This window comes from Phascolarctos cinereus, unplaced genomic scaffold (assembly GCF_003287225.1).
Source record: "Phascolarctos cinereus isolate Bilbo 61053 unplaced genomic scaffold, phaCin_HiC Scaffold_4;HRSCAF=312, whole genome shotgun sequence".
NCBI lineage: Eukaryota > Metazoa > Chordata > Mammalia > Diprotodontia > Phascolarctidae > Phascolarctos > Phascolarctos cinereus.
The window spans coordinates 238960771-239249128 of record NW_027555847.1 but is presented as its reverse complement, the minus strand read 5'-3'; the positions used below and the strand labels follow the sequence as shown (position 1 = coordinate 239249128).

General features: G+C 36.6%; 2 protein-coding genes across 2 annotated transcripts; both read left to right on the top strand.

Annotated features, from left to right (window-relative positions):
- The first annotated feature begins 60881 nt into the window (after positions 1-60881).
- SNCAIP (synuclein alpha interacting protein) lies at positions 60882-283126 on the top strand. The gene is given in 14 exon segments (XM_078152968.1): positions 60882-61376; positions 85180-85266; positions 166497-166603; positions 198396-198467; positions 232155-232595; positions 232598-233019; positions 235566-235745; positions 245279-245392; positions 259967-260092; positions 262664-262833; positions 269752-269844; positions 271114-272173; positions 274140-274213; positions 282511-283126. Coding segments are annotated over 12 exon segments (2898 nt in total). The 5' UTR covers positions 60882-61376; positions 85180-85266; positions 166497-166542; the 3' UTR covers positions 282596-283126.
- On the top strand, positions 146619-147813 carry LOC144456660 (uncharacterized). Its single transcript, XM_078151927.1, has one exon. The coding sequence runs from the start codon at positions 146619-146621 to the stop codon at positions 147591-147593; it is 975 nt and encodes a 324-aa protein (XP_078008053.1). The 3' UTR covers positions 147594-147813.
- Positions 283127-288358: the final 5232 nt, after the last annotated feature.

The window sequence follows — 288358 nt, the reverse complement described above, 5'->3', positions numbered from 1 at the left end:
TATTACTGAAGACTTGTGCATCTTATGATGTTCTCATCACTAACAGTGTCTTCCATTTACCTAAATGCAATAAAACTTTGTGGATGTACCCTCACAGCAAACATTGGCATTTAATAGACTGTGATGTGATATGTGATTGTAAGGAGAAGAGATAGACAGGATGTGAGAGTAATGAAGGCAATGTGGGGCACAGAGTGCTGGACTTATCATAGACTTATCCTCTCCAAGCTAAATATTCACATTCAACAAAAATGGCAGCCCCAAGGCAAAATGACTACGAGAAGAATTAATGTCAACAGACTAGAGCACTTCTCTAAGTGGGAAAAGTTTGTTGCTAACTTGGAGAGAAAGTTGAACCAATACACAGTTGGCAAGAGTGGAGAAGAAAAGGAGTAGGCAGTTTTTAGAGATTTGGTGTACAGCACTGCATTTGCTCATCTGGATCAGAGCACTCACAAAACTCAAGACTGATTTGACAAAAATGATGGGGAAATTCAGAAGCCGCTAAATGAAAAATGAGAACTCCACAGGGTTTACAAGCAGGATAGTTCATCCATCTCCAAGAAAGCAGCATTTGATTCCACCAAAAGTAAAATACAAGTGAAGCTTAGAGAGATGCAAGATTCTTGGCTCAGTAAGATGGCAGATGAAATGCACCTTTATGCAGATAGTAACAATCCAAAGCACTTTTATGATGCCCTAAATGCTATTTATGGGCCGAAGACCTATGGTATATCTGAACTGCTCCATGCTGATAGAGCCACATTGATTAGTGATAAGGACATGATCTTAGAAAGACAGGCTGAACAGACTTTCATCAATCAATGCAGAAGCCTTTGACTGTTTACCTCAGTTTGAAGTCAATCCCTCCCTAGCTGAAGTTCCAACTGAAGAAGAACTTTTGAATGTCATTAGACTCCTTTTGTGTGGAAAAACATCTTGTGCTGATTCTATTACAGCTGAGATTTATAAGGTGTGTGTTGTGTTATGGGGGGTGGGGAGGAGGATCCATTACTAATACAAAAGTTGACTGAAATTTCCCAGGTTTTATAGCAAGGGGAGGTTATCCCCCAGGAGTTCAAGGATGCCTCCATTGTTCCCTCTATAAAAGTAAAGGAAATAGATTATCCTGTGAAATCTTGGCTAGGGGGAGGGAGGGGATGGGAAGTCTTCCCTCTTAGTCCTTGCTGGCAAGATTCTTGCCAGACTCCTCCTTAATAGGCTGATCCTTCACCTGGAAGATGGTCATCTCCCCAAGAGACAGTGTGGCTTCAGAAAGGGCTGAGGAGTGATCGATATGGTGTTTGCTGCCCAACAACTCCAAGAAAAATACCCAGAGTAAAACAGAGGTCTGTACAGAGCATTTGTAGATCTGACCAAGGCCTTTGATACAGTCAGTCATGAGGGCTTATGGAAAATTATGTCAAAATTTGTTCACCAGTATTGTATGTTGATTTCCCAATGGCATGCTTGCCTGGGTATCCATTCTGGATAATGGACAATGCTCTCGTGCTTTCCCATTCACCAATGGAGTGAAACAAAGGTATGTGCTTGCTCCCATGCCTTTTAGCATGATATTTTAAGCCACATTGTCAAGCATCTTCAATGAGGACAAATACGGCATCAAAGTCAACTACCACACTGATGGTAAATTCTTCAAATTGAAAAAGCTACAAGCCAAGGCCAAAGTGGGGGGGAGCGTTGCTGCATGATTTTTTGTTCACAGATGATTAGGAACTCAATGCAGCCTCTGAAGCTGAGATTCAACAAAGTATGGATCATTTCTCTGCTGCTTGTACTAATTTTGGCCTAACAATTAACACCAAGAAAACATAGGTATTCCATCAGCCAGCATCACAATACACATATGTAGAGCCATTAGTTATAGCAAATGGAGAACTTTTGAATGCTGTGGATAAGTTTACTTACCTTGGCAGTATACTTTCTTTTAAAAAAAATATTTATTTATTTTTAGTTTTCAACATTTACTTCCACAAGATTTTGAGTTCCAAATTTTCTCCCCATCTCTCCCCTCACCCACCCCAAAATATTGTGCATTCTGATTACCCCTTCCCGTAATCTGCCCTCCCTTCTATCACCACCCCCTTCTCTTATCTCCTTCCCCTTCTATTTTCCTGTAAGGTAAGATAGATTTCTATACCCCATTGCCTGTGTATCTTATTTCCCAGTTGCATGTAAAAATTTTTTTAACATTCATTTCCAAATTCTCTCCCTTCCTTTCTCCCCATCCACCCTCATTGAGAAGGCAAGCAATTCAACATAGCTTATACACATGTAGTCATGCAAAATACTTCCATAATAGTCATGTTGTGAGAGACTAGCTATTTCCTTTCAGCCTATCCTGCCTTCCCTTTATTCTATTCTCTTCTTTGACCCTGTCCCTCCTCAAAAGTGTTTTATTCTGATTACCCTCTTCCCCAATCTGCCCTCCTCTCTATCACCCCCCTCTCTTATTCCCTTCCCACCCACTTTCCTGTAGATTAAGATAGATTTCCATACACAATTGACTATGTAGGTTATTCCCTCCTTAAGCTAAATCCAATGAGAATAAGATTCACTCATTACCTCTTACCTCCTCTTTCTTCTCCTCCACTGTAAAAAACTTTTTCTTGCCACTTTTGTGTGAGATAATTTACCCTATTCTAGCTCTCCCTTTCTCCTTCTCCCAGTACATTCCTCTCTCAACCCTTAATTTTCTTTTTTAGATATCATCCCTTCATATTCAACTCACCCTGCGCCCTCTATCTATATATATTCTCTCCAACTACCCTAGCAATGAGAAAGGTCTCATGAGTTACAAATATCATCTTTCCATGTAGGAGTGTAAACAGTTCAACTTTAATAAGTCGCTTATGTTTCTCTTTCCTATTTACCTTTCCATGTTTCTCTTGAGTCTCGTATTTGAAAGTCAGCTTTTCTATTTAGCTCTGGCTTCTCAAGAATGCATTAAATTCCTCTATGTCATCGAATATCAATTTTTTCCCCCTCGTTGATTACACTCATTCACAGAGTCAAGTTATTGCTGGGTAGGTGCTTGTTGGTTTTAATCATAGCTCCTTTGACCTCTGGACCATCATATCCCAAGCCCTCTAATCCCTTAATGTAGAAGCTGCTAAATCTTGTGTTATCTTGATTGTGTTTCCACAACTTGAATTGTTTCTTTCTGGATGCTTGCAATATTTTCTCCTTGACCTGGGAACTCTGGAATTTGGCTATAATATTCCTGGAAGCTTTCCTTTTGGGATCTCTTTCAGGAGGTGATTGGTGGATTCTTTCAATTTCTATTTTAACCTCTGATTCTAGAATATCAGGGCAGTTTTCCTTGATAATTTCTTGACAGATGATGTCTAGACTCTTTTTTTGATCATGGCTTTCACATAGTCCAATAATTTTTAAATTCTCTCTCCTAAATCTATTTCCAGGTCAGTTGTTTTTCCAATGAGATATTTCATGGCAGTATACTTTCTAGGGATGTACACATTGATAATGAGGTTGATGCATGCATTGCATGTTTGGGAAGCTCCAAAGGAAAGTGTGGGAGAGAAGAGGTATTAAAATGATTAGCAAACTGAAGAGCCATTGTACTGTCCTTTTTGTTGTATTTCTGTGAAACCCAATCAGTTATACCAGCACCATGGCAGGAAACTGAATCACTTCCATTTGAATTGTCTTAGGGAGATTCTGAAGATCACTTGGCAGAATAAGATACCAGACACTGAGGTCCTCTCTTGAACTAAACTGACAAGCATTCAAACTCTGCTGCAGAGAGCATAACTCTGATGCACTGGCCACTTTGTTCAAATGCCAAACTTGCACTTGCCTAAAAGACTTTTTTATGGAGAACTCACAGAGGGTAAGTGCTCACATGGTGGTCATAAGAAATAATAGAAGGACACTCTCAAGGTTTCTTTCAAGAACTGTGGAATTTATTGTGTGACATGGGAAACACTGGCACAGGACCACCCAGCTTGGCATGCCCTCATCAGAGAAGGTGCTATGCCCTATAAGCAAAGCAGAGTTGAAGTAGCTCAAAAGAAATGGGAGATGCACAAATTTAGAGAATCTACCCCAAATGTTCACATGGAGTATTTGTTCCCTACCTGTGGTAAAGCGTTCCAAGCTCATATTGGTCTGATCAGCCACAGTCAAACACATTATAACTTGACTCTAACATAGTGATGTCATTTTGGTCCTCTTTGAGAATGAAAAACGACAACAATAAGAATGTTGTTTCATTGTTGCCATTTTCTTTGATGATACCTATTGTTTTTGATACACTAATTTTTTGAGATTAAATTATTTAATCTCCACTTAAATTTGAATTGCTTCTTTAAATGTCCTTTATTGATTATAATTTTTTATAGTATTGTTATCAGGAAAGAAGGTGCATGCTTCATTCATGATTATCCTTTGCTGCTGCTCATCTCTAGCAAACAAGCCATGCTTAGGATATAAACTAATGGATTGTTGTGAGTCCACACACTTATTTAGCTCCATGTTATGAATTTTACTGTTATAGTCTAATTCAAAGTTAAGAAATCCAGGTTATGTATAGTACAGTGAGCCACACTCTCATTAAATTCTCTGATGGCAAAGTCAATCAGTGTCTGATGGCTGTCACTATTTTGATGTAAGACTCCTTCCAAACTTTCTAAACCAACATTCATATAAGACAAAAAGTTCTTCTGTATCTGTATAGGCCAACATTTGTGTATGTGCTAGACAATTTTACGCATCTTGAATACTTTGTTCATATTTATCTGCTCAACAGTCTTCAAAAAATAACTTCACAATTTTTAGAATATGCCAACCTTTTGGGTTTTTTTTCTTTTTAATCATATATCCAAGAACAAAATCACTCAGTGGCTTATTAATTGAAATATTTTTCCATATAAACTTACGATAATAGTCTCTACATCCTAAAATAAAGTTCTTTTAAAAACTCATTTTTAAAAAAATTTTTACTCTGTCTACATTTCTCCCTGTATTTCTTCCCATCATTCTTTGGAACCATTTCCTAATAACAAATAAATATTTTTAAAGAGGAGGAAGAGAAAAAATTAGCAACATCCATCAACACTTAGAAAAGTTCTTAAATTTTATAGTTTCTTTGAGTGTTGCCATTTAATGAGGGTTTCTATTTTTTTCCAGGTCAATGTGCAGTCCTTGCTGAGATATCATAAGACTCACATACCTAACAGATACTCTACAAAAATTTTCACTTGTTAATTGACAGTTTCAACCAGCCCTCCCCAGTCGAACTAATATTTTCAAAAGTCCCTCTGCATCTTCTTCCACTCCAAACAATAAGTAAATAAATAGATGATAGATGGATAGATAGAGAGATAAATAAGTCAATAAATGAATGAATAAATAAATAAACAAACATACAAATAAATGAAAAGATGAATAAACAAATGAATGAATGAATGAATGAATGAATAAAGCAGTGCAGTCATCTTGGTGCACCAATACTTTATACTCCAATTACTTTCTCCATCAGCTGTTGGAAAATAGGTTACCTCAAAATACTTTTTTTTCTTTTTTTGCTCTTTGGTGGGGCAATTGGAGTTAAGTGACTTGCCCAGGGTCACACAGCTAGTAAGTGTCAAGTGTCTGAGGCCAGATTTGAACTTAGGTCCTCCTGACTCCAAAGCTGGAGCTCTATCCGGTATGCCACCCAGCTGCCCTTAACCTCAAAATACTTTGAGGCATATGCTCAAACTTATAAAATCCAGCTGGACAAATGAAAGCTATCTTTCCCTTGTCTTTCTCTGCCATGGGGATCTGAGAGCAACCACTGGTTGCAGTTGGTGGAGCAGTGGATACAGAACTAGGCCTGGAGTCAGGAAAACCTGAATTCAAATACAGCCTCAGACTCTTAACCTCTGTTTTCTTCAGTTTTCTCAACTGTAAAATTGGGATAATATTTGCAATGCATTTAGCACAGTGCCTGCCACATAGTAGGTGCCATATAAATATTTACTCCCTTCTCTTCCTCTCCTCACCTTCACTGCATAAATCCAACACTAACAGCCACTATCTGGCTAATAGACGATCTAAGGCATTTTGAATTCTTGCATCATATATTGGTCAAATCAAATTCTTTTGTTCAGAGTCCAATAGTATACTCACATTTATGTCTTTCCATTTTTCTTACATGCACAACTGGTGAGAAATTACAGACTGCTAGACTCTATAATGATACCTCTTACTTTAAAGTGATTTCTGCTATTTTCCATCACAGATAAAGAAATCTTTCTGGATCATTCTAAAAATCATTGGGAATCATGAAGATGCATTCTGATTTATTTCTCAGACACATTCCACATCCCACTTATGCAATAGGAAAACACCTGTTAATTCTTTGAGTTTCAATTTTCAATGATTCATCCATTCTCCTGGCATAAGACGGTAAAAAACAACACCATTTACTATGCCCCTACTATGTGACAAACACTGTGCTAAGTGCAGGGTGTAAAAAAAAAAGCAAAAGACAGTTTCTGCCCTCAAAAAGCTTACAATCTAATGAGGGAGACAAGCAAACATGTATGTGTGAACAAACTATATACAAGAGACATAGGAAACAATGAGCAGAAGAAAGCCAGAAAAATTAAGAAGGGTTGGGAAAGGCTTCTCTGTAGAAGATGGAATTTTAGTTTGGACTTGAAGGAATCCAGGGAAGCCAGGAGGTAGAGATGGGGAGGAAGAACATTCCAGGCATGATGAATAGCCAGAGGAAATGCCCAGAGTTGAGAGATGCAGTGTCTTGTTAGCAGAATAACAAAGAGGCCAGTATCACTGAATCAAAGAATACATCATGGAGAGGTGTAAGAAGAATGGAAAAGTAGAAGGGGGCTAAGTTCTAAAGGGCTTTGAATGCCAGAGGATTTTGTGCTTCATTCTAGAAGTGATAGAGAGCCACTGGACTTTATTGAATGGGGGTGGGGTTGACATGTTGGGAAGGGGTGTCATCAGATTTATACACTAGGAAAATCACTAGTGGTTGAATGGAGGATGGATTGGGGTTGGAAGAAACTTGAGGCAGGCAGACCCACCAGTAGGCTATTGCAGCAGTCCAAGAGTGAATAAGGGGGAGCCAAGATGGTGGAGGAAATGCAAGGACTCACCTGAGTTCTCCCCCAAATACATTTTAATAGTGGCTCAAAACAAATTCTAGAGAGGTAGAACCCACAAAAGTACCAAATGAAACAATTTTCCAGCCTAAAGCAACTTAGAAGGTGGGCAGGAAAGGTCTGTTGCATCAGTGTGAGAGTGGAGCACAGTCTAGTGCAGTCCAGCAAACCACTCTGAGAGTGACTGAATCAGTGGTGACATTGGTGGTTTCCAGACTCTCAGTCCATAGATGGTAAGGAGGTCAGACAACTGGTTAGAAGGAGATTACAGGGATCGCTTTGCTGGCAGCAGGGGAAGGACTCTGTTGCCTTGTCCATACTTGGATCTGCGTCACAGTCCTAGGGCAAAGAAGAGTACTAATACAGCTGGCTATGTAGCTGCAAGAGAGTGGGAAACTCCGGTCATAATTTCAGGGCAGAAAAGAATGCTTGTGGTATGAGTCGAATATGATGAGGTGATTATCTAAAAAAATAAATTAAATTAAGCAATGAGAAAGAAGAATGCACTGGGAGAAGGGTAAATGGAGAGTAGAATGGAGTAAATTATTTGACATAAAAGAGACTCATAAAAGATTTCACAGTGGAGGGGAAGATAGGGGAAGGGGGGAGGGGAGCACAGGAACCTTACTCTCATGGGAATTGGCTCAAAGAGGGAATAACACACATGCACACACACACACACACACACACACACACACACACACACACACACTCAGTTGGGTGTAGAAATCTATCTTACCATAAAGGAAAGTAGGAGTCGAAGGAGATAAGGGAAGTGGGGTGGAGCTAATAGAAGTGAGGGCAGATTGGGGTAGGCAAAAATCAGAAGCAAAACACTATTGAGAAGGAACAAGGTGAAAGGAGAGAGAGAATGTAGGATAAAGAGAGGGAAAATAGGATGGAGAGAAATATGTAGTTGGTAATCATTACTGTGAAAAAAATTTTACAGCAAGATTCTTTGATAAAGACTTCATCTCTCAAATACATAGAAAACAGTCAGATTTATAGAATTAAAAGCCATTCCTAAATTGACAAAGGGTCAAAGGATATGAACAGACAGTTTTCAGACAAAGTAATCAGAGACATCTATAGTCACATGAAAAAATGCTCTAAATCACTATTAATTAGAGAAATGCAAACTAAAACAACTCCAAGTTACCACCACACACTTTTCAGATTGGCTAATATGATAGAAAAGGAAAATGATAAATGTTGTAGAGGATGTGGAAAAATTAAAACACTAATGCACTGTTAGTGAAATTGTACACTGATTCAACCATTCTAGAGATCAATTAGGAACTCTGCCCAAAGGGCTATAAAATAATACATACCCTTTGACCAAACACTTTATCCCAAAGAGATTAAAAACAAAAAGAAAAAGGACCTACCTATACAAAAATATTTGTAATAGCCCTTTTAGTGGTGGCAAAGAATTGAAAATTGAGGGGATGTCCATCAATTGGGGAATGGTTGAACAAGTTGTCATATATGATTGTGATAGAATACTATTGTGTGCTGTAAGAAATTATGAGCAGGATGCTCTCAGAAAAACCTAGAAAGACTTAAATGAACTGATGCAAAGTGAAATGAGCTGAATCAGGAGAACACTGTACACAGTAATAGCAATATTGTATGATAATCTACTGTGAATGACTTAGTTATTCTCAGCAATACAATGATCCAAGACAATTCTGAAGGACATATGATGAAAGGTGCCATCCATCTCCAGAGAAGGAACAGGTGGAGCCTGAATGCAGAGAGAAGATACTTTTTCTTTGTTTTCTTTATTTCTTCTTGGGGGTTTTTGTCTATATTTTTTCACAGCATGACTTACATGGAAACGTGTTTTGCAGAACTACACATGTATAACCTATGTCAAATTACTTGTTAATGGGGGGAGAAGAAGAGGAAGCGAGAGAATTTGGAGCTCAAAATTTGAAAAAAGAATGTTAAAATTATTTTTACATGTGATTGGGAAAAGGTAAAATATTAAGTTAAAAAAATAGTCCCCAACTGAGGTGATAAGTGGTGATAATGTGAGAGGAGAAAAGGGGGCTTATTGAAGAGATGTTTCAAAGGTGAAATTGACAGGCCTTGGCAACAGATTGGATGTGGAGGATGAGAGATAGTGAGGAGTTGAGAATGACACTTAGGTTTTGAGCCTGAAGGATTAGGAGTGTGGTATTGCCCTTTACAATAACAGGGAAAATAGAAGGTGGGGAGGGTTTGGGAGAAAGATCATTAGGTTGGTTTTGGACATATTGAATTTAAGATGTCTACTGGATATCCAGTTCAAGAAGTCTGAAAGGCAGTTGGAGATGTGACATAAGAGGTAAAACAGAAAGGTTAGGGCAGGATAGGTAGATTTGAAAATCATTAACATAAAGGTGGTCATCTATGGGAGCTGATGAGATCACCAGATGAAGTAGCATAGAGGGAGAAGAAAAGAGGGTTCAAGTCAAAAACCTTTCAGACAGATACCTATGGTTAGAGGCATGATCTAGAAAACAAAGGAGACTAAGAAGGAGTGGTGACATAGGAGAAATCAGAAGAGTCGCTGAAATCTGACTTATTAATAGCTAATTTTGAGTTTGAAATGTCAATATTTTCATGATGTTGATTGCTACCATGTGTTTCTCTTTCTCTAAGATTCTGCAGGCTATATGGATGGTCAAATTATTCAGATAGAGGGTCTTAGTTTTTTGCTTACAGTATTCTGTCAATACTTAAAAGTAAATTGGAATTAGTAATTGTTAACAACAAATGACTTCTTTTCACCTGTGAAAATAGTTTCACACATCATTTTTACTCAAGACGACAAATAAAATGTCTTTGAAAGAAACTTCCTCATCCTCTTCAAAATGTAAAAAAGGTTACAATAGTTTCATAAATGAAGATTATATCTCTATCTGCTTTGTCTATTCTCTCTGTTTTCCTCTACACACAATAGAAAAATAATGTATTCAGTTTCTTTTTATCTCTTAATAGTTTTGCTCCAGATTCAATCCTCATAAAATTCTCTTGATAAGATTTCTTCTCAAAATAGCAAGTTGACAATTATAGCAAGAATGAAGTTTCTCCTCACCTTCTTTTACTCTGTCTTCACCAAATACTCTTAAAGTTAAGCTCATATACACTCTCACTTACTCCATAGGAAGAAATACTTTTAAGAATGAGTTGTAAATATAAATGTCTGTCTTCTTAGGAGATAGGAAGCTGCTATAGCCTTTAGAAGCACCTAGGTGGTCAGGAAGACATTTTCCTGAGTTCAGATCTGGCCTCAGACACTAGCTGTGTGATCCTGGTCAAGAAACTTAACCCTGTTTGCTTCAGTTTCCTTCTGTGTAAAATGAGCTGGAGAAGGTAATCTCAAAGACTCCACTACTTTTGCCAAGAAAACCCCAAATGGGGTCATGAAAAGTCTGAAGTGACTCAACAAAAACAACAACGTCTTTGTAGGAGATACTTTTGAAAAAAGTGTTCCAATTGAATTCAACTACATTTTTCAAACTGGTTTCTGTGTTTAGACACAAAGAGTCAGCCTCTTCCTCAACCTGGTATTGATATTTTTTTTTTGCAAGAAAACTTCTTCAAACTTACGCTAAGCACAGGATGAGGTCAAAATTCTATTTACAAACCAGGTCCAGCTTTATCGTAAGCAAGGATGTAAAGTTTTAAAATGTTCTTGCTTGTGTGATGAACAGTTAGATCAAGTGCTGCACATATTGTTTTTATTTTCTGAATTTTCAATGCAATCCTGGCTCTCCTCCTGTTCTGATTCAATTTCTTGTTCAGGTATATTTCACTTCATGAATTAAATGTGTTCTTAAAAAGTGGAACATGTGAGTCATGCGTTCAGGATTGGATCACATGCTTGTCATGACCTGAGCATGCCAAGGTTCACCCATTAAAATGGGCACATCTCCTGCTACTTGCTTCCTTGTCTATTATTTATGCATCATCCTTATTCTGGTTTCTTTAAGTAATTATTTAAGTGGTGATACTTTTACAGAGAGGGTGGGAGAGGTCCGGGGTAAGATCCAAGTCTGTTTTGGATCATTCATTTCTTTAGCATCTGGCAAACATACACTTGGAAGTGTGAGGGTAGCCTCCATGTTAGCCTTGGCGCTTCTCCAACAAACAGTAAGGGACCTGTATTTAAAAGGAAAAAAAAGAAAAGAAACCACAAGTCATCTGCTACAGGAATGACTAGAGGAATCATAAAGACTGGTGATAATGAGATGAAGTTTCTTCTTTTAAGCCTCACCAGTGAGATATGATTGAAAGAAATGAGGGTTTAATTATCAAAACAACAATGACTTTCACTGCTCCTTTTAATTTATGTATGAAAAGTAAATGTCTGCAAACAGGAAAGACTCAGATAAAAACATAATAAAGTGATAATTTAAACTGCCTAATTTTTTTTTTCATTCTAGCTTGAAGGAGGGGAAAAGGCCATTTGGCAGGCATAAGATAAATAAAAGCAAGCTTCCAGGGTTTGCCTTTGCCTTAAGTGGTGAAATACAAGATAAAGACAAGACTAAAGAAGTCTGAGTTGATAAATATAGGAGGCAATTATTGTTCTTATTTATTGGGTTCTAAAGCTCATCTCACTTGTCATGAGTTGCTGACATGTAGAAAAACAGAGTGTCAGTTCCAACACTGAAATACAGTAGTATCATGCAAAGAGACTAATTTTTGATTGAACTTAGTAAATGGAGGCATTGCTAGATAGGGCTGTTTGCATAGCAGGCAGTTTTACCAAGTAAGAGGTTAGAAATCTGAAATGAACCCTCTGCTCAAAGTCCCAGTGATAGTAATAATTAGTCACTGAGTGAGTAAAACCTGCAATCTGGAACTTCAAAATGAATTGGGCCATTTCTCACAGAATGACGTGGAGGGGATTGGAGGGGAGGGCAATGGAGGAAGGAGAGAAAAGGAGAAACTTCTCAGAGATAGAAGTGCCAGGATCCTTGAAGTTAAATTGGCTAATTGAGCTGATGAAACCAATCAGATTAACTAGGTGGGAGGTCTAAATTATAGTTTTCTGCATTTCTGAGATAAATCAAATCGTGTGGTTCTTTTTTTCCGTAACTGGCAGCCTTCAGTGGCTCTCAACCATCTGCTCCCAATAGGCACATGGACATTCTAAATACCTTTAAAAATTGTCTCCAGAATAAGTTATTAAACCAGTTTATTGGATTTCATGTCATTACTAAAAAACATCAAAATGGAAGGGACAGACTTCTTTTTTAAATCGTGCTATTTTGAGACTAAAATTAGTAACAAACCTTGGATTTAAGCTAGCCCAAGTTTGGGATGGAATTCTCATAACCTTTCCACCAGTTTCCCCACTCAATTTAATCTGACAGCCCCTAGAAATGAACTCATAAGGCCAAATAAGGTGTTAGAGAGAAGGAAGAATAAAGGGAAAAGGAAACTTTTTTATAATAATCAGAGTTAAGACTGAGCATGTGATTATATGATGTGATTTGAGGCATGCTTGATAAAAGGACATTCCACATTGGGTCACCTGGGACCAGGGAAAAAATATAGATTGAGGGAGTGGGGAAGGGACTTGCCCCAAATCACTTTTTTTGTCCATGATCCACTCAATTTCCCCTGGGAACATTGGAATATAGTTCATGTCTAGGTCACCACAGATGTGAGTTAAGCATGATCAGCTCCCATGCAAGCACAGAAGCCAAAAATATATTTTATATGCAGAATAGCTTTTGTTTCACCCCATAGAAAAGTACAAAAACAGAAAGGTCTCATGGAAATCTCTATACAGCCATGATAACTCTCCTTCTGCTATTTTGTCTTCTCCCCTCTCCTCCAAGGCCCTATATAGTCCACTAGAATTATGAGATTGTGACACCCTCAGAAAGGAATCATACTTGAGAGGTTACTTCCTGATCATCCATTGACCCCTACTCTTTCCTAGGGATTTAGGTAGTAGTCCTCCAGACTTAAAGTTTGACCTTAAAACTTGTGGCTCCCTTAAAAGGGACTCGTGTATTTGAGGTTGCTTGAGAGTCAAACCCTTACCTTCTGGTGAACTCAGTGACTTCTCTAGGGAGTCATTAGTCCTTCAGATTTATAATGTTATTCCTAGGTTTGGAGCCACCCCCTCCAAAAAAGAGAATATTGTTCTTGAGGTTGCTAGAATCAAGCCTTCTTCCCAGCCCACTTCCTGCACAGAATGTAGGAAACTACTATTGCTCATGATAATTATTGGAGGAAAAGGTCCAGGTTTGCTCCTTCACGTCATGGCTCATTCTCTTGCTCTTCCTCCAGATCCAAGACCATAAGTTTGCTCTTTTTGTCTTTAAAAGCCTAGGATGAGAAAATTAAGTAGACTTTTTTTCTCTTTCCTCTAGTAGCCTGGGTCCAGGAACTCGGTGTTGTCTACTACAATCCCTCTTCCTCTCTAAGAGAGAGAGTTATTCAGGAAATCCTGCTTCTTTCTCTAGAATCCTGGCTCTCAGATTTTTAACTGTTCCATCACTACCCCTCTTCTTTCCTTCTTTGATGCCACTTTCAGACCACCTGGTTTCTGTCCGGTTACCATCTCTGATGCAAAACACGTTTCTTGAGGATTCCTGCATGGATAAAGAGAATCTCCTTCCACAGGCTCTGGGGTTCTCTCAGGCCTGACTACTTGCTTAGTTTTCTTCTGAATCTCTGAACTCTGGTAGATTTGTCTGTTCCCTTTTTTAATACAGTCCTAATGAAATAATTCTTGATTCAATCAAACATCTTTGAACTGTCAATGGGCCAGCAAGTCAACAAGGGCAATGGAACTCCCTTCAGGCTATCAAGAAATTGTCAATGTGTTAACAGGGATATCCACACCTTCCAGAAAGATAAGACACTTTTATGTCTTTTCTTACAAAGTCAGAACAAAGGCTTATCCTTTACCCTCATTCAATCAGACCTTATCACTTACATGAAGAAGGGTGTCCTATGGCCAGAGTTTGGAAAGCCTGAGGAAGAGTTAAAAGATGGAGGAATTAACAAAATTTGTTTATTCCACCATTTGGCCTAGAGGCAGCTATTGTTGGCTTCGTCCAATGATAAACAGAGTCAAAAATAGCCAGGGAAAGATATAGAGGGAAAATGATAATCTCTTTTGAAACCAATCACAGCCTCTTTAGGACTAAAGACCAAGGCTGTGTTTACAAGAAAATATCTTGGTAATTCAGTCAATTTGGTGGGGGAAAAAAAGTTGATTTAGTGAAAGAAAAATAGTTAAACCTGTTGCCTGGCATCACGCAAACAAAATAACTGATGGATGGAAATTTTTTTCCATAGAAAATGGCTGGAAAATTGAGAAGAAGGAAGGGAGAAAGAGAAAGAGCTTATGAATTCTAAAGGAAAGTTGCTTAGAAGTTGCTTCAAGAATGTCCTAAAGTGTATGCTTTGAATCAATAGAAATCATATGCATATACTTTGAAAAAATAACAATAAATTCTACATTGCAATGACCTTCAGCAACATGTTAGATGAATCATAAAGGGCCACAGATGTACCCCTCCTTTACAAACAGATTCTGGGTACAAACTGGGTTTTAGTGACTGTGATCTTGGTTGAATTCTCCATAAAGAAAAGGGAGTTTTGCAAACATCAGGTTTTCCAGATTTCCACATTCACATATGCAGCAAATTTCTTTTGGTATTACAGATGTGAAAGACATCATGAGTGACATAGTGGATGGAGAAGCAGCTTTTCAGTTAGGGCAGCCTGGAGTTAAGTCCTGTCTCTGACACATGATCTAAGCAAGTCACTCAGCCTCTCTGTGGGCCTGGCAACTCTCTCAGATTCTAAGTTGTAGGAAGGGGGCTAATTTGTGTTCAGGACAAAAATCTTGAAAGAACAAATAGGAAATTTCAATTTGGATTAGTATGCCAACAATGAGTATAATTCGGTAGTCTGATGGCTGCTTATACAACCTTAGGCTGAGGCTACAAAAGTGGACAAACTTCACCAGTCACTGTCCTTTCCTACCTCTTGCAGTCCTTGCTCAGCAGTTACCTTCAATAGGAGAACAGTGCTTTAATTCCATTTTCTCCTCAGATTACTGTGGAACAATTCTATTTTTTTGGTTCTAGTCTGAAGGGTTCTCCCAAGAAAGGGAGGAAGTAAAAATAGTACCTAGCATATGAGTATAGGTCAAGTACAGACCAGGAAGTTTTAATCCCACACAGAAAGGGAACGCTAAGCAAAATGGAGTCATAGAATGATTACAATCAGATGAGAGTCTAGGACACAAGCCTCACTGGGACGTTTGCAGCATTGCTACTCATTAGCTTTTTTACATATTACCTCCACTGAGTACAGCTTGATGAAGCCAAGCAAGCTCTTTTCTTTCCAGTGGTTTCTTTCTTTGTGGGTGGCCTATGCTCCACCCACTGTTCTAGTGCCCAATAAGAGGGAAGAAGCCAGTTTCCTTCTGAGATCTCACAAGGCCCTGTACTGAAGGAAAGAACATACAAACGGGAGGCTCTCCCACCCCAGATATAGGTTTGCCTAGGACCTTATTTACTCATGACCAGGTTGGTGGAGAAAAAAAGCCACCCCCTACTGACCCTCTGGAGCTCAGAGAACTGTCCACACCCACCCTTGCCAGCAAGAAGGAGAGACCTGTGGAGTGGGGATTATCTCTTTAGTACAGAGGTGGGGAACCTGTGGCCACGAGGCTTTAGTGTATCCACTGAGCTCTAGTTCAGCAGCAATTAAGGGAGAATCTGTGTCTAATCTGAAATGGGGGTGGGGTAAACGTCCCCTCCATCGTGCATCCCCAAAGGGGTGCTATAATAGAATGAAATTTACTTTTCCAAGTGAAATCCAAGATGCCTAAACAGCTAAAGATTCCAGGGTAGTTTTGTTTACTCAAAGTTCTTTCTTTTCAAGATTAGCCTCGATGATAAAACATCAAAGATTTTCACCAACGTTTATGTCATTCCAAATAGCACGTGTAATAACTCGTTTCATGGAAAACCAAACCAACTCTTTTGGGGGTTTGTTAAACTAATATTTTATTAGACAACATTTTTGTCTGTGGCTCTATGAGCACACACTATAAACACTCTGAAGATAATGGTATACAGTCATTTATAAAGATAGATCAGCCAAGTTAATTTATTTAGACTGTTTATAAAGCAGTTGGAACCAAAAAAAAAGCAATAAAAAAGATTCACTATTACTTGTGCTTTTATTTATAGATTATATTTATCATTATTACATGAAAAAACATTCAACTCATGGGAGCAAAAAACTTTATTGAGATAAACAGAAATAACACAAGCTGAACAAAGAAATCTGATATCATCTAACGTGACTCCCACTGTCTTTAGCAATTGTATAGTCCAAGAATGACAAGGAGGTTAATAAAAATAGGATATAAACTTTATGGCTAAATTGTACAGAACTGAATTCAAATATATGATACCATAAGTAAAAGCAAGTGACTGCAATAACTTCCTCCCCTCCCCCAGAGCCCTCCTACTGGGCCAGTGTCCTAAAAAATTACAGTGTACATTAATCACACAATAAATATAAAGGTTGACACATATCTCTATGGTATAGCAGTAACAAATCAGTAAATTATAAGCAGAGACCAAAACAAGTGGAAAACCTTGGTGCATATCAGCATAACCTGGAGTGACCCAAAGTCTATTAATGGAAGAGTTATGAGGGTAAAACATATGAACCCAGACATTTGTGTAGATTAATCCAAAAGGTGACAATGCTGTCGCTGAAACCATAGTCTGACTACTCATTCTAGCTTTCAGTGACCACATCAATCCTAGAGCCACAATGATATTTTTTCTTCCCACTCTAGGTATTTGCTGAAGGTAAAAAGTTTAGGTTCTCAGTTAATTTCACTCAGTGCTAATGAGGCATTTAACAGCTGAACACTCCCTAAAGAGACCTGTCTGGAATTTTTTTGGGGGGTGGGGTAGGGGCCTGGAGGACTATTCTTTTTAGAAGACTTATCACTCTAGACATGAACAAAAAAAAAAAAAGAGAAGAAAAGAAAAGAAAGAACACACTCTTCATTCTTATCCCAAGGGAATCTACATATCCTATTCTTACACTCTGGGGAGCCAGAGTAAATGTGAATTTAAAACCAATAAAAATAATCTTCTGTTGATATTACCATCCACAACACCTTTAAGGCAACACTTCCTAGAGGTCTGTCTCCTTTTCCTTAGGGCTCTGATTTGTTTTGCTTACGTCAGTCGGTCACCTTCCCAAAAGAAAGGCAAGAAGCTAAACAACTCCTAAAAATAGAGGCTGGACCTTTGGAACTTTGGCCAGAAATGCTGGTGAGATTATTGGCCTCATCAAGCTACACATGAGATCTGTAGGAGCTATAAGGATGGTGCTGCTGCTGCTGCTGCTACTATTCTGAGGTGATTTAGGTATAAGATGATGTCAGTGCCTGTATCAGATAATACTGTGTCTGCTTCTAGGACGTTTCATAACCGAAGTGAAAATGTCAAAGAAAATCATGTTTAATGTATATAAAATGCACACACTCTGCTTCACTGCTTTGTTATAAGCAACAACTATCTATACTAGCAACCAAGAACAATAAGTCTCTTCTCTGTTCAGTCCGTGGGGATTCTGCTGTAGGAATGAATGTAAAGTATGTCCCTGAGTGCTTTCAAAACCTTGGAGTATGTTGCCCCCCCCCCAACAATATTAGCAACTGAATGACAATGATAACTCTGTGACTGAGCTCTGGGTTGGGTTGACTTTATTTTTTAATGCTGACAGTTTCATTTATATTCTACAGTCAGTCTTTACAAAGAAAAAAAAACCCAAGGACTTGATTGTACTGTTTTCTACAGGATTACTAACAAAGCTTCGTTCTGTTGCTCTGAGAAGCTTGTTATCTCACTTTTTGGTTTCTCCGATATTATAATAATAGCTAACATTTACATAGCACTTTCTGTATGCCAGGCACTGTGCTAAGTGCTTTGCAAATAATCTCATTTTATCTTCACAACAGCTCTGGGAGGTAGGTGCTATTATTATCCTCATTTTACAGATGAGGAAACAGATGTCAAATGACTCACCCAGTGTTACACACCTAGTAAATATCTGAGGCTAGATTTTAACTCAGCTTTTCATGACTACAGGTCTGTTGGTCTATCCCCTAGGCCACCTAGCTTCCTGCTATACCACCTAGTTGATGAATCCCATCAGCTGTTTAGTGATTCACAAAGGTCCAGAGGTTCTTATACCCGTGAGATGAATGAAAAAAACCAAGAAACAGAGTTTCTGGGTAATTAATAACCAATTTGTTATTTAGGCTAGCCAGCAATCAGTAAATTGATGGCTGGTGGTTTCTCTCAGTAACCAAAAACCCCCAATAGAGACCCTGAAAGCCTTAAATACCTTTCTAAAAGGGAATGCCCCTGACAAGTGAAAATCAACCCTGATCGGTGGACAGTTGATGAAGAAGTGGGCTAGAAGTCTTCAGCTCTTCCTGCTAAGAATGCAGCTTGATCATGAAACTCAGCCTCCTCCAGCTATCTGGATGGGAATTTATCTCCATCCAGACCTTTCTGGCTGGTTTTCTCCTTCATGAGATGGGTCACTCTAAACTCTAATGGAGTAATACAGGAACAGGGTCTCCTTTCCCCAGGGTAATGACTGGCCCACACTGGAAGGTCACCTAGTTGGGTGGGGTCAGGGCCATGATTGGAGAGCATGCTCCTTGAAGGCTAGGAGTAATCTTATCAATCAGTCCTATCATTCAGGGACTGACTTTGTCAAGAACTAGGCCTTATTGAAGAAATATCAGGAGAAAAGCCTGGATCCCAGTTTAATAATTGGTTATTACTATAATAATAATTTCTGTCACATGATTAATCTCAATTCAAGTTCACTATTTGTTTTTAATTCTTTTGTTAGAAGAGAAAAACAGGCATTCAACAGCAATTATGATTTTAAATATTAAACAGATTCTCTGGCATTAAATCTTAAGTTCTGATAAGTGCAAGATACTTAAACGGATCTGTGATTTGATCATGGATCGGATTCATCCCTTCAGAAGTTCTCTGAAGACAACAGCCCACCCATACCTGTCCTTCCTGTGTGACATTGCAGAGCATCCTCCCAGCCTTTCTTGTGAAGAAATCAGTAGCACATTCTGTCTCTCCACCAGTCATTCCTTATTCTTGCTGTATGGCCAGCCTATTTCTTCCTCTTCCATCATATAATTTGTTTTTTTTTCTTTTTCTTTCTTTCTTTCTTTCTTTCTTTCTTTCTTTCTTTCTTTCTTAGGCAATTGGGGTTAAGTGACTTGCCCAGGGTCACACAGCTAGTTAAGTGTCAAGTGTTTGGTCTGAGGTCTGATTTGAACTCAGGTCTTCCTGGCTTCAGGACCAGTGCTCTATCCACTGAGCCACCTAGCTGCCCCCATCATACAATTTCTTGATAAAATCTTTTACTCCTGTTCTTTGGAATTCTTCATTGGTTATATGTTGCAGCCTGTTCATACTAACCATGGACCTTTTCGTTGTCCTCTGTGTGATGCTCATCTTTAGTTCTTTGGAGGCTGCCATAAGGCGACACTGGCAAAACGTTAGTATTGAAAAGATGGGTCTTTGCTTCCATGGGAAACTTGGGATCAGCAAAAAATTTCTTGAAATTTCCTGAGAGCAATTCAATTTGCACTCTTCCTTTCCAAGTCTGAGTCCAGCTCATTATCTGTTTGTACTGTTTGTCTGAGAGATACAAAGTGTTGGACAAGTTCTATACAGTGTTGATCCAAATGCATGCTGAAATTCAAGCAATAGATATCTTTCATCCACTTGGTCTTTCCTATTTGAATGGACAGGCCAGACTCCTTTGACTCATGACAGATTTCTTCCAGGAAGTTTGCAATGTCTTACAGTTTAACGTAATCAACTTGTCATCTGTAAATAGGAGCATCTACAGGGATACTTATACTAAAGCTATGAGGCCATATTAAAATCTCAGGTTTTAAAAGGTTGTCAGTTTAAAGTTTTCATTGTTTGGGGGGTTGGGGTATTTTGAAATCACTTTCTCCCTTAGCGATATGAAGACTGTAGAAATGGTTTTTAAATACTGCTTTTGCCATTTTTTTATAAAAGTTAACTCTAATTTCCTGAGTATAGAAGAAATATTCATTAATTTTTAAAAGGCTTGGCATAGTGGCCAAATGCTGGACTTGGAGTCAGGAAAACCTACATTCAAATCCTGAAACAGACAGCTATTGGCTCTGTGCCTTTTAGCAAATCACTTAAGTTTTCTGAGCCTCAATTTTCTCAGTGAAAAATGGGGATCATTAAAGCCCCTAACTCACAGGGTAGGTTGTTATGAGGATCATATGAAATAACTTATATAAATAAATGATATTCAAATAACATATACAGTATAAATAAATAGCACATGCAAATGTTAGCGATTATAACAAAACTGCATTGGATACTATTTGAAAACTATTAAATGCAAAGCCAAAGTGAAGTTCGTAGACTTCCAGTACCTACCTAGTAACTGTTTGGTAATGTCTTTTACCCTCTCCTCAGATTTAATATTTAATAGCTTTTAAGCATCAGGTGGTGCCACTGTCTAGTTACCTGACCCTGTTCCCTGAGGAGAGCTAAGTACCAGCACCTACCACTCCCTTCCCCCAATTTCAGTGGTTAGACTCTCCACCTAAAGTCTGAATGTGGTACAAAAAAATGCAAAATCTCTATGGTTCTCATAAAGCTCACAAAGTTCTAGCTCCTAGCTAAGTTTCTCTCAGTCTAGGGGTATAACGTTTTCATGTATTTGTCCAATTATACTGTTAGATAGTTTATGTCTACACTCATGAGGATGCTTTCTTCCTTCTCACTGCTAAGTTTCAATGAAATTCAATTTCAAACAAGTATGACATAACAAAGTCAATCATACAACACAAACATGGCTTACATAACAAAGTCAATCATACAACACAAACATGGCTTAATTACATACAATTGTTTGTTCATAACTAAAGAAGGAAGAAAAAATATATACACTTACATATGCACATCTATAACATCATGTATGGGTGTATGCCTTATACATTCATATAATATGTGTATGTATACTGAATATTAGTATATATCTATATATGCAAGTACATGTATGCATTTTTATGTGTGTATCTCTATATAAAATGTATGTGTGTACAAATATACGTATATACATACTTACATATATTTTATACTACTAAAAACCACTAGTGCTTGCACTGTCCTCTTATCTCAAACCCAGATAGCCCCAAACCAGATACAACCAATGTCACATTCAAATCACAGATGTTTTGAGGACCTATAATTGAAATGAAGGTCTTTTAACCAGTCTCTTCAGGGAAGAGCATAATTTCATATTTACTGTTATTTTATCTTTGGCAAAGTAAAAAATATAATTGATCCACATTAAATAGAGGTCAATAGGAAATAGTGAGAAACCTAAACTAATAAACTTATTTTAAAAATGTAGTTCAATTCCTTCTCCATTTATGTTGCTGTTATTCAGCCGTGTCCAACTCTTTGTGACCCTGTGGACAATATCACACCAATACTGTTTTCTTGGCAAAGATATTGGAAAGGTTTGCCTTTACCTTCTCTGGCAGATTAAGGCAAACAGGTTAAATGACTTCCTCAGGACCACACAGCTAATAAGTATCTGAGGCTTGGTTTTCACTCAGGTCTTCCTGACTTTTAGCCCGGTGCTAAGTGGCATTGAGCTACTGAGCTACCTTCAAGTTTATAGAACAACCCAAATTAAGCTAAATATTACTAAAGTTGGTTGAATTAGTTTAAGAATAGAAATGAATTGTTTATAATTAGCATATTAATTTTAATATATATTTCTATAGTACTAGAAAAATTTGTTTTCTTAAGGACTTTAAACATTTATCCTCTGATATTATTTGTATCATTACTTTATTCAGCAGCTCCTGTATATTCTTACTGTGTCCCCACAATATCCCTCTTTTTTCCCCAAGGGTAATAAAAGTCTATGACTATTGGAATAGCTTCTATTGTTGATCAGATGGTTAGGAAGGAGATAAAATAGCACATTTATGGCCAATATTCAATGAAGTCACATCATATATATATTCAACTTAGAGGAATTCAATAACAGAGATATGAGAGACAGAGAGACTGAAGAGGTGAGGAGAGAGAAGGGAGGAAGAGATTACGGAGTGTCAGCCATTTCATCCATGATCCACTGAATGAACATGTGCTCCAGAGTAAAGGTGAGATAAGAGTTCCTCCAGTTGGCTTTGGTTACCCTTTCAGAGTATGAGCATTTTCTAGCACTAAATGTGATTCTGGAAACTTCTCTTTCTTTTACCCACAGTTTATTCTTTCTGCTAAGGCTAGTAGAGTTAATGCAGGGCAGCCTTAGTTGGTCTTTAGAGCACTCTGGCTCAGCTGACTTCCTTGTGTTTTCTTCATGGTGATTTTTTTTAATCCAAGCGTAAAACTTTAATCCCTATTAAATTTCATCTTATTACGTTTAGTCCAATGTTCTATCCTGCCAGAATTCTTTCAAATTCTAACTCTGTCATCTGTCCCACCTTTTTGTCATCTGCAAATTTTATAAGCATACCATCTTATTTTAGCCAAGTCACTAATAAAAGTGATAAGCAGGACAGCTATCCACAAGGTTCATGTATAGTCATTACTTCTGTGACAGCTTAGAACACATTAGGGATTAAATTTCTATTATGTAGGAGGTACCTCCTGAATAATGACACCAGCAGTGGCCCCAGAAATGTGCCCACATGATCCTAAGCTGTTGGACTAGGTCCATTGGTCAAGAAGCATAGATTAGCCTTTGTATTTAAAAAAAAATCCTCACAAATTGGATTAAATAAAATAAGTAGTACATAGCCCTTAACTTTTCATGGTATATTTTAGAGCTATCTCTGTATCATGCACTGTAATGTGTGTTAGATTTGGACATGGGAGACCTGGATTTGAATTCTGTCTCCCCTACTCAATGCCTATGTGACCCTGGACAAGTTTGCCTCATTTTTCTTGGCCTTAGTTACCTAATTTATAAAATTAAGGGATTGGACTAGCTGACCACTTTCAGTACTAAACCTGTGATCCTAAGTCTGTAATTTATATAAATATAATAAGGGAGCATGCTCACAGTTGCCCTTCTTGATTCTGGCTGGATATAGTGCTGGCTCAGCAATTGGACATGTGGGAAATGGACTTCCCTAGCTACTTCTGGCTATATGATTTTTCAGCGCTGAAAAATGTGGGTGCTTTTAAATGATTAAGCAATCCTCTCATTAACTGTTAAATCAAGAAGAGATGACAATTCAGTAGATCTTTAAAAAGAAGAAATAGCTTTTGGCTGTGATTTCTTGTTTTCATTTTCTCACGTAACAAGTGGTATGCTCTCTATCTAAACCTCTATGAGGGAAATGGGTGAGATGGGCTATGTTCTTTCATTTCACCCCACTGACATTCTTATATGGAACATGGACTCAACTGGGTGAGCTTGTGAGTGGAACATTGGCTATCTTTTCCACTTTATGTTTCTTTTCCTGAGAAAAAGATTGACTATTATTCCTTAGGTGGACATGTTGAGGCTTGGAACTCAACCTTATGAGTTCAAGTGTTGGAGAAGTCTTGGGATCAATGAGTGGAGCTGTCAGAGAAGTTTCTGCACTGAAGAGAACCATGAATAAATAGAAAGATCTCGGGCTCCTTGCAAGGCTAGATAGGAAACAGTGCAGAGCTGAGGTGAAATGAAAAAATGCCTAATCAGTAGTGTGGTAAAGGGTTTCATGTTTACATAAGGTTTAAATATTAGCCTCCTAAGAGATTGTAACAGTAGTTAAGGTATGGAATCTTGTTTGAAGTTTTTCTATCAATGCAGGCTATATCTTTTATGTCTATTAGCATTTCTTTTATGTATAAGAAATAAATACCTATTTCATACTTGATTTATATTGTTTATCAAGTACCTTCTTACTCCCTCTTTAGGGAGGCTGGCACAAGAGTTAAAATTTAAACTTTGATTAATTTGGCACCAGAGTATGGGTTTAATGAGCCCTTATACAAGGTTTAAGAATGTGACAAAAGGGAGCCTAGTTCCTTTCCCACTAGAGACTGGGATTCTCTTAGACCTGAACTCAGTAAGGAGCATGTTCTTCATCCCAGAGCAGAGGGGCTCCTTTGAAAGGGGGGAGTGGACACCAGGCCCCAGTGCCTTAAAGCCAATAGCAGCTCGCAGAATTATATTAAAAAATCTTTACTTAAATCCTCCCCAACCATTGCTAACCTTAGCCTGTTCACTCTTAAAACATACATATGACTTAAGAGAAAGGCCATCTTTTCTAAAATGAAGTTAAACTCAATCCAGATTCCACCATTTGCTGTCTTTGGCAGTCTAGATTTACCTCTCCTTTGAGAGTCATTTTTCTCTTGATTTAGACGTGTCTTCTACCCCCAACTCCCCTCAAGTCTTCTGTTTCCTCTATATCTCTCTAGAGTAGCTTGCTCAGATCTTTCTCCAATACTGTTTTTCTACTGGGAAGGACTAAGATTCTTGCTCTTCCTTATCAGAAAAGTAGAGCAAGGGCTCTAACTTCCCATAATTCCAATTCATCTATGTTAGTTTCTTGATTTTGGGATACAGTGACTGTGCTTATTGGTTTACAGAGTCTTCACCATTCCAACTAGCAACTACTCTAAAATACAGAGAAGGAATTTTTGTTGAAGTCACAGGATACCTAAAATCAGAAATTTGAACTGTATTTTATTACAGGTTGGTGAGTTGTTTTTTTCTTTCTTATATAGATATTTAGCTATCTGGCACAGCTAATGCATGCTTAATAATATGATAAACAAAAATTAGAAGCTAGTTAAAAATTTAGTAGCATTAAGCCACAGATAAAAAATGATCAATATACATGCCATTTCAGTTCTCTAATATCATCTACAATTAAAATATAAAAATGGAGAGATTGGTCAAAGTAGAAAGTATTAAAAGATTTGTTGTAAGTCATGAATATAATTAAGTCACGGAAATCAAGCAATAAAATAATTTTATAGCCAACCTAGAGCTAACAATAAAGAAAGACTAACTCAGGGTTGTATTGTGAGTTTCTGTCTAAGGTCTGTATTGTGAAAGGAAGGAATATTACAGGGAAAACAGAATATTGAGTTCAAATACTGTCTCAGTTTCTTCATTAAGCATGATTAACAAAGAGACATTTCTTTCTCAATCTAATTCAAATTAGATCTGGTAATGAGTGTTTTTCCTTATCAGTGAGTACTATGGTAATGGTAATGGCATATTCTTTATCATTAAGGCAGTTTAAAATGTGTTTATTATGCTATTATACAAGATTAAAATCTCATGCCTCTGTCAGGAGAAAATTATTTTTGAAAAGATTAAAAATGCTATCTATAAAACTGAAAGCCAAAACTATAATCATTTTGAATCCTCAGGTATCTTTACCAGGGGTCTGTAACTTTTTTTGCTTCATGGACCTCTGGCAATCTGGTGAAGTTTATGGACCCCCTAGAATAATGTTTTCAGATGCAAAAAATAAGATATACAAGATTCCAAAAGAAACCAATTATATTGAAATACATTTTTTTTAGGCAATTGGGGTTAAGTGACTTGCCCAGGGTCACACAGCTAGTAAGTGTCAAGCGTTTGGTCTGAGGCCAGATTTGAACTCAGGTCCTCCTGACTTCAGGGCCGGTGCTCTATCCACTGCGCCACCTAGCTGCCCCTATTGAAATACAATTATAAAAAAAATTAAGAGCAAGGTTATAGATCCCCTATTAAAACCTTTGATCTAGATTGTTTAAGTATGAATGGATGAATATGTGTCTTTCTTTCCCCTTTCCTTTCCTTTCCTTTCTTTTCCTTTCCTTTCCTTTCCTTTCCTTTCCTTTCCTTTCCTTTCCTTTCCTTTCCTTTCCTTTCCTTTCCTTTCCTTTCCTTTCCTTTCCTTTCCTTTCCTTTCCTTTCCTTTCCTTTCCTTTCCTTTCCTTTCCTTTCCTTTCCTTTCCTTTCCTTTCTTCTCCTTTCATTTCCCTTTCCTTTCTTCTCCTTTCATTTCCCTTTCCTTTCTTCTCCTTTCATTTCCCTTTCTTTTCTTCTCCTTTCCTTTCCTTTCTTCTCTTTTCCTTCCCTCTCCTCTCCTCTTTTGTCTCTTCTCCTCTCCTCTCCTTCCTTCCTTCTTTCCTTCCTTCCTTCCTTCCTTCCTTCCTTCCTTCCTTCCTTCCTTCCTTCCTTCCTTCTTTCCTTCTTCCTTCCTTCTTTCCTTCCTTCCTCTTCCTTCCTTCCTTCCTTCCTTCCTTCCTTCCTTCCTTCCTTCCTTCCTTCTTTCCTTTCTTCCTTCCTTCCTTTCTTCTTTCCTTTCTTCTTTCCCTCTTCCTTTCCCTTACTGAAGGGAACACAATTCTGAACCAGGAGGAATTATTAAACAAGAGAAGTTTGACTTTTCCTGACTGAGAGGTAACAAAACCAAGGCTCTGAGAGGGTCCAAAATTATACACTTCTGTTAATCTTAGACTAAAGATCTCTACCTTTTATGAGAAAACAATAGTACTCTGGGTTAAAAGAGCATTGTGACTCTTTATTTGAAACAGGATAGTAACACTTAGGTAAGTCAAAGGCTGGAGGTTATAGGATGCTATATTTAGAGTTAGATGGGTCCTTGGAGGTCATAGAGTACAATCCTCTAATTTTACAGGTAATGAAACTGAGGCATGGAGTGAGGAAGGAATTTGTCTAAGGCCTCACAGGTAATAAGTGTTTAAGACAAGATTTGATCCCAAGTCTGCTGTTTCTTGGAAGGAAGGCAGCTTCCCATTAAGAGTGAGCCCAAAGAGACAAGAAAATTGAGATGCTTCCAGCAGAAATGCTATGATTTATGAAGAGCAAGCCAAGAAACCAATTGAATTGCTGAGCCCAGCAGTGAATTGACCAGTTCAGTAGAAACCTTATGCCCTTCCATGAGCAGTGGAGCAGCCAGTCCATCTCTGATTCTTTGTCTCTCAATGAACTTTGTGAGGAATCTCCAGAGAAAGAAAAGACATTAAAGCTCTGTATTTGGGACTCAGATAGTTTACCATTGCATCTAGGACTTGAAACCAAGTATTTTGATTTCAAATTAAGGACTCTGCTCACCATGCCACTCTAGCTGCATAACTCAAATAACTAACAGGATAGAATGTCATAAGTACATTTTTAAAAATACTGAATGGTATTGGAAGTTCAGAAGAGGAAGACTTCTAACTGGAACACTTAAGAAAAGTTTCTTGAAGGTAAAATTTAAGGTAAACCTTAGAGATGGGAAAGACTTAAAATCTTGAAATAGTCAGGAAGAACATTCCAGACAGAGGAAACAGTTTGAGCAAAGTCATAGCCCAGTGTTCTGCCCAACTTGGACAGAAAGTTATTCAACATTTTGTAAATACTTCTAATAACAAAAGATTCACTACCTCATGAGGTAATCTGTCTATTACTGAACAACTCTAGATGTTAGGAAAGTACTTTTTATGTTGTGTTTAATTCTACCTTCCTTTGACTTCACCCTCATAATCCTCATTCTGTCTCACAGAATAGCACTTTACCAGTCTCCTCCTTCTTCTAACATGGCATCTTTCTGCATTTGAATATTGATTTCATGTTTTTCCTTAGTCTTCTTTTCTCCAGTCTAAACAAATTCAGTTCTTTCCAATATTCCACTTATAACATTTTAATTCATATCACTAACTCTGGAGTCAGCAAATCTAGATTCCAATCCAGCCTCTGCCACTTATTAACTGTATTACCTTGAGATGTCACTCAACATTATAGGCTTCAGCTTTCTTATCTGTAAAGCGACAAGATTGGCTAAAGATTCTCTGAGGATCACTCCATCTCTAGATCAGTTATGTGATCCCTCACTTGTAAAATGAATATGACTTAGAATTACATGATAAAAGTAACTAAACCATTATACTCTTTGATCCAGTGATCCCACTATTGGACATATTCTCCAAGGAGGTAAAACACACACAAAAAAAACAAGGTTTCATGTACATAAGTTGCTTGTAGTAGCATTTTTTTTCCTCATAGCAAAACACTGGAATCAAAGTAGGTGCTCATTGATTAAGGAAAGGCGGAACAAATTGTTTTATATGAGTATAAGGGGATGCTGCTATGTCACAAAAATTATGAATATAAGGAATTCAGAGAAGCATGAGAAGATGACATGACATGACATTATGAGCTGACAGGGTGAAGCAAATAGAATCACGAAGACAAATATACACGATAACTTAACATAATGTAAATGAAAACACTGAAAGACATCTAAACTCAAAATAATTGAAATGTCCAATCTTGGTCATGAAGAACAGATGATGAGAAACTTTTTTCCTGATTAGAGAAATAAGAGAATAAAATGTTGCATGTGTCACTATTGTTTTTATTAGTCAGGTTTTTAACTTTTTTCTTTTTTTATGAGTCTTAATGGGAAATTATTATGGTATATAAAAGACATTAATCAAACATTTTTAAAACCTCGAAAATAGCATGAAAGCAAATATCACAAAAACACAAGTGGAAAAGTGCTTAAGTACATAAAGATATATCGTTATTTTGCTGCAACACAGAACTAAAAAATGAGAGAAATTTGGTGTAAAGCATAGCAGCACAAGAATTATAAATCATATCATAGTTGAGGAAGATCCTTATGATAGCTGGAGGTTTTTTACTCTTGAAATACAGAAGGGAAGCCTTGGAATTCTTTTCACTAGAGATTCATGAAAACAGGATAAATATCCATTGCCCTGGGACAGCCTTGTCACTTGCTCAAGGTTAGTAGCAATTTATGCCAGATGAGATTGAAGAAATGGGATTTCATTCATTTTATGGATGTGTAGTCCTCTGAGGCAAGCAAGCTGGCAAATAATTTGAATTCATTTATTTGATCTGCAGGGCACTATTCCTCTTTAAAGTGTAACCAAAATTTTCCCCTAAACTTTTTGATTGGTGGCTGATTGGTTGATTGTTGTAACTTATTCATTTGTGTTTGTTGATTATGTTGTTGTTGATGATTACGTGCACTTTACAAATACAGATTCAGAAACTGAGAACTTATAAGTGGAAGACTTGAGGGAATTCTAGTGATGCGTAGGCAGACTGGTATTGAAGTCCAAACAATTGAATCCTGGCTCTAACCTTTAATAGGTGTGTGACACTAGGAAAGTTAGCTTAACCTCTCTGAGCATCTTTCTTTCTGTAAAATGGGTAAAATATTCCTTCTAATAACAATCTCATGTGGTTGTTGTGAAAGGTTTTGGAAACCTTAAAGTGCTATGGAAATATGAGATTTTTTATTATCCATAAACGTATCTGTGATATATATATACACACACATATACATATACATACATGTATGTGTATATACATATATATGATTCTTATATAGTATCTTACAATTTATATAGCTACATATATAGTATATATGCATACACATGTATCTGGTTGCTATGTAAAGTCTCCATTTCTTCCATGCAACATCTCTGTGATGTGGATAATGCAGATCTTGTCGTTGTTGTTGTTTGTCCCTCACTTCTAAGAGGACTGGTGACATCATGGAATGCTGTCTTGACTTGTTCGTGAATTTGGTTTATGTGAGGCAGAGTTGCACAAAGTTGTCAGGCTCACTCTCTCTTCCAGAGTCATACAAGTTCAATGGCAAGACAGAAATCAAAACCCAGTACACATCAGAAAAATGAAGTGCAGAGAAAAGAAATGTTTTGCCGCAGTGCTGTGCCTTAGTAGCTGCTAAGTGGAATAACCAGGACTCAAACCCAAGTCTTTCCACTCTAAGATTAATCCTCTGTCCACTATATGCTTTTTACATGCTCAATGCATTACTATGTACTTAATGCAGCAACTGTGACACCTTACCTCACATCTGTGGACTCTTGTCTTTTCCAATTTTCCTGATCTACTCTAAGCCTCTCATTTTGTTCAAGATTACACTGATTCCTTTTATGTGTAACAGTTAATAACTAAAGCAATGGTTTAGTGAAAAGAACATTGGACCAGGAGTCAGAAGACCTGGGCCTTAGTCCCAACTCTAAGCCTCTTAACCTCAGAGGAAGCTTAATTTTCTAATCTTTCAAATGGAAATAATAAGACATTCTCACTGCATAAGCTTGTTTCTGAAGAAACATACTGAAAAAGAAATTAAAGTAAATACACTAAAAGAAAATCAAACAGTAATTTTAATGATCAGTCTTGGCCCCAGGGAATAGATGATGAATAAACATTTTTGAAAGTAAAAGAAACTACATGACACTACATTTAGTGGCATTTATGGTGATAATTCTCTAGGCTATGGTTAGGAACTGCTTCTGTCCTCTCCTGGCTCCTTATGAACATCAGCACAGCTAGAAGGTAAGAGCTGGGGCCCAGCCTGGTGCATTTTTTTCTCGGTTTTGGGGGGAGGGAGGGGAAAGGGGTTTCAACTGACCCCTTTACCTCCCAAATATGACTGGTGCTAATTGAAATTCCTGTCATTGGATAAAGTCATTAAAGGCCCTCGTTAAAATGTAAACATTTTACCAGAGATGGGGGCAACATTTTAATTGGCCCACAGAAAAAAGTTCAGATTGTAATACATCATAGACAGCACTGCAGGCACCCCTCATATTTCCTAGTCTGAGAGCTCCCTACAATTGAGGAACAAAAACCTCACAAGCACTTTCTGGTCAAATGGAATCCTTATATGCTAATGCTTGGTAGAAAATTGTCCAACTGGGGTACAAGAAGGGCTTCTACTGGGACACTTTTCTGCTTTCCAGGGCCAACATTGGTCATGTTTATAGAACAGTATTCCTCAAATTCCCCTTCTCAGCATCTTGACAAACCCAAATAGCAGGTCTTCAGAGCACTGTCATCCTTCTTTTGCCCTTGTATTTGTACCTCTCCTGTGGCTATTTCTCCACACTCCCTTTCCTTAAGCTCATTTCTCAATATATTCTTAAAGAAGAAGTCTAATCAACTTACTCAAATGAAGGTATTAAACATAATTTGCAGTGTCATTTGTTTGCCACCATAGAAATATAATGCTAAGAATATAGTTAATTTCCACCCAATGATGCTGCTGTATTACCTTTGGTTTTGTTTTAGATTTTAAGAGAAATTTTTGTGAGATAGTAAATGTACTTTCTCTAGATGAGGATATAAGGTCTATAATTCAGAAGGCATTTATGATTAGTTTCATTAAATGCATTTATTGCAATCAAAACAATAATGTAATCACAAACGCATTCAGTATGGATTATGTTGCCATTGGGGATTTTATCATTCAATTAAAATGTTCCTCTTAATGCCTATTTCAAAAGATTTAACAAAAGTAGCTCAGACTGCCATCAAAGTAAGTACTTTGCCTTCACATAAAATTAAAACTAAAACCACTGCTCTGTGAAAACATATGCTATAGTAGATAAAATACAATTTTAAGGTCAAAGATACTTTTAAAAAAATAAAACCATATACTTCTAACAAGAAATAAATCTAATTTATTTGATAGCATATTGAGTGTCTTACAGTTTCTGTCTCTAAAAACATTTTCTATAGAATTTCTAAAAGTACTATTGCAATGTGTCACATTTACAGGGTGAAAGGCTCTATTTCTACATGTCTTGAAAGCAATAAGAATGGCTTCTATAGGTGGACAATGAACCTTATCCTAGGAGAAACTCACTGAATTAAATTTAGTGGTTGTAAAGTGGTTCAGATTGAAGTGTGACTGCTGGTTGGATCTAGAACACAAATGAAGCAGTATTTTGGTGGAAGAAAGATTAAGAAACATTTAAGACTCTAAGCTAGCATATTGTCTCAAACTGATGAATAAAAATACCCTTCCTTTAAGAAAGAGCACAGTATAGTAGATAAAGCACCGACCTCTGAGTCAGTAACATTTGGGTTCAAGTCTCAACTCTGACACATGCTGGCTGTGACCATGAGCAAGTCACTTACATTTGAGTTCCTCAAGTAACCCTCTTTGATTGTAAGCTGAAAAGCAAGCCTCATCTGCATGGCCAGAATTTTCTTACTGGGGAGTTCCTATCCAATAAAATCACAGGTCCAGGGCTAACCATTCCCTGAATCCTACTCCCAAATTTTTACGTTACAAATAGTTGGACTTTGTCAATGTAATTTCAAAGGTGACAGAAAGCAGAAAGTTTCTGTAGGGCAAAGATTGATTCACTTTATTTAGTCTTGGTAATCCTGAGCAGATTCAGTGCTTTGCACAATTTTAGTTTTTTGAAGATTTTTTTGTTCTAGACTTGTGCTTTATTTGTATGGGGAGCACCCATGTGTAAACTTCCTTCACCTATGCAAATCACTAACATGTCTGAAACTTAGGGTCTTAAAGAATTAGGGGACACTGACAGCTTGAGTAACCTGCCAGCTAGCTAGTGAGTATCAGAAGCAAAACTTGAAAAAGCAATGCAAATAGAGATAGTTTAGGAGGTTTCAGAAACCATTTGTTTATCCATACTTACAAACCAATCAGCTCGATGATCACAAAAGAAACAGCAGTAATCATAAACATCAGGCTAATTGTAGAACTGTACTCCTCCCCCATGATGTGTCATTCAAGAACTTACAGCATTGCATTAAAATCTAATTTACTACATTGCCCCACAGATCTTTCACTCAACATGTCATTCTCATGAGTAAAGCTCTCATTGCTTAGAAAGAACCACTCCCATTCCCCTTCCTCTGCCCCCTTTCCCTCCTTTCTTCCAAACAAAAAGGACCATATACTTTCTCAAGTACTAGGGTACAAATGAAGAAAATAGCCTGCTGGTTATGGCAATAATGTCATATTCCATGCAGGCCACAAATAACACAGTCAAATACAGTTTTCAGCTACATTGTGGGGATTGTTTTTGCCCGCATTAGTAAATTGGCTACTGGTATGTTTAATTTCATACAAGGGTGTCAGAGTTTTCTTCCTTGAATAATACTTCACATTAAACATTTCAACCCAGAGTTACTTTGCCAGTGAAATGCATGATATGTGCTATGATTCATATTCTTATTTCAAGAAAATGTAACCTCGTTTTGACTGCTAACCGATGAAAAGCTATAAAGCACTGGTTATAAATTGTTAGTTATTCCCAATGTTTGGTTTTTTTTTTTTTTTACAAATTACCTTGCACTGTGATTATATGGCATCTACTTATTTGGAGTATATTTAAACTGGGCTATTTATTTAATTAGCTCAATCATTAATTATCTCTTTTTTTACACTGTTTAAATCTACCTTTAAAAGCTATGATGAGAAGGCAAAGCCAAGATTGTGAGGTAGAAGCAACAACTCCTCTAAGCTCTGCCAACACCCTTCTCCAAATGACTTTAAAATATTGTGTCAAAATGAATTCTGGATCAGCAGAGCCAAGAAAAAGGTCAGGGTGAAACATTTTTCCAGCCCAAGATAACTTAGGAGATTAGCAGGAGAGGTCAATGACAGCAGAGTGGAGGCTGGCCTGGTGGCTGCTGCAAAACCAACTGTGGGCCTTGGAGGGGTCTTTGACAGCCGCAGCAGCAGCTCTGGGAGCTTTCAGCTCAGACAGAGTAAGGATTTCAGGCAAGTGATCAGAAAAATTACGGGGAACCCTGTGCTAGCACTGGGTGTAGGACCTGTTGCATTGCCCATACACAGTTGTGGGTTACAGTTCCAGGGACATGAAGAGTACTAGTACTTGTGGTCAGAGAAGAGAAGGGGCCCTGATTACAGTTTCAAGGCCAAGAGGAGCACTTGTGGTCACTCACAGTGGAGCAGGGGGTCTGGTCACAGTCCCAGGGCTAAGAAAAGTGCTACCACTTGCAGCTGCAGAGGAGAAGGAGCCCTTCCTAGGTAAAGACCAGGGTACAGGCCTGAAGAGGAGTGACCAGAACTGGAAAACTTACAGACTCCCAGTACTATCTCTGAAAACAGCAGTGCAAAAATCCTGAAGCTTAGAACAGTAACTCCCAAAGCCCCCACTCAAGGAACAGAGCCCAACTTTAACATAAAATTAAAAGTCAAGAAATAGACTGGAAAAAATGAGCAAACAGACAACAGCAATAACAAAAGGACCTGACCATAAAAAGCTACTTTGGTGACAGAGAAGATCAAGACACAAAACCAGAAGAAGACAACAATGTGAAAACAGCTACATGCAAAGACCCAAAGGGGGGAAAAAAATGAAAATTGAACACAAGCCAAGCAAGAATTCCTGGAAGAGGTTTAAAAAAGAGAGATAAGAGAGGCAGAGGGAAAATTGGAAAAAGAAATGGGAGTGAAAATCTTGAAAAGAGAATTAATAGCTTGATAAAAGAGGCACAAAAAACTGCAGAAATTAGCTCTATAAAAAGCAGAGTTTGCCTAATGTTAAAAGACACACAAAAATTCACTGAAGAAAAGAATTCCTTAAAAAGAAAAATTGCTCAAATGGAGAAAAAGAAGTACAAAAACTCATTGAAGAAAATAATTCCTTAAAAATTAGAACTGCACAAGTGGAAGCTAATGATGCCATGAGCCATCAAGAAACAACTAATCAAAATAATGAAGAACACAAGAAAACGTGAACTCTCTCACTGGAAAAACAGCTGGCCTGTAAAATGGAGATAGAAGAGAAAATTTAAGAATTGTTGAACTACCCAAAATCCATGATCAAAAAAAAGAGCCTGGGCATCATATTGCAATAAATTATAAAGGAAAACTGCTCCAATACTTTAGAACCAGAAGGTAAAATAGGAATTGAAAGAATCCAGCCATCATCTCCTGAAAGAGAGCCCAAAATGAAAACTCCCAGGAATACCATAGCCAAATTCTGGAGCACCCGAGTCAAAAAGAAAATATTGCAAGAAGCTCAAAAGAAACCATTCAGATATCATGGATCCAAAGCCAAGCTCACACAAGATTTAGCAGCTTCTACATTAGAGGATGAAAGGGCTTGGAATATGGTATTCTGGAAAGCAAAAAGAGATAGGATTGCAACCAAGAATAACCTACCCATCAAAATGGAGCATAATCCTTCAGGAGGGGAAATAGATATTAATGAAATAAAGGACTTTCAACCATTCCTAATGAAAAGACCACAGCTGAATAGAAAATTTCACTTTTAAACACAAAACATTAGAAGCATAAAGAGATAATCATGAAAGAGAAATCATAAGGACTTAATGAGATTAAACTCTTTACATTTCTGGATAGGAAGAAGATACATGTAACTCCTAAGAACTTTATCATTATTATGGCAGTTAGAGAGAGTCTACATCAGAGGTTCTCAAATATATTTGACCTACCACCCCCTTTTAAAAAAAATATTCAGCACTCCCTGGAAATATTTAACCCTTTAATTTTTTTTTGAAATTTGTGTTATTTCAAAAACATATAAAGTATTTTTAAAGACACATCTTAAATTTAATAATTTATTGTAAATTTAAGAGGTTTTTCCTACATTGAAATTTTGATGACACAATATTGCATCATGTAACCCTATAATATCATATTGTAAACAAGTCATTACATGCACATGTCCCTGCCAATGCATGCTGGACTTCCTCACAATGAGCCACATGCTAGCATGACAACACTTACTTGTTAAGACCTGTCAACAGACTTGAACACATTGCATTTTGTGTGTTTATTTGGAAAATAATGTAATCACTACAATTTTAACTCCTTTACACAACAAATGAAACATGTACAAATGGTTTTTCAAAATTTTCTTCTCTTCTCTTCTTTCTTTATACTTCCACTGCCCCCTTATTTTTATTTAATGTTCACCCGAGGCTATTATTACCCACCTTGATAATTCCAGCACCCCCCAGGAAGAGGTATCACCCACTTTGAGACCCTCTGCTCTACTTAGACAAAGGGCACAGATAAGAGTCAATTATATTGGAATGATCTTAAAAAATGAAAGGATGAGAAAAAGGGATGCACTGTGAGAAGGATGAAGGGGGAGGAAGACTGGGGGAAATTATCTCACATAAAAGAGGCACTAAAAGAAGAGCTTTTATAGTAAAGGGAGAAATATGGAAGGAGAGGGGTGGGTAATGCTTGAACCTCAGTCTCATCAGAATTGGTTCAAAGAGGGAAGAATAGATACACACAATCAATTTGGTATAAAAATCTATCCTACCCAATAGGGTGATAGGAAAGGAGGGGGATAAGACAAAAGGGGGTGATGAAAAAGAGGGTAGATTAAGAGAGGCAGTGCTCATAAGTAAAATCGATTTCTAAAGAGGGATAGAGAAAAAAGAGAGAGAGAAGGATAAACAAAAAAAAACAGAACAGAGGGAAATACATAGTTAATAATCACAATTGTGAATGCGAATGGGATGAACTCACACCTAAAACAGAAGTACAATGCAAAATGGATTAGAATGGAGAATCCTACAATACGTTGTTTAAAAGAAACACTTGAAACAGGAAGACATGCAGAGTTAAAATAAGGGGCTGAAGCAGAATCTATTATGCTTCAGCTGATATAGAAAAAAAAGGCAGGGGTAGCAATCATGATCTCAGACAAAGCAAAAGCAAAAAAAAAATAGAACTAGTTGAAAGAGATAAACAGGGAAACTACAGTTTGCTAAAAGGTACCATACATAGTGAAACAATATCAATGCTAAGCATATATGCACCAAATGGCAGATTATCCAAATTCTTTTAAGAAAAAGTTAAATGAGTTACAGGAGAAAATGGACAGTAAAACTGTACTAATAGGGAACTTTAAATTTCCCCTCTCAGAATTAGATAAATCTAGCCATAAAATACATAAGAAAGAAGTTAAGGACAAAAGACAAAGTTAAAGCTAAAATAGATTTAATTAAAGAGATAAAAAGGGTAACTACATTTTGATAAAATAGACTATGAAGCAATATCAATACTAAACCTATATGTGCCAAATACTATAACATCTAAATTTTTAAAAGAAAAGTTAAATGAATTACAGATGAAAATAGAAAGTAGTACTGTAATAGTGGGTGACGTTAATCTTGACCTTTCGGAACTGTATAAATCTAACCAAAAAATAAATAGGAAGTCAAGGAAGCAAATAGAATTTTGGATAATTTAAATATGGTAGATATCTGGAGAGAACTGAATGGAAGTAGAAAGGAATACACTTTTTTCTCAGTGGTTCATAGTACCTTTATGAAGATTGATCATGTATTAGGGCATAAAAATTTTATATTTAAAAGCAGAAAAATTAAAAGCATCCTTTTCAGATCAAAATCAATAAAAATTATATTTAATAAGGGACCATGGAAATCTATACTAAAAATTAATTGGAGACTAAACAACCTAATCTTAAAGAATGAATAGGTTAAAGAATAAATTAAAGAAACAATTAATTTCATTAAAGAGTAACAATAATGAGGCAACACATCAAAATCTATGGGGTACAACAATTTATAAATAAACAAGAGAGAGAGAGCAGTATGAGGTATAAAATGGATAATTTCAGTTACATTAAATTTAAAAGGGTTTGTACAAATAAAATAAACATAGCCAAAATCAGAAGGAAATTGGGGGGGAGGGGTTCAGAGACAGTTTCTCAGATAATGGCCTCAAATCTCAAATATATAAAGAACTTTGTCAAATCTATCAGAATACGATTCATCCTCCAATTGATAAATGGTCAAAAAATATGAACATGCAGTTTTCCAATGAAGAAATCAAAGTGTTTATAGCATATAAAAATGCTCTAAATCATTATTGATTAGAGGAATGCAAATTAAAGCAACCTTAAGATGTAATTTTACACCCATCAGATTGGCTAAAATGCTTGAAGGGGAAAGCAACAAATGTTAGAAGGGATGTGGAAAAATTGGGATACTAATTCACTGTTTGTGAAACTGTGAACTGATCCAACCATTTTGGAGAACAATCTGAAATTATTAAACTACCTATACCCCTTGACTAGTAATACCACTATGAAATACATTTCCAAAGATGATTAGGGAAAAAGAAAAGGAACTGGTATGTTCTAAAATATTTACAGCAGCTTTCCTCGTGGTGGGCAAAGAACTGGAAATTGTGAGGATGCTTGTCAATTGGGGCATGGCTGAACAAGTTGTTGTATATGATTGTGATGGAATATTACTGTGCTATAAGAAATGGTGAGCTCGATGATCTTAGAAAAACATGGATATACTTGCACAAAATAATGAGGAACAAAATGAGCAGACCAAAAGAACATTAGATAAAGTTTCAAGCAATGTTGTTTCAAGAACAACTTTGAATGACTAAGTCATTTTGACTATTATAAATACTCAAATTAACTGCACAGGACCTATGTAGGAAGATACCATCTATATCCAGAGAAAGAATTGATAAATAGAAGTATGTATAAAATAATTTTACATATGTATGTGTGGGTGTGGGTGTGGGTGTGTATACACACACCCACACCCACACACACACATTTGTATCTAATGGTAGCCATCTCTAGAATGGAGGTGGGGGGAAGGAAGAAAAGAAAGAAATTTACATGATAACTTTAATATATATTTAAAAGGAATAGCAAGTTGTACTTGATAGATTTGCAGTTTCAATGTGTGATCATCTTTTTTCTTTTCTACTATGTTTGCAAATATTTGTTTTATTTCTTAAATTCAGAATAAAAAATAAATTTAATTTTAAAAAGAGAAGTTAAGGAGATGAATAGAATTCTAGCAAAGTTATATACGATACACTTTGGGAGAAAACTGAATGGGAATAGAATATACCTTTTTCTTAGCTCCACATGGTACCTTCACAAAAATTGATCTTGTATTAGGGCATTGAAAACCTCACAAACAAATGCAGAAAAGCAGAAATGTTAAATGTTCCCTTTTCTGATAATACATACATACATTTTGGTAATACAACAAAAATTACATGCAATAAAAGGCCTTGGAGGCATAGATTAAAATTAATTGGAAACAAAATAATCTAATCCACCAAAATAAGTAAAAAGAAAAAAATCATAGAAACAATCATTAATTTCATTAAAAAGGATTACAACAATGAAACAACATTACAAAATTTGTGAAATGTGACCAAAGCAGTACTTAGAGGAAATTTATGTCTGTAAAAGCTTACATCAATATGTGTGTGTGTATATATATAGGTATGTGTGTGTGTGTGTGTATATATATATGTGTGTGTGTGTGTGTATGTGTGTATATACATGTGTGTGTGTATATGTGTGTGTATATATATATATACACACACATATACACACACACACAGAGGGAGGGAGGGAGAGAGAGAGAGAGAGAGGGAGAGAGAGAGAGAGAGAATCATTGAATTAGGCATGCAATTAAAAATAAACTAGAAAAAAAACAAAATAAAAAGCCTAATTAAACAACAAAATGGAAATCCTAAAAGTCAAAAAAGAGATGAATAAAACTGAAGGTTTAAAAAAATCATTGAATTAATGAATTAAACTAAGCTGATTTTATGGGAAAAAAACAAAATAGATAAACTATTGGTTAATTTGATTTTAAAAAAAAAAGAAGAAAGAATAAAACCAAATTGCCAGTGTCAAAAGTGATAAGGGTGATGCATCAGCAGTCAAGATAAAGTTAAAACAATTATTAGGAGATATTTTTCCCAATTACATGCCCATAAACCTTACAATCTAAGTGAAAAGAATGAATATTCACAAAAAATACATGAATTGCCAGATTAACTGAACAGTGAGGAGAATACTTAAAAAATCCTGTCTTTGAAAAAGAAATTAAACAAGGCATAAATGAACTTCCTAAGAAAATCTGCCCAGGACCAGATGGATTCACAAGTGAATTCTAACAAACATTTAAAGAACAATTAATTCCAATCTTGCATATCATATTTCAGAAAATAGGCAAAGAAGGAGTCCTATCAAATTCCTTTTATGACACAAATATGGTACTGACTCCTAAAACAGGAAAAGCAAAAGCAGAGAAAGAACACAATAGTCCAATTTCCCTAACAAATATCAATACAAAATTTTAAATAAAATACTAACAAGGAGATCACAGCAATATGTCACAAATATTGTACACTATGATCAGATGAGTTTTATATCAGGAATGAAGGGCTAGTTCAATATTGGGAAAAAACTATCAGCATAATTCACTGTATCAATAATAAAAGCAAAAATCCTATGATTATATCAATAGATAAAGGAAAAGTTTTTGACAAAATACAACTCTCGTTCCTATGAAAAACACTAGGAAGCACAGGAGGGAGCTGTCCTTAAAATGATAAGTAGTATCTATCTAAAACCATCAGCAAGCATTATCTATAATGGAGATATGCTAGAAGCCTTCCCAATAAGATCAAGGATAAAGCAAGGATGTGAATTATTGCCACTATTATTCAATATTGTACTAGAAATGCTAGCCATAATAATAAGAAAAGAAAAAGAAACTGAAGGAATTAGAACAGGCAATAAGGAAGCAAAACTATCATTTTTGAAGATGAAATTATGGTATATTTAAAGAATCCTAGAGATTAAAAAAAACTAGTTGAAATAATTAACAACCTTAGCAAAGTTGCAGGATATAAAATGAACCCAAATCATCAGCATTGTATATTACTAACAAAGACCAACAGGAAGAGATAGAGAAATTTAATTAAAAATAACTGCAAACAATAGAAAATACTTGGGACTCTACCTGCCAAGACAAACCCAGAGACTATATGAACATAGTTACAAAACACTTTTCACACAAAGACAGATCTAAACATCTGGGGAAATAATAATTGCTCAAGGGTAGGCTGAGACAATGTAATAAAAATGACAATTCTACTTAAATTAATTTACTTATATAGTGCCTTATCAGACAAACTACCAAAGAATTGTTGTATAAAACCAGAAAAAATAATAACAAATTTCATCTGGAAGAACAAAAGGTCAAGTATATGAAGAGAATAGATGAAAAAAATGTGAAGGAAGGTGACCTAGCAGTACCAGATTTCAAACACTATTACAAAGCAATAATCATGAAAACAATCTGGTGCTGGCTAAGAAATAGAGTGGATAGATCAGTGGAATAGATTAGATCCACAATAATCAGTAGTAATTGACCATAGTAATCTAGGGTTTGATAAACCCAAAGATCAAAGCTTTTAGAGCAAGGACTCATTATCTGACAAAAATTCCTGGAAAAACTGGAAGGTGGTTTGGCAGAAACTATATATATACCAACAGCTCACACTGTATACAAAGATGGGGTCAAAATGGGTAATGGGCAGCTAGGTGGGGCAGTGGATTGAGCACCGGCCCTGGATTCAGGAGGACCTGAGTTCAAATCTGGCCTCAGACACTTAATACTTACTAGCTGTGTGACCCTGGGCAAGTCACTTAACCCCATTGCCTAGCCAAAAAGAAAAAAAAAAGGTACATGATTTAGACATAAATGGTGATATCATAATCACATTAATGGAATATGGAAATTTTTACCTCCAGATCTGTGGATAAGCAAAGAGTCTATGATCAAATAAGAGACAGAGAAGATCACAGAAAGTAAAATGAATAATTTTGACTATTTTATATTAAAAAAGTTTTTGCACAAACAAAACCAGCATACCCAAAAGGAGTAAATTTTCTCAGATAAAGGCTTCGTTTCTCAAATATATAAAGAATTGAGTCAAATTTATTATAAATAAGAGTTATTCTCCAACTGATACATGGTCAAAGGATAAAGGCCAAACTAATAGGCAGTTTTCAGAAGAAGAAATCAAAGTTACTTGTAGTCATATGAAAGAATGCTGTAAAGCACTATGGATTAGAGAAATTAAAACAACTCTGAGGTACTACTTTGTAGCTATCAGATTGGTTAACAGGTGAGAAAAGGAAAATTACAAATGCTGGAGGACATGTGGAAAAATAGGCACGTTAATGCACTATTGTTGGAGTTGTGAACTGGTTCAACCATTCTGGAGAACGGTTTGGAACTATATCCAGAGGGCTTACAATTGTCATACCCTTTGACCCAGCAATACTATTGTTCATGTGTATCCCAAACACATCAAGTAATAAGGTAAAGGGCCTATACATACAAAAATATTAACAGCAACTCCTTTTGTGATGGCAAAGAAATGGGAAATTCAGGGAATGCCCATCAATTAGGGAATGACTGAACAAGTTGTAGCATATGATTGTGATGGAATACTATTGTGCTATAAGAAACAATAAGCAGGATGATTTCAGAAAAAATCTCAAAAGATTTATACAGTTGATGCAAAGTAAAGTGAGCAGAACCAGGACAACATTGTACACAGTAACTGAAATATAAGAATTATCAACTGTGAAAGACTTAGATACTGTAATCTAATCAATACAATGATCCAAGACTCTTCTGAAGGACTTATGATGAAAAATGCTATACACCTCCTAAGAGAGAACCAATGAAGTCTGCGCTGAAGTACAGACTAAAGCATATTTTTTCACTTTATTTTTCTTGCTTTTTTTGCAACATGGCTAATATGGAAATGTGTTTTTATATTATTTCACGTGTCTAATTGATATTACATTGCTTTTCTTTTCAGTGGGTGGAGGATGAGTGAGAGGGAGGAAAAGACTTCAGATCTCAAATTTTTTTAATGTTAAAAATAAATGATCTATTAAAAAAACTATGATGAACTTGTTATTTAGGGGGAAGAAGTTGAGGGACGAGACAAAGGCGGTAGGAACAATCCAGTAGATGGGAGCTCTCAAAGCATGAAGAAGATAGCAGAAGTGATTCTACAAGGAGGCAGGGATGTGCTGGAGCCAGCTTTTAAGAGCAGATTGCTAAATACCCAGCGTAAGCATTCACATCTTGGAAATCAGCAAAAGCTAGAAATCAGGACTTGATTTATTGTTTTGTTGATTGTCTAGATTTGTAAGTGATTAAGAAAAAAGTCAATAATGTAAGTTAGATTTAAAACTGTATTGTGGTTACATTTTCTTTTTCATAAAGCTCAATGTTAAACATTTGCCAACACACCTCTGAAAAAGAATCTTCGTTTTTTAGACTGTCTGGCAAACAGTAGCCATGCTATTGCAGATTTTGGCAAACATTTTAAATTTTACGCCAAAGAAATTATTTGGTGAAATGAAACCTTTGGTGGCAAGGCAGAATCAGAGCCTATGATGTATAGAACCATTCCATGCTTGAAACGTTGGTCTTAGAGGATGTCAAAGTATAGTTTAGAAAGGGCCAGCAGAGAAAAAAATCACTGGATTTGGATTCAAGGTATTTTGCTTCAAGTTCTGACTTGTTGGGCAAGTTATTCAATTTCCCTAAGCTTCAGTTTTCTTATCTGTAAAATATAGATAATAATGTTTTCCCTCCCTATCTCCTATGGTTTTGTCAATATCAAGTTGACGTAAAGCATTTTATAAACATTGAAGTGGTATACAATAATGAACTATTTATTATTAAGTCCAATCCAGTAAATCTTTTTTGAGTGCATAGGGCACAAAAAAAGGGAACAGGCTCTGCCTTTAAGGAACATATGTAATACCAGGGGTTAAAAAATAGATACGTATATACAAATATATACACATATATACACAAATATATACAAATATATACACACACAAATATACAACAAATATAAAGAGGAGGAGAACAGGCTCATATAAGAGAGAGTTTCTCAATTGCACTTTGAAAAAAGCTAAGAATTCAATGGGGCAGAAGCAAGAAAGGAAAGAATTCCAGGGAGCAGCCAATGAAAAAAATGTAGAGGATAGAATAATGCATATTAGGAACTGCAAATAGGCCAATTTGATTAGTGCCTAGCACATGTGAGAAAAAGTAATATGCGATTAATTTGCAGAGATGGATTGGATATAGACTGTGAAGGATGTAGAAGTTTATATTTTATCTAGAGGTAATAAAGAGTCACTGACACTTCTTGAGTGGGGGAGTAACATAGTCGGACCTACACTTCAGGTACATCAATTTGGCATCCTTGTGGAGAATGGATTGAAGAAGGGAGAGACTATAATCCAGGAGAAAGGTGATGAAATCCCACACTAGGGGAATGGCCGTGTAAGTGGAAGGGAGGGCAGAGTTGTAAGAAATGTGGAAATAAAGTTGACAGGACTGTAAGGGGCAGCTAGGGGGCACAGTTGGTAGAGTGCCAGGCCTGAAGTCAGAAAGACATCTTCCTGAGTTCAAATCTGGCCTCAGACACTTACTAGCTGTGTGACCCTGGGAAAGTCACTTAATCCTATTTGCCCATTTCCTTATCTGTAAAATAAGCTGGAGAAGGAAATGACAAACCACTTCAGTATCTTTGCCAAGAACACCCCAAATAGGGTCATGAAGAGTCGGACATGACTGGACAATATAAATGCAAACTATTTTTATTATTATCATAGAAGAAGTTAAACCTAAAGGGAGAGATTTACCTCAGCTCGGACTGAGATAGGGGATGAACTGATAAAATATGCAGTGTTTATAATTTCTGATTGATACATATGTGCTAGGTAGAACAGGAAGGAAAATAATAAGGAAATGAATCAGTACTAATAAGAGATATAAATTAGTGTATTTATTCAGATAACCAATTGGTACATTGTACATTGCACATAATCAATGCCCCACTTGGGGCATGACTTTATCACAAGGTCAAAAAAAAAAGATGGTATTTGAACTTTCTCCCTGTTGTTGTAGTAATAGGTTCCTTAAAACCACCTTACTCTTACTTATTGATTTGTCGATGGAATTATTTACAGTGGTGGCGAAGTAAGCAAAAAAAAAAGCTATATATCCAATAGCTAAAATAAAGGTGAAAGAAAAACAAAAAATAAAACTTAATGTTGGACAATTATGGCCAAGCTTGGTTCTAGAGAAGACCTCCAGAAGAACTGAAGAAAGTGTACATCACTCTCCCTCTTTTCTGGGAGAGAATAGGAGGAAGTCCTAAGCACATAATGTTGCATGTTCTGTCAAATATAGTTGATGCATATAGTGCTGGTTGGTTTTCCTAAGCTGCTTTATTTTTTTCTTTCTTTTTTGTCTTTGTTACAAGGGATAACTAATTGAAGAAGTTAGGAAAAGGGATATATTTGAAAATGAAGATGATATAAAAGTGAAATATTAATAAAGTATGACTAAAAAATATTGAGTACCCATAGTAGATACACAATTTTAAAAATCCATACTTTTTAAAAATTATTGTGAACTGCATGTTTGCAGGTAGATTTGGTGTCAGATAATGATTTCCTAGATTTTCTAACTGGTAGCTATAGTTCAAAGGAGTGGACTGCCTTCCAAATTATAGCCATTCACTTCATGTAATGAGAGTCTTTGCTATGAGGATTACATAGATATATTCAGAACACAATTGGCTCTTCTTTTAGGTGAATGGAGTATAGGGGTGGAAGAGAGAGAAATAAGCCTTTTCCATTTGTATAATGCCACCACTGCATCTAAGAATAGTAAGAGGTAACATTTATATACTTACTATGTGATAAGCACTATGGTAACGTATTTTACAATTATTATCTCCTTTGATTCTTACAATAACCCTGAGAGGTGCTATTATCATTGCCATTTTACAAATAAGGAAACTGAAGCAAATGGAGGTTTAAGTGACTTACTCAGGGTCACTACTTGCTAGTTAGTATCTGAGGCCCCACTTGAACTTGGTTCTTCCTGACTTCAGGTCTAGCACTTTATCTACTACATGACCTAGCTGTGTTAGAAAACATAGAAAGATCTGGATTTAGATTCTGGCTTCAACATACACTAGCTACATGACTATAGGCAAGCGATTGATCCAGAGACCAAGTATTTTAAGTTGATCCAAGGAGCCAGCTATTTTAAGATAAAAAGTGGTAGACCAGTTGCAGAGTCACATTGGTGGGAGAAGATTCCACACCAAGAGACCTCTACACCAATGAAATGTACAGGGTCTTCCCATCTCCTGCTCCAATTCACCTGAAACCCCCCCCAAAAAAAAAACTGTTCAGGGCACTGCACTAGACATTGGAAATACAAAGGCAAGAGCAAACAACTCAAGCCCTCAAGGAGTTACTGGGGAAACCCAACACAACCACATATGAGTATATTATAGGTTTGAAATGTTCAGATAAGTACTTCAAATATCTGTTTTACTTTACACTAATGGCCACAAGTTCTGTGTTTATCAGAATGACAAAGCATAGCATTTAGGCAAAGGAATGGCCTTTTGGAGACTATAACAGAAAGTTCAATATAAGAAGGTCACTCTTATCTAACCAATGACATGTCAAGCCATTGTTTACTGCATTGATTTCAAAATCTTATTGCTGCCCTAGGTCTTTTTCATATTGCCACTTAGCTTGTTCCTAATGCCCTTCCATGGATATTAAGATCCTCTGATTAGGGATTTACAACTAATCTCATTTTTATTACATTTCTTCAGCCTTAGAGTTTTTTCCTGCTGTGTATATAACATATCTATAACTCTCCTCTCTCAAATATGTTTACCAATTACATGTTTAATCAATCCACTAAGAAGTAAATAAACCTTCCTTGTAAAACTGCTTTACCAGAATTTAATTCAGACTAACTAAAAGACCTTTTGTTCTTTCACCCTTGTAATCACATTTCAGCATACTTTCACTATATGCAACACTGTACATATAATGTTCTTTTATGTCTCTTTTTAGTCATTAAAAAATCATAGCAAAATTTTTAGATAAAGAAAACATAGAAATCTGGGTATTTAGAACCAAATCCAGGTTTTAAATAGCCAGGAAAATCTATTCTTGGTAATAGGATATAAGGCTGACATCCTAGATTGCTTTGTGAGAGGATTTAGAATGAACTTTAGTCTGATAACTGGGCATTAGTTTGAGGGAAAATCTAGTGGTAGGTTTGTACTCTGTGAAACCATTTTTTTAACTAAATAACTGTGTTTGAGAAGAATTATTAAAAGAATAAATAGCTTTCTTCATCAGAACTCTCACTGATTAAATTTCCTAGGTTGAAGAAAATTTGCTCTGCATTGCAGTTTCAGGAGTGGGTCAAGTATTTGGTTGCAATATCATGTAGATTAAATATAGTTGAAGGTAAAAATTGGTCATAGTACACAGTAGGAAATTTAAGTGTATTAAAAAGTTTGGGATAGGATGGGTAGAGACAACTCTGATAATAATTGGGAAATGTGGGTTTTTCCACCAAATAGAGAAATGATGAGACAGTATGGTATAGTACACAGAAAGCTGACCTCAGTCAAAAAAACCTGAATTGAAGTACCACCTCTGACACATACTGGCTGGTCACAAAACTCTGCAAGTCATTTAACTTCTTCCTCACATTACCAGCAACTGTCTGAGACTATAAATTCCAGAGCCTATAACAATCTACACTGGTAGAGGAAGTTGTCACATTGGGTGTTCCCTCTACCAATGAAATCATAGGTTTGGGGTATGTATGTTGTGGGTTTGCGTGTGTGTGTGTGTGTGTGTGTGTGTGTGTGTGTGAGAGAGAGAGAGAGAGACAGACACAGACAGACAGACAGACAGACAGAGACAGAGACAGAGAGAGAGAGAAACAGAGATAGAGACCAACAGACAGAGACAGAGAGAGACAGAGAGAAACAGAGACAGAGCGATAGAAACAGAGAGAGACCAACAGACAAAGACAGAAAGACAGAGACAGATAGAAACTGAGAAAGAGAGATAGAAAGAGAGATAGAGACCAACAGACAGAAAGACAGAGACAGAGAGAGACAAAGAAAAACAGAGATAGAGAGATAGAAACAGAAATAGAGACCAACAGACAGAGACAGAGAGAGATTCTATTGGCCTTTGTGCTTTGTGACTTGAACATTGTGAGAAGTAGACATGTAAGTCATAGGTTCTGTGTAAAACCCTAGGTAAGTACATAAGTACAGTCAAATACTATAGAAAATGCATGCCCATTTGATGTAAAAACCTTAAAAAGGTAATACATTTTAATTGTGACAAAGAGAAATGTAGTTGTAGAAATGACAATTGCATGATTGGTTTCTAGACTTTGATCATACAAATAACAAATGGTTGCTTGTCCCTGGGGAAAGTATCACTACAGCTGGCCCATATTAGAGAATTCTCTACTGGACTTTTCTTTTCCTGTTCTGAATAGACCATTCCAAGAGTCCAGAGTTAACTGTTATGTAACATATATTATGCTCTGTTAAGTTATCAGATACAATTTCTTGTTGAAATCAAAATGTTAAACCTTCAAAACATTGAACCTTCATGGGGATGAAATAGCTTATAGTCTGATTGGTAGTGTCCCAGAAAGCCTCAGTGTATCATGAATAACTCTATTGTTTAGCTACCTGAAAATTTTACTACTAGCTTTAGTTACCTTTGGGGCAAAGGAATTATCTAAAATTTACCTATTTTATCTAAGAGCTATGTAATGGTGTCTCTTCCCACCTTGGAGCACACTTAGATATTTTTCTTGTTGACTACATGGAAGCTCTATGGAGCTGGTTTTCAGCCACTAAGAACTCATCACTGAGAGTCCCCTAACTGACAGCTAAACTTGAAGAACTGATGATTCAAGAGACCTGTGGAAAGAAGAGAGAGCTTCCAGCTGGGACTACTGCTGTCAAGATGTGACTCTAGTGAAGGGTGACAAAGTATAAGGTCCTTTTTCTATCCTCAGTGTCATGACAATCTCACTCAAATGGCAGCTGGTGTTAGGGACCACAACTAGACGAGGTCATGCCTGGGTCTCTGAAAGCCCCTACCTTGTTTAAATTTTCCTTCTTTGAGCACGCAATTTTGTAAGTTTGGAAAGTTCCAGAAGTCTGTGGCTGTAATGGTAGTGTCATCTTCTGGCATAAGAGGGTCAACAGTATATCCACATGAGCAGCATTGGCTGATGGCAGGGGAAGTGTCTTCAGTTATATCAAAAAAAGGCCTTTTACTTTCTTTTAAGACATAATTTTTATAGTAATTCACATTATCTCAAGATCTCCACAAGTGGAAAAATAAAAAAAGAGACCCAATGTACAAAATGAAATGTCTGTGAGACAGGTTATTTATTCCTACAAAATGCTAGAAAACACTGCCACACTAGAAACCTTCACGATGTGTCTTAATAGAGAGATTGTCAGGAATCAAGAAACAAAACAGTATGAAAGGCTGCTGATTAGCAGGCTTGCTTGACATTATCTGATCACCTTTTGATACCAGCCTGCCAGCAATACAGTCAGGTTGGCTAGTCCTCTTTCCAGTAGCCTCTGTGAAATACTGATGTTGCCCCTGCTGTCAGTCACTGCAGCTGCCATGCCAGTGAATGTTTTCATCTCACATGCTATATACAATGAAAAGATTTTTTTAAGGTTGAGCAGAATTCTCTCAATGCAGAGCTAAGTGGTACAATGGTTAAAGCTCTTGACTTGAAATCAGGAAGACCTAAGTTCAAATCTAATCTCAGAAAATTACTAGCTGTGTGATCTCAGGCAAGTTACTTAACCTTTATCTGCCACAGTTTCTTCATCTGTAAAAGGGTTGTTGTGAGAATAAAGAATATATTATTTGGAAAGGACCTAGCAATATCTGGCACATAGGAGGCACTTAACAAATGTTTGTTTTTGTTTTTTTAAAGGTGATGATTTTATTCTTATAAAATTTAACAAAGGTAAACTGAAGCACATTTTCTCTGAGCAAGATAATAGTTTATTAGCAGGGGTGCTACCTGTTAATAAAGCAGGTCAATGGATGCCTCAGTTTAGGCCTCAAACCCCTAGATCAAGATGCAGCTCCTTTTTATAAGCTTAGAACAATGAACTGAACGGGGAAGTGCAGAAGTAATACAATTGGTTACAGGGTTGATAATGTTGTGCAGTTGAGGAAAACTTGATTGGTTATGTAACTGAGGCCTGGGTGACAATGGGATTGGCTGGAAGTTCAGATTCAATAAAGGGCTATCAACAATCCCCTCCTTCCCTCCTGTGACTAAGAAAAGTTAATTGTTTGAGTCACCTGCAAGGTTAAAGATAGTGTGCCAGACTTCCTTGGATGACAAACCAGACATCCTTGAAGGAGATCTTGGTGGTCTAAAGATACTAGACTGATGGTGTCCACCCACACCCCCAAGGATAACAGAGTTTCTGAGGCAAGAATAGAATAACGATTAGAAGAACTGGATTTCTAAACTTAACTCATTATAGGCCAGCCAAATTTCTGAACTAAGTTCAGAGACAAAGAACCATGACTTAGGCAGTTATAGGACAAAATAAATTAAAGTGAAATCAAATACAAAATCAACGTTTGTTTTATCTATGGGAAAAGTTTAGAATAGGGAGAAATAGATGAGAATTCATAGTTCAGGAAGACATAATGAGAGAAGCCAAAGATTACTTAGATTACTTTATTAAACATAGATTACACAGAAATTTCATATCTCTATAACCTGGACCATTTATTCAAGGAAATGTTTAGTAGACACTGGATAATGCAAGCACCAAATAACACCATAAAAGGGAAATAGATTACATTTTAACAGACAGGAAAAGACTTGTTATTGGTGGAGAAATTATAACTGAGTAAGCAGTCTGTGAACATGCAGAACATTCAAGTTCATCAGAGCTAGATTAGAATTATTTTAATATTGCATACAATTGAAACAACAACACTGAACAGTTTAAACAAGTAACTGAAAAATAAAAAAGGGAAACAGATAACAGAATTGAAATAAACACTTGAGTATAATAATTTTATCCAAATGTTTAATCAGCATAACCTATTTGCCACAAAAACGAGACCAAAAGAGACCAAAAAGTTACAACAAACATCTGACTTATTTGCAGAATATAAGCTCATATTGTAAAATCTTACAAAGAAGGATGACAATTACAAATAATAGTACTTCATAAATCATAGAGAAGTAGTGGAGAGTAAAACCATTTTAAAGAAAGCTTGGCAAAATATTCGAGTAAGTAAAGTCATCCCTAGAATATTCAAGGATGAAAATGGAGGGAAGACTACAAAGAGAAGAAAAGTGAATGAGACCAACAAAAATCATTTTTACAAGCTATTTTCTCCATTAAAGTCAATGGAACCACCATACTTGAATTCTAATATCACAGTTCTTAATGTGCTGATGGATAAGCTAGAAATTATACTAAAGAGAGCAAAGATAGAAAAAGTAGTCTGATTGAGCCAAATGTAAAAAAGAGGTGGTCAATATGAAGAGGATAAAAAAAAGAAAGTAAAGATACCAAAAGCATGAAAAAATCTTGGAGTTAATTAATGCCAAAAAATAATGACCAAGAGAACATTAGTAACTACTGACTTACATGTCTAGTCTTCCACCTATGCAGCCTCTTTATGGTAATCTATGCACAAATCAAGAACATCCTTGATGAACGTATTCCAAGAAAACAATCAGACTTTTACAATCAATATGCAACATTGGACTACATGTTTAACATTTCACAAGTAACTGAAAGATGTGGAAAATATCATCGTGCTTATTGTTCATTGATTATAAAAAGAAATTGATTCACTATAATGAAATAGTGCCTTAAGCTTCTCTTACAAAAAATATGATGTGTCCCATGCATACATAAAAATTAAAATTTTATGTAAAATGTAATTGTAGAAACAACACCATTCAATGAGCTTTGAAGCATATAATAAAATATAGAAATTCATGGTCCCTTATACTTGCCACTGTGATTGAGTTGATCCCACATACAGTCCCAGTCAAATAGAGATTCCCTGTGGATTGTGAGATACTCCAGATGTCCCTCTTCATAGATAGCATTGATGCCAATTGTATCAAGCCCTAAAATACTTCAGAGCTGTAGGAGATCTATAGGAGATCTATAGGAGATCTATAATCACTCAGAAGTTTGACCTGAGTATTCATACAAGAAAGAACAAATAGATGAATAATTCCTATTGCCCAGATTTCAACATGTATTTGGATAGACAACCTATATGTATATCTGCAATAAACAGTGCAAATGGATGATGGGTTGGGCCCAAAGTTGAACAAGAGATGGAAAGAAAGCCAGGCTGTCTTTGGGAAATTGCAAAACCATTTAACTGCTCCCAAACTTCCCTTGAAAGCAATGCCAATGTTGTACCAAATGTTGTTCTATGTTAATGAGACATGCCATATAACTTTTTGAAGAATATAAAAAAAAGTCTCAGAGAGCAAAGAAGAGGCACGTGGAGGGTAGGAGAACTGTACAACACAACCATGAGGAACTCTGAAAAATGACAGGAATTAGGCTGATCACATAGCAAGAAGAACGAATGACAGGCATGCTCCACTGGTACCCTCATGATATCAGGAGAAAGTGGGGAAGACTTCCAACATATAGAGTGGGTCCCCTTGCTGCAAACTTATGGGAGGAAATGGAATTTCCTGTGACTTCTAAGGATTACATAACGTGGGCAAACATAGGTGGGCTTTGATTCATATAACTGGGCAGAACTTCTAAATCAATGTATTCAGTGTCACTCAACCACAGACCATAAAAATAAAGTTGATGTTTTCCCTCTTCCTTCTCCTCTTTATCCTTCTCCTCCTCTTCCTTTTCTCTTCTTTCTTGTCTTCCTTCCTTCTTTTTCTTCTCCTATTGGTAATTTCTTATAGATATGCATTGATGAATTTTCCATCAAACTTCAATACTTCTAATACTGGGTAATTGTGATTGATATCTGCCTTCCATTTTAACCTGCAGAGAGTTTACCATTAATTCTTTTTTTTTTCTTGGACAGTGTTGCCATCCATCTCTATGGGAAGATTTTGAATGGACAATAGGGAATGGGAATGATAAGGGTGATTTTTTACATTCTTTAGAATGATTTGGTGGACAGCATTTAAAACACATTCAGCAGACTTGCTAGTACATTTACATCATTCTGTAGAGTATAGTACTGATAGGACCTTGCTGTTGGGGTTCCTTTCTGTAAGCCAGCTTTGTTCCTTTTTCTAAAAATCATTTCCATGATTATGACACATCTCGTGGAAGTGATTAGAAATATTCTTTCCCTTCCTTTGATTTCATGCACCACTTCACACTCTCTCATGTTATTTTTATATTTTATATTGCACATTTATAGTTCTTTTATTCTAATAATTTCTATTAATGTTTTATGCTGTACATTTATACACACACACATATGATCAGGTTAATGATCTTATGAGAAATGCAGAGATTGGATATTGGGTTCAATATTAATCTGGACACGGGAGCTGTGATGCTATGTTGTGATGGGCATGGGGCCATATGAACCTTTTATATAAAGAGGATGCAGGTGCTTCTGTTCAGCTTGTTCATCAGAACCATTTTTGAAGGACCAGTATGGCATCATCCCACATGGCTCTCAATGTGCCTCTGACTGGTGAATTAATTACATTGTCCTCTTCTTCTATGGCAGGGCAAGAAGTTTGTCCTTGTTGCAGTTAATGTATACTTAGTATATGAGAATGCAGTGCCATTTAAGTCTACTAACATGGCAGCCACTATTAAGGTCCCTATAGAACATCTCCTTCTTTCTTATGAATTACCTTGTAGCTTGGTTCAAATACTTATTTTACTTTGAGGAAGATCTGCTATTGAACTCATCACCTTCACATTCACTAGCTTTTCCATCTTCTATCCATATCATCACTAGATGGCTGGCATCGTGCAATGCTAGAATAGACTTTAAAACAAAAGCTCATTGTCATAACAGTGTTGGGTGTTCTGCCTTCCAGAAGCTATGCCTGATAATCTAGTACTATCCCAAGAAAGAGGCAGGATCTCTACTCTATGGCTTTCTTGGGTCAAGGCTTCAGGAAGACTAGCCTAAGCAGGATGGACTATTTTTGGACATAGTTCCAGTCAACCCTTTCTAGTCCTTCTTTATTCCATCCTGTCTATGAGGTCGTCCAGATCTCAATATTTCTGACCCCTTCACAAGGCTCTGAGAAACCTGGGGAAACAATTCAGATCTCTTTCCTTATGTTTGGACAGCTCCTTCCTAGAAAGGGTTTGATGGATCTGCTTTATAATGATATGGGAGTGGGGTGTGGAATGTTATTTTTACAGTCATAGTGAATAGGAGTTGACTTGGAGGACTTGGCCAAATAGGAAATAATTTTCCCTGGATGAGACTGAAGGGGAGTTTTTATCCAGCCCCCTAGAAAGGTATAGAAGAGCCCTCAGTGGAGCCCTCTAAAAGAGACAATATTTCGTGGGTGATTTGAGAGAGGCAAAGCCTAGAATTTCCGATCTTAGTTCTCTTTCACAGTCTCTCAGACCTTAAAAGGGTCATTACATTGTGCATTGCATTTGTTTGCTGCTGTGTGTTTGAGGTTTTTCTTTTTCCTTTGGTGCTATCTGTTATAGGTCTCTCTTCTCCTCCAGAGTAGGGTTGACCAGTAGCAGGTCTAAAGACATTTAACTGGTAGAAGGTCCTCTACAGGGTCTTTAGGTCCTCACCCCCAAGATGTGGGGTGTTATAAGAGCATTATTTCCTAGACTCCTGCTATGTGATCTGGGCTAAATTTTCTTAGAGCCTATCCCATGTAAATTAGACTGATTTTTCCTTAAAGGTATTAAAATCATCCTTGAGACTTAATTGACTCAGATATTAAGGCTTGAGTTCTTGAGTTGGTTTCCTGGTCAACTGATGACATAAAAGAGGCCAACTCATTATGTGTTAGTGCCCCTCAGACTTGGGGGACATATAGCCTCCAAATGAGTCAACACACTCTCTGGCCAAGGGTAGTCACTTACTGAATGTGTTCTCCCTGCTGTAGCTAGATTCCTCCCTTAACTGCCAGATGATGTATGCATATCTCATTTCATTCCAGTTTTGAACCTCAACTACCAGACTTGACTAAGTCAAACTGGTCCTGCAACAGGGCATAAAACAGAGCAGCATATGTTCACCAGAGGTGTTCCTCACTGTCATTGAGGAGAAGAGAGCCAAGCCCAAGTCAAAATCAGATTCTCTGCAGATGGTGAGGTCCTCCAGATGTTCCTATTTGCAGATGACAGTGTGCTGATTTCACAGACTACTAAATAAGATTCATAATCAAAATGGCTATAGAATGTTCTATATCATGGGGAAGCTTCTATTCCCATACTTTAAAATGCAAACTATAATTGTGTAATTCTTTGGTTAAATCACTTACGAACATATGAATGATCTAGAAACCTAGGTGATGTGGAAATTCCCAATGCAGATCACAACATTCTACACTTTCTTATCCTGCAGTTATATTTACTATATCATTTTGCATGTTCACTATAGATGATCCACTCATGTGACATTTTTAAATACTGCGTTAACAACAATAAATTACTGAAGAATACAGGATCTGAGCACTTACCCCTCTTCCTTCTCCACTATGGAGTCCCTCTGCTATGAACCCAAGTAAATTATCCTGATGGGGTTCAGAAATGCGGATACCTGGCCTCTAATAAAAGGAAGGAAAGATTCCCTTTTCATATTCATTAGGTTGTTAAGTCCTCTGCCCTAGGACCTTGGGGGAAGATTTAAAGTTTAGGCTTCACTCATGTTAATATCTCTCCAAAGTGAGGGGTAAAAAGGGATTTAATGTATAGTATAACTCAGATGTGATACAGGTGTACAAACAAAAGAAATGCTAAACATAAAAAGACAGTATGCACTGACAGAAAACTTAAAACAGGACTCATTAACTTAACTTATAATTACTATAACAACCTGATGGGAGGCTATCATCAGAACATAAAGTAGTTTGCAGATTGCTGATCAGGTATTTTATATTTCCTCTTCACTGTCTCTATCAGAGTCCATGCCTTCTGACAAGCCAGGCCAGAAACTCAGGCTCCTTCTCTTATTGCTCATCTTCTCTGAAGAAGAAATTCTCTTTTATTGCTAATCAGTTTCACTCAGAGGACCTAGGACCTCTGGACTTCTTAGACTCAATTTCTCTTCTGAGCCTTGGTACTTCCACCTCAAATGGAAGGTAACTGATGCTCAGTTAACAAGCCCAGGAAAGAAAGCACAAAGTAGAAAAAGCAGCTACAAGCTTACCCACTCTAGGCCCTCTTCACCACCTGAGACTGTTTCATTCACCATTTGTCACTGTATGTCTCAAAGTTACGTGGCGCTACCTGGAGCACTTAAATAAGAGAGAGAGCCAGGTAGTTGGCACAGTCGATAAAGTGCCAGGCCTGAAGTTAGGAAGACTCATCTTCCTGAGTTCAAATCTGATTCAGACACTTACCAGCTGTGTTACCCTGGGCAAGTCACTTCACCCTGTTTGCCTAGTTCCTTCTCTGTAAAATGAGCTAGAGAATGCAACAGAAAACCACTCTAGCGTCTTTGTGAAGAAAACCCCAAATGGGGTCACGAAGAGTCTGACATGACTGAACAACAAAGCTAGATACTAGCTCTCATTTTAAGTGAAATGGTATCTTATCCCCCTATCATTGTCATGGGATGAGGAGAAGACCAAGCAGCCAATCAGAATTTTCTACACCATACCAAAGCAATGAGTACTTTCAATACTGGCCTACTGTGTGGCCAGAAGCAACCAGAAAGTTTGACATCCCCAAAGGATCCAAGCATTGAATCATGACATTGCTGGAGTCCTTGGAAGGTTCCAAAGGTGCTCCAGGCATATGATCCCTAGCATAGTCCCTACAATGTGTTCAATTCAGCATCTGTCACACTACTACAACATATATTCACATTTACTTGAAGGGAATTCACATCAGAAGAGTGGAACCATTAGCAGCCGAGGCTTAACTGAAAACCTACCATGCAGACACATAGAACTCACTTCCACAGCATAGACCTATCCAGGAAGATTATCCAACTTGTGATTATTTTTGCTCATGCTTCCCTTATTCTGTGCCCATCATGGAGGTTTGAATATAATAGATTTTATTAAGCCAGTACAAGCCCAGTTCCTTCTACCCCCTTTTTTTTAAGGCAGTGATTTATTTTGTGCTACTGCCATTTTTTTCATTGCAGCAAATTTACCCATTTCTGACACAATAAAGATCTGTTCTGGAAACTGAATAGAAGGAACAGGACAGACATATATTTTAAAAATAAGAAGTAATCCATTTTTAAAAATTACCTGGAGAGTGTCTGGAAATTGACAGAAAATGAGATTTATTCTTATATTAGTCACCATTATCAAAAAACCCCTAGTTTGGAAAGATTGTACTCTTTGGAACATGGCTACTTGTGGTAGTTGAGGAATGGGGCAGAAGAAAATGAATGGTTTGGTATAATATTAATATCCTTCTAAGAAAGCTTATTATTGTTATTCAGTTGACCCAACTATTTATTCATTGCGGGAGAATGTGAATTTTACTCCGTGTCTTTGGGATTTGGCAATGTTTTTAGAAGAAACCTTTAAAATTATGCAATCACACTGATGGTATATATGGAAAAGTGTATACCAGAAAAAATGTAAATAACAGTATAAACACAACCATGTGGATACAATGGTGAAAATATAATGAAAACCATGTTAGCACCAGAACATAACAAGAGACAATAAAAAGGAACTATAAAAAGACAGAGAAAAAAAATCTGAAAGTACATCTCCAACATGGTTGTTTTTCACTATTGCATGTTACTTATTAGGGACCCTTCTTACATAGAGCACTTTGCTTCATTCCTCAGTTCTTGCTCATGCAAATCCCCAGTTTTAGAAAAGCAGCAATTTTTTTCCATGCATGAACAAAAGCATGAGGTTCTTAAAGGAACTCAGTGAGCATCTGACCCATTCTTAGATGTTTTGGATATTCAAAGTAGTTGAAAGGAGAGCTAAGTTTGTAATTTCACCCCAAAAAAGTGTTTCTCTAGTAGAAAGTGCTAAATTTAGTTTTATGCAATATAAATAGAATTGTGTTCAATAAAGAATATGCCTAAGGTACCACCAAGTCCATCTATATCTACTGGATGGAAGCAAGATGGTCACTTTAGCATTACTTTACATATTTTATACTGTTCTAGCAACTGGAACCATTGCTGTATCCAAGGGGCTAGAGATCTTTGCTGATCCCCTCTCCCCTTACGAGCCTATCTGCTCTAGACCCATCAATATATGTGGTCTGGACTAGGTTCAGCCCTTGTGAACCTGACCATCTATAAGAGAGGTCAGACTCCATTTCTCTTTCTGACTCATTATTCTTCCCCATTCTATTATTTGGGCAATGATTTACTTTAAAAGTAAGTTTTATTCCTATCTAGGTACTAATAGATATGAAATATTAATTAGGTATGGGATAGCTATTTATTTTGCACACACAAAATAAATACATAATGCACAAAACCCACAAGTGTGAACTAACTGAAAACTTAATAAGCATAACAATAAAATAACAGCTGTAATACTTTTCCAGAAGTTTGCTACTTACAATATCTAGGCATAATGTAATTTTGGGGACTGCTGAATAGGCATTTAAAAATTTCACCCTGGCTCTGCATTTTCCAAATAATTCCCCTAGGTCGTTTGGCAAACAAGGGTCAAGGGATTGAATTCCTCCCTTTGCTAGTATCCTCTCTAGAGATGGGGGAACTCCCCCCTGCCACCAGTCAATTCTAACCAAGAGATCTAGGTTCTACAGCTATCAAACTCACAAGTTTGCCTCTAAAAGTCCAATGGGGGATTGTTCTTGGTCATCTATACTCAGAGAAGAAGATACAATATGGAAAATGCAGTCAGGTTACCTGGCCAGACTCAGCTCACCTAGCAAGGCATCTGTTCTAGCAGCCTATATGGCGGTGTCATCATGTTTCTGGGATGGGAGTAAAGGCAGCCCTTTCCCCCATCCTTCATAGGAAAGGTTCTAATAGTTATGGCATGGTCTGTAGCCAGGAGGGAAAGAGGAAAATGAGGGCAAGTCATTCCCTTTTAAAGATCCACTGAGTCAGCCACTCTCCTTGCTTAGTGTCCAATACAGAGATTGCTTCATCATCCTCCAAAGAGCCAAGTGGTGCAGCAAGCACATGTGGTTGGCCAGGAGCAGGCAGGGAACTGTGTATTGCCTCTTACACAGTCAAAAAGAAAGTTTTATTTTAAACAGATGTGAGTGAATTAAACCCAATATTTTCAAGTATTTTAGTGCCATGTGATGTCATCTGACAGTATTTTATATGATGGATAATGTGTATTTTCCAAATAGTAAAGCCATCTTTATGTATATACTTACATTTTTGTACATGACAAATAAAAAAAAAAGACAATAAATTGTTGGACTGTTTAATGAAAAGCAAAGAGCCAGAAATTTCCAGTAGCAAATGGAATTATCCTAGTGTCAAATGCCTTCTCTGATTAAGAAACTCTGTATGTGAACTATGCTTTTTCAAATAGGTCTGGGGACCCCCCCAAAAAAAAGCAAAAACAAACCAAATAGGTTTGGGGAGCTGGCATTTCCTCTCTAATTTTCATTCAAGGGATGGTTACCTCCTTTATTTAACACTCAGTGTTTGGTAGTACATTTAATGATTAATCTGGTGAACTTCGCTTTTCAAACCTTATTAGTATTTCATTTCTGGAAAGAATGATACAATTATCACTAACTCTCCATTATTAAGTTATCCAGGAAAGTGCTTTGTTTCTACTTTTGTCTTTAGGGGACAATAAAAGGATAATGTCCTTGGTGCTAAGAAAGAGTGGTTTCCTCACATATGTCTCTGGTGATTAGCTTCAGCCAAACAATCAAGGAGCAGCGAACAGCATGGTCTTTAGTATAAGATGATACATCTAAGTTACGTGAACTTCCTTATACTGTCTTGGCTAGAAAGTCTACTGAGAAGAGAATTTCTCAAAAACCATTTAAAGCTTTCCAACAAGCAAAAATGAGATGTTTGTGAGCCAATATTAGTATAAATGTTTTCACTCTCAACTTTAAAAAATAAAGGAGGAAGGATAGTCATTAGTCTTTCTATTAACCCTCCCCATCCCCCTTTTGAAAACAACAACAACAACAACAACAGTATGCTGGAGTTTATTATTATGGTAGATTTTTGGATTGCAGTTTGAGTATATTAAAAAGAGTCTCTAACCAAAAGTCGACCTTCTAACCTCCTTCCCTCTTTTCCACCCTTCAGCATGTGAGTGCAGGTTGCTCCTTCACCGTAGAAAGAGGTATGGTTAAGCAGTGAAGCTTTCTGTTTGTGAAGCCCCTGGGGATGTTTGAGTGCCATGCCAATGATAATTATTATCCTAAGGTACTTTTCAAGCAATATGCTACTACAGGAATTATGCCTTCTCCATATTTCCTCTTTTTCCTTCCCACATTCTATGTGCTTGGCATCACTGATGCCCTGAAACCCTTCAACAGAATTAAGAAAAGAAATTCCTAATACAAAAGATTAATTTAATTAGGAAAGTAGAAAAGTAGTAAAAAAAAAAAGGCAAGGAGAAAGAGGAGAAAGAAGAAACAAGGAAAAGGGAGAAAAATGGAAGAGCCAAAAAAGGGGCCGGACAAGAGAGGGGAAGAAAAAGGGAAAACGATTAAAAGAAGAGGAAAAAAGCAAATGTATGGGTAGAGAAAGGCCTGGGGGTGGCAGGGGGGAAGGTGAAAGCTCAAAAAGAGAGAAGGCAGGTTACAGAAAAAGAGCTTAAAGAATCAAGGGAACAAGAGGAGCAGGAGAGGAAGAAAGAGAGGGGTGTGTTTGTGCTTGTCGGGAGGTGGAGTGGTACCGGGGCTCTTTCAGCACCATGGGGGAGGGTCGCTGTCAGTCAGAATGGAAATACAGCGCTAGCAGATCGGCTGAGGAGGAGGAGACGGAGGAGGCAAGAGCAACAGCGGCTAATGCAGCAGCAGCAGCAGCAGCAGCAGCAAGTCCCTCCAGCTGCGTCCCCGCCCCTGCTCCCCTGTTCTTCCCGGCGCCTGGAGGTGGCTTGTGGCTGTGGCCGTCACGTGGCGGTCCCCCTTCTCTTTCGCCGTTGTCTTACTCCCACCTCGCTTTCCCGATTCTCTCCAGCCCCCTCCTAAACTCAGGGCTTGGGAAAAGAGAACGGCGCCCCAGCCGCATTGTGACGTAGGGAGGGAGCCAGCAGCAGCAGCTGCTGCTGCTGCTGCTGCTGCTGCTGCTGCTGCGGTGGCGGTGTCTCGCCTGCCGGTAAGGGCCCTTTGCACGGGAGCCTGAACGAGTGCAGCTGGAGCAGCCAGCAACCGTCTTCAGCATCATCGTTCCCACTCAGGAGCAGAGTTCTAGGGCACCTCGGGTGAGTTCAAGTTCCTCTGAACCCAGGTCCCAAAGCGGGAGGCAAAGGCCTTTGCTACAGGCTCCTACAAGTTTGCATGTGTGCGACCCCCACCATACCAACCACTTCTCTCTCTGTCTCTCTATGTTTCCCTTTTGTACCTCGCATCCTTTGCTTGCAAGGGAAGAAAAAGGTAGTTTGGGGCAGTAGAACCAGTGCCAGAGTGGCTAGCAGCAGCTCTCTCTTGAAAGGGTTTAGAAGATGTATCTATAGTAACAGTGGCCGCTGCCAAAGGGGCTGTTTTAACCATGGAGGGAAAATTGCACCAGCACAGGAATTTCAATCTCTGCCCGCGGATTTCAATTGATTGTTCTCTTTTTATTACCTTATTTTGTATTTACCAGTACTAACACTATCAGTACTACTACTGGCGATGATGTTGGTTGGGACGATTAAGGTATCCAATTAAGAGGTCTAACAAAACTAGGGGGGAGGGAGGGGGAAAGGAGAGAGAGAGAGAGAGAGAGAGAGAGAGAGAGAGAGAGAGAGAGAGAGAGAGAGAGAGAGAGAGAGAGAGAGAGAGAGAGAGAGAGAGAGAGAGAGAGAGAGAATCTGAGAATCTTTTTACTCCTGAAACAGCCTGGGTACCACACTATATGCTCTTTCTACCCCAATCCAGGCGAACTTTGACATCTTCATAACTCATTCTTCTGGGGGCTTGTTTGTGTTAGCTTGCTGAAATGTTTTGTGCTTTGCTTACTGTCCTGGTGAATTTCATGTGCAGGTGTTAAGTGGAGTAAAATGGTAGTTTGGCTATTGTCAAATGCCAGGTTTCGTTTGCTTAATTTTTTTTTAAGAAAAGAAAAAAGGGGGGAAATACTGAGACATTACTGGCAGCCATACAGTTTCCACAGGAAATACTAGCATTCTTTGCTGAACTCACTTGCAAGGAAGAAAGCCTGTAGGAAAAGAGCAACAACATTGTGACTACTTTTCAGGGGATGATTAGTGAGCATATAACTCACTTATATATATCCCTCCCCCCTCCTTCCACCACACACACACACACACACACACACACACACACACACACACACACACAATGTTGTTTGCCTTGAGAAAGTTGACTAAGGAAGGAAGCATTATTGTAAGAGTAATTTTCCTCCTACTTGAAGTAAAGCCCTGAACTTCTCTCCCAGCTTATGACTGACAGGTAATTCTAAAGAAGGGAAAAATTTTAACAGGACTGTTTTGTCACACTCTATATGAAGTGGAGCCCAGTCCAGAGTGCTGTTTTCTAAATGAACTTGGGACAGTATCAGGGAGTTTTATTAGGATTACATATGTGCAAATTATATCAATTCTCCAAGTGTCACTTTAAATGCACAAGAATTTTCTCTGTTGAATCAGCAACCAGGTAAAAATTATTTTTCTTATTATGAAGTACACATCTCTGTTGGGACTAAGTAGAAATCTGTATTTCATTTATGTACTGAATTTCAAAAGGCATAAAAAGCTAAGAAAGCTGCCTCTGTGTGTGTATTTTGGTGAATATATAGTCTGCTCCATCTTTGATTAATTGCAAATGAAATTCAACATTATTTTAGTTCTACCAAGTCCCTGCACAGTGTCCTTAAAGCTTGCTGGAAAACAGTTTTATGTAACATTGTAATAACAATTACAGCATTCCCTAACAAGACTTATATTGATTGAGAATTTACACATACAAGAAAGTATGCATCATGTCCTGGAAAGAAAAAGACTGATTGTCCTTAAGTTGTTAGGGATGTAAAGCATGTAGAAGAAAAACATTTATTCCTTGCAATTTTTTTAAAGGAGGGAAAAGGAATCTAAACATGAACTTTAAATGACTTAATGTCATAGTGTTGAAAGGGATAAATAACAGCATAATAGTTTGGAATTGAAGTTGTTTTGTTACTTTGATGTTCATCCTTTAAAAATGTGCATGGGGAAGTGGAGCAAACAAATTTCTTTTACTATGTAGCAGCCTTGCTAATTTCAGGCAGTGATTCAAATGTAATTATACACTGACAAAACACAAAGTATATGGCAAGAAACTTTTTACTCACTGTTATTTTGAAAGGAGTTGTAGCATGTTTTACTGATGTTTAAAGGGAAGTAACTCACACAAACATCTAATATAAACAAATGAACTGTGATATTATCAGAAAGAGCCTGAAGTAGTTTGGCTTGCCAGATTTAAGACATTTCTTTGTCAGGGGAGTCAGGGGAGGAAATCTCACATAGAGCAGGTGCATCATTATAAGAAACACAAGGGAATTTGTCTTTTAAATGCAAAATCTTATTGAACATCGACAAGACAATAAATGACACTAGTAAAATAGAGAGTCTGTGTGTTTGGCAGTCTGTCAATCTGTAGTTGTAAAAAAACCATTTATTAGAAAAATGCATCCTAGGATAAAAATAGGTAGAAATTCAGACAGACACTTGCTTAGAACCTTTGTAAAATGTATGCTTGCTGCTTCTTTATAGCGTCTGGCTGATTTGCAATTAATAGGAAGTAGCTTACAGTGAATAAATAAATTGATAACCAAGATAATACACATATTACCTGGTTGACAATTAAATTTTATTTTCCTTAGTTCATGTTTTTATTTATTTGACATCAATTTGCTTTCAGCTTTTAGAAGCAATTATTGAAAAAAATTATTGAAATATTGGGAGAAACTCAATATTGTGTTGGCCTTTTCTCATATTCCTAAAACACATTTATTTCAACATCTATTTATTGAACTTCTTTATCCTAGGTGGGTGAGGTATACAAAGGAATATAATAAGCAGTCCCTGGTCTCAAGGGATTTATAATCTAGTGGAAGAAAGAATACATGCATGTGTATAATATTTTTTTAAATGCAGACAAAAAGTGCTAAAGGCACTCAAAGGAAGAACAGATTGACCATTATAAACTGGAGAGATTAGGAAGAATTTTATAGTTTGGGTGGAGCTTCAGTTGAGCCTTGATAAAACTCTCTTCTTTGGAAGGAGAAAAGTTTTCCAAGGGAGAACAGTAGCATTACTCCAAAATAGAATACAAATAAATGCACACAAAAATACATACACATGCATAAACACATATGTATGTATCTACATGTCTGCCTATATATCTGTCTCTATATTTGATTCCCCTCCCACTCTTCATGATAATTTTTTTCCCACTTGAGAAAATTGATTAAAGGACCATTGCTTTTGATTTCATTTTCCTGTCTGAAACAAATGTTCATGAGAGCCTCATGCCACGTACAGATGATATGCATGCCATACTATGTCTTGATTCAGGTCCTCTGATTTCAAATCTAGCGCTCTTCCCACTGCTAGATGACTCTTCCTACTCATTAGAATTCATAATTTCTATATCTAAGCTAAAGGAAAAGTTTTGAGAGTCAAATTCCATTCTCTGACACCATCTTCTTAGTGACCTGTAACTTTCTGTGTCATCCTTTCTCTTCCAAGGTCTCCACCTTCAGTTACTAGTAATGTATCCTCAAGTTCTTCATTTTTTGCCTAGGACTTCATAATTCCTAGGAATTTCTTCTAGGTTTTTTTTTCTGGTGATATTATTCATTCCTACAGAAATCATAAACAATAGATGTTGGACATTAGATTTGACAGCTTTGAAAAAGCTTTGTATCATATCTGGAAATATACCTATAGAAAACAGTACATATACAGTCACTTCAATGTCTTGCTACCTTTACATCCCTCATTCAGGGAGTCACTGACCACCAGGATACACTTTCCTGCCCCTACTTCCCCTGTAACCCGTAACTGATATCTTTACTACTGGATATTATGTGTTGATCCCTTCTTCTTCTTCTTCTTCTTCTTCTTCTTCTTCTTCTTCTTCTTCTTCTTCTTCTTCTTCTGCTTCTTCTTCTTCTTCTTCTTCTTCTTCTGCTTCTGCTTCTGCTTCTGCTTCTGCTTCTTCTGCTTCTTCTTCTGCTTCTTCTTCTTCTTCTTCTTCTTCTTCTTCTTCTTCTTCTTCTTCTTCTTCTTCCTCTTCAGGTAACTCCTAGGTTTTCCCTTTTTCTTGAGAATACACATACACACACACACACACACACACACACACACACACACACCACACACATGCACACACATACCTATCATCTCTCTCTCTCTCTCCCTTTACCAACCTATCTTCACTGGTTCAGGGGAACTTCTTTCCCTGTGTCAAATTCTTCCACTCTCTTAGACTTTAGACTAGGAATTCTTAATCTTTTTGTGTATGAGATGGTTCCCTTTGACAATCTGATGAAGCCTATGGACCCCTTCTCAAAATAGTGTTTTAAATAAAATGCATAATATTACAAGGGAAACCAACTCTATTGAAATAAAGTGCAATTTTTTCCACAGTCACATTCATGAATGGTTCATAAACCCATACTCTGGACTATGACTTGGATTGCCTTCTGCTTGCTCATAGTTATTTTCTTCTTTGATTTCCATTTGGAACATTTCTTCTGTCATCTCAATATATTTAATGTTAATTGTATCTAATTTGCTGATTTAAATAATGAAGGGAGGACCCCCTATGAAAGAGATTGTTCAAAAGCCTGATGACTTGAACTACCTATGAAGTTTTAGGATGTTGGAAATAGAATTCAAAGAGCCACAAAACAAAGATTTTCATGTTCAGCAGTTATAAGAAGCAGAGGAGCTAGAATTGTGTTATATTTGTCTTCCTTCTTGGGGCAATTAACAATGATGTGTGTGATAAACGTAAAAATAAACACTAGGTTTTTAAAGTGGTACTCCTTTTAGGTTTTTTCCCCTATTCTCAGATTTCTGTTATGGAAAGCTAAAATGTTAGGCCAATAGACTCTGAGGCAAAACTGAGGCATTTTTTTGAACATTTTTGAGCTGATACTAAGTATATATATTTTAAATCTCTGCTACTACAACCACCTGGAAAAAGAAGGTGAAAAGTATCACTGACACCAAGTTATGTCTATAGACCAATATCTTTGTTATAGAGGCCAGACAAGGAATGGCCTTTCCTTAAACCAAAAAATAGGTAAGGTTTTTGGGAAGGAAAGGTACATAGGAAGAGTTCAAGGTAAATTGGGGCCATCTCTGGAAGAGGTTAGGTCTGAATTACATAGGCAGTTGGCATACTGGGTGGAATAGAAATGGAAAGTTATGAATAAGACTGCTCTTTCTGGCTTTTTTCTTTGGTTTACAGACTTAACTCCTACTTGGAAAAAGCAATTTTGACTTTGTCAGTGGCAAAGGTTTGGGGACGGAGAGCACTTGCTCATCATTTTTGTAAGGAGGTCTGGCAAAGGGAAAGAAACTTCTCTGATCCAACCAAAAGACAAAATTATCTAACTTCATGAATTGACCTGAGTTGTCTTAAAATTCATATTCATTATAAAATTCATGCTCATTACTTCTTTTCCACTGATTCCAAATAACGGGATTTCTCTCTGTGTCTCTGAGATTTTTACTACTTTTCACTTTCTACAGGCTTCCTAAAGACAGAATAATCCAACATGGAAAAACTAGCAATCAGCTATTTGGATTCCCTGTGTATAACATGGGGATGAGTTACATTCTTTGAATGTTAAGTGATAGCCTATTGGGTGGGCTGAATGAGTTTATACAATTTCCCCAACAGGAATAACAAGACCATTGCCAATGAAGCTGTACCAGGCAGAGTGAACTTGAAGCCAACTTTCCATACTCACAGGGTCCATATTTTCAGGCCCATACTTCCCACTCACTGTCCTGAAAGCCAGGCTACCAGATAGTGCTTATATATGGTCACTCTAGCACTACACTTGCCAGAGCCCAGAGGGGCTTATTTCCTCTCACGTCATCCCACATTCCTTGGCTATCTAGGGTGTATACAACAGACAACCATCACTGGGATTCTGGGATGCAAGTGTGTACCTCATTCCTGAGGGTAGCTTAGACACTTTGGAGACATTGACTCAGCTAGTATTCAGCAACAAAGATGACCACAGTTTGGTGAAGGGCTTATTCTACTCGAGTTCTCTGGCTTTTTTGCAGCTTCTTAACTTTCTGAATTTAAATAAAGACAGGAAAACAAAACAAAAACTCTTTATGCTTTTCTAGTAGTCATCTTCTTCCCAGGATGTTCTGAGGGCTTCAAAGGTTATGAGAGTGAATTAATCTATTCAGAAGTAAGGTAGAAGGGAAAAGGATTAGCATTATTTCTCCCACTTTGCAAAGGGAGAAGCTGAGTTATGGTCAGAGCGGACACAGATAGCAACTGGGTCTTTTACATTCCCAGAATTTGCTTTTTGCTCTAGACCATAAATGTTCATATTGTGAGCTGTGTTGGAATCTTTAGGATGTAGATTGACTCTGCCATGATTGAGGCAGTATGGTACAATGGAAAGAATACTGGATTTGGAACCTGAGGAACCAGGGTTTGAATCCTGGCCTTCCCTGGACAATTTATTTAACTTCTATGGTCCTCAGTTTCTCTAAATGTGACATCAAGGGGTTGGACTAGTTAACCTCTATAGTCCCTTCCAGCTCTGAAACCATGATCCTTATGAATCTCTAAGGTATATATTGATTAATGTTAGAAATATCATAGCTTCTCTACCTCCCTCTGATATTCCATGAACCATTATCTGCCTCATATCATTCCTTACCAATACTCTGTTCTGTATACACTATTTCTTCAATGCTTTCTTTCTCTTGTGGCCTTATGCACTGGAGAGGTGGTTTATTACCTTTTGGTGAATTGGTGGTCTGTCTCCTGTAAGTGCCATTCTTCAGTCTCCATTTCACCGTTTCTATTTCAGAAATAAAAGTAGCACAGCCTTTCTTTACTGGCCAAACAAGTGGTCCAAGTTCCTTATAGCTATAGGGTTCTGGGTTCCTAGCTTCTAAAGTGTAGCAGAACAAACTTGGATGAGACTTGATGGAAAGAACATGAGCGGTACTAACACTTTTCATGTGCTTACTCCATCTCTTGGTACTGAGCATTAAAGTGTAAGGTGAGATTATGGACAGTCAAGCAATAGTGCAGTTGTACTGTAATAGGCTTTATTTAATAAACCATCAAAAATCAGATTTAAACACAAAAAATAAACAAGCCTCCTATTTTAATAATATAAGTAAGTTCAACCAAGATATATGAAATGTTTAAGAAAATAAATAGTATTAGTGGTGAGCTATTAGTTAGAATTATGATGGAATAATTTTCTCCTTGTTTCCAGTGGTTGTAGTCATTAGTAACCTCTATGATAGTTGGTATATAAGTGTGTGTACTTTTGCATATATTGTGTATGTATATATACTCTGTGTGTGTGTGTGTGTGTGTGTGTGTGTGTGTGTGTGTGTATAATGGTATTGAATTTTGTGAACTCATAACTACAAAGGATGTTTGGTTGTGTGCTGTACCCCACTTGGTAAATTTGCCAGTGAAAAGATAACCATTTTCACCCAAAATCCTTCAAAAGATTTATACTCTCATGAAACAATAAAATACAATGAAAGTAGGCATCAGTGTTCTAGCTGTAGAGTTGTATAAAAGCAATGCAGCTTCAGAAAACTGTGCTTAATTCAGACCCTTTAAGAGGCAGTTATGATCTACAAAAGAGGATCGTTGTATTGGGTTGTACCAGTTTTACCAGTGGATCATAGTTTACTTTGGACAAATCATTTAAACTCTGCGTGTTTTTTGTCTTTCTGTCTGTATGGGGAAAAGTATTCTTTATTATCAACAGTATTATTATTATTTGAATTAGAGGATCATAAGATTTAAGTCAAAGGAGTCAGAGGATCATAGATTTAGAGAGAGAAGAGATCTTGGAGACCATCTAGTCCAACTGCCTTGTTTTGCAGATGAAGATACTAAAGCAAAAAGAAGTTAAGTGACTTCCCTAAAGATTCACAAGTAGTAGCAACAAAGTCAGGATTTGAATACAAGTCCTCAGTGATTCAAATGCAGTACTCTAGATATCGGTACTCTGTGTACCATTCTTCCAGAATCTAGTTTGATCATTTCATTTTAGAGATGAAGTGATTTGTTCAAAGTCACACAAGCTCCCCTTCTCAGAACTAGATAAATTTAACCTCAAAGTAAACAAGAAAGGAGTTAAGGAGGTGAATAGAATTTTAGAAAAGTTAGGTAAAATTGACCTCTGGAGAAAATTGAATGGGGATAGAAAGGAATATACCTTTTTCTCACCAGTACATGGCACCTACACAAAAATTGGCCATCTATTAGGGCATAAAAACATCGCAATAAAATGCAAAAGGGCAGAAATTAAATTTAAAAGTGTTTACACAAAGGCAATGCCACCAAGATTAGAAGGAAAGCAGAAAGATGGGAAACAATTTTTATGGCAAATAGTTCTGATAAAGGCCTCATTTCTCAAAAATATAGAGAACTGAATCAAATTTGTAAGAATATAAGACATTCCCCAATTGATAAATCGTCAAAGTATATGAATAGGCAGTTTTCAGATGAAGAAATTAAAGCTATCTAGAGTCATATGAAAAAATGCTCTAAATCACTATTGATTAGAGAAATGCAAATTAAAACAACTCTGAGGTATCACCTCACACCTACCAGATTGGCTAATATGACAGAAAGAGAAAATGCTAAATATTGGAGAAGATGTGGGAAAATTGGGACATGAATGCATTGTTGGTGGAATTGTGAACTGATCCAACCATTCTGGAGAACAATTTGGAACTATGCCCGAAGGCCAATCAAACTGTGCATACCTTTTGATCCAGCAATACCACTGCTAGGTCTGTATCCTAAAGAGATCATAAAAAATAGAAAAGGACCCACATGTACAAAAATATTTATAGCAGCTCTTTTTGTGGTGGCAAAGAATTGGAAATTGAAGAATGGTTGAACAAGTTGTGGTACATGAATGTAATGGAATGCTATTGGGCTATAAGAAATGATGCTGAGTGAAGTGAGCAGAACCAGGGAAACACTGTCCAGAGTAACAGCAACATTGTGCAATGACCACCTATGATTGACTTAGACTTCTCAGCAATACAATGTTCCAAGACAATTCCGAAAGACTCATGATAGAAAATGCCATCCACATCCAGAGAAAAAACTATGGAGTCTGAATGCAGATCAAAGCACACTATTTTCACTTTTGTTTTTGTTTTTGTTTTCCCTTTTGTTCTATTTCTTCTTTTACAACATGACTGATATGGAAATATATTTAATGATTGTACGTGCATAACCTGTATCAGATTGCTTGCCATCTTGGGAGGGAAGGAGAGAGAAAAAATGTGAAACTCAAAATCTTATAAAAAATGAATGTTGAAAACTATTTTTACATGTAATTGAAAAAGAATACTATTTACAGAGTGACACAGGAATTAAATGTCAAAGCTGGAAGTTGGACCTAGATATGGATGAAATTTTGGAAGTTCTTTGTGCTCAAAAGAAGCAATTCCTAAAGTCAAAGAATCCTGGATTTGGAAGGGCCATCAGAGGTTATCTAGACGAAGCCCCAGCTCAATTTAAGGGATTCCGTACCATGTTTAATAAGCAGCTAATTAGCTTCCACTTTAGCACTTTATCAAAGCAATTTTTTTGAAGTGAAACATCCCATTTCACTGTTAATAAAATTTTCATGTGAAGAAATAATTGACTTCTGGGTGAAACTGTAAGTTCCCTGAAATAAAATCAGTATAGTCCAACATATAAATCAATGAATTAACGTTCATTGGTGATATAAATATTATTTTAGTTTTTCTATATACTTAGAGCTATACATCAGTCTACACAATAGTAATAATGCCATACTTTTAAATAATGTGTCATAGTTTCAAAAGCCAGTTTACATACAGTTTCACACTTGGTGCACACGACCACCCTTTCAAATAGGTAGGATAGGCATTGTTATCAGAGGGGTTAATGACTTGTCCAAGGTCACATGGGTAGTAAGTGAGAAACCTGAGATGGGTTTTTTGATTCCTGATCCAGATCTCTGTGTAGATTGCCTGACTATATCTATAGCTTGATAACACAAATTATTGAATTTTATAATAAATGATAACTCATGGTAATAGTTTTTTCACAGTGATCTTATGAGATTGGTAGGGTAAATAACATGATCCATATTTAATAGAAGAGGAAACTGAAACCTATATAGTGAAATGATTTGCTCATAATCCCATAGATAGTTATTATCCATATTTTGTCATTATCTTTTCAGTGACTCAGTGCATGACAGGAATCCTTCCAATACTGCAGATCACAACTTCTCTATAGATTCTCATCCTTTGTGATCCTTGTTCACATCCTCCTGTAAATCCTCCAAGAAGGGTCCTCTCAATACGTTAGAAACCTTTGTCTAGATCTTTTGACACTCTGTAGGTTCCAGTGCTTTTGCATTGCCTATCTGTTAAAACTTGCTTTCACTATATGATTAGCCATAATTTTTTTTTTCATTTGAACATTTTCTGGATGAAACGTTTTATGCTGTTCTACCAATCCAATTCATTTCAACCAGGAAAGAAGAGGGGGGACATGGAGGGAGGGATGGGAGAGATGAAAGGAAGGGAAGAAGGAAGGAAGGAAGGAAACATTCATTAATAACGACTATGTTTCAGGTACTGTGCTAAGTGCTTTACAAATATTATTTCATTTGATCCTCACAACCACTCTGGGAGCTAAATGCTATTATCTGCATTTTATACTAGAGGAGATTAGGCAGTTAATTTTTTTGCCTAGGGTTGCCCAGCTAGTTAATGTTTGAGGGCAAATTCAAACTTAAGTATTCCTAACTGTTCAGGCCCAGAATTCTATCCACTGTGCCACCTAGCTATCTCTGTAGTGTATAGATAGCCATCCTTAGTTTTAGGAAGTTTCAAGTCTTGTTTTTGATACTTGTTGTGTGACCCTGGGCAAGTCACTTAACCGCTTGGTGCCCCCAAATAAATCTCAAGGTTGTTGGGGGACAATTAGGTGGCACAGTGTATAAAGTATCTGGCCTGGAATCAGGAAGATCTGAGTTCAAATATGGCCTGGAACACTTACTAGCTATGTGACCCTAGGCAAGTCACTTAATCTTTCCTCATCTGTAAAATGAACTAGAGAAAGAAATGGCAAACCACTCCAGTATCTTTGCCAAGAAAACCCCATGGACAGTATTGGCATGCTGTGGTCCATGGATCACAAAGAGTAGGACATGACTAAACAATCAAATGACTTGGGGGAGCTAGGTGCATCAACATTGGGTAGAGTGCTAAGCCTAGAGTCAGGGAGACCTGAGTTCAAATCCAGCCTCAGCCACTTACTAGCTGTGTGACCTTGGGCAAGTCACTGAACCTTACTTGCCTCCTTTTCCTCATCTGTAAAATGAGCTGGAGAAGGAAATGGCAAACCACTCCAGTATCTTCATCAAGAAAACCCAAATGGGGTCATGAAGAGTCAGACATGACTGAAACAACTGAGTAACAGTAAGTTGCTGGACAGTTTACAAAAATGCATTGGTAGAGGGGTTCCCTCATTTGAAGTTCTCTACATTTAATGAAATCACAGGTTTGGACCCTCATTCCCTCCCCCCAAAAAATATTTACAGCATGGGGACAGAAAGACAAAGTGAAAACCACTTCTTGCCACCCTCCCCTCAAGGAGCTTTTATTCTACATGCATTTTTTTCATGAAAGTTATCCATTTTCTCTATATGACAGAAATAGCCATATATATATAAAACTTAGAGATGGTTTACTCTAGTTTTATAAATAGCTTCTTTATTTGAAGCTAGAAGAAGGAGGAGGAGGAGGAGGAGAACAAGAAGAAAAAAAAAACAACTGTGGCTCTCTAGCTTATCTGCAACTGTAATATTCTTCTTCAAACATTATGGCTTCATTGTGCTGTTACTGCAGTTATAAGTCAGAGTAACAAACCTACATAAAAACTGAAAGCTACTTTTGAATGGTTCAGGATAGCCAGATTGCATTTGCCAGAGTGGTGAAAGGTTTAACAGAATTTCCATAAATGCGGCCCTCAAGCTGTGTTTTTACCATAGGATTCCAGTGAACCTCAAGACCTGGAAACTTAGAACACAAGGCCCCAGTGCAGAAAAGCAATATCAAAATTGAAATAAATGAGTCATTTTAATTTCCTCAGATCTGCAGACACAAGCACACTTAGATGCTGAACATCGTAATTTAACATGGCTGTTGTGCACTAAAAACACAATTTAAAAGTCTAGTGTTTAATTAAGTTGAGTACTCAAAGATTAACATGGTAACAAATCTTGGGTATTGGATACAGTACAGTGTTTGCTCTGGTTGCTAGGAAACAGGCAAGGTCCATTCTCAAGTTACTCATTGACTTGGCCAGAATGTGGATGTGAACTCCCCTCAAGTAACTGACTTGATCATTTCTTTCCTCTGGAGCACATTCCATAATGTATGTAAATACATTTTATAAGCAACAGAATTCCTACCTTTGTGGGCCAATGGGGAGTACAGGTTGCACCTAAGTAAACACAGGCAGAGAATTTTAATGAACCTTTACCTACAAGATCTTGGGATGACATCAGTGTTATGAAGTCAGCATTTGGGTTTTTATTTTAATGTATTTTTCCATGTGATATAATCATCAAGAAAATAGATTTTTCTTTAACATCTAATTATCATAAAGGCAATTGATGGTTTGGCATTCTACCCATTCAAGGGATGCTGTCAAAGTCGTTGGGATGGAAATTCGATTCGCATTGATGGTTTTCCAAAACTACTAAAAGTTCTACTTTTAGAAATCCCACTATGCTTTTCATTCTCTCCCTCCTCCCTTTCTCCCCTTTTGGCAAACTGTGTAGCACGACAAAGTATATAGCAGTCAAAAGAGAAAAAAGAAAAAGAAACTAACTCATGCAAACATGAAAGGGGTAGCTCCAGCTTATTTTCTGTTTGTGTAATTTGAAAACAAAACGAATCCCTGGTATGTTCTATTTCAGGCAGAAACAGGCATGAAAGAACAGGGTGATGAGGTTCAAAAGTAGAACCCAGAAAGAAAAACAGAAGCAGTTTTTCATTTAGTCTCTTTGAAAATCAATCTCCAAATTTTTCTAAACTGAAACTAGTGCCTACTAATTTTGCTTTTATGAAATTTGATGTGTGGAATTTAATAGCATCTTGAAGTGCCAGACAGTCACTTGCACACAGAGGTAGTATTACAAAGCAAACTTAATTTAAAGAAAAATTGCGTATGCTGAAAGATGTTACTTATCTTTAATAAGTAAGTGGAAAATGGAGGAAAAATATTATTCTTAAGTGGTACAATCAGAGATTAGTACAACCTCCTCCTGAGCCTGCAACATAATTATATTCCCATCTTCTTAACCAGAAGAATGTAGTTCTTATTTTGCTAGACTTCTTTTTTGCTAGACTATGGATTTTGTACTACTGGGTTAGGTACAATAGTGCTAATAAATGTTTAACCACTGGCTCAGCAGAAAAAAAAAGTATGCACAATACATTTGAAAGTTTAATCTGCATTATTAACATTTTCTCTAACAATTTCTCAATTCTTAGTCAGAAAAACAAATCAAGCCCCAATTCATAATATTTACCAGTTTCCAAGGCATAAATGCTCATACTGAAAATTTAACAATTAGCTCTTACTGGTAGGTTTGAGCTGAGGGGTAATGTTTTGGCTACTTCCTTGGACCCTCCCCATCCCTTTTCAGTCCATGCTCACTGTAGTACTGAGAGTACTCTGAAAATACTTGGTCCCAGCTGTTAGCAAACAGAATTCAGCCTGATTTATTTTTTAAGAAGTTTCTGAATACTTGTTCTTCTGCAGAGAAGGCAAATTGCATTCTATGATGGTCCCTATCTAAGCTTCTTCAGGTTATAATTGTAAGAAAAACAATCAAAGCAGAAGCAAAAGAAAAAGAAAAAGATCTTGAATTAATTGTCCGAGTATTCAGGATTACTACAGTGTAGTAACTAGAAACACTTCACATATATAACTTATCCTAACAATATATGAAACAGTGGCCAAAATAACATGCCATGAAAGGCTTGAGAAGTTCAAATCCTAGTGCTATAGCCAAAGGGTCTATAAAACACCTGTTTGGTAGCTACTGCTACTAGGATAGAAACATATATGGCAAGAAGGACCATGGGATGTATGGGAAGCTCCCTGATGGCAGGTATTCATAATTCCACATGTCCTTTAGGATACCTAGTGTAGTGCTGGATATACAGCATGAAACAGAGTTTAAAGAAGCTTCAGTGGTCATGCATCCTTTTTAAAGTGTAAAATAAGAACCTCATTCTACCTTGCAAATCATGAATCCCTTCTACTGCGTCTTCTGTGAATCATCATTAAGCCTCTGCTTGAATGCTTGGTATATGAGTGGTCAGTAAAAGTTTGTTGACTGAGAGCTTGTTTGATTTCTAGTGTGCTATTCAATCTGTTTTAATTACCCCACATTTACACATGAGGAAACTGAGGCTCTGAGAGGCTAAATTACTTGCCTTTGACTGCCCAGCTCTTTTAGAGGCAAGATTTGAACTCATTTTCATCTTTCCAAGTCCAGCACTTTTATCTACTATACAACAGTACCTCTAGAAGGTTAAAGATTGTATATCAACTATGTAAGATCAGGTTATTAAAGAAGAAAGAAGTTAAATCCTTAAGATTACATAGTGATAGAGATGCAAGCTGGATTGTGTTTTCTTGACTTCTGTTTTTGTGCTTGGTCCATAAAACTACACTATATGTAATTAGTAGATGTAGAGGTAGAAGACATATCTGGAAGGAAGAGCTACACTTTCAATATCTTCATTAAAATTGAAACACAGCTCACATATTGCTCCCACAATGCAAAGGATTTTATTTTTTGTCCGATTTGTTGCAATTGTGGGCTTTTAACAACTTCAGAAAGGTGTATCATGTGTTCTCTTTGCTAACAGCTGGGAGAAGGATTGTAGGTTGTTTCAGTTCTGTGTAACTATGAGTTCTCATTACAGATGAATTGTAGGTTGTCAGTTGTTTTTAGCTAGAGTTGGTGCTGAGCGGGATGACAATTCTGTAGTGCTTTGGTCGCTGCTGTGCCTTAGTGCACGCTCTTGAACTTCTCATACTTGAGTCACTTAAGAAAATAAGGCTAAGTAGCAGCTCAGTTGGACAAACAGGGTTTTTATTTCCGTAACTCACAGTACACCCATAAAATTTTGAGTATATGTGTCAAAAATAAAAACTAACAAATTAATTAGCTACAGATTAATCATTTGAGAAAGCCTTCACATGACAACGTCTGTTTCTTTGATAGTAAAGTTGTCATGATTGGCTGAATTTTCGTGCTGATTGAATACATCTTGCATTGCCTTAGAAAAACTGTCCAAGGAGATTTTAGAAAATGTAAAAATCTCTCTCTCTCTCTCTCTCTCACACACACACACACACACACACACACACACACACACACACACAAACACACACATTATGGGTCTAAAATTCAAAATGACTAAAGAAATATTAACTCCTCCTCATTGTCAAGCATTTATTAAGCACCTACTATATATAAGGAACTATCCTAAGTGCTGGGGATACAAAGAAAAGCAAAAACATGATCCCTGACTTCAAGCAGCTCATAGTCTAATGGGAGAGACAACATGCAAACAAATATGTATATACAAGAACTGTATTGTGTAAATGGGAGCTAATCTCAAAGAGAAGGAACCAGGAGAGTGGTGAGGGGAAGAGTGAGGAAGGGGACCGGAAAAGGCCTCATACAGAAAGTGGGCTTTGACATGAGTGTTGAAGGAAGCCAGGGAAGCCAGAAAACCAAGATGAGGAAAGAGAGCATTCTAGGCATGGGACATAGCCAGTAAAAAGTCACTGAGTCGGGTGATGGGAGTGTCACGTGGGAGAAATATCAAGAAGGCCAGTGTCAGACACAAAGAGGGCTAAAGGATAAATAAACTGGAAAAGTAGGAAGGACCAGGTTGCAAAGAGCTTAAAAGCCAAACAGGGTGTATTTGATCCTAGAGGCAATAGGAAGCCACTGGAATTGATTTAAAATGGAGGTAACGTAATCAGTGCTTAGCTTTTCAAAGATCACCTCGGCAGTTGAGGAGAGGCTGGAATGGGGACAAATTAGATACAGGGTGACCAAATAGTGGGTGTGAGTATAAGTGTGAGAGGATAAGAGTCTGAATAAGGGTGGTGGCTGTGGGAGAGAATGAGTAGCTGAGGATGATACCGAGATTATGAGCCTGGGTAATTGGGAGGATAGTGGTCCTCGACAGTAATAAGGAAGTTCAGAAGAAGAGAGGATTGTGGGAAAAAGATAAGGAGCTCTGTTTTTGAACATTCTGAGTTTGAGATGTCTCTGTGATATTCAGTTTGAGATGTTCAGTAGACAGTTGGCATAGTTATTTGCATGTTGTCTCCTTCATTAAACTGTCACGCCTTGAGAATAGAGATTGTTTTTTGCTTTTCTTTGTATCTGCAATGCTTGGCAGAGTGTCAGACTGTGTAGGTGCTTAATAAATGCTTATTGACTTGACTTGATTTGAGACTGAAGCTCAAGAGAGAGGTTAGGGCTGGATGTTAGATTTGAGAATCATCTACATAGAGATGATAGTTGAGTATGTGGGAGCTGATGCAATCACCAAATAAGAAGGTATATAGGAAGAAAAGAAGAGGCTTCAGGACAGAGCATTTGAACTAATGCTTAGGTGGTGGCCTTAATCTGGATAAAGACTAGCAAAGGAGACTTGAGAAGTGATCAGACAAGTAAAAGTAGGACCAGTAGAAAGCAGTGTCATGAAAACCTAGAGAACAGAGTACTAAAGACAAGAAAGTAATAGTGTCAAAGGCTGTGTTCAGGTCAAGAATGATGAGAATTGAGAAAAAGCCATCAGATTGGGCAATTAGGTCATTGGTAACTTTAAAGAGAGTAGTTTTAGTTGAGCAATGAGAGCCCAAATGCAAAGAGTATAGCACCACTTATAGATGATTTTTTCAAGTTTAGCCACAAAGAGGAGATATATAGTTATGTAGAGAGCAATAGATAATAGAGGATCAAATTTAGTGAAAGTTTTTTTGAAGATGGGGGAGAAGGTATGGGCATGTTTGTAAGTAGCTAGGAAGGAGACAGCAGAGAGGGAGAGAGTGAAGATTAATGAAAGACTGGGGATGATAGAGGCAATGATCTGCTACATAAGACAGGAGTGAAGTCAATGGAGCACGTAGAGAGATTTGCCTTGGCAAAGAGAAAGTCCACCTCTTCATGTGAGACAGAGAGTAAGGAGTCATGAGGGAAGACATCTGAATGATGTGAGATGAGGAGAGAAGAGTAGGGAACTTTTAGCAAGTGGCCTCAATTTTTCCACTGAAATATGAGATGTCCTCAGCTGAGATGGTGGTGGAAGGAACGGTGCTATGGGAGATTCGAAGAGGGATGACAAAGTATAGAAAAGACTCTGTGGAGAGTGGAATAATGCATTGATTAGGGAGGTGTAGAAAGGATTTCTTTTTCACATTGGAGGCTCATTTGAGATTATGTAACTTAAATTTGTAGTGGACACAGTCAGCAGGTGCATAATTTTCTCTAGCTCTGTTCAGCATCTCAAAAGCAAATATGATAAACTATCAAATAACTATTTCACATAGGGAATTATAACACCAATATAAATATTTATCATCTCTTCAAATATCAAGCATACAAGGAGTATGGAGGCAGTACTAAGGTGCATCTCTTTAGAGTCACTATGGTTTTATTTGGATTCTAGGTCCAAAAACAAGCTTCAATAAGAAGCCTAGAAAAAAAGAAAACTCCATTGAGTCCAGGAGTTTTCATCTCTGAAGTTTGCCTCTGCGAGAAAGGGAAAAGAGAGGAGAATGAGATAAACCTAGAAACATTCAACTTTCAAAAGTCTTATACAAGGGGGGAAAGTTAAAAGAAAAAGACTAGCAACAGAGTCTAAGAAGGCTGTAGTAATCAGCTTTATGTTGGGCCTAGAAGTATTTCTCAGAAAAACTGTCCAAGGCAGAAAAATCTACCAACTCTTGAAGCTGCTACCCCAGAAGAGAAAACACTCCACCACCCTAGATGTGTCTTGGCAAAAGACAAATCTTTCCTGCACTATTTCTCTTCTCACAAGGATGACCCATGCTTGAGTACCAAAAGGTACTCAAAAGGTCATAATCTTTCCATTATCTTGTGATGTCACCACAAGGGGAAAGGCAGATAAGATGGACCTGCCCCTTTTGCTCTTATTTCACCAACTTTATGCCTTGGACTTAAAGAGAGGGACTGGAGCTGCAGTTTCATTAGTATATATCAGTGAGGCAGTCAGATAAGCACTTATTATGTGCCGGCAAAAGACAGTCCCTGCCATCAAGAAACTCACAATGTAATGGAGGAGACGAAAGAAAACAGATATGTACAAACAAGCTATCAAAAATGATTAACAGGATATAGGATAAAAAGGAAATAATTAACAGAGAAGACACTTGAATTAGAAGGGTTGTGAAAGGCCTCTGAAGGAACCCAAGATGTAGATATGAGGGAGAGAGTTCTAGTCATGAGCAGCAGTCAGAAAAAATATCCATAACTGAAAAATGGAGTATTTTGTTTAAGGAACAACCAGGATGCCAGTGTCACTGGATAGAACAATATGTGATAGGGAATAAGGTGTAAGAAGACTGGAAAGGTTGGGAAAATAAGGAGAGATGTTAGGCTATGAAGGGCTTTGAATACCAAACAGAAGATTTTGTATTTGATCCTAGAGGTGATAGGGAGCCACTGGAGTTGGGAGAAGGGGGATTTGACATGGTTGAACTCAATATCTGTCTCCCGAACCTTCCCCTCTTTCTAACTTCTTGTTACTGTCAAGGGTGCCACCATCTTTGAGTCACCTGGGCTCACAACCTCTTTCATCCCTCATGTACAATAAGTTGCTAGGTCTTGTAGATTCTCTACCTTCAAATATCTCTCATCTGACACAACCACCACCCTGGTACAGACCTTCATTGCCATATCCTAGACTATTCCAATGGCTGTCTGTTGGTCTCCCTGTCTCGAGTCTTTCCCCACTCCAGTCTATCCTGCATTTAGCTGTCAAATTGATCATCCTAAAGTTCAGGCCTGACCATATCACACCCAACCTCCCCATTCAATAAACTTCAAGGGCTCCCTGTCACCCTCAGGATCAAAGAGAAAATCTTCTGTATGACTTTTAAAGCCCTTCATAACCTGACACCTTCCTGAATTTACTTAACTGTAATCCAGTGACACTAGCTTCTCTGTTGTTCCTAGTACAAGACACTATATGTCTTGATTCTGTGCATTTTCCCTAGTAATCATCTACATCTGAAATTTTATCATCTCCACCTCCAGGCTACCCTGACTTACTTCATGTCCCTGCTAAAATCCTCATTTCTGCAAGAAGCCTTTCCTCTATTGAGTATTTTTAATTTATTGATCAATAAACTTGTTTGTACAAATGTTTTTCCCATTTAACTGTGAGCTTCTTGAGAGCAGGAACTGGTTCCCCTGCTCCCTTTCTTTGCACCTCTAGTGTTTACCATAGTGCCTGACAAATAGTGGGTGTTTAATAAATGCTTGTTGACTTGACTTGCCAGTTTTTCCCCATCCTATGACTCCTACCAGAGTTGAATGGACTTCTCAGGAGGCAGCCTACTAAGGAGCTGTTATTCAACAAGATTCAATTATCAATAACATAGCTACCTAGCAGGCAGATGATTAACAATACTTATTGTCTTACTTACTGTTATCATTTCATGTGTTTATATTTTAACTATATTGTAAATTTTATAAGTGCAGGAGAAGATTGTCTTATATTTACTTGCAGCTCATGCAGTAATTTTGCACATTTTATATGCCCAATAAATACTAACTACATAACTCACTGGTTGCTTTTCAACTTTAAAAAAATTAAAATGTCATTGATATCTTTCATTTTTATATTGCCTTGATTTTTAAGGATATCAGTCCTCTCTAGTAATACCAGGACAGTGTGTTTGCTACAAAGGAAGGAGAGTTGTAATGATTGCTTATTTGCACATGATTGATGAGCTAGTGCCTTTTTTTCTAGCTCTTGGCACAGGTCTATATATACAACTAGCAGCAGGGAGAAAAAAAATGCCCCAAACTCAGTAAATGGGCCTGGAGCAAATACAACAAGCACATAATTCACTCAAGAGGTTTTGCCGGTGTCATGAACCATGAGAGGTGAAGTCAGGCATATTTCTTACGTGATGTAATAGAGAAAGACAATGTGTCACAGTGGATAGAATGCTAGCTTTGGAGGTAGATAACCTGGATTCAAATTCTTGCTTTTCTGCCTTATCTGTGTGACCTTGGGCAAGGCACTTAAGTTCTCCAGTACTCAGTTTGCTCATTTGTAAAATGAGGGGGTTAGATTAGGCTTCTGACATCTATTCTAATTCTCTTTATGTGATCCTTGATCCTATGATTCCTTGAGAGATATCTTTTATGAGAAAGAACAAAAAAGAAAACCTCTCTTACTGGATAGAGTTGTCCTCAGAACCAGGAAGACCTGAATTCAAGTCCCATCTCTGACAAATATTGACTGTCTCTAAGCAAGTCACTTAATTTCTCATTATTCCAGACAAGTCTCTAAGACTATGTAAATCGCAGAGAAGCTTCTAAATTGGTAGATTTTTCATCTGGGAGTCCTATATATCAATGAAATCAAAGGTCAAATCCTTATCCTTATCTCTATTTTTTTTTCTTTAGGGAATTTGCTGTAGGAATATGCTAGTAGAGAGTTCCCAACTTGTCCAATGACCTCAGTGAGGCCTTCTTAATCTACTAGTTTCAACCCAAGGTGCATTTTTTTTGCCCCTTCTTGTTTTCCATCTGAAGTAAAATGCTGTGCTTTCTTGGGACAGTGGGAGGAAGTACTGTCATATTCTGAATTACTGCGCCTGTTCTCCCTGCTTAAATTTGGATTATGGTAATATAAATGCCAATAACATAAGATTAAAATGAAGTCCTAGTCAATGAAGTTTGAAAGGAACCAAGCCAAATTTGATCTCATATAGTGGAAATATTTATGGCCAGTTTTCCTTTTACCTAGGAGTTGTGGTGTGGCACTAAGCCATGAAGGAGAGGCCTTGTGTGTTTAAAGGGGGAGAAAAATGTAGCAATTGCCTTTTAGGGGCATGGTGAAGAGAAGCACTGATCTGAGAGGTAAAGGGCCTCCTCATCACCAATGGATGGTGCATAGTAAGCCATCCCATATGTGGAGCAGATATAGTATATACCCTGGGCTTCATAGTACAGATCTGTTCCCCAAGAGCAGCCTCCTTTTAACATTTGATTTTCTCCTGTCACTATGGGAGGATGCTTTACTGTTTGTTCTTTAACTGTTCGAATTTTTAAAAGAATTCTCTTATTGACATTTTCACTTTTATATTATAGGCATTTATGGATATATTCCTGCCACTTCCTTGTATTTCTGGATGGAACCTTCTCTTATAGACATGAAATACAGTTAAGCAATAAACAGTAGATACAGTGACAATGTTTTACCACGTCTGCAACTTTCTGCCCTCCAAGTCCCTCTTCCCTTCCCCTTCCCACTTTATTTTATAATTGGTTCCCCAGAACCATTGCTGGTTTTTCAGTTACTTAGAGTTAGGCTTCTTTAGTGATCTCCTTTCAAATCTCATAGTCATTGTATATGTTATTCTTCAGGTTCTGCTTATTTTATTATGTATAAGGTCATATAGATCTTCCCGGTTTTCTCTAAATTTATTGTTAATCAGCCAGCCAGCATTTAATACATCACCCACTCTTCACTAGGCATTGTGTTATGTTCTGCGAATATAGGGCAGAAAGGAGGAAAACAATATGAGTATCAAAGTATAAATAAATTATAAACAAAATAAGTACAATAGAATTTTGGGAAGAAAAATGTTAGAGGCCAGGGAGAGAGGGAAGAAAGGTTAAGGAAGTCTTCTTCTAGAAGGTGGCATTTGAGCCAAACTTTGAAGCAAACTAGGTACTCTTAAGAAGTGGTAGTGAGAAGGGAATGCACTTTAGGCATGGGGGACAGCCAGTAAATGTACTTCAATATTTGTCAGAGATGGGACTTGAATTCAAGTCTTTCTGGTTCTGAAGACAACCCCTTTCAGTAAGAGAGGTTTTCTTTTTCGTTCCTTCTTATAAGATATATCTCTCAAGGGATCATAGGATCAAGGATCACATAAACAGAATTAGAATACACTTCAGAAGCCTAGTCGAATGTACATTGAAGTCTTGTAAGGTGGTACCTGAGCCAAACTTTGAAGCAAACTAGGTACTCTTAAGAAGTGATAGTAAGAAGGAATGCATTTTAGGCATGAGGGACAGCCAGTAAATGTACATGGGTATGAGGTAGAACAACAGCACCGGTTTAGCATGACAACAGAGTTTATGAAGGAGAGTAATGTTTAATAAGGCTGGGAATGTAGGTTGGGTCTATGATGTGAAAAGCTCTATATGCCAAAGAAGATTTTATGTTTGATCCATGAGGTATAGGGAATCTCTGGAATTTATTAAGCAGTGAGGTAACGTGGCTGCTTTATGAATGAGATTGGAATGGGGGAAAGACTTGAACCAGAGGGTTCAATTTTGAGTCTATTGCAACAGTCAGTGTGAGAGGTTATGAGTACCTGAACTAGGATGGTAGTTTTGGGTGGAGAGACAAGGAAAAGATTCAAGATATGTCCTGCAGGCAGAAATAAGATTTGTCAACGTATGGGAAAGGAGATGGTGAGAGTGAGGAATTAGGAATGACTTTGCAGTTACAAACCTGGTGGTGTCCTGAACTGAAATAAGAAAATTTAGAAGACAGTGGGTTTGGGGGAAAAAATACAATAAATTCACTTTTGAATATGTTGAATTTGAGATGTCAATGGAACAAGTAACTCAAAATGTCCAGTAGGCAGTTGGTGATACAAGACTGGATTATCGAACAATAAAATTTCATTACATGTTAATGTTAAAGTTTCTTCAGCCATTCCTCAGTTGGTGGGTACTCACTTGGTTTCTTAACTGTTCAGATTTGTGCAAGGTGATGGTTAGAAGAGTATACTTAGCAAAGATTATTGTCAGGTCCTTCTCTCACTTCCTCCCAGTCTATGAGTTCTTTGTATCAGAAGGATGGGAAAGCAAAGCACTCTAGGCCCTTAATGAGCTAGCACAATGAAATTAGATTAATTCTGACCCCAAAGAGACAGTATTGATTTTTCCCACCAAAAAAAATATCAGACATGATCTAGTCCTTATTGATTGAAACCAGCCCTTGCGTTAAATCCATGCACTAAAACACTTCTTAGACTTTCCATTAGAAGAAGTGGCTCTTAACCTGAAGTCCATGAATTTGTTTTGAAAATATTTTTACATAGGTATTTTAAAATAAATTGAAATTCAATACATTTTATTTTGTGCATTTAAAAACCTTATTCTGAGAAAGGTACATAAGCTTTACCAGATAGTCAAAGGAGTCTATGGCACAAAAAAGGTTAAGCATCACTGATTCTGAGCTTCATTGAACTCTGTTAAACATATAATTACTTCCCTGTTGTGTTAGAGGTGGGGGTGATGGCAGAAGGGGTCTATCCAGACCACAGCTTGCTTCAATTTACCTTGAGGACATAATCCATTTAATTCTTCCACTCGATTCCAGCTAAAAGTTAGTGAGATGGACAGAAATCTTCACGTTCACTCATTTAGTACATACAGATCTTAGAATACTTTAGCAAAATTCAGAGTGAATACCTAGAACTTTAATTAACCACAATAAATATTTCTTATTTTAGGCCAAACTTACTACCTGGCAGCACCATAGTGACTTTTTTAAAAAGACAACTAAGACAGCAAGAGGAGTCCTTGAATTGCTTTTAAAGGTAAAGGTGTTACTACCCTTAAATAGAGTTGACCAATTATCAATAAATGCTTGTGGATTCTAATGACTAATTGACAACAAAGAAGTTCTCACCGATCTTTTTGCCAATAAGGCTGTCCATGGGATTGACTCCTTTAAAGGCCTTCTGAAGCTCCTCTGTAGCTTCTTTGCTGAAGGCGAGGTAAGACATCACATTAGCTCCATGGACACGCACAAATATCTGTGTTAACACTGGAGGGTCTCAATGCAAAATTCACCTGAATTGGAAAATACTAAAGTGAGACTTGATTTGTGGCTTCTTGGGTTTGAGTGCTCTCACCAGATCCAAGTCCACCTGTGATGTTTTAGATGATGTTCATGAGCAAGGGAGAAAAATGTCAGCTGTTGGTCACCATTATGGTGATGATGAGTTTCTTTGAACTGATCTAGGCTGGTCCCTGGCCTTTCCTCAGAGCCTTGCCTTCTTGGTCTTGGATTTACTAGAACCTGGCCGGTTGTAAATTTCTAAACCATTGCAATTCTTCATGGACAGAGCTTATGAGCAAATCTACCAGCGTAGGATTTCAGAACCCGCCATCCCTTTCGTATCCTAGGGAAGCATAAAAGTAGAACTTCTGTATGAATTTTTTCATTCACAGCAACTGGTTAATAGGGATAGGGGCTGGTTCTGGGATCACATTGATATGGGGAACTCCCAAATAAGGAAACACCCCTTACCAGTGAAAGCTGGTTCATTCTCTTTTTTTATTCCTCTACTGGAAGGAATACAATATAGCTTTAAGTGTTCCATAATTCAGACTTTTATCCATCAAATTGTTTTTTCCTCTTTCATTATTCTGATTTTGTGAAATTTTACTGCATAAATGCCTTACTTTATAGAATAATGGATATTACTTTTTCTTAATTTTAGGGTTCATATTTGTGAATTAATAATTATTGGGCAGTCTCAGTGAGGAAACTCCATCTACCAATACATATGTGCAACAGTTCTTCAATTCACAGTCTTAGGGAATGCTTGAGCCACTGGGAGGTTATAGGACTTGCCTAGGACAACACAGCCAGTACATGCCAGAGGTAATACTTGGGCCAAGACTTCCTGGCTCTCTCTCTCTCTCTCTCTCTCTCTCTCTCTCTCTCTCTATTAAGCCAGGCTGCCTCTTTTTATGGAATGCCTTATTTTATGGAATGGAAGCATTCCAGGAAAATTGGCCATTAAGCAGATTTATTTGAAGTAAAACCTATTTTTCCCATTGATTTCCATCTGCCTGAGGAAAAAATAGGCACTTAGGAAGGTAAAATTGATTACTTTAGGCTAAAAAAAACCAAATCCCTTGAAGTCCTTGTTTTGATCCCTTCTTGTGGCTTAGAGGTTACATCAGATTCTGAAGAATTTATCAGGACAGTATAAGTTTTAGTAGGTCTTAACAAGCAGAAAAGGTGCAGTTCCATGGATACGTCTGGCAAATGATTGTATGTCTTAAGGACCACCTAGCCATATTTGGACAGGCTCATAACCAGCTGGAAATAATGAGGTTTGGGGTTTTTTTGTGGGGGGGAGGGAAAGTTTGGTCACAGTAACTTGTTAATTGGGACTGAGCCTGGACCTGTGACTTTATTGATATAGTGAACTTCCAGATAAGGAAACTCCTTCTACCAGTGCTGGACAATATCTTCTTTGCAAGTTAAAGTCACTTAGAATACAGAGAGGTCAAGAAATGTGCCCCACAGACTCACCCAAGCAGTTTGTGTAAGAGGTGGGACTTGAATTGTCTTCCTGTCTTTGAGGCCATTTCTCCATCCACTTCACCAATGGTCTCTCAAAGTGGTATACAATACGAATGGGTAGAGGAACTGTGGTCTTCTTCGGTGGAGGATGAACCCACATGGATGAAATCAGATTCTTGGAATCAATTCAAGTGTGAGAGTACCATGATAAGAGAGCACTGAACAGACTCAAGTTGTCTGAAAGAGTTAATGCTTCCTCCCTAACCTTTTATGAGGAAGTTATTTGGCTAGTGAAGAGAATAGAGTCCCTTAACACTGGAAATAAGAAGAAAATAGCTGAGCTTGTGCAAAGCTTTCCTACTTCCTGGTAATAAGCTCACTAAAAGACAGTGCTCATAAATCAAAGATGCAGTCACATGGCATAACCAGGACTGCATTTCGTTAGTACCAAGCAAGCTTTTCAATACAAGGGAAAGATGAGAACTTGGAGCAGCTGGGATTTTGTAGCTTGTTTATGTGCCAAGAAAATACTCTTTTTTAGATAAATGGCTAAATTGAAATACTATAATATATACTCTTCAAGTGAAGTTATGAACAAAAAAAAGAGTATAAACATGCCACATTATTGCAAAACCCATTTGTTCTGTAGGTGTTTTCTGAGTCTGCTCTACTGAGTGTATTGACTGAGACGGGTTTTTACTACTACTTTGTTTGAAGAGCCAATTTATGAGAGCCTGTGAAGCCTTTCTAGTTCATGGAGTCTCACAAAATTTTTGGAATTTCTCATTCCTGAGTTGTTAATGTTGATGATAATACTACATGAGGTAGAACATTGTTTTAAAGAGAGAGAAAATGCTTCATTTATTTTACAGAAACATGCTATGCTCTTCTAGTTAAATTTACATCTCCTAGAAGCATCATACTAACTTCTAGGTCTCAGCCATTTCCTCTCATGTACTGGTCAGGATTTTTTGTATAAAATTTTACGAAGAAAACATTTAATTCTCTAGTTCTTGTTATTACCTCACACAGAGGGACACAAGAACAACAGTGATTCAGCCTTTCTTTGTGCCTCAAACCTGAGAAATGAAAATTTACACCAGGTAGTACCAATGGATTACAGTGGCCAAGAATGTTTGTGGATAGATAACAAGAAGCAAAAGCCAATGGCAGAGAACAGACCAAATGGGGCAATTGGCGTTTGTAAGAATGAGAGAATAATCAAAAGGACAAAATGAAGAAAGGGCACACCACTTCTAATTCTCCAAAGAAATTACAAAGAAAACATTTAGGAAAAATAAATAAAGATAGCAAAGAAAAAAGGGTAGAATCAATTTATTTTGTTGTGTTTAATGAATGAAAACGTGACAACAATAAGAGAATAATAAAATTTGATAATAAAATAAATAATTTTAAAAACTTTTTTCCAATTTATTTATTTTTAGTTTTCAACATTCACTTCCACAAGATTTTGAGTTCCAAATTTTCTCCCCACCTCTTCTTTCCTCCCACCCCATGACAGTGTGCGTTCTGATGATCCCTTCCCCCAATCTGCCCTCCCTTCTATCACCCCCCCTCATTCTCCTATCTCCTTCCCCTTCTATTTTCCTGTAGGGTAAGATAGATTTCTATACTCCATTGCCTGTGTATCTTATTTCCCAGTTGCATGTAAAAACTATTTTTAACATTGATTTCTTTCTCTCCCTTCCTCCCTTCCCACCCACTCTCATTGAGAAGGCAGGCAATTCAATATAGGTTGTACATGTGTAGTCATGCAAAACACTTCCAAAGTAATCATGTTGTAAAAGACTGACTATATTTCCTCCATCCTATCCCACCCCCCCATTTATTCTGTTCTCTCCTTTGACCCTGTCCCTCCTCAAATCCTTCTGATCACCACCTCTCCCAATCTGTCTTCCCCTCTACCACCCACACTCTTATCACCTTCCCTCCTACTTTCCTACAGGGTAAGATAGATTTCCATACCCAATTGAGTGTGTATGTTATTCCATCCTTAAGCCAAATCTGATGAGAATAAAGTTCACTCATTCCCTCTCACCACCCCCCTCTTCCCCTCAAGTATAAAAGCTTTTTCTTGCCTCATTCATGTGAGATAATTTACCCCATTCTACCTCTCCTTTTCTCCTTCTCCCAGTACATTCCTCTCTCCCCTTAATTTTATTTTTTAGAAATAATACCTTCATATTCAACTCACCCTGTGCTCTCTGTCTACATATATTTCCCTCCAACTACCCTAATAATGAAAAAGGTCTCATGAGTTACAAATATCATCTTTCCATGTAGGAATGTAAACAGTTCAATTTTAATACGTCACATGATTTCTCTTTCCTGTTTACCTTTTCATGCTTCTCTTGAGTCTTATATTTCAATGTCAATTTTTCTATTTCTCTCTGGCTTCTCAAGAATGCATTAAATTCTTCTATGTCATTGAAAGTCATTTTTCCCCTCATAGATTACATGCAGTTTTGCTGAGTAGGTGATTGTTGGTTTTAATCACAGATCCTTTGACCTCTGGAATATCATATTCTAAGCCCTCTGATCCCTTAATGTAGAAGCTGCTAAATCTTGTGTTATCCTGATTGTTTCCGCAATAATTGAATTATTTTTTTCTGGCTGCTTGCAATATTTTCTCCTTGACCTGGAAACTCCAGAATTTGGCTATAATTTTCCTGGGAGTTTTCCTTTTGGGATCTCTTTCAGGATATGATTGGTAGATTCTTTCAATTTCTATTTTACCCTCTGGTTCTGGAATACCAGGGCAGTTTTCCTTGTTAATTTCTTGAAAGATGATGTGTAAGCTTTTTTGATCATAGCTTTCAGGTGGTCCAATAATTCTTAAATTATCTCTCCTGGATCTATTTTCCCCATGTCAGTTGCTTTTCCAATGAGATTTTTCACATTGTCTTCCATTTTTTCGTTCTTTTGGTTTGTTGTATATATTTTTTTATTTCTTATAGAGTCATTAACTTCCATTTGCTCCATTCTATTTTTTTCTTCCTTTTTCTTTCTTTTTTTTTTTTTGCACCATTCTAATTTTTAAGGAATTATTTTCTTCAGTGAGCTTTTGGACCTCCTTTTGCATTTGTCCAATTCTACTTTTTAAGGCATTCTTCTCCTCATTGGCTTTTTGGACCTCTTTTGCCATTGAGTCTAGTCATTTTCTTCAGTATTTTTTGGGGGTCTCCTTTAGCAAGATGTTGACTCATTTTTCATGATTTTCTTGCATCACTCTCATTTCTCTTCCCAATGTTTCCTCTACTTCTCTTACTTGATTTTCAAAATCTCTTTTGAGTTCTTCCATGGCCTGAGACCAAATCATATTTTTCTTGGAGGCTTTGGTTGTAGGAGCTTCAACTTTGTTGTCCTCTACTGATTGTATGTTTTGATCTTCCTTGTCACCAAAGTAAGATTCTACAGTCTGAGTTTTTTTTCCATTGTTTGCTTATTTCCCAATTACTTGCCAATTACTTGACTTTTTAACCCTTTGTTAAAGTAGGGCTCTGCTTCCAGCTGGGGTGGAGGGTGTACTGTCCCAAGCTTTAGGGGTTTTGTGTAGCTGTTTTCAGAGATACTTCTAGGGACCTGTAAGTTTTCAGTTCTTTCCGAGGAGAGATGTTTACTCCTCTCCTATCCTGTGCTCTGGTCTGTGATTGGCCACAAGCACTATTTTCTGCCCTGGAAGTATCTCTGAAAACATAGAATTCTCTCCCTCTCAATCTCTATCTCCTGGAATCCTCCAAGTCCCAGCTAAAATCCCATCTTCTAAAATAAGCCTATCCTAATCCCATTTAATGCTATTACCTCCCAACTGCTGATCAGTTACTATTTATCCTTTATGTATTTTGTTTGCAAATTGTTTCCCCCTTTAGATTCTGAGTTCTTTGAGGTCAGAGACTGACTTTTGCCTTTCTTTGTATTCCCAGCACTTAGCACAATGCCTGTAGTAGGTGCTTAATAAGTGTTTCTTGACTCACTGAATCAAACCCCAAAATCCTCCAGCTAGTGATGCTTTGGAACTGGGACTTTTTGGAGGTACCTTGGAGAAAAATGCCAGAAAGAGAGGAGTTGGGGATGCAAATATATCCCAGATGCTGGGATATATTTTGGCATTTTGCTCTACAGCCTTCACCTCTGTAGACAGACTGGTATTAGTGGCTGCTGCTTCACTTGCTGATGAGTGCCTTGCACTGTTTGTGCAGACCATGTTTGGTGAAAGGACCCCAGTGCCTACACAGATAGTTTCTTGAAACTTCTATTTACCAAATAACTCCCCAGGGTTTTTGCTTTGCCCTTTTCCCCACAAAGGAAAAGAGCCAAAAGCAGGAAATGCCTATTTCTGCTGCAATTAGCAGTGCCCAGCACTGGCTATCAGTATCCATGAATTGTACCCCTCCACTTCTGCTCTGTTTTTTTTCCATTGGCTTCCTCTTTCTATAAAGAAAAAAAATGTGGTTAATGTTGGCAGTGAGGATTGAGGTCTGGGGAAACGTGTGAGTCTGGGTAGAAAGCAGAGACACATCCCATCCCTGGGCACAGCGTGGGATAAGTGAAAGAAGTAATTCCAACACTTTGAAGGCAGTTTGTGATTAGTATTCTCTAGGTAGCTCCATTTGGTAAGCAGGAAGAGATTAATAACCTAAATGCCCCTAGATATGGTAGAATTCATTTGTGAGCCAGCTAATAACCATGGAACAAGGGGTTGTATTACGTGTGTTCACATGGTTTTCCCCTTGATTAACATGTCCTCCATTTTATATGTGGGTGAGGATTTACACTAGAAGGCTTACACCACACCACACCTCAACTTGTGTTAAACTTTATCTGTCTTCCAAACCCTTTGACTAAAACTGAGTGATCTTTCGACATTGCAGAGAGGGTCAACCCTGTCTCTGCATCAACTTTCAGCTATTTACAACTCTACACAAATACATATGTGTGCATGCATGAATGCATATATACACAAATTAAAGCACATATGCACTCACATGTGTATACATATATGTACATTATGTTTATATATACATAACACTATATATATACACATACAAAATGCCAGAAATGTGTATGTGTATGTAATAATTATATACACACGTACAATGTATATACAACATATATACATGTACATACATATGTATAAGATATACATTATATATTTATACATGGTATATGTGTATATGTATTTATGTATATATTATATACACACATAAACATACATTTCTGGTATTGTGTCTGTATGTGTCTATATAAATGCATCATGCACATATGTATTATGCATGTAAATAATACATTATATTTTGTAAACATACACCTACACATAAACACATGCATACATGTATTCACTGCATATATCACTTATCATGTATATACATTTATGCACCTATAAAAATATATCTGTGTAGTCCTACATAAAATATGTGGAGGTTCTGTCCTTGGAAATTAATTTTAAAGAAAATTTTCCCCTTTCTTGTTTTCTAGCTGTACTATTATTTGAATTTAATTTTAAATTTAATTTGAATTTTATCTGGCTGCATTTTCATTTATTTTGCTTCCAAAGAGGGACCTTTTACATCTCCATTTCTGGAAAACTGCATTTTATTTTGTTTTTGCTTTTTCTACCATGAGCAGATTTTTCTCTAGTGCCTTTTGAATGAATTTTTCGATTTTTCTTCATTTTTAATTTTTGGCTGCATAGATTTTATTATGCTTCCTGGTTATCTATGGTGATTCATTTTATAGGAAAAGTTCTATTTATTTCCATTTTTTCCATTTTATTTAGGGTGCTATCTCTAAGACAAACTTTTCTCATAACGTCTCTGTTGCTGACATGGAAATATTATTATGCAAATTGTTTATTGCTGATTTTTATTGTAGTTATTGCAGGCTTTGATTGCATGTTATTTGCATGATTATTTGCTATATATTGGAATTTGAAAAAAGTTGTTGCTACTATTTTTCATCATTCAGAATTTGTTTCTTTGGCAATGCTTTTGATAGCTACTTATTCTTGATGTGTTGTGAATTAATTGTACTTAATTGAAACCTTACTGGTGATATTGTGGCATAACTGTTTATGCTTAAGATAAAATTATTGATTTTGTTGAATTTGTTAAACATGGAGCAGTCTCTTGAAAAGATGAGTGCTTAATTGGTTGAAATACATGGTCATGTTATAGGTAATAAAATCATAGAGGCCTTTTAATATTGGGGGTAGATTCAGATTTTAAGGCTAAAGGCATAAAAATGTTACAAAACAATCAGAAAGGCTTGGAAGATTGCAGAGGAAAGTATACTAATGTAGAGCCATATGAAGTCACTCAGGAGGTGTTTTGTAAATTATCTGACTTATTTGATCATTCAAATATTCCTGACATAGTGGAAATAGGATAGTACCTGGAACCTAATCACCATTCCATCCTCTGAAGAAGAGGAGATACTTAGAAAAGTGGGAGCCCTACTGAGTGAGGAAAATTTTCCCACAGAGAAACAGAGGTTCACATTCAAGTCTGAACATACATTCCTCCTGTAGGTCAGGCTGTATTATGAGTATATTGACAGAGAGTCTCAAAGGTATGGCTCTTGGCTCTGTGTGGGGTCTAAAGGCCAAATAACCTGGCAGGGTTGTTTGCAAAATCTGTCTGGTGATGGTGAGACTTCATAGGAATAACTCACCTATATTTATCTTATTCTACTCTTATGTGTAAAGGAGAAAGAACTTCTGAAGCAGTCAGAGTAGGCATTCGACTGCAGAGACTACTACAGAAAAGCCCAGGAGAATCTGAGAAAATGGTTAAGGTCAGACCATAGCAAATACATAAAGGTTTTGTACATAACCCTGAGCTATACGGGCCCCTATTAGTCAGTTGCCACTACTACACTTACCTGAGGGGAGGCAATTACCAGTGGAGGTGGAATGCCAGAGTACCTCAACAAAGGGGGAGAAAGGGAGGAAGCAAGCATTTACTAAGTGCCTATTATGTACCAGGCACTGTGTTAAGGACTTTACAAATATTATCTTAAAGAAAGGCTCAGCCTCAACTGTCCCTAGAATATCTTCTTGAACAAGAGCAGCAGAAGCCAAATAAAAGAGTCATGCTCCTGATGCAGCTAAAAGAAAAGGCTTAAAGGGATCAGGTGAAATAGGGAACAATGGACAAAGGTGTTCTTCTTGGAAAGGGAAAGGGAATGGAGGGCACAGAGATCCTCCCAAAAAATCTCAGCTCCAAAATGGTACAAGCTGATGGACTCTGTGGTGGCATCTCTTGGAGCATCTCATTCCACAAAAACCCAAGCTATTCACTTCACATGCATAATTTTATTTCAGTCTCCCAGGAACACTGTGAGGTAGGAATTACTGATATTTGTAAGAAGCCAATTTTACATATGAGGAAATAGGTCAAGGTTGAGGTTGAGAATCTTGACTATGGTTGTGTGGTTTCTATAGTTCCTAATATACAAAGGTGAATTTTGAACACAGGTCTTTCTGACTCCCCAAGTCTAACTAATACTATCTAGTTAGTAGCTGTGCAGGCAGACCAGTCATTTCTTCATTCAAGGTCATTGTTTTCTTAATCCACACCCAAAGGATTGCAGTGATAAGGAAAGTAAAATGATGGTAAGGGTTATGGTATTGGAAGTTAGTGAAGTTAAGGTTAAAAAAAAATACAAGAGTATAAAAAGTTCCAAGAGTGTCTCGCTGGCTTTCTCCATTCATGATAGAAGAAAACTAAAGCTGGAAATCCTATTTAAAGCTATGTCCACAGTTGCCAGATATTATATTGAAAGATTTGCTTGATTTGTTTAGGATTGCAGAAGTCCAATAATTTATTATATTATATTATATTATATTATATTATATTATATTATATTATATTATATTATATTATATTATATTATATTATATTATATATATTATTATATTATATTATATTATATTATATTATATCATATCATATCATATCATATTATATTATATTATATTATTATATTATACTATATTATTATATTATATTAATATAAAATATTAAGTAGCTTCCCAGGAAGCTGATTAGGCTTGACCACTTAAACCAAGTTATTCTGCGAATTTGGGTTATTCAGTTAATCAGGATAAGTTAGACGAAAGTGGCATTGGCTATCTGAGCCTGGACTTAGTGACTTCAGTAGGTTGGATGTAAGATTAAATAGGTCTTATTAAACTAGTGCAGATTAAACCATGTTTAATAAGGCACCTGCACTGAGTTTAGACAACAATTTAACACAGATTGGGGAAAGAGTTAGCTAACCTAGACTTATTTCCAATCTACAGAATTAGATTTTGTTTCCTTTTTCCTTCTTCTTAGGGTTTCTACTCCAGAAATCCAGGATATAGTATGATCTATTAAAAATGCAATATAGTTAGTTCTTCTAGTGCTCATCTAAAGTGGAATGTGATTTTAATTTTGAGAAAGATCCTATTTTATGAGACATTTAAGAAGAACAATTGCCAAGAATCTAGATGTCTGTTTTTTAATGCAGTGTGCTTCATATTTTGTTTATAGGATACCAGGAATGATTAACTCACCAGTTCAAACACCCATCAGTTCTGAAAATCTTTTTTAAAAAATTTTATTAATTTATTTTGATTTATCAACAATCACTTCCATATGCTTTTGAGTTGAAAAATTTTCTCCCCCTTCCTCCCCCCCAACCTCCCCAAGACAGTGTACAATTTGATATAGTCTTTACATTTACGTACCCATTAAACATATTTTCACATTAGTGAAGTTGTAAGTAAAAATTAAAACCAATAGGAGGAACCAACAGAAAGATGAAACAAAACTCAACAGAAGGTAAAAATAAGTGATAGCGATTCGACTTCCACAGTTCTTTCATTGGATGTGGACAGCATTTTCCATCCCGAGGCCTCCAGTTCTGAAAATCTTAACAGTTCATATTAGTACAGTCTAAATTTAACCAAATCCTTAGTTGACCTCTTGTATTGATAAATGCAGATACAATACCTGACTGAGTTCAAGTACTAGCTGTGTGACCTAGGCTAATCCTCTTAACCACTGTCTGCTTCAGTTTCCTCAACAGTTAAAAAAATGCATTTTCCTCACAGGGTTGTTGTGAGGATCAAATGAGATAATGTTTGGAGCACAGTGCCTGACACATAGAGTTTAAAAAATGCTTCCTCCCTTCTCCCTACCCATTGCCTATATACATACATAAGCACTTTAATATTAGTAACTTTTCAAGTAAACTTGATTTTGACACATTTTCTTTGGGTGAAGAACTCCAGTAAATACTTTAAAGTCTTGTGGGGAATTGGAACTACCAAAAATGACACCTGTTTTTATTTTCATCCACCAACATTATGCAATTCAAAAAACAGCTTTCCTACAGCTGTTACATTCTATGATGAATGTTATGTAAAATGGTTTTATGCATTATGGACATATTGTGATATTTTAATAGTTCTGTGAATTCACTGGTGTGACCCTTCTATGCTTTCTCATCTGGTTTAATTCTTTTTCCTTTCTGCACATAAATACTCCATAGGGAATCTATCCAAAGTAGTAGAGGTCTTCCTCTTGCTGATTTGGTATTTCAGGGCTGTACCTTTTGCATTGTCCCTCTGGCATAATGAATAGAGTGGCCTTAATATTGGTGTCAGGAAGACCTGAATTCAAATCCAGCCTAAAACACATACTGTCTATGCGGTCCCTGAGAAAATCACTTTTAACCTTTGTTTGCCTCAGTTTCCTCATCAGCAAAATGAGGAGAATAATTTCACTAACCTTGCAGAGTTATTGTGAGGATCAAATGAGATAATAATTGTAAAGCACTTAGCACAGTGCTTGCAAGGCACATGGTAAACATTGCATAAATGTTCTCTCATTCTTCTTATGTGACCAAGACTATACTTATATTGTGTCTCTTTGATGTACATACATCTATTTGATGATATCTTTATGCTTTTTCTGATATACAAATTGCTCTTCATAGTGTTCTGCAACCTATTTATACTATGATGTGGCTCTCCATTTTCCCTTTGAATTATTTTAGTCTGAATGGATAAGTCATTGGATTGGAGTCAGAAGACCTAGGTTTCAAATCCTGTCTCAGATATTTACTAGCTGCAATAACCTGGGCAAGTCACCTAAACTCTGTGTCTAAGTTTCCTTGAGAATAAGGAAACCAGACTCAATGGCCTCTAAAGTGTCTCATTTTAAAATCCCTGGTCCTATAAGTTATGACATTTCATGATATGCATCCATAATCACAGAAGATATTCCAAAACTCTTCTCTTCTAAAGCCTCCTAAGCCTCCCCTTCCTCAGCTTGCTTCTTACTTTAAAGAGAAAATTGAGACCATTCCTCTCCCTCTCCTCCCTTTCTCTTCATCTCAAAATCTCTTGACATTATCCTCTATTTTCTCATTCTTTCTCCAATTTCTGATAATGAAGCCTTTCTTCTTGCTAACAGTAGAGCCAACAGCTCTTCATGTGTCCTTGATCCCACATCCTCCAATGGATTGTTCCCTTCCTCAGTTGCTCCCTCTCACTCTTTAATCTTCAGCCTCTCCCTATCTCCCTATCTATCCCTTATCCAACTGCTTTCAAACCTGCCCAGGGCTTCAATCATGCTTAAGACAAAAAAAATCATAGCTCCTATCATCCTCTTAAGATATTGTCTTAAATCTCTCCTCCCTTTCTGAGGCAAATTCCTAAAACAGTGCTCTGTAATCATTTCTTTTATGTTACTCTCATTCATTTCAACTATGCCTTGCTTTTTGGCTTCCTATGTAATTGTGAACCGAAACACTCTTTCCAAAGTTACCAAGTGATCTCTTAGTTGCCAAATCTGACTTTTTTTTCCTCAGCCTCTTTGCTGTATTTGACGCTGTGAACTGTCCTCTCCCCCTGAATACTCTCTCTTTTCTGGATTTCCTGACACCACTCTCTCCTTATTCTTCTCCCACCTGTCTTACCACTCCTTAGTTTTCTTTGGTGATTCATCCATATCATTTCCTTACTGTGTTCTGCAAGGTTCTGTCCTGAGTCCTTTTCTCTTGATAAACTGTCCTGGTGACCTCATCAACTCCTATAGTTTTAATTGTCCTCTCTATGAAGATTGCCTAAAGTGAGGTCTCTCTCCTGAGATTCAGGCTCACATTGCTAACTAATATCCCTATGACATCTCAAATTTAACATGTCCAAAATAGAATTCAGCATCTTTTCCCAGAAACCTACCTTCTTCCAAACTTCCTTATTTCTGCCAAAGGTTCAAGCATTCTTCCTGTCTTCAGGGACCATAACTTCCTGGTTACCCTGGACTCCTTACTCTCCCTCACTGCACATATCCACTCTGTTGTCAAGCATTTCCATTCATACCTTTATAACACCTCTCACATTCAATCCCCTCTCTCTACTCACCTAGGCACCACGTTAGTTCAGGCCTTCGTCACGTCTTACCTAAACTACTCTACTAGACTTATAATTGGTCTTTCTGCCTCAATTCTCTTTCCTGATCCAGTTCATCTTCCATATGATGTGATTCCAAAATGACTTTACTTACATTCTTGTCTAATTGCATCACTTTCTTAGGCAATAAACTTCAAGGGCTCTCCCTTGTCATTAGAATAAAATATAAACTCCTCTATTTGGAGTTTAAAGCCCTTGACAATCTGGCTCTAACATAGTTTTCAGTTTAATTCTGTAGCACTCCCCCTCTTCACTCCGCAATCCAGCCAGACTGGTCTTTTCTCTTTTTCTTCACCCAACACTCCATCCCCCATCTCTTTGCCTTTGCTTTGACTATCCTTTTTGCCTGGAATGGGCTAATAATCATTAAGCAAATTAGTAAGCAATCAGTAAGCACCTACTATGTGTCATGCACTGAGCTAGGTGGTAGGAATAAAAATACAAAGAACGAAATGGCTACTCCACTCAAGGAGCTTACTCTTCCTCACTTCTGCCCCACTGAACCCTCTTTGAAGCCTTTCATGATTCTCCCCACCTTCAGGTGCCCGGTCCCCTAATTACCTTACATTAATTTCAATCTTTATTGTATTTATTCTCTTTTTAGTCTGCATATATTTGTGTAAGTAGCTTGCCATCTCTTCTGATAGAATGTAAACTCCTTGTTTCATTCGTCGTATTTATATCCCCTGCACATAAAATAGTGACTGGCATGGCAGGAGCTTAATATATGCTTATTGATTGGATAATCTCTATAGAATCACTGACAGGATACTGGGGTTATAGAAATGGAATATAATGACAATGAGCAGTTTTGAATCATTAAAAGAAGTTCTTCACAACTGTCCAAATGCAATACACCTAAATCCTAGTCCTCCTCCTTACGCACACACAAACACACACACATGCATTGTATGTATACATAACACCTATTATACATAATGTATACACACATTATATATATGTTATACATAATATGTCTATATTATACTCACACGTATACACATCTTGGACACATTTTATTCATTTAAGGTAAAGATTGCAATTTATGAAAGGGTTATACACTCAACATTTGTTTGAGAGTCAGTTGTTTGGAATTCTGGATACATTTCCTCATAGAAATAACATTATAAATACTGGTTAGGTTCCAAGGGCAGCCCACAACAGCTTGTTCACCTCATAATGCAGCTGAAATTTGTAGTACTGATGGGACTAGACTGATCTGGGTCCTGGGAGAAAGAAGCCATGCAGGGGCTGAAGAAGAAGAGGAACAATGTTTCTTCTCACAAGAGCAGGCTTAGGCAAAGTTTAGAAATATGTAAATTTTCTCTTTAGCATCCTCAGATCATTTCCCGAATGCTCTCCCCACCTGGTGCTTTCATTCTCCTTAAGCTTTTCAGTATGTAAGTCTCTCATTCTCTTCTAAACCCTTTAATGTGCTCTACCCACAGTTACCCTAAATCCAAAGTCTACCAAGCTCCAAATTACTAGCCTTCCAAAATTACCAGTCTCTTCTCAGTCAAAATCCCCATGATCTCACTTTTATGCTCTTGCTCTCTCTCTCTCTCTCTCTCTCTCTCTCTCTCTCTCTCTCTCTCTCTCCCCCTCCCGTCCTCTCCCCTTGCTCTTTCCCCTCTCTCACTTTCTAGCTTCTTCTTTCCTCTCCTTTCTTATATTTTTTGAGGCAGGAAGGGAAAGGAGAGGAGTACCAAATAGACATGCTACTTTGCCTTGGAATCTGCTCTATACGGCAATCTACCCATAGATTCCCATAGAATAGATGGGTAGGGGGGTGGAATAGTCATTATCCCTTGTATACATGGGCCATTTGTAAATTGGCAACAGCCTACAGTGTACTATTAAAGTCATAACTGAGGTCAACATTCCATTTTGCTTCTATGAACTTAATCATTTTATATACAGTATTCCTATTCTTTATGTACACATCTCACTTTCCTACACATAGCAAGTTGCTAGGGCCAGCTCATTTTTTCATCCATGTATCTGATGAGGGCACTTGATAAATATTCATTGAACTGAACATGACAGGTATAATTGCTAAATTATACATTAAAATTGGATATCTCATAGGAATCCAACCCTTTAAATGTTATCATGTATATTATGATCATTTTTATTCATGATGAAGTGATTCAGACATCAATTAAAGCAAAATTTTTTGTGCTCTTTGGCTGTCATAAAAATATAAACAGATATCTTATATGATTTAGAAGTTCATTTAATGACTCTACCTCAGAGGCCTCAAACAGTGACCTTATTCCTCAGAGTGGCAGGAACTTGATTAAAATGTAATTGGGAAATATTTAACAAAATTTATAAAAATACAACAGAACATAGATAATGCTAACATGTGGTTTTCTAAGTGAATTTAGGCCTTCAAGGATCTTTAAATATGGTCTAGTGGCCTTGTTTCTATTTGAGTTTGACACCACTGCCCTAAATGACTACATGATGTAGAGTCAGCATGATGTAATTAGTGGATTGATTCCCAGACTTTAAGTCAGGAAATGTAGGTCCAAATACTGCTTTAATATCTGTGAAAGGCAAGAAAGAGGAGGCAAGTCATTTAGTCTCTCTTGGATTATATTCCTCATTTATAAACTGAAGCAGTAAAACCCAGTGGCCTCCAAGGAACCTTCCAGCTCTAAATGTATGAACCTATCATAATTATTTAAAGAAAAGTCTGCTTTTATGTGGGGTTCTTCCAGATTAGAATTCCTAGCTTTCTTCATATTTGTGTTTTTTTTTTCTGAGCAAAGTAAAGCTAAGTAAGAATTGTGACTAATTGCTGATAGGTGAAATCAGACCCCCAAAGCATATACCACTGAAGTGTTAAAATGCTTCCTTTGTATTCAAAAGAGCTGACTTTCTTAGGTTTATTTTGACAGCCCATTAAAAGCACTTGACTTGGTTCTCTTGTTTCTTTGCTTACACTATTAGGGTACTGCTTATGTTAGGTAATTTAAGAGGACAGTAAAAAAGGGCTTCTTGATAGTAGTTTGTCTTCCAAATTAAAAAAAAATAGTAAAGAATGCACCATATTTAAGTCTTTGGTATTCTTTGAAAAATTGGAGTAAATGGCAGATAATAGTGATAGTAAGTAGCTCAGCATTTTGTCTCCCTTTCACAGTTTGAAACAAACGTGATTATCCATGTACGTCTTTGGTTCAGCCTCAAATCTTAATATAATGGAGAATTTGTGGAATAGCTGGATAGCATGAACACTTCTGCATGATGGATGGTGTGTGTGTGTGTGTGTGTGTGTGTGTGTGTGTGTGTGAGTGAGAGAGAGAGAGAGAGAGAGAGAGAAAGAGAGGAAGAGAGAGAGAGAGAGAGAGAGCTCTGCCTATAAATTATTTTGAACTGTAGTATTAAAAACATATGACAGTATATAATCTCAGCATTGTTATTTGATCTGCCTTAAGAAAGGAATATTCGTAGGTATATATGTGCACATGTCTATTAATATGGTTTCAGAATGCTGAGCCTCACCATGAATTGTAAATTATTGTTCATTCATGCTAATGACTATGAGACAATGGAGAAATAATAGGCTAAATCAGCTGAAAAATAGTTATTCATGATTTGTTAGCATTTATCTAACAAATCAGAAGTTGCAAATGGATGTCCATTAAGATATGTCGCTTTGAAACCACTTAAGAATTCAAATTTGTTATTCTTTTTCTATCATTTCCAGCATTAAAATAGTCAAGAAAACACAAAAATGGCATTTTATTTCTCTATATACATATGTTAAGGCAAGCCATACTGACAATGTTAATTTCTACAAGTTTAGGAATGCAAAGGAATCAGGTTGCATTTGAGGATTGTTTTACCTCTGCTCCCTTTTGACTCTGGACATTGTATCCTGTTTGTAAAGCCACAAATTAAGTGCTGAAGTTATATTTACCTAGAGACTTCCCATGCAGCAAAAGAATTACTCTTTAACCAAGAGTTTGGGTTTTCCCTGGAGTCTTAGATGTAAGGTCTCAGTATTAGGAATCTGTTAAGACAAGACTACCATGAATGAATGAATGCCCTGTTAGAGAAATCTCTTCAGTCACCAAATTCATAAATTTGCTGTTGTAGTTCACATCTATCCCTCTTTGTAGGGCAATGGAATGCTGCTAGTGCCTTGCTGTGCAGTATTCCTAATTTATATGTGTTAAAACAATTATAATAAAAAAAACAAGTTTTGGTAGGTAATATTTAAGAAAATGTTTTAAGAGAGAAATACACAATGATCTGCCAGGTTTCTAATGTAAGCAATGTGATTCCTTTAAAAAAAATTGCAAGATGGATGCTTTTGTATTTGTCTTATTTTGTTATATTATTGATTGGTCTAGGATTTGCTGCCAAATTGCCTCTTTGCAATTCATATCTAAGTATATATTGTAGTTATTTCCTGTCTTGATTCTGACTTTTGTGGCCAGTCAGTATTTATCTGATCATTTGTCTATATGATATTCCTGATATGTTTTTATAACATTTTTAGTGTAAAATGTAAGTGCTTTTTATGGAGTGCTAGCTGGTAGATTGCTCAAGGCCTCTTTCTGTTTCTCAGGTTGTTTTCACATTTGACATTCATTGGCTGGGAATGAAAAATGAATGTTGGACCTTTGAACACAGATTTCCTTCCTTTTTCAAGTATGTATTAAAGAGTAAAAAGGAAAAAAAACCTGTGAGAGTGAAAAATAGCTGACTGGAACTAAACATGAGCTTAATTACATTAATTTTACCAGGACATTTGAAATTGTTAAATTTAACTCACAGGCGTCTTGGAGTTTGAAGTGTGATTTTTTTTTCCTTTTGGTAATCTACAGAGTCTTTCAATCAGTGCTTTTTTGGTGTGTTTTCAAAAGTTCTGGACAGATTTTTTTGGGGGGTATCATTTTCTGTATTATGGGATTTGGCTTTTTTGATCTGTCATGTTCTGGGACACTTGCTATTCTTCAGTTACCTCTGTACAAACTGTCTTCACGGTCAATTACTTTGACTTTTATAGAATTTTTGTGTTATTTTAATGTTGCATTTTGTTTCTCTTCCTCTGAATTTTCCTACACTTCAGTATTTTTTGTGTTTCAAATCTGTTAAGTTCTCTTTTATTTCTTTAGACAGATGTTTCCATCAGTTCAATTTTTTTCTAAGCTGTTAGTTGTGTTTTTTAAAATTCTGCATTGAGGGCTCCAATTTTTGACCTATATTCATTACTAATTTATTCTTTTATTGATTTAATTTTTCTTTGGAACCATCCTGGAATTTGTTGTTGTTCTAGGCTGTCTTGGGAGTATGCAGCAGTCTTTCTTTTATCAAGCACTGTTTCACTTCATATATAATTGTTAGGAGAGCTTTGTATTCTCTTTAAAATATTGCTCTGTTCTTCTAGTTTAGATATTCTCCGTTGATTCATCTGATTTGTAGTGGGCTTTTATTTAAGCTTTTTCTCTTGATATTTTTGTTTTTTCAGCCTTTAAAAATTTTTTCCCTCACTCTCTTTCTGCCACCTCCCTCTTTACTGATGAATAAAACTCTGAGGTTCTGGGCTGAATGACTGCTTTAGCTTTCTCACATATGGAGATAATAGGGCTTACCAGCCTGGTCTCTTTGTCACATTAAAGGGACAAACAGGAGTGGCTCCAGCTGGGTTTCAGTACTCTTTTCTTTAGCAGCCCATGTAGTTATATTCTCCTCTCCTTCATTTCCTTCACATGACTGGGCACTAACACTTTTTATAGCATGGGGGAAGTGTTTGGGGGTATTAGTGCAGAGTCACCACAGGTTTGGGTGTCCTACCCTAGGGCAGACCTGGGTCAGGACATAATATATTTTCAGTCCATCTATTTCTTTCTCTACATGTCTGTGTAGAGTCAATGTCTGCTCCTGCTTGGGAGATGGAGGATTTGGAGGATTTGGGGGAGGGGGTGTTTGTACAGAGTTAATGCTGCAGCAGGGCCCCCTACTGACCCCCTAGGGTCAGGCCCTATACAAGCCTGTGAGTTGGCTTGTGCTTCTTCCCATGATGCGTGGAGGCTTATGGGGGAGGGTGCTGAGTAAGAACTCTAAGTAGTGTATTAGAGCTCTTCACTGTGAAATCATAAAATATTTTGGCTTCTTGGAGATCCTTCATCTTCTGTAAGTTGATCTGTAATTATATCTGAAACATAATTTTTTTAGAAGGGGTAGATGGAGATTGGAGGGTTCCAGTGATTTAAAGAAAGTGATTAATCTGTAATCTTCAATTATATTAATTTTAAACAACACATAGTTTGAAAATTATATAATAATCTGTTAAAGTGGGAAATAAAAAAGTAAAAAATGAGAAATCAACATACTAATTTTATTTTTTCAAAGCAGTGTATTATGATCATTACAATGTTATAAATTGTTCTTATAAACTTTTTAGAGTAAGAAACTGATTTCAAAGCCTCCTCAGAATTGGAAATGATGAAGAGCATTATCTTTCCCTGTTATATCTATTCATTCACTTGTTTGGGGAAGAACATGAAAATTCTGTGGCACCTTATAGCCAGCTATGTTGGACAGGTGGAGGGGTTAAAAATTTGGGTGGGAAAAGATGCTGGACAGTACTTCAAAAAAGTATTCATAAAATATTTGTGTGTTTCCAGAGATTTTTTTTTCAACATCATGAGTTTGGGGAACCATTATCTTTTTGTACTTATCTATTTGTAGGTTACTTACTAAGAGGTTAGTAGCCACTAGTAGTCACCCAAGAAGAACTGAAATTGAAATTAAAGATTAATTGAAAGGTAATGGAGAGCATTGTGGGCATAAGCAGACTCCAACCCCTTACAAATGAGAAATTACAAAGGATAAACGGTGTAAAGGATGTTATCAAATAAATGTTTGATTGAAAAAGAAAATGAGCTGGTTATCTAGTTAGAGTAAGGAATAATAGTTTACAGACTACATGCTCCATTGGAATCCTTCATTACTATATTGGCATATGGTAGGTGCTTAATAAATGAATGTTCAATAATTGATTGATCTTTGATATATCAAGGGACCTCAAGAAAGACTCTTAATATATTGAGTGGACTCTCCACTCCTGCCCCAACCCCCAGCCATAGACTTATGGAAGGAAATAAACAAATGTTCCATGGGATAGGATGCCATGGATAAGTTGTAAGATATATATCCTTGGAGGGAATAACCACATTGATAAGGTTAGAAATTCCCTGGAGGAAGAGCAGATAGGAGAGGACATGGGAAAAGGGAGTGAAGAATGATGTAAAAAAACCTTTCAGTTATTTTTTTTCCTCTTTGTCCTTATTAACAGTGGTTTCTGAAATAAATGACAGGTAAAACTGAACACATGATTGCATCTTAATTGGGAAAAAACACTGCATTATTTATAGTAGCTATGAAAATAGCCTCAGAAGATGTTGTTGTTCAGTCATGTTCAATTTTTCTTGACCCCCATGGGCTATACTATTCAAGGGGATTTTCTTGGCGAAGATAATGGAGTGTTTTTCCATTTCCTTCTCTAGTGGATTAAGGCAAATGGAGATTAAGTGACTTGACCAGGGTCACACAGCTAATAAGTGCCTGTGGCCAGATTTGAACTCAGGTTTTCCTGACTCCAGGCCCAGTACTCTTTTCACTGAGCCATCTAGCTGCTTCTTGGAAAATTTACCATTCCTCAAAGTTTATTTTGCCAGCCAGAACTGCATGAAGGACAGGTACTATTTCTTTCTCATTTCTTTATCCTTAGTCTACATTTTTGGTAATAACAACAACTGATATTTACATAGCATTTTAAAGTTTACAAAACACTCCTGTTTCACTGATCCTTATGATAAGCTGGTGAGTAGGCGTGCTGCAGATGGTATCATCTCTTGTAGCAAAAGAAAATGAGACTGAAAGCAGTAACTTTGGGGATCATAGATTTAATAATAGCTAACCATTTTATTGTATTTTAACACTTGCAAAGTGCTTCACAAATATTTATTTCATTCTCACTACAACTTTGGGAGGTAGGTGCTATTATCATTCTCATTTTATAGGAAACTGAAGTGTACAACATGTAAGGGACTTGCCCAGGGTCACACAGATAGTAGGTGTCTGAGGCTGAATTTGGTTTCAGAACTTCCTGACTCCAAGTACAGAGTTCTATCCACTGAGCCACCTAGAGCTGAAAGTGATCCCAGAGATCATCTGGTTCAACTCCCTTTTTTTGAGATTAGGAAACTGAGCCCTTGAGAGTTGAAGGGGCTGCCCAAGGTCACACAAGCAGTTAGTGGCAGAACAAGAATTTGAACCCAGCTCCTCCAATTTTAAATCTAGTATTCTTTCTTCTCAAGCACCATTGCCTTGCGAATGTCTCGTCCCCAGTCTCACTGATTACATGTATCCTAAGTGGGGCTGGAACTCAATAATTCAGTCAACTAACATTATTAAGTGCCTGCACTATGCTAAATACTGGTCTTCTGATGATGAATACATCATTCTGTCCACCATGACACACTGCTAGATAAGAGATTCTTTGTAATCAACCCTCTTATATAAATGTCTGCACATTTATATATGAATATTCAAAGGAAAAAACAAGCTCTTACAGTATCCTATGAAAAAGTGAAATTGATACATTGTTATCCTGTTAGATGCATCTGCATGTGTCTAAATATATTCACCACCTATAAATGATGACTAATGGCCTATTTATAAAATCATTATATTTTTTGTGGGTAATGTCCCTTCCAGACTCTCAGTTGCAATTTGCACATGCAAGTTGGGTCCTGAGAGGGCAGTCCCCTCTGGTTGAAGGTACTCTGTGGCTTATTGTTGTTCAGTTGCTTTTCAGTCGTGTCCAACTCATCATGACCTCATTTGGGGTTTTCTTGCAAAGATACTGAGTGGATGGCTGTTCCCCTCTCCAGCTTATTTTACAGGTGAAGAAACTGAGACAAATAAACTTTTCCAGGGTCACACAGCTAGTAAATGTCTGAGCCCAGATTTGTACTCAGGATAACGAGTCTTCCTGACTCCAGGCCTGGTACTCAATCTACTGGGCCATTTAGCTGCCTCCCCCCCCCCAACTCTGAAGGGGCTTGCTCACAAGCCCTCATTGGTATATTGCCTCTAATAATGAGCCAAAATACACGATTAACTCAAATCAGACATTTACTGAAGTGGCATAAATAATAGCAATAGAACATTCTTTCCCCAGTAAACTTAGGGTGCATTTTCTCACAGGTGGACATAGTAGCAGTGGAAAGCAAGCATACACATTTAGTACCCTAGAAGAAAGTCATATACTTAGGAAGCCTGTGTGTGGCTAAAGGCAGCTCAGATATCAGTGCTACAAGGCCTCATGGTCCTTCCTTTTCTTGTAGTGTTCTCTTCTTGCTCCTTCCTGGCCTTTGAGGAGTGCAGTCTGACTGCCAGGCAAGTCCCTCAGCTGGGCTTCTCTGGGTTCTTCTTCAGCTCTGTCAAGAAGGACTATTCTTGAAAATTTCTCTGACTATAAGGAAAGATGGATTTGAGGACAGAGTGCTTGTCACCAACACAATCTCTTTCTTTCTTGTCTAATCAGTGAGGGTATCCAGCTTCAAAGGGGTTCAATTTTGAAAGGAATATAACATTTGTAAAGTATGAAGTTCTATATTCCCTGGCTCAAGGGATGATTTTAAAACTTAAGCTGCTCATTTGGCAGGATGGTACTCTCTAGTCTGGTAAGTGAATATTAATTGCTTTAACGGCCCTTTGGTTTTACTCTTTTGTGAGGATGTGCATGATCATCTGCATGAAAATGGGCACGCTTTGGTGCAAATGCTCATATCCTAGAGTTTTGGGTCTCCTTTACCAATGGGATTGTGTGTGTGTGTGTGTGTGTGTGTGTGTGTGTGTGTGTGTATACATATATATATATATATATGTGTGTGTGTGTGTAATATGACCCCAAGTACAGTGAGGACTATCCTCTGCATGTATGTGTGGTACAAAGGGAGTCAGAGCGGACATCTCTAGCTTTTTCTCCTTCCTCCCTTCTCCAAAAGAGACTTTAATTCTTGCCAGGAGAGGAAGCAGATAGTTGAGGCTAGAGGCCACTTTGCTTTCTTCAGAGAGTGGGGGTACCAGGCTAGAATTATATATATCTCCTCTGTTAAATACTGTTAGCCTAGGGGATATGATTGGGTTCAAGCTAATTTCTGATTACTGTATTATTATTATTGATGGGGAGAAGAAGGACCCCAAGGCTTGACCCCCTTTCCCACCAAATGCCAGTTCTATACTGAACATACATAGCACTTAGCCAAGAAACTCATTTATCCAGATCAGTATCAAAATTGGAAGCAGAAAAGGTATACATATGAAAATATATACCAGACAATGTAGAATGAAGAAGCTTTCCCACTGGAAGGCAGATAATTCAGAGAGAGAGAGAGAGAGAGAGAGATAGAGATCTCACCGAAAGGGAATCTCCCTGAAGTTTCTAGGGTAGCAAGCTATGAATAAAGACATAAAGGAGACTACCAGCTCCTCTCATGTTTTCTTAGGGTCTTTTCCTTCAGCAACTTGAAGTGGGATTGGCTTCTTCCATCTTCCCTCTCTAATCTAGAAGCTTCTGCCTGGAGTGGCTCAAAGCTGGAAGAAGGTCTAAAGAAAACTGAATCTCTCCTGCTCTCACCAACTTGGCCCCATCCTTCATGCATTCATCTCCATCAATAAGAAGAAAATTCATGGGCTTTGGGATAGGGGTTTTATACACACATGTGTACATACACACATCTATACATATATATATATATATATATATATATACATATATACATATACACATGTGTAGCTGACTAAATATCTACATATACACTCACACATATATATTCAGTAAGTCTATTATTTATTTTCTATAGAATGAAAGTTTTCTAGTACTTAAAATCCAGCATCCTAGAAATGATTTCAACTTATCCCTAGAATCTGAGAAAACTGTGCTTCTGGTCAGACAAATGGTAATAAATAATATATTTTCTTTACAAAATTAAGCGGGATTATCTGTTTCTTCTTTTCAAAACCATCGCCTGTATCCTGTTCCTTTTCTTCAATTGTACCCTAAGGTTTTCTCCCGGATTCTCTACTTCTCTCTCTACATTCTGTGTCTTGGTAATCTCATTAACTTCCATAGGTTCAATGATCACCTCTTTGTCTGTGTCTCCATACCCAGCCCTCATGTTTCTCCTGAATATCAATCCCACTGTACCAACTGTTTGCTAGACATCTCCACCTGGATATCCTTGGAGTATTCCAATCTCGATACATGCAAAATAAAACTCATTTTATTTCCTGCCAAGCCCATCTTTTTTTTCTGTATCTCCCTATTTTTGGTGAGAACTCCACCATCCTAATCACTTAGGTTTGCAACCTTGGAGTCATATTTGATTCCTTATTCTCCCTCCTCAACCGTACCTCCCCATATTCAGTCTATTACCAAGTTTTCCCTACTTTACTTCCACCATATCTCTTGTATCTGTCCCTTAAACTATCACCACTCTAGTTCAGGTTCTTGTCCCCTCTTGCTTGAAATGTTACAATTGTCATCTAATTCATTTTCCTACCTTAAGCCTCTCACCTCCATGGTCTAGGGGATCTTAATCTTTTTTTGCATCATGGACCACTTGGATAGCCTGGTGAAGATTGTAGACCTCTTTTCAGAATAATGCTTTAAATGTATACATTAAAATATATATATATATATATATATATATATATATATAATTATAAAGGAAACTATTAATATTGAAACACAATTATCAAAATATCACAAAAGCAAGGTTATGGACTTCAAGTTAAGTACTTCTGCTTTAATCCATCCTCCTCACAGAAGCCACATTGACATTTTTAAAGTAAAATTCTGACCTTGTTATTTTCCTGCCCAAAAAGACTTTGGTGACTTCCTAGAATAAAGTACAAACTCTTCTGGCATTTGAAGCCTTTCATAATTTTCCAGGCTGATTATACATTACTTTCCTTCACATGCTTCATGATCCAACCAAACTGGCCTACTTTTTGTTCTCCATCCTGTGACATTCATTCTCCCATATCCATGCCTGGAATACTTTCCGTAATCTCCACCTCTGGGAACCTTAATTCCTTCCAAGGCATTTCAGCTAAAATTCAACCTCCTAAGTGAGGCCCTTCCTGATCCTTTTGGTGTTCAGTATGTCCCACTCTCCTGTTACTTTATACTTATTTATATCATGTTTCTTTTTCTGTGTACATATTATTTCCCCATGGTAAAGAGTAAGTTGCTTGAAGTCAGGGCCTGGTTTGTTTGTTTGTTTTTATTTGTATTTTCAGCACTTAGTATAGTGCCTGGGATGTAGTAGGGGCTTACTGAATATTGGCTGAATTGAATCATTATTACCATTTGAAATAATTATTCCTAGCAAAACTACAACAGTCATTGAGGAATTAAAGATTTGATTTCCTGTAAAATATATTGATAACTGGTAGTGTTTTATGGCATTGATTCCTCCTCCACTTTTAATTATTGGAAAAGGCTGAATATAGTAAAGATAACTTAGATGTAGTAGGAGTAGCTAGCATGTATGTGAATAAGACCTTATCTTGAGAGAGTCTTCCCCATATTTTATCTGTTTCTCCACATTTCTTATGTTAGTGGCAAAGAATCAAAGGCCAAGAAAGGACACAATGTAGACAGAGACCTCAACATATGCTGGGAATAATTTCATTGACAAGAACATTTCAATGAAATATACTTTTTGATCTGAAAAAATATGCAACAGCAGCTTAAGTTTTCCAAAGGGTCTCATATGAGATGTATTGGACGGTAAGCATATTGGTTCATACTCTATGCTAAATTACCTATTTTCCTGTAGCATAGATATAGCAGGGGCTAGAACACTGCACCTAGAGTCAAGAAGACTTGAGTTCAAAGCCAGACTCAGCAGGCTGTGTATGACCCCAGGCAAGTCATTTAATCTCTGTCTTCCTCAGTTTCCTCAACTGTAAAATGAAGATCATAATAACATCTATCTCACAGGGTTGTTGTGAGGATCAAATGAGATATCTGTAAAGCACTCAGCAGTTCCTGCACATAGAAGGTACTGAATAAATTTTTGTCCTCTCTCTTCTTCCTTTCCTCCTACAAATTTAAAATTACAGTAATTAATATTGCCACTCTAAAAGTAGAAATTTAATTTAAGGTGTTGTTTTTTTCCATATCTCTTCTTCATATACAACTGAAAAGGTACAGATCCAAGAGATCAGGGAAGCTTAGAAGGAAAGAGGATTGAAATAGGAAAAGCAATGAAAAACAGTTTATAGAGCATTGATAAGTAAAAATCTTGGTCGAGATTTCTGTCACTGTTTTCAGTTCACAAGTCTGTGGCCAAAAAAGTTACAGCTTCAGGATTCCTGGGGTCCCCAAGGAACAAAGAAGATAACAGAATACATTAAACAATCTTGGCCCAGAAAGAGAATGCATGGTATCACGTGGTCTAGAAGGTAATTTTTGTCTTCAGTCTAGTATCCTTTTTTTGATGTAGGAAGCTCAAATGACTATAGCTTGGTATTCCTTTTTCTGTCCCTCCCATGTTCCACTTGACACCCTGTGTTAAAAGTTCATTTTTGAGCTGCCATATATTGGTTACTTTTTCACCTATTGGAAGTGCATTAGGCACACTTACCTTTTTTCTTAAACATCTGCTGTATGTTGAAGGCATACTGGTGTTGGAAAATATCTATGAGCCCATGTTGATTTCTAATAGAGAAGCAGCCTCCAAGATAGGAAGGCCTGGATTCATTTGGCCTACATTGGTTATTTGACTCTAGGCAAGTCACTTAACTTGTCCATGCCCTAGAAAGCTCTCTAACTAATTGTACATCACAAAAAAAGGCCTGAATTTGGAGTTAAAGACTTTGTACTGTGAATTCTGCTTCTCTCACTTGCTCCCCGTGTGACCCTTCCCTTAAAAAAAAAACAAAATAAAAACATAGATTTACAGCTGGATGGGAAATTCAGGGGCCATCTAGTCTGACCATCCGAGGCCTAGAAAAGTAAAGTGCCTTGGCCAGGTTTGCAGTTATTAAATGGAAGAGGTAAGAGTCACACCCAGATCTTCTGATTTCAATTTCAGCATTGTGTTTTCCTGCTTACAAGATAAAATAAAATGGAATGCTCTTTTATTTCTGTTAAAATGTGTGATTACACTGCCCCAGATTAAGTGCCAAGGTGGATGACATTTTAAAATAACTGCAGCCAATGTATTCATGAGTAGAAATTATATACTAAACAAAATTTTTTCTGATGACACTGTTGTTTATATAAAATCCAAACACTGAAATGTTGAAACTAAATTATGCGCTCAGCCTTCAAATTAAATCTAACCAATCCCCATTTGTGCTTACTCATCAGTTGTGGAGAGTTAAATATTTGCTTGTGAAACTGAACTGCTGTCTGCCAAATGTGTTTCTTGTAGTGTTCCCCTTCTCCATCTCTCTTTTCCCCTTCCCCCTCTTGTTCTCTCTCTCTCCTCTTCTTCTCCCTTCTCTGCCAGGGAACTTTAATGTTCCCAGACTTTCATGCTGGTAAAGGAGACTACTAAATGTAACTAAGGTTCATTGATTCAGGACACTGGGAGAATTCTGTTAAAAATTATTGAAAAATCTGAATTCTATCATTTTTTAAAAATAAAAGGCACACCAATAGCTGACAATTATTTAATGCTTTAAAAAAAACTTATTTAATACTCCAAGGTTTTCAGTGCAGTTTATATTTACACTATTTTATTTGATTCTCATGAGAGTACTATAAGCTAAGTGTTACAGGCATCATTATCTCCATTTTATAGATGAGGAAACTGAGAATCAAAAAGGCTATATGACTTTTCCAAAGTTATACAACCAGTAAGTGTTACAGGTATAATGCAAACCCAGGTCCTTCTTGACTCCAAATTCAATTTTCTTTCCACTTTACCACGTTGTCCACCAGTTTTAAAATTTTAAATAGTGAAATTGCTTACACGGTATTAGCAAGAAGAGGTTTTGCTTTGCTTTCTGTATTTGTCTGGCCCTCTAACCAAGAATATCCCCCAAGGCTTTTTCCTAGGGCCTAGACCCTCTTCTTTTTTCAATGTATGCTATTTTAAATGCTGTTCTCATCAGCTACCATGGATTCAACTATCATCTCTATGCACCTGATTCCCAGGTCTATACCCAGTCCCAATCTCTTTCCTCCAGAGTCCAGCTACTTTGAATCTTCATAGAAACTCAACATGTCCAAAACAGAACTCATTATTGTTCCTTGATTCCAATCCTTTCCTCTTCCCAAACTGTATTCATTGTTTAGAGTACCACCATCCTCCTAGACTTCTAACTTTGGTGCCGTTTTTGATTCCTTACTCTCATTCATACCACATGTCAAATGTTTTGTCAAGTCTTCTTGTTTCCACTTTCACATCACTTGTATATATTCCTTCCTCTCCATTCATACAGCCATCACCATGATACAGTCCCCTTATTGTATCTTGCCTAAACTAATGCAGTAACTTTTTCATTGGTCTTCCTGTCTCAAGTCTTTCCCTACTCCTGTCTATCTTCTGTTCAGCTGTCTAGGTGACTTTCCAACAGTTCAGATCCGACCCCTTTCAGTAAGCTTCAGTGGCTCCTGTTACTTAAAGCATCAAGTATAAAGTCCTTTGGCATTTAAAGCCCTTCACACACTGGTCCTTCCTGCTTTGTGAGTCTTTTTACCTTTTCCTTTCCTCCGCGCACTTTATGAACAAGCCTACTTACAGTTCCTCACACACAGCACTCCATGCCTTTGCACTGGATTTCTTCTATGCCTAGAATGCTCTCCTTCCTTACCTCTACCTCCTTAGCTTCTTTGACTTTCTTCAAGATTCATCTCAAATCCTACTTTCTGCAGGAAGCCTTTTGCAACCCCACTTCTCTCCCCATACTTTCCCCTTGAAATTACCTTCTGTTTACTCTATATTTTTCTTCTATGTACCTAGCTGTTTATGCCTTGCTTTCCATATTAGAATGTGATCTCCTTGGAGGTAGGCACCATGATTTTGCAGTTCTTTGCATCCTCCATGCTTAGCACAGTGCCGGACACTTAGTAAGGGTATATAATAAATGCGTCTTGACTGAATACTAAAAAGAAGCAGGATGTAGTGGAAATAGTGTTAGACTTAGAGTTGGAAGGGCCTGTGCTTGAATTCTGCCTCTAACACTAACAACAGGGCCCTGTGCATGTTCCTTAACCTCTTTCACTGGCAGTTTTCATATCTGTAAAATACTTGCCTCATGGGGTTTTTGTAAAAAGTGAATGAGATAATCTGGCTAAAGTACTTTGCATAACTTTAGATATATAAAGTCAGCTGTTATTATTATTATTATTATTGTTATTGTTATTGTTATCATCATCATGTCCTGCCAAAGTTCAAATAGGGAGGCGTTGGTGAGCCTCCAGTTACAAATATAGAAGAATCGTTGTTTAGATACTTGCTGTAAGATGATTCAGGAATTTACTCAAAATTACTTTGAATAATCTAAAACCACACATTTCAAATACAAAGAGAATTTTTTTTGAAAAAGCATAATATTCAAAGAGTGATAGCCTGAATTAAAGTTTTTGTAGTTTCTTATTCTGTAATGAAGATTTGTGAAAACACCTCTCCCATCCTCCTCTTTCCCCGTGTCATCCTTCCCCTTGCAAATAGGCAAGTCAGTTAATTTTTGTGCCAAACAGAATGACTTACAAATGATTTTTGTACCCAGTCCGGCCTACTTCAAGTTTCAAATTCAAACCTGCTAATTCAGATTTGATATTGGAACAAAAAGAAGTGTTTCTAGAACATCAGACACTTAACAAAAAGAAGTTTACTTAGCCATAGCAAGGAAAGGTTATTCAGCAAAGATACTGATTCAGTCGGACATTGCTTCCCTGTCTGTGTTGTCCATGATGATTGACTCATCAGGAGCCTGAGAAAGATGTTGATGACTCCTAGTGCCCTGGTTTTTTGTACCCAGACCATGAGAAAGCCACATCAATAACACAAATTGAGGTTATTTAGGGGGTCAAGGACTATTTTAGTACCTTTACAAGAAAAACTAGCTTATTATGAATGACATAAGATCTCAGGATTTTGTACCTACCATAGTCCATTCATTGATGGCAAAATCTTAATACCAGAATATCTCAAAAGACAAAGAAAAAGACCCCTCTCAGCCTCACTGGAGGAGGGGAGGAAGAGAAAAGAGAGAGAGAGAGAGAGAGAGAGAGAGAGAGAGAGAGAGAGAGAGAGAGAAAGGAAGAGAGAGAGAGAATTCACATAGTTCTAGAGCAAAAAATGAATTTATCTCTCCCTTAAAAATTTTTGAACTGATGCATCCACCACCAGCCCATCCTTCCCTTCTCAGCAAACCCCCTTGGAAGTATTTCCCACATTGGTCCATTTCCTCAGCTCTTTTCAAATGCTATCTGCAGTACCTTGCACCAAAAAGTCCCAGCAAAGTCCATTTGGCACAGTTCTCAATGGCCTCTCAAATGCCACCCACATAAAATCCCAAGCTGTTCCCTCAGCACAATTTTTATACAACTCTCCAATTCCAGTCTTTGAGAGGCTCAGGGTTATCACAGTTGCTGGGCTTGAAGATGACTATTACTCCCCAAATACTACAAAGATGCCTAGAGAGAATTTGCTCTAATTCCCCAGGGGCAATGGGGGATGCTTCACGGTTGATTCCACTAGTAGCACAGAGACCACCAGGGACCACCAGCAGCTCACCTTTCTCTACATCAACTTTTTCTTACTTCAGTGGGATCATTCTGTTCTAATATTGTCCTATGTGCATCAATTTTAAAGAAGAGTGGAAAAAAGAGGGAAACACAGGGATAAGAGGGAATACTCAGATGCTGTACAGGAGGAAAATATCAACATTTCTTTTATAATCATTCAGATGACGTTACTGAACACAGACCAATCTTAAACTGATAACAATACAACTGAAATGGATCATTTAAGTAAGGGAGGCAGGACTGTCCTACCCAGCATAACTATAGCTAATTATTTTAAAATCACACAAGACTTAGAGCAAAAAAATAAAATGAAATGAAATAATAATAGTGTTGTTAATCTGGAATAAAACAAAAACTATAGTTCTAGCTACTTTTCTTACATTGGATGTCCTCCTTAATATCCTAAATTTAACCAGCTGAAATTTTTTCAAGCATATTATCCTTTTCAAGCTTTTGAAGGATTTGCTTTTATAGGAAATCTGCATTTCATCATAAAGATGGAACACAACATCCTTGACTTAGTTTTATGTTCCACAGATTTGGTCTCTTTTTATTACTGTACGCTTAGTAAATAGTAAAGATATATTCCAGCAACTTTTTTTTCAGGCATGAAAGACTGGAAGCATATATTGGTGGAAGGAGAACATGAAAAATGGTCCCTCCATAAGCAGTGTGTTGAATGCCATATTTAAGTACTTTAACTAATCTGTGCTTTCATCTGATGGGGCACTATCTCTACCCTGCATATTTCATTCCCCCCAAGCCTACTTCTTCCTATCCAATGTAATTCTAAAATGAGTCTTTTTTTCTAAATCCTCTGTACTATCTCCTCTATGACTTTAAGGGTCTTTCGGTTATTTTGGTACATCAAGCACTGTGTGCCATATGATTAATATTGTGTGTGTCACAACAGTCAAGATAAAGACTAGTTTTTAAAAATAAATGTTTGATATAATCTCTGAAACAGCATCTGATAAAATAAGCTAGAAGTACTATTGATTATGTTCTCAGAACAAGTCATATTTCCATGGGAAATCGGTTAGAAAGTTCAGCCAGTGAAGCATCTAGCAAGAAGATAGAGCTGAACAAACTAACGGTTAAAAAAAAATACTCATATAAATAAGTTTGCATGTGGTGTCATTTACAAATTTTCAATCTGGTAATAGAGATAACAGAAATGTCGGATGAAGCTATTTCTCTGTTTGGACTTTTAAAATTAGTGTGCTTCACTTTTAAACAAGCCTCAAAAATGAAGGTATCATGGCAAAATGGACAGAAAACAGGTCTTGAATTCAGGAAGAGCTATGTCCAAAACGTCCACCTCTGATACCGGTTGTCACATGGGCAGGTCACAACTTTTAAGTGTTTCAAGCAGTTCCCTAAGACTTACTTAAGTGATTGACAGATTGGGATTTGCTGTTGGTAGAGGGAATAAATTCACTACTTTCCTCTTGAAATCATAGTCACCCTTTCCCTGAGTCACCCTCCCCACCTACTCCTCATCCTGCATTGCTCCAGTGTGTCACTGTCTGAAACCACATAATGGAAAGTGTTTGTGTCTGACTGTTTTGGGATCCTGGAATTCTTATATTTGGTTCTTTTGCCAAAGAAAAGTCTAGAAGTAGTGTTTATCATGCTTACAGAGTATAAAAGAGTGGAAATCATAATTTAAAGACATGTTTATTATATAATGCAATTGTCACATCTGGGTGACTTACCTTAGAAACTATTTCATGAAATGTTAAACATAGGAACACATCTACTTAATAAATAACATTTTAAATCTCTTTTTAAGATTTTTCTTATCAATTATTTCACTTCCCTTTGATTCCATGAACATTGATTAAGTTCATTTCATGTGTAAGGATCTGTGTCAATACCTTATCAAAAATTAAAAGAAATCATGGACTGTCCTCAAGGAACTTACCTTCTAAGAGGGTAGAGAAGAGCGCACATACACACACACACACACACACACACACACACACACACACACACACAACTGTTGTTGTAAGGTAAAATGGATCTGTCACTGTCACTGTCAGTTGATTCATTCTCTTATCTAATTTTGTTATCCTGAGATCTAGATTTATGCAGGGGTATGTTTTGATATTTTTTTTCAATAAAATTGTAGCTTTTTTGCATTTATTAATTATTTAATTTGAGCCTTCACCCCAGATCCTTATTTAATGAATTGGAGAAAGCTTCTTTTCTAATAATAATTACTTTTATTTCTCTACATCAGGAATTCTTAACCTTGGGTCTGTGAAATTTTACATATATATCTTCTAATATCTTTATCTAACATCTTTTACATCTATATTTATATCTATATCTATCTCCTCCTTCCTCCTCCCCTTCCTCCCCTTCTCCTGATCTTTTCCCCCCTACTCTTCCTCCTTCTCCTCCTTTCCTTCCTCCTTTTCTTTCTTCTCCTCTTTCCCTCTTTCTCTTCCTTTTTTTTTTAGGTAGCCTGTTAGATCAGCATGATTTTCATGTACACCTGGAACTCTTTATCTGATATTTTGTTATTTTGAATTTTTCTAAAGCCTTATTATAATTTGCCTATATGAAAATCATCAAGGGATGATCTATGTGGTAAGAAAAGCTCAAGATTTGGACTCAGAGGACCTGAGTTTGGAAACCCACTTTTCCACTAACTCTTTGTTTTATCTTGTACGTGTCCCTTAAACTTCTCTGGGCCTCAGTTTCTTCATCTATTAAATGATGAGTTGGACTAGATTCTCCCCAAGGTTCCTTTCAACTCTAAATCTTAAAATCTGTTTGCATTTCTGGCAATAGTCACAGAGAACTGAAGAGTCAATTTTGAAAACTCTTAGTAGTCATATTAAAAGTAACCACTTTATTGACATTTCAAATAATTGAACTGGAATGTGGTAGGAAGGTAGGCTATTGTTAAATACACATAATGAACAGTATTTATCAGTGGATTGCATGGCATTTTAAAATAATGACATTAGCCTATATTTTAGAATTATCAGTCAGGTTTTGAAGCAAGTTTTATAGGAATTACTTCCAGATGTGTGTGAATTAAGCTGCAGAGTGAGACACTGGCATCTTAACATACCTGGAACTAAGGATATTTCAAAGGAAACTGAAAAGATGGTAATATTTGCCTTTATTACTTTCACCCACAGACTGTTAGAAATAGATTATGGATTATACTCTCTTCATCAATTGTTATGTGATAGCTTTCTGGAAGGCCTATGTGAGAAGTACTTTTTGGAGCCTGTTGAGGTGAAATGGAAACCATGATATCTTCACCACAATGAACATCTGTTTACCAGCTCTGCTTTCTTTGAAAAGTTGTAACAGTGCTTTAATGAATGATTTCTTTTTCCTTTCTGACATGCTTCTGTACTTGGGGCCAGACTGCAAAGATAACTGTCGTGTGTGTCAAGCATGCTGAAATCATAAGCATTCCCCTTACACAAACTTGTTTAAACAGTTTCTCCAAATTCTTTTAAAGTGTTTGGTGTATTAAACATATGCGGGTATATTAATTTGATGCAGTTGGAACAACTAGTCTTAAAATATCTATTAAGACATCTGTGTTTCCTTCTTCCTCATTTCTCTTTAGACTAAATTCTGAATTTCTAGCAATTACTGTTGTCACACATTTGTAGTCATAATAAAATAAAGCATTTCATATGACAACTTGGAAAAATTAAATCCTTATTCCAATCAATATATACAATCTATTTAAATGATTTATTTATTTTATTGACCCATAGAGAGAGTTGGTGATGGGGGTCAGGGGCCAGAGTTGGTAGATTCAAGAAGGGGAGGAAGGGAAGGTCAAGGAAAAAATGGAAATATTTCAGGTAAAAAAAAATGAAGATTTGGGGGGTTAAAAATAAGAAAACTGTTTCTTCATCTATATTTTCTGTTTTTCCCATGCCACCATATCTTTCCCAAATCTTAGAATTTTGTAGGCTGACCAATTCGTTTATAATTCATTTTATATTTCTAACATAGTGACTTTAGATCTTTCAGGTTTTCTTTCCAAATTATTATGTATTTTCAGTTATTTCTAATTCCCTCTGCCAATTCTTTATTATCCTCCATGGCTTCAGAATTACCAGAATATTTGCATCTCTAACCTACAATATTATCAGGATTTGGAGAAATGGGAAAGAATTTTCAGTCCAAAAATATTATATACACAATGACTCCAGTACTCATTAGGGGCTATTAACACCTCAACATGGTATTTGCTGAATTTTTCATGATGATAAATTACAATTGTGTCATATTTTCTGGTACAAAGTGCCCTCAGTGAAGGCAGATAAATAACAATATAATACAAAAATAGATTAGCCACAAGGAGGTAAAGATGAGGGACATAATAAAGATGTGAGGAAAGATTGATCAGTAGAAGCCATAGAGCCATAAGAAGCCTAAATAGATGGCACTGACAGTGATAATTATTAGAACATGGGCTATAGAAGTATGGAAGACAGAGGCTAACAATATGTTTAAAGCTTTTGCCTTGCAGTCCTGGTCATAATATTAAACATAATATTAAATTATTTTCCCTAATAATAAGGAAACAAGCTATTTTGAATGATACAGTATTTAAAGATATTAATTAGCCTTTAAAAAATGTAAACTACTTGATAGCTTAGGTCTTCCTACAACTTTGCAAAGGATAAGCCAGCACAGTTGACTTTGATTACTGAAAAAATTCTAAAAAGGCAGTAATTACAAAGAGCTGGCAATGACTTCATCAAGAAGAGATCATGTCACCTCATTTCCTTTTCTACTGAGTTCCTGGATAGGTCAGGGGAATGCTATGTTTTACTTATATTTCAACAAAGCATCTGACAAAGTCTCATCTATTCCTTTCATTAAGATGGAGAAGTTTGGCCTAAACAGTGATATAATTAGGTGGATTTGGAACTGGTTGAATGTCCAGATCCAAAAAGTAGCCATTGATGATTTCGTATTTGGGCGACAGGAAGGGTGCTCAGGAATCTGTATTTGGTCTTCACTGTTCAACATTTTTATGACAGTTTTTTATATTGATCATGTTGCTCATTTGCTATTCCCAAACCCCAGGGAGCAACCCTTGACTTGTCATATGCTTGCAGGTGACCAGGAAGCTATTTCAACATATTGAGCCTTGGTTCTTCTAGCTTATGAAGCCTTAAGGATAATTTCAATATTTCTTTAAAGAAAAACTAGCTTAGTTTGAGTGAGGCAGGACCCTAACAAAAGCAAGCTCAGGCTTTGTGGAAGGGGTTTCACCTAATTTTCTTCCCCAGATATATATCTTATTTGTAATTTAAAGCTCTCCATGGAAAGAAATTGGCATTATATCTTGAATACCAGCCTGAAAGGTCTCTGCAAACTCTAATTCTGATTTTTTCATCAGAAGATTTGAGACTGAGGTGTAATACATTTTCTTAGGAAATTTTCATGAGATTATGTGGGGGTAGAGGATGGGGCAAAGGATGGAGGGTTGGAAAGGAATAATTTTGCCATCAGAAGCTTTTATGTCCTATGTGGCTTTAGAAAGACCCTGAATAGTCAGAACAGATGGAGGCCCATTATTTCATTCATTCATTCCTCAAACATTCCAGGGAACAACCATGGAAGAAAGATTAATGAGCCATTCTCTAAAAGTGGCTTCGAGTTCTTAGGAAAGAAGTTGCTGTGTGAATGAAAGATGGGCCAGTAATAATAACCATGTATTACAGAAAAATTGTGCCAAGTTGGAGAAGTGCCCTGTCTAGCTAGAACTTTTGTAAGTTAATAGAAACTTCTAAGTACTAGTTCATGTAATTTCTTAATGTTTATGATAGTTCTGAGAGCCCCAACTGATAATTATTGAGTACCCTATGGATATAATAATATGAAAAGTTCTTTAATTTTTACATAGAAACAAAGCCTTTCTTAAAGTGAATTCTACCTAAGTGGTTCCTTCTACCATTGTGGCCAGACATTACTTCCAAAGAGGGAAGGGAATAAGTATTTATACAGTGCCAGATACCGTGCTAAGCACTGTACAAATATTATATCACTTGATTCTCACAACAATCCTGGGAGGTAGATGCTATTATTATTCCCATTTTATGGTCGAGGAAGTTGAGGCAAATAGAGGTTAAGTGATTTGTTCAGGATCACACAGCTAATTAGTGTCTGAGGCCAAATTCAAAGACAGGTCTTTTTGACTCCTGGCCCAGTGCTCTATCTGTCATCAGCTGGTAGAAACTATTAAAATTCTGGTTCTTCAAGCCACAATGCCTTGAATATTTTTTCTTGTTCCTTGTTGGCAAGGACCATGTCTTAATTCTCTTTGTATATTTTTCAATGCTTATAGTAATGATTAATTTGTAGTTGAGAGAGCTGAGGCCTGAGAGAGTCTGAGTGACTTTCCCAGAACTCATACATAGCTAAAATGTGGCAAAGACTAGATTAAAATCTAGGTTTTCTGACTTTAGTGATCACTCCATCATGTGTGTGTGTGTGTGTGTGTGTGTGTGGCAGCTAGGTGGCTTAGTAGTTAGAGAACTGGTCCTGGCATCAGGAAGACCTAAGTTCAAATCCAGCCTCAGACACTGACTAGCCTGTGCAAGTCACTTCACCTCTGTTTACCTTAATCTACTGGAGAAGGAAATGGCAAACCACTCCAGAATCTTTGCCAAGAAAACCCCATGGACAATTTGTCATTTGTCTTATGTTTTTGAAGAGGACCAACAGCATCACAGGGTGATGTCTTGGTTGGTGTGTGATTTGGATTTAAGTGAGGCAGAGTTGCTCAGTTTTCAGCCTCACTCTCTCTTCCACAGTCATTGAAGTCCAGTGGCAAGATAAAAATCAAGGTCACGGGTGATGGCTCAGGATGCAGTGGACGACTCTTCGATGTCTGACCAAGCTCTAAGCATTCCACAGCACCTGGGTTCAACTGCCTTAATGGCCGTTGGAACAAACTGTTCTCATTCACCTATACGACCAGCAGGAAGTCTTCACGTGCTTGGGGTACATACCCCTTTAACTAACTCACCAACAGGTTTGAGGCCTATCAGTTACTCTCAACCTGGTTTGGCCCATCTGTGGAGATGGTTTTACCAGGGTGTGGCTGCTGTGCATGCTACAGCTTGGAGTTACAAGAAAACCTTATGGACAGTATTGGTGTCATAAGGTCACAAAGAGTCAGACATGACTGAATGAATGAACAAATGTGTATGTATCTGTATATATATATCTATATATATAGATATATATATAGATATATATATATCTATATATATATCTATATATATCTATATATATAGATATATATATAGATATATATATATCTATATATATATCTATATATATAGATATATATATATATACACACATGTGTATACATATATAGATATAGATGTAGTATTTAATGACCTAAATCAGCCTTTCTGTCCCAGGAGTACAATGCCTGGAATATTTTTTTCTTTGGGGAGATGGGGTAGGATAGAGTGCAGTGGGTCTGCCCTACTGATTTCATTGGTCTTAGGGCATTGCCTGGGGCAATGAAAGGTTAAGTGACTTGCTTATTGTGACAAAGCCAGAATGTGTGTTAGAGGCAAGACTTGAACCTATGGTTTCCTGACTTGAAGAGTGGCCTTCTATAGTTTATCAGGCTGCTTTGGAATAGTACACAATTAAATGTTTGAATTCTTGAGATCACAGATATAGATAACACTTTCATCACATAGATGAGTAAATTGAGGCCCAAGGAGGTTACATGACTTGTTCCAGGTCACACAGGTAGAAAGCATTAGTGGCAGCATTGAATCAAACTGAATAAGAGACTGTATTTTATGACTATGGCAAAAAGACTTCTTCACTGATTTTACACGTTGCATGATGTTTCGGAGAGAATGTTTGGGGAATAGACAAAAGTCAAAATAGAATATGGGAGACACTGATCTTGGAGAATGAATAACTTGTAATAAAGGTGTAGAGATTCTCACTGTGTGCTTCAGTAAGAATGTTGTCTGGAGTCTCCCCTCATTTATGGGCATACATTAAATTACTTGGGGCCCAAGGGCTGTTATTTGATCAGGCACTCATCTGCATGCCAATGAGCCTTAAAGCTCATGGAAAGAATTAACCAGACTGGGATGTTTGTGCCACTTACCAGCAAAGGCAATTGAAAGGAAAAGTTGCCCTGACTGAGAAGCTTGTGTTTGAGCTAAATACAGGGAATTTTTCATATCAATATTCTGTGACTATGGATTATATGTTCCTCTCAGTGTCCAACATAGTAGGAGTTTAAAATGAGCAAAAACATAAATCATCAAAACTGCTAACTAAAGTTCCCCATTTCTAGCAGATCAACTGGCCTATTATTTATTAGCATATTCATATTCACAGAATATGTGAACCATGTTTGCCATTTCAATATTAAAATAACAAATGTTAATTTCCAGTTATATTGTTTTTTCCTTTAGGATTAATTAAGGAAAACATGTTTATTTTTCTAGGCACCACTCCCAAAGCATACAAGTGCCAGTATATAAATTCTAGTTTAATGCTCCAAGAAAAAGTTTATGATTTGAGGTCATTTTATCTTTTGGAGAATAAAATGTGCATATGCTTATATGCACATTCTCTGTTTAAGAGCTTATTCTAATATGTGTAGGGAGGCCATGCAAGCTCAGTATAAAAGCCTTTTAATAATTATATGTAGATTTATACATATAGGATCACAATGTCTAGAACTCAATGGGATCTTACCCTTTATAATTCAGCCCCCACATTTTGTAAATGAGGATTGAAGCCTAGAAAGGTGAAATGACCACAAAGCTAGTAAGTAGGAGAACCAGTTTACTAAGTTTCTTTTTTTGACCCAGTGCACATTTCACATTTCATATTCCCATCTATTGCATTTCATGAATATGTATGTGGATATGCATATATTTGTATATCAGACACACACATATGCAAACAAGAAATCGAACAAAATTAAAATCTTTTATACAATAATTATGACTCTGCTCAAATTTTATTTTCTTGTAGATGCACTGGGTAGCCATTTTTAAATGCAATGACAACTTAGGAAATAATTTTCAAATTTATTCCCAGTGGTTAGTGGTTATATTAAAGTCCTCAGAAAAGGGTAGCTGAGTCAAAGTACTTGGGCAAGTGGCATAATGCATCCACACCAATGACTTCATACATTTTAATTATAGTGGGGCTGTGATTTGTGTTGGTAGAGGGAATACCTACATTGAAAAAATCCCAGATATTTGAAGTATTCAATGTATTAGTATTTCTAATGAAACATAATGGTTTCCCACTGCTATCCCATTCTCTTAATTCCTTTTCTGCCCATGAACAACATAGGAGATGTCTTTTATACCAATTCTACTAAGTCATCATTGGTAATATGCTGCAGTTAATAATAAATTGTGTATTCTTTGCCATAACTATGGATTGTGAAGGCACATCTTACCATGAAAAGTATTTGTAGATAAATTGCATATTTTGTCCTTCGTAATATATTTATAAATATTTTGCTGGCTGAATCTTTCTGGAACTATACAACTTCTTTTTCCTGCTCTCCAAGTGTTGCTGAATCATTTCCCTGTGGTTAGTTGTCTAGTGTCAACTTTATCACTCACAAGGGCCCTGTTTAATTTCTGGAAGATAAAAGTAGGAGAAAAGTCCCCATCATTTAAGATAATAAATGTTTTAAATGTATTCAGCATTCATTCTATAACCCTTAAGTCTGCTAGAAAGTTTAAAAAGTGCCCCATAAACCAAGAGAAAGCATAGTTGAGAGGCACATGAGACAATGGAAAGGACATTGGCTTTGAAGTCAGGCGATCTGGGTTTAAATCTTACCTTTCGCTACTTGTATGACCTTGGGCAGGTCACTTAATCTTATTGTACTTTAGGTTCATCATCTGTAAAATGAGATTGTCAGACTAGCTGACTTCTAACTTACTTTTCCTCTCTAAATCTATGACACTAGTGCAATACTCACCTATGTGGAATCTGTCTTTCCCCTTTTGATTAGCCATTTCCCCAGTATGCATCGACATAACAGAGTACTTGCTTATAGTCTTTTTTCCATCTTTATAATCAAATCAATTGATGTAATTTCCCTTAGAGAAATCAATTTCTGTAAAAATCCTTATTTAGACAGATAACTTATTTTTCCTTCCCTCCCCTACATCCAGAGTGGGTGCCCACCTATTGTGACACTGATCTTGGTTGATCCAAAAAAGATAACAGGAGTAGAGAATGCTTGTGGGCATTCATTTTGTCATTGGTATTGGTTTTCTTCTGGAAATTTGCAAACCTAAAAAAAAGTTAATCTTGACAATGTCTGAACTTCTAGCCTGCTATATCTTGTCAATGAAACTTGTTAAACAATGATTGTAGTTGAGTGCTGATTAAAAGCAGGACTTTCACTCTGGCTGACTTAAGAACTAAGACCTTATAAATTGCTGCTGTGAACTTTTGAACTCAGAAAAAAATTTCTGAATAAATATGATAAGGGATAAGGTAATTTAGGGCTTGAAAATCTGCCTCCTTTGAAATAAATCCTTCAGCCTGATTCTTGGCTTTTTGCATTTTTCTTATAACAAAATGCTTTAAATTTATCTAAGATCTTTAAAGTAACTTCGTAAGAATGCTTTACTTGTATTTCTCCTTTGTATTTTAAAACTGCCTACAGAAAAAGTCTTCCAATAAAGGTACTTCAAGGGATCTATCATCTCAGAAGTATGACATGTACTCTCCCCTGCTTTCTCCCAGATATATCAATGACAATCCCATCCTATCTACTGCTTCTCATCCTATATAATTCTTATCCATATAATTCCATAAATATCCCATTAAAATCCACCCAACTTAGTTTATCCTCTGATTCTTTCATCAATTTCAGTGTAACACTTGAGTTTTCTGTTATCTCTTACTTTTGGTACATGCCTCATCCGTTGGTAATGTGCAGCAGCTTAATTACATTCACTATGCATCACTCCACTGGGCCACTCATAATTTAGATTCTTTGGAAACTGTCTTGTTCCATGTGACCTAGTCATACAAAATCACCCTAAGAATGTCAGTTTAAAAAAAAAGTATTAGTTCTGAAAAGTATTGTATGAAAGTATTGAAAACTACCCAATTTCCCAAATGCAACTCAGCCTTCCTTCCCCTTTCTGATCAATAAAGAAGCAGTTAATGAGCTTTTATTAAGCACCTACTTTACTGTGCTAAGCATTGGGGGTACAAAGAAGGATAGAAACATAGTTCCTCCCACTAATGGAGGGAGACAACATGCCAGCAACTATATATAAACAAGATGTATACTGGCAGTAGAGAGATGAGGGAGGGAAAGGGGGATGAGGAAAAGTCTGTTGCAGAAGGTGGAATCTGAATTGAGTGTTGAAGGAATCAAGGGAAGCCAGGAGGCAGAGATGTGGAGAGAGAACATTATAGGCCAATCTTCTGGACTCTCCTCCTCTTTGAGATATCTTGAAAATTGATTCCTAAATGCCTTTAAAATCACGTCACCTCTAGCAAGGATTTTTTCTGTATGTATTTGATTATGTCCTGACTTTATATGGAGAATCATTTCCACTTTTTTATGGAATACATCAGGTACTGAAATATTACAAGTTCAAATGTGGTGATTCCTCTATTGCTGTTGAGAACAGATTGTCATACAATACTGGTGGATCTGTTCCATCTTTATGTCTATTTGTTGTCTTCCTTCCAGTTTAATTTATAAAGTTCTTGGCATAGCCTGGTTTAGTTGGGTTTTCTACAAAGCTTTCTCATAGACTCATTTTCTCCTTCACTGCTTTTCACATATTTTGTGAGCCAATAATGTTTGTAATATTCTTGATGCTCCTTTGAAATGTTTTGCAAGGGAGTCTATACTTTAAATTGGTGTTGCTGTTGGCTGCCATATCTTTCTCTTCATTTGGCTAGGAGATCAAGGGGTTGTTGAATGAGCTAGTTTCTGCATTCTTTTGGCCACCTTGCTTTGGTGACTGTTTTGCATCCAATAAACTTTTCTAAATAATGGCGATAATGATAGTCATATTTACTTTTGTCTATATTCCATTTTTCAGAGTCAGCACTTGTATAAAAATGTCAGATCAGAACTGTTTTAATTGACCACAGCATCTTCTCATTTTCATTCTTCATTCTATTTTGGTGTAAATTTCAACCCTCAGTCTAACAGGTTAATGGTTGTGATGATTGCACATAGAGAGCTGATTCTGAATCTAATCTTGTTCTGGGAGGCAGTTGTTTCCTGACTGTTAATATATAATCAATTTCATTTTTTGTGATGCTCATTGGTGCAAGTGCCAAGCTACAGAATTGTGGCTGCTCGGCACAGTACTCTCTTCTTGAAGAAAAGGTTCATGGTATAGAGATGTGAGGCTTCTGAATGATCTATAACACTTTGGCTGCTTTCATTTCTTAATACTAGGCCATACTTTCCAAATTGTTTTCCTAACTTCTCTTGTATCTTTCATAAGATTGAAAATATATCTACATATGAAATATAAATTTTAAAGTTTAAAAAACTCATAGCCATTTGTACTGGGAGATCACAAATAGTAGAAGCAGTCCTTTGTTGTTTTTTTTTAATTAAAGGAAAATAAATTACTACTACTAATAATAGCAAATATAGAGTGCTTTAAGGTTTACAAAGTACTTTACTAATATTTTATTCTCACAATAACCTCATAAGATAGGGTGCTATAATTATCTCCAGTTTCAACTGAGGAAACTGAGGCAGACAGGGTCCAGGGCCCCACAGCTAGTAAAGTATCTGAGTTCAACCTGATTCTTCTTGACTTCAGTCCTAACTCCATTCACTGCTTCATCTTGCTACCCAATTAGGTGAGTTTAGTCCTGATCTAGCTTCCATACTTGCAAATTCCATTTGATTTGAATGATTCAAACAATATTAGAGCTTATATTTATGTATGGTATTTGGTTAAAATTCAGATAAAATATATGGGATTATTTTAAATTTTGGCTTATGATGATAATACTGTGGATAAAGATATTATACACCTGCAAAAAGCTTAATGAATTAGTGCATTGTTTCTTGAAATGTCTTATTTTTTTTACTCACCTGTAATTTCATTGGTAGAGAATACCTCTGGTAAGAACTTTCTCTACTAGTGAAGATTGTCTTCTCTAATTCATAGTCAAAGATTGTTGCCTGAGTCACTGAGAGGTTAAATCGCTCATCCAGATTCATATAATGAAGCTATGCTAGTAAGTGGAAAATCAGATGAATTTTATTTACTAGAAGAAGTAAAAGTTATTAAAGCCAAGTGGTGGAACTTCCAGTTAGTGATGTGAAAGATCTTAAGAGATGCCCAGCTCTTCTGCTTAAGATCTGGCAAAGATCAAAGAAGAGCACTGGACAGAAGAAAAGAATCCAGAAGTCCAAAGAGAAGCACCAGTAAATTCCTCCATCCATGCCATGTCATGCCAGGCCAGAAAAGGCAACTAGAATCTGCAGCACTCTAACTTGATACATAGTGGAGGGGGCTGGAAAGTGACAGTGCTCTGACAAGGGAAACTTTAGAAGATTTGGAAGCCCGTAGCACTCTGAGCTCAGACAGGGTAGTTGAAGAGGAAGCTCCTTTCAAGAGCACTGAAAACTGAGGAGAGGACACTCTAGGGACTCTTATCAAGAAGGGGAGAGGAGGAGATGGAGCCTGGTCCTGGCACAAAATCCTAAGTCCTCTTGTCAGATGACCAGCCCATCTTTTCTGAAATTCCTTGATTATGTTTTTCTTTGGAGCTTCTGGCTGGTTATATGTTGCAGCCTTCTCACACTTACTACTCTCTGCTGTCTTCTGTGTGATAATAATTTTGTTTTTTGGATGCAGTTGTCTTCCTTGTCTTGCTATCAAATAGCAATATTGGTAGACTGTTAGTATCCAATTATAGAACTTTGATTTCATGGGAGATTTGGGGTCAATGAAAGAGCTTTGCAGTATCCCAAATTCTTCTTCATGTTTGACTCTAGGCCTACCTTGTTGTCCGTCTGTGCATCATGATGTTGTTTTAACTGTTGTCTAATGCAGTTTTATAACTACTTTTTTTTTAGGATAGAGAGGGGAAAAAAGGGTGGTAGGGGAAAGTCATATAATTCTAGCTTTTTACAGATATACATTAATGATGCTAGGGGAGTCTGCTAGTGATGAATCCATATAATGTTTTGTGATCATTTTCAACTATTTTACACCAACTGAAAAAAAATTGTGCTCAAAATAGCCAGTTTGTCAGACAGTCTTTCGATTGAAAATCCAGGCATGTAGATTAGTGCCTGCATGAAAAATGACTTGCAGGTCTGCAGAAATCTGGTAGAGCTGACACAGCCTACGATAATGATAAATTTATCCCCAACAATTCTGTAGCTCAGCACAGTATGATTTTGACACTTGATTCCTTTGGGAATTTTTTTTTCTTTAAATATTTGATTGTGGTCACACAAACAAAGTTTCTAATTGAAAGGAATTCAAATTTTGTCTGAATCAGAAAGGCCAAGAGCCTGGGGAACAAATGAAAGGAGTATTTTTAGGACATTTTTATAAGGTTTCCATCTTTGTACTATGTGTACAAATGCTCTGCTCCATACAGAATTTAGACCACTGCTTTACTATGGCAGGGGTTTAGTTTTGGATGAATTAAGTGGCACCTTTTAGTGCTGTGAATACTGGCTATTACCTTTACAACTTTAGTGTGTATTGTTTAGGAAAGTGTTTCACTGAAGAGAAGTAATAATGAACACTAATGTAAATGCTTTAAAGTTGTGGATCCCTCTACATATGTCATGTGAGTCTCACAATCTCCTGTGAGGTAAGATTTCCCTGTTTTCTAGATGAAGAAGCTAAGGCTCAAGAGGGGTTAAGTGACTTACCCAGGGCTCCACAGATAATAAGCGTCTGAGACAGGTTTCTAGCACTCTCTCTACCATGTTCTGCTGCTTCATACTTTGCTGCACTACTTCTTATGATGTCATGCTACATTTTGTTGCAAATAACTCATCTGAAGTAAAATGAAATAGCATCTCTGATGCTGTTCCCTTTCACTCCTGAAGACTTTCAGATTATTTAGCCTTTTGGAGAATAGTCAGCCTTCCGGGGGCCAAGATGGCTGAGTGAAAACATAGTCGCTCTCACTCTCCCCTATTAACCTCTGAAAACCCAGAAAATATCACCCCAGAAAAAAAAAGCAGCAGTGCAACAGCCCAGCAAATGGGTCTCCCAGTGCCTCAGAAAAAATAAGGGAGGCAGAACTACAAGGGGCCCTGGGCAGATAAGTACCCTGCAGCATTCATCTGAAAGGAGGTGAAGAAAACAACCTAAAGGCTTCCTAAAGCCCCAGCCTTGCTGATTCCAACCCAATACCAGGTGAGCTGTCAGAGCCCTGCAGCCTCCAATTGTGAAGAAATCCTGAAGCCCAGGTGGTACAGCAGGCAAACACCAACACCTAGACCTCCAAGTGCCTCAGTGAGAGCAGGGGGAACTGGTGGAAACCAGCTTAGAAAACCACCAGGTGCCTCGCACTCTACCAAAGGAATCTCCCAGTGCATTAGCAGAAAGAGGGAGACACTGCAGGGGCCCCAGGCAGATAAACACCCTGCAGCACCCATCTAAAAAGGAGCTGAAGAAAGCTAAAGGAAAGGAAAAGCAGGCAACCTAGAATTGCCTGAAAGTTCCAGCCTTGCTGATTCCAGCCCAACAAGGTAAGCTGTCAGAAACCTACAGCCTCCAATTGCCAGCATAAGAGGCCCCAGCACACAAAGCCAGTGACCAAGACCTAGGCTCCCAACACAAGAAGCTTGGGTCAGTACCCTCTGTTCCCCAGCAGGAGAGCTCAATCTCTTTAAAGGCCAGGGAATAAAGAAACACCATGAGTAAAAAGAAACATACCATAGATTCATATTATGAGAAGAGTGAAGATCAAGACAGAAATTCTGAAGAGGACAACATTGTCAACAAACCCACATCTGCAACAACAAAAGGGAATATGAACTGGTCTGAAGCCCAAAAAGCCTTCTTAGAAGAGCTCAAGAAGGATTTTAATAGTCAAATGAGAGAGGTAGAAGAGTCCTTCAAAAATACAATTGGCCAATTGGAAAAAAAATACACTGAAGAAAACAAGTCCCTAAAAAACACAATTGGCCAATTGAAGAAGGAAGTACAAAAACTAACAGAAGAAAACAATCTGTTAAAAACTAGAATTGGACAAATGGAAACTAATGTCTCTATGAGAGAGCAAGAATCAGTCAAACAGAAACAAAAAAATGAAAAAATAGATGAAAATGTAAAATACCTCATCAGTAAAACAACCGACCTGGAAAATCGACTCAGGAGAGACAATTTAAAAATTATTGGACTACCTGAAAATCATGATGAAAAAAAGAGCCTGGACAGTATCTTTCAGGAAATCATAAAGGAAAACTGCCCAGAAGTCCTAGAACCAGAAGGGAAAATAACCATAGAAAGAATCCACATCACCACCTGAAAGAGATCCCAAATTGACAACCAAGGAATATAATAGCAAAATTCCAAAATTACCAGATGAAAGAGAAGGTGCTGCAAGCAGCCAGAAAGAAACAATTTAAATATCATGGAACCACAGTCAGGATTACACAGGACCTTGCAGCTTCTACATTAAAAGACTGCAGGGCATGGAACATGATATTCCGTAAGGCAAAGGAGCTTGGAATGCAGCCAAGGATCAATTACCCAGCAAAAATGAGCATCATTTTTCAAGGGAGGAGGTGGATATTCAATGAAATAGGAGACTTCCAAACTTTCCTGATAAAAAGACCAGAGCTCAACAAAAAATTTGATCTTCAAGTACAGGACTCAAGAAGGACTTAAAAAGGTAAATGGGACAGAAAGATACAATATGTTGTTAATAAGGGGGGCTGTTTAAACCCCTACAAGGGAATATGACTTGCAACCCTTGAGAACTGTATTGTTATTACACCATGTTAAAGGAGTATACATAAAGAGGGTGGATATTAGTTGACTTTGATGTAATGATAAAAAAAATCTAATCAAGTGGGTTAAATGGATCCAAATAAGTGGATCAATCTGATCTTAGAAAATGTACTGAGAAAGGAGGAGGCAGACAAGGGTAAATTACATTACAGGAAAAGACACAAAATCCTATTACAGCAGAGGGAAAGAAGGGAGGGGGGAGCATTGTTTGAACCTTACTCTCATCAGATTTGGCTCAAGAAGGGCATAACATAATCAGTTAGGTATAGAAATCTAACTTGCCCTATAGGCAGTAGGAGGGAAAAGGAGAAAGAAAAGGGAGGGGGGAAAGAAAAGGAAGGGGGGGAAGAAGAGAGGGAAGAAGCAGTAAGAGTAAAGGGGAAGAAAAGGGAAAGGGATAATAAAAGGGAGGAGGGACTGAAGGAGGCGGTGGTCAAAAGCAAAACACTAGTGAAGGGGGGAAGGAAAAAGGAAAAAGAAAAGCATAAATGGGGGAAAAGGATGGAAAAAAAGACACAGATAGTAATCATAACTGTGAATGTGAATGGGATGAACTCTCCCATAAAATGGAAATGGATTGCAGAATGGATTAAAAACCATAATCCTACAATATGTTGTTTACAGGAAACACATTTGAAAAAAAGTGACACATACAGGGTAAAGGTAAAAGGCTGGAGCAGAATATATTATGCTCAGCTGAAGTAAAAAAAGCAGGGGTAGCAATCCTGATCTCAGACAAAGCAAAAGCAAAAATAGATCTAATCAAAAGAGATAAGGAAGGAAACTACATCCTGCTAAAAGGCACCATAGACAATGAAGTAATATCATTACTAAACATATATGCACCAAATGGTATAGCATCCAAATTCTTACAGGAGAAGTTCAGGGAGTTACAGGAAGAAATAGACAGCAAAACTATACTAGGGGGACCTGAACCTCCCCTCTGCACTAGATAATCTAACCACAAAATAAACAAGAAAGAAGTTAAGGAGGTGAATAGAACATTAGAAAAGTTAGGTATGATAGACCTCTGGAGAAAACTGAATGGGGATAGAAAGGAATACACTTTTTTCTCAGCAGTACATGGCACATACACAAGAATTGACCATGTACTAGGGCATAAAAACCTCACAATCAAATGCAGAAAGGCAGAATATTAAATGTATCCTTTTCAGATCATGACACAATAAAAATTATATGTAATAAAGGGCCATGGAAAGATAGACTAAAAAATAATTGGAAACTAAATAATCTAATCCTAAAAAATGATTGGGTCAAACAACAAATCATAGAAACAATCAATAATTTCATTCAAGAGAATGACAATAATGAGACAACATACCAAAACCTATGGGATGCAGCAAAGCAGTTCTTAGGGGAAGTTTTATATCTCTAAATGCTTACATAAATAAAATAGAAAAAGAGGAGATTAATGAATTGGGCATACAACTAAAAAAACTAGAAAAAGAACAACTTAAAAATCCTCAACTAAACACCAAATTAGAAATATTGAAAACCAAAGGAAAAATTAATAATTGAAATTAAGAAAACTATTGAACTAATAAATAAAACTAAGAGCTGGTTTTATGAAAAAACCAATAAAATAGATAAACCTTTGGTTAATTTAATTAAAAAAAAGAAAGAAGAAAACCAAATTACTAGTATCAAGAATGAAAAGGGTGAAGCTACCACCAAGGAAGAGGAAATTAAAACAATAATTAGGAATTATTTTGCCCAACTATATGCCAACAAATTTGACAATCTTAGTGAAATGGATACATATTTACAAAAATATAAATTGCCCAGATTAACAGAAGAGGAAGTAAAATACTTAAATAACCCCATCTCAGAAAAAGAAATTGAACAAGCCATTGATGAACTCCCTAGGAAAAAATCTCCAGGGCCAGATGGATTTACATGTGAATTCTATCAAACATTTAAAGAACAATTAATTCCAATACTATATAGACTATTTGGGAAAATAGGTGAAGAAGGAGTCTTACCAAATTCTTTTTATGATACAAATATGGTGTTGATACCTAAACCAGGAAGAGTCAAAATAGAGAAAGAAAATTATAGACCAATTTCTCTAATGAATATAGATGCAAAAATTTTAAACAAAATACTAGCAAATAGATTGCAGCAACTTATCACAAGAATAATACACTATGACCAGGTAGGATTTATACCAGGAATGCAGGGTTGGTTCAATATTAGGAAAACTATCAGCATCATTGAGCATATCAACACAAAACCAACAGAAACCACATGATCATCTCAATAGATGCAGAAAAAGCTTTTGATAAAATACAACACCCATTCCTATTAAAAACACTAGAAAGCATAGGTATAAATGGAGTCTTCCTTAAAATAATAAATAGCATTATCTAAAACCTTCAGCAAGCATTATATGTAATGGGGACAGGCTAGAAGCATTTCCAATAAGATGGGGTGAAACAAGGATGTCCATTATCACCACTGTTATTCAATATTGTACTGGAAACTTAGCTTTAGCAATAAGAGAAGAAAAAGAAATTGAAGGCATTAGAATAGGCAAAGAAGAAACAAAGCTATCACTCTTTGCAGATGACATGATGATATACTTAGAGAATCCTAGAGAATCAAGTAAAAAACTACTTGAAATAATAAACAACTTTAGCAAAGTTGCAGGCTATAAAATAAACCCACATAAATCATCAGCATTTCTATATATTACCAACAAAGCCCAACAGCAAGAGATAGAAAGAGAAATCCCATTTAAACTTACTGTAGACATTATAAAATATTTAGGAGTCTACCTCCCGAAACAAACCCAGGAACTCTATGAACACAATTACAAAACACTTTTCACACAAATAAAATCAGATCTAAATAATTGGAAAAACATCAGTTGCTCATGGGTAGGCCGAGCTAATATAATAAAAATGACAATCCTACCTAAGCTAATTTACTTATTCAGTGCCATACCAATCAAACTACCAAAAATTATTTTATAGAGTTAGAAAAAATAATAACAAGATTCATTTGGAAAAACAAAAGGTCCAGAATATCAAAGGAACTAATGAAAAGAAATGCAGGGGAAGGTGGCCTAGCAATTCCAGATCTTAAATTGTATTATAAAGCAGCAATCATCAAAACTGCTTGGTACTGGCTAAGAAATAGGGAGGTGGATCAGTGGAATAGGTTAAATATGCAAGACACAGTAGTCAATGACTATAGTAATCTATTATTTGATAAACCCAAAGACCCCAGCTTCTGGGATAAGAACCCACTCTTTGAAAAAAACTGCTGGGAAAACTGGAAAAGAGTATGGCAGAAACTAGGCATAGACCCAAATCTCACACCATATACCAAAATAAAGTCAAAATGGGTTCATGACTTAGATATAAAGGCTGATACCATAAGTAAACTGGGAGAACAAGGAATAGTTTACCTATCAGATCTATGGAGAACAGAAGAATTCATGACCAAACAGGAGATAGAGAACATTATGAAAAGCAAAATGGATAATTTTGATTACATTAAATTGAAAAGTTTTTGCACAAACAAAGCCAATGCAACTAAGATTAGAAGGAAGGTAGAAAATTGGGAAAGAATTTTTACAACCAGTCTCTCTGATAAAGGCCTCATTTCTAAAATATATAGAGAATTAAGACAAATTTATAAGAACACAAGCCATTCCCCAATTGATAAATGGTCAAAGGATATGAACAGACAGTTCTCAGATGAAGAAATTAAAGCCATCTATAGTCATATGAAAAAATGCTCTAAATCGTTATTGATTAGAGAAATGCAAATCAAAACAACTCTGAGGTACCACATCACACCTATCAGATTGGCCAACATGACAAAACAGGAAAATGATAAATGTTGGAAGATGTGGGAAAATTGGAACACTAATACATTGTTGGTGGAGTTGTGAAATGATCCAACCATTTTGGAGAACAATTTGGAACTATGCCCAAAGGGCTACAAAAATGTGCATACCCTTTGATCCAGCAATAGCACTTCTAGGGCTATATCCCAAAGAGATCAAACAAATGGGAAAAGGACCCACATGTACAAAAATATTCATAGCAGCTCTTTTTGTGGTGGCAAAGAATTGGAAATTGAGAGGATGCCCATCAATTGGGGAATGGCTGAGCAAGTTGTGGTATATGAATGTAATGGAATACTATTGTGCTATAAGAAATGATGAACAGGCTGACTTCAGAAAAACATGGAAAGACATATGGTCTGATGCTGAGTGAAGTGAGCGGAACCAAGAGGACTTTGTACACAATAACAGCCACGTTATGCAATGACTAATATTGTTAAACTGAACCCTTGTCAGCATTACGAGCATCTAAGACATCTCCAGAGGCCTCGGATGGAAAATGCTGTCCACATCCAAAGAAAGAACTATGGAAGTCGAATCGCTATCACTTATTTTTACCTTCTGTTGAGTTTTGTTTCATCTTTCTGATGGTTCCTTCTATTGGTTTTAATTTTTACTTACAACTTCACTAATGTGAAAATATGTTTAATGGGTATGTAAATGTAAAGCCTGTATCAGATTGTGCACCGTCTTGGGGAGGGTGGGGAGGAAGGGGGAGAAAAATTTTCAACTCAAAAGCATATGGAAGTGATTACTGATAAATCAAGATAAATTAATAAAATTTTTTTAAAAAGAAAAAAGAGAATAGTCAAAGATTTCCCTCTTCAATAATCATTGAGTTTTCATAGTGGCTCTTTGAAACCTATTCACCAACTGCTGGCTTAACATCTCCTTCTGGATGCCTCACATGCATCTTAAGTTTGACATGTCCAAAACAGAACTCATTACATCCTGTCTTAAATTTTCCCTTGCTCCAAATCCCCTTACTTCTGTTGCAGGCACTACCATTTCTCCAGTAGCCTGGGTTAATAACTTCAGAGTCACCCTTGATTTTTTGCTTTCTCTGTCCATCTTCCATCCCAACTTAGTTCTCAAGTCTCACCTTACTTCTGTAGCATCTCTTGCATAAGTCCCCTTCTCTTCAATCACATAATTGTTATTTGAATTCAGACCTTTATCACTGCTTTTCTGGAGCATGGCAAAAGTCTTCTGGTTGATCTTGTTTCCCATTTTTCCTCCCTCCAATTCATCCTGCACAAAACTGAAAAAGTAATATTCCTAAAACACAGGAGAGGCAGCTTAACATAATGGATAGGGTACTAGGTATGGAAACAGAAAAGACCTGAATTCTAATCCCACCTCAGATACTATCTCTGGGTTTGGTGATTATAATTCATTGATGGAAGTTTGATGCTTTTTTACTGTGTCCTTACTTAGCTTTCAATTCCCTATTAACTACTTTCCTCCATATTCCTTAATCTTCAGGTAGAACGTTATTAAAAGAGAAAGAGAAAGCAAAATAAAAGTTGATCTTTCTGTCTTATCTCACTTAAAAGGTTTTCTGTCTCTTTTTGGTTCTTCCTCCGGTGTCCTAACATAATCAAAGCTGTTTATTTGTTGTCCTCAGCGTTCATCAAAAGCCTCAGCTCTTTCTCCACACAAGTGACCATGTCACATTTTTGTATTTATTCTACTCCTTCTACTTTTTGAATATAACTCTTAAAAGTTTAAGTTAGTCAGTGAGTGCATTCACATTGATCCCATTAGATAATCTTTTGTTCCTCATCAGAGCTGTTTGTGTTTGCATTGTCAGAATTTTGTCCTTGAAAATATTCTATCCCTCTTGAGCTGGATTCCTCTGAATTTCAAGCCATGAGGCAGGATCTTGTCTAAACTTGCTCTGCATTCTTTTAAGTATTCTTTCCCTAAAAGTAGGATGCATATCAGGCAATGTCAGGTTTTGCTGTTCTTATCTGTTAAAACCGTAAGATGTTTTGCTCACTTCCTTGCCAAGGGCCTTATGATTTCTACTCTGACAGCTTCCTTATTGGTCACAATCATGTCCAGAATAGCAGTCTCCCTCACTGTTTCCTTTACTTTAAATTATCATGAAGACGAGTCAAGAAACTACTGCCTGTTCTGCTTTTAGTAGAATGGGAACTCCTGAAGATGTCTGCATAGTTGAAATATTCCATCACTATTATGCCTTTGATCCAGGGTTTTTTTTTTTTAAATCTTTTTCTGAAACTCATCACTCATTTCCTCCTCCTGCCTGGGTGATCTATATCACACTTCTGTTTCTCCCTGCAGGGTTTGTCATTCACTTGCTTTCTCCTCATAGAGTCTGTTTTCTTGATAGCTAATGCTATTTCATATCAGCTTTTTGTCTACTATGACCCTTTTGAATGCTATTCTCTTCCATTACTATAATCATAAGTTATGTTCCACCAAGTCTCACTGAGGTTGAATTTCTTGTATTTTGTATTATCTCTAATTCATTTTTTATTACCATACTCTGCATAATTGTTTATATTGCTCTCTTTCATCTTAGCTATGGTCACCTATGAAGTATTGGATCTATCTATCCACTGATACTTCTCCTCCATTGTACTTGTTACTGATTTGTGAGATCTTGCTTTTTTAGATTTATGTGGGACATATTCTGTCACTCCCATTTTCAGATTAAAGCCCTCCCTTGACTGGATTTGTAAGTTTCCATAAGTCTAATGATATTGACAGAACCAGGATTGGAATTTGGGCACTCCCAATCTGTTGTCCTTTACACTAAACCAAACTTCATGCCCTACAACATGTTTATTGAAACTATCCTTTTCTCAGCCCAATAAACCCTAAATGGGTAGCTTCCCTGGATGCTACCTATAAGATTTTTCCAGATGTAGACTTTCCTTTCTTAGTTCTTAGTGCAGAACAAATGACAAAGAGAAGCTCCTCTGAGCAAGTCTTAGTTTTTATAGGTTATAAGCTTTTATGAATTATATCCCATCACTTAGGTTTTTCTGATCTAAAACTTCCTCATACCCTTCCCAAACAAAGGTTCTCTAAAATCTCAAGCTTTTAAAATCTCTTTCACTCCCTCCCTAACCCCATGCTACTAATATCACTAGTCCATCTGAATGGCATTGAGCTCATATCTACATTTCCCACTGTATCCTCTCTCTCTCTCTCTCTCTGTCTCTGTCTCTACATATATATATGTATATATATATACATATATATATGTATATATATACATATATATATATATATATATATATATGTTGCATTTTGTTTGTTCTATAGTGAGAACAGTTTATCTCTAAACTGAGATTCTTCTTAATCTACATATGATTTGGGGCTGAGGGTAGGAGAGTGGAGTGAAGGTTGGAGGTATATTTGATCCCACCATTATATATCACCAAATTTTTTTTTTGCTTTAAAAAAGACAGTATAGGGTAGTGTAAAGGACACGGGGTTAGAATGCAGTCACTGCCACTTATTAGCAGTTTGACCTTGGGGCAAGTCACCTCCTCCCTCTGGGACTCCATTTTCCCTATCTGTTAATAAAAAAAAAAGGAGGAAGAAGAAGAAGAAGAAGAAGAAGAAGAAGAAGAAGAAGAAGAAGAAGAAGAAGAAGAAGAAGAAGAAGAAGAAGAGAAGAAGAAGAGGAGGAGGAGGAGGAGGAGGAGGAGGAGGAGAGGAGGAGGAGGAGGAGGAGAAGGAGAAGAATTAGAACAAGAACAAGAACAAGAAGAACTGGGCTGGATTAAATTATCCCTAAAGTCCCTTTTAGCTTTAAATCCTATCGTCCTAGAACTGAAGAAAGGTATGAGCAACCACAGGAATCTATTGCTTCCAAGTAAAAACAATGGCAATTCTTTCATTATAATCATTTTCTTTTTTTTTCTTTCTTTCCTTTTTTTGTGACCTGTAAACAAATATTGGCTCCTGTTGTACTCCTTCCTTGGAAGGGAACAAATCAACCCAGCTCAGAAAATATTTTACTCTGAATCATCTTGTTGAGTTAGTCCAGCCCAGCTGTAAAGACAGCATTGCCTCCTCCCATATGCACTAACCTGTTATTCATTAAAATGAAGCATTGCCCTTGTCCCAATGTAGGCATAGAATCAAGTTTCAGGCATCCCTTTTCAGAAGGCAATTATTTATATTATATACTCAATTTAAAGATGCAAATGTGCATACATCTCCCTGCAAAGCTTGTTTATCTTAGTGCTACTGTGAGAATCTGATGCTTGAAGAATCAAGATTTCCCCTTTTCTGTGACCTAAAATTGTATGAAGTAACAGCAGTCTGTAATTAATAGTAATCCAAGGTACTTTGTGATTTAGAGACCAAATCCTTAATATTAGCTCTGCCCATGTGCATTTGAGGAAACCTGGGTTGCTGTAAGCCACACACACATGCAAAAAAGCATCTACATCTGAACCAAGTTAAAATAAATTATAAATATCTTCAGCAGTTTGAAAGTTGGAAAACAGCCTAGGCCCTATACATTCCCTCCCTTAGTTCTTCTTCATCTTCCTTTTTTTGGTGTGTGTGTGTGTGTGTTAAATCGCATGCCAAAGTAAATTGAAACAGTGGAGACCCTTTGAGCTCCTCAGCTCTCATATGACCTCAGCTAAGTTTGGTTGGCATCGCCAGTGTTTGGTTTTCAGTGGAAGTTTTTTTTCTTTTGAAGCTTCCCTTGAAGTTTCAACCTCCCGGTTACCCAATGTGGCAGGAGAAAGCAGTATATGGTATTTCTTTCCACTCTTTTCCAAAGCCGTTCCTGATGCAAGGAGAAGAACTGAACCTAGTGCAAGAGCAATAATTAACTAGAGAGTGCCTGGAGGAGAGTGACCAGGAGGGTGAAGGACCCACCCTAGCTGGGTCAAGTGAAGGAACTGGGTATGTTTAGCCTGGAGGAGAGGAGTCAGGGAGGACACAATAATTATGTTTAAGTGTTTGAGTGATTGTTAGATGAAAAGCCATTAGATTTAGTCTGTTTGACACAAGGGCAGAACTAATAACAAGGACTGTATGTTGGAAAGAGATAACTTTATGCTTGATGTCAGGAAAAAACTTTCTCCAAATTTGAGCTACCCAGAAATGGAATTAACTTCCCTAATGGTAGTGGGTTTCACTTCACTTCAAACTTGTCTTCCAAAAAGGACTGTATGACCATTTGTTAGGTATTTTGTAAGATCTGATTGTTGTCAGGTACAGGTTGGACAGGGTGGATTTTGAGGATCCTTTCAACTGAGATTTCATGATTTGATGACTGTCTCACAGTGATATACTTTCTGGTTTAAGGACCAAAACAGTTCAATTTTTTGTGTCCCTAAATCTAAGATTCTGTCTTTTCAACTCTGCTCTTTTCTTCCTCCTGGTTATACCTTTCCATATCCCTTACTTTTCTCAATATGCTATAATAATTTTCTGACACTTACCCAATGATTTTCTTTTTACCCAGCCCTATAAATTAGCAAAATTTACAGACATCATCTTTGATTTGGATCAGATAAACTACACATTCCTTCCTTCATGTTTATATTTTCCTTCAAGTGGGCTTTTCTTGTTTAATTCCATAATTTACTTCCAACTCCTTGAAATTCTCTCACCCTTTGACCTCCTTCACAGGCACTTTCCTTGCTCTCTTTCCCCTTCAGTGACTCCATCTTGTTCTTCTTTCCTCAGTCCTTCTCTACCTTCAGCCCCTAACTGTGGGTTTCTGCCAATGCTTTGCCCTCAGCCCTCTGCTCTTTCTTTTATTACTTCTACTCCCATGGCTTCAACTATCACTTCTTTGTAATTGACTTCATAGACACTTGAGTTAGAGCTAGAAGATTGTCTCTTTTTCTACTTTTCTATCTCCCACAATGCCTAACCTAATGCAAAGTACATGTTACTGTTGTTCAATCATGTCTGATTCTTGGTTTGCCATGTCCTCCTTCAGCTAATTTTACAGATGAGGAAACTTAAGTAAATAGGCTTAACTGACTTGCCCAGGGTCACAGAGCTAGTGTCTGAGGCTAGATTTGAACTCGTCTTCCTGACTCCAGGCCCAGCACTCTATTCATTATGCCGATTAGCTGCCTGCTAAGTATGTAGTACTCAATGAATACTTAATTGATGGATTTTTTCTGGCCCAAATAAATTACTTGCTTAGAACTCCAGCCTTATCTAGCAAAGCTATCAGGATCTACCTATGTTGGTGAAGAAAAAAGTCTGTTTTAGCAATCTTGGCAAATCTTTTCTGTTTTTCTTCTGTTTGTCGTCCTTCCATGTTCAGCTATTTAAGCGTGTCCTCTTTTGGAATGACTTTGCTTAATTGGGTCTCTTGCCATGCTTTTTAAAAAATGTTACCATCCTCTACAACTTTTCTCTGCTTTTTTAAGGCAATACTGATTGCTCATAATTTTCCACAATATTCTCTGTGAAATTTTGTAAAACAAAAGAAAAACATTTTTGTATTTTTTTATTTTTATGTTACCTTTATTTCTCCTCTATCCCATACCCAATGGACCATCATAGAAAAAGGGTAAAACAGTAAAGGGTAAAAAGCTAACAAAACCAACCAACACATCTAATACTTTATGCAATGTTTCACGACTCCTAGTATGCCCTTATTTATAAAGAAATGTTGTTGTTCAGTCATGTCCAACTTTGAACCTGTTTTGCATTTTCTTCACAAAGATACTAGAGTGCTTTGCCATTTCCTTCTCCAGATCATTTTACAGATGAGGAAACTGAGGCAAACAGGATTCAGTGACTTGCCTAGGATCACACAGCTGCTATATGTCAGAGGCTGGATTTGAACCTAGGTCTTCCTGACTCCAGGCCCAGCACTCTATCCACTGAGCCACCTAGTTGCCCCAAAAGACACTGGAGTCATTTGGCATTTCTTTCTCTACCTCATTTTACAGATGAAGAAACTGAGGCAAGGAAAGTTAAGTGACTAGCCCAGGGTCATACAGCTAGTAATTGTCTAACTGTACCACTGTACCACCTAGTTGCTCCCAAAGAAACAAGGGAGGTACATTTTGTCATCTCTTCCCTGGGAACAAGTTTGATCATTATAATTATACAGCATTCAGTTTCATGGTTTTTCTTTTTAGTTGTTCTTTCCAGTGACATTGCTGTAACTTGTGTAAATTGTTTTCCTGGTTCTGCTTACTGCACTTTGAATCAGTTTATAAAGATTTTTCCATGCTTATTATAATTATACATTTTTTTGTTTCTTAAAATTAAATAATATTTCATTATGTTTATTACAACAGGCTTTTGCTTTGTCCATTCCTCAAATAATGGACATGCTTTTTTCACCATTTTCTTTAATCACAAAAAAATACTGCTATGAATATTTTGGTATATGTAGGACATTTCTGGTTTTAATCTCAATGTAGACTATGTTTAGTAGTGAGATTTGGGGGGCAAAGGGTGGTATGGACATTTTAGTCATTTTTTAAACATAATTTCAAATTCATTTCAAGAATGGTTGAAACGATTCATAGCTCCACTAATAGTTTATTATATGTCTATCTTTCTTCAGTCCTTTTAATATAACTATTTACATATGTTTTCATCTGTGCCAATTTTCTGAGTGAAAGGTGCAAAGTCCTTTTTATTTGCATCTTTTTCTAATTATTAGTGATTTGGAACAACCTTTCATGTGATTGTTAATAGTCTGTTGTTCTTTTTAGCTCAGTTTGAGCTGATCCTTTGATTACTTATCTATTGGGAAATGCCTTTTGGTCTTATAAGTTATTTACCTGTATATTTTTGATAACAGACCCTTATCAGAGATATTTGAAGAAATTATTGGGGCAGCTAGGTGGCAAAGTGGATAGCACACCAGCCCTGAAGTCAGGAAGACCTAAGTTCAAATGTAGACTCAGATCAAACACTTGACACTTACTAGCTGTGTGACCCTGGGCAAGTCACTTAACCCCAATTGCCTTTAAAAAAAAAAAGAAATTTTTTTTTCCCACTCAGCCATTATCCTAGTTGGGTTAGTTTTGTTTTGTTTTTCCTCCCAATTGCCATAATATCTTACAGATGAATATGTATTCTGAATTAGAGTTGCTTTTGATTGCCCTTCCTTTTCTCCTGAAAAGTAAGGTTTTTTTTGACTAAGAAATTTTTTAGGTTCTTTTCATCTCCTTGTTATGATAATTGATTTACATCTGTTAAATTTATGTAGGAAATTATTTTAGTGTGTTTATGTCCTTACTTCCATCCATTATCCATTTTCCTTATCAATATTACTTTCTTTGGCTATTATAACTCATGAAACAAGAACTAAAATCACCTGAACAGTAAAATTTAGCACAATTTCCCAGTTCAGCTCCACACCGTCTAAAACGACCTAGGACAAACACTCCAGCTATCAAGGAAGCTTATCAAACAAGATAATTGTCCAATTGGCAGGTTGGAGAGTCAGATACAATTAGTTGATATATTTGTTTAACACTTATTTTCTGAAGTATTTTTTCATTTATCATATTATTTGTTGCTCATCATACGCTGAGCAGAAAGTTATATATAAGATAAGGTAATTCTGACAAGTGATATTTTTCTTCTATTGGGGAAAATAGAATTTTTTTTAATTGCTAAATTATTCACCTTAGATGGACCAGCAAGTCATTGCTATTCTTAAAAAAAATTTTGATAATACCCTAATGTTGAATTGTTGTTTTGTAAACTTCCTAATTTAAACCTACTTCACAACTGAAGAGTTTTAGGGCAGGTGGAATGATGCAGTGGAAGGAATACTCTACTCCAGAGTTAGAAGAGATGTGGGTTTGGATCCTGATTGAGACGTGTGTTAATTGTATAACCTTGGGCAAGTCATTTATCCTCTTTGCGCCTCAGTTTCTTCATTGTAAACTGGGGATAATAATGCTTGCCATATCTGTGTAAGAAGAATATTGTAAGGAAAGTGCTCTGTAAACCTTAATGTGCTGTGCAAATGTGAGCTATTATTTATCTTTCATTCTTTTTCCCAGAACCATGGGTGGAGAGGATTAATGTTGACTCAATGGTCATCATTCATATGGCCTCAAAATATGTATTTCTGTAGAATCTCTAGGCAATAAATTTCCGTTCCTCTCTTCTATTCTAGTCAGAAAACTATAGGGCAGTGTGCATCTTACAATGCTATAAATATATTCCCATGACTTTTAATTAAATGATGATACCTAGTGCTTTCTCATAATAGGAATGTTCCCTTGAGATTATAAGATGCAGTCCTTTCGGGAAGCTCTTAGGGAGATCTGTTTTCAGCCACATCCTCAGAGCAACAGAATTATGTTATATTCGGTCTGTTAAGAAGATGCCATAAAAGCATAGGGGTTTTTTTGCTTATATGTTTTTTGCCAGTATTGCCATATTTTTTAATCTTTTTTAAAAAACTGAAAGAATTCAGCCAGGGAGAATAGATTAACCAGAGACAATGGAGCCATTGGCATACATGCTAGAGATCAGCACTTGTGCCATTCTCATTTTTGTGAGCATCGTGGGGAATACTTGCTTATTTTGTTCTACAAGGAGATGTATCAGTGGACCTTTACAACCATCCTTCTTGCTTATTTTCAATCTCATATTCGTTCACCTCCTGAAAAACTTGGTTGTGAATATCATGAAAATTGTTTATTCCTCTGGTGTCGTGCTGGACTCAGTCGGCTGCAAAATTCTCCGATTCACAGAGACTCTGACCACTGAGCTTGCTATCTGGTTCATGCTACATTTTGCTGTGCTTTACTGTCATAAGCTGTACCAAATTGTCCATCCCTCAAGTGAGACTCCAAACCTGAGCCAGCCGAAGAGGCATTTAGAGGCAGTTTTCATCTTTTGGATCACTGGATTTGGAATTTGTATTCCAATTTTAGCCTTCACTGAAAAGCCCCAACATCTGAATGCAGCAAATGGCACAGGGTTGCTGTATACCAAGGGGCTTCACGTGGGTTGCAAGATTGATTTTGGAAATCAACAGGTAGAATATTACTATGAGAAAATATTTTTAATCCTCATTGATCTTCTTCCTTTGACCACCTTAGTTTTTGTTTGTTTTTGGATTGTCTTCCTGCTTTGGGAGCAAAGGAAACTAACATATGGTGGCATTTGGATGGGAGAGGATGCTTCAGAGATTGAAGTCTTTCGAGGAGCTAAAGTCAGTATTTTGTTGACATTACTGATTACCTCTCTGTGGATTTCCCACTTTGTTTTTATTTGTTTCTTTAAAAACTTGGAATCCTATCCCTTTACTCCAGCTTTGCTCACAGCTCTGTCTTCAGGGTTTTCTGCTGTTAGTCCATATGTTCTTATATTGGTTAATTACAAAGTGAAGCTGGAGGCCTTCTGCTGTAGGAAAACAGAAAAATCTACTACGCAACCTACAGATGTTCTTTCCTGTCCATATGCACAATGACGAAAATCACCTTATTTCATGTTTCAGTAACATGGGAACTTTCCTATTTTAGGAGAAGCAGAAATCTCCCAGTACTCCTTGTCAACTGACAGAAAAATTCCTTCCAGTCAGGAAAACAAAACAAAACACCTCATAGCCAAAATAGCTATCTCAAGAAAACTATGAAAGAAAGAATGTACAGCTATCAGTGACTTTGCAATAAGTTCGAGGGAAAGACGGGAGAGGGTTGGTCAACAAGCATTCATTAAATGCCTGCTATTTGCCAGGAACTGAGCTAGGCTGTAGTTGATGAAAAATGTGCTAAATTAAAAAATAATTCTAATCGTGCAAAAAATCATATTTGTTGTGTTTAAGTTATTGACTCTAAAAATGATTATTGTAGAAAACTTAAACTAGCCCTGCATAAAACCAATCTTTGTAGAATTACAGGAGATTCAGTGATAAAAATCACAATCAATAAACTTATTGAACACCTGTTGCACATAAGACACTTTGCAAGAGAATAATAGGATTAATGCTAGAGATGATACCCAGGTCCTGTGAGCTGTAATTACTCTTTAGGGTATGTGACAGTAATAAGTTGTTTGTTCTTCTCTATTACTTTTCTTGAAATGTCTCAACACATGTGTAAGAAATAAATTAACAATACAATCTCTTGGAGATTTTTATTGAACAAAATTATATTCCATTTAAATTTGAAGGAGTCTTTATTAGTTTTATTTAACTATAAACCCTCTTAGTAATTAACAATGCTGCATAAGAATTGGAATGAAGAATTTTAAATTAGAATTTGCTAAGTTGTAGTTTATAATTTCTAAAAATGATTTTCCCCATTAAATATTTGGCTGTCACAGATTTTTAATCTCCTGCACTTTTGTTCTCTTTCAATTATGTAAAGCTAATTATTCCTTGAAAATAAGAGAATGAATTTTCAAAATATTTTTTTTTCCTTCTTACTTTGGTTAATTCATGAATTAGAAAGGTTTAGTGTTAGCTATTTAGATTGAAAACAGTAATACATTACTTTGATGCCAAGACTTATTTCCAGTGAAATAAATCACCGACTACAGTTTCAATCGATGAATAAACATTTATTAAGTGTATACTTTATTCCTTTGTCTATGGACAATGCTGTTTAAAAAAAAAATTGACCAAAAAAAGAAAAACGTTCAGAAACCAGTGTGCAAATTGTCTCTCTTCTCTCCTTATCTCTTTCTTCTCTTCTTTCCCTACCTCCCCCTCCTCTTTTCTTTTCTTTTCCCTTCATCCACTCCTCTCTCCTATCCTATAAGGTTAACAAGCAGACTTTCATAGCTTTTCTACAATAACAAATAAAGATCTCAATTTGTTTACTGATTACAAAAATGTTTGACTTGATACAGTAAAATTCAGCTTCAAGACAGGAGGTCTCCCATGCACCAAAGCATAACTTTGAAAAATAATGTTCTGGTTATTGCTATTAGCAAAAGAATAAAATATATATATTTAACAAAGATATGTGCCCATTTCGGAGAATGTATTAGGAAGGGTCCAAATGAAAAGTAATTCCTGATAGATGGTGAGGTCCTTCAGAAGCTCTTGTTTGTAGAGATTTTGCTGACCCTACACTATCTGTGTGACCCTGGACAAGTCACATGCTCTAGGCTACTGTCTAAAATTATGTATTTCAGAGGAGGTACCAGCCTACTGTAGTCGAAAAAGTTTCTTCATCTTAGGAGTTCCTTGTATTGAAGAAATCACATTTTCAGTCCCAAACCCAAGCTGATCATATTAAGCCCTGGAATACTTCAAAGGTTCTTCAGCAATATCTTGAAAGAGTAGGGCCTAGCAAATAACACAGGAAGAGTGAAAGAAACAAGCTATATTTATTGCCTGAATTATGATCAGCAATCAGATAGGACCATTTTTATATGTGTCATGGATAACTAGAGGGGTCCAAGTCTGAATAGGTAGAGGAGAATGCCTGAATAGTAAATGGGAAATTGTGCACAGAACTTTCAATAATCCTAAACTACTCACTGGCACAAAACCTCTACTAATGTGTTCCTGGCAATCTATTTGGTTTTGAATAATGAAACAAAACAATGTCAAAAAACCATTACAGGGCATTTAGATGGCATTGTCTATATATGTATACAGCAGAATATTAACCATGGCTTGTGTAAAAAAAAGTAATCTAAAAAATTCATCACTAAAATATATGATCAGACAAGGAGGCAGGCTTGTTTTCAGAGGAAGGGATCACATCAGTATGAGTGCCATAATAGCACTATACAATTCTTTAAAGAAAACAAATCAAAAAATGGCAGAGGAATGCCTTCAGGGAATTGGGTAAATAGATTGTTACTATGGAAACTCCCTCTACCAATGCCAATCAGCAACTACAACTTATAGACTTAGAGGCCTGTCTGCCCAAACTCACATAGTCAATATGTATCAGAGGCAGGAAAAGACCCCGATGTCTTCTTGACTGAAATAGATTTTCAGACCTGGGCTATATGTAAAGGGTATATTGGAGAGTAGAGAAGCTGGAAGCAGAAAGACCAATTTTCAATTCAGTTCAGCAAATGTTTATTAAGTGACTTCTGTGTGCAAATCACTGTGATATCTGCTAGGAGAGAGATTCAAATTTAAGAGAATACATGGCCATGGAGCTTATATGCTAGTAGGCTAAAACTGAAGTCATGGGTAACTAGAATCTGATCTAGGATTGGTGGCAGTGGGAGTGGAAAGGAGTAGATAAACAAAATAAATATTTCAAAGATAGACTTGGTAGCACTTGACAGCTTGTTGAATGTGGGAGCAAAAGGAGAAAGAGCAAAGATAACATCAAGTTTTTGAGTTTAATAATTGAGGAAAAATTAGTATAAACTACTAAATAGATCAGCTAGGAGGAGAGGACAGGTTTTGGTATGGAAGAAGTACAGTTCAGTTTTGGTCATGTTGAATTTTAGGTGTCAGGACACCCTGAGTGAGATGACCAGCAGGAAGCTGAACATAAAGGATTAAAATTCAGAGGATATGCTCAGGCTAAAAATAACAGCATATTATTAGGTTTACTTTGTCCAGATTGGTTGAGGGGGTTTTTCCCCACCCAATTATTCAGATCCACCATTTAGAATCTATTAGATCCATCGTAATGGATCTTTTAAATATCTTTATTTTTATTGAGTGCATAGCTAATTCATATGAAGTTCTAAGATCTTGTAACTCTTAATAACAGCTCTAAATGTTGGGATCTGTTATGCTACAGTTCAATTAAAGGATGTTTCCAAATTGAGGTTTCCTCTGTGGGAGAAAAACACTCCAGTTGTTCAAACATCCAATCTGGATCTCATTAGCAAGGAGGGCCTCTGAAGATCTCTGCAGCTGTGAGGTGCAAAGAAGGAAGGAATTTTCAAGGTAACCAGTGCCTGAATTCTGTAGGGCTTTTGAAGGTCAAAGACAACACCTTATATTGTACAGTGAATAAAACAGGCAGACTTCAGAACATCTAAAGTTTCTGGGTGGTCTTCATGGGAAATTCTAAGTGAGTCCACAGAGGTAGTTTAGTCTGAAGAGTACCAGGCATAGACCATGAGCAGTGAGTTAACATCTGGGAGGGGGGGGGGCTGCGGGAGGGAGAAGATCACCATCTTTTTATTCAGTGTAGTGATAAAAGAGGACTAAGAGATGATCTGTACTTACATTAGTGTCTTGTCATCACAAATAATCCACTGTGCTTGAATGAATAAACCAGTAGGCCTATGACATATTTTTTAGATTCTTCCCTTACTTATCACTATTATGTTTACTTTTCTCTAACCTGAGTCCTGCACCAGTCAGTGATGAACCACAAATTTTCTTTACCAATAGCTAAAGAAAGCAACTGTATACATCAAATAATCTTTTTAACATTCAGTGTAAAACAGGACCATTCCAGGTGGGCCCAAAATGTGAAAGTTGGATCTGGTAGCCTCCTGTACATAGCTGAGAAAGTTAGCCAGTTCCCAGGCTATTCTACAGTTTCTTTACAGAAAACAGTGCAAGAAACTGAAGCTCATGTTCAGCTTTCCTATTCCTGTAAATTTATTGTTTCCTTTTTGTTTCCCCAGACATTTCCACTTTAGTATAACATAGTATGAGTTGGGTTTTTAATTGCATTTTAAGTATCATCTAATTATTTAACCGTATTGTTTATTCATTTAGAACTGACAAGTTATACTGTAGAGTATTTCCTGAGGACATGAAAACCAAGCATTCCTTCCACATTTTGCCCCAGGATATCTTCTGATGTTATTATTGGTTCCTTCTCCACTGCTCTTCCCATATTTCATTACTAGATTTTTTTTGCCAGTCTATAAAAATATTTCTCTATCAAAACTCATTTCAATTTTCTCCTAATCCTCAACACTCATCCTATGCTGATGCATTAAGGTATAGTATGCTCTTTTGAGCTCAGCTGATTAGAGCATATTAATACTGATGAGATTGGGGTGATGGCCCAGGTAACTTCAAATGTATAAAAATTCACATCTATGGCTACAGACTACAACTATAAACTCACTAGCTAACTAATGAATCTGTGTCATTGGTAACAATAGCAACAAAGTGAGAATGCTTGGCACAGCCGCCGACATGAAGTGGAAGAACACGTCTCCCGAGGGACATGTCTCATAGAAGGTTGGTTAATAGCATAATTTTTGTTACGTGAAGGGCAATTTAAACATAGCAATTATTTTTATTTCTGAAGTGCTTGTATGTAATGGTAGCTTTGCTGAATACATTTAGGATGGAATGTAGTATTTTAAAATAGCTATTTGAGAAAGAAAGATGGAGACAGAAAGAAAGAGAGAGAGAAATATGACTAAAGCTCACATTTGTGACTTTTTTCAAATTGGTAAGTGATTTGCAAATATTTATTATGCTGCTAAAAAGAACGTGATCAGACAGCCTTTACAAACTTTCATTAAGATCATTATAATCATTGAGAGAAAGGTGCCTTGTAAAAGCTAATCTGTATTTTTTTGTAGTGACTGTGACAGCTGACATTTTACATTGAACTCAAATTTCATTCTCTGGTTGGAGAAACAAAATGGTAATAATCAATCTTGAGCAATGGCTTAGAAAGACTATGTCTGCAACAGTGTAATTCAAGACTAAAAAATTCTGACATAAGATGGGAGGAAAATTATAAGGTAGCTTCAGTGAAGTAGTGTGGGTTGGCATTGGTCTGGAATCTAATTCTGAAATTAGCACTTACTTGCTTTGTGATCAGACCAAGTCATGGAACTATAATGTTTGGCAGTTTCCTTTTCCGTAAAATCTAGGCATTCTACTCTACCTGATTAATGAGTGATTGGGAATAAAATCAGATAATAGATATCTGCAAGTGCTTTTAAAAAAGCGAAGTCCTGTAAAATATAAGATTATTCTTATATTTGTTTTCAAAGAGTGTCACAGTATTAAAAATTCTCTCTGTCAAGCTGCTTATTCTAATTCTGTCTGTGTGTGCTTTGGCTCATTGACAGCTGACATTCTTTCTCTATCTATCATTTTAAGGGGTCTAGGACTAGGCTTATAGCTTCTGCCATGACTCCAGCCACTGTTGAATCAAGAAGTGAAAAAACTTAACTCAACATTTAGAATGAGTTACTTCCTTGCCAACACAATTACTGCCAACTGGAGACAACATTTTATATATTGGATCTTCATTTTTTCCCACACAAGCCTGCCAGTTGTTCAGTCCTTATGATAGATTTTGAACGCCTTAAAAATTGAATATTCTACCTACTTTCCTGCTCAGAACAGATAATTATTTGGTATGTGGGTTTCTGGGCTTACGGTGATTTTTGTGGATTAAAGGTATTAGAAAAATGCTGTAATATTAATAAAGTTACCTCATCATTAAAAATATATGTTTGTTTAACAAATATTACTTACCTTTAATTATTATGCTATTGGGTATACTAGTAAATATAGCAGTAGCTTTTTGAGTAGTAACAGAGAAACATGAATCTTCAATATAATTCCATTCCCCTTTATAAAGTGAGGGGAAGGAAGACATTTATTTTATTTCCATGGAGCAGTATATGTAAGGTTTGACTACAAAACAGTGAGACTTTTAAGAGCCAACATATTGGAATTTATACATTTAAAGGAGTGTTGTCATTAAAAATAGTCACCTTGGGAGTTTATGCTCATATTCTGCAATGTTCCAATGGGAGCATGTCTTTTGGAACTGCCTTGAGAGCTATTTTATAAGCTATTCACACCTCATTTTGGACCATAAACACTTTGGCTCAGCTTGATCACCCATTGTATTCTCCAGACTTTTCTTTAAAGCAACGTCCAAACACCAAAGACACCCTTCTTGAAGAATAAAGATTTGCCACTATTGAAGACATTAACAAAAACAAGCATTGGAAGGTCTGAAGACAGTTTCCTGAGCTGTTAGAGATACTCACACTTGAAGAGATGCTTGAGACTTTCTGTCCTTGAAATAATCTATCAAGGACCTTGGAATGTAGCAAATCCTTAAAAAGCACTGGAGAATGCCATGTCTAGTTGGCATTTCTTTTCCTAGTTCATCTTGCCATGTGGAGTGTTGTGAAACTCCGAGGTATTTGGTAACATTTCAACGAATGTTTCAGATGAATGGGACTGAGTTATGACAGCTTCTCAGAATTCTGGGCATGCTCTAATAGCTACACACCTGGGTTCTCATTTCATTCCCTTTCCATTTTCCCCTCCTGCTTTTCCTGTCTTGTACACATTCTCTATATAAATTTATAGAACCAAACTATGGGAAAATGAATCCTCACTTTCTTCTCTCTCAGTTTCAAACCTTTGTCCCCACCAAATGAAGAACTACTTACAGTTTTACTCAGTGATCTTTCAAGTCACTTCTAGCTTAAACATTCTATGAGTAAATTTTATGTGCCTGACTCATGTTGCTGTTCAGTCATTCATTCAGTCATGTCCAACTCTTTGTGACCCCATGGACCATAGCACAACAGGCCCTTCTATCCTCCACTATCTTTTAAAGTCTGTCCAAGCTCATGTTCATTGCTTCCATGACACTATCTATCCATCTCATCCTCTGCTCTCCGCTTTTCATTTTGCCTTGTCTTTCCCAACATCCAGCTCTTTTCCAATGAGTCCCATCTTTCTGATACGTGGCCAAAGTGTTAAAGCTTCAACTTTATTATTTGACCTTCCAATGAATAAGCCTACATTAATTTATTTAAGTATTGACTGATTTAATCTTCTCTCTGTTCAAGGGACTCTCAAAAGTCTTATCTAGCACCACAATTTCAAAAGCATCAATTCTGCAGTACTTGGTTTTCATTATAGTCATACTCTCACAGCCATATATTATTATTCGGAAAAAACCATAGCTTTAATTATATGGACCTTTGTCAGCAAAATGATATTTCTGCTTTTTAGAATGCTATCTAGATTTGCCATAGCTTTTCTGCCAAGCAACAATTGTCTTTTAATTTCACGGCTGCAGTCACTGTCTGATCTTTGAGCCCAAGAATATAAAACCTGACACTGTTTTCTTTTCCCTCTATTTGCCAGGAAATGATAGGACCAGTTGCCAAGATCTTACACTCACTTAGACACACACACACACACACACACACACACACACAGAGCTTCAAGCCAGCTTTTACACTCTTGTCTTTCACCCTTATCAAGAAGCTTCTTAATTCTTCTTCACTTTCTGCCATCAGAGTGGTATCATCTGCACATCTGAGATGGTTGATATTTCTCCCAGCAACCTTAATTCTGGCTTTTGATTCATCTAGCCTGGCATTTTGCATGATTTCCTTTACATATATGTTAAATAAGGCGACAATATATAGCCTTGTCACACTCCTTTTCCAATCTTAAACCAATCATTTATTCTATGTTAGGTTCTAACTGTTGCTTCTTTGCTCACATATAACTTCCTCAGGAGACAAATAAGATGATCGGGTACTGCCATCTCTTTGAGAACTTGCCACATTTTGTTGTGATCTACACAGTCAAAGGCTTAACGTAGTCAATGAAACAGAAATGTTTTTTCTAAAACTCCCTTGTTTTCTTCATAATCCAGTAAATATTGGCAATTTGGCCTCTAGTTCCTCTGCCTCTTAGAAAACCAACCTGTGCTTCTGGTAATTCTTGGTTCACATATTGATGAAGCCTAGCTTGTAGAATCTTGATCATAACCATGCTGGCATATTGAGCGCAATTGTGCAGTTAGTTGAACTTTCTTTGGCAGTGCCCTTCTTTAGGATTAGAATGTCAACTGATATTTTCCAATCCAGTGGCCAGTGTTGAGTTTTCCAAATTTGCTGCCATATTGAGTACGCACTTTAACAGAACCAATTTTGAGGATTTTAAATAGCTCAATTGGAATTCCTTCACCTTATTGTTTGCAGTACTTCCTAAGACCCAGTTGACTTCATTCTCCAGGATATCTGACTCTAGATAAGTAACCACATCATCATGGCTATCAATGGTGTTAAGATCTTTCTTGTATAGTTCTGTATATTCTTGCCACTTCCTCTCAATCTCTTCTATTTATGTTAACTCCCTACCATTTTTGTCTTTCATCATGCTCATTTTCACATGAAATATTGCCTTGATATCTCTAATTTCCTTGAAGAAATTTTGTCTTTCTTATTCTATTACTTTCTTTTATTTATTTGCCTTGGTCATTTAAGGAAACCTTCTTATCTCCTCTGGAATTCTGCATTCACTTGGGTGTATCTTTCCCTTTCTACTTTCCTCAGCTCTTTGTAAAGCCCCATCAGACAGCCATTTTGCTTTCTTGCTCTTCTTTTTCTTTGGGTTGCTTTTGCTGCTGCCTCCTGTACAATATTGCAAACATCTGTTCACAGTTCTTCAGGCACTCTCTGTCTACCAGATCTAATCCCTTAAGTCTATTCATCACCTCTACTTCATATTCGTAAGTGATATTATTTAGGCCATACCTATACAATCTAATGATTCCCCTACTTTCTTCAATTTGCCTAAAATTTGCAAAAAGAAGGTCATGATCTGATCCACAGTCAGCTCCAGGTCTTTTTTTTTTTAACTGACTGTATAGAGGTTCTCCACCTTTCATTGCAACATATAAACTCAATCTGATTTTGATATTGACCATCCGGTGATGTCCACATGTAGAATCACTTTTTGGGTTGTTGGAAAAGAGTGTTTGTTATGAACAGCAAAAAGTTATATTGACAAAACTCTGTTAGTCTCTGTCCTGCTTCATTTTGTACTCCAAGACCAAACTTGCCTGTTATTCCAAATATCTCTTGATTTCCTGCTTTAACATTCCACTCCCCTGTGATGAATGTGACATCTTTTTTTGGTATTAATTCTAGAAAATATTGTAGGTCTTTATAGAACTGATCAACTTTGGCCTCTTTGGCATCAGTTATTGGACTTGTACTACTATGGTGTTGAATGGTTTGCCTTGGATTCAAACAGATATCATTCTGTGATTTTGGAGATTATATCCCATTACTGCTTTTTTTCACCCTTTTATTGACTATGAGGGCTACTCTATTTCTTCTAAGGAATTCTTGTCTGCACTAGTATATTAAACTCACCCATTCCTGTCCATTTAAGTTCACTGACACCCAAGATGTTGATGTTTAATCTTTCCCTCTCCTGTTTGGCCACATCCAACTTACCTCGGTTTGTAGATCTTGCATTCCAGTTTTCTATGCAGTACTGATCTTTACAGCATTGGACTTAGCTTTCATCACCAGACACATCTGAAGCTGAGCTTCCTTTTGGCTTTGGCCCAACTGCTTCATTCTTTCTGGAACTACTTGTAGTTGTCCTCCCCTCTTCCCCAGTAGTGTGCTGGACACTTTTTGAACTGAGGGGCTCATCTTCCAGCATCGTATGTTTTAGCATTTTAATACTGTTCATGGAGATTTCTTGGCAAAGATACTGGAGTGGTTTGCCACTTCCTTCTTCAGTGGATCACTGGTAAATATTGTTACATATTATAAATGTAAAAATAAACCACAGGTATGACTGGCAGTTATTAGTGTTACTTTTTAGAGACTCATAGTATAAAAAAAAATAATAAAACCAATTGAGAAACAATTTAAGGAAAATTTGAACTTTAGACAAAACCTTTTTTTGGTAATGCAATCAATATTGCTGAACTCTTGATTGTTTAATCGTTTTCTTTTTCACTGCAACAGTAAATCTGTGTAGTCTAGTGTAAATTGATATATGAAGTATATTGATGCAATAAGAATATTAGTATAACTAAAGGATAGCATACATGAGAGTCAGCTTTTCCATTTTCATGCATCATCCCCAATTAAGTACTTTGTTGATGTAAGCAGGATCTTTGTTTATTAGTCAGGCTCATAAGGTTTCAAGTTAAAATGATTATGTTGTGGCAGGGAAAACATGAACACATTGCTTAAGAGTTCTAGTTCTGATCCTTTCCATCATTCTGGGTAGTGATTCAGTTCTTGTCTGGTATGAATTATAAAATAGCAGAAGAGATGAACAGAAGGGCAGGATCATGAGCAACCTGAATATTTAGAACTTAGGAGCCTAACTTCATTATTGAAGGTCAGATACACTGATAGAGACCTATTGTGATTTTTTCTACTACCTTTTAATGCCAGTCATCCCTATATCCTCAGAAAAGAATAGCTGAAAGCAATAGACAAAGGGAGAAATATGAAAGGAGGAATTATTTTCAGAATGACTTTGACATCTCAAGAAATAAGTGAGTTTACTTCCAGGAGTATTATAAGGGTAAATTCAGAGGGAGAAATAGAGGTAATCTAGGTATACATACCAATAAAGGATCCCACCAAAGACCCTTTCTCACATAAAATACTTTGTCTACTTATCCAGGGTAAATTAATATAATTCACATTTGGTTTCTAATATCTTCCTGATGATACCTTCTGCTTATCACTTTTAGCTGATTAGAGAAAATTGTTGCCCAGCTTTATGACTCCCACTCTAAGAACAAGAGAATCATTATTCTGAAGCTGCTGCCCTCCATGCCTCATGTAAGGTACTGGACATGTATTATACTTTTATCCAGAACTTCTCAGCTTTCCAAATTCTGAGGCAAGGAGGGAAAGCCAGAATTCACTCCACACAATTGTCTCTTAGTCTACAACTAGCTCTCAGTGGAGCAAGCATCTTGCTCACTGCTCCACTGGAGGTAGGTGGAAACCACAATTGTCAGTCTTTAAGGAGAACAGCAGAGGAGGCTGCAAAGTCTACAATGCTAATGTGTGAGGCTGAGGCTTAAATATGTGATGACATTTAAACAGACAAATAATATTAATATGTAAACAGGTAAAGATGCTCTGCGTTGTACTTGAATAGTTTGATTTTGGGGGTTGGGTTTACTTTTTATTCTAATTGAACATATGAGCTGTATAAGTTTGTCCCCACTCTTTAACAGTACACTTTTGCTGCTGATTTATCTTTTTCATTTCTGTGTTTATTCTTTTAACCTAACATTTCAGTATAAAAAGAACAGAAAACAGAATTGTCTATGATACTTTAAGCTCTTATGTGAAAAATTTTAAGGGTTTGTTAACATTATTAAGATAGGAACAAAACAGCCCTATTTATCTATGTCTCCTTCTGAATTCCCTTCTGCTCTATTCTGTGTATTAATATACAATATTACATATTATTTGTATACAAACTTTTTACTTTAATATAATCAAAATTATCCATTTTATACCTCACACTGCTCTCTATCTCTTGTTTATTCATAAATTGTTCGCCTATAAGAAGTCTGATAGGTAATATGTTCCATGTTCTAATTTTCTTGTAATATCTCCCCCTGTATCTAGGTCATATATCCATTTTGACCTTATCTTGTGAGGATATTGGTCTATGCCCAATTACTGCTAGATTGCTTTCTGGCTTTCCCAATAATGTTGCCAAATAATGAATTCTTATCCCAAAAACTTAAGTCTTTAGATTTGTCAAACACAAGGTTACTATAGTCATCTGCTGCTTTAAATTATATGTGTACTCTGTTCCACTGATCTACCTTTCTATTTCTTAGAAATTTCTTAGAAAATCTATTTCTTAGCCAGTACCAGATAGTTTTGATAATTACTGCCATGTAATATAGTTTAAAATCTGGTACTGCTAAACCTCCTTCCTTTACATTTTTATTAGTTCCTTTGATATCTTTGACCTTTTGTTCTTCCAAATGAATTTTGTTATTATTTTTTCCTCATTAAAATAATTCTTGGTAAATATTATAAATATCTTCCCTTGCTTTATCTTTGTATCTTCTTTTTCTTGAATGGTCTATTTATAAGAAATGCATTTTCTTTATTCCTCATTTCTTTCCCAGTATATTTTCCCTCCTCTTATTTATATTCTTAAAATCAACGAAGTGGGATAAAATTTCTTGCAGTTCCTGCCTTTTTCTTTATTCTGAGAACCTTGAATATAGTAGGATTCTGAAGGAACACATCTTTTAACTTAGCCCCTTGTGACTGTTCAAATAGATGTATTTTTCTTGGGTTTTGTCATCTACCTGGGAATTTCAGGTTTTGGCTTTGATATTCACAGGTGTTTTGAATTTGTGGTTTGTTTCAAAAGGTTTCCATTGAAATCTTTCTATTTTTCACTTTGCCTTCTGATTCTAAGGGATTTGAGCAGTTTCCTTTAATGAAAAAAAAATTTTTTTTAATAGTATATCCAAGTTTTGTTGTTTGGTCATGTGTTTCATGAAGTAAAATTTTTTTGAGACTCATCCAGGCTGGAAGTGTAGTGTTAACTCATGGGTCTGATCTTACTACTGATCAGTATGTGAGTTTTGACCTGTTCAATTTCTGAACTGGGCTGATTTGCCTCTTCTTAGGCAATCTGGTATTCTTTTACTCTTGGTAGCTCACCACAACAATATGGGTGCTAGACTTGGTGAAAACACTTGACTGGCTCAGCTCAGGTTCCTTGAGCTCAAGGACTCCACCAGCTTTAGCTTTCCTAGTAACAAGGCTGAAAAGTGTACACCACCTTGCCTAACCAGTCCAATTATCGTTAAATTATCTCTGATCAACCTGTTTTCTAGGTCAGTTGTTTCTGATTGTAGATATTGTCTAGATTCCTCTCATTTTTTGGTCTTTTGACTTTGTTCTAATATTTCTCAGATCAGTGAATAATTGGTCAGTTTGTAGTATTTTATTTTTAAGGGAATCAGCTTCTTATGTCATGTTTTCCATCCTTTCTTCTAAGATACTTATTTTTCTTCCAGTTTTTCTCTCCATATTTCAAATTTCACTTTTTAATCCTGTGCTTCATTTCTTCCATCCACTCTTGGAAGGAAGAAAGAAAGAAAATGAACAAGCATTTTTTTTAAGTACCTACTATGTGGCAGGTGCTATGATAAGAATTTTATAAGTATTTTATTTGATCCTTACAGTGGCTTGTTACTTTAGAGATGAAGAAACTGAGGTGGACAAAGATTAAGTGACTTTCTCAGACTCACAAAGCTATTAAATGTTGGACACTAGACTTAAACTCCTGTCTTCCAGACTCCAGGCCCAGGGCTCTAACCACCATTGAACAAAGTTACCTAGCTGCCTCTTAGAGTCAGTGTCTAAGCCATTCTTTTTTCCGAACCTCTCTCTGTACTTACTTTATTACTATAAAGTAAGTATCATAGAAAGAATTTACTATAAAGTAAATATTATAGCAAGGATTTACTATAATGTACTTTACTATAAAGGATTTTACTTTACTATACTATATTTGGTTATAAAGGATTTACTATAAAGTAAGTGCAGAGAGTATCCTGGGTTTTTTTTTCCCCTTGGGCTCCTTTTAATCCATCATCTTTTAAAAGAATTGTGTCTGGATTTTTCTTTTGTTCACTCATATCTCTAGCTTTGCTTATCATATGTGACATTGTGCCAGGGCTAGGCTCCACCTCCCTCCACACTTTTGTATGGGGTAGGCCCTGACATCATTGTAGTCTGTATGTGACTGCCTTGTCGCAGTTCTGGATGAAGTGATTTGAATAAGACACCCATAGGTCCCTTTTGCTGTAATCCCTGGCTTATAAAACTCCATTTCCCGGTGGCCCAAAATGAGATCTTCCCTTGACTCTTTTCTATTTCCTTCTCTTTGATCAGTCAGCAACTTGGAGTTCCATTACTTCCTAAGACATTCACAAGCCCCTACTGAATTTAAATATCTAGCTGTACTCAGGCCTTCTGGATCCCTAGTATGAACTGCCTTGGCACTATGCAATGTTACACTTTTGGCAGACACCCAAAAAAAATTGGCTTACTCTCTTGCTGTGGCTCCCACAGGAATGAGGAGCCTTCATGAATTGCCTTATGGAAGGGCAGAGCTATTTGGTCTCCTCTCAGTGATGGCTGGCTCCATCCTCCACAACAACTCTGATAAGCAACTTAAGTTCACCCTGACTGTAAGCCTTATTTACTGGGGATAAAGTTGATTTCAGTACCCCTTGGTATGTTTTTGCTAAGACTTCTTGTTGGCTTCTGGCCCCATTTACAAGAGCCCAAACTTGTTTCTGTCTCCCAAGAGTTTTCCATATCAGAGCACCCAGTCTTCTGGATGCAGTCTTAGACTGGATAGATGAATTATAATTTTCCTATTGGTTGTATTGATCACTTTTCTTCTTCTTAAATATTTGCTAGAGTTTTCAACAGGGGAGTTGGGTTGGCTAAAACCTTCATGTCACCATCTTAACTGGAAGCTGAAGTATATTTTCTCAATTTTTCTCTGCCTCCAAGCCTGGCCTTTTAAAATTATAGTATTCAATTTCTATTTAAATTAATGTAGTCATCATGCACCTTATTTTTCTGGTTCTTACTGTTTCACTCATAACCAATTCATATAAATCTTCTGATTCTTCTCTAATACTTCATATCTATCATTTTTAGCATTTAGTACATTTCATTATATTCATGTACCATAATTTTTTGCCATTCTCCAGTCAATGGACATCTATTTTGTTTCCAGTTAGTGCTATGACAAAAGATGCTACTATGGATGGTTTTCAGAATACAGAAACTTTCTTTCTATCCATTTTGCATTGCTTATATACCTAACACTGATCTATAGAGCTGTAGGTCAAAAGGTATAGATATCTTAGTCATCTTAGCATAATTCTAGATTGTTTCTCCAGAATAGTTGGGCTAATTTTTGCTCCAAAAGCAGCAGATAGAGCCTTTCTTTCCACAGCACCTGCAACACTGACTATTCTTATCTTTTGTCATCTTTACCAATCTTGGGGGTGAAGCTTTAGAGTTGTTTTGATTAATGTTTTAATTAGTGATTAGTAATGAAGCAGTTTTTCACAATTTATTAATAATTTGAAAATCAAATTTTGAGAACTGTTTATTCATATTCTAAGACATTTCACTATTTAAATATGCCTCTGGATAACAAAGTCTGACCTTGTTTATTGAGATGAGAATAAGAGTCATGGAATTCTTTCAGATAATGGAATTAAAGTACATGAGACAAGTTTATAATGAGAATGTCAAGTAAAGGAAATGGATATTTCTAAGATATACACTTAAGATATTTGATGCAAAGACTATTTTCCCCCATTGATACTTTTCCTTTTTTTCCTGTCTTGATTTTATCCATTCAAAGCTCACTTCTACCAGGTTTAGTATGCTATATAAGACAGTATAGTGCCACCTAGCTTTGTGGTATTAATTGCACCATCAATGTGTTATCCAGAGTAGGAGAATAGGATCAGATAGTTGACAAGTCTGTATGTACTGCAGATTTATTAAAATAACATTAGATTGGAAGAACTTTATACTAGCTGTCTGTGTAGAATGAAGAAAGTCTGGGATGTCTCAGAATTTATTGATGTTGATATAACAATCATTTTGAGCAGTTTGTACTGTGTGTGTATATTAGTACATTTTTTTCCTACTGAAAAGTTCTGGGAGGATGAAAGGAAAATGATACATGTTAATGCATTGAATTATTTTCTCCATAATATATTTTGAGATTCAAATAAAGAACAATTCACAAAAAGTCTGCCTTTGTGTATCTTTTGCATTTCTTTATTAAAATCTTTTTTAAAAGATGTTTTACTTTTTTAAATATAAGGTCATTTAAGAAAGCAAAAACTTTATTTTGAGTTATAGCTCACTCAGAAAGTAATCTTCTCAATATCAAGTATTACTTTTATAAATCATTATTTTAACACTGCTGACTTAATATTAATGGTTCTACTTAGACCATGAGTGATTCATTTCTGTTCATAAGGAATGTGCCTCTGGATAACAAAGTCTGACCTTGTTTACTTAGAGGAGAATAGGAGTCATGGAATTCTTTCAGAGTTAAAGTACATGAGACAAGTTTATAATGACAATGGCAAGTAAAGGAAATGAAAGCCTCATTCAGATAACTGAGGTTCAACTCTGTCAAATATGACCGCATACTAGAATGCTGCCATCAAAGATATATTTTTGTCCTTGAGGTATCACTGTACCATTGCTACTGCAAATGGTGATAAGTGCTGGAAAAATGAACTGGGGGATTATGTATCTTACCTTGACAGATTTAGGAGACAGCCTCAGGCAACTCTAAGGGAGATACTAATTGAAGACACTCTAGCTGCATCAGATCACTCAGGCAAAATCAGGCCCTCAGCAACAAAGCTACTAGAAAAAAAGGAAATTATAAAACTCAAAATTTAGGATACTTAGGTATCTTTTCAGTTGTAGATTTTTCTTTAAATTAAAAAAAATAATAATTGATATCTTTATGACCTTTATTTCTTAATATTCTTCTACCTCAACAAGCCATCCTTTGTTAACAAAGGACAATAAAAAATGTTACCCACAACTGTTGCAGTAGAGAGATGGGTTTGGCTGAGGACTTTTCCTATCCCAACAAAAAGGCCTGGGTGCTGAATATCATAACTGCCTCTGACCAGGGCTGGGTTTGGAGCATCACAGTCAGTTCTGATAAAACATGTTAAATGCATTAGCACAAAGCACCTCACTTTGTGCAAAATCTCACAATAAAAACTACAGAATTTATGGGGAAAATGGAGTTAGGGGCATGATGCTCAAAAATTTCATCAGTGACCCATATAAAAAAAGATAAGAACCTATTAAAAATGATAGCCAATTCTATACATGTTAAATGGCTAAGAAATACATAAATACTATGTAAATAGTGGCCTCATCTGCTGCCTCAGACTGCATGAGCAAGTTGGTCAGACCGCAATTCCATGAGACTAGAGGCCACAGTGAAAGGGGGCAGGGGTCGGGGTGGTGCAGACCAATCTTTCTCTGCCTACAGTTCCCACTGCACCAGAAGATATGCAGTATATGCAACACTTTACCTTGACAAAGACCTGAAGTTTGCTTGTGGAAGTGGGGTCAGAAGGGTTGTAGTTTGAGTTACTGGAAAGTGGTACAGTTTTCTACATTCTCACTTTTTCTTGTGGAAGAAACCTCTCAGAAGCAAACTTGAAATTTGCATTATGCTCAAAATGTTCCCAAATATATCAATCCCTTTGGAACAAATTCACACTTTCCAAACACAGGCTATAGCAGAACAGATTGTATGTTCCCTCTGATCACAATCCCCTACTCCCTTCTCTAGTTGTGGGAGGATGAAGACCTTGCCTCACCTCACTCACCTCTATTCCAAGAGAACCTGCTGCTACAAATATGCTTATTTTCATTTAGCCCAGGCTAGTTAAATTCTTTGTTGTCAAATAAGCCACTGACAGACATACTGTTTGCAGCAAAGACTCTTACTCAAACACAATTGACGTTATATGATATTTATCTGTGAGAGCCATAATTAAAGTGCAAACAAGTAAATTGGGCCCAGCTCTTAACACAGTGCCTGGTATGGAGTAGGTGCTTAATAAATGTTTACTGATTGAGTGAATTAAATAAATTTAAAGGGGCAGAGAAACACATAGCAATAAGTAAGTTTAGCCACTTGCATTTGGCAATAAAACAAATAGAGAGAAACAAAGAGAAGAGAAAGAAATTGACATAGTTTGTTCACTTTCTCCTGGATTTTCTTAGGTACAAGATAAGAAGATACAGGGTAAGAAAAAGTTACTGAACACTTACAAGTCATTTCTCCTACAGAGTACCCTCCTTTTGTTAATGCTGCTCATCTAAACTTTCTCCTATTCAGTCCAAAATATGTGATAAATCCCAATTCTTCTTGGGATTGAAAGGCTTCTTTTTGAGACTATAAATGACATTTCCCAGGAAGCACATGCATCCAGTTCATGGAGACTTTTTTCCTGCTTATCAATGTATGAGATTCTACAAAAGCAAGAAGGAAAGAAATAGCTCAGAAAAAGTAATGAACACATGAGCCAAGTCTGATAATATAACCACTGTTGCATATCCCTGTAAAGAATGGAAGGAAGTTTATTTTCTCAACCCTTTTCTGGGGCCATGTTGGGTCATTTGGTGTAGTTTTTGGATTATTATTATTGGATCTTCTATATACATATATGTATGTATGTATGTATACACACATATATCTATCCATATATGTATATAATATTTATGTTGCCTGGGCTCCCTATGAGTTATCACTAGATACCTGTAAGATGAACTGCTTCTCATAATTTTCACAAATTTTCTGGGGTGGATCTCTAGCCCCTAATTTCCCAATCTGCCACAAGTTGAGGAGTGAGGGGAGCCCTGGGTATGGGGGGCAAAGCTGGAGATGAAGGATGACTTCTTGCTGATTATCTTCAGAATCATAAAAATTTAACAAGCAACAAAATATGCTTTTAAGAAATCGTAATATTAAGACTCTTTGTTCTTTCATTCCTGTGAAGACTGGACTTGTTTCTTGATGTTTGGTGGCTGACTATTTTCTTTTTGCTTCTTGTCTGTTCCTCTTTTGAAACAGGAATTCCTAAGCATTCTAACTTACCCAAAATGTTCATAGTGGAATAATGGAAGCCCCTGAATACCTTGATTTGGATGAAATCGATTTTAGTGATGAGATATCTGTAAGTATAATCATTTTATCAACTATCACTTTTTTTGTAGTGTACAAATCACAAGTTCTTCAAATATAATCTTCTGGATGTTGGATAGAAATCTCTTTTAGAATCATAGAATCTTAAATTTGGAAGGGACTTTATAGTTAATCTAATTGAATCTTTCACCCACTACAAGAATTTCATCTTCACTATCCCTGAAAGAGGTCATTCTGTCCTCACATGTTAATTTTTAAATAAATTTTATTCATATCTTTTGTTTTTATACCACCTCTATTTCCCAATGTATGCTTTCCACCTCCCTTGCCCAGAGAGTCATCCTTTACAATAAAGAATAAAAAAGAAAAAAGTTCAGAAAAACTCAGGACCATGTCAAAAGACTGATATTATGTGCAGTGTTCCATATCCATACTGGATGGAATAGATGAAGGAAATAATTGGAGGAAGATACCTTTTCATATTTCTTCTTTGGAGGTCAAACAGCCATTATAATTTTACAGGCTTAAGTTCCTATTATTTTGTTGCTGCTCCTCCCATTTATATTTTGTTAATTATTGTGTATAATATTTTCCTGGCTCTGCTTACTTCACTTTAAATCAGTTTATATAAATCTTCCCATGCTTCTGTACATTCATTCTGTTTATTGTTTCATACAATACAATATATTAACGTACCACAATTGGTTAAGCCATTTTCCAATTGATGAGCATCTTTTTTTCCAGGTCTTTCCCACATAAAAAAGTGCTTCTAAAAATATTTTGTTATATATGAGGACTTTTTTTGGTCATTGACCTCTTCGGGGCATACACCTAAGAGTGGAGTTTCTAGATCACTTTAATCACTCTGCATAATTCTAGATTGCTTTCTGTAACGGTTTGATCAATTCATGAATTTACCAACGGTGAATTAGTGTGCTTTTTCCCACAGCTCCTCTCGCCAATCTGATGGATGTGAGGTAGAATCTCAGAGATGTTTTTAATTTACATTTCTCTTATTATCATTGATTCAGAACATTTTTGTATAGTTTTTGATCACTTATATTTCCTCTTCTTCATATCCTTTGACCATTCATCTATTGGGAAATTACTCTTATTTTTCTATATTTACATTAATTAGAAATCAGACCTTTGCAGAGAAATACACTGCAAAAATTTCTTTCCTAGTTAAATGTTTCACTTCTAATTTTAGCTGCATTGATTTTGTGCAAATCCTTTTCAGTTTTGTGTAGTCAAAATTGTTCATGTTATCTTTTATAATCACATCCATCCTTTGTTTGCTCAAAATTCTCCCTCTTATTGATAATTGTTAAAGGTATCTCTTTTCCTATTCCTTTCATTTGTCTGCTTCTTGGTCTTATGTGCTTAACCTGATATCTGTTATGTTTTTTTTTTTAAATAGGACAGTCTTGATGATTACTACTTTGTAGTATAGTTTGAGATATGATACAGCTAGGCCTCTTTGCTTCCCAATTATTTTAATCACTTCTTTGGAGATTCTTGACCTTTTGTTTCTCCATATTAAATTTGTTATTATATTGTCTCATTTTGTAAAGTAACCTTTTATACTTTAGTTGATGTGGCATGAAATCTCTAAATTTTTTTACATATTATGGTGCTTTCAGGGCAGCTAGGTGATGCAGTGGATAGGGCCTTAGGCCTAGAGTCAGGAAAACATGAGTTCAAATCCAGCCTTAGATACTTACTAGCTGTGTGGCCCTGGACAAGTGACTTAACCTTGTTTGCTCTAGTTTCCTCATATGTAAAATGTGCTGAAGAAGCAAATGGCAAACCACACCAGTATCTTTACCAAAAAAAAAACCCAAATGGGGTCAGGAAAATTCAGACGTGACTGAAATAACTGAACAACAACAAGAGGATGCTTTCACTATAACATGGCCCAATCATTAACAATTAATATTTCTTTAATTATTTAAATAATTCTTTTATTTCAATACTGTCTTATAGTTGCATTTATGTAATTTACGTAATTACTATGTGCATCTTGTTACTTGGACTTTCATTCCTATCATCCTATCATCATACCTATACATTCTGAAGCTATTTTGAATTTTTTTCCATCTCTTTTTGCTTTTTCGTTTTCGCTTTTGTTTTTGCTATATACAGAAAAGCTGCATGTTACAAGGTTAGTTATTATAGTACCTAATGATTGAGGCTTATAATTTATGTGGGTTTATTTTATAACCTCCTTTACTGATTATTAATTTTTCAATTGTTTCATTAAATGTTTTACTTATAACATATCATATGCAAAAATGATCTTTTTTTTCCTTTTATCTCTCAATTTCTTTTCTTTTTTTTTTCATTTTCATAGCTAGCTTTTCTAGAACTATGTCAAGCTATAGTCACTATAATGGACATCCTTGCTTGACCTCAGGTCTTATAGGAAATAAAGTGTTTATATTATAGATAATTCTAGCTCTTTGATTTACATATTCCTATGCACTTAAATATTTGGTATTTTTAAAACAAATGGATCTTATATTTTGTCAAAATATATTACTAAATGTACTAATATAGTTTTTATAATAATAATAACTATCATTTATTTAGCACTTTGAGATGTGCAAAGGACTTTATCTATGTTATCTCATTTGATCCTCTTAATCTTTTGAGCTAGCTTCTGTTAATCATCCCCATTTTGTAAATGTGAAAGGAATCAGAAGTTAAGTGAGTTTAAGTGACTTGCCTAGGGTCACATAGCTAGTATCTGAATCAGGATTTGAACTGGAATGTTCATGACTCCAAGTCTAACACTTCATATACTGCACCACTTAATTTCTTCTATGTAAAATATAGATTCTTCATATCTGGAAATTTAACAAGCTTGCCTGCTATGCCTTTATCCCAAGACATGGTTAAATGTTAGATATGATAGAAATGAGCACACATTTATTTCTAGGGTCTCTTTAAGACAATAATCAATATTCAACCAACTACTCATCCAGTTAAATGTACTAGAATGCTATAAATTTTGTCAGTAGGATATCACAAAAGACTTTTTAAAAATTCCTTGCTCAGGGGGCAGAGCCAAGATAGCAGAGAAAAAGCAGTGACTTGCTTCAGCCTTCCCCCAAACCCCTCCAAATACCTGTAAAAAAAAAAAAGCAAATTCTAGAGCAGCGGAACCCACAAAAACAGTGAAACAAATTTCCAGCCCAAGACAACCTGGATGGTTGCTTGGAAAGGTCTATTGCACTGGGCTGGGAGAGAAGCTCAGGACTTGTTAAAATTGAACTGTTTACGTTCCTACATGGAAAGATGATATTTGTAACTCATGAGACCTTTCAGTATTAGGGTAGTTGGAGGGGAAAAAAAATTATATGTATATATAGATAGATAGAGGGCACAGGGTGAGTTGAAGAATGAACGAGTGATATCTACAAAAAAAATTAAGGAGTGAGAGAGGATTATACTGGGAGAAGGAGAAAGGGAGAGATAGAAAAGGGTAAATTATCTCACAAAATGGACAAGTTTTTACAGTGGAGAGGAAGAAAGGGGAGGTGAGAGAGAATGAGTGAACTTTACTTTCATCAGATTTGGCTTAAGGAGGGAATAACAGACAGGCTTAGTTGGGTATGGAAATCTATCTTACCCTACAGGAAAATAGGGGGAAACGGGATAAGAGAGCATGTGGATGATAGAAGGAAGGGTAGATTGGGGGAAGGGGTTATCAGAAGTAAACACTTCTAGGGAGGGACAGGATTGAAAGACAGAATAGAATAAACAGGGGGAGGAATAGGATGAAGGGAAATATAGTTAGTTTTTCACAACATGACTACTATGGAAGTGCATTGCATGACTACACATGTATAACCTGTATCAAGTTGCTTGCCTTCTCAATAAAGGTGGGTGGGGAGGGAGGAAGGGAGAAAATTTGGAACCCAAAGTTTTAAAAACAAATGTTAAAAATTGTTATCACATGCAACTGGGAAATAAGATATATAGGCAATGGGGTATGGAAATCTACCCTGCCCTACCAGAAAATAGAAGGGGAAGGGGATAAAAGAAGTGAGAGTGGGGGGTGGAAATAGAAGGGAGGGCAGATTAGGGAAAGGGGTATTCAGAATGCACGCCATCTTGGGGTGGGGGGAGGGGCGAGATGGGAGAAAATTTGGAACTCAAAATCTTGTAGAAGTGAATGTTGAAAACTAAAAATAAATAAATTGATAATAATAAAGAAAAAATAGAGATATATGGTAGAAAAAATAAAATTAAAAAAATTCCTTGCTCAAATCAAGATATTTTATGTCTCAGTCATTTCCTTGATTTACCTACTGTTCTATTAACTTTATCAAAACCATAATTGATAGAAAACATTTGCAGAAGTTAAAATTAGAAAGTACATTTGTTGAGTAGGTTGGAATGCTACTACTGCCCTCTACCTTTTGGGTCGTTTTTTTTTTTATTCCTGATACTTGGAAATAAGACTCTCCTGGTAGAGATAGCAGGCCTTTGTGTCCAAAGCTCTGTAAAAAAAAAAAAACCAGACAGGTCACTCCATAATAGAAACAAAATGGAGTTATTCCCCTTCCCCCCCCTTCCCTTCAGCCCCCACCATATTTACACAGAGGTCTGCCCAAGATATATGTGGAAAGATGGACTAACTCAATATACCTACTTTACCTTTTTCTACTACAATCACATTCTTTGAAATGTCAAACATTCTTATCAGTCTGAGTTCATTATTTTTAGTCTGTCATTAAATTTCCTAATGGAATAACACAAAGCCTTAAAAATCTTTTATTTCAGACAGTAATTTCAATACCAACTGGTACCTTCATTAAATTCTCTTCAGGAAGGCTAGGTTCCAAATACATGCTACCTCCTTTTAGGAATTTAAGTCAACAAACATGCATTAATTTCAGTGACCAAAGCACTGTGCTAGGTGCTACGAATACTGAAATAAAAATGGAATAATCTGTACTCTCAAGGAGTTTACATTCCACTAGGAAGATGTAGTATGTCAATAAATAAAAATGCAGAGTATGTATAAAGTAAGAGAAGATTAATTTCAAGAGCCAATGAAAGCTCTCCTAGCTCATTTAAAAAACAACGCAGACATTTAAAGAAATTTCAAACTTTTCTGTTTAGTCTGACTTACTCTTGGCAAAAGAATGTGATGTTTGTTAACCTGTTTATCAACTCAGAATTGGTCCTTAAGGTGTGGGTTCAGTATAAAAAGTGGATGTCAAATTGACCACCATCACTCTTGATCGTGGTTAAGAATTTAATGGGAAAAGAGACTGAAGTAACTTCTAATACTTTGAAATGATCCCCTCTAAATCTGAGCTGAAGCAAATGAGTGCATCTGTTTTCCTGGTTAGGCAGGGAACAATCAGTCATTAAAATTGAAAAATGAAAAGTTTCAACTTATAGATTCTCTGCTATAGAAATAAAAGTAATTTCCCATTAGGCATGCCTTTATTTTTAGGACTCCATAATCCTCTGTCTCTGACAGGGCTTAAGCCTTTTTACTAGTTAAGTGTTGTTTTAGGGAAGGAAAATGCACATTTCATTTGAAAAATATGTTCAGGAAGGAAGACACACTAGTCTAAAGCTTGTCTCTTGCTTTCCAGTCCTAATTCTTTTTGCACATGGTCTCAGCCTAGCTTGTAATTCATATTCTTTCCTTCTGGTCATGAGTCCATTTCTTGTTTTAATTACAGTACAGGTTATGTAATAGTGTGCAACAACCATAAAATTACTGTTTTTCAACTACTGAGACAAAACACAGAAGACAGTAGAAGGGTTGACAATCCTTCAGATTCCAAAACAACACCCTTTTTTTTCTCACAATGAAGAGTTTAAAATGTATATCCTGGGCCTCTGCCAGCACACAGGGCAGAACACTGTGCAGTAACCCTGCAGATTCATTCTGGGGAGAGGAGGATTTACAGAGACATAAAGGTTCGAAATGTTAATTAATGTGGCTAAAAATAATTTTTCACATTTTAATGTATTCCCTTCAAAGCTGTATTTCAAATTAATTAAATATACATGCACACACACACACATCCCTCTCAGGAATACTGTTTACCTAGTAGTTACTAAACTTGGATTTGATGTGCGCCTTTCATATTTAAGATCAGAAAATCAACAGGCTGTTTTTATAGCATAAATAGTATTGTAAGCAAGACTAATTGTTCTGGGCAAGGTCAACCACAGCAAAAACAGGAACTGTGGATTTTTTAAGGATTATATTGACTGATTTTTAAGGTCAGTGTGTATAAAGAAAAGACCTTGAGAATAGGAGTTTCAATAGATAAAAGATAGTATGATCTTAGGAAAGTTATTTGATTTTTCTTTTCTTTAGCTGTCTCATCCCTATAATAATTCCTGCTTTACCAACGGGGTTGTCATGCAATTCAAGTGAAAGAGTGTTTCAAAAGGTCTAAAATTCAAACCATGCTAATTTTTATTTTAATGTTACTTAGTCTAACAGTTTGATGAGAATTGCCAATTTCCTCAATTTTGTGGTTGATGTTGGTGATCCAAAGAAGTGTCTGTTGACCAAGGGAACCAGGTACAAGCCATTACTCACACCAGAAATCCATGAGGAACACCAGGCGACTACAACATAGGTGGAATTCTGTGGGCCAGACCAAAATTGGGCCAAGACTTTGTCTACACATACAACCACTGCTGCAACCTAGATTGTGAGGTGGAATCCATGACCAGAAAAATTCTCTGCACCTGGCTTTTTTTCTGGAAATTTCAGTACAATTTGATACCTATGACACTAAAATAAAAAACTATTTAGCACCCACCATTTTAAGAAATTTCTCTAAGTTTAAAGTATTTAGCAAACCAGTAATGGGAACTTAAAGTAATAAATGTACAAAGTTTATCATCATAGAATCAGATACTATATGCAGTGAATACATGGAAAATAAATAATAAACAAATATGCCAATTGTTACTAATGTAAAAACAAGCTCAAAATACAATGTCAATAGATTTTTTAAGGGGAGGAATATCTTCAATTAGCAAATAACTATGCAAGAAGTATGCAGTAAATCAAAACACTTGTTCCAACTCATAACTTCATCAACATACTGTATTGTTAGCATCTAGGAAAACATTTTGCATAAGTAACATTTCCCTGATAACAGTGGATTTGTTATGGGAAAAAGAATTGTCCCTCTGCAAATAAGAACTATACCAAAACATATTAAAAATAAAATGGAAAAAGCAGGACTTTAATGTTACCAAAGCTATACATGTTATAAAGAATAACCAGAAAGTGTTTTTTTAATTATACTGAAAATGAGAATAAGATGGAAAATCCATTCGAAAAAGAGCTGGCCTACAAACCTGTTCAAAGTACAGAAAAGAAAAGAAAACTAAAATAAAATTTCCAGAGGTGGGGATGTTTGGAGAGGGGGAAATCCCATTGTAGACAAAACAAACAAACAAAAAAGACAGAAAGTTAAAACAGACTTTAAAATGTGAAAACAGTCAATAAATAATAAACACAAAGCTATTGTAAAAATGAACATCTGAAACATAAAGGTACAACAAAAGTAGAAGGGTTGACTTTTCTTCCAGCTAGAATCAATAAAACCTGGACTAGTAATGAATGAAATGAATGAAAAAGCCTTTATTAAGCATTTACTACTTATAAAATAGTATGCTAAGCCCTGGGGATAGAAATAGAAAAAATAAATTGATTTATGCTTTTAGGGAATTTACATTCTAACATAAGAAGACAATCTATATGGAAGATTTCAGCAGCAAGTCAAGTGAAGAAGCCCAATGATCCTTGGGGTTTAATGGCAAGGCAGATGTTAATGCACCTTCTTTAGTGTCATTCTCATGAATAAAACCATATCAGTTTCTGGTGTCATTCCATTTTGGCTCAAAATTCAAAACCATCACCAATAATTCCAATCAAATGAGGAAGATAAAATAATCTTTTCAAAAATACTAACCATAATCCTAATAGCAGCATAGAAAATAAGGTTTTTTTAAAGGATAAATTCTCCAAGTATAACAACATCATGACCTCACACATGTAACTATATTACAGATGATGTAGCAAGTAGCTATACATGTAGCAAGCTGGAATGAGGTTACATGGGTAAGTAAAGCCTTTGTAAACAGAGAATAGAGATGACCGATATACCTTGTATAGGGGGTGGAAGAACTCAGCTAGTGAGTGACCAGTTACAACAAATGCAATTGAATTACCTCACTACTAATACCTCAGGCTAAAATAGTAGAAGAAAGCCCCAGAAAGCAGCACTGAGCTTTAGTATCTCTGGGGTCATCATTCAGAGCCCTTATCCCGAGGTTATTCTTCCAAGAAGTTTGAATTAGTCGAGGGTTTTTACTTATTGTCTGGGTCTGTGTCTCTCTTTTTGGGGAATTCAATGACTCTCCCTTCCTCCTCCCCCATCTACTTCTACAGGGGAACCATGCCTCCACCTCATTATGGGCAAAAGGAGCTCCCTCTCTCGATCACTATGCATTCCTCTCATTAATTATATCAGGCAAGGACTGTCAACTGCCAATCTTTTGGCTACTGCCAACTTTTCCTTTTTTTATGTGTCAAACAATAGGAATGACATCAGAATTGAAAGACTTACAGTCAAGGTGACAAACATGTGGCTGCTTTTTTTGTTGGCAGCCTGAAAAGGACAGATGGCATTTCTCTTCCTGTTTCTTTCTTCCCCTGCGAGATGGTAAGAGGACCTGGAAGAGATTTTCCAACAGTCTAGAAAGGACATAGTCTTTCAGCTAAAATCTTTAGCTGGGGGCATTAGGAAAGGGACATGCCAATGCCCCATCCAGCACTCCCATCAGTTTTCAGCAGGTGGGTAGGTAGGTTGCTTCTCAATTTCAATCGCCATCACCTGGAGCACCAATCTACCAGAGTTTGGTGGGAGGGGTGATGGTGGAAAGGTGGGTAAAGGGAAAGAAGGAAGGTTATATGAAAGGAAGGTCTGTAGATAACAAGTTCTGATTTGGTCAGGTTGAGTTTAATATGCATATGAGATATTGAGTCTGAAAAGTCCAATAGACAGTTGGTGATACGGAAGTGGAACTTGAGAGAAATTAGGGTTGGACATATTGTCACCTATGATAATTAATCCATTAAGAGCTAATGAGGTCTCCGTGTGGAGGAATATCTACAGAAAAGAGAATATATCATGTTTGTGCATGGCCAATGGGTTCCTCACCCATTCATATTTAGAAATATGTAAGTTTTAAGATAAACTAAGAATTAGTCCTATAGAATAGTCAAGTATTTACTAGATATGTCTTCACTTTCTTCTATTTCATTTTCAGGTCAAGTATTTTTTTTTAATTATGAAACATACCAAAATATTATTTTGTAATTTTGTTATTCATTGCCCTATTTAATTAATTCAGTCACTTAGCTTTCTGTATCAGCAGACCTTGTACTGGTTTGTTTAGAGTACTTAGGGTTTTTATTTTTTATAAAAATATATACATCAAAGGCACAGCCTTCAGGAGGACATGTTTAATGAGATGCATCTGCATCATCTTTATTGCTATCACCAAGAAGAGTGGTATTTCTTTTTTGAATTTAAATGCCCTTTAAAGTACCTTGGCACAAGAAAGCCACCATGTCTTTTTTTAAACTTTTTTTACTTTTTTTTTACATTATATCTTTTGTATTTACATTAGCTAAATTTCTCCCATTTCCATCTCCCTGTCCATTCCCAAGAGCTGTCTCAATAACAAAAACATAATAATAATAAAAGAAGAAAAAGAGGAAGAAAAATGTAAAAATCAGCAATAATGATCAGTACATTAAAAAATCTGAAATATGTATATAGTATTTCTCACCAATGGACCTCTCATTTCTGCAAAGGAATAGGGGGAGGTGTCTTCTCAGCTCTCTTCTTTGGGGATGTTTTTTCTTTGTAATTTTTCAACATTGCCCGATTGTTTTGTCCTTGTTATTCTATCCATTTACATTGTTGAGTTGTTGTCTACCTTTTTCCCTGATGCTGCTTATTTCATTCTGCAGCAGTTATTTTTAATACCTTTTTATCTTTTTATGGTTTTCTGTCTTCAAAATATTGCTCATTTTTGTAGCAAAGGAATATTTTATGACCTTTATGTACTACAATTTGTTAGTCGTTCCCCAGTTGAAAGATGACTACTTTCTTTCCTGTTCTCTGCAAAATGTGCTGCTAAAAATACATGCGGACTTTTGTTTTGTTTTGTTTTGCTTCCTTATCATGTGTGTCTAATGATGGAGTCTCTTGGTCAAGGGGTGGGGACATTTAATCACTTTACTTAATTCTGAATTGCTTTCCAAAATTGAACTGATTCACAGCACTACTCACAATGTACCAATGTGCCTACCATCTGACAACACCTCTAAAATTTACTATTCCCCTCTTCTCCTCATCTTTACCAGTTTTCCGACCATGAGATGAAACTTTTTATTATTAGTGATTTGGAGCATTATTTCACGTGACTGTTAGTTTGTGGTGCTACTTTTGGGAACTGTTGGTTCATATCATTTGATCACTTGTCTACCAGTGAGTGACTTTTGGTCTTAGATATGTTAGATGTTTATATATTCTGGGTATCAAGCCCTTTTAAAAATATTTGATAAAAATATTTTTCCAGTCTTTTGTTTCACTTCTTATCCTAGATACGTTATTTTTGCTTGTGAGAGTGCTTTCCAATTTCATGTTATCAAAATTATTTATCTTTTGGTATTGTTTTTCTCCTTTCTTTGGTTAGGAATACATCTCACATGCATAGCTATGAAAGGTCTGCTTCTCTTCTATTTTTTAAGGTATGATTTTTAATATTCAAGTCAGGTAGAATATGGTATAAGATATTACTCAAAGTTTACTTTTTTCCAGACCGCTTTCCAGTTTTCTAAGTTCTTATCAAATAGGGAGTTATTTCCTAAGTAATTTGGGTTTGGGGGTTTATTGAACCCTGAGCTATTGAGTTCCATTATTTGTGATTTCTCCCTTTTCTAGTCTATTTCAATGATCTAATCCTCTTTTTAACCAATACCAAATGGTTTTAATGACTGTTGCTTTGTAATTTAGTTTGAAGTCTAGAAATGGTATTCCCCTTTCATTCCTGTCTTTAACACTTTCTTAGTCCAAATTAATTTTATTATTTTATTGAATTCTGTAAAGTATATTTTTGATAGTTTATATATAGTTTAGATAATTATATATAGTTATAAGTAACTATATATACTTTTAGAATTATAGCATAGCATTAAAACTGTAAATTAACATTGATTGTACTGTCATTTTTTGTTCACATAGCCTCACAAGGAGCACTGAATAGTCATCCAGCTAATTATGTTGCTGTTATTTTTTAATTGAATCTGTAAAAGCATTTTGTATGCTTTGGTAGATTGACCCCCAAATATTTTATGCATTTTTTAGTTTTCAGTAGAATTTACTTTTCTATTCTTGATAATAATAGCAAAATCCAAAAGACAAGAATACAGAAATTCTGTGTGGTTTGGGGGGAGGGTATTTTGTAGCCTGGATCTTTGCTGAAACTGTTGTCTCAATAATTGCCTTTGTGGATTACCTAGGATTTTCTAAGTAAATATCATATCAGAAAATAGGGATAATCTTATCTCCTCTTTGTCTATCTTCATAGATATTTTATTTTATTTTGTCTTATTGCAGTTGCTAGCTTATCTATAACTATATAAAATAATGATGGGGAGAATGAGTATCCTTGATTTATTCCTGTATTTATTAGAAAAGCTATTTGCTTTTGTTGAGATTGATATTCTTATTATATTAATAAAAATCCCTCTATATCTCTACTTTTTAGGGTTTTAAGTATAAATGAGTGTTGTACTTTCTGAAAGACTTTTTATCTGCTTTTTTTCTGTTGTGCCTCACTCCTAGAAGTGTACATTTCTTCAAGAAGTAGTGAGGATAGAAGTATTATTGTCCATGGTAGAAACTTCACTATATTCTTTATTCTGTGTTCTACTTTTACAGCCTGCCTTCCTTATCATCATTTTATTTCCCATTTGCTATGAAATCTCCTCTCTGGGGTCATGCCATTCTATCTTTTGGATGCTGGTTGACCTCAGGAGCTTTGATTCCCCTTTTGAGGTATAATAATATACATGAAGGCACAACACTCTTAAAGGAAATTATTTCTCTGAAAATCACCCTGTCTTTCATTACAGAATGTATCTCTATCCCCATGGGAGTGTTCTTCAATGGGACCTCCTTCTTCCAGTGAATAAATGTTCTCCTTTTCTTTCTTCCTTTTACAATCCTTTACCACTTCACCTAGTCTCCCATAGCCCCTTCCTAAGAGACTACAGAAGGTATTTTTCTTTCATTGTTTATCATTGGCTTGATTAGGGTATTATTTCTTGCATTAGGGTGTTCAGGTTTTTTGACATGTCATCTTCTCTTAAAGGCCTGTTACACTTAAAGTCATCTCTATATATGTGTTTTTGAGTTCTATTGAGTGCTATTTTGTTACTATAGAGATTATGTGTTTTTAAAATGTTACTTTTTGCTTCTCCCAGATTATCCTCCACTTCAATGTATTTGGATTTCTAATCAGTTATTCTCTCTTTTACTTCTTTGGAGAGTTTCACCACTGTGTAGTCACATTTTTCTATTCTATAAATTATTTCTTCAGTGCAGACCAAAAATTCTTACATTTGCTCCCTTCTACGTTTTTTTTTTAATTCTGATTTCTCTTTTAAATTATTTGGCAACATTCTGCTACAGTTTTATTCTTTCTTAGGAACCACAAGGTCCTCTACCTCATCTGATATTAGTTTGATTTCATTTGTCTTACAATATTTATTTAGAGATATGGGTGCTCATTTAGATGTCTTGGTGGTAATCTTACTTTCTGTTTTAATACCTTCCTTGTTGATTGATCTACTGGTCCTATAGGATTTTAATAAAGTTTTTTTCCCTCTGAGATTTTTGATAATTTCAATCTTTTTTCCCCCTTATACTTTGTTATTATTCACTTTTTGATTCTATCTCCTTCGATGGTGAATCAAAGATTTTTCAGCCTCCTAGGTTGAGAATTTCAGTTTTTGCTAGTTTCAATAGATGGGAGGAGAGAACAAAAATGGTTCCAACTGGATGTCAAAACCCTTTCCTTCACACCTGGCACACCACCTCACCCTCATCCCCCTTCCCCCCCCCACCCCAAGATGTCTTAGCACCTTGCCCCAGGCTGAGCCCTGTTGCCCAGCACTGCAGCCCCAGGTAGAGCCCACTCCTTCTTTCCTTTACTTCCCTCCTTTTATAAATGGGAGGGGGGCAGACTTGAGGTGTACTGTTTGTTGCTGTGGAATGTGGGTGGAGATAAAGGGCAGGATATGCCAGCAGAGTCTACTGCACCATCAAGGAAAATTATTCCTGAGTGGATCTCAGAGCAATATACAAGGGACAGATTCGTTGGGGGAGGAAGGAGGGCAAAGTGAGAAAGTTGGAGACTAGCATTCTCTGTAGTTAATTCGTAAGGCTGTTACCTAGTTAGATTTCTTGTTACCTTGGCCTATGGAGATCATTGTAATATGTTAACTTTTGTGCATAATTTCCTATTTGGGGTGGCTTTTAAAAGTATTGGAAAAAATGTCTGGTCTTCCATCTAATAGATTATGTGACCCAGAAACAAAAAGTCATTATTTCATACCCCTCCCCGAGAAAATTTGTATGCTCTTTGTTATTGCTATGATTCTTTTATATTTAATGTTCTATGGGGAAAGAATGCATCAAGTATTTTGCAAACTTAAAAGTGCTATTTAAATGATAGTTTTTCATTATATGCTGCTTAGAGATTCTAAATATTTGGCATGGAAATACCTATTAGAACGCTGTCACTTAGTTTTTATGGATTAATGTTATAGCTAGGTGATTCTGTGCAATGGTTGCTCTGTGACAATGCTCTAGTTCCAGGACAGTTTATTGGTTGAGTTCTCTAGAATATTTTAAGATCTGCATTTATAGTAGTAGCATATGTCCATAGTAATAGGATGAAGCAAACATCTGAAGAAGTCAAGGTATTTGTTGTTATTGTTGTAGTAGTTCAGATTGTGAAATGTCTTGAATGCCAAAAAATATTTTGAACTTTACTCAGTGCATAATAGAGTCACTGAAGTCACTTTCATTACAGACATGAGTTGGAAGGTGGAAGGTAAAGCAGAAGTGGGAAGAACTTTTAAGAAGCTATTTCAGTAGTCCCAGAGAGTGATAATGAAGACCTGTGATAAGAAGGAAGAAAGAGGAGGGGAAAGTTACAAGGAATGTTGTGAGATTAAATAAGTGGGATTTGATAACTATTTAGATAGAGAATTGAAGAAAAATAGAGAATCAAAGATAACACCAAGGATAAAATAAATTTTATCCTATATTCAATCTTTTGTTTTTAACCCAAGTGCTTTCATCAGATCTAATAGCTCCCTTTCTTTTGTTGTTGATACCTACACACGGGACAAATTGTGATAGTCCCAAAACAGACCCTGGATGGTTATGTGAGACAAGGAATATTATTATTCTTATTTTCACATCAATGTTTTACTTTTGTTTATTATTAGAAATTCCAGACCAAGGACTCCAAGTGCAGTTAAAAAGCAATAGATTGTTAAAGCTATAAAACTTCATTTCAATGATAAAATAATACCTATCTTTCACAGATCAAGAGTACATAATCTTGAGTTATCCTGTCTTCTTTATTGAATTAAAAAGCAATTTTCATTCAAAAGCTGGTGGGTATACATACACAAAAATCTGAACAAGCAAAAAAGAGAAAAAGATAACATCTCATAGTACCTTCTCACTTAACAACTAGATTTTTATGTACAAGTTTCCCCATTGTGGAAAAAAAACCATAATAATGTTCAGCTATGGAAATAGAATGCTGACAACTGGGCCTGGAGGCAAACAAAATATAGACAACAAAAACCTGTTATGACAATGCATTTTTGCATAACATGTATATTTCAAGGTCAGGTCATTTCCTGTGAAATATCACAACATATGATGAAAACCTTATACAGAATAGCTAAAATAAAATGATCTACAAATCCTATCCCACTATGCTAGTGCTTCAAAGTGTTTGCACAGCACTTATGTTGTTCTTCATACTCAAAGATACTGCTTTATTAATAAAGAGGTATGTGTTAACATGACCCAGGGAACTTTGGAACAGATTCCAGCTTATCATTTTTTATGATTTTTTTCTTTTACACAAATTTTCTTTGTTTTTTTTTTTAACAAAAATACAGTTTCCCTCTCTTCCATCTTGTTGCCACAGGTTGGGGAGGGGTGAGAAAAACAAAACTTTTGAAACAACTTTTCAAGCAAAACAAATTCTTACATTGACCACATCCAAATACACATGTACGTACACATGTGTGTGTGTGCATGTGTGTGTGTGTGTGTAAGTATGTATATATCATTCTGCAATTTGAGCCCAACATCACTATGTCAAGAGGTTGGTAGCCCATTTCATCATCATCCTCTGGAATCATAGTTGTTGTTTGTTGTTACAGTGTTGTTCATGTGTGTGTGTGTGTGTGTGTCTGCATGTGTATGTATGTATGTATATGTGTGTATGTTCAGAGAAAAAGAGAGAGTGAGAGAATTAGTTCTCCTGGCTCTACTCACTTTACTGTATCATCTTATATAAGTCTCCCCTTATTTCTCTAAAACCATCTCTTTCACTGTTTCTTATGGCATAATAAATAATATTCCTTTACATTCATGTGCCATTATTTGTTCAGTCATTCCCCAATAAAGTGAGCACTCCCTTAGTTTCCAGTCTTGTGCTATCAGAAAATGAGCTGCTATAAATATTTTTATATACACAGGTCCTTTTCCTTTTCCTTTTATCTCTTTGAGTATAGACCTAGCAGTGGTGTCATTGGGTAAAAGGATATACATAGTTTAGTAAGTTTTTAGGCTTAGTTCCAAATTGCTTTCCAGAGTGGCTGGACCAATTCACAGCTCCACCAATAGTGCATAATTGTGCTTGTTTTCCTGCAGCCTCTCAAATACTTGTCATCTTTCTTTCTTTCTTTCTTTCTTTCTTTCTTTCTTTCTTTCTTTCTTTCTTTCTTTCTTTCTTTCTTTCTTTCTCTTTTCCTTCCTTCCTTTCTTCCTTCCTTCCTTTCTTTCTGTCAGGTTTGTTAATCTGATGCCACCCTCAGACTTTAATTTGCATTTCTCTAATAATTATATGAAGCATTTTTAAAATTTGTCCATTGATGGTTTGTATTTCTTCCTTTGAAAACTACCTGTTTACACACTTGGAATGTTTGTCAATTGGAGAATGATTTATATTCTTATAATTTGAATTAATTCCATATGTATATATCCCACACATTAAATCTTTATCTGAAAAATACACTATGAAAATTCCTTCACACACACCCTGCCACTCACCTGCTTCCCTTCTAATTTCAGGTGCATTGGTTTGATTTGTGTAAAATCTGTTTTAATTTTATGTAATGTCCATTTTATCATTTGTGATCCTCTTCATCCTTTGGTCATAAACGGTTTCCCATTCATAGATCTAAAAAGTGATTTCTTCCTTTCTCCTCTAATCTGTTTACAATGTTTCTATATATATCTGTCACATATTCATTTGGAGTTTATCTGGATATATGGTATGAGATATTGATCTATAACGAGTTTATGCCAGTCTGCTTTCCAGTTTTCCCAATAATATTTTTTTAGTTTGTTGACTTCTTATACTAGTAACTAGAGTTATTAGTTTGTTCCTTCCCCCTCTCCACACCAGGAAACCAACTCTTACTTATATTTACCAATTTAATGTTGGTTTCAGGTTTTGAGGGGGTTGCCTTTAATTCTGTTACCCTCTCCTTTGATTTTTCAGAATTTTTATTTTGATGTTTAGTTTTTTTGTTTGTTTGTTGCTTTTCTCTTTTCATTGCATTCTCAATTCATTTATATATTCTTTCTCTCCTTTACTGATGGGAGAATATAGAGATATATGATTTCCCCTAAAAGCCACTTTAGCTGAATCTCCAAAGCTATGATATATTGCCTCCTTTTCATTTTCTTTGATGACATTTTCTATTGGTTCTATGATTTTGTTCTTTAACTCATCAGTTATTTAAGAGTAACTTATTTAATCTATTAATTATTTTTTTCAAAGTAATTTTATTTAACATAATTTTATTACACTATGAAAGTTTGAAATAATCACTATCAGAAATGATATTGGAAAATTATCAAAGTAGAAATACTTTCAAGTAATAAGAGCAAGTTAAAGTTGTGTACCATAAATGTATAGTGAAAGAATTTTTTTTAAATGGTGACTTTCTGTTGTGACATTGTGATAATCCATTGTTAGACATGGTGAAATTAAATCACTCAATCAAAAAGCATTAATTAAGCACTTATTCTTTGATAGGCACTGGTGATATGAATACAAAAATAAAAGTCCCTACTCTTAGGGACTTTTATTCCTATACTAGTACATGCAAAAATATACCAAATAAATACAAGATAATGGAGGCAAGGAAGCAGTAGGGGTGGGGGTGGCAATCAGAGAGGACCTCATGTATGAGATGGCATTGGAACTAAACTTTAAGTTTGCTGAGTGATGAGGATTAGCAAATTGAAAATGGAGGAAGGTCAGAGGGATAAATGATTCTAACATAAAAGCTTGTGAAAGATCTGGGGTCAAGGCTGTCTCTGCAGGCAAATAAAGCAAGAATGGAGGAGATATGCGGGCAGCTAGGTGGTGCAGTGGATAGAAAACAGGCCCTGGAGTCAAGAGGACCTGAGTTCAAATCTGGCTTCAGACACATAATACTTCCTAGCTGTGTGACTCTGGGCAAGTCACTTAACCTTAATTGCTTTACAAAAAAGAAAGGATGGAGGAGATAGACTTGGAGATTGGAAATAGGTCACAGAACAAAAGATCAAAATAAAGGTATTAAGTAGCTGTGATATTTTCAGGGAACTTGTATAAATCATTTTTGCATTCCCTCACAATATCTTGCATTTAATAGGTGCTCAGTAAACACTTTTTGAATGAATAAATGAATGAAAAAGTTACTGATTCTTAAGGAACATCCATGATTTTTGGGAGAGACCAAGTAATGATGAGCTTAAAAAGCATATTTCTTTTAAGCATCTCTAAATGGAGACGAGTCATTTTTTAAAAGGTTTTGCTTACTGGCAAAGTGTGTTACAGAGGATAGGGGGTAAACAGGGTTATACTTTTCTTTTTTTAACTTGGACTATTAAAGGGAAGTATTAAGGTGTGGTAGAAAGTAGATTTGGTATCAAAGCACCTGAGTTCAAATCCCAGCTCTAAAGCCTTACAACCTGTATGACTTTGAACAAAATCACTCTCCCTTGGTTTCGGTTTTGCCTTCTATAGAATTAGGATGTAGGACTTAATGGCCTCTAAGCCCTCTTCCTCTAGATCTATGATCCTGTGGATTCTAAGGTTTCTCAGCTTGTATAACCAGAAAAAAAAACACACATTATGTCAAGTTATAAAAATAATTTAATCATTTCTAAAAATCTCATTTTCACCATCTTTCAGTACTGCTACTCTTAATTTTGTCCTCATGTTACTGCACTCCTGTTGTTGTGTCTGCCTGTTGGAATGCTATGTAGGAGGAATTCATGAACCTTAGCATGGTTGTTTGGATGACTTCAGTTATTAATTTTCTTTTAGAAATCTGATGGGATCTCAGCGTGTTTAAAAGGCTCTAGCTGCTTGGAATTTTTGGTTCTTAAGATTATGTGGCTCATTTCCATTTGAGTAATGTCTGCACATTCACCCAACTGGCTCTAGTTTTGGGAAATATGGGCCAAAGATTTACAGTCCTAAAGAATAGCTAGAGTGTCCAGGTCTCCATGCAGAATTTCTTAAAATAAGTCATTGCACTTGTGAATCCCATGCATGCTATAAATGTTGTTTTAAATGGCACTGTTACAAAACTGACTAACTTAGACAGGTATGCATGGTTTTCTTGTGTTGCGTGAAGTATGTGCAATTTTTAGAGCTTAGTTTAAGGGTCTCTTCTGGGATGATGACTATCTTGAGTCAGTAAAGACTAGAGAAGAAGCCAGCATAACCTGCTGAGAAATAATGAGTCTTCTGTTCTACTATGTTTTCCTCCTACCCACTACTAACTCCATTAGTATTCACATCTTGATCCAATGAATTTAAAGTTCTGACTAGAATAAAGGGGTTTGGGAAAGTGATGGAAGAATCCGCTTAGAGTGGAATGAAAGTCAAAGAGAGTGAGAAAAAAGGTACCTGCCTGAAAATTGAAAAGTAAGGCAGAAGGTAGTACTTTAAGTAAGGTGGTCATACAGGTAGACCACATTTCATTGCACTTCACTTTATTGTGCTTTGCAGATAATTGTGTTTTTTTACAAATTGAAGATTTGTGGCAACCTTTTGTAGAGCAAGACTATGAGTGCCATTTTTCTAATAGCATGTGCTCACATAATGTCTCTGTATCACCTTTTGTCATTTCTGAAAATATTTTAAACTTTCCATCATTTTTACATCTGGTATGGTTATCTCTGATCAGTGATCTTTGATGTTACTATTGTAATTGTTTTGGGGAACCATGAACCACACCATTGAAGACCATGAACTTAATTGATAAATGTTGTATATGCTCTGACTGCTCCACTGACTGGCTGTTCTTGTCTTTCTCTGTCTCCTTGGGCCTTCCTATTCCCTGAGACACAACAATATTGAAATTAAGCCAGTTAATAAGCCCACAATGGCCTCTAAGTGCTCAAGAGAAAAGAAGAGTTAATTGATGAGGCAAACTTCATTGCTATCTTATTTTAAGAAATTGCCAGAGCCACCACAACCTTCATCAACCACCACCCTAATAGTCAGCAGCCATAAATATCAAGGCAAGACCTTCCACCAACAAAAATATTATAACTTGGTGAAGATTCCGATGATGGGTAGCATTTTCAGTAATAAAGTATTTTTAATTAAGGTATGTACTTTTTAAAAAACATAATGCTATTACATACTTAATAGATTACAGTATAGTATAAATATAACTTTTATATGCACTGAAAAACAAAAAAAAATTATGACTTGCTTTATTGTGGTGGTCTGAAACCAAACCCACAATATCTCTGAAGTATGCCTGTACTTGTCTCAATATTTCAAAGATTGGGGATTTCATCCATTTGTGCACTTGCTTTCTCTTCTGAAGATTGTAACACATTCACATCCTTCTCCATTCTTGTCCATGTTTGCCAATAAACCCCTTAGTACCATACATTTGAAGCTTTTTTTTTATTATTCTGGAATAATTCTATTTTTCACATTGACCATCTGTTGTTCCTTATTCTTACTACTTGCTAGGACTTCCTCTTTTTCTAGTCTTTAAAAAATATTCTAGATGTGTAATTTCATCAATGTAGGGAATTTAAACTTCCTTCTCTGAGGCAGATCAGCAACTTATCTCTAACTTTCAGTTTAGAGAGTTTGCCAGGGCATAGAGAGGTTCAGGAACTTGCATATGGTCCACATATTCAATCTGTGTCAGAGTCAAGACTCAAACCCTGGTCTTCTTGAGTTTAAGGCTAGACCTCTGTCTACTATGCCATATTGTTTCTCATATATATTTAGTAATTTTTTTATGCATGTGTTTTCCTGTCCAACATATTGTGGCCTGTTTATGCCTGCCACATGTCATTTCATTGACTTTTGGGTTGCTTGTATTTTTAATTCAATTGAAATGATTCTGCATTTTTAATTTAAATATGCATTTTTTAAAGACTAGGTTTCCTGATCTCACCTAGGCTAGAAGTGCAAGGGTTACTTACTGACCTGATCCCACTACTTCTCAGCAGAGGAGCTTTGACTAGCTTCTGAGCTAGGCTGGGTTGCCCCTCCTCATGCAACCTTGTTCCTCCATCCTAAGTGGAAGGTCACTAAATTAATGTCAAACTTAGTACAGACATTGAATTTGTATAAGTCACTGCATCTCAGAACTCTTGAATTCAAAAGCTCTGCCAGCCTCAGTCTCCCTGGTAGCTGAGATTATAGGCATGGGCCACCATGTCTGACTGAAATTGCATTGTTACATGATTCACAGTCATAGAATTGCAAGGATATTGATGTTAAAGAAATGCTCTTTTATGGTGGGTATCTGTTTGTTATCATTAAAAATTGTAAGATTTTCTAAACACAATCTTGCCTAGTCGCTTCCCTCTCAGCTCTGTGCCTAGAGAATTATAAATGGCCATTATTTGTTAAAGATATACATATTGATGGACTGACCTGTTGGGCTTTCTATTCAGCTTCATGTGCTCATCTGGGGAGAATATATTTTTCAATATATTCAATATATTCAACTTCAATATAATTGTTTTATTTTATAATCCTAATCCTTCATTTTATGAATTTTAAAACATTATTCTGAAAAGGGGTCCATAGGCTTCACCCAATTGCCAAAGTGTCCTTGACACACACAAAAAAGGTTAAGAACACATATTCTGTGGTAACAGAGACCAGTACTACTGGCAGGCAGGAAAGCTGACGAGCCCCAGAAATAACAGTGCCTCCCACACCACTCACTCTGCTTTTAGCAAGGGCCTGCAGCTATAATTCAGGGGGGCAACCTTTTTAGAGTCTTGACCTGGCAATCATTTCTACAGGTGCTGCAGACATCTCCTCCTCAGAAGCCACAGATCCTGAAGACTTCCAAAGAAAGACCTCATCAACAAAATTTTATCACTGTCAGATGATTCAAACAGATGGTGTTTTATCAATGAAAATGACACTTAAGAAGATACCTTACCTAATATGCCTTGCTTCTCCACTTACCACTGGACCTTTCCCTCTTCCCTGCTCCTGAAACTTCCTAAATATGTTGTCTCCCCCTTTAGAATGTGAGCTTCCAGACAGTAGAGATTGTCTTGCTTTTCTATTTATATCTCAAGTACTTACCACAGTGCTTTCCATGTGGTAAGTACTTAATGAATGCTTTACCTTTTATTCATTCATTCATTCATCTTTTGTTGTTGTTGTTGTTGTTCCATGAGATTTCCATTATTTTAGAATCTTTCTGTATTTGAGGTATCTTTAAATGAATTGTTGAGTTCCTTTCAAACTGTATCATCTTCAGCATGAATTTTTTCTCTCTTTTCTGTCCTGAGTCCTTTTCTCTTCTTCTTCTATACTATTTCCCTTGGTGTCTCATCAGCTCCCAAGGATTTCATTATTGCCTTTATCCAGATGATTCTCAAATCTTCCTTTCCAGCCCCTCTCTTTCTCTGCTGATCTCCAACCTTACATTACCAAATGCCTTTCCGATATCTCAAACTGTCTGTCTAGTAGACATTTTAAACTCAATATGTTCAAAAGAAGATTCATCTTTCCCCCTAAACCATCCTCATCTCCTACCTTCCCTATTACTGTAGAGGGCAACATCATCCGCCTAGTCCCTCAGGCTCAAAACCTAGGAGTCATCCTGGATTCCTCACTATCTCTCAGCCCCCCCCCCATATCCAAACTGTTGCCAAGGTCTTTTGATTTCACCTTTGAAACACCTCCCAAATATGCTCTCTTCTCTGACACTGCCACCACTCTACTTTAGGCACTCATCATTTCACACCTTAATTACTGCTATTTTATTGCCCACCAGGTCAGTCCATCAGTATGTATATCTTTAAGAAATAATGGGCATTTGTAATTCTCTGGGCACAGAGCTAATAGGGAAGTGACTAGGCAATCATCATTTCACACGTTGATTACTACCTACTGGTAGGTCTGTCTTGCCTCAAGTCTCTCCTATTCCAACCCCTTCTCTATTCAGCCACTACAGTGATTTTCCTAAAACTCAAGTCTGATCAAGTCATACCCCACCCCTTCAGTAAACTCCAATGCCTTCATATTGCCTCCAAGTGCAGATATAAAATGTTCTATTTGGCATTCAAAGCCCTTCGTAACCTAGCCCTCCTACATTTCAAGTCTTCTTAAACCTTGTTCCCCAACATATACCCTTTCATCCAGTGATGCTTGTCTGCTTGCTCTTCCACAAACAAGACATTCCATCTCTAAGCTCCAAATATTCTCTCTGGTTGTCCCCTATTTTTGAAATGCTCTCACTCCTCAGCTCTGACTTCCTTTAGGTCCCAACTAAAATCCCATTTCCTATAAGAAGCCTTTCCCCATCCCTCTTAATTTCAGTGCCTTGCTTGTAAATTATTACCTATTTATACTTTGTATAGCTTGCTTTGCAGATATTTGTTTGTATGTTGTCTCGCCAATTAGATTGCGGGCTCCTTGAGGACAGGGACTGTCTTTTGCCTGTTTTTATACCCCTAGCACTCAGCACAATGTCTGGCCCACGGTAGGCACTTAATAAAAGATTAGTGAATTGTATTTGGTTAGGTCCAACAATTCTCCTCAATCTCATTTTCACACTGAGATGATGTATTGAGTTAGTCAATAAACATTTATTGGTATGTAGTGGTCAAAAGTGCTCAGTAAGTCCCAACAATGAGATCAGTTGTGGTAGGTACTGTGAAGGGTACAAATGGATAAGACCTAGCTTTCTGCCCTACAGGAGTTTAAAATCTAGTTTAGTCATCAAAGTTATATGAAAACAATGGCAAAAAATACAAGTCAGCATTTAGTTACATGTTTAAACTGTGTGACATAGTTTCCTTCCTTTGGAAGTGTTTAGATGGAAGTACTCAGTGAGGACTAGAACAGTCAAGCAAGGCTTCCTGGGAGCATTAAATGAGCTGGGCTTTGAAGGATGGTTAGGATTTGGGTGGGGAAAAGAATAAGGCATTCCAAATGAAGCCTAAAATAAAGAATGCTTATCAGAGACTCATGAAAAATAAGGATGAATTAGATAAATTAACGAGAATGTTACTGTCAATAGGAACATTCTTAAAAAGCTTTCCAAAAACAATGAAATGGAGTACCATGATATGCGGAAGTTTCTCTGTATTCCCAACCATTGCATCTTCCCTCCCCCTTTATATTTCAAAGTACAAGGATGCCAGGAATTAGGGGAAGCAAGATAGTTGAGCATGGAGATAAAAAGATTTGGTGTAGTGAGTAGATACATTAGGCTTTAAAATAACTGTAGTCACTGAGTCTGGGAATAAAACTACTGTCTAAAAAAATTACTGAGTGCTGGACAGTTCTCTAACTCCAATTCTCTTATGAATAGAAGCGCACACACACACACACACACACACACACACACACACACACACACACTAATGCTTGGTGTTTTTAGTGCTATGAGAGTAGGGATGGTAAACTTTGGAGTGGGGCTAACCTATACATTTACCCCTGTAAATAACAGACTTTAAATGAATAATACACTTTAAAAGGTTACTTGTAGTCGAGCATAACTGTAGACCACGTTAGCTAAAATGTGATTCTGAATTAAACCTTAAGAATAAAATTTCTAACCTTTAACAACATTTGAATGCAATTTTAACCATACTCAGTCCTCAATTTTTCTTTCAAGAAGAAGAGAAAAAAGAGAAGGAAAAAAAAGTAGGTACTTGGTAGAACACATGGCAATGGAGTACAAAATGCCTAAGTCTAATTTAATTACAGAGTATAATTATTTAACCTGTACCAGCTGGTCTCAAGAAGCTACCATATTCCTAAGGGACCTAGTTCTTCTCCTGAAAACATAAGGTATCTAGTAGTTAAAAGCAAAAAAAAAAAATCTTCTCTAACTGTGTTTCTGAAATATCAAAGCAAATATATTAGAAACAATGATTAATTTTAGATATAAGGGAAGCCTATAACTGTGAGTGTTTGAATTAGGACACAAAAAGTCTTTGTGGAATGCTCATCCAAAGTGGGAACCTGTTGCATCATAGAGATTAATTTCTATAATTAGTCACTTGAGATTTCACTTTTATGCCTTGGAAGCTCTTGAAATTTAATTTGCTTGTAACATAAAGTTGGTGAACTGAGAGTAACAACACCACTGGCCCCAGCAATCTGTTGGTTCCTACTACTGTACTGAAAGCTGTAGTATATTTCTTTCAAGATGTTGTGCTTCCATCTCTAAATAATCAGCTAGCTAAAATTATCTCCCTTGTTGAACAACATGTGGTAATTTGGCATTCTTGAAATTTTTTCCCTCTTTCCACTGCCATCCTTTTTAAATGAGGGCTATTGACTTCTGGAAACATAGTGATTTAAATATGTGTTCTTTTAAAAAAAATAACATTTGTGACTGTCTTAAGGATTCTCTTTATGGAAAACTGTATTTTTATGGGTTAAACCATGGAGATGGTTGAAGGAAGAAATTCTTTGAACTTAAAAGGAAATATAGTATCACAATCACATACATGTTTCATCATAAATATCTTTTTCCTATTTTATAAAATCTTTGATTATAGGAGTAACCCAAATGACTGACATCAAATCTAATCTGATAAATCATATTGTTAACATGAAAATCGATTTTAACTTTTTATTTCTGGGGAAATTATACCAAATATCTTGTTTTCTTAATTCTAACCCATTCTTTTACTTATTTTTCATTTAGATTTGACATTTTTTCTCCCCAGATACCCACTGACTTTTAAAAACAGGTTTGTTAGGAGCAGCTAAGTGGTACAGTGGATAGAGCACAAGCCATGGATTCATGAGGACCTAAGTTCAAATCTGGCCTCAGACATATAACAGTTACTATCTGTGTGACCCTGGGCTACACACTTAACCCCATTGCCTAACCCCCACCAAAAAAAAGCCCAGGTTTGCTTTTCCCCCTTTGCTACTATGTCTCCAAAATACCCTCCAATAGAACCTTTCCTTGTAACAAAGAAATACAGCTAAAGAAAAACAAACTTGATCATGGCTGACAGAATATATACCTCATTCCCTACCATGGTCATCACCTTTTTCCCAAGAGAAGGAAGGTATGTTTTATAGTCAGGCCAAAGTTGATATTACTCATTACATTTCTCTAAATTCCTATGTCTCATACTGTTGTTTCTGTATGTTATGTCAATTTATAATTCCACATGTCATTGTATATAACATATTTGCTTCACACTGCTTCAGTTCTCACAAGCCCTACTATTTTTTCTGAATTTCAAATTTTTTTTTTATAGAACAAGAATTATCTATTACATTCATAAACCGGAGTTTGTCTATCCGTTCCCCAGTCTGTGGGCAACCATTTAATTTTCAGGTTATTTTGCTAACATAAAAAGGAATCATTTGCTTCTGACATTAGTGTGAATGGCTCCCAAATATTTATTTCCAATATCATAGTATGTCATATTTTTCCAACTGACCTTCCAATAGCTCAAATTCCAAACTTGCAAAGCCGAACTTTTCATCTTGTCCCTAAAATCTGTTGACTCTTCAACTTCTTTAAAACTGTTGATTATACTACCACCATCCTTCTAGTTACTCAGGCTCAAAATCCCCAGTCATATTCAACTCCCAACTTTTCCCCATCACTCACATCCTCCCAATTTTCAAATCTTATTGATTTTACCTTTGAAATATCTCTATATTAATTATCTCCTTTCCACACCCCTACCCTTTTCACCTTTCACCTTGACAATTGTAAAGGATCCTAACCTTTCTCACTACTTACAGTCTTTCCTCCTTATAATTGGTTTTCCATAACACTACTGTCCTAATGAATAGGTAAGACTGTGTTACTCTCCTGCTTAAAAAACTTCAGTGGTGGGGCAGCTAGGTGGCACAGTGGATAGAGCACTGTCCTAGAAGTCAGGAGGACCTGAGTTCAAATCTGGCCTCAGACCAAACACTTGACACTTACTAACTGTGTGACCCTGGGCAAGTCACTTAACCCCAATTGCCAAAAAATTCAATGGCTAAATTTCTTCTGAAATATGAGCACCTACACAGATTAGTTCCAGCTTACCTTTTCAGATTTATTTCACAGAATATTCCACATCATGTACCATATACTTGAAACAGAAGAACTCTTCCCCATGCCCTATGGCTGTCCTCTTCACAGAAACACAAAATTTTAGAGTTGAAAGGCTCCTGAGTAGAAAAACAGTTGAACCAGTACTACAAAGAAATTACAATTATATTCATGGATAAATGCTTATCCAGCCTTTGCTTGAAGACCTTCAAGGATGAGAGCTCTCCACTTCCCAGAATATTCCACTTCATTTTTTGACAGCCTTCCAGATATCAAACCTAAATTTGCCTTTTTGTAATTCCCACCCATCATTCTTGGTTCTGTCTTCTGGGGCCAAAAAGAACAATTCTAATCCTTCCTACACAAGACAGCCCTTCAGAGAATTGAAGACAACTCTCATTGTTTACCCCAATCGTTTCCTCCTCAAGCTAAAGTTCACCATTTCCTTCAACCCATCCTCATGTGACATGAACTCAAGGCCCTTTCACCATCTTGATTGCCTTGATTATCCAGGAAATCCTGGACACGCTCCAGCTTATCAACGTTCTTCTTGAACTGTGGTTCCCTGAACAAGACAAAATATTCCAGACAAAGTCTGACCAGGATTGAGTACAGAGGCAATAAGACCCTCTTAGTATCTGAAGTTATGCTTCTATTAATGCAAGTCATTATTGTATTACTTATGTTTTGGTCATTGACACACTGCTAATTCACTGGGCTTGTAATCCACTAAACCCCCCCCCCAGATAATCTTTTGAACAAATTATTTTCTAACCATGCCTCTCTCATCCTGTGCCTATGAGGCTTATTTTTCAAAATGAAGTATAAGACTTTACATCTGTCCTTTCTGAATTTCATTTTCTTAGCTTCAGCCTAATGCTTGAGACTGTCAATATCTTTTCATTTTTGTCTAATGTGTTAGCTACCCCTCCCAGATTTGTGTCATTAGCAAATTTGAATAGCACATCACCTATACCCCAAGTCATTGATAAAAATGCACAGGACCGAACATAACTCCCTGGAAGGCTTGATTGAAGACCTTGAGTGAATTTGACATTGAAGCAGTAAAAAGGATTCTTTGAGTCTAGCCATTCAACAAAAGCTGAATCCAGCTGTGAAAAATGTGGAGAGATGTGGACTAGAATATTATATGATTGTGCAACACATTATTGCATTTTCCATGAGAACAGTATAGGATGCTCTATGAAATGCTTTTCTGAAAATCCAGGTAAGCTACCACCACAGCATTCTTCTAATCCAACAGTTTAGTAAACCTTTCAAAAAAGGAAATAAGATTTATCTGACATGATCTGTGTTTGGTAAAGCCATACTGGAATTTTGTAATCCGTGCTTTCGTTTCTAAAAGTTTTTGTATCAGTTCTTTAACTATACATTTGAATTCAAGCTCATTGGCCTATAGGGCCATATCACTATGTCCCTTTATTTTTTTGAAAATTCGTGACTGTATTTGCCCTTCTCAAGTCCTGTAATATCTATTTTCCATTCTTCCAAATAACACTGACAAAAACAAAATAAAAAATTAAATTTTAATTTTAAAACTGGCTTTTTAAAAAAATTAAATAATGTTGAAGTGAAAAAATGAAAATTTAAAGTAAAAAATAAAATACAGTGGTTCTGCAATCACACCCACCAATTCTTTCAGTACTTTTATGCCAGATGACTTGAATTCATCCAAGACAGATATTTTCTTATTGTCTTACTTAATTTAGAAATCAATTCCCTATTAGTCATTTTTGTTCAGCCATTTTCAGTTCAAAGACAATTTTTCTTGTAAATGAAAGTGAAAACTACAGCAAAATGAAAATCAAGTATCTCTGCCTTCTTTTTGTTGATACTTTTCATCACAGTATCTACCCCACACAGGATTCCTTCTCTTTTCCCCAATATAACTAAAAAAATCCACTCCACTTCTTTTTGTTTTGACCTTTCCTCAGCTCATTCTGTGCTCTGTGATAACTGACACTTTTTCAGGGAATTTGGAATTCTCATATACTCATCCTCTATTACCTGTCTTTGTTTCCATTTTAAAATCATCTTTTTCATTGTTCTATGTTATGGAAATGTTCATTTTATTCCATAAATTTAAAATAACATTAAAAATAATTCCATATAAAAAATTAAGTTGGTTGGTGAATTCTCTGTCTATACACTTCAGGCATTTCAGATAACTCCTAATTTCCCTATTTATGAGAATTGTTTCCTTTTGTGTGTTCATACTTTCATTCTTGATCATCTCCCATCCCTCCTGGGCTGACTGCCCTTTAGAATTTTAGTCCATGAGGTCCTATCTATTCTTTCTATTAAACCCTTGAAATCTGTGCTCCCAATATCTAGGTGGTATGTCAGACTATGTCACCTTCTTGCCTTTATCAAAAACTCTAGGGGAAGGTGGTTACTGCCTCCACAAAGTTCTCATAATTTCCATTACAGCAATGTGCTCTTCCCTGTTAGATCCCTTTTAGAATTTTCTCTTTTAGTTCCTCTATCTTTTGAAGGGTGAAATTATCATTAATAGAGGTCAAGAAGTTACCAGATGATCTTCTTGGAGCAGAGAAAGAGGAGAGAGAAGGGATAGAGAAAAATGAAGAGGGGGAGAGAGAGACTGACAGACTCAGAGACACATGGACAGAGAGAAAAGAGAGAGACAGAGACAGAGACAAGACAGACAGACAGAGAAATTTAGTAGATGTTTGTATAATTGAAGTCTCCCATCACTTCTGTATTATTTTTCTATACCACCTTTGTCAACTTATTTCCAAAACTTCTCATCTGTCTCTATTCTCTCTCAGTTGTCTGTTCTGTATTCTAGTGACAAAAAGTGATTTTATTTCATTCCTTCAATTTTCACCCAAATAGTTTGCAACATGATTCTCTTCTGTTTCAAGATTTCCTGATGAGGACATTTTCTAAATAGATAGTGCTGTTCACCCTCCCCATTTTACTGGTCCTATTTCTTTGAATAGGTATACACTTCTATAGCCACATTCCAGTCATGAGTTTCATTCATCCTTTCAAGTCTCAGTGATACATATCCTGTGAGGTCAAATTTTCTTGTATTAGGTCCTCTAGTTTATTAGCTAATCTTTTGGTATCCCTATATAGAAGTCTGAGGCCGTGAATTTTTACTATTATATTCTTTCTTGGATTGTCTCCTGTGAACTTCTGGGTATCTCAACTGTTATTCTTCTTCACTAAACCTACCTTCTATGGTACCCAGCTTAATAGTTAAACATAGACAACCCTCCCCACCCCCATCCTTTTTAGTTGTAAGCCCTTTTGATTAGATTTGCAAAATACCTGGAAAAAACAATTTTTAAACTTTTTGCCAGTTTTTGTTAGGTGCACTCCATTCCTGACCAGGACTTTGTCATCCCTGTATTCTAAGCCATGATCCAATAATCCAAATGTTATTCTCAGATACCACATTATTTGCAAATGCTCATTTCCCGAGTCAATGTTTTTTTTTTCTTTTCAGTACCCTTTCCTTCAATGGACCATAATAAGGAATACATAACCTGTGCCCCTATGGTCTTTAGTTCCTTGCCCAGCACTTTGTGATTTTTGGCTGTACTTTTTGTGTTCTTTCTGGCAGTATGAAGTGTGCCCATATGAATCACCAGCAATCAGTAGTAGTCATCTGTTTTGACAAGTCTTGGCTAGTTATTTGTCATGGCTCAGATGCATACCCTAGGAAGACAGCAGACTTCTCAAATGTTCTAAGGTCAATAAACAGATGCCTCATTCCCCATGAGAAAGTGACTGACCAAGCACCACTGCTTTGTACTTTTTCCTATGACCTTTATTTAACGATCTCATCTCTACTGTTTCTGTCTTTGTTCACACCTATTTCCTATGGCTATAATATGGATTCTGCTCCCTTTTGAATTTCCATTTGTTGAGAGTTATCCTTGTAGTGCTCAGCTTAGTTTCTCCCTCCTTCCTCAAGGTTTCCTTCTCACACACACACACATACACACACACACACACACCTCCAAATAAAAGTGATAGTCTCTCTCCTCATAGAATTTTGTTTTGATCTCTCCTCTGCATTTTTTACATTCTGTTTTGTATTATATCTCTTCGTGTACATTTCTTATATATACCCCACTCACATTAGATTATAAGCTGTATTTTAGTCCATCTTTGTGTATGCCCAGCATACATAGCCTAACACCTATCATAGTTCCTCGAATCTAGAAGGTATTTTTTAAAAATAAAAAAAATTAATTGAATTGATTCTAATATTATCTTACCAGGCCCTTGCCTACCATATAACTATTTGAAAACATGAAACCTCCTTTGTGTGTTTATGAAACAGTTAAAATAGATGCTAGTGCTCTGCAGCCTCCATCCTACTGAATATTTTTTTTTGATTTTACAGTGGAATTTCTCTCACAGGTTAAGGCTATACAGCAAGACTGTTTAGGAAGCCCATGAAAAGATGAATGTCTAGATTGTCCGTAGTCCTTTATGAGGTACCCTAATTCTCTATTGTGCATGTCACTTAAAGTGACTCTTGAAAGTTTCCCAACTTGCCTTTTGGTTGTTGTTATTTTATGTGGGAGCATGAGACATAGCAATACTCAAAGCTAAGCAGGACCCAGATTGGATTAGGTACAGAGGAAATATTATTTTCACAAACCACACTCTAGAGTGAAATGAAGTCACACTACCAAAACCTCTTTTGTTTCTCTGTCTACCTCTGTGTTTTTATAACAGCCAAGATTTTGCCAAATCATCTAAGTGATCTGAACCACTCCATACAGGGAATTATATATCATTATTGCTGTCCTGATTTGTGGCACTAATTGAACAAATAAACTAATCTACCCTTTTTATCATTTTACATGTCCTTTTCCCTCTGCTTTCCCATTTAGTACTCGTGACATCACTGAAGACCATTCCAGAACTGTGCCGGAGATGTGATTCACAGAATGAAGACAGATCAGGTATGCCCTTCAATCTCTTTTGCCCCCTCCCTTTTTTTTCTAGACGTGCTTTAGTGAGTATAGGCTTCTGGCAGCTTGCTGTCTTCCCCTTGTTGCTTTCTGCTATTTTATTCTTGTACTGCTTTTTCCCCAAAAGGTTCTTCATTCCCTTCCCCAAAATGTTAGGTCACCAGCAAAAAGAGAAGGGATAGGGAGGACCTAAGAGGATTGGCCATATATTTATAAAGGTAGGAGATCATCTCATCAGCTCCAAACCATAGTATGTGTAACAATTTGCTGAAAATCAGAGAAACCATTGGTGACAAGACGTAATGATACAGGCGCCAATGAAAAAATGTTGGATGCATTTACTACCCATATGGTAATGGACAGCTTGAAAGATGGGGCTTTGCCAAAGCCTGAAACCCTATCAAGAAGCTACATGATAGAATCTACTATAAGGCATACTGTAGCAGTTAAGATTAAAGCAAAGCTTTTGAGTCTAATAGTGTAAACTAAACAGAGAATCATGGCACATAGATGAGAACCAGCTGGATGAACTCTCCTCCCTGCACTACCCCCCTCCTCTAACAAAAAGTACATACAGTGTTGTTTTTCAGTCTGTAAATCAAATTAAACCTCTTTGTTTTTCTCTCTCTGATGGGCAAAAAAAAAAAGGAATTGGTGGGGTGTGAGTGTAGTACTAAGCTATGATATACTTGTTATTCTTTCATATGATGATTGAGAGCATTGTTAAATCTGGAGCCTCAGTGGTAGCCATCTGAATCCTTAAATCCATGGGCAATGTAAGACTTGAAATTATGCTCAGATTATTGTATCAGGTTTAGCAGTGAATAAATTAAAGTTCTTTGCCTATAGTGCTACCAATATGTTACTTCATTCATATTAAAAAGATTTTTATAAATCCTTATATATTTTTTTCCACTACACAGAGTGGATACATGACTGGATGTGGAGTTAGGGAAGACATAGGTTCAAATAGCTTCTCACTTAATAACCATTTGACTCTGAGCAAATCACTTAACTTTTTGGTGCCTCTGTTTCTTTGTAAAATGAAGAAGTTGTACTTGATGGCCTCTAATATCTTTTATAGCTCTACGTCGATGATCTTATTATCTTATGGACATTTGTTTTTGACATTTGCGTAGATGAATTTGTGAAAGTGTTTAGTATTTCTTGGTTTTGTTTATTACTCTAGATTTTGTGAAGAGAACTGGTTTGATTCAGAAACAACATTGATGGATATGCTAAATTCAGCTAAAACCATTTTTATTTAAACTTTTTTTTAAAAAAGCACAAAAAAGGTTTGAATTATTTAATGGAATCTTTTGGTTACAGAGTCTCAATTTGAAACTTAAAATCACAGTTGGCCTGTCCTTGTAAGAGATCACCTAGGGTGAATTGAACCAGTGAATGACTAGATGCACCAATCACTTGAGTGAGGAGAGGGTAAGAAGTAAGCTGTAGGGACAGTAGAGCTCCATGACAATACTGTATCTTAAGTCCTACCCCTCAAGTATTTTCAAATCCTCTCGGTGCTTCAGAAGTAAATTTCACTTATTTATTTATTTAATAAAAGCTTCTCTCAATTACCAAGGTAAGTAGCTAAACAGAAACTTCCAAACAACTTCTGGTGCATTTGTTACTAGTTACAAAGCAAATGCTTTGACCTTCTATCCAGACCATTATCAAAAATCACTAATTTGAGGCAATTAAAAATGAATGTGTTGAGGGGAAGAGTTTCCCATCCAGCCTGGGTGATGAAATCACAGACGGGGGAGAGATAATGAGGTGCCAATCTAGTAATTCATGTCATAAAAGAAAATGAATTCCATCCTCTCTTTTTGTCCTCTCTTTTTGTTTACCCTTGGTGGCTCCTGGTGATCACCACTTCATTCTCTAAATATTAATATGTAACATTCAACAATTTTGCCAAAATTTGAAGTTTACGGGCCTATAATTAGAAATATGTACTTTCTTTATGAAAAGTAGGGCATCATCTGTTCAACCCTAGTCCTGTAGCATCTCTCTTTTTCTTTTTTTCTTAATAGTGTTTTATTTTTTTTTCCAATTACATGTAAAGATAATTTTCAACATTTATTTTTGTAAAATTCTGAGCTCCAAATTTTTCTCCTTCCCTTCCTCTCTCCCCTCCCCCTTCTCCAAGACAGCAAGTGATCTGATAGAAGTTATATATGTACAATCATGTTAAACATATTTCCACATTAATCATGTTGTGAAAGAAGAATCAAAACAAAAGGGAAAAACCACGCATTTCTCCTTTTCTTAACAATAGCTCACCTATCACAACCCTGTGAGGTAATAAATTGACTCAGTCCTGGTAGCTTGAATTCAATGAAGACAGATAAGTGCTCACTTTTTTTTTTGCCTCTCTCGAGTTTCAGTTGCCTGTTAACCATTTTTGTTTCCTACTTCCCATTATGTTTTATCTTTATACGTTATTCATTGAATGATTCTGTAACACTTCTTTGTACTTTTTCCCTTAAGTATTGTAATACCTGCCCTTCATTCAGAAGCTTAACATTTACATCTATATCATCCATATATATATTTCTATTTATGTGTATCTCTATACTGATGTATGTGTACATGTACATCTATGTATATGTATAGACTTGACTTTACTAGGTGCCTAGGATACAAAGATAAAAATCAACATAGTTTCATCCTTGTATATGTGTGGTATATGTCTCTTTCATGTATATGTAATACATACATACACATATGTATAGGCATATGTGTGCATGCACACACTTAACTCTACATATAACTTTGAATACACATATGTGGATATATAAATATATGACAAACATCAGAGTTAATCTTTGGAAATTGGTTGTTCAGGCCCAGTTTTGAGAATATGGGTCTAGATCCAATTGACAAGCAGCAGCCTAAAGCTGGAGCAGGTTTATGTGATATTTAAAGGTTTCAGGAAGGCCCCACCCTACCTTAAAAATCTGTCCCTGATTAATAATTATCCTCCCAAATGACTAATTATTTGGCTGAAATTCTACCATAAGATTTTAAGGCTTTTTCCACAGGGAGAGGTAATACTTTAATTTGTTGTCAGTTTACTGTGACTAAGTCTCCAGTCTTTTCAGAGCAGGAAATTTTGCTTGGGAGAAATATGCCAAGTACCTCAAGGTTGTATCATCAAGTGGGAACAGGATATATAACTAGGAAGCTGAAAAGCCCTAAGGACAAACTTCACCTGCTTCATAATTTTGCATAGAATCATGGCTCCAGAGTAGGCTCAGGGGCCCCTGAGTTATTCACTCATTCCACAAACATTTATTTGTTTAAAAAAATATATCTATTCTGTGCTGTGCACTGTTCCAGACTCAGTGTAAGGAAGAGTACAAAATTTGGATAAAGCATTGTCCCTGATCTCATGGAGCTTTTCAGTCTAGTGGGGGCCTGAGTAGAATTGCAAATAATTGACCAACTTGGAATCCAGGCAGCTCAGCAAATAAGACTAGTTCTGGGTCAATGAAAGCTGTAAAAGGGAAAGAATAATGATTTGCAGTAAAAAGTTTGATTTCTGTGTAGGTGTTGCTTAATACTTGCTATCTTACGCCTGGTAACTCGGAAAAGTAATATATTGTATTTCACTCTGTGAAATTATAAATATAAAATTATATGGACATATGCTATTCAAATAAAATATTTTCAATTTAATCTAGTTTGGGGATCATTTTGTTGGCTTGTACATATTCAGATATGCACTCATTTTAATGTAAGTTAAGTTCAACTGATTGTTATTTTTTAAAAGTAGCTGCTAAACTCATTGTATGCATTTCTCATAAAACAAGCCAAAGTAGTGTTTGATGAAAAATTCAACTTCATGGCTGAAAACTTAGATAAGCTGAAGTAGATAAATAACATGACAGTTTGTATGTAAATATTTTTCATTCATTTGTTTAACAAACATTTATTAAATGCCTATTCTGTGTCAAGCATTATGCTAGACAATGACTGTACAAAGAGGAAAAAAATTAAATAGAACCTGCCCTCAAGTAGCTTACATTCTCTTATGAGTAAATAATACATAACAAGAAAAGTATGAAATACATACAAAAGCAATACTAAATAACTTCATGGTACTAGCTGCTGGAGAATTTAGAATAAGCTTCTTGGAGGAGGTATCATTTTAACTGAACTTTGAAGCATGTAGATCATAGAAAGTAATACTTTTTCTCGGTGGGCCCAATTACAGCAAATGGCCAAACCATAAGTGTTTATTTGCTTTTCAGTAAAAGCCATCTTGGAGGTATATTTATACTCTTGGCAGCTGTGTTGTGCTTATTCCCAAGTGTTTGCCAATGTTGTGACGAACCTAGAACTTATAAATTTGAAATCTATGGTTTCCAAAGATTTCTGTAGGCTTTGAGCCAGCACTTAAAATAATAAATTGACATGACAACCTTATAGGAAACACTGACATAGCTGATGATGCTAAATATATAAATCTTCTGTTTTCAATTTAAATAAATATTTAATGGCAAATCACATAAAAAGAAGGTTATGTTTCTGATTCAACTGAAGTTACTTCATTTTCATTCGCTACTGCTGATAATCCATTTATTGTAAAATCTTAATATAAACTTAATCCCAATAGGTTTACTTGTAATTCATTAGTCAAGAATATGGCCTGTAATTTAGTCCCATTTACAATCTGGCTATTCCTGTTCCACCTTTCTGTTCCACTGAAGAGTGCAAGAGAAAGAGAAAGAAGGAAATATACAGGTTTTCAGGGTCCATTCATTTCAATACCCCATATTTTATTTCTATATCTCTCAGACACAAATTGACTGTCTGCCCCTTTCCCGCAGCCCTTCACAAATGTATCCTCTGTCCTGGATTCTCTTCCTTCAAAGTGAAAAACAATAGTAACAATAAAAACAAATTCAAGTAGATACAAAATACAGAATCAAATAAAGGTTAAAATTAAGACTTTGGGAAATAGATACAGAATAATAAAATGTCTTAAGTAGTCAATATTTCACAAGTCACCTATGGCCAGAGCAACAACTAGAAATTTTGCCATAAAGTGAGTAAGCACCTGAATCATGCCTTCAGTTGAAGTGAAATATGCATCCTGTGCTGCTTGGTTCCTATTTTAATTTATTATTTTTATTAAATAGATGCTAAGGTCTGCTGTTTCTATGTTGAGGAATTACTGCAGGTGTTTGAATCGCCTTCTAAGTTTGGTGCTGTCTAGGTTCAGCACCCTGGGGCAAAGTCCTAGACATCCTTCCCCAGCTATGTTCTGCCTAGTGGAACTTCCCAACCAAAGCAAGAATCCCTTCCATTGCTTCCCACCCTAACCACACATACATGCACACATATATGCATGTATATGTGTATATTAATATGTGCATAGAGAAAGCAGTAACACACACACACACACACACACACACATAAACATACCTACACCAACTTACCAATGTTTTTCTTAAACTATCATGGCCAGAACAGAACCCAGGACTCCAGATAAAGTCTGATGAAGGATGAGGACAGTAGGACTGTCACTTTGTTTCTGGAAGCTATGTATCTCTTAATGTAGCTCAAGATCAAATTAGCTTTTTTGACTGCTGCATCATATTGCTGTCTCATATGCAGCCTGCAGTTCACAAAACCCATCAGGTCTTTATTAGACAAACTGCTGTCTAATCATGACTCCTCCTACATGGGAAAATTATTTCTTTTTGCATCTGAGGGTAAGACTTTATATTTAACCCTACTAAGTTAAATCTCTTTAGATTTCTACCTAATGAATTATCACGTCAAGATCTTTGGGGACCCAAACTTTCATCCAGTTTGCTAGCAAGATTATAATGAAGCAAGGTGGTATAGTGGATAGAATGCTGGTGTTGAAGTCAGGAAGACTTAAGTTAAAATCCTGCCGTAGCACTGACTTGGCTATATGTGACCCTAGGCAAGTCACAACCTCTGTCAGCCACAGTTTCCTCCTCTGGAAAGTAAGGATAATAATAACACCTACCTCGTGGGCCATCGTAAGGCGCAAATAAGATAACATATGTAAAGTGCTTCTCAAACCTTAACAAACCAGAAAAATACTAACTACTACCTATTATTAGCTCCCAGGCTTTCTACCACCTGCAAATTCGATGAACATGCTATGTATATTCCTGTATCTTAGTCACTGATAAAAAATGTTAAACACCTTACATTGAAGCACAGATCCATGGGGTGGGTACTTCACTGCAACTGTTGACATTGAATCATCAATGACTACTCTCTGTCTAGTCATCCATCTTGTTCTGAATATTATTGCCTAGTCCAATCTTTATATTTTCCTCAATAAAAAATGTGAGATCCTTTATCAAATACTTTTGTAAAATCTAGGATAGCTAGATCTTAACATTCCCTTCAACTCTGAGCTTAATAATTCTGTAAAAAAAAAAAGTAAATGAGGTTAGTATGGCATGGCCTATTCTTGACAAAGTCACATTGGCTCTTTGTAATTAACATATCCCTTTCTAGATGTCCACCAAACATCTCTTTAATTATCTACTCTTGAATATTCCCAGGAATTGAAGTTAAGCTCAGTGAGATATAGTACACATAAAGTATTTCTGGTAAATTATAATGAAGGTGACCAGATAATTTTTTTACACAGACCTATGATTTTATTGGTGTAGGGACCTTCTGGTATGGAAACTGCACCTGTAGGTCCAGAACAAAATCATCCCTGAGCCATATGGTCTTTGAGAGTTGTCAAGAGTACTGAAAATCTAACTGGATTGTCCGTAGTTGCACACTCTACCAGCTGCTCAGAGGACTAAAATGCAGAATTCCCTAACTCCAAGATTTTCTTTCTATCCAGTAAGCCTTCCATGATCAGTTCATTACTTGATTTAAATGAAAACACATATTTAAACTGAGCTTTCCTTTGCATGAACAGTATCTGTAGTAAGGAGTTCATCATACTTCTTACATCTTTGATGGTACTTGGTAGTTCTGCTAATTTCTTTCTTAACATCACCATCTCTTCAATTCAACTCATTAAACATTTATTAAGCACTTACTATATGCCAGACAAGACTATTGTAATAGCCGCTTCTTTGGTTGTCTGTATACCTTTGAAACCAGTAGAGACATTTGATACAAATATTTTTCCACAATTGGCCATTTCTCTCCTTATCCAACTGGAATTAATTTTTTCATGCACAAGCTTTTTAATTACATTTAATCAAAATTTACTGTTTTGTCTTCTATGCTTACTTCTATTTCTTGCTTGGCTAAGAATTCACCATCTAGTCATAGCTATGAAAGATAGTTCCTCTGTTTCTGTTCTACTTTTTAAAAATACTATAATCTTTAATATTTAGGTCAAGTCTCCATTTTTAATTTATCATGGCACATGGTGTATGGGGTTAGTCCAACCTTAATTTCTGTTGGACTGCTTTCCAGTTTTCTCAACAGTTCTTGCCAATTAGAGCATTCTTCTCTAAGTACTTCATGTTTTCAAATTTTCCAAACACTGGGTTATTAAAATCAATTGATTATGCTTTATTCTTCAGGAGCTTTGATGATTGTTTCTTTATAATATGATCAGAGGTGTGGAAGTGCCTTTTCTCCTTTATCCTGGTGCCTTCCCTGACCCCACCCTTGCTACTGTAGATATTTTATTCCTCCAAATGAATTTTTTTATTATTTTGTCTAACTCTATTATCCCTTTGGTAGTTTGATTAGTTTAGCACTAAATCTATAAAGTAATTTAGGCAGGATTTTCATTGTTATGATATTAGCATGGCCCAGCCCTGAGAATTAAATATCCCTCCAGTTAACTAACTGGAGTGGTGTTTTGGTTTGTCTTCCAACCTCCACCCCGACCCCATCCCAAACCCTCTCAGAGTCTCTGTAGCAAGAGGAATGGGGTCCTAAGATAGGTCCAGCACAAGCTTGAATTTTAAATTGTGCTCCAGCTGTGTATACATTAAGGCTGGTGGAAGTGAGGTGCTGAGTGAACACTTTTAGGATTAGAATTAATTTATAAAGCTCTTTTCTGCCTCAATCACTTACCTTCTAGATAATCCACAAATATCTTTCAACTTCAGTTTCCCCATCTGTGAAGGGGGGATAGTAGTAGCACCTATCTTAAAGATTATGGTGAAGATCAAATAAGATAATGTATGTATGAAGGACTTTAAAGCACTATTTAAATGTGGTGATGATGATGATTATAATGATAGTGATGATGATGATTATTTCTGTAAGGGTTCTCTCTTTTTCCTCCAATGGATTTAACTATAAATATTCTATATCTGACAACTAATCTCCTTTTAGAGGTTTATAGAGTTGAAAGGGCTCAGTGAAAATGAGAAATCCACCATCTTCCTTGTCACATGAACTGGAAGTCTAAATCTGATTTCTGTTTTTTTCCAATTTTCCCAGCAGTTCTGATCAAAAAAGGAAGTCTTTTCCCCCAAATAATTTATGTTCTTTTATCAAACACTGGACTAAAATTTTCAATTGTTGATGCTGTTTGCTTATACAATCTGTTCTAATCTTCTACTTTTCTGGTTTGTTTGTTTGGTTTTTTTAAGTAGAACCACATAGTTTTGATGAGTACTGTTTTAAAATGTAGTTTATACTCTAAAAAGGTTATGCCTTCTTCATGAATACTTTTTCTAATCATTTTTCTTGATATTCTTGATTTTTTCCCTGCCAGATGAATTCTGTTATTATTTTGTCCCCTGGTAGTTTGATTGTCATAGCATTAAATCTGTAAATTAGCTTAAGTGGCATTATTATTTTTTAGTTGGTGCAGTGAAACCATGAGAAAATTATCTCCTTCAATTATTTATGTCTTTATTCTGCAAAGATTGTTTTGCATTTGTATACATACCAATCTTGAATGTTTATTGGTAGGTAGACTCCTGGATATTTTATACATTTTTTAGTAATTAATTTGGATGGGATTTCTTTTCCTATGTCTTCTTGCTGGGTTTTCTTAGTGAACATTAAAAGGCTAATAATTTTGTGGATTTATTTTATATCTTGATACTTTACTGAAATTACTGATTGTTTTAATTAGTTTTTGTGTTGAATCTCTGGGATTTTATAAGTAAGCTATCATATCATTGGCACATAGATAATTTTGATCTCTCTTTACCTATTCTTGTTCCCTAAAGTTCTTTATCTTGTCCTATTGCTTGCTTTATCATGATCTTTTTGGAAAGGCTTCTAGTATATTTCTATAACCAAAAAAAAAGTTTTAGATGCTTACTTTAATATATATATATATATATATATATATATATATATATATGTGTGTGTGTGTGTGTGTGTGTGTGTGTGTGTGTGTATGTATAATTATTTTAAATAAAGATCTACTTAGATATTTATTTATTTTTAGTATTGTTAACATAAAGGAGTGCTGTGTATTTGGGATGGGGTTTAGTTTTGGGGGATTTTTTGTTTTTATTATTTTTATAGTAATGTGTTCTCTCCTATTTATAGTCTCCCTAATGTTGAGCTACCTGAATTCTTGTTATAAATCCAACCTTTTGATTATTTTACTATACAATATTATTATTATTATTATTATTACAGTCATAGCCTTATTGCTAGTATGTTATTCAGTATCTTTGCATCAGAATTTATTAGTGACATTTATCTAAAGTATGTTTTCTCTTCCTTATTTCTCCCTGGTTTGGGGAACAGGACCATATTGTCTAATAGAGTTTGGTAAGATAAATTCTAATTTGGGGGGGAAGGGGGATGTAATATATGAGCTAATTGTGCTTTGAATATTGAATCTAATTCACTTAGCTCCTTTCATCCTGTGACTTTTTACTTTAAGAGTTAATTTGTGGGTTACACAATTTCTTTTTCTGATATTTTCTTTCTCTACTTCTTGCTCTGTTTATCTAGGTATTTTGGTATTTTTGTAACCATCTATTTTATTTGTTTCCTTGTTTGGCATATAATTACATATGAAAATTTCTAGCAATTTTTTTATTTCCTTTTCATCTCTTATGAATTCCCATCCTTCATTTTTTATTTTAACAACTTCAATTCTTCTCCTTAAAAAGATAAAGTTAATTAATGGAGTGTCATTCATTAGCCTATTCAAAAAAGAAAAGCTCTTAGTTTTATTCATCAATTCAGCAGATTTTTTGCTTTTAATTTCATTTCTTCTTTGATCTTCAGAATGTCTGTTTTTTGTGTTTACTTGGGATCTTTATTTTTTCTTTCATTCCCTGCTCAATTCATTGTATCTTTTGTCACTTTTGTTGTGTATAGAGACATTAAGTTTTTCTCTTAGGATTACTTTAGCCCCATACCAGCATTTTGGTTATGTTATATTCTGTCATCGTTTTCTTTGATAAAATTATTTACTGTTTCTTTAGAATCGTATTATTTATTCTCGATTGCAAATCTGAATTCTTTCTTCAAATTCACCTTATTAATAATGATTTTTATTGGATTGTGGCCTGAAAAGGATATATTTAATATGTCTTTTTATGCATTTGTTTACTAGTTTTTATGCCCTAGTACAATGTCAGTTTTTGTAAAAGTACAATGCAAAGTGGAAAAATATGATTTTCATTCAGTAATTCTTTAACACCTCTCATCTTTTCTGTCGCTGCTGTAAAACTATTGTCAGGTCATTAAGTTCTTTTAAAGAGACCAATGTGGATGCACAGTGAACTCACCAGCTAATTTAGGTACAAAAAAAAGTGTCGAGGTACTGAAGGTAAGGTCACATAATGGGATATAATTTAATAGTTTATCATGGTCCTGTAAAAGTAGTGATCTGAGGCTGGCAAAGCAGTTAAGGGCAACAGAAAGAGTAAATTAAAAAAAAACTACATTGGTAGAAGTAAAGATCAAAGAATGAATAGAACCATTGCTTGGAGTCAATGGGGTAATGATAATGGGCAGCAGAGAGGAAAGGCTATTCAATTTTAATTTTACTTATATTTTTTCTCTGCAAAGAAGAAAAACCTTCCACTTGAAGTGAAAGAACAAAAATGTCCAACAGGGGTTTGGTATCCATGAAAGGAGATAGTAAGAAAGCACCTAGCAGCCCTTGATGAATTTAGGTCATCTGATTCAGATGAACTATATGTCTGATACTGAAAGAATGGGCAGGTATGATTGTTGAACTACTGTCAGTCATATATGAAAGCCTATGGAAAATGAGAGTAGTACTACAAGACTGGAGAGGCCAAATGTGCTAATTTTCAAGAAAAGGAAGAAAACAGAATCTGCATACTATAGGCCAGTGAATTCGATTTTGGTTTCTGGGATACTCTAAACTGATTATTATGGATGGTTAGCAAGCCACTAGAATATGAAATGGTAATTAAATAGAGCTGGCATAGCTTCATCAAGAACAAATCATGTGAGACCAAACTTATTTCCTTTTCATACAGGGTTACTAAACTGATAAATTAGAGGAACAGTATAGGTTTTTATTTGATAAATCTTTATCTAGATTTAAAACCATATTTCATAAAGTATCTGATACTGAAAATTTGAAGAGATGTGGGCAATATAATAATACAATTAGATGGATTCAGAACTGGTCAGATGACAACAATAATTGTTAACAACAATAATGGCTAATAATAGCTAGAATTTATATGGACCTTTAAGGTTTGCAAAGTACTTTATAAATCTTAACTCATTTTTATCTCACAACACCACTAGGAAGTAGGTGCTATTTTCCCCCAATTTTACAGATGAGAAATCTGAGGTTGAGATAGCCCAAAGCCACACAGCTAGTATTTGGGGTAGGATTTGAACTCAGATTTCCATGACTCTTAAGTGTACTGCTTTATATGCTATGTTACCTAACTGACTAATGGTTCGTTGTCATTATTTCAGATAGAGTTCCCCTGAAGGATCTATGCTTGAACCTGTGCTATTTGACCTTTTTATCTTGGATAAAAACACACCTGACATGCTCATCAAGTTTGCAGATGAAATAAATCCAGTAGGGATAGCTAGCACATGGGATGATAGAGTCATTATGCAAAATCCTTAGATGATATGCCATTGGATGTTTGTGTGTATATGTGTGTGTACACACACACACACACACACACACACACACACACATTAATTGTTTATAATTCCTTTAAGAGTAATATACTTTACCTACCTACCTCTTTTAATCATGACCATTTGAGTCATCCTAATTTTTTAGATTCGCTTAGAATAGATTCTATTGCAACTCTTCATTTTAACTCCATGTGAATCTTTATGTTTCAAGTCTGTTTTTTTGTAAACAGTCTATTTTAGGGTTTTGTTTTCTGATCTATTCTGCCAGTCACCTCCATTTTATGGGAGACTTTATTCCATTCATATTAATTATTATGATTATTAAACTTGATCTTCCCTCTGTCATATTTTATTATCATGTTCCCTTCCCCCTACCCACAAGGAAAAATAAGACAGAGAATGAAATAAACACTAGAATATATCATTGCAAAGATCTGATCACACTTCTCTCCCATCTTCCACTTTATCCAGCCAAGACCCAGGTCACTGCACATTGTCTTTTCTCACTCTCTTCTTCACCTGACTTTTGTAATCATTATCCTGATGTACAATGAAATTAGTAGAATTAAGAGAACCTTTTATGTGATGATGACAATAATCATTTTGGGAAGACAACATGCACATCTAAAATAAGTAACCAGATACTATATGAGGTAGTTTGAGAAGAGAAAGTACTAGCAGTTGGGGTTGGGGAGCAGGGAGTGAGATGGGATCAGGAAATCCTCCATCTAGAAGGTAGCACTTGAACTAAGTTTTGAAGGAAACCAGGGACTTCAAGAAGTGGAGATGAAGGTGGAATGTATTCCAGGTAAGGGAGACAACCAGTATAAAAGCACTAATACGAGAGAAGGAAAATCATGAAACAGAAAGTATGTTTTTGAAGAACTTTAAATGACAGCAGAGGAGTTTAGGTTTCATCTTAGAGGTTAAGGGGAGTATGCCACTGAAGGGGAGGAGAAACTTATATGGTTAGACCTTCACTTTAGGAAAATCACTTTGGTGGCTATGCGAAGATGAACTGCAATCAGAAAAGACTCAGCAGGAAGACCAGTTGGAAGGTGATGAGGGTAATAGTGTTGAGGTTTAGAGAATTAGGGGTTCTGGGACCCCAAAATCACAACACACAGGTCCTGTCCAAATGAATTCAACCCAAGCCTTCCTTCAGCCAAAGATAAGGTTTATTAGAACATCCGCCGTATTGGCCAGAGTCTTAAGGAATCTGAACATTTTGAGCTATTGGCTAGATTTTAAGAATCTGAGCATTGGCTAGACTTTAAGTATCTCAGCCTCTTAATGGAGACAAGATGGACCTTATATACAGAAAAGACTGTGGGAGGGATCTAGGAGTGGCCAAGTAGTTTGAGGTGACTGGAAGAGTGGTCTAGGAGAAGGGGTATCTTGATGGGAGTGGACAGTAACCTAGGGAGACTAGAGGAAGGATCTAGGGAGGATTCTTGATGGGAGTTTCTGGGAGGTTGAGAATGGGGTCTAGATGGGATCAAAGGTGGGAAGTAGCAGGGGGCCATCTGGAGGTAATAGACAATGGAGGGCTGGGCTAAATTAAGGGTAACAGAGAATTGGGAGATTGAGTGCCATAATGAAAGGCTAGTTGATAAGATTATAGCCTCAGGCCAGAGATTTGGCCATGTGGGAAAGTCCAGGGCTTTTCCTTTTTGGGGTCCAGATTCCAAAGACATGGTCTTTTCCTTTTAGAGGTTCAGATCCCATCCCCATTAATAGGGACTCAAACTAGAGTGGTGGCTGGGTGAGTGAAATGAAAGGATTGGATGTAATAGGGGTGCCCTCAATAGAAATAGGGAAGTTTGGGGACTTGGTGCTTTTGGGAGAAAGATAATGACTTATGGTCTGGATATGTTGAGTTTGAAATGTTTATGGAATATCCAGTTTGAAATTTCTGATAGTTCATGATATAGAAAAGAGATCTGAGGGAATAGAGTTTGGTTATGTAATGAAATGGGATCAAAATCACCCCCCCATTTATATTTATCAAACCTAATACATTTACCAGATGTGGCTATATCTTGATTGAATCATTCAAACTGGAGGTGTGAACAAGGCCTAAATATCTCCATTAAGTAAAGTAAATCCAGATCTCCTGGATGTCAGCCTTAAAGTAGAGACCCTGGTCTCTTGTACTTGTCTCTGCCAACATTTCTTGATGAGGCTGTCAAGAGCAAGATTGGTACCCATTGTGGCTCAAATCTGGAGCTCATAGCATTTCTTGTGTGTGTGTGTGTGTGTGTGTGTGTGTGTGTGTGTGTGAATTACCTCATTTGTATTCTCTCTGGTTTGTTGACCTTTTGCTTCATTTGGTAATGTTTTCCACTTTGCCTGAAGGAACTGCTCTTAGCTAGAATCTTTTCATTTAGATATCTTTGCCAGAAGTCTCAATACTGTTAAATTTTATTGTTGCCTTATTGTTTATCACGAATGCAATTCCTGATTTTAGAGTCCCTTAAAACACAATACGTGTTATTCCATTCCCTCATCTTTCACTCTGTCTTCATATTTTAAATGTGTTTATTATCTGAAACAAACTGTTATATTTTCTTTTTTAAAAAAAATCATTCTTCCAGTCACTTTTTATTAGGTAATTTAATCCATTCACATTTAGAGTTACAATTCTTAAATTTATGTTTTCTTCTATTAAATGTATGTATATTTCTCTTCTTTTAAGTCAGCACTTAATCTCTGGGGTTTGTTTTGCTAACCTAATCTCTTTTTCTTCCCCACAAATTCCCCTATCTTTTGTTACTATGACAAATTCCAAACTATTTTTAGTCTTACTTTTATATTCTCTCTCTCTCTCTCTCTCTCTCTCTCTCTCTCTCTCTCTCTCTCTCTCTCTCTCTTTCTCTCTCTTTCTGTCTCTCTCCTAATCTTTCCACTTCCCATAGCTCCTTCCAACCTTATCCATTATTCTGTTTCATTGATACTAAATTTAATGAACCTTTCCAAATAAGTGCTGTTATCTATCCTCTTATTGCTTTTACTTATTAGACTACTTTTTGTAACCGCTGTCCCAAAGTCCATTGGTAGGGTACTTTCTCCTCATTGGTAGAGATAAATGCCCTGCCCTGCATGAGAAATGAGGCAGAGTTGATGATAATGGGAGAGCTCCATCCTTCTTAGGTCCTCTGTAGGCACTCTTCAAGCTTCAAGTCTTCTTCAAGCATCAAATCTCTTCTGGTGTTTCCAGCTTCCAGCTTCAAGAAGGAAGATGAAAGAGGCCAACTCCACTGTAGGTTGCTAAAGGGAAAAGATTCTGGAAAGGGGAGCTGGTAGTCTATATCACGTCTTCATCTCTAGCTTGCCACAATAAAGACTTTGGGGAGTTTCCCACCAGGTGAGATCTAGAACTCTTTCTCCTGGTTGAGCTGAGTTATTGCCCTCCCAGTTGGAGAGCTCCTTCACTTTGTTCTCCTATATAAACCTTCTCTGATTTATGTTTTGCTACCATTTGGATAAAATGATTTCTTTGCTATGCATGTTCATTGTGGAATTGGCATTTGGTGGGAAAGAGGTCAAGCCTTGGATATAGAACTTGGAATCCTCCTTCCCACCAAAAATGATACAGTGAGCAGAAATTAGATTGAACCTGATCACATTCCCTAGACTAACAATATTTAAAGGTAGCCGACAGACATAATTTCAGCTGGTTACCCCCTCTCTCTGCAGAGAACAGAGTAGTGTCCAGTCTCAAATTCCCATTTCCCCTCTTGGCAGGAATGAAGGTCTCTCTTGGAGGAGTTAAGAAGAAGGGGCTAGAGATGTCAATTCTAACTCCCTTCAAGTCACACAAAGACACCTTCATGCTACAGTCCAGGGGACAGCCCTTGCTACACATGGGGTCTTGCTATGTATGTGGCCCTCTACATATAATTTCTTCTCTAATGAATATTAATTTTTTCATGGAGGCATAGTGCATTATGGGGAGTCTTCTGTTATCTTGAGTCCAGGAAGACTTATCTTGTTCTTTGTCTTTTAAATCATCACTTATCTCTTTTGATATCACTGTCTCTGAGCCCTGTTCCCCTTTGATCCTAATCAATCCCCTACTCCTCTAGTTAAAATTAGTATTGACACACATGACTCCATCTTGTAGAAGCTGATTTCTTTAAGTATTGCCACATCCCAGCACTGTACATTGCAAAATACCTGTTTTATTCTCTACCACACTGTAATGCTACATTGCTTTTGTATCTTTCTGCTGGTGGTGCCCATTTCCCACTTTTTCCTTTGTGATTTATTCTACAGTGATCTCCCTTTTCCCTCCTGCCACCCTAAATGTGTGAGTCTGGGAGGAAGGACTGAAAGTGTCTCATGACCTTCCTTTTCTAGTTCTGATCAATTTTTAAAATTATGTCTCACTATCTAACTCAATACATTCCCACCCTAAGAGTCTATATTATCCCATCCCCTTTAATGCTGATTTAGTAATGAATGGATGGATTTTCTCCTGAAATATTCTTCTTTTTCACCAGCTCTCCTTCGGAAATTCCTCATTATGTCTTTTGTTTCATAGACTCTTTAGCACATTGATGCCTCCTTTGATTTTTCAGTGTCTTTCAGACAATGTGCTTTTTTCCTTAAAGAAAATCAAACAACAAACAAACAAAACACTCCCACTCCATATTCATGACTTTGTCTAGCCTTAACCACATGAAAACAAGTACTTTATTTCTTCATCTTTCATTGCTCTCTGAAAGAATTTAACTTTCTTCTATTTAGTTAGTTTGAATATTGATATTGCCACATCTTGATCCTTTTGAAGAAGTGATTCATTTTCTTCCTTTTTGCCAAACATACAGTTTTTCTATCATCAAATAGGCTGCATAGTCTCAGCTTTGCAGGATATGCTTTGGGAGTACCAACCTTTATTTGTGTTTCAGTTTTTTCACTTTCAAGTTTTTCCTTTGATTTCTTGTAGATGTGGGCTATTCTGTGCCATTCTGATTTAGTCTTAAATGTGGGGGAAAAAATGTTAACCTTGTTGCCTGCAAAATTTTGTTGCAGTTCTGATTTTTCTTGGTTTTTCTTAAAATTTCTTTCATTTAGTTTCTGTTTATTCTCTCAATATTTGCTTTGCTGTTTGCTTCCAATATTTCTGGGCAATTTTGCTGTGTGGTTTCTCAAAACATGGTATTTAGGTTTTCTATTTTCCTGATGATTTTCTGCAAGACTTATAATCATTAGATTATCTCTTAACATTAGACTATCTTCTGTTTTCATGTTCAGTATTCTTGAATGGTAGAGCTCCCATCTCTGATCTTATTTTTGTTTAATTTTCTTCTGTTATTTTTTTTCTTCCTCTCCATTTTGTAGTCCAGTTCTGCCATTCTTCCTTAGAGAATCCTTTGTTATGGAGTCATTGTCTTTTGCTCTAAATTTGATCATCTCTTATTCAAGTTCCTGATTTCTTTCTTAGCTTTAACTTCTATTTTTATTCTTTTGTTATTTTAACTTAATTTTTTTTATTGCTTTCCTGAACCAATGTGAATATTCATGAAGTTTCTTCATTCTTCATGAAGTGGCTTGTAAAACTTGTAATATATTCACTTTTCTTAAGAAATGTTAACTGAGTTTCCTTTGTCAAAAAGCATTTGTCAATTGTGATGGCTCTTTCTTCCAATTGTTTATTAATTTCTTCTCTTCATTCAGTTTTTATCTATATTTATCAATATTCTTCTGATTATAATGTTCTTGATGTTAATATCTTACCCCAGTCCTTTCTTTTCTGAAGGTACAACATAGTTGTGTTCCTCCCCTAACTCTTGTTGCCTATTCTCTGTTTTCTCAGATCACCAGGGTTAGATGAGATTCAGGGTACCAAGGAAATGAAAGTGACCTCCTGTAGAAAGATACCAATAGCCCATTGTAGCTGAACCTCTTTTCCATTTTACTGAATCTAATTTTGAGGGGGGAAGGTTGTACCTTCCTCTCTAAAACTAATTTACTTTAATCCCTAGGATGATAGGAAAAGGAGAGGGAAAGATGTTGAACACTGGCTTAGGGATAAGTTCTTGCATGATACTTCTTGGCAGAGTGGCACAGTGGTAGTTCTGAAAATCCTTTGAAATTTGGTGTCTCCTCCATCTTCCTCATTCTTACTCTTGGCTGCCTTTTTTCATCCTATGTGGTGCTAAAAGAAGTACTTATAATCAGTGCTACCCATCTTCTTCTTCAAAATCTTGTCCCCTAAATTCCACACTGTTCCACATCTGCCCCCTTTCCTTCCCCTCAAGCCATAGAGATTCACAGGCCTCAGTCTACACAGGAAGTGGGGCCCACCTTGAGATGCTATCAGAGGATTAACTCCAAATGTTGATTTCCATGAAGAAGGCAGGCCCATTCTGGACCAGCACAGATATAGGCTAGAAGGAAAAACTAGGGCTGGGAATTGCATGGGAAGAACTGAACTCTAGGATTCATCTCACTCATCATCTTTTCTTAAATTAATTTAAAGCTATAGCCATGAAGGACAAAGCAGAATGGGAAAGTTCAGCCTTCCAACTTTTACTTAAGAGAAATTATTACTTTTTTCTTCTGTTCTTTCTCCTCAACCTTTTGAACCCCCCAATTTTATAGTATTTGCTTGCCTGCTAAATTTTAGACATTAAACAATTCATTATTCACATTGACTGCTCCAGCCCCACCAATAATATGGGTTTTTTTTTTAAAAAAAGTTATTTTAAAACTAAATTAAGATTCAGATTAAACATTTTGCTTGTGTGACTGGTTCCTGGGTTCCATTTCCCAAACACGGCCCAAATAGGGACATTTTGGTAAATAAAGTAGCTGATTAAATGATACTTCCAATTTGGAAAAAGGAGAGGTCAGTTAATAAACATTTGCTAAGTGCCTACTATATTCTAGGCACTGTGCTAAGTGATGGAAGTGTTGTATAATGGAAGGAACATTGAACTTGGTATCAGGAAAGCTTAGTCCTGGCTCTACCATTACTAAGTTTTATAACCTTGTCACACAACCTCCCTTGGACCTTAATTTCTTCATCTGCCTAGACAATGTGATTATGAGGGTTGTGGAAAGGGCATGGGCTTTGGAGGCAGAGCAATTGCTACTTATTACTTATATCAGTCTTGGTATGTCATTTAATATCTTTAGGACTCAGTTTTCTCATATGTAAGCTGGGAGTATTGAACTGCAAGACATCTAAGGTCTTAGCTCTAAATCTTATTTGTAAAATACTTTCAAAAGTATAAATCATTATGCAGATTACTGATGTATAGTGTTGTTATTAATATATTTCTTTAAAGGATGGATGTTCAAAGGAAATTATTCTTCCAAAGCTTCATTTTGAATTCCTTCATGAGCAAGCATTTTCATTTCTATTTTCTTTTCTTTCTTTTTTAAGGCAGTGTTGCCCAGTGGATAGAGATCTGGCATTGTAGCCAGGAAGACCCCTCTTGGCAAGGCATTTAGCCTGTCAGTGCTCTGAGGCACCTCTCTAAGACTATAAGTGACAAAAGAAGATGCTGACTTGTATTGGGAGAGTTCTATTTGGAGTTCCTTTACCAATGAAATCACAGGTCCAGGACTTCTCCCCATTCATTTTTATGGTTTTTTTCTTGCAACTGAATGTGGCTGCTCCTTGAACATCTTAAGAGTAAGCTGAGGTCTAGTAGATACTCACATTCATTTGCTCTGAGAAGAGCCACTGATGTTCATTTTCTTTGCTTTATTAGTAGTTGCACCTGCATTGCTCTCTGGCCAGTCATCCCTGCTGATGAATATGTTTGGCTGAAACAATGTTAGCATTGGCCAGATGAGAGGAAGAATGGAAGCTGCAAGCTAATGTCTGCTTCTCCTTAAGGTCTTTCTCTCCCAAAGATCTTAAACTCATAATATATATATGTATGTGTGTGTGTGTATATATATATGTATATATTTAATATTTAATTTCCCCCCAATTACATGTAAAAACTTTAAAATTTTGAATTCCAAATTCTCTTCTTACCTCCCTCCCTCTGCTGCCCCCCCATTGAGAAGGCAAGCAATTTGATACAAGTTATACATGTGCAGTCATGCAAAACATATTTCTATATTAGCCATGTTGTGGAAGAAAACACACCCAACAAAGAAGAAAAATAAAGTTTTTTTTAAAAGTATGATTCAATCTGCATTCAGACTCCATCAGATTTTTCTCTAGCGATCGATAGCATTTTTCATTTTAAGTCCCTTGGAATTGTCTTGGATCATTGTATTGCTGAGAATAGCTAAGTCATTCACAGTTGCTCATAATATTGCTATTACTGTGTACAATGTTCTCCTAGTTCTGCTCATTTCACTTTGCATCAGTTCATGTAAGTCTTTAAAGGTTTTCTTTTTCTGAAAACATTTTACTCACCATTTCTTATAGCGCAATAGTATTCCATCACAATCATATTCGACAACTTGTTCAGCCATTTTCCAGTTGATGGACATTCCCTCAATTTCCAGTTCTTTATGACCACAAAAGGAAATGTTATAAATATATTTGTACATATAGGCCCTTTTTTTGTTGTTTTTTTTTATCTCCTTGGAATATAGAACTAGTAGTGATATTGCTGGGTCAAAGGGTTTTATAGCCCTTTGGGCAAAGTTCCAAATTGCTCTCCAGAATGGTTGAATTAGTTCATAACTCCACCAGCAGTACATTAGTGTCTTAATTTTTCCACATCCCCTCCAACATTTGTCATTTTCCTTTTCTGTCATATTAGCCAATCTGGAGTGGTGCCTCAGAGTTGTTTCAATTTTCATTTCTCTAATCAATAGTGATTTAGAGCATTTTTTTCCTATGACTATTCATTACTTCATCTGAAAACTGGCTGTTCATGTCTTTTGACCATTTATCAATTGGGAAATGGCTCTTTTTTTAAAATTTGACTCAGTTCTCCATATATTTGAGAAACAAGGCTTTTATCAGGGAAACTTCTATAAAATTTTTCTTCACAGTTATGATTATTAACTGTTTATTTCTCTCCATCTTATTCTCCCCCATTTAGCCTTCTCTCTCTCTCTCTCTCTCTCTCTCTCTCTCTCTCTCTCTCTCTCTGTCTCTGTCTCTCTCTCTCTGTCTCTCTCTGTCTCTCTCTCTGTCTCTCTCTCTCTGTCTCTCTCTGTCTCTCTCTCTCTCTCTCTCTCTCTCTCTCTCTCTCTCTCTCTCCCTCTCCCTCCTTTTACCCTGTCCATCCTTAAAAAGTATTTGGATTCTGACTACCACCTCCCCCAGGGCAGCTAGGTAGCATAGTGGATAGAGTACTGGGCTTGGAATCAAGAAGACTGATCTTCATGAGTTCAAATCTGGTTTCATGTACTTATTCGCTTGATCTTTCTGGAACTAAGTTTCCTCATATGTAAAATGACCAATTACTAAGTTTTATTAAAAGTTATTTTAAGGTCTAAAAATAATCTTGTTTCCAAATACTGCATTTTCTTTTATGATAGGATATTCCCTACAGATGGAGAGCCACTTTTTCTTTTATAGAGCTGCTAGGTGACACAGTAGATAAAGTGCAGGGATAAAGGGCCTGGAGTCAGGAAGACTCATCTTCCTGAATTCAAATGTGACCTTAGACACTTACTAGCTGTGTGACCCTGGGCAAGTCACTGAACCCTATTTGCTTCAATTCCTTATCTGCCAAATGAACAGGAGAAGGAAATGGCAAACCTCTCTAATATCTTTGCCAAGAAAACACCAAATGGGATCACCAAGAGTCTGAAATGATTGAAGAACAAAAATTTTTTATAGCTAGTGCTCAAGTAATGCAGTTCCTATGGAAGTTTTCATAGAACAAGGACATATACACAAGTTGGGAGCATTGTCTTAGCAGGTCTCCAAAATGGATAGGAAATGGGAAAAACCAAGAACTGGCACATTTAAGATTATCACTTATTACTTATTATTGTTTCTTCCCATTAGCCACTGAGAAGCAAACATTTTTAAACATAATTCAGAAAACTCTTTTCCTATGTCAGACAGTCTGTTGAGATCACATCATTGGTTGATGTTTTCTAAATAAAATTTTAGTTAGTGATAAATATCTCCCATAAACCTACTCCCTTTCCTTTCCCTTTCTTGCTACCACTTCAGGATTTCCTCCTTTTTTGGTCCTGGAAATTTTGGAAACAGAGAAAGAAAGGGAATACAAGTAGTGCTCACCAGGGCTTTCCTACTCTTCAAAAACCCTCCTGAAGGAGTTTTTAGTGAATTTCAATCATAGCTACCTTCCAGCTTCTCCTCTAACAAAAACAAAATGAGTAGCTGAGGTTGAACCTCATCTTCTGTCTTTTAGATCCTACAATAAAGGGGAAATGGCACATGTTAGAGGGGTTCAAGGGAAGATTCACTTAGATTTTCCCTTTCCATAAGTCTGTTAATACAGATTTTCCTTTCCTACTACAAAATTCCTGACCCCATTCCCTGATTCAAAAGATACCCCAAGTCATCTCCAGTTTGAGGTTGCTATCTAGCCCTCAAGCATAGGAACACTAAACACATCTATTTCCCACTGGGTTCCATCTTCCTCTTCCTGTTGTCAGGTAAAGGTATAAGCCACTTATCATTTCCTTCAGAGCCTGAGAGGTTTACACTGAGGTCTATTTATAAAAGTTTGGGGAACCTGGAACCCTCTATTAAAACTTACATTAACTTCTGTTACAGACTTCAGTGTTCAAATAGGAAGAAATATACAATACTCAGAATAAAAGCATTCACAAGAGCTTAAATTCCCAATGGCCCTCTTAGTAGAAGTTTAAAAATGTCATTATACTCTCTACCATGGAAATGATATATTGTTCCTACTTATGTCTCTGCTTGGGATAGGAATTGAATTCTGTATAAAGCAATTTTTTGTTTGTGTTAGAAACCAAAATTTGCTTGATATTTTAAAAAAAAGAAACTTGGAAGGCTATATTTTTTTCTTTTTTGACTTCCAAAGCTAGTTTTCAAATATAGAAGCCCAAATTTCATATTAGGATGGTAATATAAACAGATGACAGCAAAGAATGGGCATTTTTGGCAGCTAACACTGGCATCAAGTCTTGAAAATAAGACCCACACTTATAGTAGCAAACCACACATTATCTTCATAAGGAAATATTATTTTATCAGTCTCATGAGCCAAATAACTGGCCTCTGTCAGCAATTAACTTAGTCTTATAATTATAAACTTACGGAAATCAGATTAAAGTCAAGGTTTCAGAAGAATGTGTTGTGTTTCAGCATGAGTCATACAAAATAAAGTATGATGTGTATAATGTAGGATCTGTGTAAAAATAGGACAGTTTTCAGTATGACATATATGGTTATCCTAAATATCTGCCTTCACTTTTCATGTGTCCCACAACTTTTTAATACTTTACTAATAATTACCTTGCTTTGTGGCATAGTGAGTCAGGGGAACTGGGTTCAAGTTTTGACTCCACTAAATAGCTTTAGGAACTTTGGAAAGTCTGAACTTCTGTCTGTTCATCTGCAAAATGGAAATAATGAATGTACTATCTTCATCGTGTTTGTTTTAAGGATTAAATAAGATAGCAGTTATAAAAACACTTTGCAACTTTGACATGTTAGACTAATGTGAAATATTAGAATATATTTAGTGTAGCACTTGATTCTAAGTCATTAAGTTTTTAAATATACTCAGTAGTCATCCTATATGTTAAGTGCATATTTGCATAGCATCTTTAATCTGTATGTATGTTTTCCCCAGACCAATACTCATAGGCCAGATTCAAAATAAATCCCTTCCACATCTCGGGGGTTAGGAGTACAGTGACCCTTGCAACCTGGAAAATCCACATAAACTTTTTTGGCCCTCCCTTCATACCAGAAAAGTCTGAATTTTTTTCCTTTATGGGGTGTTTACAGTATCTTATTGTAAAATTTGGGTTAAGCATTTGGTCATAAGTTATGTTATACAATACAAAATATATTTTATGCATTTCTGAGTTTCTAAACTTTTTCTGTGCCTCTTGCTAGCTTTTACATACTTTCTGTGGCTTCTGCAAAACTCTCTAAAAATTCCTGTTTGATTTCTTGTGCCGACCTGCAATATATTGAAACTGTAATGGGGAAAATTGCAATGTGGAAGGCATAAATATATATGGTTATGCCCTGTAAACAAATTGTATCAAAACAAGATAATTATTGCATCTTGGACCTACCATAGAATGTAAGAGAGAGAAATTATCTGAGATAATGGTGTGTTTGGAGACAGGATAGGAAAGGGAGGATATGAGAAAGAAAAGTTTAAATCATTATGAATGATAACTTTTAAAACAAAATCAAAAAGAATAGAGACTCAAACATAACTTATTGAACAAATTCACTTAGATAAAGCATTACTAAATTCATTATGTTAACAAATATTTATTATTTTTTATGTACAAAACATTATGCTGGGCACTATAGGAGGCTACAGAAGTAAGATGCAGTTTCTGCTCTCAAGGACCTTAGATTACTCCAATAAAATATACAATTTTATTTTCCAACAAATTTGTGATAGCTTGATTAATGTGTTATTTCTAAAATTAATTTGGGATTTCTAAGAAAAAAATCATGGGAAGACTACTAAAAGTGGCTAATTGGTCCTCTATTTCTGTATATTCTAAACAATTAACTAGTATTCTATTATTTGAATACATGAGATTTATAACCAACATCTTGGAGACTGAAGTTAAAAAGGAGAGGACCAAGTTTTCTGTAAGTTTATCTTGAATTGCACTTAAAAGTTGACTATCAGTTCATTCAATCTTTGCCCAGTTAAGAGAAATCAGCATGTTAGGGTTTGGGGGATTTCTTTGTTGTTGTTGTGATATGCAGCATATGGAAAGAAGCACCCTTACAAAGAATGGAGCTTTAAAAAGTCTGTTTTAATATCAGTAAGTACTGGCTGTTGTTGTTGGGGTTTTTCTTCATCAAGCCAAAGGACAGAATAGGAAAATATTTCATTTTCAGCCTCAGACAGAATAATAGATTTGTGAATAAGGAGAGTGACAACAAAATCCAAATGTTGATGCTTCTTTTGCAATGTCTAGACCCTTCTGTAGCAGGAATTATTTTCATAAGGCACAGACAGAATCCATTTCCATGTAGAGTTCTTAATGGTTCCTGTCAGAACAAAATAGCTAGGAAACATATGGTATCCATTTCCCTGTATCACTTGGAAAAAATTTCACATGTAAATAAAACCAACATAAAAGTGTAGTCCTTTGAACCCGAGATCTTATACAATACATAAATATATTGGTACAATGTGCTCTTTGTGTTGACCCACTGAGTTACGTGCTTTTAATTTTTTTTATTACATCCTGAGATGGACATTTTCAAGATTTTCCAAAGACATTAAAGTAGTTGGAAGCATTTGTTACAAATCTTTAGGTAGAAATATGTATGTTAGCAATGTATGTGAATACCATTTTCCCCTATAGAAAATGGGGAATATAATATTGTTGTCTTTCAGTTGTGTCTGCCTCTTCATGAGCCTGTTTGGGATTTTCTTGGCAAAGATACTGGAGTAGTTTGCCATTTTCTTCTCCAGCTCATTTTTCAGATGGTGAAACTGAGGCAAAAATGGTTACGTGACTTGCCCAGGGTCACAAAGCTGCTAAATGTCTGAGGCCAGATTTAAATTCAGGAAGATGAGTCTTCCTGACTCCAGATTTGGTACTCTATCCAATAGGCCACCTTGCTTGGCTATATAAACTGTCTTTAAATTACAGCCCACAAGCTTCTTTGAATGCTGTGAATTAGATGATGCCATTATGAGAGATAGCGTCAAATAGGGAAAACACACCAGATTTGAATTCAGGAGACCTGGGTTTAGATTGCAGCTCTGCTGGTTCCTATCTCTGTGTGCTAAGGCAAATCAATTAATTTATCTGCCTTCTTGGTCTCCTCTCCTTCTGGACATTTTCTTTTTTCTGACATTTCATAATTCTACTTTCTCCTGATTTTCCTTCTACCTTTCTAACATTCATCCTCAGTCTTTTTTGCTGGCTTATCATCCATATCTTTCTTGCTAACTCTGAGTTTATCCTAAGGTTCTTCCCTGACTCTCTCCTCTTCTTTCTATATACTCTCTCACTTGATTACCTCAGAAACTCCCACGGGCTGAATTATTATTTCAGTGGGTGACTCCCACATCTACATAACCAGCTCTAGAATCTCTTCTCACATCTAATCTCATATCACAAACTGCTTATTGGACTTTCTGAACTGAAAGCCTCACGGACATCTCAATCAGCATGTCTAAAGCATAATTAATTATCTTTTTAAGTTTTATTATGAACTGATTTCGAAATGTATATAATAAACTCAACATGTTACTTTTAAAAAACTGTCTTGCTTGGAGTAGCTAGGTGGCACAGTGGATAGCACTCTGGCCTTGAAGTCAGGAGGACATGAGTTCAAATCCAGTCTCCGATGCATGACATTTACTAGCTATGTGACCCTGGGCAAGTCACTGAATTCCGATTGCCTCACCAAAAAGCAAAAATATAATGAAAAACTGTCTTGCTTGTCTGTGTCACCCTCTGAAAACCCTTTTGTTCTCTTCTGTGCATTTTAAATATGCTTCAATAACAGTTTTGTATTTAATTTCCTCCCTTTTCTCTATTTGGTTTTTTTTGTTTTAAATAGTATTTTATTTTCCCCAATTACATATCAAGAAAAATTTTAGCATTCATTTTTACAAGATTTTGAGTCCTGAATTTTTCTCCCTCCCTATCTCCCCTCCCTTCTTCTGAAAATTGTAGGCAGGTTGATATAGTTTATATTTGTGCTATCATGTAAAACATATTTCCATATTAGTCACAGTTGTAGAAGAAGAAATAGATCAAAATTTCCTCCTTTTTCTGAGCAGCACTATTACTTACTCATACACACACACATTCAAGTTTCCCTCTCCATCAAAAAGTAAAAAACACAATCCAAGAAAAAGAAAAATAGCCAAAGTCAAGCCAAACAAATACATACATTTGCCTTGTCCAAAAACTGTATGTCCATTCTGTACTTTGGATCTATCATCAGAACTCATTAGCTAAATGGCAGTGGATAGAGTGAGTGACTTGGAGTTAGGATGACCTGAGTTCAAATTCTAACTCAGATACCAGCTGTGTGACCTGAATCCAAGTACCTTAACTTCTCTCAGCCTCAGTTTCCTCATGTGTAAGATGGGGATTATAATAGTACCTACATTCCAAAGTTGTCATGAGGACAAATGATATAACTTATGTAAAACACTTAGCAAACCTTGGAGTGTTATACAAGTGCTGGTTATTGTTGTTGTTGTTGTTGTTATTAATCCCTCCCCCCAAAAAAAATTTATTCCTCTTCCAAATTTCTGTTTCTTTCAAGTGAAATTCTTCTAATTTCCCTGGTTTGCAATCTCATCATCATCCTTGACTCTCTATTCTCCTTCATTTTCTATATTCAATCAGTAGTCAAATAATGTTGTTTCTTAATTCCACAAGATCTTTCTTATACATCCCCTTCTCACTTCTCACACACCTACCACCTTGGTTCAGGATCTCATCACCTCTATTAGAATGATCTAATTGGTTTCTCCACTTCAAGTCTTTCCCCACTCCATTCAATCCTCCACACAGATACTAAAGTTATTTTCTTTTTAAAATGTTTTTTTCATTATGAATTTAACAAATATCAATATACAAAGGAAAAACAAAAAAGAGTTATATAGCAAGCTGTATATTATGTTCAATTTGTCTTTTTCCCCACTAATTATGACTTTTTAAAAAATTCAAACTTGACATTATTGTTTCAACACTGTCATGATCATATGTGCCCCTTTCTGCATTTCATTTTGCTCTCCTCTTTTTTAATGATTCATTGATGATTTTTTCCTTTATTTTCTTCCTTTCCTTTTTAATATCACTATCACAATTCCTAAATTCCAGTCTCCCCAAAAACAGAAACATGAAAATCCCCCCTTGTAAAAATTAATCATACTCACACAAATTTGTCCTTTGTGTCTGAAAAGATATATGTCATTTTGTACCTCTAGTCCATTTCTTCTGTGCCAAGTGGGAAGCATTAGGTCACTTTCAGTCTCCTGGAGTTGTAATCAGTCCTTACTTTGACTAGTTCTTAAGCCTTTCACAGTTGTTTTTTTCTTTACAATGTTATAATTGTTGTACAGACTGTTTTAGTTCACACTTGATTTTGCATGAGGTCATATGAATCCCCCCAAATTTCTCTGAATCTGTCCTTTTTGGCATTTCAAAAAGTGCAAAATAATTCCATCTTATTTATATGTCAATTTCTTAAGGCATTCTGCAATTGATAAGCATTCCTTTACTTTCCAACTCTTTGATACAAGAAAAAGTGTTGCTATAAATATTTTTCTACATATAAGTCCTTTTCCTCTTTCTTTGATTCCTTTGAGGTAATAGTCTAATAGTGGGTACATAGTTCCAAATTGTTTTCCAGATTGGCTGTACCACTTCGTAGTATGCTAATGTACCTTCCCTCCCACAGCCATTTTCACTTTTTGTTATCTTTGCCAATGTGTTTAGTATGAAGTGCAACCTCAAAGTTACCTTAATTTGCATTTCTCTTATAATTAATGATTTGAGGCATTTTTTTTTCATAGGATTGTTGATAGCTTACCTTTCTTCTCTTGAGAACTATCTATTCATGTTCCATTGGAGGAATGGCTCTTGCTCTATATTTGTATAAATCACCTATATATTTTGGATATAAGACCTTTATTGGAGAAATTTCCTACAGTGATTTTTCCCCCATTAGCTGTTAACTATTTCTCTTCTAATTCTAACAGCACTGATTTTATTTATACAGAAACATTTCAACTTTATCACCTGAGATCTTCTCTATCACTTGAGAACTTTTCCCCCATTCACATTTGTGAAATTAGTCTCTGTCCATGCTCTTCTAATTTGTTTATGATATAAAATTTTATATATAGATGTATTCATTTGATGTTTGTTGAGGTATATGGTGTGAGATATTGTTCTAATCCTAATTTCTTCAAGATTGTTTTCCAGCTTTCATGGCACATTTTGTTGAATAAAGATTCCTTACCCCAGGATAACTGGAGTCCTCGGGCTTATAGAAAAATATGCTGCTATCTTTAATAACTTCTGGGTCTTGTGTACCTTATTTATCCCACTGATCAACTTTTCTAGGTGTTTTTGGGGGGTAAGGGGTTAGGATAAAGATAGGGACAAGATCTTTATGAGGCCTAGTTTTATAGAAAACTCCTAGATGAGGAAGCTCCCTCTACCAGTATAGATTGGCATCTTCTCTGCAATTTAAAATTTTAGAGAGTTGCTTACAGAGCAAGCATTGAGAGGTTGAATGATTTGCCCAGGGTGACATAGCCAGTATGTTCCAGAGGTAGGAATTGAAACCAGGTTTTACTGGCTCCTAGGCTAGCTCTCTATTCATTAAATCAGCATATACTATCTCATCAATTTTTTTTTTTAAGTAGTACAATGGTTTTGATGATTACTGCTTTGAAGTATAGTTAGAGGGCAGGTGCTGCTAGGACCATTTCCTTTCCACTTTTTATGATTATTTCCCTTGAGACTTTGAATTAAATGTTCCTTCAAATGAAGGTTGCTATTTTTTTAGTTTGATAAAGCAACCATACCTGGCACTTAATAAATATTTGTTCATTTGATTTGATAGTTTAATTGTTATGGCACCAAATCTGTAAATTAATTTAGATAGTATTATAATATGTATTTTATTGGCATGATTACTGCTTTGTAGTAATGTTTGAGGTGTGGTCCTACTAGGCTCCCTTTCTTTTTTTTTTTCATTATTTCTCTTCTGATTCTTTACTTTTTTTTCTCTCCAGAATTTTGTTTTAAAATTGCAAATGGTTCAGAAGTGAATGAGAGGAAAATAAGTGGAAGCAACAATTGGAGGGGGAAATTTTCTGTAAGAGTTTGATAGAAAAAGGGAGGATAGGAGCAACTAGGTAGATAGAGTGCATAAACTCCACCGGCCCTGGAGTCAGAAGGACCTGAGTTCAAATTTGACCTCAGACACTTGAAACTTACTACCTGTGTGACTCTAGGCAAGTCACTTAACCCCAATTCACTAGCAAAAGAAAAAAGAAACAGAAAGAAAAAGGGGAGAGAGAGCCATAGGAGAATGGCTTGAAGGGATAGAAGGATTTAATGAAAGTTTTTTAAGGGATGGGAGAAGACTTGAGCACGTTTGTAGGCAAGGGAATGAAAATAGGAAGAATTTGAAGAGGCATTAAACACAATTTAGAAAGTACCATAACCAAGAGGTAAACCCAGAAAAAAAAAAGTAACTCCACAACATCTAGAAGCACATCCTCAGAAGTGATTTGGAAAGAAATGAAGCAAGAATTTATAACTGAAATAATAGCTCTGGAAGGAAGAATTAAGAGAATTAAATAGCTAAGACGAGGGGAAAAGACATGACAAAAATGATTATTCAATTCCATTTGTTCATACTATAATTTTCAGGAGCTCTGGTAGTTTTATATATATATATAGATAGATATAGATATAGATATATAGATATATATAGATGTGTGTGTGTGTGTGTGTGTGTGTGTGTGTGTGTGTATACACAGAGTAGATGTAAAAGTAACCTAAAAAGAGAATGCATTAATATCTGGTGGGATTGGAAAAGATCTCCTACAGAAGATGGAATTTGTGCTGTCTTGAAGGAAATCAGAGAAACTAACAGGTAAAGGTCAAGAAGCAGAGCATTCCAGGCATGATGAATAGGCAATACAAAGACCCAGAGATGAGAGATGGAGTGCCTCGTTAGAGGAGTTGCAAGTAGGTCAGCATAGCTAAATCATACACTTCATGGAGGGGAGTAACATATAAGATGACCAGAAATGCAAGAAGGGGCCATGTTCTGAAGAGCATTTACATGCCCAAAGATTTATATTGGATTTAGGAAGGTATTAGGGAGCTACCAGAGTTCACTGAGCAGCAGATAACATGGTCAGATCTAATTTATGAAAAATCACCTTGGAGGTAGAATGGAGGCTGTATTTGAGGTAGGAGGCCAATTAATAAGCTATTACAACATTTTAGTTGAGAGGTAATGAGGGCCTGAATTAGGATTGTCACTCTATGAATGGAGGGAAGGCAATGTATATCAGAGATGCTGTAAAGGTAGAAATGACAAGATTTGGCAATGAATTAAGAATGTGGAATGGGATTGAAGAGTTGAGAATGATCCTAAGGTTTCAAGCTTGGGTGACAGGGAAGATTATAGTGCTGTCAATAGTAATAGGGAAGTTTGGGAGGGGAGGGTTTGAGAAGAAATTTGGTGAGTTTTGTTTTGGACATAGTGAGTTTCAGATGCATATAGGACATGCATTTTGAGATGTCCAAGAGGCATTTGGAGATGTGTGAATGTAGCTCAGCAGAGACAGTAGGTCTTTCTATATATATTTGGGGATCATCTCAATAGTGATGATAACTGAACCCATGGGAGCTGATGACACGACCATGAAAACGTAGAGAACAAAAACAGAAGACATGAATTCTGATCGATACAATGATCAGTCATGACTCCAGAAAACAAATGATAAATAGCATGCTTCCCAACTCTTGACAGAGTGGTAATAGACTATCAATTTAGAATGAGACATACATTTTGAGACATGGCCAATGTGTGGATTTATTTTGTTTTTCTCTTATTTATTTGAATGAAAGATGTTTGGTTTTTTGTTTTTGTTTTTGTTTTTGTTTTGTTTTTGTTTTTTGTGAGGAGGAAAAGGAACACAGGAATAGAGATGCCCAAAAAAGAGGAGAAAAAAGTGTATCAGTGAAACAATTAAAAATGGATAGAAGAGAACAGAAGGAAGCTCAGAGGGAGCTACAGACAAACAGAACAGCTTTGATGCTAATATATTAAATTTAGTATATGCCTTTGAAAAAAATAAGCACATTGTAATAGAATTTCAGTTTCAAAACCTTCCATTTTTTTCTGATCTTTTATATGGAAATGTTCATATTTGTTGATGTTTGTCATTTGGAATAATTTACAATTAAAATCCTGAAAAAAAAGAAAGTAGCACTCATTATTTTTATATACTAATATTCAGTCAGTGAAGTTGAGGAGGCCCAGTGGCAGGATAATACTATGCTATGAATCTTTTCCCCATGATTTTTCCCTTCTAGCACAGTATTCTAAACAATTCCTAGAGTCTCTACTTGAACTAGAATGAGACTAAGAAAAATAAATAAATTAATGGACATTTTAAAATGACTGTGTGCCAAGCGCTGAACTAATTCACATTCCTTGTCCTGGCTTCAAAATTCGTCTTCATTTTTTAATGGGTTAGAAAAGTATCCAAGAGGTCACTCATTCCACTCTTACTAAATTAGAAAATGCATAAGAGTTTGTGAAACAGCACTCACCCATAGATTGAAGCTATCTGTTTCTACAGACACACTCAGAACTGAGCCCACACTCTCTTTTCTCTTCACACTCTGTTGCTCTAAGTTTTGAAACAAAGGGAGAGAATTTGGAACCCAAAGTTATAAAAACAAATGTTAAAAATTGTTTTCACATGCAACTGGGAAATAAGATATACAGGCAATGAGGTGTAGAAATCTATCCTGCCCTACAGGAAAATAGAAGAGGAAGGGGATAAGAGGGGGAGGGTGATAGAAGGGAAGGTAGATTAGGGGATGGGGTACTCAGAATGCATGCCATCTTGGGGTGGGGGAGGGGTGAGATGGGGAGAAAATTTGGAACTCAAAATCTTGTGGAAGTGAATATTGAAAACTAAAAATAAATATTGAGTTTTGAAACACGAGTCCATGGTTACATAGAATCACATATTTGGAGTGGACCATGAAAGTTCATTCATTGAATTATTACCTCTGAGAAAACCTTCACCTTAACAACAGAGAAAAACTAGCCCAGGGGCAGCTAGGTGGTGCAGTGGATAGATCACCAGCCCTGAAGTCAGGAGGACCTGAATTCAAATCTGACCTCAGACCAAACACTTGGCACTTACTAGTTGTGTGACCCTGGGGCAAGTCACTTAACCCCAATTGCCTTTAAAAAAAAAAACTAGCCCAACCAAAAGTCACAACCTGCCTTTCTCTTCATGATTTTGTCTTCCATTCACTCGCTCCAAAGGATTGATATAGGTACTTAACTCCAAAAGAGCTTAGGATTTAAACCTAAAGAACTTGTCATATTCTTTCTTGTTTGGGCACTGTACATTATGAAAAGTAGCTATGTCTCTTTAAACATTGGTAGCCCTTTGTCCAACTGCATTTAAAATAGCCAAGTAGTGGTAACTATCAAAACTTCACTTCTTATGCTTTTCTCTCACTAAATCATTCATCCGCTAGCAGTCCCATTTCCATTTATTCCTCCCCTTTATTCCACTTGACTCACCTACTAACTACTTGGCTGTGTGTGTGTGTGTGTGTGTGTGTGTGTGTGTAAGATGGTCTCTGAAAAGTATTTTCCCATGAGGACTTAATCTTGTCTTAATTTTAATGGTGTGTCTGTTGGTGAAGTTATATTTAGGGTACCAATGTTAAAGAAGCAAGAAATGTTGTGTTCCTTCTAATAATCCTCCTTTAATATTTTAGTTTCTAGTTCTAGTTGGAACTGTGGAGTGTCGACTCTTATTGCAAATGCACAAAAGCCAACGGGAATCGCAGATGTATACAGTAAGTTTCGCCCTGTCAAGAGAGTTTCCCCCTTGAAACACCATCCAGAGACCCTTGAGAACAATGAAAGTGATGACCAAAAGAATGAGAAGGTGGAATACCAGAAAGGAGGAGCTTTTGATCCACCACCTCCAACTGAAGAACTGGGCCCTGGAGATGGAGAGGGCCTTAAAAGTAAAAACCTTGAGCCCAGGGTTTTATTGGGAGAGCTGGAGCATTATGACCTTGATATGGATGAGATTCTGGATGTGCCCTACATTAAATCAAGCCAACAGCTTGCTTCTTTTACTAAGACAGCTACAGAAAAGAGAATTTTGGGTATATGTTCAACAGTCAATGGCCTCTCCGCAAGAACAGTTCCACAGGAAATGCTGAGAGCTTGACAGGTAGCATGACACCCTTTTGTGTCTTGTCCCCAGTAAAAAGCTCTCATTTGAAAAAAGCTCAATCTCTTGTTCTTGATCAGCACAAGCATTCTACTGAAGATGCAGAGCTTTCCCCACCTCTGGTTACATGCAACTCAGTCCATGAACCTGAAACCCAGAGCAAGGGCTTCCTTAACAAGGCATTTGCTGACCCCAACATGCTAAAAGTTGAGAACATCATGCCCAGTAGCAGCCAGCTCAGGGCTTTACACCTGCAGTCTTCAGCCACAGAGCCCAAACTGGATGAGCCAAACAGCCATGGGAACTGGAATTCAGGAAGCCCAGAAGAAAGGAGTGAGGATATGAAAAAAATTAAAAGCATCCTGAACATTGTTAAAGAAGGACAAATATCTCTCTTGGTAAGTGCTGTCATCTCCTTTTTAACATACATAGATAAGTCGATTAAGTGGGTTAAGTTTATTAGCTCCAGAGTAACAAGCATATTTTGATTTTTGTTTTGATCTTGCAGCTTTAATTCAGAGACCTGGGTTATTCAGTTTTCAAAATAAGTGGTTTGAAGTGAACACAAAGAAAAAGAAGTCCTGCACCCAATTTATTTTATTTACATATAATCACATCATTCAACTAAATTCAAGCAAAATGCATTTTTTTCTGAAAATAATAGCAACTGTATTTTCATAAGGTTGAATCTTAAATCTCTGCCTTTCAAAATGTGAGCAACTCACTCATTTATCTGTAGTTGATGCTGGCTTCATCTGATGACAGACCACTAGAGGAAGAAGTATTCCAAAGTGTTCCAGGGGTGGGGAACTTGCAGCCTTGAGTTCACATGTGGCCTCAAGGCCATAGGTTCCCCACCCCTGGACCAATTTGTTCAGTAGACATTCTTGAACAGAAGTTTCCTCCCTCTCCCTGCCAAAGCTTGATTACACCTTGGCTTACATGAAATTTTGCCGTAGTTCCCATTTTGTTATTAGAAACTAGAGAAAAAAATACTTCCAATATAACTAGACAATGTAATCTCATGGTCAAAAAGATCTAAAATGAAATAGCCCACATCAGAATGCCATATTTTATACTGGCTTCCAGATTAAGGTTAAACTTGAAACAAGCACAGTTGCTAACTGGTATTAGTAATATGTTATAGAAATCACATTTAAATACTTCAGTGTGTATTCTGGTAATGTGTTTCTGCTTAACAAGCTTTTAGTGTCACTCTCAGTAAGATGAGTTTTATCCATTATCAAAGATTATATTTTTGCATATGGTTTATATAAAAATATAATTACGTGCATATAATTATGTAGGGAGATTTAAGAGAAGACATATCGAGTAGCAGAAATACCATTGGATTAAGGAACAATAAACCTGATAATTCTGCTACTTTATTGGCTATGTAATACTAAACAAATCATCTAACTTCTTTATGTTTTAGTTTTCTCATCTGTGAAATGAGAATAATACCTGACTCATTTACTTCACAGGATTGTTGTGAGAATCATAGAAGATAACGTATAGCAAAGAATTTTAAAAACAAGGTGCTATATGAATATTAGATATTATTATGTAATTGAGTAAATCAAATATGGGATTCTACTCCTTAAAGCTTCCTCTTTTTTCCCTTTATTCCCTTTGTTTCTCTCTCCCACTCTTTCTTCCCCCTTTTCCGTGTCTCACAAATGGAAAACCCTCTTTGACTCATGTATCAGTTCCTCTTCCCCTGTCCCTGATAGCTGTGATAAATCAATGTATGGGGAACATACTCGCACTTAGCTGAAGAGACATGACCACAGACTGCTTGAATAACTGGAACAGGGACAAATTAACACTTCTTGATCTAGCCATAAAGGTATGTCTGTACCAAAAAGCATTGTAAAGAGTATGGATGGCCGAGACCACGGCTCTCTTAGGTGTTCATGTTTTAAAGCAGGATTTAGAGATTGTATTATTATATTACTAAATATAATAATATTTTTATTTTTCCCCAATTACATATAAAGATAATTTTTAACATTCATTTTAAAAAATTTTTGAGTTCCAAGTTTTTTCCCTCCCTCATCTCTATCTAAGACAGTAGGCAATTTGAACTAGGTTATACGTATTCAATCATGAAAAACATATACCATATTAGCCATGTTGTGAAAGAATACGCAGACCTAAAGGGAAAAAAGCCATGGAAAAAATGTGGGAAGTGAAAATACTATGCTTCAATCTGCATTCAGACTCCATCACTTCTTTCTCTGGAGGTGGAGAGCATTTGTCATCATGAGTCCTTTGGAGTTGTCTTGGATCATTGTATTACTGAAAACAGCTAAGTCATTCACAGTTGATCATCATACAAAATTGCTGTTACTGTGCACAATGTTCTCCTGGTTCTGCTCATTTCACTTTGCATCAGTTCATATAAGTTTTTCAGGTTTTTCTGAAATCTGCCTGCATTTCTTATAGCATAGTAATATTCCATTACAATCACATACTATAACTTGTTCAGCTGTTTCCCAATTGATGGACATCTCCCCAATTTCCTATTCTTTATCACCACAAAAAGAGTAAAGCAGGGGTTCTTAACCCCAACAAATTTGTGGGTGGATTTCAGGGGGTCTGTGATCTTGATGGGGAGAATAGTAGCATCTTTATTTTCATACACCTCTACCTGAAATTTAGCATTTCCTCCGATGACTGAGAGAAAAACAAAGCAAAACAAATTCTGGAAATTCTGGAAAGGGTCATCAGACTTCATCAGACTGTCAAAGAGATCCATACCACAAAGAAAGTATTTGAAGAATTAAATGAATCACAATTTTCAGTCAAGGTTGTAGAACACCTATAATCATTACAAGAACACAGGCTCTCTGCTTCTACTCACTTTACATAACCTTCCTTAGGGGACCAACAGCTCATTTTAACCATTTGAATAATTTTTCTGTCTTTTCTACTTGCATAGCCACACTTAGCTGCAGACAACCTCGATAAAATCCATGATGAAAGCGGGAACAATCTGTTGCATATTGCAGCCTCCCAGGGACACGCAGAATGTTTGCAACACCTTACTTCTTTGATGGGAGAAGACTGCCTAAATGAAAGAAACAATGACAAGCTAACACCTGCTGGCCTAGCAATAAAGGTATGTCCGTACCAAGAGCTCTGGACTTGCTCATAACTGATGTTGACAGAACTCAGGTTTTTGTTTGAAGAATTTCAAAGTTTCAGGGAATATTCATAGTTTAGTGGGCAATCACTAGTGATGAGCCCCGCCCTATTCATCAAGACAGTTCCTTGGACAGCAGGCACAAGCTATCACCGAAGACCAAACTTACTTGAAGCTTTTCCAGGGTTCAAGGTAGCACCTCCCAAAGCTTGTGCACTTTGCTGGTCCAGTATCCAAGAACCCAATGTCATCTTCACCAAATGATGAGGGATCGAAAGCTAAATTAGAGTACAAAGAACAAAGAACAAACATACCTTATTTTTCTGAATGTGCTATTTAAAAAAAAAATAAATTATAAAAAAGCTTCCATTTAGCCAATAATTACACACCAATGTTTAATTCAGATTTAACACTTGTGCTTTTTCTGAAGATAGAAAACTTTGATGACAAAAAAAATGGATAAAGTATCTCTTTGGATTTAGTATAATATAAAACAAAACAAAATCCCTTTCACAGTAAATGATTGAATGTGAGTACTTTGTTTAATGGTTTTTCCCTGAGTGAATGTGTATAAATTTTTTTCTCTTTTCAAATGAGATCTCATTTGGGGATGTGACCTATGTTTGGACCAATATGGTAATATTTATACAATATTAGAACTTTCCATCTTTACAGTGAGCTATTTTTGTGAATTTTTTTTTTGTCTGAGGTCCTGTTTCATATCAGTTAACCAGTAAAAAGGAAAATGATCTGGTGTAGTTGTTGGCTTTTTATTTATAGTTGCCTCAGTTTAGATCTTAATGTTTTGAAGTCTATATGAAACACTGTCTCATTTGTTCCTAATCTGCATGTAACTAACAAAATGAATGATTTTTGAAGCATATTTTTAAGAGATGATAGCATTTAAGGGCTTCAGAGAATCAAGTGACCTCTTAATGGACCACATCTGAAGTTTAAATGTCTTGAGTATCAAGGGTTGTTGAGATTGTTAGTGCAGAACTCTCGCAGAGCACAAACATGCACTTTGTCAAAAACTTCACAAATTAACATCAACGGGAAAGAAGTTAAAAATTCAGCAGAATCTGCTTCAAGAAAACAGCACTATAGTGCCTCAGTTACAAGAAGGTTAACTCTTCAATCAGTCAGGCATGAAACATTTATTAAGTGCCTACTATTCCAGGCACTGTGCTAAACAATGGAGATGCAAAGAAAAGTGAGAAACAGTCCCTACCTTCAAGGAGTTTATAATCTAATAGGGGAGACAACAGGCAAACAACAATGTACGAACAAGACATATACAGGATAAACTGGGGGTAGTCTTGGAAGGTACCAGAATTAAGAGGGATCAGAACAGGCTTCCTTCAGAAGGTGGGATTTTATTTGATATGTGAAAGAAGCTAGGGAAGGATTCATAAATATGAAAAGTGATCACATAATTAAATAGCCATCAGTACAGAACAATGAAATACAATAAACCAGCTGCTCTAAAAGATATGCCTTGCTTGCTATATGAGATTATACATTAATCAACTTTAAAAAAAAAGAAAAAGAGAGAGAGGAAGGAAGAAGAAAGGAAGGAAAAGAAAGGAAGGAAGGAAGGAAGGAAGGAAGGAAGGAAGGAAGGAAGGAAGGAAGGAAGGAAGGAAGGAAGGAAGGAAGGAAGGAAGGAAGGAAGGAAGGAAGGAAGGAAGACCTGCACTTATCTTGCTCAGGTTGGAAGTGCAAGGTCTACTCACCATCCAGGTTCAACTTCAGGTATAAGAGCTTTAACCTGCTCCTTTACTGAGCTTGGCTAATTCATTCTTCCTTAGGCAACCTGCTGTTGTCCCCCCACTCCCAATTCCTGAGGGCTCAACATATTAATGCCAGACTTAGTGTGACACCTGATAGACTTAGCCCACTGTAACTCAGAACTCCCAAATTTAAAACACCCATCAGCCTCAGCCTCCCTGAAAGTAGGGATTACAAACATACCCAACACTACAGCACCAGTTTGTAAACTGAATTTAAAAAATGAATCTTATATGAAGTTGCCAGAGAGTCTGCTTTTTAAATACATTCTATTATGAATCCTTTTATAAAGCAAAGTATCCACTAAAAATGCTACTCTACTGTCTTGTATAAATATAGCTCTGGATTCTGGAAGGCTTTGCCAGAGAAGATCAGGCAGGCTGTGGCTGTGTCTACCAACCTAGGAGGTATTTTAATGGTGCAAGCATAGCAATGGACTGTGTGTATGTTGTCTTCAGGCCAGCCTAGTTAAGCAATATATACATATATATATATATATATATATATATATATATATATATATATATATATATATATATATATATAGGTCACCAAGTGATGGATTTCATTTTGGCCATTAAAACCTAAGAAACATCAGTTATTAAAGGGACAAGAGGAGGTTGAAACTTGATTAGATGAGGGAGAATCCATATCAATCCACAAATCATGAGTATTTCTGTAAAAAAGAAAAGCACAAACATACACATTCAATCAATGGAAAAAACATTCTGTAAGTATCTCCTATGTGCCAGGCACTGTACTAGGTGTTTGGGGATACAAGTACAAAGAACGAAGTAATCCCTACTCACAAGGAACTTACACTTTAACTCACGTTTTCTCTCTCTCTCTCTCTCTCTCTCTCTCTCTCTCTCTCTCTCTCTCTCTCTCTCTCTCTTCTTTTCTCCTCCTCCTTTCTCTCTCCTTTTGCCTCTTCCTTTATCCCTGTGTCTATGTTTCTCTCTCTGTGTCTCTCTGTCTGTGTCTCTCTCCAGTATATCATTGGTAAATCTGATTTCCATATATTGTTTTTCTTTAAATTGAGGTACAACTATTTTGGTTTTGTTTATTTTTGGTATTTTACCATTTTTTTCCTTCTCAGTAGAAGGTATGCTTATGTGTGAGTTCATATTGAACTCCTAAGAATGCATAAGAGATGTTTTTGCTTTGATTATGAGTGATGCCTCTATAAATGAAATCTGATCTATATATTATATTCATAAGGAAAAGAAAAGTTAAACGTGTAAACTCAATTCCAATTTACATGATTTTATTTCCTCTACTCCAAACTATTCCCAAAAACACTTGATTTTGAGTACTTTTGTACCTCTATTAAATAAAGGACATTTTCCATTACTGAAAGTCAATGAATGAGTGCAGTTTTTCTTGTAGGTGTAAAGTTGAAGAATGATAATCCTTCGTCTTTCCCTGAAATAGTATATATTAGATGAATAATAACAGAAAAATAGAGACTCAGAGGTCAATTGACTTGCAAAAAGATTGCCCAGGTAGTAGAAGACTTCATACTTGAACCCAGATCTTCTGCGTCCATGTACTCTATACCATAATTCTTTGTACAATACCACCGTCTTTGAGTAGCTGAGTGACCATGAGCAAATCACTCTGGGACTCAGTTACTTCATATGTAAAATAGGGAATTGATTCAGTGACCTTACTATCACATGAACATAGATTTAGACCTGGTAGGAACCTTAGAGGGCATTGAGCCCAACCCTGTCATTTTAGAGAAGAAGCATCAAGAACTAAAGGACACCCAGCTAGTAAATGCCAGAGGCAAGTTTCTCTAAAGTCTTTTATGATTTTAAAATCTATGACTCTGCGATCACTTTGTATGACATTATAACCACTAAGCAGACACTGCACTTTCACATAAGAAGGATCTCCTTTTCTTCAATTCTCCAAGTTTCAATATGATCATCTATAGAATGGGGATACTCCCTACACTTTCTACCGCATTGGCATTATTTTGAGGAGGGTGTTGTGTAAACCTGAAAACATGATAGAAATATGAGTTGCTACCGCTTACTTTGAAGTAGGGAAGGGTGGCAAATGAGGGAAAGTGAAGTAACTTAGGAGGAGGGAGGCTGCAGCCGTGGTTCTGCCCCCATAAATTTTCAGGCCGAGTGGATGAACAGGTAGTTCATAATGAACCTGGCTTGTCCTCATGATTAAGTAGGAGTAAGCCCCTGGTGAGTTATGAATAGATCCTTTTTCTGTGGAATTAATATGTGAATGTATTATTAACATGTGGATTCTTAGGTTGTGAGCAGGCCTTTTCTCTGTGGAATATCCATCCAATTTCATTTTGGCTATCTTAATTCATGCCCCTCTAGCATTTTAGAAAACTGTATAATGTCTGATGTTACTTCATTGTTAAGAAAATAAGATTTTTATTTTGGTGTTTAACTAAAATGAAATTAACTTCTGTTGAAAATTGTAACTTGGAATAAATTTTTGTAAACTGTATCTGAATGCTTAGGATATGAGATGGATGTCCATGTCTCTGGATTCTGTGCTTTTAGCACAGTGCCTGGCACATAAGTAGGTGCTTAATAAATGACTTAACTGACTGACTGATGGTGGTATTTCTTCTAGCAATATATGTTGCAACCCATCCATGCCTTCTTATCCTGTATGATTCTCACCTAAGTTCTCCTGTAAATTGTCCCTTGAGGATTTTTGGATGTGTTACACATTCCCTGATTCCTTTAGATTGTGAGCTCCTCAAAAGCCAGGACTGTCTTTTGTCTTCCTTTGTATACCCAGTACTTAGCATGGTGGCTGGCACATCATAGATGCTTAATAAACGTTTATTGACTGACTGAATGATATTGACACATACGTACTTTTAGTAATGGAGTGCTTCCATTATTTAATAGAGACGCAAAAACTCTTCAGATCAAGGTGTTTTATTTGTTGTTGTTGACTGTGCTGGATGGAGATCTTTTGCTAGGTCTTTCAATCATTTGTTAATACCAGCGCAAGACATCAGTCATCCCTTGTTCCCATAACCTATTTGCCCTATCTCCTTTTTTCAATTCCATATATCCTTGATATTGTCATCACTTCTGACATGTAAATTGTAACTTATAATGTGCAGCAAGCTACTTATGTGCACTGTGCATCTTTCTATTGTTCTCTTGATTCTTTGGACATCACTGTATGATTTGCAATCATGTGGTACTACTGGAGATATATCGTTGTTGAAAATATGGGCCTTAATGACAAGGAGTAGCTTGTGACCAGTGTGAAACTGTTACATACAGACAATTAAACTTACATCATTATAATCTATGATACTAATAGAAGTTTAAATTTTAGGCTTTTTGAAAGGACATTTCTTGATTTTTCCAATGTAATCACCATGTAAATGTTGTGTGTTTCCAAAACTGATAGATTGGAAGGGGAAAATTTTTTATTTGCTAAGTAAAAGTGACTTGATAAATGGAATAGTTCTTATGTTCGTTTATTATTTCTGGAATTATACGGCTTTAAGTCGTTCAGACCTACTGCCAACAACTCTAGAAAACTCATTACTCTTGATCAACCTTAGCCAAATGAATACTCTTTAAAAGACACTCATTCATCAAAGGGTGGACTTTGATATCTTTTAAATACTCAGTTAAATCCTTTGCCAGATTCTCCTAATTTAGGACCTTGTTTTAATCTTAGTTTCCAGATGGTGGGGTTTTTTTCACATAATTAACAAGGCTCTGCTGGGAAAGTCACACAAACTTTGCACAAAGGATTTAGAAGCTACTCAAATGAGCTGAGGTATCTGAAAGGAAGTAGAATTAATTAGGACACCAAATTAAAAGTATCTGAGAAAGAGATATAGGAAGGCAACAGAACAGTTCTCTCATTCATAGAGTCCTTGCCAAAGTAAGAAGGCCCTAATCTCAGCTTGTACAATTTGTTGTTATTGAATGCCCTCTTGATGCAAATGCTGAACTAATGCTATCCCAGGTCCCAGGTCCACAAGAAGTATAGCATTCGATGCCTACTGGATACAGGTAGGCAGTATGGAAATCAGGTTGGGTATCTCTTTCTAAAAATCCAGGTATAGTGCTACTTATTCATTCATTCATTCATTCATTCATCTATCCATCCACTCATTTATTGGTCTGGAAAAGGTGATGTGGTGAAAACAGACTCTGACATTTACTTCTAGTAGTATCACTAACTTGCTATGTGCCCTTGAGGCACATCATTTAACCTCCATCATAGTTTCCTTATCTATTCAATGAGGATTATAAAACCTGCCCTTTCTAGTTCACATGGCTGTGGCAAGAATAACCCTTTATATACCTTAAGCCTCTATATAAATTTGGTATTTTTTGTTTTGTTTTGTTTTGTCAGTCTCCCATGAGATAATGAAGCATTTAGGAAGTATAACATGCTACGTATATGAGATATTGTTATTGCAATAAAGTAATTTTTTTTAAACTGTAATATTAACAAGTGCATGCACAGAGAAACACAGCTGTTAGTAATGGGAGTAGGGGGAGGAGAAGGTGTAAAAGAACACAGCTGGGTCTGCTATGTTCCAGAAATTAGTTCAATCTGTTGAACTAATATATATAATAATATATATTAATTATATATATAACATATATATAATAATATAGGAGAGGCTATATTGACTGGGTCAACAATATAGTCAACACAAGTATACAGATGCCAAAGCCAGCCAGTATTTTGTGTTATTCAAGTGATTCAGTGGGAAAATAGCCAGGGAGGGCTGCAAAGAACCTGCAGTAGTCTGATTCTTGTTGCCTGGTGTTTCTTTGCCTTCCCCTCTGCATTTAATTCCATTTGGTTTTGCCCATGGAACTTCTGGAACAATCAGTAGCAGTCTCCTGTTTCGTGTTTTGTTTTCCCACATAATTTGTTGTTGTAGAATGCAACAGAGGCAGGGAAAGAGTAGGAGAGGCAGCTACAGACTCTTATCAGCTCTCTGTGGGATGGCTTCAAAAATCAATCTACTCTAGATATGGTCTCAGACTATTCCTTCTGCCTTGGGGGCTGGAGAGAGGGAAGTGGTTGGCACAATGTTAGAGCCTTGTCTGTAGCTCAAATGTTAACCATATCTGCCTCTTCTCCTCTGTATCCTCTTACTCAGATCAAGTCAAAATGAAATGCTTATGTGCCTAGTGTCCTTGATCACCCCGTGCTTTGCTTTTTAAGATATTTTTCTTTTAGGGTGAAAAAGGCAAAACCAATTCCTTTAAATCTTACTCAATCCCTCTTCCCCACGTGGATCCTGACAAAGTCAAAGCTTCAGCACGTATTGCTCTGTGTCAGAGAGGTTCTAGGTTACATTCTTAATGGGGATTGGGAATTTTGTGGTCCCATTCAAAATCAGCTGTCATACACTTGACATCTGGAATTACACATCACATCAAAATAAACATCACTTAAAAGAACAGGGATTCACAGCAAATATATGTATCAATAAATGCAATAGCAAATATACATGATATGATTCATGCATTCATTTGCCATGAGCTGCTCTGCTTGGTTTCAACTCCACTATCATCTTCATTGTTCGCCACTCAGAATAAATTCATCACCAGGAAACTCATCATCATGGAGATTGCTTTAGAGATTGCTACACACACCTCATCAGTATTTTCAGTTGCTTCTGCCTCTCTGATTGGAGGATTGGAAGGCAGAGCAAAAATCTTCTCCTACAGTCTCCCTCTACAAACGGCTCAAAATCCCAGTCACCTCTTCATTTGCCATCACATGCTCCACCTGTTTCTGACTCTACCACCCTCTTCATCATACCCCTTTGCCAGGTACTCTCTGGCACTTATCTCCTCTCTTTTCAGCTTCCTTTTGTGTATTCTTTCCTCTCACCTCCATTGAATGGTAAGCTCTTTGGGGACAGGGACTGTCTTTCTGTTTCTTATTTGTATCCTCAGCACTCAGCACAATATTGGCATATAGTAGGCCCCTTATAAATGTTTACCTTAATGGATTAAAAAATGGGCATTCTGAGTCACTGCTAGTGCAACTGCGATTTAGTAACCATTTTGAAACTAAAGAATTTTATTGTTCGGTCATGTCTCACTCTTTGTAACCTCATTTGGGGTTTTCTTGGCAAAGATATGGGAATGGTTTGCCATTTCCTTCTACAACTCATTTTACAGGTAGGAAACTGAGGCAGACAGGATTAAGTGACTTGCCCAGGGTCCCACTGCTAGTAAGTGTCTGAGGACAACAGATTTGAACTCAGGAAGATGAGTCTTCCTGACTTCAGGCCCAACACTCTATCCACTGTGCCATCTAAGATGCCTTAAGCTAAAGAACATCATCACTGAAAAGTCTTCAGGATTGAACCTGGTCCTTCTAAAGTCAAAGCTCCATTAGTGATTGACAGGTTCCGCTAACATGTAAAACAAAGTAATGCATTTCCCTGGTGAAATTCGTTGAGTAATTATAAAAAATAGATATAAACTTTGAGATAAATAACTATTAAAGTAAATATAAACTTTAAGGTGATTATAAACCTTGAGATAAATAATTATTAAGCTGAACATAAACTTTGAGATTGTTAGAAAATGTTGTTTCCTCACCTAAGAACAATCGCTAATTAAAAGACTGAAAGAAGACCTCTTTTATGGCTTGTTGTATCAGAACCCTTAACATCCCTATGAGGAAAACATTTTAACAGCAAAATATCCATACCCTGAAAATAGAGATTGGGGTGGGGAAAGAGATATTATGTGCATGTATATCTGTGTGTGTGTATATGTACACATATATACACAGACATATTATATATGTATATATATATATATACACACATACATACATACATATATACTTGTTTATATATATACACATATATGAAAAGTTCATGTAAATATAAAATATTTCTATGCCTATGTATATATTATATACCATACATACATACATGTATATATGCACATATATCCCCCCTATTCACACACACATACACATATATTTGATTCAGCTTTGGTCTCTATTATCTTCTTTTCATAACAGTCCTTGCTATTCTAAAAAATTCCTAAATACTTAATAACAATGTAAGTAGAAAGACCCTTGGTAAATTTTGAACCATAAAATAGGTACTTAATAAAATATGTTTGTCAAGAAAATGATAATGAAATATTTTATTTCCACACTAAAGCCGTAAGTTATAGCTATAGCTGATCTATGATAAAAATAGCTCATAAATCTTTACGTGTTTGAGGGAATATTATTTAAGTAGAAGTTGTGCAGCCAGCTAAAAAAATAAAATTAAAGAAAGATTAGAATAAGCATTGCAGCTAGAGATCCTAGGACAGCTCCATTCACATATCTACCTACACCTGTGTTGTAGTGGCAAGAACCCTAGCTTTAGCATCAGAGAACCTCAGTATAAATCCTAACTCTGACGCTTACTACATGAGTGATTTATAGCAAGTCTCTTTGCCTCTCTGGGCCTCAGTTCACTAACCTATAAAATGAGAGGGTTGGGCTGTCTGCTCTTTAATGTCTTTTCTGGCTCCGAATGCTATGAAATATGACCAAGACCATGAGGCAAACTTAAGAGTCTTGTAAACAAACTAGGCCACATGCAAAAGCCATTGTTCACAAATGATTTCTTCCAGAACTAAGTTTACCTTTTCTGAAAAGTTTTTCAGATTAAAAACCGCTTTAATTTCTAACCTTTCTTTTTCACCATTTAGAATGGCCAACTTGAGTGTGTAAGATGGATGGTGAGCGAAACCGAAGCTATTGCAGAATTAAGTTGTTCAAAGGATTTCCCAAGTCTCATTCACTATGCGGGCTGCTATGGTCAGGTAGGCTGGTATTATAAGTTATCCTCCTTTTTTACTTCAAGTAATAAACCTTTTAAAAAAACATTTTTCACTCAAATGCATGTCTATCTTCTTATAGGGCATCTTATTAAATGTGAAATGTATTGGTCTAACTATAATGAAAACTTGCTTTTCTGTAGATAAGCAAGCATATGTCTGTTTGAGACCATGAGTTTTCTTCTTTGGGGAGTTATGAAGTCAGTGGCAGACCTGTTGCCCATACTGCCATTCTGAGTCTAGTGATAAAACTCATTACCTTTCTTTGAGAGCGTAAGTTTAAGCTAGCCAAGAAAAAATGGAACTATGGTGCGCTAAAGATCCCTATTATAATCCCTCCAAAGCAACAATTCATTTGAATAGATTTAAGCGTATGTGTTTGTGGCAAAAAAAAAAAAAAATATGCTTTTTATATGTGAAATAATATCTTTTCTGACTTCACAGCCATACCCCATAGAAAGATATTGTGGTGTTGTCTATAACAAATAATCATTTCTGAGCATAAAAATTTAAAAATTAAAATTATAAATTAAATTATAAGTTTTATAATTTGTATATAATCATAATATAATACATAATAATTATATAGATTATAAAAATTAAAAATATATACATATAGATATATAAAAACTGGAAAAAAGTCATTATACTCAAGTTTAAGTATGCCACCTCATTGTTTTCCACTGGGATTCTTTCTGGTTCACTGGTGGTTCTGCTGAGTCAATTTTCTTTTACCACAATGGTCTGTGGCATTTATTTGCTGTGATCAACAAAGGTCAAGAAAATATGTCCAATTTTATGTTAAAAAATACCTTGGAGAGCCTTTTTTATTTTATTTATTTTGTGTTTGGGTTACCTTGTAGACTTCACTGGTTCAATGAGCAAACTTGCTGAGTTAATAAAAGAAAGAAAGAAGCAAGTGGAAGAACTAAACATTTGCTCTAGAGACCCACTATCCTTGGCATGTGAAAAAGCAACCATGTTAGCTAATTTGCATCAATCTATAGAAGCAAAGTGATAGATTGAGCTGACACAAGTGATTGGGGATGATTGATGATGATGATGATGATGATGATGATGGTTACCATTATAATCATTACTAATAGGTAGCATTTAATAGCTAGTACTTTAAGCAAAGTGCTTTGTATGTTCTCACCTGACCTTCATCACAGCCCTATAAGGTAGGTGATATTATTATCCTCATTTTACAGATGAAGAAAAATGAGGCTGAGAAAGATATAGTGGCTTGGCCAGGATCTCAGAGCCAATAAGTTATTGAGGCAGGCATGATTCAAACTCAGGTCTTTCTGATTCCAGATCTAGCTCCATATTCATTGTATCACCTTATCTGCCTAGTGGTAAAAGTACTGGATTTGAAGTCAGAATATTGTGGTTTAAATCGTGGCTCTTCTGTTTATTAACTATGTGGTGTGGAATGAATCATATAACTTCTCTGGGTCTCAATTTTCTTATGTGTAAAATGAGAGAGCTGAATTAGATCCCCTTTAAGGCCCACTCCAGCCCTAAATCTATAATGACTCATGCTCTGAAGAAATTGGTTATTGTACATCACTAACCTTAGAGTACATTCTAGAATATATGATATTGCCCTTTTTTATAGTAGTTACTTATTCTTAGTGTGAATAATAGAGGTAAATGTTTCAATTTTCCACTTTACTTTGTCTATATAAATACTAACTGAAAATTACACATAACTTTGGAGAGATTTTGTCTAGGTTTACATGAGAAGAGGGAAGAAAACCTGTAACTACTTTGAGACTTTTAAGTACAGTAAGTAAAGAGGCATTTGGCATTCTTCATCTCATGGATATGGCTTTTGTAGGTCATGTTTCAGTGTGAATAATGAACATTATTTGAAGCAATTGGGAAGCAATGGAAAGAAACCATACTTTTTGAGACAAGTTGGGTAATGGTGAAACATCTTTGGCTTGGTTTAGTAAAATATTGAAATTAAAAGGATAGTTGGAGAGATTTTTTTTTTGGTTTATTCTTTGCTTCACACTATCAGTTTTCAGGTTGTTACTTCGGAGGAAAGGGAAGGGAACAAGCATTTATTAAGCGCCTACCATGTTCTAAGCATTGGGCTAAGCACTTTACAAACATTATCTCATTTGAACTCAAGAGCGTTAAGGATCCTTACACCATAAATTACAGTCTGGAACAGAGTACATAAATATTTTGGAGGGGTCATTACCATGAAAAAAATATGACAGCAGAGAATAAGAAGGTCTGTTACATTCATGAATTCTGTTCAACCAACCTAACTAAGCACAAGTCACTTATGTACCACATAACCTGTGGAAATGCTGACATTGGAAATAGAAGAAGGAAAATATTTTCACAAACACCATTCTTGGGCAATTTGCTAATGGATTCAACACAGGCAAGTTCTTTCTACAACAAGCAGGCATTTCAATGTGCTCTTTCTGATTTTATTTTTTCAATAAATACTTCTATAAAAGACAGTACAAGGGAAAATTCCTTTCTTCATTTGTTTTGCTTGTCCTCATCGTGTATATTCTTAAAGAATTGACTAGACCTGGTTTGTATTTAAAAAAAAAAACTAGCTTTAAAGACCCCATGGTCTTTAAACATGAGGTAGCTAGTAGTTTTTTAGTGCTCTGCTATGATTCATCTTCTAGGTGATGGCTTCTGAATTTCCTCATCTTGACAGATGATATCTCAGAGGGTGCAATCACTCCATCGCCTGCTTGTGCAGAACGGAACTAGCCAAGAAGGGATGAGAAAGCAGAAACTTCTCAGAGCACTCAAGGAACAAGTGGGTAGCACTCTTTGCCAGCTTTCCCCACTTTGCACTATCTGTGTCCCTTGAGATGCTTGGTTGACCAAATAGTTGGGACAAAAGCCACTTTAGTCAATCAAGTCTACTGACTGATGAATCATGCTGTTATTCATTACACAATTTAAGTTTATGCAGACCTCATACTCATGCTTTCTTTGCAGCATGGCAGGGAGAATACAAAAACACAATGAACTGGGACCCAGGATACCTGGATCCTTGCTCTGCTATTAATTAACTGTGATCTTTAGAAAGTCACATCAACTCTCTGGACCTGTTTTTTTTTAAATCTGTAAAATAAGAGATCTTCATTGGCTAATCGGTAAAGCTCCTGACACCTTTACCATTAGGTGACCCTAACTTTTTCCTGATGTTCAAATATCTCCTTCAGAAATGTCCCGTGTCTTCCTTAAAATTTTCATTGGGAAAGCAGACAAACTAAGAGCTTCTGCAAATTCATGATATTGTTAATTTATTTTTTTTCAAGGATAATATTTACGAACTTAGATAGCTCTTTCAAGGAAGATTTTGATAAATTTAGTAGAAAGATATATCCTCTATATCCTCTTACTATTATGCAATATCTAACTCAGAAATATTAGTTGTCAATCATATTTCTTATAAGGAAGAAAGGAAATGGGCATTTATTAAATGCCTTCTGTGTGTCAGGCACTGTGCTTTACAAACATTATATCGTTTGATCTTCACAATAATAACCCTAGGAGTAAAGTGCTATTGTTATCCCCATTTTACAGTTGAGGAAACTGAGATAGAGGTTTGATGATTTGCCCAGGATCATGCAGCTGGTAAATGTATGAGGTCAGATTTGAACTCAGGTTTTCCTGACTCCAGGCCCAGTTTGGGCATCTGTTATGCCCCTCAGTAACTAAACAAGATTTATATCACAGAATTAATGATTTTACTAAAAAGCAATTTTTCTTTTGGCATTTTTCTTTAATATCAAAAAGGATCATTCATGTTTCTGTAGCACTTTATAAACACTTCACTTACAACAAACTTTTGAGGAAAATAGTGTAAATATTGTTACCTCCATTTCATGGATGAAGAAACTGGAACTCAGAGACTAAGCCACCGTCTAGTAAGTATCAGATCTGAGATTCAAACCAGATATTTTTAATCTCTGTGTCCTTGGCTTATTTTTTTCCTACTCTACTATGTTGCCCCAATGGACAGCATTTCAATAAAGAAAAAACTCACTACTCCTTCCTGGCAATCATATGAAATGATAGGGACATGAGGGATTTGTTCATAAGTGGGTCATGAATTTTTTTGGATAGCTTATGAAAAAGGAAACATTTCTTTGTACTATTTCATGGTCACATTTCAGGAATAAATCAATAATGCTGCAAATGTTTATATTATACATAAAGCCAGAGTAAGAATCATCTTTTGATTAGCGTATGAGCACTTCAATCTTCAAGGACTAGTTTTTCAGGAATTGTAATTCATAAAGTTCCTTGGTTCTGTAAGTTGACATGGCAGTTGAATGTGATTCCTATGATGCAGGGAACCAGGGGGGAACCTGTTTTTTTGCAATTAATTATCAAAGGGCAGTAACAGAAGAACTGGCATTTATGTGGGTTGATGGAGTCTGCATAAGATTGTTTTTAATTGCTATTTCTAGTACCTCTCCTTTAATATACGCGTGATATTATTGTTGTATGTATGTATGTGTGTGTGTGTGTGTATATATATATTTGTGTGTATGTGTGTATATCTAACATTGTCTACATATATCCATGTAAATGTAGATACATGACACTATGGTATAGTGGCTAGATTTCCAGGCTTAAAGTTAAGAAGGCCTGAGTTCAAATCCCACCTCAAATGCTTACTAGCTATGTGACTTTGGGTAAGTCATAGGATCATAGATTTAAAGCTTGAAAGAACCTTAGAAGTCATCAGGTTCAACCCTCATTCCCCATTTTGAAGATGAGGAAATACCTATCCAGGGCCACATAGATAATAAGTCACTTAACCCCTCTAAGCCTCAGTTTCTTTATCTACACAATGAAGATAATAATAGCATCTGCCTCACTGGATTATTGCAAAGATCAAATGAAAGAATATATATATATATAAAAACATACATAATGATACATTTATACATACATACATATGTATGTATATATACATACATATATACATACATATGTATGTATATATGTATGTATATATACATACATATATACATACATATGTATGTATATATAGTGCTTTGTAAATCTTAAAATACTATATAAATATGAGTTATTGTTATCAGCAGCATCTCATAATTATCTTTTGTGATGATGCTCAAAAACAATCTAAAGACAAGTTGCTACTAATATTAATTCATATTAAATTATCTACATGTTATTGTGCAGATAAATTAAAATTACCACTCTTTGTGACTAAATAAGTATATTGGCATGAAAGCCCTTCTTCTGTAGTCAGTCACTAAAAGCATCTTCAGCACAGCTCCAGGAACAGATGGGACAACAGGGATGACAAAGACTTTATCCTCTTCCCACATAGTTTTAATATCTTCTGGTAGGTCTCTGTATTTTGAAAGTCTTTTATTATCACATGTAGTTGTGATTACTCCATTTGGTAAATGAATATTGTTCTTGAAATTTTTAAGAATGAGTATTATGTCTGGGCATTTGTGGGTGACAGTTGTGCCTCTAATGATGCTACAATTCTAGTCCATTTCATTTGCTAAATTCTCAAGTACACTTTTGGGGGTGGGGGGATTTGTAATATGGAGATTTTTTTTGTCTGTTTATTTAGAAAGAATAGTGAGCTTCTGGTGTATAACTCTAGATGCCTAATTGTGTCTCTCTAGGTATCCATTAGATTCTATATTTTTGGAACCTGCAGTTATGTTCCATAATGCCCACCACTTCATTCTATAATTTGCACTAATTGATAAGTACAAGTTCTTTAAGAATAACTCTTCTTTAATTTCTGGTGGTGACAATGTGATCCTGAATCATCATTGTGAACCCTTCCATTTCTATAAACAAGTCTGCAAGATTCAGCCATTGGTTTTACACTTCTTTGTCAACAGATTGTTGGTGTAGTTCATGTGGACGTCTATGCAGTGCCTCATGACTCTACTCTTGGTTCTTAGTTATTCATAGATTCTGTTTGGAGATACACTACTTTTAGTTACATTCAGTGAATTCAGCAGTATATACCTAATGTCAGACAAAAGTGAGGGTTGTTTGTTACAACACATATCTGTAAATTCTTAACCTGTTTATCATTTGCTCTAAAAATATCTACCGATTTTCTTCCTCCTTTTTGATGAGAAGTTATTAATCTTTCTATAGCTGCCTTGGGAAGATAAGCCTTTTACTTTGTTAAAATTGTACCGTGGTTTTGTTTTGTTTTGTTTTGTTTTTTTAGGGGGGGAAGGGACACCTTCTACAACTGTTGCTGTATGCTTTACTATGCCAAAATTATATAGTGAGACTAGTATTGATTGCACAGATGTTAATTACTCCAGCTTTGACTTCACAATGCTAGTCAGTTTCTCAACATAATTACCTTGACTTTCTGTTTGATAGCCTTATGTTCTGCCTAGGCTAACATTACTATGGTATTTATGAAGGCATGGCAGGAACCTGGAAGAAACAGCCAGTATGACCCCTACACACACACACACACACACACACACACACACACACACACACACACACACACACACACACACACACTTCTGCATTATACGTTACATACTTCTCTCTTCCTTCTTCATCTTTTTCTTTCCATATACTTATGTATATGTGCCCAGAGTCAGGAAAACCTGAGTTTAAATCTGGCATCAGACACTTATTGTCTATGTGACCTTAGGCATCACTGAACTGCTGTCTGCCTCAGTTTCCTCATCAGCAAAATGGGGATAATGATAGCACCTATGTTTTTGTGAAGATAAAATGCAAACATTAAAATGTTATATAAATGCTAGTAATAATAATAATAATAACAGATTATTACTTTTGGCTATTCATATGATGGTTTAAGGTCTCTCCTAAGAACTTTGGAATTGATTGTGTGACATGGGAGACGGTGGCACAGGACTGCTTAGTATGGTGTGCCCACATAAGAAAAGGGACTGTGCTCTATGAGCAAAGCAGAAATGAAATAGCTCGAGAGAAATGCAACATACGCAAATTTAGAGAATCCACCCTAAAGGGTCACACAGACTATTTGTGCTGGACCTGTGGTAGAACATTCTGAGCTCATATTGGTCTGATCAGCCACAGTCGGACACATTAAAACGTGACTCTAGCATACTGATGTCATTTTGGTCCTCCTCAAAAACAAAGGACAGCAACGACAACAGCAATAAGGTTTGCATTAAAAAAATAATAAGTTATTATTTTATTAATAATATTAATTAATAATAATAATGTTACAATTACTTTTTAAATAAGCCTTCAGCTTTGTCCCCTTTACACTTCAAGATTCGATTGCAGTATAGCTAAATTGTTGTGTCTAACAAGCTGTTGAATCTGAGGTCCTGCACAAAGGTTATGAGTTAATCTAAACAGCTGGTCTGCTATTTAGAAGTCCAGGATTTGAACAAATATTATGTATAAATTCAGCTAGTATCTAGAAACAGGGATAAATAATCAGCAATTTATCAATTAGGATACTCTTTAGTTCTTTTGAATGGCCATTCTAGTTTCATTTAAGCAGGGCCTTATATATTTATTACAATCATTTTCTTTGATAGAAAACACAAAATTTGCTTGGATTTGTGAAACCCAAGAGCATTATCTTTTATTATCAGGTGCTAATAAGCACGAGAGCTTGGTTCAAATAAACAAATGACTAGCACTGGCAATATAAGTAAAACCTTAACTAATGAATACATCGATCAATCTTCACTTATCTGCTGAGGCTAAGATACTTAGGAAGGAAGAACAATTACTACATTGATTTAAATAGAGCTTCATTTATAATTCTTTCATCAGTTCTAGTAATTTGAACTGAACACTTCTTTCCTTAGTTATTAGTATCTGTTAACAAAGTAACTTTCTTGAATGCCCATACAGTTTAAAATTCACACTCTTACACTTTCTATCAGGGACCCTGACTTACTCAACATTTGCACACATTAAACATGAAGCCAATTCTTAAGGTCTTTTTTTTGGTTTGTTTGTTTTTTGTTTTTTGTTTTTTTTAACCAAGCCTACAGGCATTGTAAAGGCTCATGACTGCTAGCCATTCTATTTGAGACTATTAGATCTTGAATAATAATTATTAAAAGACCTTATGAATGGGTCATCTAGGCATTTTAAATAAATGACTAGCTAGTATAACCTGAAGCAATTTTTCATTTCTAATATGATGGCTCATTAGACATACACATGGCATATCAAAAACTTATAGTTACTTTAAAGGGTAATGTGCTATTTCCTTACTCCATGTATTTAAAAAAAAATAGCAAACTCTTCAGATGGGCTTTAAAAATGTGGAAGAGACACATCCACTGTGATACTGGATGGAGACTGAAAAATCACCTTAAACACTAATGGCAGTGGCAAAAAGATTGTTCACCTACCTTGATAATCACTTGATAGAGTTGGGGAATGATTGAGTTGCAAAAGACTATTCATCTCCCCCACCACCCTTGGCTTGGTAAAAGATAAAGTCAGAGTTGCAGAATCCAAGAGTTGGTAGGAATTTAACAGTTAACTAATCTAACCTATACGTGAAGAAAATCCCCACCACCACATCCCTGACAAGTGGTCATCCAACCTCAACCTGCAGGAAGTCCAGGGAGGTTACCCGTTACCCCTGGAGGCAGCCCATTTCACTTTGGTATGGTTCTAAGAGTTTTTCTTGATTTTAAGCCAAAATGTGCCTCTTGACAAATTTGTCTTCATTGCTCCTGGTTCTGGCCTCTAAAGGAAAACAGAACAAGCGTAATCCCCACTCCACATGACAGCCCCTCATATATTTGAAGACATTATTGGGGATCTTCCCACACTACTATTAGTTCTCATTTTTTCAGACTGAATATTCCCAGTGCCTTCAATAGATGTTCATCTTATATCAACTCAAAACCCTTCACCAATCCAGTTGCTCTCCAGCTTATCAGTATTCTGGGTTGCCTAAAACTAAACCTAATACTGTGAATGAGGTCTGACAGAAAGACTATTACCTCCTTCATTTTTCCTGGAAGCTTAGTCTCTTATAGTGCAGCCCAAGACCACCTTTGCTTTTTTGCCTGCCCCTATCACACTGATGACTCATTTTGAGCTTTAAGCCCACTAACACCTCCCAAGTTATGTTTAAGACAACAGTTGTCTAACTACATACCAGTGAAGCGTATTTGCCACTGTTGAATTTTGTTGTGTTAGACCTGGCTCAGTGCTGTAGCCTCCCAAGGTCTTTTTGGATCTTGATTCACACCCAGTATGTTAACTATCCTTCCCAGCTTAGTTTCATCTGTAGATTTGACAAGTGTGCCATCTTTATCCAGGTCATTGATAAAAATGTCAGACAGCGTGTGTCCAAGCACAGAGCTAGAGTCCACTGGAGGCCTCCTGCAACATTAATAACTAACTATTTTGAGGCTGACCGTCCAATCAGTTCTGAACCCACCTCCACATTTCTACATTTCTTCCACAATAATAGTAGGTGATATTTTAACAAAAATGTGGCTAAATTCAAGGTATATCCACAGTATTCCCCTCACCCACTACTAGTTTAGTAATCCTGTCAAAAAAAAATCATTTTAATCTGCTGCGACCTGTTCTTGATGAAACCATGCTGCCTCTTTGTCATGATTGTTTCTCTTTCCAGGTGTTCGTCAACCATTTCATTAATGATCTCACCTAGAGTTTTCCTAGAAATCAAGCTTGCTGGCCTACAGGTGGCCTGAGTTTGAATCCTAGCTTTGTGATTTAATGGCTATGTGACTCTGGCCAAGCCATTTAACCTCTCTGTACCTCAGTTTCCTTATCTGTAAAATGTGAATAATAGTAGCACCTTACCTCCAGGGTTATAGCAGGATCAAATGAGATAACATGTTAAAGTAATTTGCAAACCTTAAAGCACTACGTAAATGCTAGCTGCTATTATTATAGTTTGCAGACTCTGTTCTCTTGTCTTTTTTGAAAATTAGGACATTTGCCCTTCTCAAAGCTCGTGGTGTCTTTCCTGTTTTTTCTTTCTTTGTTTGTTTTTTCTTACTGGCAATGGTTCCACAATCATTTCTACCAGTTCTTTGAGTACTTTCCTCACAACATTATCCTCATTTTCTGGATGAAAAAACTAAAGTTCAGAGAAGTTAAACGACTTACAGAGCATCACACAGTTTAAGTGGCAGAACTGAGATCCTATGAATATGTGATCTCTGAGGTCCCTTCTCCCTCAGTGAACCTGTGACTTAATATAAGGGGAAAACCCATTGATCAGGAGGACTCAAGTCACATAATTTAATAGTATTGGGTAGCCAACCTGTCTTCATTAGTAGCCTCTCACATGTCAGTGGATAATGGATAGAACACTGGGACTACAGTCAGGAAGACCTAAGTTTAAATCAAGACATTACTAGCTATTTGACCCCGGGCAGGTCATTTAACCCTAGTTTACCTCAGTTTCCTCATCTGTAAAATGGGAATAATAATAATAGCACCCACCTATCAATGTTGTTGTGAGGATCAAAATAGAAAATAATTGTAAAGCTCTTAGCACAGTGCCTGGCACATAGTAAGTGCTATGCAAATAATTATTATTATTTTACAATTTCATTCATTGCAAAAAATGCTTATTAAACACTGAATCTGTGTCAGACATTGGACTAGGCTAAAGGGTAAATAAAGTTTCTAAAGGTTCTTGTTATTCAACTTAGAACTATTTAACAATAATTTCTTTATTGCTAGAGGCAGTATGATATGGTAGATAGAGAGCTGGCCTCTACGAAAAGAAGACCTGGGTTTCTGTCCTGCCTCTCTGACACATACTGACTGCTTCAAGTCAGTCAGTGAGTCAATAAATGTTTATTAAGGGCCTATTATGTGACAAGCACTGTGTTAAGTGCAGGGCATTCAAAAGGAGGCAAAAGACAGTCCCTGCCCTGAGAGGAGTTCAAAGATATCAAGCAACCAAATATGTACAAATAAGCTATATATAGGAAAAATTCTTGTCCCTCCTTCATTTTTGAAGAGGACCAACAACATCATGGGTGATGTCTTGGCTTGCTCATGAATTGCATTTAAGTGAGGCTGAGTTGCACAGAGTTGTCAGCCTCACTCTCTCTTCCAGAGTCATCGAAGCTCAGTGGCAGGACCAAAGCGATGGCCCGGGATGCAGTGGATGACCTTGGTGTCTTTGATGCCTGACCAAGCTCTAAGGTCTCCACAGCACTCACTTCAGTCACATAGAAAAGAAATAGACAGTAATTAAAGGAAGGAAAGCACTGGAAATAAGAAGGGTTGGGAATGGTTTCCTGTCGGAGAGGAGATTTAAAGGAAGCCAGGGAAGCCAGTAGAGAGAGATGAGGTGGGAGAACATTCCAGGCCTGGGAGACAGACAGAGAAAATCCCCAGAGACATGAGATGGAGTGTCTTGTTCATGGCATACCCAGGAGTCCAATGTCACTGGACCAAAGAGTATGTGTTAGGGAGTAATGTGTAAGAAAAATGGAAAGGCAGGAGGGGCAAGGTCATAAAGGGCTTTGGATGCCAAACAGAGCAATTTGTATTTGCTCTGTAGCCACCAGGGAGCCACTGGAGTTTATTGAGTTAGGGAGGTGACTTTGGTGCTGAACTGGAGGACTAATTGGAGTGAGAAGTGACAGGAGGCAAGCCGGACCAGCAGCAGCCTATTGCAGTAGTCTAGGTGTGAGGTCATGAATCACTTCTCAGTGCTTAAGCCAGCTCTCTTAGTTGCACAAAAAAATGCTGAGGAGGTTGCTCCCCTGAGAGTTCCTGATGGCAATGAAAACACAGGTTCAGTCCTTCTCTCTAGCCTTCATAACCTTGCTACATACTCAAAAGGTATAGGAGACTATTTTGGTTCTGTTGTCTTACTCCATTACAAGTATAAATCCTTGTACTTGAGTTTTTAAAAATTAATTACAGCAAAATGATAGTTAGAAAACAGTTTGTGTGAAATTGTTCTCGGGATTTTAGTTTGAAACAGCATTATGAGAAGGCATCCAAAATAGTTAAGGTAATCATAGAATGAGGAAGACTATAGAATTGCAGCTCTATAGCTGAAAGGGATCTTGGGAGTCATCTACCAGCTTCTTAAAATGTGGATATGGGGTTGGGACCCACAGTTTAAGAAGAACTGAAGAAGTTGCAAATGGAAAAAGTTTAAGAAGGCCTGAATTTTCTAGTCCAACACCTCTCACTTTAAAGATGAGGAAACTGAGGCCCAGAGAAGACAATAGCTTGTTTAGCATCTCTGAGATAGTAAGTGACAGAGCCGGGATTCTGATGCTTTTGCATTTTGCCCTTGTAAAAACCCATGTGAAGTATTGCATTCAGTTCTGTGCCCCAAATCTTTAGATGCTAGGGCTCAATAAGCAGAGCAGGTCCAAAAGCAGGCAACAAAAATGAGGGGAAGAGATAGATTGAAAGAATGTGATAGCTTTAACCTGGAGAAGAGAAGACTTATGGGAAATATGGTAACTGTCTTCAAGTAGTTATTTGAAGGATCATCTGAAAGAAGTGTTCTACCTCTTCTACTTCTAGAGGTCAAAACTCAGATGAAATAGGGAGGGAGTGGAGATGGGGGGTGGAATTATGAGAAGGTAAAATTCAGTTTAGTATAATGAAAAGCTTCCTAAAAATTACACATAAACCCTATGTCCAAAAATGAAATAGGATGTATAAGTAGATTCTGAATTATGAGTTAAGAAGATAATAATAGCATCCACCTCATTCTCTTGTGAACATTAAATTACAATACACATAAAGAACTTTGCAAACCTTAAAGCACTATATCAGTATTAGTGATGATGATGATAGAGATGCTGTAGTGGAGAGTGCTGATTAGATTTGGGGTGAATTGGATGATTTCTGAGTCCATTTCAATTCAAAGATGCTATAATTCTTACTTTCCAGAAGCTAGGGATCACAGCATATAAATACTGGCTGTCAAATCAAAGTATTCCCAAAAGAGAAGAAAAGGAAATCATCACATAAAGATACCCTAGGAAAAGTTATCTCTCCAGCCATATTTGTTAGCTATCACCTGGTCCAGACCAAAATCAATTATTTCTGTCTTGCCACTGAAGAAAGAAGAGTTTAAGCTTATGATCCCTTCTCCAACCCTTCTTGAAACGGCAATCTCTCACCAATCTTGCCTCACCTCCACCTGACCTTTGTAGGGTCCCAGGAGGACAGCAGCATTTTCTATGCCCTTTTTGGCTTACAAACACTTAACTCTCTTTATGTACGTACATTCATGGCAGGTTTTCAGTACTGTGGAACTCATTATGATTTTCTTTCTCTGTAGGGGACATCACTTCCCACTTGCTCATTTGAAAAACCTCCAGTGCAAAAATGTTCAGTCCATTTTTGATGTTTTGCCCCTTTTCAAACACTGACCCATTCCCCTGCATAAATGACTTTAAAGGAGTTTGCTGTTTTCATCCAACATTCCTTTAGCAGATTAGTTGGCATGTTCTGAAGGTGAAGACAAATTTAATCCAGAAAAGTATAAAAGTTCATGACCAGTAAGAACAAATAATGGGGGGAGAGGGGGTTAGAGGGAGAAAAACTCAAAAGAAAAATGAGTTCAAGGTTGTTTCAAATACACAATCTTTTTAAATGTCAAACTCCACCCACTCAAATGTGGACTGTTTTTCTTACCCCTTTTATATTTATTTAAACTTTATATTTAATTTTTCTATTTTAAACCAATGTAATACACTGTCATTCCCCTGCTTTCTCCTGGAGCCAACTATAACATGGGAATACCACAGAAATGGGTTTTAGCAAAGCATTCTTACCATCTTGCCTCTTGGCCTGTGGAGAGCGGTGTTCACAGCTTTGGTTTACCCTACTTTGTAATGGAAATTTTAAAAAGTAAAAATAACCCTTAAAATAACACTGACATTCAGTCTAGTGAAATCACAAGGGATTCCAATTTGATATCCCTAGTGATTTCTTACATAACCTGTTTCTCCAAGACATCCTGGTATTACCCTTTCTAGTGTTCCTATTGACAGCAGGAAGAAATGGAGGTGGATTTCAAGTGTAAATACAAATGACACTCATCAAAATAGTATTTGCTATTTATTTTTTCATAAGTTTTGTAACAATCTCGGAAAATTCTAAGGGCTCTTTTGGAGTAGTTGGAAAACAAAGAACTAGGAACCAGGAGCCCAAAACTCTAAGCTAGCTTTCCTTCTAGCAACTATGTGACTTTGGGCTTCCATTTGTTTTTTTCATCTGTAAAATGAGGGGATTCAACAAGGTAAATTCTGAGATCGCTTCTAACACTAAAGTTCCTTCTCAGGTTTTAAGTTGGGGATTTTTCTAAATTTCTTCCCTATTCAAACAGGGATACAGGCCTCTTTAATTCTCTTCAAATGTTTTAATGATTTGCAGTTCCAGCCTCATAAGAATACTCTTATGTGACACAAAACTTGTTTGTTTCTAAGCTCCTCTACATGAACTTTTATTTTTCCTTTTCGTTATTTCTGCTTATTTTCTTTTCATGTGATTTTACTAATTTCCATGTGACTTGTTATTTTGTAGGAGAAAATCCTTCTCTGGCTTCTTCAGTTTATGCAAGAACAAGGGATCTCTTTGGATGAAGTTGACCAAGATGGTAACAGTGCAGTTCATGTAACATCACAGCACGGGTACCTAGGATGTATACAGGTAGGCCAGGTTCTCACTCCACTAGCTTCAGGGTTCCTTGGAGGGATAGAGAAATCTGTCAAATAAGGACAGTCAGTGTTGCTAATAAGAAGCAAATAGGTAACATTAGAATGAAGGAAGAATATCTGGATTAAATTAACATTCTCTAGCAAGTGTTAGAATAGACAGAGTATACGATCCAAATCACTTCAAATCTATGCATATGATATGCTCATATATATGTAATGCCCCCTAGAATAATCTGTATATATGATTGTATTGAACTATGTGCATATGTATAATGGGTTGTATACACACCAAGTCACGTAAGTAAGAACTTATTCATTCTGTGTCATAACTATAATAAAGTTCAGTAGGGGAGAAGCTGTTTGAAATAATGAGAGAAGACAGAAAAGAAAAAGAGACTATACCTAGAGAAGAAAAACAGATTACACAAAAATATGCTTGTGATATTATATAAGGTAATAAATGATTAGGGCAGCTAGATGGTGCAGCAGGCCTGGAGTCAGGAAGACTCATCTTTGTGAGTTCAAATCTGTCCTTAGTCTTAGTTAGTTAAGTGACTGGGCAAGCCATTTAACCCTTTTGCCTCAGTTTCCTTATATGAAAAATGAGCTGGAGAAGGAAATGGCAAACTACTCCAGTATCTTTGCCAAGAAACCCCAAAAGGGGTCGCAAAGAGTCAGACACAATTGAAAAATGACTAAAAGCATAACAACAAAAAAATAATTAGGCAAAATGTAAGGTAGAGGGGAATCTAAGGGCCCTAATAGAATGTCATGTTAAGTGTGGCTATAGCAAAGCCAGCCTAGTACTAAATCACATCAGGAATAAAATATGGAAACATTTTAATCATCTTCCCATTACAATACCTTTTATTTACTGGTTTTACTTAGTGACACTACATTTTAAAAGGAATGTCAAGAAATTAGGTAGAATATAGAGGAGAGAAGTAGGGAGGGAAAAAATTAAAGGTCACTGATTTATTTAGCCTCAAGTTTGAGGGTTCATCAATCAGTAAGCAGGTATAAAGTGCTTACTATGCCTGGCGCTGTGCTATGCAGGGGGGTAGGGTGGGGGTGGTACAAAGACAAAGTCAGTACAATCCTGAACCCAAATGCTGAGGGGGCTAAAGAGTGGGCTTAGTGCAACATGTTCACAGAAAAGTAAATGTAGTATACACACACACACACACATACACACACACGATAAATACATGGTTATTTTGGGGAATGCAGGGGGTAACTAACAACCATGGGTAGCAGGAAAAGCCTAACAAAGGAGGTGATCCTGGAGATGAACTTTGGAGGGAGGCAAGAGTTCCAAGAGATGGAAGGAAGGAAAAGTATTCCAGACATGGGACAGAACCTATGCAAAGGCATAGAGTAGGAAGATGTAATATCATGTATGAGAAACAAAAAGTAGGCCTATTTGGTTAGAAAAGAGTGTATCAAGGAATAACATGTAATTAGGCAGAAGCCAGATTGTGATGGGTTTAAATGCCAAACAAAGAAGTTTGTATTTTATCCTAGAGGCAATAGGAAACCACTGAAGCTTCGTAATCAGAGGAATGAAGTGGTCAGACTTGTGCTTTAGGGATATCCACCTAACTGGGTAGAAGATGAATTAGAGAGGAAAGAAGAGAGTGGATGATCTAAATCAGAAGCTATTGTAGCAGTTAAAGCTAGAAGTGATGACAGCTTAACCTAGAGTACTGGTGATGTGCAGAGAGAGGAAGAGAAGCATATAAGAGAGGTAGTGGATGTAGAATTAATTGTGCTTTGTCAACTGATTGGATGTGAAAGATGGATGACAGTAGAATTGGAAAAGAACCAAACACTGCATCAGCACTTCAAAAACTTGTAGAGAATTATAGGCACACTTCTCAGTCTTTAAAAAAAAATATTGAGATGAAATACAAAGAGAATAAATTGCTATTACCTACTAGATTACCAACTAGATGGTCCTTTGCCTCTTTAGCAAATTTAAAATTAATCATCACTAAAGAGAAAAGATTTCTCTTCTTGGACTGTTTAATAACTAGCCCTCATGTTATGAAAAATAGTATTAATAGAAAAGAGTCTGAGAAGAGGAGGTTTCTAGATGGTAGGAGAGAGAAAGAGCAGAGACAAACAAAGTGGCTAAAGGAAAAAGAAATGACCAAGAAAATGGACAAAGGGAGAAAGAAAGTGCTAGAATAAAAAATTCTGAGGTCAGAATCAGTAGGGAATTATGATCACCATTGCTCATTCTTTCAATACTCCTGTGAGGTGAGTAAGTATCAAGTGTTGGGCTCACCTTTGCATAGTGGATGATCATAAGCTTGAGAGAGAAAATATTTTCCCTTAATGAGCTTTGATTTTCATCACTCTAAGAATTAAGAGACCAGAAGTTTTGTTTGGCAAATGGAAAAATTACAACACATTCAGGGGGGTTTAAATGAGCTAGGACAATGCTGTACCTAACGTCAGATGTTGGCAGTTGTTATTAGATGAATCCTGGTGATGACAACAAGAAAGAAAGTTTTGATGATACTTTTCCAAATAAATTTCTCTGAATTTTTTTTGACAGACTTTGGTTGAATATGGAGCAAATGTCACCATGCAGAATCATGCAGGAGAGAAACCCTCCCAAAGTGCTGAGCGGCATGGGCATACCATGTGTTCCCGTTACCTAGTGGTGGTAGAGACATGCATGTCTCTGGCATCTCAAGTTGTGAAGTTAACCAAGCAGCTGAAGGAGTGAGTTTTGGTTCCTTTTCAGTAGGAAAAAAATGATGTTTCTGAATTGCTAGCCCGAGGTGTTATTGAAGTGCTTTTTCCTTCTTTTGGGTTGTATGGCTAATTTCTAGAATCTATTTCATTTTTATATGGTTTTATATTAAGGGATAGGGATTAGAACTGTGGTTTCACTTACACAGGGAGCTACTTGGTGAGGAAAATCATCTTACCAATGCCGGTCATCACTTTCTCTGTAATTTTTTAAAGAAGGAAACTGAAGCCAAAAATATCAGTGACCTACCAAGGTCCACTGAGTCCAAGTTAAGTTCACTTTTTGCCTTACCGCATTTTACTCAAGCAAATATAGGTCTGCTCGTGCACTGATTCAGGGAAACATCTTTGTAACATAGACCACCAAACTTTTCTGGTGAGGTTACAAGACTAACCAGAACACAAGCTTTCCATTCTCTTCATCCATTAGTCTCTTTCTTACAGTGACTGGGTAAGTTTAAATGCAAATTATTTTAAAGCAGTTGTATAGTGGAGAGAAAGCTATGTTTGAAATCAGTAAGAATTGGTTTCAAAATAGCTGTGTAACCTTTGGAAAATCAGTCACTTAACCTCTATGGTTCTCAGACAACTTTCTAGGACTTATTGGTTTCCTACACAAAGATCTTTTTCATGCTCAGGCATTATTCTTCTTGAAATGAATAATTTTACATGCAACAAGTTCAAAGGAGAAAAAAATACCAATTTAGCATTTAATATTTGATTGTTAATTTTAGCTAGGTAAACTAGATAATCTAATAAATTACACATCCATACACAAACACATAAAAAGTTTGGCCAATTTAATATTAATTGAATTAACTAATTGAATATTAATTCAGGACTGAATATAGACTTTTAAAACTGGAGAAAGAGAGACTTTGGAAGTCATGTGAATAGCAGTGATAATTGAAGCTATGAGAATGGCTAGATATCATCAAGAATGAAAGTATCTAATTAGGGACAGGGACAGGGACAGAACACTGGGGATACTCACACTTAAGAGGTAGAAGAAAGACTCTAAACTCTCAAAGAAAACCAAAAAGGAATGCTCAGATAAAAAGGAGTTGAATCAGGATAGAACAATGAACTATTGCTTGTGGTTTTTAGAATTCCATGCATAAGTCCACCTGGCAAATACATGAAAGAACTCATCTCTTTTCTTTAGCAAGATGGGGAAGAAAAATACGCTTTAGAACGACAACAATTTCTCTTTACTGTGTCCTTCAGACTGATCCTCAGAGTACATGATGCATAGAAATCACCTACTAAACAATCAGGGATGCTGTCTTAAACTCTTTTTTTTCTTCTGGCAAATGGCCCAAGTTCAGCAATTCAGTTACAAGCTTTGTCAATGGCCCTAGGCTAAAATATATATGCACACTAATGTGATACAGTCCTTCAATTTCCTTCAGATCTTGTCGGTGAGAATAGCTTAATAAAAGTATTTAAGTGAATGTAGCCAATGTTATGATAAATCAATAATAAAGGCTCTATGATGACCCCAGGGCCTTCTCTAGTTGAATAGTTTTATTACAGTATACTACAGTCAGGTTTGGGAAACCTGAAATGACTTAAAGGGTTCAGCTTAATGGGCATAGCTTCAGTCCCTGTGGCCTTGTTTTTTCTTTATCTGTTGTATGAGTGCTGCAGTTGACTATCTCTTTCCTTTAGTTCCCATAGACCCAATAAATAACCTGGCATGTGGTTGGGGGTGGGGGAGTTAGGGGAGGGGTGGGGCTCCTACTTTCCCTGTAAAAGACATTGATGGAAGTCCAAACAAGGGGAAAGGGCTAGAGACAAGGGAAAGGACCTGTATGGCTATTATTTTTTCTAGTAGATGCCCATTCCCCACTCAACTAAGCCTATTTAAGAAATACAACTCATAAATCAGTTTGGGGATAGGCCAGAACCTCTTGTTCACAGAGTAGGTTTTAATACTGTGAAAGGATTAGGCTCAGGATACCTAAGGAGCATGAGGAATCTCAATTTTGAGATAGGATTAAGTGGACCAAGTTCAGCTTGGTACATAGAAGATTTTCAATGGGCAATATATTACACTAGGCAATAGATAAGCAGTATTTTCTTATTATAATCCCTAGCAGTTTACAGGGAAACTTAAACTTGAGATAATTACTTTGTAAGGGAATTTGATTCTGGGAGAAAACTAGATCTAGCAAGGAGTGATTCAGAAAAAAAGGCAGAGGGAGGACAAGATGGGGGGTATCTGTGTGGGCTTGGGAATAGTTCTATATAGATAAAGAAAGTCGAGTTTTATTTGGAAGCACAGTAGGGCACATACTAGGGAATAAAACTACCAAATATTTCTGTCTTGAAGTGTCTGAGTTGCCATAAGTTCTTAAAAAGTAGATTTACCAGAGTAGGGGCACAGATTGTGGGGAACAAGAATTAAAAATGAATGGAAGTGATAGTTGAAATGGTATCCTTCCTTTTTGCCAAAAACTTAGTGAATAAGCACAGTGCTATTTCCTTCAAGAGTTGTCTTTTGTCCATTTGTAATTACTTAGATTAGTCCCTTTTAAATTATCTTTTTTCAGATGAGAAAATTGAGTAAAGACTGTCATTCCTTCCTAAGGTTTAGCCAATCTCTTTAGATGTCATGTTACTACTCAACACAATTATTTCTGACTACTTCTTTTAGAAAGTCACAACCTCCCAAGAGCTACCTAATAAACTCTTTGAAAGCATATCTGAAACTCCCTGCATCAGTCACTCATTACACAATTTCCATAGCAAGCCTCTTGTCTATCACCACTCAGCAATAAGAAAGGCTGTGAAAAGAAAGCATTATCCTTTCACGGTTTCCCTGACCTTCTGTCCTTTCTGTAACCAATTAGGTTTTCACCTTTGGTCTGCTCCAGCAGCAGATGGGCTTGACAGAATGAATGAGAGAAAATGAGAATAAACTCATACTCTTCTTAATCCTTCATTACTGGGACAAACTCAGACTCACTACCTCCAGAGAAGAATAATGACATTGCTGTGGGGTTGTGTTGGTTAGGTTAGCTTTCATGGCACTAGGTTTGGGTAACCAGTAATTAGTGTTAATTGGCTTTAGAACAGAAGAGGAAATGGCCTCTAAAAAGACAGAGTCTAAAGTTAGCCATTAGGAAAGTAAGAAAAAGCTTTCTTCCCCAGGGAAGGCACTTGTGTTTTAAAGAAGCAATGTTGGAGAAACACTTGAATCAGAAGGCGTGGACTCATGTCCTGGTATCACTTACTAATTGTGTGACCTTCAGAAAGTCACACAATTTTACACACAAATTTAACAACAGAAAGAGTCTTAGGGATCATCTAGTTCAAACCCCTCATTTTACAGAGAGGGAATTTGAATCCAGGTTCTCTGATCGCAAATCCAGGGCTTTTCCCCATCTAATGCATTGACTCTCATTGAGCCTGTTTTCTCATCTCTAAAATAGGGATAGTAATACTTTAGTTCAACAATATTTATTAAGCACCTATGGTGTTATAGTGTCAGAATGAGGATCACTGATTTCTCAACTAAATCAATCAGAGGCATCAGCTAGGTGTGAAAGAGACCTAGATGTCTCTATTGAATCAATTACTCCCCCTAACCCCAAAGTTAACTATTGTAATTGAATCAACATTTAGACTAGATTTGAGAAGTCTTTGAAAGAAATATACTGGAGAAAATGGAGTGAGTCTGCACAGGAGCTACATTTACATTATCTGAAGAAACTCCTTTACATCATGTGGGTCTTATATAAAATAGAAAGCCTGTTCAAAACTTCCAAGCATGGGAGTGTCTGGCAGTATAGAGAAGATTCTAGCCAAGTCTCTGTGATAGAATTTCTGGAGATCTGGGAAAGGAGACAGCTCCTCTGTCACCTTTCTACTCATCGTTAGAGGAAGAGAGGAAGACCTTGTGAACATCGGAGGGCTGCATGATTTGTACTTCTCAGTAGTGTCCTAGCAAAGTTCCTGGAATGGCAGCAACTGGTGACAGTATCTGCATCAGGAGATGAAGTCAATCTAGACACACTGAAGAAAAGTAAATTCAAGACTTAAGTGTGAGCAACAATACCACGCTAACTCAAGAGGAAGAAAACGTCTAAGGTGCTTGTCTGTACATGGAATTGTAGTAGTGGTCTCCAACCTATCTTTTATAGGGACTATGTTAAAAAGAACAATAAGACAGCAGAAAACAACTACATATCTAAGGGGAACTTCATGAATACCCTACAAGGGAGAAAAAGGACTGTGAGTTAACCCTTTGCCACATGTACTTTGTAATTTGGTGTCCACATCCCCTTGGACTCTATATATTACTATGAGAAAGTATCTTACAGAGATCGGAGGGATGTTTTGTGCTATTTCTTCTTAGTACACTCCCCTTAGTGAGTACCTGTTTCCAAAAACTAATTAAATTTGGCTGACTGAGATCAACTGATAATCAATGGAGGAAGCACACCAAGGGTGGCCTAAAATCTATAATACTAGAAAATCATCTCCAAGAACCTGACAGGAGATATAGTAGCTGCCCTGTGGAGACCCAGTTTGCCAATGTTAGTAAAGTAGCTTCAGAGTACATGTAAAACAATGATTGTCCTCATGGAATATGTGGTCTAGTCGAGGGATATAGCATACACAGATAACAATTATGTAAGTGCATGAGAGATGTGCGGAGTTCTGTATAAGAACCAAGGGAGAAAGGATCATTACTGACCGATGAAAGGCTGCCTATAGAAGGTGACATTTGAGTTGGTCTTTAAAACATGGATTCAACAAATGGAAAGGACATGAGCAAAGGCCCAGTGGCAAGGTAGGATATGTGTGACAAATAGTCCAGTTTGGTTGAGCCATCAAATACATGGTAGGAGTATGGGATCAGACAAGAAAAGTAGGTTGGTACTGATTGTGAAGGGTCTTAAATCCAAGACTAAGAGATTTGTATGTGTCAGATAGTCAATAAGGAGCTTTTGAAGAGTCGTTGTTATTGTTGTTAGTATTTCATGCAGAAATCTGTGCCTAAGAAAAGTTAGTTTGGCCACGACATAAAAGATTAGGATTCAGAATGTGCAGGTGTGAGCATCTTTTATGTAGCTATTATAATAGCCAAAGAGAGTGGTTATGACGGTCTCTCTTAAAGGGAGCACAGTAGGAATAGAGAGGAGGAGCTGCAAGACACATTGCGTTATGTATAATGAACATGACTTGGTAGCTGATTAGTTATTAGAAGTGAAGGTAACCCAGCAAAACTGAGTATAATCCTTCACGGTAAAAAAAATGGTCATTTAGTGAAATAGGGAACTTTCAAGCATTCCTGAGGAAAAGACCAGACTTTCAAATACAAGACTCAAATGAAACATGGAAGAGGTACAGGAAAGAGAAATCATGAGAGACTTAATAAGGTTGAACCGTTTACATTCCTGCATGGAAAAATGATATTTGTAACTCATGAGTCCTTTGTCAGTATTAGGGTAGTGGGAGGGAAAAAAAATTATATGTATGTATAGAGAGATAGAGAGATAGATAGATAGATAGATAGATAGATAGATAGATAGATAGATAGATGGATGGATGGATGGCACAGGGTGAGTTGAAGATGAAGGGGTGATATCTGGAAAATAAAATTAAGGGGTAAAAGAGAATTATACTGGGAAGAGAAAGGGAGAAGTAGAATGGGGTAAATTATCTCACATGAAACATACAAGAAAAGTCTTTCACAGTGGAGGGGAAATGGGGGAAGGTGCGAGGGAATGAGTGAATCTTATTCTCATAGGATTTGGCTTAAGGAGGGAATAACATACACACTCAATTGGGTATGGAAATCTATCTCACCTTACAGGAAAATAAGAGTGGAAGGGGACAAGAGAGCAGGGGGTTGATAGAGGGGGAGGGTAGATTGGGGGAGGGGATAATCAGAAGCAAAAGCTTCTGAGGAGGGACAGGGTCAAAAGAGAGAATAGAATAAATGGGGGTAGGATAGGATGAAGGGAAATATACTTAGTTTTTCACAACATGACTACTATGGAAGTGTGTTGCACTACACATCTATAACCTCTATCAATATGCTTACCTTTTCAATGAGGGTGGGTAGGGAGGGAGGAAGGGAGAAAATTTGTAACCCGAAGTTTTAAAAACACATGTTAAAAATAAAAACAATAATAATAATTAATAACAATAATAATAATAAAGAAGTGAGGGTAAAGAAAGAGGTAATGCTAAGTTTTCAAATGTTAATTCCAGAATGTAAGGTGATGCCATTTGCCAAAATATCATCATAATAATAAAGGGGAAGAGGAAGAGAAGCCTGTTTAGGAATAAAGATGATAAGTAGTTATATTTGGGCATGTCGGGTTTGAGGTCCCAGCAAGCATTCAAGTGGAGATGTTTTGTGCTGGAGATGCCCATAGAAGCTGTCATTCCTTGGTATGATTTGCTTGCCACTTTGCACCATTTGGGCTGCTTTCACTTCCTTTTTTTAATTTTTTTGGAGGCAATCAGGGTTAAGTGACTTACCCAGGGTCACACATCTAGTAAGTGTCTGAGGCCAGATTTGAACTCTGGTCCTCCTGACTCCATGCTTTCACTTCTAACACTGATGAGCCAAATCAGTAGACATTGACTATTCCTGCCCAGCCACAGTCAGTCTGGTTCATTTAGTTCAAGTACCATACTTTATGGTAGTTAATATGATGTGAGAAAACTATTCATAGATTGGTTTCACTTCTTATAAAAAATGGCTTCCCTGCATCTCTTAACTTGAAGAGGGTTTCTGATGTCCTTTGTGTCAAGGCAGAAAATAATATAGTTCAGCACCATGTTTTCCTCTAAGTGAGAGAATACCAAGTACCATAGAGGAAAAGTTCTAAACGGCACTGTTTTGTTTTGTTTTTTTAATTTCAGGCAGACAATGGAGCGTGTCACTCTGCAGAACCAACTCCAGCAGCTTTTAGAAGCACAGAGATCAGAGGGTAAATCCCTCCTTTCTTCCCCCAGGTAATAGCAAAAAATGTTGGTGTTTGGAATTCTTTTGTTGTGTGTTGTTCAAGACAAAAAGCCCTCTCTGATTCTTTGTGACCCTCGTTGGGGTTTTCTTGACAAAGATACTGGAGTGGTTTGCCATTTCCTTCTCTAGCTCATTTTATAGATGAAGAACTGATAGATCAGGAACTGAGGCAAACCGGATAAAGTGACTTGCCCAGGGTCACACAGGAAGTGTCTGGGGCTACATTTGATCTCAGGAAGATGAGGATTCCTGACCTTAGGCCCAGCACTCTATCCAATGTGCCACCCAACTGCCTCAAATTCTTACAGACATTTTATTTTAAATCCCTGCTCTCTCTTTTGTCCTTTACTTTTTTAAAAATTGCAAGGGTAGGTAATTTTCTTCTTTTAAAGAAGAAAGGAAATAGGGCATGAAACTATCAATCTCTATAGTTACTATTTTCAAAAGTCAACAAGAAACCCAAAGTTTATACAATATTATTTTAGTCTTAGGATTATGATGATTAAAAATTTCCAAGAGACTGAGTTTTGGGGTAAATTGTAATCAGTTTTATTGACTACGACTAGAAAGTAGTCAACAAAACAGACTGATTGTTCCCATTGGTAGCCAAAGACACTGAGCCTGTTGACCCTTCTATATTTATAAAGTCTTTTGAAAATGGAGTGCACCTGAGGGCAGAAATCAACTCTGATGGGTTAACAGATAATGAGAGAATAACTATTATAATGAAAGGTGGACTTATTCCAGTGAAGGTTTTGAGTTACAGAACACTGAATCTTGGTCAAAGAGACATCAATATCCACATCACCAGTCTGACAAAAGGGAGAATCTACATTTTCCCAGACCTGTCTGGGAATCCACCCATTTGCCCAAACTTAGAGTTTCTTTACTGTCTTTGATTAGATCTTAGCCTTCCTGGCTAGGTAAGTCTTGCCCAAGATTTCCCACACTGGTTGATTTCTGGATGAGGAAGTAGAAAAGGGGAAAAACCTTGGTCCTAATTCAATAATTAATTATTAAATACAAGAGAGAAATAATCATTTCTCTCAGGTTGTAGAAAACAATATTTGGCATTTTGCTTCATCTTTCATAGGGTCAAATGAATAGGTATTATGATATATTGGCAACATGCTTTAATATAATTTTCATTGGTTTTTCTTGGTCCACAGAAAGAGCCATTAAGCATTCTTAACATGAGTCATTATAATTTGTAAACAAGGTATCACACCTCTTTTTTTTTCTTTTGCCTTTTGTTTTAGTTCACCATCTTCACCAGCTTCTGGAAAATCCCAGTGGAAGTCAATTGATTCAGATGAATTGTGTGTAACAAAAAATAAGTCCAACACCCAAGATGGGATTCAGGTTCTTGGAAGCATATCAGCCTCCAACCGTACCAAATTCAGGGCAAAAGATGAAGACTCAGATAAAATCCTTCGCCAGTTACTAGGGAAAGAAATTTCTGAGAATGTCTGTACCCAGGAAAAGCTGTCATTGGAATTCCAGGATGCTCAGGCTTCCTCGAGGAATATGAAAAAGATTCCACCAGAGAAAAGAGAGCTGAAACTTGCCCGACTGAGGCAGCTGATGCAGAGGTCACTGAGTGAGTCTGATACAGACTCGAACAATTCAGAGGACCTCAAGAACACTCCTGTGCGAAGGACTGATAAACCAAGGCCTCAGCCCATTGTGGAAAATGTGGAAAGTGCCGAAAGCCTACACCTGATGATTAAAAAGCACACTTTGGCCACAGGACGCAGGTTTCCTTTTAGCATCAGGGCCTCCAAGTCTGTGGAAGGCCATAGCCCATCCCCTACTTCAGAAAGTAGTGATCTGGACTTAGAAACCCAGTATGCAACATCTGGGAGTACACCTCAGGGCCAGTCACCTGGGGACATCACACAGTCTACCCCTGACAGTACTACTGCTCAAAAGGTCGCTACCAGCCCCAAAAGTGCCCTCAAGTCTCCGTCTTCCAAGCGCCGAACTTCCCAAAACTTGAAACTGCGAGTAACCTTTGAGGAGCCAGTGGTGCAGGTGGAGCAAACTGACCTTGAACCTAATGGGGAAAAGGACAAAGATCGGGGTAAGGTCCTTCAGCGACTTCCCCCAAATAATGAGACAAGCGATCAACTGAAAAGGCCTTTTGGAACTTTCAGGTCCATAATGGAGACATTAAGTGGCAACCAGAACAATAACAATAACTGTCAGACAGTCAACCAGACCAAGACCTCAACACTGCCCTTTACCTCACTAGGAAGGAAAACTGCAGACGCCAAGGGAAATTCAGTGAGCTCTGCTAGCAAAGGAAAGACTAAGGCAGTGAGTGCTATGTGGAAAATCTCTTTTACTCTTTAACTAATGTCTTGTTTCTTATTCAGCATGGAGCAGATTTTTGTCCTGTGTCACATTAAGGGAGTCCTTAAAGAGTCTGATAACAAGATGAGTAGATAAACAGATAACACATAGAATTCATGGGGGTTTTTTATTCCTCTTTAGCAAATGTTCTGAGGGAGCAAATAAATTCATCAGAAATCAGATTCAGATTCTCCAGTCTACTAAAATGGCTTAATTCCAGGGAAGTTATGAGCTTTGTTCCCAAGACTGCCACACATTCAATTCATTTCTACAAACATTTATTAAAAGTCAGGGGCGGGGGGAACTAAATGGTGCAGTGGATAGAACACTGGCCCTGGAGTCAGGAGGACCTAAGTTCAAATCCAGCCTCAGACCAGACACTTGACACTTACTAGCTGTGTGACCCTGGGCAAGTCACTTAACCCTAATTGCCAAAAAAAAAAAGCCTACTGGGTGCAGAGCAGAATGATAGCTGTTGGAAAAGACATAAAACTTAGATAAGACACATTTCTTGACTTCATGAAACTTACAGTCTAAACTGCCTACCCATGAAAGCTGTCTTCTTGATAATGATTCTTCCGATCCATGACGAATTGACTCTTAAGTCTAACTGATGAAAACACAAGTAGAAATCCTGTTTCTAAAGAATTGCCTATTAAATGTGGGTATAACTTTTGAGGGAGCAAATATATAAAATATACCCTTATAAGTGCATTTCTATATTTAACATGCATTAAATATATAATAATGAATACTATCATATTTATTTTATATAATAATTATTATTTAAAACATATATTCCTAAAGTACCTGCATTAATATGGAATTGCAGCAATGATTTCCAACCTGCATTTTAAAGAGACTATATTTAAAACAAATAAGTTACAGTACAGAGTGTCCTAAAAGTCTCAGTTCATTTTAAGCTATTTAAGTTTAATAAGTTAGGGCTTTAAATTGCACTAAGACTTTTGGGACATGCCAATGTGTTAGAATAGATTCTTGTATATGTTGTTTTGCAGAGGAGGCTATGGAGAAATACAAGTTTGAGATCTTGAACATTATATTAGGAAACATTCTCCAAACCCTCTGTGTATACCACTGAAGAGGGACAAAAGGTTAAAATGAAATTCAAGTGATACAATCAACCTGTAATAATAGAAAGTCTAGATAGCACATATAACTGAAATCAGCCAGACTTCATTTGAGATTTTGGTACAGACACCTATGCTGCCCACGGTCACCTAGAGCTGTGCTTCACGTGGTACAAAATTAATCAGCTAGTTAGTATTTCACCCTCTTTTCTTGTCCCTGTCCAAATCTGGTGGAAATGTTAATGAGGAATGAAATGTTCCAAGTGGAGAAGTCTGAAAGTTCCATGGACACTGAAGGAGAGGTCAGACAAGGAAGAAGTAGGAAATCAAAGGATCTAAATAAGCCACTAATTCAGTAGTCTGATCTGGAATAACTGGATGTTGGCTTTCCAAATTATTGTTTAAGCTGAAGAACTCCTAAATTTGTTAGTAATTAATTGAGTCACATTGACTATTATTCTAAATAACCATTGGCTGGAGCCTGGATAGTCTCTTAAGGTCGAGATTTGTACATCATGTGGTACTGTTGGGGATAATGGAATTTTTCTTGAATTTTAATCTATCTGGAATGATAACACAGTCCTTGAAATGGCCCCAAATAGACTTTTGCCTTTGCTTAAATGTTACATCAAAACTTAAGACACTTTTAAATGGCATTTATCCTAGTAACTTGTAAGTTTGCGTCCCTTACAATATCTCCAAAAAAGCTCCTATTTCAAGTATTCAGCATGTGCCTCCTCACCTTTCAACTTTGTGCATCACATTCAAAGCTCCCTGAGTTTTGTGCATGTGCTCAGATCATTGCATGTTTTCACTGACTTTGCATTGTACTTCTCTAGGGGACTCACAGCACCAGCTGTACCAATCTTTCCTCTAACTTGCTGCTTGAAGAACACCTGCGTAACTATGCATGGTATGTGCATTATGAAATGAAATAACCCACTTTTCTCTTGCCTTAATTTTGAGTTGCACAAGTTCTTAACAAACCATCCTGGACCTCATTTTTTTTTTCTGGACCTCATTTGTTCAGTAGTTGGTACAAGAGAAAGATCAATGACAATCGATTAACTGCCAATCAAGTTTTGATCAAGGTTGCAAATGATTGAGCAAAGAGGCTTAGTGAGGTGGTCAACAGGCACAGGGTGCACAGGAAAGCAGCCTGGTTTGTAAATCCTCTCTGTTGCTTAGTTGCTTTTGGCATAACTTTCCGTCTCTGATGAAAGAGAGTAAAGGGCCAGATGAGCATGGAAATTAAATTTCCTGTCATGCATGAAGTGAGCCAGCCTCAAGTCAGAACCAGAACTTTCGAAAAAGGCAGTGTTTATTTGATTGCCAGTTAAAGATTGGAAGTGTTCTTTCTCACCACAATGCTATCTTAAGGAGCAACAAAGTCTTTGTTATATTAAAATGGAGGGGTTTTTTCCAATTTTTTTTTCTGGATCATTGATTTCAAAGTTGCAGAGAGCTTCCAGAAGGAAACTCCCTCTACCGATGAAGATCTTCAACAGTTCTTCAGTTTAGCCTTGAAGTTACTTGGGTTGGTAATTGACTTACTTGTTCAAGGTCAAACAGCCAGTGTGTGTCAGCGGTAGGACTTTAAACGCTGGTCTTCCTGACTCCAAGGCCAGCTCCCTAAGGATCCACACCATAATGCCTAACTTCTTTTGCTATGTGCATCAAGACTATGAACTAAACCATAAAGCTTTAGTGCTAGAAGGCGACCTCAGAGGTCATCTAGTCCAATTCTCTCATTTTCTCGACAAGGAACTTTGTCTTATTCTTTGTGCACTTTGACCCAGTGACATTGGCCTCCTGGCTGTTCAACAAGCAAGAAACTTCATCTCTCAGCTCTGGACATACTCTCTGGTCATCCTCAATGCCTGGAACACTTCCTCCTCCACTCCAACTACTGACTTCTCTGACTTCCTTTAAATCCCAACTAAAATGCTATCTTTTGCTGGAAGCCTTCACCTGACCACTCTTAACTCTAGTACCTTCTGTCTGTTAATCATTTCCTATTTATCTTATATATAGTTTACTATATATTTGTTTGCATGTTGTTTCCCTGTTAGATTGTAAGCTCCTTGAGGGCAGGGGCTATCTTTTGCCTGTTTTTGTATCCCCAGTGTTTAAGCACAGTGCCTGGTACATGGTGGCAGGTGATTAATATATGTTTACTGATTGAAGCTGAAGCTAAGCATTCAGCCAAGGAACATTTATTAATCACCTGTTATGTGCCAGCCACTTGTTTATAATAAAGGAGAAAAATGTTCCATAAGAAATATTTGTAATGAAAATACATGTGTTCTCATAAAAATTAAGATTCACTCTTCGAGAAAAATGTTTGGAGCAAAGGAAAATGTTTACACTTCTATCCATTGTGACTCTGTCACCTCCTGGTGGCTGGAAAGCCAGAAAATACTGTGGTTCCAACTCCTTGGAAAAAGGCCCAGTTTCTCTACATGAACAGAAATGAGGACAGATATGAAGAGCAAGGGAGGAGAGATAAAGCATTTCCCAGACATTATGCATCATTCTCTGTGCTAAATTATTCCTCAGTTCCCATCTGGACTCTTGATTCTTAAGGGATTCATTTCAGCCTTTAAGCTTCCCAAAACTTTTACTTAGAAAGTTGGAAGAATGGTTTTCTCATCTCCATAGTTGGAACTGCTAGAGAAGGATGAGCTAGAGTCTTATGACTGAATCCTGACCAAAAGAAAGAATTTCCCAGGCTTGTTCTTAGAATCCCACTGAAGGAAAAGGAACATTGCCTTAGTTAGATACGTGGTAGAGGAAGCTTTGTGTTCCAAGCTGAACAGGAAATTTTTTCAGAGGTGTTCAAGCCAAAGTGAGGAATTGAGAAAGAATAAATCAAATGATTAATTCACTTCTCAGCTTCATTTTGCCTGTGAACACCTGTCCAAAGCAGCAGGAAGAAATAGCTACTTCTCTCCACCTAGGGATGTGCTTCAAGCTTAAGGGCCTCAGATTGTGGCTGAAATGGCTGCAATTAATGAAGGCCTTCTGGATTTCCATGGTAAATTTTTTCTGAATTAAAAAAAAATCCTGTGGATTTAGAAAGCCACAGCAAGACCTATTACTGCTTTCTCATGACTTGGTGGTGGAGATAAATACTGTATAACATACCAAAAGACAAAAGAATTTGCTGATTGGCATGGTCTGTAGAAGGAGGAAGGGAGGCTGGAGGAAAGCAGCTTTCAAACTTGGATTCCCCTAGAACTTGGAAATTGCATTAAGCCCAATCTGCCGTTATTCTAGTGAAAATCTTTACTGTGACCATGAGCAAGAATTATCAGTAGGGAACCCTCTGCCAGGAATACACTTGAATTGGACTTGATGCTCCCAAGAACATCTCTGTTAAAAGAAGAAACAGATACCCTGTATCTGACGGTTAAAAGGACAATGAATATGCAATTAAAAGAAATGTCAACTCCAAGAGGAGGTTTTTGTTTGCTTTTATCTTTTCTAAATTGCTCACAGCTTGAGAACAGAGGAAAGAAACTCTCTTTACCCTTTAGAATTCAATTCAACTTTACAACTGAATAACTACAGTATGTTTCAATTGCAGAGGATGACTTTTACCATGAGCAGATAAATCTTTTTTTTTTGTTTTGCTTTGTTTTTTAAAAGAACAAGTTGGCTTTGTATTATTACAATTTGAAAGGAATGTTTGCAATTACTTTTTTCTTCAAATACAGTGAAACATCGATTTAATACAGTTTAAGTCAGTCTGTGACCCATAACACATTAAAGTGAATGCCAACTCCTGTTACTGATAAGGAGTTTAGCATTAAAACTTGGCCACTAGGTTTCTTTCTCTCTTGAAGGCACAGCTTCAGTACCATACCCAAGGATTTAATATTCAGAGAAATCTTTTATCCTAGTACCAAGCAGTTAATTGTGCAGTATTTTAAAAGGCATTTTCATTAAGCAGTGGGTATCAGTGTGGTAGGTTTTCCTCCCAAGAAATTAACCACGCTGGGAATTATGCATCCAAAACCAAGACTTCGACTCTCCACTATTATTCACAGATTTCAAGAAAAGGGTGATGATTTGAGGGTGTTAGGAAGTTCTCTGATACACATGGGAGTCAGAGTTTTACATATATGTAGATATGTATGTGTATATTTCATACTCTGAGAAGTATTGTCAAAAATTCAGTAAAAAGTAGATAAAGGTGTGGTGGTTTTGGGACGGCTTCAGGGAAAAGATTGGAATGAGGGCATAGCTGAAATATGCTTCCCCTGCATATATTAGGAAAAGTGTCATCCTCAAAAGGTGGCCCTGATCTCATTTAACAAGCCTGTCTTTCTTTGCTGTGCCAATAGCCTTAAATTGTCTGATACTGAGTCATATTTGGTGATGGTGATCCATTTTTTTAATACTGGTCCTTTGTTGAGGCACAATAAACTATTTTTACTAATTAAAAGATATTAGGTTACTAATCAAAAGATGTCAGAGAGAAATACATGACCAGAAAAAGACAGGAATGCATACACTTGTTATGCTTCTTTTGAGAGACCAGTGCGCTGCTGTGGTCTTCATGTATTTGCATGGCAAATACAAGAAGGCCCCCAGCACACTGAGTGGACCCCTCACAAACACATACACAATGGAGGATTTATTGATAGACATAGGCAAGAATCACACAGGATGAGAAGTATTGAAATCTGCACAAGTGGAGGGAGAAAATACCACTCCATTTAGGTTCTAAAGTACTATAAGGTATACACTTGACTCCAGCAGAAAACTGTTCTTCAATGAAATCCAGTCAAGTGGCTGTGATCAACCTAAGATCACTTCATTGAAGATGTATGTGGGCACAGTCTCACCAACCTCATTCTTATAGACTAGTATTTTGGAAAAGATCAGTGACTCAAGTACAGTCCCTTGGTAGGGGATTTTGGGGAAGGGATGTTGTGGTAGCCTGACAACTTCATCAGGGCTTGTGTGTATAAGTGTGCGAAATTCTATGTATAAAGTCAGCTGGTCTTAACCTCATGGGTTTTGGCATTAAGGCAGAGGCCTGGAAAGTGGCACAATGAATTATTTGCTTTTTAACTTTTAGGCCCCATCCAAACAACAATGTCCTGATCCCCATCCCCCTAGGAAGGAGAGGAGACTTTTCTGAAGATGCAAAACAATATGGAGGCAGCAGGAAGACTAGATCTGCAATAGAGGATTTTGGAGTGGACATAATCATCCCTCCAACTTCTGCCAACTGTCCCCAGACTTAAGTATTCCAGGAAATAAAATACATATAAATAGCTTCACATCAATATTTTGAACTTGAAACTATGACTTCTGAGACAGTCTTTAATGCCTATAGTCTTCCCAGATTGAGTACTTTGAAGACCCTAGCCTCCTGTAGGACTATGCATTCAACAATTTATAGCTGGAAGGTAGCTTGGAAATGGAATGCACAATTCAAACCAATCCCCTCATTGTACAAATGAAGAAAATAAAACACAAGGAGTGTATGACTGCTCAAAGCCCCTTAAAACACTGCCTGGCATGTAGCAGGCAATTAATGAATGCTTGTGGACTTGATTTGAACCAAATATGAAGTGGCAGAGTCAATGCCTGAGGCCAGATTAATTTTCCATTGACTGTTGGATTCTTTATAAAGAACATTGTATCATTTGCAAAAAGCTATAATTTTGTTTCCTCTTCATTTCTATTTGTTTCCTCAATTTCTTTTCCTTGTTTTACTGCTATAGCTAGCATTTCTAGCATTATGCTTAAACAGCTCTGATGAAAATGAACATCATTGCTTTATCCTTGATCTTTTTGGAAAGGTCTTTTACCTTTCTCCATTATATATAATTTTGTCTTTTGGTTTTACATAGATACCACTTACCATAGTAAAGAAGGTCAATTTATCCCAAAGCTTTCTAGAAATTTTTAACAGAAATGGGTGTTATTTTGTTGAAATCATATTGTATTATTTTTGTCATCAATATGGTTTATTATACTTATAATTTTCCTTATATTGAAACAAACCTACATTCCTTATAATAAATCAAACTGGGTCATAGTGTATAATCTTTTAAATGTATTATTGTAGACTGCTTTGTAATATTTTATTTAATATTTTTATATTGATGTTCATTAAGGATATTAGTCTATATTTTCTTTCTCTGTTTTATCTTTTGTATTTAAATATCAGGACCATATTTGTGTCATAGAAAGAATTTGGAAAGATTCCTTCCATTCTTATTTATATGTAAAATTGGAATTAATTTGTTTTTTGAATATCTGATTTACAGTTGTAAATCCACCTGGCACAGTCTCCTGTAGCTCCATTTGGGTTTTGGCTTTGGCTCCTTCACTGTTTCCTTCTTCGTGTCTCTGTTCTAAGCTTCTACAGGATTCTGGCAGTCTTTTGTGCAGTCCTGGACCAGATGAAGCAGCTTATAGCTTTTTTTCTCTTTGGTTTTCTTAATCACAGTTCCTTCTGGTGCATTGCAGGGTATTAGTGGGGCATCAGTTTCCTCTAGGTCCTAATACACCGCCATCTTTCCACAATTCCTCTGTCAAATGCTGTTTGTTTTTGATCAATAGCAAGCACAGGGACCTTGACCTTTTAGTCATTTGTGTTACTATTTGCTCTATAATATTCTTTGTGAAAGCCTCCGTTCTCATCACGAATACCGTCATTATATATGTATGTTACTAAAAGATTTTTAGACATTAAAAAAAATTATTATTTCCTTTTTCCCAGAAACAACAAAACTCATGATTTTTCCAAAGCATGCCTACTTCTCTTTCAGGTATATTTACACTCTGTCCCTCACCATTCTCAAAATTGTGCTGCCTTCAGCACATAAATCTTCTGTATACACTTGGTCTAGTATAGCTGCTCAGAATATCTTTGTTTTCTTGCTGTTTCTGCTTCCTCCTGAAATATGCTGAGGGCTACGATGTTAGAGTTCAAACACAATTGTTACTCTGTCATAATGTAGAAACAGGTTTCTTATGGAACTGTTGATGGATCTTTCCCCCTTTTAGTTCAATCCATTGTCCTTCAAGGTTCATTTTTAAATGCTCACAAACTATTTGACTTAACTGGACCTCTCATTGAACTTATGATAAGCTTGCTTTTCCTCCATTGTTTCTTACTGTTCCTTGAAGCAATACTACTTATAATCTTCTGCCCTACTCCTCCATAAGATTTTATAAATGAGTTTATATTCTAAAATTCTGTTCCCTTGTCTGCTGTAGCTCTCCACATAGCAAAGAGAGCCAGCATTTCTAGGCAATTTCTTGGTTCTCTTGGCTTTCAAGGTGATTGATTTATTTAAACATCCTTAAGAAATAACAATATTTCATCTCCATGTCTTTGTTTTATCCATTACTCATTTTTAATGCTGACAGCTTGTTAAATAGAGATGGAACTGTGTTAATTGCACATCTTATCTTCTCACTTTTGTTCTTCTCACGTGGCATTTCTTTTCATTGTTACTCCAACATGTCAATGTTCTCATGCCATACAGACAGTTTCAAGTGTCCCACGAAAGATATTTTATTACTTTTGGATTTCAGGATAAAACAGAGTAATGCCAATTTCACTGACTTCTTTATTTGCCTTTTTGAGAAGAACCTATGAGTCATCCTTTGATTTCACTGCAATTTCCTTCTGTTTTCTGGATTTATTTAGAGTGAGATTATTCTACATGATACACCTTGAAAAGTTGCAGACATTGGCTCTCTGATCTTTATAACATACCTCTGAGAGAAGCAGGAAAAATATTCTTATTCCCATTCTATCAATGAAAACCCTGAGACTCAGAAGGATTAAATGACTTGCCTAAGATTGTTCTGTTAATAAATTGCAGAGATTAGACTTGAATCCAGGTTTTCTTACTCCAGCACCAATTATACTACTGTACTAGGTTTTCTGGTTAATAACTGACATCTACATAACATTTTAAAGTTTGCAAAGTATTGTTTCAAATTTCTCTACCTGGTCCCTTTCTACCTGTCCATCCTTCTTACAATTTTCTTTCTTCCATCTTTTCTATAATCCAGCCATGCTGTGCTATTTACTAATCCCCAAATATCCTATCTTCAATGCCTAGAATGCTCTACCTCTTTGCATCTCTGGTTTCCTTCAAGATTTAGTCCAAATGCCACCTTCTATACCATACCTTTCTTAGTCCCCAGAGATGGTTCTCTGTGGTAGAAGCAATGTCCTAACCCCTCCCTCCCATGAAAGTTAGGCTAATTTTTCCTTAAAAAATACTGATACATTCCTCAAGACTTGATTGACTAGGGATTAAAGACTCAGACTGCTGGCACCACTCCCTCATCACATGAGTACAAAACAGCTAGAAGTACATTTATACTTGGCTGGTGGATCACAATGGGTAACTCAGGCAAAGGAGTTCCACTCAACTGAATCAACTCAAGGTGTCCTCAGAGGCTATTGTTGTTGAATATCCTTCTTGTGCTATATCTAAGAAAATATCTTTTTATAAACTGTTGGATAGGGATGACCTATTGAGTATCTCGTTTTGTTCCAGTTATCAAACTCCCAAGCCCTGAATCAGGGCCAGCCCAGAACATTCCCCCAAATGCTAGAGCATCTGTGAGGTTCTCTTCTATCTGCTCTGCATGTTGTATATACTTAATTATTTACATGTTGTCTCACACACTCAAATATAATCTCTCTGAGTACAGGGACTGTTTTTGCCTTTCTTTGTGTCCACAAACTTAGCATGATGCCTGGCTTAATGAATGCTTGTTGACTAGTTGCTTTCCAATTCTTTCATAATGGGAGCCAGGTTTCCTTGAGAATATAAGGCTTCACCAGTGGATCTATGCCATGTAGACACTGTCTGAGTACTTCTGGTTTCAACTAGACATGGCAGACTGCATTGTTACTCACATCCTGTCTTGTTCCTCTGAAGAGGGCTGACTTGAATGCTGGGAGCTGGGATTTCTGTAAGGTTGGGAAAGTGCTTCTAGGACTCAAGGAAGTATGTATCGTTGCATGACTCTTGCTTTTATTGTTCAAAAAGGAGAAGTTTATATGAAAAAGTAATTTGGTTACTGGAATATTTACTGTGTGGTTTATATGAAGACAATTAATTTACATTTGGGTCAGATTGGTTTGGGCTCAGGGTTATTTGGTAACATAACCACAGTTTTCCCTAACGTTGGCAATGTGCATTCTTTTCTCCACAGGCGTAGTGACATAAATCGGAAAATTGAGAAATCTCAAAGCAAAGAGAGTGTGGATGAGCCAGAGCTGCAGGAACTCTTCTTGTAATCACACCTCATCATGTCTTACTGCTGACCTTTGGACACAGTTGGAAATCCCTTAAATATCCTTTGTGGAAACAGGACCATAAGAAATAATCCTCACCAGCAAAAGAATGGATTATTAGGATGCCTTAAATTTGTAGCAGTTAGACTATATAAGAAATCTCTTTTTTTACACTGTGTATATATAACTCGTTTTTAAAGATATATGGTTTAAAGGCATGACTGAACAAACATAATTTTTTAAACCATGTAAAAGACACAACAAAACTCATCTGACCATTGATCCCATTTTGTTTCTATCAGGTGCATGGGTATATAAGTATATTAACTGGTCTTCCCTTTCCCAATGGCCTAAATTGTTCGGGCTCAAGTCCTTCAAGACCAGTGGTTTTATTTTATTTTATTTTTTGTCAAGTATAATTTGTCTGTCATTTCCATTTTTTTGTAAAAGGAAATAAAACAACATTAACAGCCATCTCTAATCTCTGAGTGCCTCCCTTTCCAATAAACTTGTAATATTTCAATTTCTAAAAAACTTTTAGAGTATTTCAGTTTTTGATATTAGATATCAATTTAATCCAACAACACTTTTTAATTGCTAATTTTCATTGATCTCTTTAATTTACATTCCCTTCATTGCTGAATATGTCTCTGTCACTTCCCAACCCAATGAGCAATACCATTTAATGAATAATTAAAAAAAAACCAAAACAAAACAAAAAGGAGTTTGGCCAAACTAATCTACATATTAACCAAGTCTGACAGTATTTCCTATGTTCCATACCATAATACTTGACTTCTACCAAGAGGGAAAGGAGATGCATTTTCTCAACTCTTCTCCAGCTCCAAGCTTGGTCTTTATGATCACATAGTATTCCACTGGGTTTTTCCGTTCTAGTTACATTTATTAAGCACCTGCTATATGACACACACTGCATTAGGCCCTGGGGAAACAAAGACAAAAAAAGTCCTTGCCTTCAAGAAGAATACATTCTACTGGGAATATACAATGTGACAATTTGAAAAAAGAAAGAATAAGAACTTTCAAGTACAAACTGCCCAGTTCAAAGATTTCTCTACATGGAGTCAAATACAAACATTCATATATTCCAGTTTTCAATAAGTACAGTTATCCCTTCCACATCACAGGGGTTGGGGCCTAGCACCCCCCCAATCTGGAAAATCCACATAAAATTTTTGGCCTTCCCTTTATACCAGAGAAAAAGTCTGAATTATTATGGCATTAAAATATAAAATATGTTGATATTATATAATACTATACATATATTTCATGCATTTTTGAGTTTCTAAACTTTTTTCTGTGTTACCTGCTAGCCTTCACATGTCATCTGCAGCTTCTGCAAAATTCCCAAAAAATTTCCATTTAATTTCTTATGCCAACTTGCAATATATCAAAACCATGATGGAAAAAGTCACAATGTAGAAGAGATAACTGTATCAGGTAATCAGACAAGTGGAAAGAAAGTCAATTGTTTCTGGCTTCTCAGTTCCCCAAGTTGGCGTGGGAACATGCTAATGGCACCCGAGGATATATCCCTTTCTTAGGACACTTTGATCTGCTGCTAACATATGGCAAGGGGTTTCTAATCCCTAAAGTAGACAGTGTGGAGCCAAAGTTCGCAATGATAATAATTTCCAAGAACAAGATTTCTGATACTTTCTAGTAGCAACAGAATCATTTTTATTATGTCTCATATAAAAAAAATTTCTGGAACCACCAAGAGTTTGTGCATGCATGAGTGTGCAGTGGAAGGGCTATGCCATTTCATTTAGGACAATACAAAATACATGCTGACCAATTGAGTACTCTGAGAAAGGGAAAGATTGTACACTAAAACACATTGCAGTTAGTGTCTGGGCTCCAATACAGGGTCATTATATGTCCTGCAAAGCTAAGACATCAAAATGAGATAATCCTGTGTATGTGAGGTATCCAGCAACCCTAGGTAGGAAAACTCTGCATGAAGAGAGCTAGTTAATGCAATGAAAAAACCACTGAACTGGAAGCAAAGGAAACCTGGATTTTAGTTCTAGTAAAGCTGAAAAAAAAAAGTTTATCAAGCACCTACTATAGATGTGCAAGGCAGTTAGAAGGCATAGTAGATAGAGTAATGGGCCTGGAGTCAGGAAGACCTGAGTTCAAATTCAGCCTCAGACTCTTCCTAACTCTGTGACCCTCACTCAGCAAGTCACTTAAGCTCTTTTTGTCTCAATTTCCTCAACTGTAAAATTGAGATAACAATAGCATCTATCTTCCAGGATTATTGTGAGGATTAAATGAGATAAATGAAATTTGCAAAGCAAAACACTTAGCATAGGGCCTGTAAGTGCTATAAAAATGCTAGTTGTAAGGGCAGCTAGGTGGTGCAGTGGATAGAGGCCTGGCTCTGGATTCAGGAGGACCTGATTTCAAATGTGATCTCAGACACATAACCCTTAATAGCTGTGTAACCTGGGCAAGTCACTTAACCCCATTGCCTAGCCAAAATTAAAAAAAAAAAATTGCTAGTGGTTGTTGTCATAAGCAAAGCCCCCTTCAGGCTGTTCTTTTTCATACTTCTAAGTATCCCATCCAAATATTTAAACTTTTAGTGGCTTTCTTGCATATGAAAAGGTTAGAAAGGAGCTAAGGGTTGTTGGCCACGACAGTAGGTTTACCTGTGACCTTGCCCACTTGCTGATGTGAATAAATGGGAGAGAGTTCAAGCGTAAAAGCAAAGGAGTCAACACTACTTAGGAGTCCAGCTTCAATTGAGTGCCAGGATATCAGCCAAGCCCAAAGGTGGAGGTAGCAGTAACCCCAGTAGTGAAGTAACATCCAATAGAATGTAGGAGAGCATCATCTGAAGGAAAATACAAGATGAAGATCAGACCCTGCAGCATCAGAGGCATGAGCTGCCTCTCCTCACTTGTGCCTTGAACCAAAGTGTTCCGTGTGTGTGTGTGTGTGTGTGTGTGTGTGTGCCTACCCGCTTGTGAATTCTGTGTGTGTTTGTGGGAGAGTGGATCCCAGAAACAAAAAAAACCAGAGAGATTTTTGGTTGCTACTAGTCTTGATATGCCATTTCATTAAATGCTTTTGCTTTGAGCTAATTGTGTCCAAGAGTCAGATATGGAAGGCAATTGTCATGGTGTTATTTCCTACTTTCTCTCTCTCTCTCTCTCTCTGGCTAGGCAATGGGGTTAAGTGACTTGCCCAGCTAGTAAGTCACACAGCTAGTAAGTGTCAAGTGTCTGAGGCCGCATTTGAACTCAGGTCCTCCTGACTCCAAGGCCAGTGCTCTATCCACTGCGCCATCTAGCTGCCCCCTTATTTTCCACTCTCACCACACACACACACACACACACACCACACACATTCCATTCTCCATGCTAAAGAGTTCTATCTCCCTCAACTGATTCTCATGTTATGATCTCTAGTCCTTGCACCGTCCTGGTCATCCTCTCTGGACATTGGCATTGTCTTTCTAAAAATGTGGTGCCCTCCAGATGTAGTCCAATCAGAGCAGAAAACAGTGATACTATCAAATCCCTGGTCACCACCGGTCTTCTTTTAATACTTCCTAAGACATAGCTAGGTAGGTACTACAATGACTAGAGTGCTAGACCTCGAGTCAGAAAGACCTGAGTTCGCGTCTAACCACATGACCCTGGACAAGTCACTTAACCTCTCTGCCTCAGTTTCCTTATGTGTAAAATGGAGATAATAATAGCACCCATCCATTGAGAATGTAATAAGATATTTGTAAAGTACTTTGCAAACCTTAAAGCATGTTGAGGGCCGATCTTAAGAGTCTGATAAGGGTTTAAGATCCAAGGCAGAGTTTGACCTCTGCTCAGGCTTTCACCCCAAAGGGCTCAAAGGATTAAGTGGTATGGCTCCCCAAATTCCTTCCTGATAAAGAGGTCACTGAGATATCCCTTCTCTCTCTTTGAACCTTAGGTTTACATATTTACTCCTCTATGCAGATGGTGCCTAGGCGCCTGGGAAAACCTTGGAATCTACAGCCCAATCTAGGAACCCTGATAAGGAGGAAATTCATGATTGTTACATCCTCAGCAGATGTTCTGGGGAGTATCTCACGGGGAGGACTCTTTGAAGTTAGGCTAGATCTTCCCTATATATTCTGTGCCCTCAGATGAATAAACTGAGTCAGTAATTCTACTCCGCCTGGCCCATGTCATAAGTTATTTCACGCCACTCCGTTCGGTGTACAATCTGGTTGAGGGCAACAAAAGCACTATATAAAAGTTAGCTATTATTAAGATCACAATTGTCTACTGATGCATGTTCAGGAGCTATGTCTTCCTCTCCACCACTATGAGAAGCATGAACAGCCTACCTTGAAATCAGAAACACTTGGGTTCAAGACACGTTATGGCTGCATGCCCCTGAACAAGTCACTTCAGTGCCCCAGTGGCCAAAGACTATAACTTCTGGAGAAAGTCCTGATATCCATAGTTCAAAGAAGTTTTCTCTACCTATGCCCATGAAACCATAAGTCTAGCCTCTTCTGCTTCCAATCTGTCCCTTACTACTGTTTTCTACCACAAATGCCTTATGGCTTAGAGGTATGATGTAAAACATGACAGTAGCAGGTAGAATGTAGTACCCTTGGAAATCAGGGGAGAGCTTGAATAAAGTCTTTTACTCTCTGAACTGGGCTATCTCTCCCATTTAGTGGCACAGAGAAGCCTGGGCAGGAAAGATGAGAGAGGGATGCACCTAGCAAAATACTGAGAGAAGCATGTGTATGTTGGGGAGCACTATGAAAGCAGGGTGGCCTTAAGAATGTACTTTCCTTGTTTCCTAAATGTTCTGTTTTCATTCTTAGATTATATACTTCAAAACTACAGAGGGAAGAAGACCTACAAAACTTTTACAAGCAAGTTGTGGAAAAGGTGACTGAACAGAGCACAGGAAAATTTGAGTGTTTGAAAGATGACACTAAATCTCAGGCCAGAGAGTGACAATCCAATTGTGCAAGGAAACGGGTGTGTCATTAGCATGTCAGATATGCCAGTGCATTAACTACTGAGATTCAGGAAGAAAAATATTAAAACAGAGAAGAAAGTAGCAATTGCAGATAAGCTTCCCTGCAAGACAGTGAGTCCTGAGAATAGTGATATCTTGAGGATAACATTATAAATACTGGCATTTCTATAATAAATTCACATACTTTTCAGATTTAATTTCCTATGATCAGGTTATATTTGCCGGGAGGGGGTAGAAATAATTTTCCCAACAATTAACACCTGTATGCTTAATTTTTATAGCATTTATTTTCCTATACAATACAAAATTATTTAAGTGGTATTTCATCTGTGTGTGTATGTGTGACTGTTCTTTTTGAGGCATGAGGGAAGAAAGAGAGTGAATTTTCTCTTAGTAAGCAAAGCTGTGGAGGATAGTAAAATAAATAAAAGTCTATCTCCATGTATAATTGTGGACAGTAGAGTGAGAAACTTCATTCTGTTGTAAAATATATCAAGACAACTGTCAGAATATTTTCAAGGCTGATTTCTTTTCCATGGTTAAAAGAACATGCATCGTCAAAGTACAGTACATCAGATTAAGAATATATCTTATGGGGCAGCTAGAGGGTGCAGTGAATAAAGCACTGACCCTGAAGTCAGGAGGACCTGAGTTCAAATGTGACCTCAGACCAAACACTTAACACTTACTAGCTGTGTGACCCTGGGCAAGTCACTTAATCCCAATTAGCTAGGGGGAAAAAAAAGAAAA

Excerpts from the sequence above, each read along its gene's own strand:
- LOC144456660 (XM_078151927.1), top strand. The coding sequence starts at position 146,619 with ATGGAGCCATTGGCATACATGCTAGAGATCAGCACTTGTGCCATTCTC.